General features: G+C 37.9%; 6 protein-coding genes, 1 long non-coding RNA gene and 2 other non-coding genes across 10 annotated transcripts; 7 read left to right on the top strand and 2 right to left on the bottom strand.

Moving 5' to 3' along the window:
* The first annotated feature begins 2,318 nt into the window (after positions 1-2,318).
* Positions 2,319-9,252, top strand: med4 (mediator complex subunit 4). The gene is made up of 7 exons (XM_023273788.3): positions 2,319-2,444; positions 3,840-3,906; positions 4,968-5,138; positions 6,311-6,368; positions 6,457-6,543; positions 7,283-7,414; positions 8,565-9,252. Exons 1-7 carry the CDS (start codon positions 2,356-2,358, stop codon positions 8,735-8,737), a joined length of 777 nt encoding a protein of 258 aa, XP_023129556.1. The 5' UTR covers positions 2,319-2,355; the 3' UTR covers positions 8,738-9,252.
* A 1,375-nt stretch (positions 9,253-10,627) lies between these two features.
* Positions 10,628-48,809, top strand: sucla2 (succinate-CoA ligase ADP-forming subunit beta). Its single transcript, XM_023273786.3, has 11 exons — positions 10,628-10,784; positions 15,737-15,932; positions 18,225-18,324; positions 22,322-22,484; positions 27,709-27,837; positions 33,662-33,800; positions 38,361-38,522; positions 41,330-41,472; positions 43,003-43,123; positions 46,213-46,301; positions 48,318-48,809. Exons 1-11 carry the CDS (start codon positions 10,701-10,703, stop codon positions 48,390-48,392), a joined length of 1,401 nt encoding a protein of 466 aa, XP_023129554.1. The 5' UTR covers positions 10,628-10,700; the 3' UTR covers positions 48,393-48,809.
* LOC111565300 (U5 spliceosomal RNA) lies at positions 30,088-30,203 on the top strand. The gene has a single exon (XR_002745876.1). It is a non-coding gene; the product is annotated as a U5 spliceosomal RNA (small nuclear RNA).
* LOC111576097 (U2 spliceosomal RNA) lies at positions 30,386-30,577 on the top strand. The gene has a single exon (XR_002746308.2). It is a non-coding gene; the product is annotated as a U2 spliceosomal RNA (small nuclear RNA).
* A 39,636-nt stretch (positions 48,810-88,445) lies between the features above and the next one.
* On the top strand, positions 88,446-89,550 carry LOC111586652 (interferon-induced protein 44-like). Its single transcript, XM_055015557.1, has 4 exons — positions 88,446-88,457; positions 88,917-89,085; positions 89,201-89,301; positions 89,389-89,550. The coding sequence occupies exons 1-4, from the start codon at positions 88,446-88,448 to the stop codon at positions 89,548-89,550; spliced, it is 444 nt and encodes a 147-aa protein (XP_054871532.1).
* Positions 89,551-94,966: 5,416 nt separating this feature from the next.
* LOC111586650 (interferon-induced protein 44-like) lies at positions 94,967-104,749 on the bottom strand. The gene is made up of 9 exons (XM_055015631.1): positions 104,691-104,749; positions 100,367-100,393; positions 100,000-100,047; positions 99,839-99,872; positions 99,155-99,359; positions 96,975-97,127; positions 96,231-96,399; positions 96,015-96,115; positions 94,967-95,927 (listed from the first exon to the last, which is right to left on the bottom strand). Exons 2-9 carry the CDS (start codon positions 100,389-100,391, stop codon positions 95,766-95,768), a joined length of 897 nt encoding a protein of 298 aa, XP_054871606.1. The 5' UTR covers positions 100,392-100,393; positions 104,691-104,749; the 3' UTR covers positions 94,967-95,765.
* Positions 104,750-109,285: 4,536 nt separating this feature from the next.
* LOC111586651 (uncharacterized) lies at positions 109,286-117,755 on the top strand. Of its 2 annotated transcripts, none has more exons than XM_023296417.3 (8): positions 109,286-109,466; positions 110,813-110,852; positions 113,187-113,408; positions 114,882-114,927; positions 115,530-115,631; positions 115,793-115,825; positions 115,901-116,092; positions 116,667-117,755. In XM_023296417.3, exons 3-8 carry the CDS (start codon positions 113,304-113,306, stop codon positions 116,945-116,947), a joined length of 759 nt encoding a protein of 252 aa, XP_023152185.1. In that variant the 5' UTR covers positions 109,286-109,466; positions 110,813-110,852; positions 113,187-113,303; the 3' UTR covers positions 116,948-117,755. The 2 variants fall into 2 exon arrangements, with proteins under 2 accessions (XP_023152185.1, XP_035797993.1); XM_035942100.2 differs by lacking the exon at positions 109,286-109,466 and adding an exon at positions 110,290-110,370.
* Positions 117,756-124,009: 6,254 nt separating this feature from the next.
* LOC129350079 (uncharacterized) lies at positions 124,010-160,945 on the top strand. Its single transcript, XR_008603302.1, has 3 exons — positions 124,010-124,636; positions 160,171-160,221; positions 160,803-160,945. It is a non-coding gene; the product is annotated as an uncharacterized LOC129350079 (long non-coding RNA).
* Positions 154,352-242,947, bottom strand: htr2aa (5-hydroxytryptamine (serotonin) receptor 2A, genome duplicate a). The gene is made up of 3 exons (XM_055015540.1): positions 241,508-242,947; positions 188,961-189,161; positions 154,352-155,355 (listed from the first exon to the last, which is right to left on the bottom strand). The coding sequence occupies exons 1-3, from the start codon at positions 241,920-241,922 to the stop codon at positions 154,493-154,495; spliced, it is 1,479 nt and encodes a 492-aa protein (XP_054871515.1). The 5' UTR covers positions 241,923-242,947; the 3' UTR covers positions 154,352-154,492.
* Positions 242,948-288,358: the final 45,411 nt, after the last annotated feature.

The raw sequence follows: 288,358 nt of genomic DNA, 5'->3' as shown, positions 1-288,358 counted from the left end.
AATCTAAATTATTAATACATAAATAGCCAGCCTTAGCTAACCTCTGTGAAATTATTGGTGTGTTTTCTTGACTCTTGTGAGATTTTCATGCTTTTTCTGATTAAAAACAAAAACAAAACAAACTTAATAAACTTTGTGGAGTTACATTTACTTCTAAATATATTAATCATCTTTTAAGCATTATAGATCCTTTTCCATTAGACACAATCTGTCCTGAATGTAGAAGTGCTTTTGTTTGTTTCAGCTTCATTAAGCAACTCGTTCTTTTTCTGCGCTTTTATTTTGATATTCCTGCGGTGGCCTAGTTACCGGAAGCTTGTTGAGCGTCTCCGCGATTTGTTTGAGCAAACATCTGGATCTCTGCTGGTTTCCTCTGATCAGGGTGATGCTCAGCCAAATAAATTAAATAGTTATAAATACAGACATTTACACACTCTGAAAATGAAATTCTACATAAATTTCTACATCAACACTTATAAATTCAATTTCAAAGTAGCAAAACAGCAATTTAAAAATTCTTTATTCAAAATAAAAGTTAAATATTCTCAATAAAGCTTTGAGGTACTTGAGTATTTCCATTTAATGCAACCTCATTTGTCTACTGCACTACATTTCAGGAGGAAATATTGCACTTTTGCATTTAGACAGTTGTAGTTACTATTCAAATAGGTATTTTACATTAAAATCCTATAATAAGCCTTTAAAAATGACAGTTTAGTTCAAGTTCATTCACAATAAAGTAGTGTCTTCTTCTCAGGTGAATCTTTTCTTGTTTCTTCTCCCATCAATCGACTTATTTTTGTTTTAAACACACTCGGTTTTTGGTCCTTCAGAGTTAAACACTTCCAGATGTTGTTGATGTGGTTTGATTCTGTTGCACAACAACTTCTGATGAAGCGACTGATTTCTGTGGAATCATGATCAGTTTTCACTTCTGGAGAACAGCATCTGTGACCGTTTAAACACAGCGTTTACTTGGTCAAACGATCATATTTCAGTAGTAATTCAAGTCCATAAGTTATATTGAATATAAGTTCTGTTAAACTTATCAGTGATAATAAATGTATGCCTCAGGTGTTATTTAGACAGAATTCACTGTATTTAGTGAAACATTTTTATTAATCATTACCATAATTTAATTTAGCTTTTTTTTATTTGTTTTTATTTAATTTAATTTATCTTTTGTCTTTCAGTTATCTCTTTTTCATCAAAAGTTATATTTTTGGAGATTTCTTAGATGCCAATGCAACATAATGATTTTTATTTATCACTACCATAATTTAATTTAATTTAATTTAATTTAATTTAATTTAATTTAATTTAATTTAATTTAATTTAGTATTGTCTTTCAGCTATCTTTTTTTTAAAAGAAAGTTAAATTTTTGGAGATTTTTTAGATGACTTTGAAGAATAACGATTGTACATTTTAATATCTGAATAACTATATTCTGTACTGCACTGTATGCACACATCTTTGACTACTACTAATACTAATACTACTGCTAATAACAATAACAACAATTGTTAGTGTTATTTGATCAATTTATTATTATTATTATTATTATTATTATTATTATTATTATTATTATTATTATTATTAATAATAATAATAATAATAATAATAATAATAATAATAATAATAATAATAATAATAATAATAATAATAATAATAATAATAATAATAATAATTTCTATTTTTATTCATTGGTATAATATTTATAACAATATTTTTTCATAGGTTATTTATATAAGTGTTCATTTTTTAAAATTTCGTTGTCTTTTAGGTTACTGATGCATATTTCCCTAATTATTTTTGTAGCTATTGTCTGTATTCTAATTTAGAAATGTCGTTCTTTCCTGTTTTTGTTGGCTTTTTTTGGTGATTTTTTCCCCCCAAATGAAGACAAAATGCACTAATAGCAATTTTTTTTCTACGACTGTTTGTGTCTAAATCTGTGAATGAGGGGCAAATTGTAAAATTGCTGAATAAACAAAATGGTTTCTACTTAAAATAGATAAATATAGAATATTTATTTATTTATTTAGATTTAATCTATACGTCAAATATTCATTTATTCTGTCAAATAAATGCAGTGCAGTAAAAAGTACAGTATAAAAACTATAAAGTAGCATAAAATCCAAATCCCTATTTACATACAAGTGAAGAAGCAAATACTAAAAAAACAAAAATTAAAAATTAAATAAAAAACAGATCTGTGTAGTAGCAAATCACGACCAGGAGGCGGCAGTGGTGTAATTTTATGATAACTGCAGCGCAACATCAAAAAAGAAGTAGTAGAAGAAGAATTAGAGGAACTTCCTGTCCTGCGTAGATGCGGCTTAAGCGAACTAAACATGGCGGCGGCGGCGGCGGCTCCAGCGGCAGAGAAATCAACGAAAGATCGGCTGCTGTCCGTACTGGATGATTTGGAGGTTTTATCCCGGTAAAGTTCAACTTCTTGTTGTTGTTTTGTTGTGTCACATTTGTAAATTTCAGTTTTTTCGTCTTTGAATCATTTATTTTAGTGTTGAGAGAGTGAGAGTCAATAGCAGCTCCAGTTTGTTCTCCTTATCAGCGTTTAATCAGACTAAAGAGCAAATCTTCTGTTTTTAACAAAGAAAATGAACCGGTACAGTGACTTTAGCAATCCGGGAGATTCTTCAATACATTTATCGTTGTTCTGGAGGTTTTTATGGGACCTTAAAGGAGACCTAAATATTGAATGTACAGCTCCATTCAGGCAGTGGGTAAATGGGAAACAACTTCATAAAGAGTTGCAAATATATATTTTTTATTCTGAAATAGATATTTTGTTTCATCAGGATTATTAGGAGACTCTTTAGCTACTCACCGGTTGATTGTTCTATGTATTTAAGACACTGCAAAGACATGCAAATCCACTGAAAAAATGAGTTAAGAGGCACAAAACAGCTACAAAATGGGCACAGCAATTATAGAATGCATTAAAACTACCATAAAGGCATGCAAGACAACGACAACAATGGGCAAAACCTCTGCAAATGAAACAAAGAAACACACAGCGACCAGAAATAGGACAAACAACTGCAAGGTGAAACAAAACTACCTCAAAGACAAATATAAGTAAATAGAAACAATATGACAAAAATATACAAAACAACTATAAAGACAACAAAATGACTACCAAGAGATAGAAAACAACTACAAAATGGGCAAAACAATTGTAGCTTGGAACAAAACTATCACAAAGACATGCAAAACAACTACAGTAAAGGTCAAAATGACTAGAAACGGAAACAAATTGACCCCAAAGACATGCAATACATCCATGGGCAACATGCCTTTAAAGTGAAACAAGACACCAACAAGGAAACAAAATGACCACAATGAGTGAAAAACTGGCTTAAGATGAAACAAAACTACTCTCAAAGACACATACAAACATGGGTAAAATGACCGTAAAGACTTGCAAAAGAACAACAATACACTATATATATATATATGAATGCCAAACAAATGCCAAACAACTACAATATGTCAACACAAACTACAGAAAATTGTGTCATCTGAGCTACTAATGAGCTCTGAATGTCTGCAAACACGTTAGGTTCCCAAAGTGATAAAGCAACTAAAGAGAGGAATAAAAAGTGACTTAGAAGATTGAAAACACACTGATTTGTGCTTCTTTGAGTCTAAGTGTGTTACACCCGACATATCTGCGTTATTTCCTCGTAATCCTTCCTCAACTAACATATGAGAGACGAACTGGGGCCCGTAGACCAGCAGCTGTTCTTACTTCCTTCTTAGCTACTACAATCAGTCTTTATCTGAAACCTGCTGTGTTTTATTTTTATTTCAGGGAGCTGATTGAGATGCTGGCTCTGTCCAGGAATCAGAAACTACCCCAGCCAGGAGAGGACACACAGGTAACACAACAATACGCAGAAATAAACCAACATATCATCCATAGCAATGACTGTTCTGACTGAGTAGGAGCAGTTTATGGGGCTGTGTGGATATTAAAAGCAAGGCAAGTTTATTTGTATATCACAGTTCATACGCAAGGCAAAAGTGCTTTACAATGGCAGAGAAATGCATCATATAACTTTAAAAGTTATTATAAAGATGATTAAAAAGTAGACATTATGACGTTAAAATCATAGAAATAAAACATGAAAGTGCATTAAAAGTCAAGAAAACTAAGAGAAAGCTGCAGTAAACAATCTGGTTTTAAGGCTTGATTTAAAAGAGCCGACAGTTTGAGCAGACCTCAGGTGTTCAGGAAGTTTGTTCCACAGGTGAGGAGCATCATAGCCGAATGCTGCTTCCCTAACCTTGTCTGGTTCTGGGAACACACAGTGAACATGCCCTTTTCTACAACATGCACTTGTTTTTTATAACTTGCTTGTAAATAAAAAAAAAAAAATTTCATATTTTCATAATGTTTTAACCGTGTAATTCTATAACTATGCTTTGTACCAGCTGCTGCCTATCTTGGCCAGGACTCCCTTGAAAAAGAGGTTCTTAATCTCAACGGGATCTCTCCTGGTTAAATAAAGGTTCAATAAAAAAATAAAATAAACCTGTTCCTGATGACCTGAGGGCTCTGGATGCTTCATATAGAACTAATAAGTCCGGGATGTATTCTGGTCCAAGACCATTCAGTGCTTTGTGGACCAGGAGTCACATTATGGACTCTATCCTTTGACTAACAGGAAGCCACTGTAGTGATTTGAGGACTGTGTGATGTGGTCCAGTTTCCTGGTGTTAGTTAGGAGCATTCTGGATCAACTGCTTGATTGATTTCTTGTCAAGACCTGTAAAGACACCATTACAATAATCTAACCTACTGAAAATAAATGTATGAACAAGTTTGAAGGGTTTCAAAGCACTGTAGATAAGCTTCTAAATAAATGAAGATTGACAATGAAACACATTATGTCTTGTAACTGAGCGTGCTGTTTGATCACTTTGTGTTCGTGTTCAGATCCTGGAGCTGCTGGTGCAGAGGGACAGGGAGTTTCAGGACCTGATGGAAGTGGCTCAGCAGCAGGGGAAGGTTCACCAGGAGATGCAGCTGCTGGAGAAGGAGGTGGAGAAGAGAGACAGCGACATCCAGCAGCTCCAGAAACAGCTGAAGGAGGCCGAACACATCCTGGTGGGTTGGAGCTGACACTTTCTAATACTGCACTACCTTTTCTCACCTTTCTGCCTCGATGTTTAGGACATTATGATGGTTACATGTAGTATTTTACCTGAAATATTTGTGGGTTAAGTTGATGTAATGACGGAGCAGCCAGAGGAATCAACAGAACTGTGGTAGTATTTGCTAAAGTAAACTGAAGTCTTGAAACTAAGATAGTAATTAAGAGTAAACCTTCACAGTGATGCTTTAATTTCCTTTATCTCTTTGTTAATTTATTGTAGTAAAACAACTATTTTCAGAGATCTTCCTTAAGCTCCAGCATCTGAGAAGTGATAGAGAGGATTGATTAGTTTCAGAAAAGAAAGCAAATGTGACACCAACTGAGCATCTAATCCAGCTTCATTCCAGAGGATTTCAAGTGAGCAACATGATTATGTGTATTATATCCTTCTTCTCACTGTTGTAACTTTCAAATGTACTGTTTTAAATCCACAATTGGCAGCTCAAAAACAGCCCCGAAGAACAATTTGCAGTAATGTGAATATTTTTTGTAAATAAGTTTTGAATCATTTGACCAGAAATGTGCAAAAAAAGGACAGAGAGCAGCTAGAAATATTCTCACATGCAGTCACGAAGAAGAACAATTATCATAGAGATTGTGTCAAATGTCTCTTTCACTTTTCAACTTGGTTAATTTAAAGAAATGTTTCTCTTTATTCTATGCTTCTTCTCACTGTAGGACTTTTCCAACACACTGGTTAAATCTGAAGTTGTAAAATCATACTGTGCCTGGAAAAAACAAACCCAGATGAAAGTTTTGCAGTCACGTTTTTTTTCTAAATTAACCAGAAATTAGGGGGAAAAAGGACACAGAGCAACTAGAAATGGTCTCACAAAAATATAAAATGCCACAAAGAGATTCAAAACGGCTACAAAAATACACAAAATTCCCATAAAGAGGTGCCCATTTTTATGTGTTTTACCAAAATCACCACTTTCCAGCGTGGTTGTGTTGAACTTTTAAGATGCACTGTGGTCCAGTTGTGAAGACATTTTATGTATTTTAGATGCCCTCTGTTTTTAATTGTAATTGTTGGACAAACTCTGAAACTTGAGTACGTTTCATTCACACATATGACTGCAAGTTCTCCTAATTTAAACTTCTTTTTTTTTTTTAATCCAAGGCCACTGCTGTTTATCAGGCAAAAGAGAAACTCAAATCCATTGACAAAGCCAGGAAAGGTGAGCGAACACACCTGTCAGACCAACGCTGAGGTTGTTCACTCTGGATTTTGTCCTCAAAGCTGAGCTGTTGATTTATTCTTTGCAGGAAGCATCTCGTCAGAAGAAATCATCAAGTATGCTCACAGGATTAGCGCCAGTAACGCTGTGTGTGCTCCTCTCAACTGGGTGCCGGGTAAGAACCAGAGTCACTGCAGAAAACCTAGAAAGAGTTTCACTTCACCAGCTGTTCACATACAATGCCTACGGATAAGTCCTGATAAGTCCTCAGCGGTTGATCTGTAGTAGGATCACAATCATGTGATCATCAGCAGGCAGCTGATGTAATGTTCACTTGTTGTCATGGTTACAGTGACACCATGCTGCTATCTTGCAATGATACAGAAATCTTTAACAAATCCGTGGATCCAGACTATAAACCACATCACTGTCTAAATGTAATCACTTGGTCCTTGTGTCATTTCTGACCTTCCCTGAAAATTTCATCCAAATCCATTGGTCTGTTTTTTAGTAATGTGACGGACAGACAGACAGATGCTGATTGTCACATAACTCCGCTGTGTTCCTTGGCAGAGTAATGAGCTGAAAGGTGCAGAGAGTAGAGAACCGGTTGTGTAACAAAAATAAATTTACAATCGAACAGTCCACAAATTGCTTCACTGACAATTTAGTTTTCTTTCTGTAATTACAATTCCTCATTGTAATTTTTTTTTTTTTTTTTTTTTAATTTGACCACCAAACATTAAAATGATTTAATATGTAGTAAAAGGCCAAATATTTTCAAGACGTTTACAGTTAGCAAAGTTGGAAAAGGTGGTTTGCTAATAAAGCCAGAATGTGCTGAAAGCTGGAAAAGTGTTCAGTAGAACAAAGATTATTTTCTGGTTTAAAACCTCCTTCCCTGTTGACCTCAGGTGACCCTCGGAGGCCGTACCCGACTGACCTGGAGATGCGCAGCGGGATGCTCGGTCACATGGCCAACCTGCCGACCAATGGCGTGAACGGACATCTGCCAGGTGACGCTCTGGCTGCTGGGCGGCTACCAGGTGAGTCCAACTGACTGTTTAATGACTTTTCATACAGTCAGAGGTCCAAGACAGCGCTATCAGTGAGGCTGCAGCTATCAGTTATTTTAGAAATAGAATATTCTATGGCATATTCTGGAAATTGAAGTAATGGTATTATACATTTATAGTATAGTACAGGTTATTGTACATATATAATATAGTACAGGGGTATTATACATATATAGTATAATACAGGGGTATTATACATATATAGTACAGGTTATTGTACATATATCGTATAGACATGTATTTAGTTGTTGATACAGAAATCACATAAGTATGTTTTTATGTTTGTTCCATTTAAACTGCTGCTACTGCAGCTGATAGAACACAAATAGGAAAACTGATCAGTTTATTAGTATTGCTTACAGAGAGTTTCAGTTTGATTTTGCCTCAAATTAAAGTGATTTCCTTCATTATGAGTCAGTGTCAGACCTGCATGCACTTCAATACAATATCATGTTTAATATATGAAGTTTGATAGTTTTATTGTGCTGCTGCCACTATTGTGTACGTTTAACAGTTTTCTGCCAGCATTCCTGTCTTACATATCTTACAGCTTTTTACTGTCATAATTTTTTATATTCTTTGTTCTCCATTAAAACAGCCTGTTGACTGAAGCAACTAAACACCATCAGGTCATTTTGTGCAAACAACGAGTCAATTGATCGTTAAACGCTCCTGTTTGTGTGACAAGTTTGAAGCAGAAAGTCTGAGTGGAAAACCACTTTCATACCTGTTAACTGTGACTGAGGTTTTAGTTTTTGTCCAGCCATATGTCAAACTGCCTTCGTAGTTCAGTCCTCTGATCTACTAAATGCCATAAACACTAGAAAAGCTGCGCCAGTTAAAATGGAAGTGTCCCAACAAATTTAAAGTCAAATTTTGTAATTTGATTGGTCCGTATAGGATGAAGTCTGGGTTCGGACTAGTTAGTGACCTGTCGTCTATATGTTGTAGATTAACTGAAGGCTCGATTCAGAGAATTTTGCCTCGAGGAATTTTAGTCATCAAATTACTGGAATAACTTAAGGAGTCATTTCAGGCCTGGATATCATTAATAAATGTTCGAGAGCTGATGATCACCTTGAATTTCTGAGAATCACCCCCTTCTCTCTGGTTTCCTCAGACGTCCTGACGCCTCACTACCCCTGGCAGTCCTCCGATGTCCCCGTGGGGATGCTGCCTCCTCACCACGGCAACGACTTCGGCCTGGAGCCGCCGGGTCACAACAAGGAGAACGAGGACGACGTGGAGGCCATGTCCACCGACTCCTCCAGCAGCAGCAGCGACTCCGACTGAGAGACTGGGTGTGTGTGTTCGTCTGTGAGTGTGTTTGTGTTTGTGTTTGAAGTCGCCGCTGAGCAGCAGCTTCACCTTTGGTCATTCACGAAGTTGTAAATACATGAGTAGGTCAAGGAAATTTCAAGGTTCAGTCTGTTGTTTTTACAGATTGTGGAACCTTTGCTCCAGATACTTGTTGTGCAGAGATACTTTCCTGCCTGAGTGTGTTTACGTGGACGAGATTATCCCTGTTTTGATCACTGGGAATATGAATTTTATCCTTCTCAACATGATAAAGACCAGTATTCCAGTTAGTGACGACTGCATGCCGTAGTCTGTAACTGAAGCTGAAATTTGACTTCTTTTGCTCTTCGGTGACTTTTGTTCCAATCCGTAAGTGTGTGACTTAACGTCTCGTTGTCGTTTGTCATAGACGAGATGCTTGTGTGAGTGGTTGTTAAACAATATTGACAAATGCTGTGTAAATAAACCTGTAAATACTCAGCCTTGTAAATAAATACTCTTTGAATAGATTGTATTTGTGTCTTCGGTTATTTGGTTGTGTTGGTAGCTGTTGTCCGGTGTGTTTTCAAAAAAAAAAGCATTCCTGTTTGAGTGAATGTTTAGTGTTGATTAGCACGTTAGAATGCTACTTTTTGAAACGAAAAGTTAAATATTAGACATGCAAACATGAATGGATTATGAGGACACAGAGAGCATGCCTCTGACCTTCACCTGCAACATGCCACTAGAAAGACATTTACAGACTACAGAGAGACACAAACCAATCATGCAGAGATGCAAAATAACTCCAGAAAAACGGAAAATAACATCACAGGCACATAGCAGCTACAAAACAACACCCACCAGCTCCAAAATGCAAGAAAAACAGGCAAAAGTGACGACAAAGATGTGTAAAATGAAAACAGACAAGCAGAAATGAACTACAAAATGAAAACAAAAATGGGCAAAATAACCAGATACAAACACATAACACGAATAAGAGTCTTCAGAAGACCTTAAATAGCATCAAATATTTGTGTCAAGGTTGAATAATAAAAGCAGATTTGGTTGCAAATCATGACCTGTATCAAAAATGTTTAATATCACCTGATAGCTAAAGTTACAATTTCATCAATTTTACTTGCAGGTACATAGCTCAGTATGTATGATATCTTATTTTAAGACAATTCATGGGTAAAATCTTAACTTGAAGTGTAGTTGAACATAATGTAGTTTGGAAAGATTTCCCACTAAAAGAAGTATAAAGTAGCATAAAATGTAAATACTCAAGTCCAAGTTTTGACCTTCATTACCACTAATTATTTCATCAAACAGAGTTTTATTTTAGGCTCACTGTCAACATATGTGAAAGTACAAATGCAAAGTACCTTTTATACTCCACTAATAACACAGTTGGAGTGTGGTGAGACAGGATTCATTAGAATGTTCTAACTTCCATAAACAAGCTGCAACAGGTTCAGGCATCTTGGCTTGTTTATAGGGCCTGAAAGTCATGCAAAGGCACGGCAAGTTAGATTTTTTAAAAAAGTGAATAGAAATGGAATTCAAAATAAAATAATTTCTTTATTAATTCACGAGCATTTATGCACTAAGAATTGTGCTTATTTAGGCTAAAGGTCAGAAACAGGCTATATTTACACTGTGGAAGGGAGTGATAGTGCTGCCTTCAGAAACTTTGTAAAAAAGCCGTTTCATAAATCAGCGTTGTGTATTCTGGTTTGAAAAATAAACAGCAAAGACTGTTTTGAATAAACAATCTGTTAACATTTCAGTTTCCTTGTCATGTATTAGTAATATGAACATTTCTCAGTCGTGTACGGACGGTAACTTCAGCTTTACTTAGTTTTATTTTCTTTTATCATATAATTTCCGACAGCACTTGAAGGCGGCACTGAGGGAAGCCGTCTTTGAGGCTCGCTACGCATGCGTGTTGCTTCATTCCTCCTCCACTGTAGACATGGCGACGTCCCTGATCTGCGGCCGTTTGACGGCTAGCCTGAGAACTTCAGGGGCCAGAAACTCTCTCAGCTCCGCCACCAAGGTGAGTGTGTGCCCACATTGAATCGAAGGTCTTTGGCTTTCAGGGCAGCTGTCCGTTACGGCGCCTTGCCTTTCCTGTCGACTGCAGTTTCCCTAAAAGCTAACGGGGTCAAATTTGACATTAGCACAACTCCATTGAATTTCCGTTGTTTTGGCTAACATGCTAACTAGCGCGGGGCTAGCGTGGCCGGCTGTCAGAGCTGCAGCAGCACCAGCGGACACACACAGGAGCGCCTCGGCCTGAGGTTGTTCTGTCGCAGAGTGTTCTGTGTTGTTTTTAACGGCAGTTTTGTGGTAGAAAATACGCGGAGAAGCGCGGTGACCTCCACCGGCGGCTGCTGCCTCTCGGCGGCTCAGCCCCGCCGCATCTGTCCCGCTGAGTGATCTCGGAAAGTTGTCAGGATAAATCCGCTCAGTGAGCACAAACAACAGCTTTCACTCCCGAGACAGTCTGACAGCTCACAGCGGGAACAAACCACAGAGGAGATCCAGGGCTGGGACACCGACAGGGAGAAGTGGGCACCTGCTCCGGGGCCCGCAGAGGCGGATCCGGATCATCAGTACAGGGGGGCCCACGCTGAGACTGGTACTTCCACTGGAGTGGCACGATGTCTCGTCATTTTATTACTTTGGAAAACGTTTACAGACATAAAACTGTCACAGATAAAAGCTGATAAGTCACAGCTGACCTTAATTGAAGTCAGAGGTGTCCAGTCTACAGTTTATTCGATGCTTTTGTCATAATGGAGGCGTATGGAGACAGTATTTTTAGGGCTGAATAGTAAAATATCAGAGTAGCACACTGAATCATATCCATCATACATGATCCATGTTGTTTTCAAACACTCCCGTGCAGCCATATCTGCAATATGAAACTTGCAAGGAAGATTTTAGTCAGATTTAATCATAAGAAAATCCTCATACCAAGGTATCACCGTTTGTGCAGGATCCTAGTACGTTTATAAAGTTGTTGATGGACATTCAAACTCATATACAGTATAACAGGCTTTTCTTTGCAACACCCATTTGATTAAAACCTGGAACAGCTACTTAATTTACTCTTTTTTTAACTGTTGGTACATCTCAAGGTGATTACAATTTAATTAACACAAGATAAGACACTTATAGCTGAAGTATTGTACTCAGGACAGCCATCTAGTTGAGACGTCACTCTGAGTCCGTACAGACTTTTCTTTCTTTTGGCCGCATGTTCTAGATGAGTGTTGCTTCGTTCAGATGTTTTTACACTTTTGAACATTTCAAAGTAGTTATCATCCGACAGGCTTTAAAGATTCATCCACAGCTAAGGATACACTACTGTTCAAAAGTTTGGGATCTCGTAGAAATGTTCTCATTTTTGAAAGAAAAGCTGTTTTTTTTCAATGAAGATAACCTTAAATGAATCATAAATCCAGTGTAGACATCGTTAATGTGGTAAAGGACTATTCTAGCTGGAAACGGCTGATTTTTAATGGAATATCTCCATAGGGGTACAGAGGAACATTTCCAGCAACCATCACTCCTGTGTTCTAATGCTACATTGTGTTAGCTAATGGTGTTGAAAGGCTAATTGATGATTAAAAAACCCTTGTGCAGTTATGTTAGCACATGAATAAAAGTGTGAGTTTTCATGGAAAACATGGAATTGTCTGGGTGACCCCAAACTTTTGAACAGTAGTGTATATCCCCTAAAAAAAAGTGATAGCTAATTATGTATTTAAATGTAAAAACAGATGCGTTTTCATAGAGTCTATACGCATTTAAATGACATAAATATGTTGTTGAAATGAGGGGTCTTTGTGCTGTGGAATGGTGCATCTAAAATGCATCTTTATGGTAACGACAGCTGAAGAGAAATGGTTCCGCAAAAAAGTTTTACTAGAAAATTAGTAGTTTTTCAGTAAGTATGTGGCAGTTGTGATTTTTGAGGGTTTTATCCAAGAACTCATTTCCATATTCACTTCTTAATACAAAAATATTGCATAAAACTTAGTTACTGATGAGCCTTGATTGAAATATATACTGACCAGGATGAAAAATACACTTCAGAATGATTTTCACTGTAAATGTTTACATTTACTGTTACTTTTTTCTGTTTGTATATACAATAAAAGCTATAAAAAACTAAAATTAAGGCCAGTTTTTGGGGGGAGAAATTTGAGAAAAACTGAAAGTAGCAAAAAATGCAAATTTTCCTGCTTTAGTGTGGATATGATTTAAACACTGATGCAAAAACAAGACAATACACCAGAGAGAGAAGAACAGGAAGAGTCTGAACCAGCTTTTAATGTCTTTATTGTTGCTCCCTCTGATATTAACCGTCCTAGCAAATATTGGCAGATTAATTTATACGAGAAGAGCTGCTGGTCTCAGAGCTACACATGAGCTCTCGAATAGTTTTAGGAAATGTGGTTATGGGATTTCTTGCCAAGAGTTAGATGTACAGATTGATATCGTGTTCATGTTTATATATTAAATATGAAGCTTCTGGGTGGCTTAGTTTAGCATTTCAGTCATTTTGTCAAGCAGAAAGTGCTTGTTTGTGTGCACAAAAAGAAGACACAGATTAATACTTCAATAGACAGACACTACTTTTATGTGCGTCCTAGAAGTTTCACTCTGTGGCCTTTATTTTATCTCCTGCTTTAATTTGTAATCAGGTAAACAAAGACGGTCGAGGCCACAAGCAGAGCTGGAACTGTGTCCTGATAAAGAGAAGCAGCAGCTGAGAGACAGAATAATCAGTTTTTTATTTCGAAATTATTTCATTTCCTCATTTGATTCATGGTCAAAATGAAAATATATCTTGTGCAACATATTGTGATGGCAAGATGTCTCGTGATTAACAAAGAGAGCATCAACTTATTCTGAACATATTTCCAATATTTTTTTTTGTTTTTAGACGTATGATATCAGACTGAACTTGTAATAAAGTAAAGATGTATAGATTACAAATAGCATTAAATAACTTGACTAAAACAGGATATATGCAGATTTTTAAAGGCTTTAAAAGCATTAAATTCAGTTGCCTTAAAGCCTTAAAAGATACTGAAAAGGGTTAGAAATCTGCACATATCTGAAACATTTTGCTCCATTTTTCTTGAAGAAAGACTAATTAATTATCAAAATACTGTCTGACATCTTTTGACCGACTTTGTCTCGGCTCTAAACCATCTTTGTGTATCCAGTCCAGCATCACTGTCGTCAGCAGAGTTCCCAGATTGTGATTCTGTGCTTTGAGGAAATCAGTCCATCTGGTGTCCAACTGACTCATAACATTTGTTTCACATCCTTTGTCAAATTCCCACCGTTGCTTGTGTTGTGCTGCTGACCACAAACAACTTCTCTGTTGTAAGACAATCATTTAGAAAGTTTTTTATTTACTGTCTGTGACTACTTTCAGGAATCTCCACGTGTTGCTCTCAGGTCATCAGCTGTTTCTTAAACCTCTGAGCCCTAAAACCCTCTGGCGTGTTTGAAACATATGTTACCTTGGACGGAAAAATTTTCATAATGACTACAAAAACAGGGATAATCATTTTGTTGGCGACTTTCCAACCATCCGTGCGCTACTCATCTGTCGTGTCGTTCCATTGGAGAAACTTTAAACCTTAAAATTGTATTTTTTTCGTCAGAATCACTTTATTTTACTTGTCTCGCCAAAAGCAAATTATATGGATCAGATTCTGTAAAACAAACCTAACAATTCTGCACTCCTCAGCACAACCAAGAAGCCATTAATGTCACACAAATTCAGGGACTTTTCAGCTGAACTGCAGGCAGTGTTGAAACATACCTGGGGAGACAAATATAGAATAAATAAGAAAATAGTAGTAAAATAAAAATAGTATGTAGAGTCACCATTTCAACATGTGTTGATTCCAGGTTTTAAAAGTTTTGTGATGTAAAATAATTAAAGAAATGGCAATTATAACCTGCCATAAAGACATTTTTGAGTTCTCTGTACTTCTAATCATGATTGTACTGTTTTTAATTGAGGTGCATGAAAAAAATGAGCCCACTGTAATTAAAAATGTGACAGGAGCTGAAAATATCCAGAAACTGTTGAGTTCAGAGGCCTAATGAGTTTGGTGAATTCCTACATCAATCATATTTAAGGTGCAGAATTTACATAGAAGACAGATAAATAGTTTTTTGATATATGTATATTTAATATAGGCAATGATTTGTGTGGCATTAGTTGAAATAGGTTGTGTTTGTTTTAGAGATAGACCCGTTATTGACCTGGCCGATTATCAGTAGTTGGCATTTTTAAAATTATCGGTATCTGTATTGTTATAGATCAGTTAAATGCTCTGCTTCAGGTCTGATCAGCCTCCTCTCTGTCTGTTGTCACTCTGTGGTCTCAGAAACACAAACCAGGAAAATTAGCTTCTCTCACAGCAGCTAATGCTATGCTAACGGCTAGCGGCTAAATTAGATTAACCTGAAACAGAGTCTGGAAAACAATATTTAGTAAAGCTTTAAGATCTGGACCTTAGTGGACAATAACAGTGATAGAAAAGTGAAATATTAAGAAAATAGAGAATAACAGCAGGACTGATCAGTCTGAGTTGATCCCACATAAACAGAGGAGATAATTTAATCACTCCTGTTTGTATTTTAAGGAATTTGGAGAATTCTCAGTGACTCTGGAAACATTTTAAGTAATTTGGCATGACTTTTTCTAACAATCTTGAAGATTTTTCGAGTCACTTTGGGAAAGTTTTAATCATTTTAGAAAATTTTGAATCACATTGTAAAAGTTTCAAGTCATTTTATTGAATTTTTAAGTCATTTTTTCTAATTTTAAGTTAAGAAGATCTGACTTAATTTTAAGCTAAATTTCTAGATAAATGCAGACAATTCCAAGGACTGCACACACTTTCTTCTCGTCAGCTCTACCCCAGCGTGCCGTTTGAAGCTCAGTGCCTCCTCTTCTTGCTCCTCCAGGTTCTCGGTGGTTCTTCTGGTCTGTTCGGAGGCCATGTGTCCCAGCAGCAGCCTCCCCACCTGCAGCAGCAGCAGAGGAACCTTTCCCTACACGAGTACATGAGCATCGGCCTGCTCAAAGAGGCCGGCATCTCTGTGCCGGCCGGCATGGTGGCCAGCTCCTCGGAGGAGGCCTACGCCGTCGCCAAGGAGATCGGTAAGACATGAGAAGACGATCAGAAAGTTCAGCCTAACTGTCCTATATACGTATATGTATGCCAGCATACAGGATGATGAAATGTTAATGTTAAAGTGCAAATAACAAAATAGAAAAACAGGTTGAGGTGGTAGTTTTTCTGCCAGAAGAATGCAGAACTGAAAGTTACAAAGTGCTTTCTTCTAGATTTTTGTATTTTACTTTAAAAATGTCTGATTGTGTGAATGCACCGACAGGATTTCTGTATAATTATAGTGTATAGTTATACACTGTGCAACACCGATAAAGGATTTCTATTATATTACATAAGTACTTACACAACAGCAGAGATTTGGAAATATTAAAGAAACTGTCAGGTATGTAGATGGCCTACACTGACAAAGATGAGGAAAAAGTGAATTTAGAGAACTATTTTAAGCAATAGGTGAAAATTAGTTAGGAATGGAGCGTTAAAAGTAGAAGTATTTATGTGAAAATGGGTGAAAGTAATGGCGAAATGTCAGAACAGATCACAAATGGACCTTGTGAGTGTTGCATAATTATTTATGATGCAGGTTATTACAGATGCATTAATGTGTTCGTACAGAATTACAATGTTAGTTGAAATCTGGGACATTTTTAGCACAATTGAAAGCATTATATATAAATTAATATCAATAATCAGAGTTTCGTAGAGCCCAATAATATGTTTTTAAATGTTCTGTCATTAGTAAAGTAGTTGCTCTTTAATTCTCAGTGAACGTATTTGATGTTGTTATGAGTACATTCTAGGTTTATTACACTAACAACAGAATTAATTACATTTTAATTAGTCTTCTGTTTGGAGAGTCTGTGCAGATTTATTAAGGCACTTTTCTGGATTTAAGTTGTTTCCCTTTAGTGATTTATTATGCTGGATGTGTCCTATTGTGCTCATTAATTTGTAATCCTGACAGTGAAATAAGGAAACAATTTAACTGGAACTTTGACTCAAGAGAAGGTTCAAGGTCAGGGATTTATTTATCTTTTTAATATTATGTAATTAATCTGACATTATCTAATCTAGAAAACAACCGACCAGAACTCTAACTTATCCAAGTATCCTAGGAGAGAAAAATAACACATTTATATGACTTTTTAAATTATTTTCATTGTACACTGTGCAATGACAATAAATGATTTCTATTCTATTACATACCAAGTCAACGTCAGTCATTTGGAAATATTGAATAAACTCTCAGATATGCAGGTGCCCTACACTGACATATACGAGGGAAAAGTGAATTTTAGGGAGCTATTTTCAGATATAGATGAAAATTAAATTGGGGAAAGTGCTTAGAAATAGAATTATTTATGCGAAAATGGGTGAAAATACTGAAATACCACTAGCGAAATGTCATAAGAGATCCAAAATTGACCTTGTGAGTGTTATTACTGATGCATTAATGTGTTTTTACAGAATTATAATGTTGGTTGAAACATTCTTAGGGCTGAAAAAAGAGATTTTATAGACTCTTAGCAATAATCAGACTTCCCCAGTGGCCAAGAAGATGTCTTTACATGTTTTTATGACTACAAAAGTGCAAAATTGGCCACATGTAAGAAGTGGAAAACATCCAATATTTGGCATTTTCTCTTTAAAAATGGTCCTCAATGATCAATAAATGAGTAAATATTGATTGATAAGTGATTATATAGTATATAGCAGAACACAATATTGAATTATACTCAATAAATAATGACTAAATACAGCTGTCAGACAGATGTAGCGGAGTAAAATAGTAAAATACTTCCTCTGTAGTGGAACATAAGTAGCATGACTCAGAAATATTCAAATACAAGTACTTGGAATCTGCCGTTGAGTACAATGCATAAATGTATAGTTGTGGGAATATTTATTCTATTATTTACAGGGGAAAAAAATCACACCATTCCAGTATTACACCTAACACTCGGCTGACTGTCCATTCCTGTTGCCGGCCATTTCTGACCTCCAGTGACTTTTAGTATGTGTGTGAGTCTAAACATAGTCTCCTCCAGCTTCAGTGGTATCAGCTGACACTCAACTTGTAAGATTCCAGGATAGTATGAAGTCTCAGCGGCCGTTAAATGGAACAAGCAGCTTGTTTTATTCAACAATAATTAAACCAGTATTGGAGATGTTACCTCCTTGGATGTAGAGCAGGTGGTCTAATGCATAAATGTGCAGAGAAAAGCAGCAGATCCTCACAATTTCTGGCATGACAGAGCAGCATGAATGATCTTTATCATGCTTAACATTAATGAGTTTTATTCGTGTGTGTGTGTGTGCAGGTTCAAAGGACCTGGTGGTGAAAGCTCAGGTTCTGGCCGGCGGCAGAGGAAAGGGGACGTTTGAGGGCGGACTGAAGGGCGGAGTGAGGATCGTCTACTCGTAAGTAATCCAGCGTCTGTCAAATTAACGTAGACCAAAAGTTATCTTCGCTCTTAAAGTCCTGCTTGATCTGGAGGTGGCTGTGGTTGCCATGGAAACAGCAGGTGCCAATCGACACCGCATAAAACGGCGTCTAATATCCGAACAGCTGCTTCGTTTGTTTGCAGTGCAGCTAAACAAACCCGGGTTGTTTTGATAAAGGCGTCAGTCAGAAATAATTAAAACGATCCGATTTCCTACTGCTCACAAAGACAGTAGTTTGCCAGGATAATTTTTTATTCACATTTTGAAGTATTATGTTGGGAAAAGTTAAAGGAAATGTTAAAGTTTGTTTGCTGTCTTGAGGTGTTTTTGTTGAACTTTTTAGAAGATGGAAATACATTTTTTTCCCTGAAGTATTGAACATTTAACTCACATGAATGATGAGCTGTTTCTTTTGTTTTCATCTACTACATGAAACACGTTCAGGACCAGATGACAATTTGAATAATTACAACTTCCCAGATTTAAAATACTTCCAGAAGACTTCTCCATTTTTATCTAGAAGACAAAGATTGCATCCAATTTGCATAAAGTAGAAGTCAGTCTACTTTATGCAAATGAGCTGCAGTCCTCTCCAGGTAAACACAGCGGATCGCAGCTGGAAATGCCCCGCATGTGGCATGCTGGTCCAGTTGCAGTGTGTTTCCAGCTGCGATCCTGTGTGTTTACCTGGAGAGGACTGCAGCTCATTTGCATAAAGTAGACTGGACTTCAGCGTGCAGAGATTAGGTAGGGGGTTAAAAAAAAAATCGGATAAATCGTGAATCGGGATTTTTTTGTGAAAAAATCTGAGATTTTTTTTGAGGCCATATCGCCCAGCCCTAGTCAGTAGTTGTTATTCTCATATAAAACCTCAGTGAACTGTGTGTACCTTTGCACTGTAACCCACAACTTTCCCTGAGTTTCTGACAGAAACTTTTAAGTGCTTAAATATGCCTTCTGCAGAGGGAAAAATGTCCGATTTTACATTATATAACTGAGGTTCTGTGGACATCAGTGCAGTGTTTCATTAGTTTTAATTGGCTCAGCGGAGTGACTGGCTGTCTGAGACCGTAAAATGTCACCTACTTGGCAAAATGTCACCAGTGTGACAGGAATGAGGTACAGAAAAGCAGCAGGAATATAAAGTAAGATACAAGCATTAAACCTAATCTAACCTGCGCTGGAGAAGCAAACATAAACTGAACTGTTTTTTTCCTCTGTTGGTGTTGTTTTAATTATTCCTCTTTAAAAGTCACGGCTCAGACAGCGGGTTTTTGTGGCTTTAGTTATCGAATGTGACACAAAAGTAAAGTATTGCTCAGTTCTTGGTAAGCAAAAGGCCAAAAGAAACCTGAGAAGGTATTAAATGTATGCTATTTTATTATTAAATATGTGCTGTTTAGCAATCTGTGCAATAATAATACTTTACAGAATTGCTACTAATCAAAAAATCTGCACAGTACCACTGATACGTGCAATAATATTTTTGTTAGAGCTCGTACTTCTGTATATTTTGGTTTATACTTATACTGCTGCTGTAGCACTGCAGAGTCCCCACTAATAAATGCTTATCTTCTCATAAAAAGCTTTAAATACTTTACAAAAGTGGTAAATCATGATATATGGGCTGCTGTGGGTGGTAATATTCTGAAACGTCTCCGTACGTCGCTGTTGGGGAACCTCAACAATCATCAGCTCGTAATGAATGAATGAAGATTTAATCAGCTCAGATGAATTAATAATTTCCAGTCCATCTGTCAGTTTCCTGCTGCTTATTCAGGTGCACGTCGAGTCGATTAATTATGTCATCTGGAACAACTGTCACATAGAAGAATCTGCACAATTTGGTTGAAGAACTCATTGGAAAAGTCATTAAAAAGGTCTTAAAAGGTATAAAAATGTCTTAAATATTACCTGGCCTGTCAAATGAAAACATTACATAAAATCCACATATTGATGTTAAAATAATTAGCTGTTGTTTTACTAATAAATGCATCCATGCACTTTCTGCTGCTTGATAATGAGAAAAATGTTGACAGACATGTCATATAAATGCCAATAAATTCATGCACCTGGTAAATAATTCAGAGCCATTTCTTCTCTTCATGTTTTTATCGATTTGTTTCATGGATTTTAAGCCAGTGTGTCACTGAAACAAGTGTTACATTTCTTACTTTGTGATAGGAAAAGGGTTCCTACAACTGGTCCCCTCACCCTTCCTATCACCAAAAGCAACAATAAATATTGAAATGTGTTTTTGAGAGGCTTAAATTTAATTAGATGAACCCCGTAGAGATCATGTTTAATCAGCTAAATATTTTAGATGTTTTTTTAAAGCAAAAAATGCCAAATAACATGCTGGATTAAGCTCTTGAAATGTCATGATGTGATGCTTTTTTTGGTCATACATGATAGCAAAGTTATTTCTTTGTATTTTGCTAAACATTTTAAGACAACACCTAGAGGTAGCATTTTGGGGTTTTTTTTCTCATATTGAATAAACAAAATGAAAAAAGCAAGTACGGCTCAGCTCAGTCAGTCATGGATTTTCTGATATATCAAGAACCACAATTTATTTATTTATTTATTTGCAGAATTTCATACAAATTTTTAGTGATTTTTTTGGGGCAAATTTTCAAGTGAGACATGATTTTGATGCGTTATCACAATTTTAGGCTTAGAATTGGTTCATTTTCCAAGTGGAGCTGCAGAACCACTAGAAAGTCAAAAATCCAGTGATTCTTGAGTTTTTATGGTTTCTTGCTCTAATAAATGGTGTAGTTTTGACAATTTTTTACGTCTATTGAATTTTTTTTAAAGATAATGTGACTTTCATGTGTTTAAATCACTTTAATCTGAATAGTTTTGAACTATTAGTCACAGAATTGGCTGCAGAATCTCATGCAAAGTTGATTTTTAGTTTTGGTGAACATAATTTTGATGCATTAACACAATTTTAGGCTTGGAGTTGGTTGATTTTCCTACAGAAACGGATTAAGAACCATTGGAAAGTCAATAATTCAACAAATCTTAGAGATTTTATAGTTTCTGACTAATAAATGATTTCATTTTGGCATTTTTTTTTTACAGGTTTTTATTTTATTTACTTAAAGATAGCATGTCTTTCATGTGTTTTGGGGCTCCGAGGGTTAAATCACTAATGTTTTTTAACGGCTTTTTAATTTAATTTAATTTAATTTAATTTAATTTAATTTAATTTAGGCATTTTTTTCCCATGTTTTTAATTGCATTATTTTATTGATCAAATATGTTGTATTTGGGTCTCAGCATTTCTGATTTGTTTCTGTACTGTTCTGTTTATACACAGCCTGCAGTTCAGGTGAAAAGTCCCTGAATTTTTACCGCGTCACTGTTGGTCTCAGCTGAGTCAGTCGTGGTTTCTGTGATGCACCAAGAAGCCCAGAATTTTTTGTTTATAGAGAAACTGGTGCAAAATTGGCGAATTTTAAATCGAATTTAGAATGAAGTGGTGTTTAGGAGTAATCACAATTTCAGGGTTAGATTTGGTTCATTTAGTTAATGGAGCTGCAGGCCACATGTGATTAAGAACCATTGAAAAGTAGAAAATCCAATGATTCTTTCTGTTTTTACCGTTTCTGGCTCAGATAAATGGTGTATTTTGGCTTTTTAAAAATGTTTTATTTATTTACAGATAACATGTCATTCATGTGTTTTGGGGTTCTGAGGGTTAAATCACGAGTAATTTTGAACTATTTTTCAGACAAAACACAACATTCGAAGACTTGAGATGAATATTCAATAGACAAAACCAATCGATTTATACTTCACAATGTAAGGTTGAGGTTTTTGCAATATTATATTAAAGACAGAAACCCAACTATAATGCAACTAAAAGGCCTTTTTGATTGTTTGAAAACATTCTCTACAGTATGAAGTTTTTCAATTCAGTGCTGCAACAAACAGAATTTTCCTTCCCTTCCCTCGTCTTTAGGCCAGAGGAGGCCCGAGACATTTCATCCCAGATGATCGGTCGAAAGCTGTACACCAAGCAGACCGGGGAGGCGGGTCGCATCTGCAACCAGGTGTTCATCTGTGAGCGCAGGTATCCACGCAGAGAGTACTACTTCGCCATCACCATGGAGAGGTCCTATCAGGTGAGAAGACCCACAGACCGAAACCAGATAATGTGATTTCATCTCACGTCTTCTTCTGCTCAACCAGCTCTGATATGAAGGAAACTTCTCTAACATACATTTAAATATTATTTAAAATAATATCTGTCAAATTTTAGATAGATTCTGAGATAACTTTTGTAAAAATGTATCCACTTTCAGTGCATTTTTTCGAGTTTGAGCGACTAGAAGAACAAATGTTTAAAGCTATAAAGTCATCAATGCGTTGTGTACCGTTATTTATTTATTATTTGTTAGATTTTCTCCCTTTTCTGGGGTGGAACAAGTGGGTTTTAGATTTATAAAAATCATTGTAAATTTAGTAATTTAGAAAAAGCATAGAAGATTTGACGCCTTTTTTAACCCTTAGATGCACAAGTGATTGGACGCTACACTCTTCCATGAGTGTGTCAAACATAAGAATCAATGCGTTTTTATGCCGTTTTTGTCATTTTTGGTTAAGAATAATCATTTGTATTATTGCTTGTATTATATTTTTGTCCGCACAAGAAAGATTTCATGTTTGAAATATGTTTATTTTTCACTTTATAACAGATTTTGAACATTTTGATGATTTGAAAAAGAAGAATATTACACAGAACAGCAATAGAAGAATGTCAACATCCATTTTGTTGACATTTTTCCACTCTTTTCCTCCTAGTTTGTGCACTTCATCACCTCTTGTGTGATATTATCCGTGATAAAGAGCTTGGGGGTAGTAACACAAATAGTACAATTTCTTTAAAAGTATAAAAGGCAACTTAAATGTTTAGATGGAATGCTATCAAAAACATTTTTTCGAGGAATAGCTGGAATATGAAATGATAAAAACTTTCCACTACAAAGACATTGCAAGAAAACGACTTCACCGGGTTATTTTTTGACCCACTTGAGCATCTTTTTTTTTTTGTCTGCATTTGTTCTCATTGTTTAACTCCACAAAAGAGGTGTCAACATTGTATGAGATTGATGCATATTTTAGTCTTGCAGCCAAATAAGCATCTAAGGGTTACTATCAGTTGTGTTTGAGGGTTAATGTGCTTACAGCTGTCCTCACATTTTGTTCCCGTTTAACCTATTTTGCACCAGTCCTTTCCATCATGACAAGGAAGCTACTTTTTGTAGAATATGTATATAAAAAAAGGAGATTTCTTGGAGGTAGAGGCAGCTGAGAACAGACCGGCAGTGGCAACTGTTTGTATCTGCACATAAAAGCCTTAAAAAAAACAACAATTTTCTTGGATTTACACTGAAATTAAAAGTAGTGTAGATTTAACTGCGTTTTCAAACAGCAGCACAGTCGCCGTTGTTTTAAAACAGAAAACTTGATCTTTAAAGTTATGTTTGAACGACAATATCTCAGCAAATATTATACATAAAAGCCTCAAATTTTGTTATTTCTGATCATGTCATTGATTCAGAATCTGTATTATTGGACAAGTAGATCAAACTTCCTCTGATTATTGAGTTGAAATGTGAAAAAAAGAAGCATCAGATTAGATTTTTTTGGTATAATTTGTTGTGAAAATGAAACAAAAATAACTTTTTTAAATCTCTGTGATCAAGAATTTCATATTAAAAGGTGTTCTATAGGTTTTTGGTTTGCATTTTTGTGACCTGCAGCTATATGAATTGAAGAAAATATCACTAGTTGACTTTTTTTTGTTCTCAAAGGGGAGACTTTTTCTTGACACCTTCAATTCTTATTTCAACTCATCTACTTGTCCAGTCTTTCAGATTCAGAATCAATGACATGATGAGAAATAACAGCTATAATTTATCTTTAATAGTTGCCAAGATGCATGTGATTTTAACAGACGTATTAATAAGAGTCCTCACCCCTCCTGCACCTCTAGATGGCAGCACAGTACTAAAGACAGAGATATTTGTTCCAGCACATTTTATAGTCTGGTCTGAAGTCAGTCTTCTAGCTTCGATTCTCTCAAGATCCAGTGAATTAAACACAGAATATAAATATATTAGATATTTAATCTGTATTTAAGCAGGTGGTTTACAGGAGATCTAGAGGCATAAGTACTGAAAATATCCTTAATCAGTCAAACAAACAGCAAATGCAAACAGCACAACTGTCAAAAACCAGAGAAATTTTTTTAAAATGTGCTTTGTTTTGTTGGCAGTTAGCAGTTTATTCTGTTTTGAAAGAACCTTAAAACCAGTTCGGCTAAAGTTTGCAGCCACTTATTTTAAGATTTAAATGCTAAGAGATGCTAGGAAACTAAATTAAGGGCATAAATACAAGGAAATCCCTCCCAACATATATGAAAGGTGAACCTTCTATATCTACTCAGTTGACATTATAACTTTAAAATGAGAAACTGTGCAGCTATCAACTATTTTCAAACCTCTTTTTCTGTTTTTTGGAAGTCAAAATCTTGCCACTGGACAGAATTCTTATGCTTTTTTTGTTCTTTATCAGTCCACTAACCCACTGGAACACACAAGACATGTTCTTTGGAAAGAGCAAAACTGATTTAGGTTCTCCTGATAACTTTATTTTAGAGAAGTCGCCATGGAGATGTACATTACTTTGCAAGAGTTTTTAACAAAAAAAAAAATACATGTAAAGTGTGGTGCAGAGTTCTGTATGTGCTGCATAAGAAGACAATTATCATACATTATATATTAAAATGCTATAAAGAGGAAAAAAAACAATGAAGATCCTCACTTGAGCTCCGTCTTCTTAGTGTTATAATCACGTCGCCTACAGCAGAGTAAAGACAAAAGAAACTCTGCTAAGGTGGGAGTCTTTGGAACAAAGATTCTCTAAAAAATCTCTCAAGAGTCACGATTCAAATGTTGCTGTGCTTCACAATCAGAGCAATTTAAAGCCGAAGGGATTATTCTATTGTCAGGCAGCTGATTGTGAGCTGATGTGATGCTCGATTAATTAATGTTTTGTGTCACTTTGCAAGCAAAAAGGAGAAAAATTTGTTCTCTGCAGCTTCTCGAATGTGTGGATTTATTGGATTTGTGGGCATTTTTTTATTCATTTTTTTGGTCCTGTCACATTTTTAGTCCCTATGGGCTCATTGTTCATTGCAGTTTAAAGTCCTGCACCTCTATGGAAACAATGTCTTCTGTGCAGTATGGCACCAATGTAAGGCCATAAATCATAAACAAAAACTGCAGTTGATTCTTTGGTTATTTATTTTACAAATATGGAAAAAAACTGCAGTCAACATGTACAACATTTTGCTGCTAAAATTTGCTAATACTGGAAAAAAAATTGCAATATGTAGTTTACAACATCAAACTGTGAATTGGCTCTAGAAGGTTGTTTCACTGTGCTGAATGTATCGCCCAACAACTTGCTCCTCTATAAGCTGTGTTTTTGAGCAATTTTGTATTAGTTTATTGATCAGATATGTTATATTTGGGTCTCAGTGTGTCAAATGTGTTTTTATAGTATTCCGTTTATACACATCCTGCAGTTCAACTGAAAAGTCCCTGAATTTCTACCACCTCACCGTTGGTCTCCGCTGAGTCAGTCATGGTTTTTCTGATGTGCCAAAAAGCCCAGAATTTTTTGTTATTACAGAATCTGGTGCAAAATAGGTTATTTTTGGCAAATTTCCAATGAGACACATAGAATTAAGTGATTTTTATGAATTTTCACAGTTTTAGGCTTGGATGTGAGGAATTTTCCTCATGAACCTGCACACCACATGATTGAGAACTATTGGAAAGTCCAAAATCCAGTTTCTGGCTCTAATGTCTTTATTTTTCTTTTTAAGATAGCATGGCTTTCATGTGTTTTAGGGTTTAGAGTGTTAAATCATCAGTAATTTTGAACCATTTCTCAGACAAAACACAGCATTCGAAGGCTTGTGATGGATATTCTTTTTAGACGAAACCATCAGTCGACTTCTTGAAATAATCCACTGAATGTATCGTCCAACGGCTCTGTTCTGTTTATACACAGCTTGCAGTTAAGTTGAAAAGTTCCTGAATTTTTGCTGCATCACTGTTGGTCTCCACTGAGTCAGTTATGGTTTTTCCGATATGCCAAGTAGGCCAGAATTTTTTGTTTTTACAGAATTTGATGCTAAATGTGTTATTTTTGGCAAATTTTCAATGATTTTGAGGAATTATCACAAATTTAGGCTTATATTTGTTTAATTTTCCCAATGGAGCTGCTCACTACACATGACTAGAACCACTGTTGGAAATCCAACGATTCTTCCTGTTTTTACAGTTTTTGACTGATAAATGGTGGAATTTGGCTTTTTTTTTTTTTTTTACATGTTTTATTTAATTTTTTGAAGATAATGTGTATTTTTAGTGTTTAAATCACTTCAATGCAAAGAATTTTGAGCTGTTGGTCAGACAAAACAGCATTCAAAGACTTGAGATTGGTTTTCTTTATAGACAACACCACCCATGGGTTTCTTGAAAGAATCCGCTTAATGTACCTTCTCAAAACTTGCTCCACTAGAAACCATTTTTGTGATTTTGATGAATTTTCACATTTTTGGGCTTAGATTTTGTAAATTTTGGAGCTACACACCACACATGATTAAGAACCATTAGAAAGTGGAATATCCACCGATTCTTGCTGTTTTTACAGGTTCTGGCTCTGATAAATGCTGCAATTTTTGCAAATTACATCTTTAATTTAATTTTTTTGAAGATAATGTGTCTTTTTAGTGTTTAAATCACTTCAATGTCAAGAATTTTGAACCGTTGGACAGACAAAACACAACATTTAAAAATTTGCGGTGGCTTTTCTTTATGGACAAACCAATGGATTTCTTGAAATAATGTGCAGGTTAATGACAGTAACTGCGCTGTAATGTGAAGCCAGCAGTACGACTTGAGTGCTCAGTTATATAACTTTCTCTTGTTGATGGGGTTTGGAAACGTGGCTGATGAAACCTTTTATGGCAGCAAATTTCTCCAGGGTGCTAAACTGCAGGAGAAAGAAACTCAGAGTTTTGTTTTAAAATGCGAGGCTGTAATGATTTAAATAACAGGAGGAGCATCCAGTTAGCTGATAAAACAGGACGTAGTTTGGCTGATTTCATGAGCACTTCACAAAATCAGTGACCGGAGCAGCCATAATGTAACCGCTCACCTCCAGTAGAGGAATAAATCTTGTCTGAATGGAAATTGCAGATTGAGAAATTGAAACAGGGCAGTAACTCTGAGCATTAAACCCCTTTTAACTCCCACTTGTGTCCCGCAGGGCCCGGTGCTGATTGGCAGCTCGCAGGGGGGCGTGAACATCGAAGATGTTGCGGCGGAAAACCCAGACGCCATTGTGAAGGAGCCCATCGACATTGTGGAGGGCATTAAGATGGAGCAGGCTGTCAAGGTACGATCAATAGCAGATTTAACAAGTCACAAAACAGACTGGAGATGTTCCCACCGTGTGCTGTGGGCTGCAGCAGAAATCGAAGACGAGGAAGAAGAGGCGATAGCAACTGTGTTTGTGTGTGTTCCTGCTGCAATCTTTAAATCCCACGGGGCTGGCTTTTATTTTAAGAAGGAAAACTATTTTCTAAAGATGACACAGGTCCAGTCTCCTCTTTAAAAACTGACTAGAAGCAGAGAAAACTCAGAAATGTCTTCTGTGCAGGATGACACAAATAACAGGCCGTGAATCATAAAAAAAATCTTAGTTTTTCACCCCACTGACTGCATATGGACTCTAGAAAGATGTTTCACTGTGCCGAATATATCCTCCAACAACTTTCTTCACTATAAGCACAATTTTGCATTAATTTATTGGTCAAATATGTTGTCTGTGTAGTTTCTCAGTCATCCAGGTCATGGTAAAATATGTTGTATTTGCGTCTCAACTGATTAAGTAATTTTTTACTGCATGACTGTTGGTCTGAGTTGAGTCACTTGTGGTTTTTCTGATGTGTCAAGCAGCTCAGAATGTTTTGTTTTTACAGGATCTGATGCAAAATGGTTTATTTTAAGTGAATTTTAAATATATTTTTTAGTAAATTTTCACAATTTTAGGCTTGGATTTGATTTATTTTCCTAATGAAGCTGCTCACCAAACACGATTAAGAACCACTTGAAAGTAGAAACTCCAACAATTCTTCCCATCGTTATGGTTTCTGGCTCTGATAAATGATGTAATTTTGACAATTTTTTATGTCTATTCAATTTTTTTAAAGATGATGTGACTTTTGTATGTTTAAATCACTTCAATCTGAATAATTTTGAACTATTAGATGAAACAGGTTTTTTGAGCAATTTCCCATTATTTTATTGATCAGATATGTTGTGTTTTGGGTCTCAGGCTCTCTGATTTGTTCTGTATAAACACAACCTGCAGTTCAGCTGATAAAGTGATTTTTTTACTGCATGACTGTTGGTCTCAGCTGAGTCAGTCTTGGTTTTTCTGATGCGTCAAGCAGCTCAGAATTCTCAAAGACTATTTCCATTATTAAGTGGAATTTGCACATTTTATTCTAATTACATTTTTAATCAATTTGGTTCCGTTGTGCTGTGCAGGCGCTTATTCCAAATTCAAAGGTAATTTTCTGAGAACGGTAAATGTCATAAGACGAAAACATAATATGCAGGTTAGAGTCATTTCTTCCATGTACCAGTATCATATAAAATAAAGGCAGCCATCCATGTTCATTCACAGTTAATCCTAGAAAAGGAAAGGATATTGCTATAGTTACCTAATCTTAACCAGTCGAGCTTAATAAACCTTAACTGGAACTGTAAAAGACAACTTGCATAACTAGACATCTCAGCAGTTTCTTTAAAGGACCTGAAAACAAACTTACACCTACCCACCAATAACTCTTTCTATAGGAAGAAACAAGTGAAGGCTAATACACAGTTATCAAATAAGCATGCAAAGATTCATTCATTTGGGTGTGACCTTTAACTATTATTATGTACCTTGTTGGTGGCTCGTGGCCATTCCACCATCAGCACCGAGAACACACATGCACACAATTCTGGAAACACGATGGCGAGACCGGTGAGAGCGGAAAATGGCTCCTCAAATGCAGCACAGTACAGGACAAGGCAGCCTCGTGTCACGTTGCGCACAGCAAAGCAAGCATCATTCTTGCAAATTCCTTGTCCGTACCCTAGCAGTGGTTGTTCCTGGAGGACAGCGTTGCTCACGACAGCTATCCTGTGTGAAAGCTACATTTGAAACGTTCTTTCTTGACTCAGTTGAATTGAGTGAAGTGGCCGGAAAATGTGGCCAGACGTCCTGCGGACCTGTGGGTGGCCCGCTCTTGAGTATCACCGGGCTCCCACGGTGTCGGATCACTCCACATCAGCCGCCGCAAATGTTTGGCAAAGAACGGCCAGGGAGCCGAAGTCTCAAAACCCGCAGGGCACGGCGTTTGTTAGATTTCCAAACAAACGAGGCAACCGTCGGAACGCGGCCGGCCATCCAGCCGACGGACTGCAATTGCGACTGGACGGAGCCTTTGGCCGCACGGGGAGGGGAGAGGTGAGGTGCACTGGGCGTGGCCCGGGATCTGCCACTTCGTGGCCAATACAAGCGAGCCCCACCACGAGGGTAGTGGCTGGGACCACCAGGCTTTTGGGCTGCTTCTCCGCAGCAAAGACACCCTTACTCTGGTTTCTCTTCATAACGCACAAGTCTTTCGCCTTTTACTAAAGACTTCCGTGGAGAGTGACTCCAACGAGTTTAGCCTATTTTTGGCAGGCTTTGCTCTCTGGCAGAGCCGTACCTATTGGTTGAAAGCAGAGGGTCTGTGCTTGATGGGGGGGTTTGGGCAGTGCTCAGTGGAGCTTGTGGGCGGAGTCGCCAAGCAGGAACCACTTGTGCAGCCCGGTGAAAACAGTGCACCAGCACAAGCGAGAACTGCGCCAGGGGGTTGGGCCCCGGCAGCGAAAAGTCAGGGCTCATCGCTTCTCGGCCTTTTGGCTAAGATCAAGTGTAGTATCTGTTCTTATCAGTTTAATATCTGATATGTTCTCCAACGTGAGGACTATATATTAAACGGATTTTTAGCACCGGGAGCTGAAAGAGGGGCTTGCTCCTTTCACTCCACGCATCGACCTGGCACTGCAGTGCCGCCAGGAACGGTGCACCCTTCTCCGGCCTTGTAGAATAGAAATACAACAAGCAAAAAACAAAGCTCTGGCAGGTCGGGCAGTGACCCCAAAGCTGTCGAGCAAAGCCAGCAGCGTGAGCTGCTTCTGTGGTGTCGTCATGCTTACGCAACTCAGTTTGAAGAGAGAACGGTTTTCCTCTGGGCTGCCGACAGCAAAGGCCTTCATTCACACTATCGGGGGCACGAGTTCAAACTTGCAGCATCGTCTGAAATCTGTTTCAGTTGCTCAGCATGTTTTGACCTTTACTGTAGTCACAATTCATGTACCGTTTGCTGAAACTAAAGTAATGAGGCAAAAATTTTGAATTTAAGCTGTCAAGGAATCTAAAATTTTCTGTATTTGCTCAGTTTTTAATGTGAACAGACAAGTTTTATTTCCAAGATCCCAAGATTTCCATGATCTTTCAACTTTTCTGACGTTGATATTGGGATTTATTCTTCAACTGTTTTGGTTTCTTTCTTAAAATGCATGTAAACATTCTCATTTCTCCTCCCTATCTTGATCGTTGCTCTTTTTTTCCCTTTCTTTTCTGTCCTCGTCGTCTCCGACTTTAACTTTCTTTAATCTCTTTGGCTCTGAATATTGCCAGCTGCCACAGTGAAAGCAGAGACTCGATATATTTGACAGGAGAGGAGGTGTTGATTGCAGGGCTCTCCGAGAAGATGGAGGTCCATTGATATTCCTTAGCTGAGTTTATTTTTATCTGCTCAAACCGCATTAGTCGAACGCCATGATGTTCATAAAAACCCAGCAGGTTTTCTGTGTTTCTGAAGTTTCTTTTTAAATTCAGCTTTTTTTCCTGATGTTGATAAATGTTTGGACATTTTTTTATCTAAGACAGCAGGGTATGTCGGTGGTGTCCGACTTTAACAAATCTGTTTTAAACTGCATTTTCTTGGTAGTATGCATTTACCAGCTAGAGTCCCATTTTCTGATAGCAGTTAGGAAGATGACGGTGTCAAATTTAGTGTAAAAGAAGCTTTTTGAGCTGAGCTGCTGCTTGCTGTGGCTGAAAATGATTCCATTAAGGAAGGCTGTTGGACTTTTCTGACAGATGCTGCAATTTTATTTGCAATATTGTTTTTTATAGCTCAGTATTCAATGTGTAGTAGATTTAAAACATGACGGAGCATTGCTGGAAATCCAGTCACATTAAATCAAATTATTTGTATCGCACATTTAAAACTACCGGAAATATAAAGACCATTAAGAGCAGCCAACAGCATTTGGTAAACAAAAGTTTCCATACACCTGTAAAGACCTTGTATATCATTGCAGTCTTGAGTTTCCAGTGACTTCTATAACTCTGAATTTTCTATGATGGAATCAGTGAAACACACAAATCATGCATGTTTGTTCTTTTTTAGATTTATTAAAGGTTTTCTGGAAATATGACAAATCTGCTGGGTCAAAAGTATACATACAGCAACTTTAATTATCAGTTTCAGTGATGTAGATGACGTCTTAACTTCTTAACTCAAATATTATCATTTCTGTCTGTAGATTTGTGACCCAGTAGATTCTGTCATATTTCCAGAAGACCTTTAAATTAACCTGTGGAAGAGCCAAAATGCAGGATTGTTTTTCTTTTTCATGTGTTTCAGTGATACCATCATAGAAAATTCAGTTATGGTTATAGAAATCATTGGAGACTCTATACTGCCGTGGTCTGTACACGTGTATGGAAGCTTTTGTTCGCGACTGTGTCTGTCTTGAAGATTTTCTTGAAAATATCGATGGAGGAGGTGAATCAGATTGAAAAATGAAGGCGAAAGCTTCGTCTCCTCTTATCCACCAGCCTTGAACATTTGACAGTTAACAGCAGATGTTCTGAGGATCTGAGAGATTGAATAGAGTCAGAAGTTTAGAAATGTACCCAGCAGCAACCAATGCATGGCTTTATGGACAAATGAAAGAACCCTGAAATGTGTAATGCTCTGTAATCTGTAAATCTGTGTTAGTTAAAGAAGTTTCAGCCCCGGTTAAAAGTGACCAATACCCAATTAAGAAAAGAGAATATAAGAAAGCTTTATTGTCATTATAGCCAGTGTACAATGAAGTTCCGGATGACTTTCTCCCTTTACAAGACATATACACAAGACAGATAAGTTGAGAAAATAAATAAGAATAAAAAAATAACTAAATAGTGGAGTAAAAGATGTAAATAGTAATCTTTACCAAAAAAACGTGGAAGTAGTAGCACATAAAAGAACAGAGCATTGCAAAAGTGATACAGTGGCAGATTGTGCAAATAGACCATACAAAGCTGCTTCTTCGTGCTTGAGGATGAGGTAGTTATGGTACATGTTACAGTGATTTTCTCTTAAGGAGATTAATGCAGTAGCGAGACAACAGATGGGTTTCAATTTTGCAATGAGATACCGTTAGAAGTGTGACTCTCTCACAAGCAGGGATAGTTAACCCTTAGATGCAAAAGTGGGACAAAAATGGCAATATCTTTGTAATGAAAAGTTTTTATCATTTAATTTTCCAGCTGTTCCTCAAAAAACACGTTTTTGATACCATTCTATGAAAATTTTTAAGTTTCCTTTTATACTTTTAAAGAAATAGTAATATTTGTAATAGTACCGCAACATCTTTATTGCTGATAACATCATACAAGAGGTGATGCACAAACTTGGAGGGACGGAGAGCAGCAACAGCTGGAGGAAAAGAATGGAAAAATGTCAACAAAATGGATGTTGACATTCTTCTATTGCTGTTGTGTTTAATATTCTTCTTTTTCAATCATCAAAATGTTCATAAGGGGGGCATAAGAGTCCAATCACTCGTACATCTAAGGGTTAAAGTCATTGACATGAGAGTTAAAAGCTTGTGTCAGACCGGCTGCGTAACATATATCCTACATTACAGCCACTGCATTGTTTCAAATTGCAAAAATTAAATAGTTGTTCAGCTGTAGGCAAGAGCGACTCAAACTGTCTGGAAAACCAAAAATTATGAGCAGAAGGATGCAAATTAAAGGTATTTCTCCGTCATCATTTGATCCGCTGTTTAAATCAATCACCCCGTAAATAAACGTCATTTCTCTGTGTCTCCTGCAGGTCGCTCAGAAGATGGGCTTCCCACCGGCTCTGGTGAACGAGGCGGCGGAGAACATGATCAAGCTCTACAACGTGTTCATCAAATACGACGCCTCCATGGTGGAGATCAACCCCATGGTGGAGGACTCCTCTGGCATCGGTACGCACACTCCTAACATGTGGTATAATGCATTTCACAGTCCATATCCCTGGATCCCATCTCAACCAAGCGTGGCTCTCAGATCTAGCTCTTAAAATCTGCAGAAATCAAGTGTTTATGGACGAGTTGCCCTGAAAGATGGAGTGAAAAGCCGAGCTGTCACAGAAAGGAGGGAGATTGATTGTTTAAAAATGGGGATAGTGGTGCACATTTACAGTCTCTTCAGGCTTCAGCGACAAAATAACATTTAAAACTTGTCACTGAGGCAGCAGAATTTTAACTCGCTGCTGTTCTATCGTGTCTGTTTCTATAAATGTTACGCCGCATCACCCTTGTACAGCAAAAAGAGCCCATTATGGTATTTTAATGAATGCCAGTGTGGTGTTGGATATTTTTTACTCTGCAGCAAAACACAAGAACTGATAGAGACGGCAAAAGAGCCTGAGTTGTGTGTCTGTTTTGGGAATGCCGACATGATCAAATCGTTCTTTTTTTTAAGCATCTGTCAGAGTCTGAAAATCTTAAAGGATAAGTCTGGTTCTTGGCTTTTTTTTTCTTGTTGTCCACAAATCCTAAAACAAAACCCAAACAGAGAAAATTAACTTATCATAAATTAATCATCAGTTTATCGTGATTATTTTTTGTTCTAGCTATGGAAAACATCCTCCCTGCTGCATGTACAGAGACTAATAGCAGCCTTTCGGTCCAGACGTGAAACCTTGTTTGCTGAAATCAGTAATTTGCTGTGTTTGCACGAGTCCAAACGTATGTCCACATGTCGGCGTAGCCTTTAGTAAAGGTTGGGGAGTCAGAGTTAATGACTTTGTCTAATGCACAGCGATGAGCTCCTCCGGCAGGGATTGCAGCTCTGCAGCATGAAGAGCTGACCTTTGTGTTAACGGACACCAGTACAGTTAATGAACATCAGACCAGCAGCGCTCACATTAGCCTGATGGGAAGTTGGGTCCTTATGCTCGATTACCGTCATATCACTTCAAGAAAATGGTCATTACTGGTTATTATGATAAAGAAAAGGTGGTTATCTTCTCTTTCTGCTTCATATAGTGTAAAATATGGCTCGCTATGTAGCCAGACGGGATATGTGTTGCAGATATTCTTAATTAAATTCTTCCTAAGACAAATTACACATGGGGTTTCTCATTTCTGCTGCTGATAACCACATGGTCCCTCTGAGGTTTTATTTGTCACATATTCACACAGTATGTGCAGTGAAATGCAAAGTGACTGTACTCAAGGGTGTACAATAACAACAAGACATTAAAAAAGGATAGTAATAGTATTAGTCTTGAATTTCCTTCAGAGCAGATCAGAGATTGTGGTTAGACACTAGAAGCTCATCGAGAGAAGTAAAAAAACAAGAATAATAATAAGTAAATGCTCTTCTTTTCTTCTCCGGGTATTGCAGAGTTGCCCTTGAGGAAAACTGATGTGCCTTTGTTGCTGTAGAACCCTAATGCTACTTAAAAAAACGGCTTTTCCTGCACAGATAACGGTTTGAAGCAAAGAATTAAAGTTGAGTTTAAAAGAGAAGGTCGTCACACTGGAGCCGGAGGTGGAAAATGTAATTAAAACTGCTTTTCAAAGGAACTGTCCTTGTAGTATTTTTTTATTTTTTTAATATTTTGCATAATATCTCATGCAGTTTATTTCATCGAAGGAGTTTTTTTCCTTTCTGCTGTCATTTGTGTCTGATTTATTTTTTTATCCTGATTTTGTCCCGATACAATACTGACAAAAGAACAATCGACTTCATCATTACTTTTGCAATCTCTTTCCACAAATATGCAAATGGTCGGACACTCTTCTTTAATGCGCTGCCCCCAGCATTCATTTTATGCTCGCCAGCTCCTTTTATGTAAATGGTAATTTTTGGAGGCAAGAAATATTTTATTTAAGCCAGAGTCTGTTCGTGACCTTGACATATGAATCCATTCATCCTCAGATATCCTCAGGCCCGATTCTTCCTCCTAGCAGTTAAATATAGTATATAATCATGATATTGGTATTCTCCATTTGTTTAACATCTTTATTAACATAATATCTGACATGGCGATAGCTGAATAAATCTTTATTTCCAAGGTGAGGAAAGTGTGTTAATGGAAGTTCTAATTGTCCCAGTGATTTTGCAAAATGTCTTTTTATAATAAAACTCCTCCAGAGGAATATTTTTGATGACTTGTCCTGCAATTCGAGGGCTGTTGCATGAATTTGACCAATCAGATGTGTTCTGGGGTGACTATATTTTATAATTAGAGCTGTGTCATTATGTAAAAAGTGAGCAAAGTGAGGGAAATCTGGTTTAATATCCAAACTGTGCTCCTCCTCCTGGACTTAGCAGTGCAAATGAATATCAATGGAAAGTGAATTTAACATTGTTTAGCTGAGTTTGACTGTCAGGAATTAAAATATAGATATCATCAGCGTCTTTTTGACTAGTTTTTTCCCAGAAATCTACAATGTCATTCTGACCAGTCGACTCAACAGCTTGAGAAATCAGTAATTCACGTTTTTACAAGTCAGAACGACACTTTCAAATTCCTCAAATGTTATCGTGATGAGTTTGAATTAGGGATAGATCCAATATCATGCCGATATTTGGCATTTTTATGGTTATCATTATCCATATTTTTATTATTGATGGATTAAATGCTCTCCTTCAGGTCTGATCAGCCTCCTCTCTCTGTCTGTCGTCACTCTGTGGTCTCAGAAATGTCTCTGAACAAGAAACACAAACCAGGAAATTAGCTTCTCTCACGGTGGCTCATGCTACGCTAACGGCTAGCAGCTAAGTTAGAAGGCAGCCACAGATTAACCTGAAACCGAGTCTGGAAAACAATAATCAATAAAGCTTTAAGATCTGGACCTTAGTGGACAATAAAAGAGATAAAACAGAGAAAGATTAAGAAAATAGAGAAGAACAGCAGGAGACAAACTGATCAATCTCAGTGGATCCCACATAAATACACTACTATTTCTATTTTACATATTCAATTATAGTCACTGTTATTAGTAAAGAAGTGTACTTATGAATGACAGGTTCTCTGATATCACATGCTGTTAAAACAGTACATTTAATGCATATCGGTTCCAGTTATCCGTTATCTGTCTTTCTTAATTACCAATAATTGATGTTGGTATCGATCCTTTAAAAACCGAACAAACAAACTTATATCCCTGATAGTTTGAATTATTGTGCAGACGGCTGCTGATATTTGCTGTATTCCTGTTGGCTATTAGTCCAGTAAAGCATTTTAACAGTGTTAGCCAAAGCAATGGCAGCTGCTGTGGAAGATAATGTCATTAGGAAAATACAATTTGTGGTCATGGTAGTAAAAGGACTCATCATATGCAGTTGCGGTTCAGTTCAACACAGTTTTATTTATCTACCGCAGATTCACAACATAAGTCATCTCAGAGTGCTTAGTGTAGTAAGGTACAGACCTTATGAATTATAAACAGAGGATGGAAAACCAAACAATCCAAAGTCGGTTGCCTCCAACTTCTAAACTAAAACTTGGATTTACCATAATTATCATTACATTTTGATGAGGCACAATTCCAGTTTAACATATCTCCAATCACTCTGGATTGTCTGGATAATTTAAAATAAAAACAAAATGTAGATGTCTTCAACTAGAGTTATGACTAGTCAGAAATAAGAATTAATACTGGATATAATAATATAGATATTCACATTGAGTATCTGCAGCCAGAAAGGGCGATATCTGTATCTCTAGAAACCTCATGAATGGTAAAAGAATTTATCTGAAACCTTCTTCTCTACTAAAAAGCATCAAATTAGAGGTAAATGTAGAGATATCTGCAATACATATCCAATCTAGTTATTAAACACTCAAACAGCTTTGCGTACGGTGTTATACTTTACCCGTCTGCGAAGATCTAGGGGGCAAATTTTGTCATTTTCCACAGTCCAAAATACTGGATGCAACCCAACATTTGTCTGCAACTGTGCGACAAGGACAGTATTATATATGCATGCAATATGTAGATGCGACCTACTGCACATGTGTGAAATGGAGTCCTCCGAGCAGAGTAGAAAAGTGGTATAATTATCCACTTGTGGCACCCATTTCTGCAAGGGAGTATAATCAAAGCTTAACTGTTAGTCTCACCTCCATGTGGCATCGCTGTATTCACTGAACCACACAGACTGCTAAAATGATCCGTTCACATCTAAAAATTAGCATTCCACACTTAAGAAACCCCTTCTCCACAAAATCTTAAGATGAAGAGACTCTAAACTTCCATTTTTTTTAAACTCTGCATTGTTTGCCACCGATTTCAACATCCTTAAAGGGAGCGAAACCCTTTGCAGATGTGAAATCATCCGTGAAACGCTGCCGTCGTCCGTGACAGCACAGATATCCAGAAAGTGAAAATTTAAATCACCTGTCATATGAGCCAATCCTGCCCTCTCTGCTGTTAAAAAAATGAAAAAAGGAAAGCTGTCACCGCTGCAGATGGTGTCATGAAGCGAGTCCTCTAACGCCACAATCTCTTGTGTCTGCCTGTCAACAGTGATGTGCATGGACGCCAAGATCAACTTTGACTCCAACGCAGCGTACCGCCAGAAGAAGGTGTTCGACATGCAGGACTGGACTCAGGAGGACCCCCGGGATCAGCAGGCCGCCAAGGCAGACCTCAACTACATCGGCCTGGACGGAACCATCGGCTGTCTGGGTCAGTGATCGCTAAATGTCACCAAAGGTTCAGAAGTTTTAGAGACGATGAGTTTGAATAATTGTGCTCGCTTTGAGGTGCCTAAGAACAAACGTGAGCACATTTTTAGCTACTGCAAACATTATGGAACTCAGAGAGATTTAAAAGGGTCACTTCTTCCATTTTTAGACAGGAAGTCGTATCTTAGGCAGTTCTTTCATCTAAAATCTTGTTATTTTGCTGGAACTCGCGGAATCCCAAGCAGTTTCTGGGCATTATTCTGCTCCCGTCACATTTTTTACTGCAATATAACGTCCTACACCTCTATGGAAACAGAACAGCCACAACTAGACATAGACAGAACTTAAATATGTCTTGTGTGCAGTAAAACAAAGTTATAATAAATTGCTAAAAACAAGCAAAATTAATTTCTGTCTTTAAAAAAAATTGTAAAAACCTGCGATAAACATGTACGACATTTTCCAAGTGGCCACAGATACTATCTATATTGGAAAAATATCCATATATTATAATTATCCAAGTAGTTTCTGGAGGTTTTTATTTGCTCCCATCACCTTTTTCCTCACTGTGGGCTCATTTTTCGCTGCAGTGTAAAGTCCTGCACCTCTGTGGAAACAGAACAACCATTGCTAGAAGTAGAAAGATCTTAAATATGTCTTATGTGCAGTATAACAAAGTTACAGTGCAATAAATCACAAAAAAACTAACAAAAATTCCCTTCAGTTTAAAAAAAAAAGAATAAACTTGAAATAAACATGTACAATATTTTTCCAAGTGCCCACAGATGTTACCAATACTGGATGAAAAATCCATATATTATAGATATCCAAGTAGTTTCTAGATGTTTTTATTTGCTCTAGTCACATTTTTCCTCACTGTGGCCTCATTATTTACTACAATATGAAGTCCTGCAGCTCTATAGAAACAGGACAACCATTGCTAGAAGTAGAAAGAACTTGGATATGTCTTCTGTGCAATAAAACAAAGTTATAATGCAATAAATCCCCCAAAAACTGAAAAAATTCTTTTCGATTTTTAAAAAAATTGGAAAAAACATGTACAACATTTTTCCAATTCCAAATGACCACAGATGTCGTTAATACTGGATAAAAATTCATATACTATAGATATCCAAGTAGTTTCTGAATGTTTTTATTTGTTCCTGTCATAGTTATTCTCACTGTGGGCTCATTTTTTGCTGCACTATAAAGTCCTGCAGCTCTATGGAAACAGGACAATTATGGCTAGAAGTAGATAAAACTTCAATTTGTCTTATATGCAATAAACTGGTTAAAGTTATACTGCAATGAATCACAAACAATAATGATGATACTAATTTCTTTGGTGATTTGTTATACAAACATTTTCCCAAGTGCCCACAGATGTTATCAGTACTGGGGAAAAAAATCCATATATCATAGATATTTGGGACAAATGACAAAACCAAAAGTTAAATGCTGCTGATTATTTCTGCCCACAGAAACACCAATACAAACCTGGGAAAAAAATCCACATGCTGTAGATATTGCTAGGTCTGTTTATGTTGTCACTGCTGCTACAATTTAGGCCTTTTTCAAGTTACTAGAAAGTTGTTTCACCATGCTAGTTGTATGTTTCGACAACTTTTTCAACTTAATTGTTGCCTCAGCTCCAAACATGACCTCATTACGACCTGCTGAGCCGCCGAATCACGCTGCGTTTACACGGAAACTGTTGCGTTTGCTTTTTCCAGCAGGTGTGTTTCTAATCCTCCCTTCAGACACACAGTTTACTCTGAATGTCGTCTGACTTTTAGTTTCCGACCAACCGAAAACAAATCTCTGTTATCTTTTTGTGGATTTAGGAAGTCATAGTTGCAGCAACACTGACATGCGATGTGCAAACTGCACTGTGGCTTTCAGGAGAGCTCACTTTTCTCACTTTTTTCACCTTTTTAAAAGCCTTTCATTTAGTTTGTTTGTCATTATTCCTATTAAAGCCAAAATGAATAATAAAAGCAATGAAAAGTAGCCACTGCTGCTTGCCTTCACGCTTTGTTCTTGTCTTTTGTTTCACGGCAGTCGGCATCAAGAGAATTTCTTTTTTTTTCCTTCTGATTTTCGAGCTGAAGTTGATGATATTGTGCCGCCGCACTTCATGAATCAGTGATGAATCACACATCAGTATTGACCTAATTTTATGCACAATCCATGATGAGGAAGAAGCCTAAAAATAGAAAAGCAAGGCAAGAATATTACATAGTTAATGTTTTAGAAACAAGAACCCACAAATCATGTTTTCAGGTAGCTGCTGATTTGATGCATCACAGTTTATCAGGATTTCTAGTGGCTCAAAGCACTTTGGAGTAAAAACCACAATGAGGTGTTACACAACTGGTGTTTACATCTTCAAACGCAGTTTTCATGAGTCATCACAAGTAATTCAATCATTAATTGATTCATTAATAATCCCTTAGATCCATAATTTCAACTAATCAAAGTAGGGATTGACCAGTATGAGTTGATTATTGCTAATTAAGAATGGCTGATAATCAATATATGGAATAGATATGCATTAAATGTAATATTTTAACAGCATGTGATATCAGAGAAGCTGTAATTCATAACTAGACTTCTTCATTAATAAGGGAGATTATAACTGAACGTGTACAATAGAAACAGGAGTGATTAAATTAAGGCGACTGACAAAAATGTCAGTGACTTAAAATTCTCTAAAGTGACTCAAAACTTTTCCAAAGCTGCTCCATTTAAATTGGAATTCAAAAACAAGGAAAGAGTCTCTAACGAGGCTCTGTTTGTCCTCCTCAGTAAACGGAGCCGGTCTGGCCATGGCCACCATGGACATCATCAAGCTCCACGGCGGCACACCGGCCAACTTCCTGGACGTCGGAGGAGGAGCCACAGCTCATCAGGTGACCGAGGCCTTCAAGCTCATCACCTCCGACAGGAAGGTAAGAAAACACTCTGCTGGCTGCTGCAGGAACCCAAATGTTCACATTTAATAAATTCCTTTTTCAGTGCTGTAGATTTTTTGCTTTTGCATTCTTGTGCTCTTTTCAATGGTTGTATCTAGTGCTGCAACCATATAAGAAAGTTAATTCAACATGTACAACATTTTTTCAAGTGCCCACAGGTGGTATCAATACTGGAAAAACCTCCACTTACCATTAATATTTTACTATTCACATTTTTATTTGTTTCAATGCTTGTTTCTTATCTGCTCTGTGTGAACACTTCCTGCAGTTCAACCGAAAACTTGAAACTGAGGCTTCTTGCTTGTCGCCTATAAACCATTTATCTATTTATCTGGTAAATTTTCAAATGAGACACAAAGAATACAGTTATTTGAGTGAAATATCATAATATTAACCACAAAGTAGTGCTAGATTTTTAAATCAGACTGGAGAATGAGATGATTCTTTCTGTTCTTACAGGTTGTTGCCAGACAAAATTTGGCAATTTAGTTTATAGACGACATGCTTTTCCAACACAGCTGGTTCGTTTCGTTTTAGAGGGTGAATCTATGAGTAGTTTTATTCTTATGTTTAGGTTTTAGAAAGATGCTCTGAAAAAAAACAAAGAATCATAAAACAACACATTGAGTTGAGTCATTTTTGACATGAATGTTGAAAAAATTCCTGATTGGAGAAAAGCAGTCTTGGGAAGGATAAAAAATCTATTTCTTTTTTCATATAATAATACTGTGATAATAAACAGATTATTTAGGGGTTGTAAGCTGTGAGTTACTCTAAAAACACAACCTTTAGGGTGTAGTGCTGCCACTGATGATTATTTCCATTGTCAGTTAATCTACTGACTATTTTTTTCGATTAATTGGTTCGCTGTTTGATCTATAAAATGTTAAAAAATGGTGACGAATGCCAATGAGTGCCCAAGATGAATCTCAGACACCTTATTTTTTCACATAGAAGGCTCAGTTTACTGTCACAGAGGAGGACATAAAACAAAACCTTTTCAAATATGAGACAGTAGAATAAGAAAATAATTATATTAGACTCTCAAAAATAATACTGGGACAAGATAATTTATTTTCAAAATAGCTGGCAATTAATGTATTAGTTGACAACCAATCAATTAATTGTTAGATCTCTGTAAAAGCTTTGGGAAATTATGAAGGACTTCTTTCATACATTATAGAGTGAGAAATTAGTCAAGAAAGAACCTCATTAATGAGTAAAATAATCATTAGTTGCAGCCTTAGTTGTATCTGAGTTGCTTTTATTTTGCTTCTTTTTGTCTCTCTTATTGATAGCAGACAAAATATATTTCAAATTTCAAATGTTCTGTCTAATGTTGGCATTATGTTGTTCATGATATTATAATATTTATTATAACGGAGCTTCTTGTTAGTTGATGTGGACCTGCTCAGTTTGAGACATTTGTTTATATAAGAAGCATTTAATAAATATAACATTGCAGATGTGTTTAGTTTAATCTGTGTTTGGTTGTGTGTCACTCAGGTTCAGGCCATCCTGGTCAACATCTTCGGAGGCATCATGAGGTGTGACGTCATCGCCCAGGGCATCATCATGGCCGTGAGAGACCTGGACCTCAAGATCCCCATCGTAGTCCGGTTACAAGGTACAACAAACACATGAAACACACACTATAAAAATGGAAAAACTGAAAAAACTCAATGTCAAGGCAACAAAGCTGCATTAAAAGGGGATCTGGAAGAAGAAAGGAAGATACTTAGGTACTTGAGTACTTTATTGATCCCGAGGGAAATTCAAGAAACCAGCAGCATATTAACATACAGAGTATACAGAAATAGGAGATGAGAGCACACAGGGGATAGAAAGAATATAAAGGCATAATTATATACATAAATGTATATCCTAAAGCTAAAAACTATGTAAATGCTGTGCAAGTAGGCAGAAAAATATAAATCAAATAAGAACTGTGCAATTAGTAATGTGCAAATAACCAGAGATGCTGATTTCTGTACATGTATATGTTCAGTTAACAATGTGAAAGTATTATATGTTGATATGTCCTGCTATAATTATACATAGCTTTAATTTATATACTGGACAGATTTCTTCATAAGCCACTGATCAAACCACCTAAAATGATTTTTCAGACAGATTCTGACTCAGTCCCAAACATGCACTGTTAAACTGAACTTTTTATGTCCTGGATCGACCATCAGCGCCTCCACTCTGGTAAAAACAAACAAACTTCCCACCTCCAGTCAGATGGGTTAACAGGTGCTGAGGTGAAACATTCGTCTGGTTCATTTGATGCTTCCCACTTCAAAATCTGACTCCCAGAAACAAACATAGAGAATGACGAGCCCAAACGAGCCGTGGATTATCGTGTGATATATGTACAGTCTACATTATCAAGGGAGCCACGTGGTGAAGAGGAAAGCTGCGAGTCAGGCTTTGTCTGAATCCCTCGCCAGCTTCATTTTCTCATCTTTATTCATTCAGCAGCGTGAGACGGTGAAATGTGAGCGTCTCAGAAAGAGTGCATGCTCATATTTGGAGCCTAAACAGAGCTGACATTTCTGAGTTTTCCTCTGGGCCACGTTTTCTGCTCCTGTTTTCTATTTTGGAATCAAGACGCCGTCACGTCAAAACCACTACTGCTGAGGTTTGTCACACGATGCTGAAGTACTTTTGCTTTGTTTATGTCAAAATCCGAACTATTTTGTCTAAGATATCCAAATATGTCTGTAAAATCGTGTTATGCTGCAGAGCTTTTTGCCGTCAGGTCGTCCTGTGGCGTGAAATTCTTCCTGCATCGGCGTGAAGAAACAGATGTACTCAGTGACAGTTTATTGGTGTTTCCTGGCAGCATTCGTCCATGTGTGAAAAACAGAGCAGAGAGCTGTTTTTTAAATGTCTGTTTTAAAAAGAAACCTTCAATATAACCATTACGGATATGAAAACATGGCTTTAAAATCAATAACATGTTGCTGTACGTAATTATTAGTGGTGGGATGCAATTAAAAAATTTATCTTATTAATTAGAGGCTTTGTAAATAATTCATTGCATTTTTGTGAAGTAGCAATATTTGGCATGCATTTTTCAATTCAAATAAATTTTGGTTGACAGATGAGTCAATGAATAGACATATACATGTTTATGATTCAAAATTTATAAAAATTTAAAATGGGACACAAAGAAAAAAGTGATTTTGATGAACTCAAGCACTTTCAGTGTCTTGAAAAGTAGTCTACTATGGGATGGCTACACCGTTAGCCAGTATCAGGAGTCATGCTAGCACTAGCTCTGGTGCTAACAGCAACATGTTTTACATTGAGTTGATCAGAAACTCTTTGTTGCACAATTTGCTACAACTGTGCTTTTATCCAAGCTGCCATCGGGAAGATTTTTAAATGTTTCTGCCCAGCAAGCTCAGTGTGTTCTCGTCTTCCTTCTCTGTTCACCAAACCTTCTTCTGCGCTGACGTCACTCCTGTGCATCTTCTTCACAGCTGGAAAACAGACTTTAGGTTCATTACCGCCACCTACTGGGCTGGAGTGTTCATCAGTGTTACCAGTGTGGCAGAAAGTAGGGAACTGAGAAAGGTGCGATTAAATGCGTTAATTTTTAAAAAAGCATTATTTTTTCTGTAATTAATTAAATTAACGCTTTAAAGTCCCAGCCTTAGTAATAATATGACATCCTGAGAGTGACTTTCCTACTCTTTGCTGTTTTTTATTATGTATTTTCATTTAATTTAAATCTGAAAAGCAAAATTTTTACTTGACTGAATATTTTTATAGGTTGGTTTTGCTGGTTTTGTGCAACTTCTTTTTTGCTCTCAGGATTTCTCCACTGTTAAAAATATAAAGTAATTTGTTTTTCTGCCTCCTAAATGAAATCTTAAGTGACTGACTGAATACTATTAGTCTGAGGCCCTGCGGGTGGTTTAAAGTGGAAAAGAACAGTCACTTCCACTCGGTTCATTCCAAGACGCTGTGGCAGATCATCTAAAAGGAAAGCCCTGCTTGCACACACTTGAGTAACTTGAATCACCTTATTTCTACGTTTTATCTCGTAATCCTCACAGTGAAGGAGGAAGGAGAAGAATATTCTCCGTGGTCATAACTTTCCAAAGTTGTAAAATTCTATCTAACAGTATTTTACACCTCTTTGCCGCGTTTTGGAGCCTGATAACCCTTTAAATTGGCGGACGTGAAGCTGAAAGTGAAATTCCTTCGATCATATTTGGAGTCTACAGCGTAATTCAGCGATGGTCAACTCCACAAATGTGTCCGACTGTTTGATTGTTTAAGTACAGCCAATATTCACCTCAAAACGTCAACACAGAAACGTTTTCCCTGTTGGCTCTGTATAAAACATTCCCTTCTTTATTATACAATAAATATATCATGTGTCTGTCTTCACTTGCTGTTGGTTCATTCTGTATCACTTGTTAAATCTAGTTAGTTTTTATGATTTCTTTGCAGTGATGTCTAATATTTGAAATGATCTCTACACCAGAACTGTTGATTTTTCTGTTTTTTTTAATTCCTTTTTGCCTGATAATGTAAAAAAAACATAAAAATGTGTTTAATGAAAAAAAACACCAATAATCACAAAAATCAGGGGGCCTGAGGCACTTTGGATGCATCTGTTTCATGGTGGAGAATTAAAACAGACCGAAGCTGTTCTCAACGACTCAAATTTGGTGACGTCTTTTGTTTGTTTTACAGGCACAAGAGTGGACGATGCCAAAGCTCTGATCGCTGCCAGTCCACTGAAAATCCTGGCCTGTGACGACCTGGATGAAGCCGCCAAAATGGTACACAAACACACTCTTCATTAATTTGACTTGGGAGCAGTGGCGGAGCGTCTGTGGTTGAATGTGAGGAGGAAAAGTCAGTTTTCTAACTCAGAGTGACCAAGAAGCTGTGAAAACGCCAGGAGGAGTTGGGAGCAGGTGTGCAGGAACGAGGTTTGATCACATTTTATTACCCGCTGCGATAGTGTGGTCGCTGTTGTTTTCATCTCGTGAATATTATGTGTGTGTTTCATCAGTGTGGATGTGGAGACACCGACTGATCCACCACCAAGGCGGTTTGGAGACGGGATAGACCGCTCATAGGCCAGTTTTATTTACATAGCGCAGATTTACAACGTATGCTGTCTCAAAGCGCTTAGCATAGCAAGGTACAGACCTTACAAATCATAAACAGAACTGAAAAGCCAACAATCCTGAGATACTTTTGGATTCCCTATGAGCGACGGTGGGAAGAAACGAAAAAAAAACCTAGAATAGTGAGGGGAAAAAAGTCAGACAGAAAAAGATTTTCTGCCCTGTTTAAATATGGAAACTCGGGCATTATGTCAGTATGATGAACTGGACCAGCTTCATCAGTTATAAGAGTTCAGTGAAGTAGAAAATGAATTTCTTCAGAATACTTTCTGATGGAAGACGTGGAAATCATGACAACACCTTTGCTCTGAGTCATCAACAGAAGATGTTTTGTGGATAGAGTTGCCAAAATGTCTTGTCTATGGTTATTATGAAACCTCAGGTGTTAGTGTTGGTCGAGAATCTGTTTCCTAAACTCATAAATTAACAGACAGAGCAGACATTTTTCATACTTATTGGTCAGTTAGGGAGTTTAGTCCACCACATGGCCACAGACAATGAAAGAGAAAGTCATCTACACATTCAATTTTCTTCCAGATTGGTCTAATATGAACCAAGTTCTGTTATTTGACTTTTTCTTCCACACAAAATGGACCGATGACATGCTAAGTAAAGAGACAAACGTTGTTGTGATGGAGAGCTTCATCCTGCTGAATGTTCACGTCTATCACAAACATTGTAATTTCGTAACTTAAAGGTTACAATCCCATCTAGAACGATGAGGGGAATAACTGCAATCTGTAGTCTTTGGATTTAAGAACACAGACGTGAAGATTCTCAGGCAGTAAAGGCTCTTTTTGTCTATTTTGAAGAAGATTTCTGGAAGTTTATTTGCTTTTTGTTGATAAATTAACGGTTAAAATGGTTAGAGACTTTGTAATTTCATGGTTAAAAGGTTAAAATCCAGTCTAGAACAATGAGGGGAATAACTGTAATCTCTGGATTTAAGAACACTGACGTATAGGTTCTCAGGCAGTAAAGGCTCTTTGTCTATTTTGAAGCACATTTATGGATGTTTATTTGCTCCTTGTTAATAATTTTGTGGTTAAAATGGTCACAAACTTTGTAATTTCATAAGGTTAAAATCCCATCCAGAACAATGAGGGGAACAACTGTAATCTCTGGATTTAAGAACATTGAGGTGAAGATTCTCAGGCAGTAAAGGCTCTTTTTGTCTATTTTGAAGCAGATTTCTGGATGTTTATTTGTATTCATTTACTTTTTGTTTGTAATTTTATGGTTAAAATGGTCACAGACTTTGTAATTTCATAGTTAAAAGGTTAAAACCCCATCTAGAACAATGAGGGAATAACTAATCTCTAGATTTAAGAACATTGATGTGAAGATTCTCAGCCAGTAAAGACCGTTTTTGTCTATTTTGAAGTGGATTTCTGGATGTTATTTGCTTTTTGTTGATAATTTTTAGTTAAAATGGTCACAGACTTTGTCATTTCATAGTTAAAAGGTTAAAATACCATCTAGAACAATGAGGGCAATAACTGTAATCTATAATTTCCCGTCAAAAGGATCTTTCTCCTTTATTTTGCTGTAAACTATGGTTAACTTTAGCCCCTTCTGGACCCTTAAAATGAGCATGAAGTTCAGTGAGGTTCTCCTGGATATGAAATTGATTTAGTCCCGTCTTTCTCTGTGTGTTTGCAGGTTGTTAAGCTTTCTGAAATCGTCTCTCTGGCAAAGGAAGCCCAAGTGGACATCACCTTCCAGCTGCCCATCTAAGAAACTTCCATGACCTCACCCCAAGCACTTCCACCTCCACCTGCCCCCCAGAAAAAACCCCTCAGACACCCACAGATCCACTCCCAAGACCAGGCAGCAGCAGGATGGACCTCCCTCGTTTAGTTTCCTCCTTTTTTTTCTGGCTCTGTGGCGCGATGGCACAACTCTGAATACGTCTTCTTTCCCCCTCACACATCTCCAACCTACAAACTTATGTTGCACTTCAGTCAATACGCACAAACCTTTAAATCCTCCTTCACGCTCCTCCGCCGGCCGGTCTGTTCCCTTCGGTACTCGTCGGGAAGCTCCTCCTTCGACCTACTTCTAAAAGAAAAACGCAGCATTTTTCTGTCTGACTTCAGCTTCAGTGTGTTTGTCTCTAAATAGGAATGTAACAGAATAAAGAATGAACTTGTACCCCTTCGTGCGAGACTTTTGTCTATCACAACACTCAAACTGCAAATCTGAGCTCAGCCGCCGCACCGGATTCAGGAAATGGCCTCAATTTTCTCCTTAGTGAGAGAACAATCAACAACACATTGATTTGATAATCGTGCTCAGACGCAGAAATTGCTTCAGAGATTTTTTTTCTCCCCCTCCTGCTGGCCTCGGTGTTCTTTCTGTACCTCCTGTAGGTACAAGCGTTCATCGGTCGAATCATTTCTCATCATATTACAGATGTTTGCTCCTTCTAAAGCTGGAAACTCGACTCTGACGGTGTTCAGGCTCATTGGTCGAGAGATAAAAATAAAGGAGTCCTTCACTACAGGGTTAGCATAACAGCTTTGAATCGATCCATCCTTGGGTTTTAGCTCGTCATGTTGAACACAGGTGATGCGTCACTCGGTTAAATAAATGAATTAGTCCGTGTTCCTGCTGTGTGCCGGGGAGGAACAAAAGTTGGGTCGACTGGTCGTTAAATCGTACGTTTTCAGCCCATTTAATTGCCGTTATCTTGGATCCGTCCCTTCCTTTGTTATCTCATCAAATGGACATCTGTTCCATTTAAGGAGGAACAGATGTCCATATTTGGGGTCAGTTGTAGGCGATGGTGATTCGTTTCTTTCGGTGTTCGGTTAAGATTAGACACCCCGACTAGTTTAACTTCAGAAAAAGTACCAGCCACCTGTTTCTACGTGTTCCAAAGCTCAATCTTCCTCCACTGTTGCTGACTTTATTGAAGTTATTCTGCTTATCAACGATCAGAATGAATGATTAATCACCTGCTGAGCTCACAGGAAGGTAGACGAGATCTGAACAGACCCATATATATGAGAACAACTCGTGATTACAATGGCGATCTAATGGTCCGGTGAAGTAAAAAGTTTGTTGAATTCAGATCTAGATAAAGGATGCTGAGCTTTTTTCTTTTTGCATCTTTGCTAGTTAAAGTTCCATCTAAATGTAAGAAGTTTGCTAGAAAAAAAGGCAAATTGATGCCCATTTCCATCCTTTACCATCACGCAAACAGGAAGTTCGTTGGCATTAACGGCAGGTGGCACCAATCTGTGCCATTTATTTGCAAAGTCTATTCGCCGTTATCGTGGATCCTTCCCGTCCTTTGTTATCTCGTCATTTATTGGTGAATTTACACTCACGAAGAGGAACAGATGTCCATATTTGGGGTCAATTGTAGGTGATGGTGACTTGTTTTAGTCGGTGTACAGTTAAGTTTAGACACTGCAACTAGTTTAAGTTCAGAAAAAGGACCATCCACCAGTTTCTACATGTTACAGATCTCCATCTTCCTCCACTGTTTTCGACTTTATTGAGATTCTTCTGCTTATCGACGAGGTCTGAACTAACCCTCATATATGAGAACAACCCATGATTATAACAGTGATCTAATGGTCCAATGAAGTAAAAAGTTTGTTGAATTCAAAACTAGAAAAAGGACACTAGGTTTTTTTTTTGCTTTTTGCGTCTTTACTAGTTAAATTTCCATCTAAATGTAAGAAATTTGCTAGAAAAAAAAAACAAATCGACGCCCATTTCCATCCTTTACCGTCATGCAAACAGGAAGTTCATTGGCGTTAACAGCAGATGGTACTAATCTGTGCCATTTATTTGCCAAATGTATTCACACTTTGTTGAATTTTTCTTTTATTAGAGCTGCAGCGATTCTTGCAACTCCAATAAAGACCTGATGAAGTCGCTTTGACGCTACGAAACTGAATGACATTTGTTTTGATAATCGAACAAACAATCAAAAGATTAATTGATTCTTTGCCGCCTTATCAACACACAAGTTTATGGAAATTCACCGTTTGTCATCCTAAAATCCAAAGATCTCTGCATATTTGATGTTACTGTAAAAGGCGACGACCAGGAAGTTCAGGCTAATCTTCATTTCCAAAGTTAAAACCACCCGTTCATTTTGCAGGTTTATCGCCATGTTTGAGAGCCGTTCTTATGCCACAAGTTTCTTATTTTTTTGCTTTTCTTTTTTTTTTTTTTTTTTTGGATGTAGAAAGTTACAAGAGGCGGACTGTCGGCTGGTGGAGACACTGGAAATTTGCGTTTATTTATTTGCTTTACGGAGAAATTGCCTCCGACTCTGGGGCGGCTGCTAACGTACGTTCGGTGTGCCGTCGCGCCACAGTGAGGTAGCAGCTTTCTTTGAGATTTCTCTTTCCGTACGTAACGTCAGGTGGGTCGATTATCTCAGCTGAACGGTAAAACGGCTGTAGTTGTTCTCTTCCCCTTCCTCTTCCTCCTCATCTTCCTCCTCCAGCGCTCCAGACACAAGCCGACATCGTGGGTTGTACGTCATTTATTTTATCTTGTAAATAACCAAACTGATGTTCTCGCTCTGTAAAATATTTATGCTCCTTGCGAAGAGTACAACAAAGGAAGAAAAAAAGAATAAATGCAGAGAACACCAGCGTTTCTGTTTGTTTTTGTCTCGTATTTTAGCATCGACATATCATTTTTATTTATAGAGGAATTACACTTAGATGACTTTATTAATCCCTAGAGGGAAATAAAACTGTTACAGCAGCTGGATATTCTATAAAGGAGTAAACAATGAGACAAGACAGAATATTAGGGTATAAAGTGAAGGTAAGATAAGATAAAAACATAGAAAATATAATTTCGAATAAATTGGAATATACAAGAGTGACGTGATGTGTCCCAGAATGTTAACGTTTGCTTTTCAGCTCAGACTGACAGCTGATAGCAGATTAGATTCATGTCTGTAGGAGAGAACTTTAGTTTAAGTATTACCTGCCAGTCGATGATTTTTATTTTCTGTAACTGTTTACGTCCTCCACAGTAATGTTTGCAGCTAAAGTTACATTTTCAGCTGTTCCTGCTGCAATTTAGATCCCAGCATTTTATTTTTCTTTCCTACTACGGCATAAAAACTCAGCTTTTGTGTGGAAAAAAAAATTGACGTTTCCATCAGATTGGCAAAAATGTCAACATATGGGCCTATTTGGGAAAAATAACAATGGAAAAGAACTTTAAACAGATGAAGCTGCACCACATAACATTAAAGTGGAGTGGAGTAAAGTGTCTTTTTTTACGATTTTGAAGCAGATTTCTGGAAGTTTATTCGTATTTCGTTGCTTTTTTTTTGGATAATTTTATGGTTTAATGACTAAAATTACACGTAGACGACCTCATGGAATAATCTGTAATCTCCTAAGAGTCTTTACTTGCAGCCCCACAGAAGCATGTGGACTTTATTTTCTTGTTTTCTTATTTCCATCTGTTCAGGGCCTCGTGTCGACTCGCTCTGATTACAGGTTCTGCTGTAACGGCTGGTTGATTACTGGAGTGGGCGTTTGGTGACGGCGGGTTAAAACGCTGTTGACGCTGTGTTTATGGAAATCAACACACGATGAATCAAACGCTGCTCGAGTACATGCAAAAAAAAAAATGAAATAAAAAGCCATTGGAGCAGCTGGGTAACAATTAATGGTGGCAGTCTGTAAAACACACTGCAAAATAACGGATAATACATGATTTAAGTGTCTTAAAGTTGTACCATCTTGCAGTAATCCAATTACTTCTAAGTTGAAGACAATGTGTAAAATTAAAAATAACCATTTATGTTCTGCGTAATTAAAAATACAGACAGCACCGGTCAAGTTAGACGACATACTTGTCCAGGTTGTACTTTGCAGTTTTTAAATTTTTTTAAACATTTGTGTGATTTTGTATTTTGGATGCTGGAATATTCTTCTTCTGTCAAGCTTCTGGGAGGCGTCCTGTCAGTTAGCATTTTGATATATCCACAGACTTTCATGGTGCATGTGGTCCAAATCATCACGCTCCCACCGCCGTGCTTCACTGTCAGGACTATGCATCACGAAGGGATGTGAAACACCTGGAAAAACAAGCAAAACAACCACAAAGAGATGCAAAAATACATAAAACGATTACAAAGAGATACAACATTACAATAAAGTAATATAAAACTAATGCAAAATGACAACAGAGATGCAAAATTACCTAAAAGGGAAGTAACACAACTCCAAAGAGACACCAAACAACCACAAACAAATGCAAAGTTACAATAGAGAGATGCAAAACAACGGCAAAAACACACAAAACGATCACAAACAGATGCAATATTGCCATAAAAGGACATTAAATAACTGTACAAACACATAAAATGATTACAAACAGATGCAAAATCACAATAAAGGGACGTAAAATACCGGGAAAAATAAACATAACAATCACAAATAGTTGCAAAATCACAATAAATAAATAAATTACTACAAAATAACCACAAAGAGATGCAAAATTACCAAAAGGGGAAGTAACACAACTGGAAAAATAACCAAAACAACCACAAAGACATGCAAAATTACCAAAAAAAAAAAAGATTTGAAACAACTGCAAAAATGGATCAAAAACAGATGAAAAATTGCCATAAAAGGATGTTAAATAACTGCAAAAACACAAAACGATTACAAAGAGATGCAAATGACAATAAAGTAATATAAAACAAATGCAAAAAGACACAAAATGACCACAAAGAGATGCAAAATTACCAAAAGGGGAAGTAACACAACTCCAAAGAGATGCCAAACGATCACAAACAGATGCAAAATTGTCATAAAATGACATCGAATAACTGCCAAAACATATGAAACTATTAAAAAAGATGCAAAATTATCACAAAGGGATGTAAAACTACTGGAAAATAAAACAACCAAAAAGAAATGCAAAATTACAATAAAGGGATACAAAACAACTGCAAAAGAAACCAAATAAGCAAAAACATGTTCAAAATCACTATGAAGGGATGCAAAATCTACTACAAAACTACACAAACTGATCACTAAGAGTTGCACAATTGCCAAAAAGGAAGTAAGACAACCTCAAAAAGACACAAAATGACCTCAAAAAGATGCATTTATGACACAAAACCATTTACATAAGTACTAAAATGCACTGAGGACTTGGAGCTTGACGTTGAAAATAATTGTAATATGTAATGTGTAAGGTTAGAAACATGATTTTTCAGAGCCTAAACAGTGTTTTAAAGCTGCAGAAAAGATGAAAAGCTGCTTAAAGTCACCAGAAGACTCCCTGCTGGCTTCAGATCTTCACCCAAACAAAGTCTCTGAAGCCTTTTGTTCTACGAGTTTCTCAGCTTTGGATCCTGCAGCTGGCGGAGCTTAATTCTACATGAGACGTTTTGTTGCATCACTCGGAGATGAAAAGGCGACGAGGCAGAAAACGTTGAGATAAATGAACCTGTTCTTTGTTTAAAAAGGTCGCAGCTGAAGCCTGTTTAACGGCGAGGCAGGGGCGAGTCGGATTTTTCACGGACGCTGGATTAAAATGTGATGCTCTGGGACACGTTTTTTGAATTTTTCAGATGTGTGTTTGTGGGCATCGAGGCTGGATCACAACCAAGCTACGCTGAATCTGTGTCATGAGTAATGTGAGCCGTGAAAGGAGAACGAAGCGATGCCAGAGGTTAGCTTACACCGCTTTCACAGCATTCAGCCAACTGAACGGGACAGACTAAAACAAACAAACAAAATCAGCTTCTAAAACTGTTCAAGTCGAGCCCAAGGTCATGAGATTGAGGAAGTGGACACAAAGAGACACACACTGAAGGCTCAGATGGTTTAAGTTGTTAGAGACGTTTATGGATATCAGGAGAAGTGACACCAACAGAGCAGCAGTACATGCAAGCAAAGCCAGCATCAGTTCTGAGGATTCTCTCTGATCTTTGGGTTTATATTATAGTTGGTAGAAGGTCAGACTTAGACTACAGACCAATATGGAGACAACTTGTCTGCTTAGTCACGTCAGAATTGACAATATCTAATCTCCTGCAGCGTCTGCCTGTCTAAAGGCCTCTACACACTGTGCGATTTTCGGCCATCCCAGACAAAAGATAACAACTGAGAGAATCATGGCGATATCTTTGGTCGTGGCTCTAAATCAATGGTCCTATGTTGCACAGTGAGACAGGTTTAAAGGTTCAAGGACGGCCGTTATCATGGTCTTGCGACAAAAGACAAGCTGTGATCAACAACTAACAACTAACTAACCAATAGAAACGCAGTATGAAATGACGTACTGATCAGCGCAACACTGGCACTAAACCCAAATACAGGATTTGCGGCGACAATGGCGAAACGCATCGAAACAAGTATGTGGGATTTAAACAAAGAACACAGTCTAGTAGAGTTGTGGCAACAGAAGCTTTTTTGACGTGTCCTCCAGCTCGTACCACAACCGGACAGAAAAGGACGAAGCATGTGTAGAGAGGTGAAAATAATTGACTTCAGAAATAAAGTAGGAAGTAAAATGAAGTGTTCAAACTGATGAAGTGAAAACAGGCACCCCTATTGTTATTTTTTGTTTGTGGTTGCAATATTTGTATTGATTTGATCACTCCTGTAGTTTCAGTGCAGTTTCACTTCCTAGAGCGCTATTCCACATCCAGCCGATAGAGGGCGTTTATCGCGCTGGTAAAGAGTAGTGTTTTGGCACAGAGGAAGAATAAACCTTCCTGTTGTGAAGCTAACGTCAGCTCAACGTGTGTGCCTCCTCTATTCTTTATCACAGGTCAGTAAACATGCTTAAAATTAGTATACATTGCAGACTTTAAGAGTAGAAAATGTTGCTTATTAAAGAGTTTGCACATGGCGGTAAAGGAAACGGTTTGTTTAGAGAATTGTGTGTGAGAAGGGATTATATGGAAGCAAATCAGACTCATCAGATTCTGAATTTTAAAAGCTGCTGAATTTCTTACTTTGAATTTTTTTGCATCAAAATTACGTATGTGAATTTTTATGTCTGAATTTAGCTCATCAAAATTATAAAAACCAGTTAAAAATTCGATGTCTTCAAAATTCGCCATCAAAAAAATTCAATCTCTTCAAAATTCGCCATCAAAAAATTCAGTGTTCAAAATTCGCCATCAAAAATTCAATGTTAAAAAATCCGCTGTCAAAAAATTCGCTGTTCACATCCGGAGGGACTCAGGCGTAAACAATCGATCCTGGCCAAAATCGAACCAAAGCCCAGCCAATCACGTGGCGCTCCTCCGGTCATGTGACGTAGACGGTTCAACTCACAACACCGGGGTCAACCACGGCTACCAGCATGAACGACGGCGCTTCAGTGAGTGTATTAATCCTTTTTTGTCCTGTAAGTGGTTTGTTTTTGTGAGAGTCAGTAAGCTGTAATGCATGCCGTTAGCTGCGCTAGCACAGCGTTAGCCGCGATAATACAGCGCTAGCACAGCGTTAGCCGCGCTAATACAACGCTAGCCACGCTAAAACAGCGTTAGCCGCGCTAATACAGCGCTAGCCGCGCTAATACAGCGCTAGCCGCGCTAGCACAATAATGAGGTCATACAGACAGCACGTTCTGCAGCTGGGTAGTTGAGTAACAATTTTATAAACGCACAAATGGGTGGAAGTGTGATTTATGCGCCCAAAAATGCAGTTAAGTCACAGAGCAGTAGGGTTGCCACCTTTCAGAAATGAAAATAAAGGACGCCCACCACGGCTCCTTGGGGCCACAGTTCAGTGAAATCGGAAAGATATTCACAGATTCAGAATTCCACCATCAATAACTCATTATAAACGATGCCTCTTTTCCATCGCTGTAAGGTAGACAATGTGCTACAAGCCTAGTTTTATCAACAGTAGCTGTCTTTCAAGCTGCAGAAATAACATTGGTGTCAACAGGAGCCAGTTGAAGGCTGCAGTGATTTTGGTGACACTACAGTGTATCAGAGAGAAGCTATTGAATATTTGTGTCTCTCTTTGCTGTTGCAGCAGTTTTGCAATTTGCACACGGTCCCTGTTCACTCCATAGACATCAATGTTATTCGTGCAGCTTGAAAGACAGCTACTGTTGATAAAACTGGGCTTGTAGCACATTGTCTACCTTACAACGGTGGGAAAGAGGCATCGTTTATGTTTTGACCAGTGTTGCCAACTCCTCAGTAAGGAAAGTAGCTATTGGCTGTCCTAAAAGTCACTAGAAGTCGCTAAATGATGTCATCGCCTAATTTGCATAATTTCCCGTTTGCATGTAATTGTAATCAACATTGTGGGAGAGACAAAAAGTGAGTTTAAAATACTCAAAATATGTTTCTGAACTAGAGGCTAAATGCAGTGATTTATTTAAGTGTGACAGTGAAGAAACATTTTCATTTCCATCCCGCTCTGTAAGCAGGACGGGATCTGCAGAGACTTTGATTCATCTGCCGTCTGGACATGGAGTGATGTGGGTCTCCTCTAATCAGACAGTGGGATGCTGCAGGTCACTAGACTGACCGGCTGTGCTTTGGGAAGGGGAGGAGCTCACAGCGCCACCTGCTGCTCGTTGAGGACAGTAACTGCAGAACGATCCCAGCTTTCATGTCAGACAGGGGCGGATCCAGATTAATTTTAGTGGGGGGCGGGGGGCACAGGGGGGTACAACAGATATTTTGGGGGGGGTTGTAAGTTTTAAAGCTGCTACCGACCTCTCGCTTTTACAAAGTTTTTTTCATGTTTTTTTTTTTTTTGGCTCTTTAACCCAATAGGAAAGCTGTATATGACCTTTTTATTTTGGACTGTTAACATTCAAATTATGATGGACTTGTTTCCCTGTTTATGTGAATTACAACATCATTAGCTGCAACATCTGCCTGTTCTGTAAAACTGGTAGCTCAACGACAGCATCCTGAGGGCAATTAAGTGACAAATATTGTGCAAGAACAGCACTATTACAACCCTGACAATTTCCACTTCTTAGAATGTTTACTGCCAATTATCACACATAAAACAAGAAATAATATTCTGTACTAATACTTCTGTACTAGCCAATACACTGAATAAATATTATCTGAAAGTCGGGTTATTGTTGTTTATCAGCACAATACAAAAAGATTCATGTTAGACATATTCCAGTTAAGACTAGAATATCATGATTTATGTAAATTTACCTCAATAATATGAATGTTCAGGTTAAGATTGTACAGTGATATTTATTGTGCAAGTTTAACTGATTAAAGTTTATGACTCTGCACTGCAATATTATTTATTATTTAGATTTACATCATTATTATAATATTTAGGGTCAGACTCTACAGTATTAAGATTAAGAAATCAAATATTCTATAAAATGTAAATACACTGAACTCATTTGGATATATTTAAGTGAGACTCTACAATATTCTTTGACACAAATCTATCTAAATCAAAATTTTAATCATTTTTACTCCAAACATTTACTGGACTGATTTAAACATTAAAATCACTCCTTTCTAATCCTCTGCTGTACGTTCAAACCTGAGGCCTTAAATAGAAACAAGTATTTGATGGAAGGAACTTCTGCAGAGTCCTGGTTCCAGAACATGATGATAGAATTATAGACAAACTTTAACAAAAGCTGCCTGAGAGTTTACAGGTTTTTATGTTAGATTTCTTCAGTAATTTAATGAGAGTTATCAGCAATAATCAAGTGTTCATTTGATGAACTTCATTTCCTAAAACATCCAGAATTGGAGCTCATATCTTTGGCAGCTGTAAAGTTTCTGCTCCTTCAAAGTTCACAACACAATGAATGAATTCCTAAAACACTCTCAATGCTGGAGAGCGTTTGTGATGCTGAAGCAGTGACCAGTTTTTCTGTTTCTTCTCTGGAGATGCACAATGAGGGACGTCTGCAGAGACTGAGAAAGAGTCTCACCACATCCTGACATGAGGAAAAAGACTTCATTGAAGACTACAATGAGAAAAACTATCAGACAGCAGACGGCTGCATTCAAGGTGAGCTCTGAACATTTGATCTGGAACAGGAATTCAATAACGGCAGCATGAGCTTCATTTCAGTCTGTAGCTGCTGAATTCATGGATGAATCATCTGGCACTAGAAAGGAAGACCATCAAATATCCATGTCAGCTGATGGAGGTCCAAGTCTCACCAAACAACCAACCTACAGAGTGAAGACCTCCAATCTGATTGGACGGCCTCCTATTCAGCCACATGTGTGAACAAATGCCTCTAAGTTGATTTGTTTTCTAAAATAAATCTAGTTTGAGTCCTAATCTATGCCTGTGTGTTTGCTTCTTTACACCGCTGTTAACAGTTTAGGCTGTTAGATTGTTCCAGATAAGACAAGTACAAGATTCTTCAGAGCCGTTCTACCATGAGCCTGACAGGAAGAACTCCAACAGCTACTGAATGTTCCTGTGGTTCCCTCAAGGCTACAGGAGGAGCCCTACGAGGACGAGCCGGTCCACCTGATGGAGGCCAGTCGCTGTGGTTCAAAGCCAACACTGACTACGTGGACTTCTACTGGACCACACGGAGGCCTTCAAACCGGACCAACAAGTTCAGCGACTCCCCGACTCGTGGGTCTGAGGACGCTGCCGAGCCTCGGTCCAGCCGGCCGCCTGTCTGTGGGTGTTTGAGTGCTGAGAGGTTTGTGGATGCATGTGAACATGTCTGTGTTGAAACAGCAGCTTTGGACTCAGTAACGCCGGGAAAAACCATGAGCTCCTTTATTTGTGACTTCCACTAAAAAAAAACTGATGAAAATAAGTTTGCCAGGGTTCTGACTGATAACAGATTATTAAATAATGAAAGTAATCGTTTAAATATTCCTTTAAACAATCCTTTTAGGTCTACATTTCCTTTACACTGACTTCTTGGTATATGTACAAGTATTTTGGGTGGAATATACCATTAAGCCCAATGTTCAAGGGTTCTTCTGGGAATATACCATTAAACCAACCTTTTAGGTAAATGTTCCAAGATGTTGGGTAGAATATACCATCAGATAAACCTTTTAGGTCTACATTGGAAGATTTTAGAGTAGAATATTACTCCAAACCATCCTTTAGCTCTACATTTAAGGTGGAATACTCCTTTACACCAAGATTTTTTGGTCTACATTGAAGGATTTTGGGTGGAATATTCCTTTGAATGAACTTTTTAACTTTATGTTCAAGGATTTTGGGTGGAATAGTCCTTTGAAAGAACTTTTTAAGTTTATGTTCAAGGATGTTGGGTGGAATATACCACCTGTTTTTGTGTTGCTCCTCGGCGACCCTAGACAGCCGGGTCGTAATGTTTTTTGAGCAACACACCACACTATGATGTTTTTACAATGAGGGTTCTACTATGGAACCAGTTTGACATGTTCAGGTGTTCTTTGTGTGAAAACTCAGAGATTTCAGGTATCAGAAGGTGGTTTTCAACTTTCTTTGTTAACTTTCTGCCTCAACTTTAAACTAAATTTCCTTCACTAACCCAACCCTCTGGACTTCCAGTAAGCTGTGCTCCTATTGGCTGTCCAGGTGCCTGCTTGGTGTTATCAGGAACACCTGAGCAGCTCAGTGTCTTCCTGCTTTATGTGGCTGCAGACAAACATTTCTTCTGTTTCTCTTCACCAGTGAACTGGGTTTGGCTCTGTTGCTTGAGTTTGTTCTTTAGGCGTTGGCTTGCAGCTTCCAGCAGTAAAATCATCTTTAATGTGTTTCTTGGTGTGTTTTAGGGCTTTGTACTGGATAGTTGTCTTGGTAAATGAGGTTCTTTAGCCACAGTTAGCACATGGTGCTAATGTGTCAGTGATTAGTGGATTTGGTGCAGCTGAGTTGTGTCTTTATCTCGGCTGTAGTGAGTCTTTAGAGGTTTTTGGTGAGACACATTCTGTATTCTTGTTTGTGAACCAACGTTGGTTGTCCAGAAGGTAAGAGTTCCTGTCCTGATTCTCTGTTCTCAGAGGTTCTCTGGTAGGCTGCAGGAGACTTTAGTGTTTGGGTTGTGTTAGTTTGGTTTTTGTATGGTTTCATTTGGACGACTATCTTGAGGCCCCTCCATGTGGTTTAGTGAGGTTTTCTGGAACAGTTCTACAAAGCAACCTGCAGCAGAAGAGACTTTGAGAGTTTTTAGGAAGTTCTGGAGACCAGACTTTAGAGCAGCAGAAACATTTGTCAGCAGTTTGAGCAGGAGAAGGTGATCTTCAGAGTAGAAATGAGAAGGAAACCTTCTTGACCCGTGTGGTGAGGTCCTGTACCAAGAGTTTGAGCAGGTTGTGAAGAGTCTGTAGTTCTTTGGTCTGAAAGCACAAGAAGAGTCGACTCATTAAAGGAGAAAACAGGAGATATTGTTGGTTCTTCTGTCGCTCTGCAGTTTCCTTAGACTGAATATAAAGTTTATATTTTAAATGATTTGCCATGTGAGCCCAAGAAGACTTCAATAAACTCCCTCCATCCCCTGCACACAACAGATTTTATTACCATGTTAAATCTTTTTTTAAATGTTTTTTGTTTTAATCACAGTTTTAGCATAGTTTTTTCTCTTTGCTTGTTTAGTTTTGTCATCTGTGTAAAAGGTGCTAAACAAATAAAGCTGAATTGATAAACTGCATAATTGACTAACTCATGATTGTGACAACAGAAGTATTTTCATTGTGATTTAAGGGTTTGTTTCATTTCTAAGGTTGAGGTTAAAATCTTCACAGAAAAAAAAGATTAAAGAAATAAACTAAATTTTAAAAAAGCAATTAAATCAAAGGAAAAAAGCATTTAATACAAAACTTTTAAAAAGAAAATTAAACATTAAATACAATTAAATTATATTAAACAGATAAAATATTTAATTAAATAATTAAACAGAAGATATAAAACATGTAATTATGAAATTAAACAAAATTTATTAAACAACAATATGAAACATTAAAGACTAAATATTTTAGATAATTAAACATTTAAAAAATAAAATTAAACAAGAATATTAAACATTTATTTAAAAATACAAAACACTAAGATTATTAAACCTTTAAAAATACAAAACATTGAATTAAAAATTAAATGTTTAATTGGAAAATTAAATCTTAAAGACAATAAAACTTTAAATAGGAATTAAACAGAAAATACAATGAAGCATTTAAAAAGAAAATTAAACATTGAAAGGTGGTAAAACATTTAAAAAGAAAAACCTTAAAGATTTAATCGAAAAATTAAACACAGGGAAAGAAAAGGAAATTTTTCAAACAAGCCGATAAAACATTTGAAAAAACAATTAAACATTAAAAAGACAAAACATTTGGAAATCAAATCAGACATTAGAAAAGAATAAAAGGTGAGAAAAGAGCAAAACTAAACATTTAAGAAGAATCAAACTAAAGACAAAACCTTTGAAAAGACACCAGTTAAACTTTAGAAGATCAAATTAAACAGAAAAAGCAATAAAATGATCAAAAGAGCAAAAACAGATAAAAGTCAAAGTATTTTCTAGGCTGAAATGAAAACAAGTTGTTTTTTCAACTGTTTCCTCTTTCTGTGTTCTTTGTTTGATTGTGGAAAGATTTACTCAGAACTCATTTCAGAAAACTGATTTCCAGATAAAGTCTACTAGTAGTTGAAGGCATTTATCAAACTACTGTTACCTTCTGATCTCCACAAACTTTACTGTTCACTGAAGAGAATCAAAGTTTGTTGAGTATTTCTAAAAAACCCACAGGTGAAGGTCTGAGAAGAACTCAGATGGATGAGCTAAATGTGAAATCAAGACTCATGGTCACAAGTTTTAAGGCTTCTGTTAACCATAAAGTTCAAACTAACAGAGAAGTACTGAGAAACTTTTAAAATTTCAGTCCTCAGACTGTCTAAAGGTTCAAACTAACAGAGAACTACTCAAGAACTTTTAGGATTTCAGTCCTCGGACTGTGGAAAGGTTCAAACTAACAGAGAACTACTCAGGAACTTAGAAGATATCAGTCCTTGGACTGTCTGAAAGTCAAATCTAACAGAGAACTACTGTGGGACTTAGAAAATTTCAGCCCTCAGACTGTGTGAAAGCTCAGGTCCTGAGGACTCGGGAGGTGTGGAGGCTTTGGAAAGTCTTGGAACTGAGGGTTCAACCCTCCAGCACAAAGGCTGAAGTCCAACCTCCTGAGAAAAACGGTCGAGTCAAGACCCGAGTTAAAAAAAAAACTCGAAAACAACAAAAATTAGATGACAAATGCGCAAAAAAAAGAAGAATTAGTATCTGAGCAGGTAGCTCAGGGGATAAGAAGACAGACTACCAACTGGAAGGTCGCAGGTTCAAGACCCACCACCGGCCTTTTTCTTTGTTTGTCTTTGTCAGAATTTTGAGAAAATTTAAGAAGTGTCTGGTCTTGAACCAGCGACCTGCTGCTCCATAGGCAAATCCTTAACTCACTGAGCTACAGATCAGATACAAAGAAATAATTTCGTCGTCCCTTTGGCATCGTAGTATCCGAAGTGACCCCATGGGTGGAGCTGAGGCGGAGTCTGGGTGGAGTCTGGGTGGAGAGTAGGCGGGGAGGTGGGTGGCGGCCTCCCCCCTCTACTCCCCCACCTCCCCCCACCACCCACCACACCTTCCCCCGCCCGACGAGTTCTTCGAGTCTCCATGGGTTTTCCTGAGTTTCTGGAGTTTCCACCAGGTCGGAGGCAGAACAAGTTGTCATGAAGAGGTGTTGAAGTCGGTCAGGATGGAGTGACTTTTTACAGCGACTAGAAGGAAGACGACTAGAAGAGCAGGTCTTTAACCACCATCCATAAAATCCATGGAGTCGCTCCAGAGAAATGAAGGAAGGTCAACTTTTATCAACCTCCATCCAGATGTTCAACTTCATATCTTTACTTGGACATTTTTAGCACCACAAATCTTTAGTATCACACTTTATCATTTATTAGGACTTTAACGGAATCCACCAGCAGATTTAGTTTTTGTTGAGAAACTTTATTCTTGTCATCGTGGGACTGCAGTATTTAAAACTGTTCCTTCTATTTGACCTCATGTTTATTAGTTTTAGTGGAGAAAGTTATTTTAGTTGTCGATTAGTCTCTTAAAAACGAAATAATAAATTGGATTAGTCGAGGTTTAAATTTCTTACTTTGTCATATTTTAAATATGACAGAAAATGGAAAAATAGTCTTGAGACAATTTGACCTGTAATTGGCGTTATATAAATAAAATTGAATTAAAATTGTATGTATCTTGTAATGTTGGAGTAATTCAGCCATACATGTTGGAAAACACATTTTCTTTGACCATTAATCTGTTGATTGTTTTCTCCAGTAATTCATTTCTTGTTTTGGTTTATAAAATGTCAAACCCAAATATATTCAGTTTACTGTCATAAAAACCAAAAAGATTTATATTCATGATGCAGGAATCAGGCAGTTTTTCACTTTTTAATCTTAGTTTAGTCAGAAAGATAGTTGATAATGTGTGAATTGCTGCAGCTTGTGAGCCGTAGAAAGTTTTAATCTTTGGGGCCGAGTGTCCAAAAACATTTAGAAACCAACATCCACAAAACACTCAACAAAGACTTGAACATCATTAAAGGGAAATCCAACTTTTGCATGACAATGTCTAATTAAAGGACATTTATTTCCAACGTAAATGTGTGATATTCATCCTCTGGAGCTTTCTCTTCACATCATCTTCCACCTGGACTGGTTTGGTCGGGAGCATGTGCAACAAACATTTGAAAAACTGCACTTTAACATCAATGAATGACACTGAAGTTTAATCTCTACATAAATGAGACTGAGTCTGGATGTGCTGCTCTGTCATTAACTCCTAAGTTTAGGGAAAGTTCAAACAAAAGAGGACAGTTCAGATAAGACTTGACAATGAGCTTATTTTGAACAAACATCTCAGACTTTCTGAGCTTCAGCACCTCTAGTAAGATATTTTAACAACAAGCAACTCAAGAGATCCAGAAGTTGGAGAGAGTTAGCTTTAGCTGAGCCAAAGAACATGTGGGACGCTAACCTAGCAAACATTTCAGACTTTTCTCTGTGAATTCAGAGAACTAATTTACTATTTAATGGCAGAGCTACACATCTTAACTGTCTCATTAAAACAGACTCTAATTCAGTGTCATCCATCCATATTAAAGTGCAGTTACCCAAAATGTTTGTTGCATGAGCTCCAACAAAACCTGTCCAGGTAGAAGGCCACTTTGACAAACAGGAAGTGGAAGATTCCAAGCAGATTTATAGAAGGGGGAACCGGACTGTACTAAATGTGGTCGAGTATAGAGGGGTGTTTTGTGGGTTTTTAAGGCTGATAATGATTATTAGTGAGACATTTGGAGTAGATATTAATTTGCAGTAAATGAAAGTATTTAAAATCTTGGAGTTAAACTTAGAAGAACACAAACTCTAACAGAAAACTTTGTTAATACGTTTTTGTTTTGTTTACAGATGTTAAGTTGAAGGAGTTTTATTCGTGACGGATAACCAATCAAATCACTCCAGAAGACAGAGCGACCACAGGTAGATAAAGGTTCAGGGCAAAAGTAGCGCCATTTTTAAATGTATTTATTACCATAAATCAGTAAAAAAATAAAATACTGATAATCAGTAAATCAGTCAGCCCACAATTACTACAATTCTACAATGTATGTCTCTTTGCTTTGACTTGTTATTTGTACAATACACAATGTATATGATGGTGTTTCTTCATACCAAAGGCTATACTATGACGTTTTCTAAGAGACATACGATGCTACTCTGGTTGTTCTGGCCCTGGGCCGCTGCACTCCTCCTCTGTTGTTTTCTGGATTGTACTCAGCTTCATGCCTTCGTCCACCAGGCCTCCGCTGACTCGTCCCGCCTGCCGTCTCTGGAGCTGAAGCTGGATTGGAACAGACCAAAGTACAGTCCAATCACGATGCCAGCTGCCTCTCAAAAGGCTCCTTCATCTGGCAGGAGGCAGCACTTCTTCTGAGGGGAAGCTGAGCTGGCCCAGCAGAACTTTGGAGATGTGTTCCAGTGGTTGGTGGATGTGTGGGGAGATAGAGAGGGACCTTTGAATTGTTCAGAAAGGAAAACAGGGAACCCATTGGTAGTTTTAGTTTAGGGTGCTACTGTGGTGTGTTTTTGGGTTTTAAGAGGTGAACAGGAAGAGTTTTTTTTTCGTATTGATTATCTTTTACTTTGTTCCTGGTTGGAATGCCCATCAATGTCAACATGAAGTTCACTTTTAGTTCTGTTTATTTATTTTTATTTTACTAACACCCATTTGCTTTTATCCCCCTCACATGTTGTGTTGTTGTAAACTTAGTCTTTCAAATAAATACTCGTCAAACCCTCTGGAAACCAGCGTTTGTACTGTTTTTGTGTTGCTCGTCACCTACTTCAGACAGCCGAGACATAACGTTTTGTGGACTAAAGGCTTTTCTATGACGTTTTTAGAGCGACATGCTATACTATGATGTTTTTAGACCAAAGGCTATAATATGACGTTTTTTGGGCGACATATTATACTATGTGGTTTTTTGGACCAAAGGCTATACCATGACATTTGTTGGACGACATGCTATACTATGACGTTTTTTGGACAACATGCTATTGTATGATGTTTTAAGAGCAACATGCTATACCATGACGTTTGTTGGACGACATGCTATACTATGACGTTTATAGAGCGACATGCTACACTATGAGATTTTTAGAGCGACATGCTATACTATGATGTTTTCTGAACGACATGCTATACTATGACGTTTGTTGGACCAAAGACTATACTCTGACATTTTTGAGTGACATGCTATACTAAGACGTTTTTTGAACGACATTTTATACTATGACGTTTGTTGGACGACATGCTATACTGTGACGTTTTAAGAGCAACATGCTAAACTATGACAATTTTAGAGCGACATGCTATACTATGACGTTTGTTGGGCGACATGCTATACTATGGACGTTTGTTGGATGACATGCTATACTATGGACGTTTGTTGGATGACATGCTATACTATGGACATTTTCTGGACCAAAGGCTACACTCTGACATTTTTTGAGTGATATTCTATACTATGACGTTTTTTGGACGACATGCTATACTATGACGTTTTAAGAGCAACATGCTAAACTATGACAATTTTAGAGCGACATGCTATACTATGGACATTTTCTGGACCAAAGGCCATACTATGACGTTTGTTGGGAACATGCTATACTATAAGCTTTTTTAATTGACATATTACTATGATGTGTTTTTTGTTTGTGTTTTTTTGTTTTTTAGCAACATATAATAATTTGAACAGTTTTAAAAATTACTATACTTTTACTTGTGCAATGAAATATTCTTTTTAGGCAAAGGCCATGTTTGATTACATATAGGCTATTAAATAAATGTTTATTAAAAACTAAAAAGCATTAAAAAAATAATAACCAACTTAGGCATTTACTGAGTCACTAAAATAGTGTAGAGTCTACGGCCACATCAGCATTACTATAAGCATCCTCTGGTAAATTCACAGCTATATACTGTAGGAAATCTAGCTGATCTCATCATGATGTCTCTTACCATATGGACTTCAGGAGATGATTAGATGATGATAAACTGTGACCTGCTGGTTGGGTTCTCTCTGTTCTCATATTTCCTCCATGTTTGTCTCCTGATGCTGCCTTACTTCAGCTAATCCATGAGCAACAGAAAACACAGTTTGCCTTGTATCCATTGCCAGGGGTTCCAGTCTTCCCACTCCAGTCTGTACATTTGCAAACGTTTTTGCTTCTTTGAACGTGGTGGAGTTTCAGGTGTAGACATTTTTAAACGTGCGGGTGCAGCAGCGTCTGTAACCAGGCAACCAGAGACAGGACCGGACAGGACGAGACACACAGAGACGTCTGAAGTCTGTCCACTGGACCTGGCATCGAGTCCTCGCTACAAAGGTCCTACGAAGATGAAATTGGCTGCCCTTAATATTTCCTGTGTTTTATTTTGTTCATTAGACAGTTTTGATGAGTGTGTGACAGACGTGTACGGGGCATTTATGAAAATACGGAACAACTTGCGTCCCGTATTGATTCAATACAGGACGCAACAATTAATTGTCAAATAAAGGACGTTTCCGTATTTTAAGGGACGGGTGGCAACCCTACAGAGCAGTGTAAAGAAACTGGTCACCTAGCAAACTGAATTAGTCTAGGTAACACTTTGTTTATTATGTGTGTTTTCTGCTCAAGTTAATGTCCTGGTTTGATTCATTTTAAATTACTCCTGATCTTGAAAGGTTTTAAACTGTGCAGTCAAAATAGTTACAACTGTGAGCGAATAGCTTGAAATGAACTGCCCTAGACTGCCCTGTTCATAGCCCACCATTCTTTCACAGCGATATCAACAGTTATTATGCAATGATAGATAAATGCAGCCCATTTTTCAACTGTTTCCTGTTTAGTATGTGTACCCTCCTCTTAATTTGTTCTAAAAGAAATGTCTAATGAGGCAGTCTAGTCTTTCAGTCAGGTTAAGTCATTTTTCCCATTGGTGGTTTGCATTATATAACTTTGTTTTTCTCTGTTCTAGGAACTATTGTTAAATCATCTTTATGTGAGACTTGGTTCTCGTTTGGAGCATATTCTCGGACGCATGCCTCTGGATCTGGACTTCTTAGAGTTCACTTGCACACAAGAACTTGTGTTTTTAAATGCTTTATCTAACCAAGTAGAAGTTTGCCCAGCTATTTTAAATGCACTGACACAGCTACACCATCTTATCAGCTCAGAAAAAGAAAACAGGAATCAGTACATTGCAACTGTGCACTCAGAGAGAGGAGCAGCTGGGCGACAAAGAATGGTCACATCCCCAGAGCACCTTTGTAACTTACTGGAACTTAATATGTCTGTCCCATGTATAGATAATGGTATCTGTGAAATATTAGCTGAGTATGTCAAATACTTTTAGATTTTTTTAAGTGGACCGTAGACCTAGTTTCAGTATTTTTTTTTTCCTCACATTGAAATTTGAGGCTATATATAATATATATATAATATCTCAAGAATAATTCAAGATAAAAGCCTGAAATTTTCATTTATTTGTCTTGCTAACATAAGCATATCAGATTGCTATTAAATACAGCGGTGGGAAAAAGTTTTTGGACACCTCATACATTTGTGAAATATTGAATTAAGAATCCCTCTGAGGTCTTCAAATGCAATTTCTATTAGTTCAATCACAGCCATAATACGAAACAAATCCTAAAAAAGTCAATAAAAACTTGAAACTGATTGGTTCCTTAAAAATAAGAAATTTTGAGTATTGGGTCATTTTGGTAGAATTTAGTTTTGTTGTTCATGTAAACAATAAACAAAAAAAAAGCATCATTTGTGTCTGTCTAATGCAGTCACACCTTTTGAAACACAAAAGACTTTCCAACAAATATTTCACGATAATATTTGAGATTGTGGAAAATTTTAAAGGTGCCTGAAAACTTTTTTCCACCACTGTATCTGTCAAAGCATGAAAATTTGCCATTGGAAAAATGCCACTATCTCCAGAAGGATATATGTGGTCATGGTTCCATTATGCCAATGTCATGGTAATGACTGGATGCAGGGCTAATTTACAAAGAAATTACACAAAACAACATGTCAGGTTTCGAAGACTGGACTTTTCATAGACCACTTCATTTTTTTCATATTTCAACTCACCCATAATCTGAGATTATTGATCTACTTGTTCAGTATTATAGATTCTTCATCATTGTTCTGAGATAGTGTAATTCAAACAACCTCAAATTTCAATGTGCAAAAAAATGCCTGTTGAAGTAGGTTGACAGTGACAGCCAATTTAAAAATTTTTTTTTGCTCTGACAGTATTTGGCATACTATATATATATATATATATATATATATATATATATATATATATATATATATATATATATATATATATATATATATATATATACATACACAGGCCAGGATGTCAGTCTTAAATGATGCGTATACCTTGTAATGTCCTGGGAATGTAAGGTCTCATAGCAGGTGGAGGCTGTCAGGTATCTGCCATTCACTACTTCTGAGGAGAGAGTTCTTGGTAGAGTCTCCCATCCAGTCCAGAATTTCACCAGACTGGTCAGTTCAGAGGGTGTTGCTATGGAGTGGATTAAAATTGATCAAATAAATGGCTACAACAAATTATCAAAAATAATCTAGGGCAGTGGTTCTCAACTGGTCTGGGCCTGGGACCCACCATAAAACTGAAATGACAAGTCGTGACCCAAACAATATTTCTCCAAAAATCAACAAGTAGCTCAAGTACAGGTCCACAGAATTAAAGAGTCCCTCTGCAGTTGCAGTGGTTGGTAAATCTCTTGAACATAAAAACTGTTCCTGAAAGTCACCGTCCCACACATGTCTCACGTACACAATCAAAACGGCCTTGCTTGACACGTCTGTCGATTCGTCCATTTGTATGGCAAAATGCCCACTTGTGTGGAGTCTGGCTGTTGTCTGTCATGTGATATCATGCGACATGTCTTCGATTCTCCTACTTATAGAATCATCAGATAAGGATATGGTTTTTAGCTTATCTGCGGCGGACTGATCCATAACTTCCCTCACCATGTCCATTGCGGCGGGTAAAATTAAGTCCTCAGCAATGGTGTGGGGTTTCTTCAACTTTGCAACACGATGTGCCACCAAATAAGAAGCACGGAGGGCATTTTCTATCTTTGAGCATGAAGAAGTAAGGCATCGCAGCGATGTTTTTAAATCCTGAAGCAGTCTGCGAAAGTAATTAACAGGTTTTTGACTCTGCGATGAGTGCTTCGTTTCCAAATGACGCTTCAGTTTGGATGGCTTCATGCTTTCACTTGCCAGTACCTCACAACACAAAATACACTGAGGCTTTTGGACTCCTTTGTCTTCGATGTAGGAAAATCCATATTTAATGTACTCGCTGTCGTACTTGCGTTTAGCCATGCTGCTGTTGCTATGAAAACATGCAGTTTCTTCTACAGTAATACAAGTGTCCTCACCGGTCGCTGCTGACACGACGACCCCCTGCGGGTGCGGAGGGGAACTACAATGACTCGCCACTAAATTGGATTATCTTTATTTTTCTCTCTTTTTAGAAAAAGGCTGGCGACCCACCAAAAACGGCCCCGCGACCCACTTTTTGGTCGCCACCAGTTGAGAAACACTGATCTAGGGTATGCATATTAAACAGGAAACAGTTGAAAAAATGGGCCGCATTTATCACTATCATTGCACAATAACTCTTGATATAGCATGCTGTGGTCGGCTATGAACAGAGAAGTCTAGGGCAGTTCATTTCAAGCTATTCGCTCACAGTTGTAACTATTTTGACTGCACAGTTTAAAACCTTTCAAGATCAGGAGTAATTTAAAATGAATCAAACCAGGACATTAACTTGAGCAGAAAACACACATAATAAACAAAGTGTTACCTAGACTAATTCAGTTTGCTAGGTGACCAGTTTCTTTACACTGCTCTGTGACTTAACTGCATTTTCGGGTGCATAAATTACACTTTCACCCATTTGTGCGTTTATAAAATTGTTACTCAACTACCCAGCTGCAGAACGTGCGCTCTGTATGACCTTATTACTGTGCTAGCGCGGCTAGCGCTGTATTAGCGCGGCTGGCGCTGTTTTAGCGCGGCTAGCGCTGTATTAGCGCGGCTAGCGTGGCTAGCGCTGTATTAGCGCGGCTAGCGCTGTATTAGCGCGGCTAGCGCTGTATTAGCGCGGCTAACGCTGTGCTAGCGCTGTATTATCGCGGCTAACGCTGTGCTAGCGCAGCTAACGACATGCATTACAGCTTACTGACTCTCACAAAAACAAACCACATACAGGACAAAAAGGATTAATACACTCACTGAAGCGCCGTCGTTCATGGTGGTAGCCGTGGTTGACCCCGGTCTTGTGAGGTGAATCGTCTGCGTCACATGACCGGAGGAGCGCCACGTGATTGGCTGGGCGTTGGTTCGATTTTGGCTAGGATCGATTGTTTACGCCTGAGTCCCCCGGATGTGAACAGCGAATTTTTGACAGCGAATTTTTTGATGGCGAATTTTGAACATTGAATTTTTTGATGGTGAATTTTGAACACATCGAATTTTTTTGATGGCGAATTTTGAAGACATTGAATTTTTAACTGGTTTTTAGAATTTTGATGAGCTAAATTCAGGCATAAAAATTCACATACGTAATTTTGATGCAAAAAAATTCAGAGTAAGAAATTCAGCAGCTTTTAAAATTCAGAATCTGATGAGTCTGATTTACTTCCATACTTTATTTAATTGGTTATTAGATAAATATGTTGTTTTATAGAAAAGATGCAATTGTTTTGTAATTAATGAATCAAGAGTAACAGAGGGTAGATTGCTGGTATGTTAAAAATACATTTCATATTGTTAGAATAACACTGTAAAAAAACTATGTTTAAAAAATGGTTAAAACTAATTCATTTACTAGTTTTCATGGAGAGTGTTAAAAATCTATGGATTTAAGAACAAGAGAGCACATGGTTGTTTCATATTTCAAGAAAATGAGTTGAATTAAACTACTGTCATTGTATTATTGGTTATTCAAAGAAGAATAAACCTTCCTGTTGTGAAGCTAACGTCAGCTCAACGCGTGTGCCTCCTCTATTCTTTATCACAGTATCACACGTCGAGAGGACAGAAAACCAACTGCCCCCTGTCTGCGAAGTCAGGGAGGCAACACATGGAAGGATGTAGCAGCAGAATTGTGGCTCTCAGGTTAGTAACCTAACATTAGCGGCTAGCAAACACACACACACCGCTGTAAATAGTAGCCACAGGACTTAGTTTATGTTAGTAAATAAATAAAAATGAAATCAGCTCATGTTTGGCTAGTTTTCCTGTGACTGTAGGTGCTGCGTTTATGCTTCGGTTATTTATTTTTCATGGATGGACGGCACATGCTGCGCATTCACGTCGACTCACGAGCATCGTAGGCTGAGATTCAGCTGCATTTTCATCATGCAATCTGTACAGAGCAAACTTCACATCGTGCCCAAAGATTATTAGATTCAAGTTGTACAGTGTAGCAAGTTGTGAACTTAAAAATTGCACAGTGTGTAGAGGAATTAAAGGCCATTATGACCTTAGAAAGGGGAAAGAGGCATTTTCCCTTCACATAAACACTGACCCAATATTGCATAAAAGTGTACAATATTGTCTGCTCAATTGAGGTAGTTTTTCATGAATTAATAAATTAAGTTTTATTTCCAGATTTATTTCACAGGATAAAATGGTAACATTAGTGTTGCTGTGTCTCTGTGATACATTCTAAGCACATTTTGAAGTATTGGAAAAAATTAATGAAAATTGCAAAATATGAAAAAAAAACTGACCCACTATTGCAAATAGGGATTTATGCTTGCTTGAGGTGGTATTTGGCAAATGCACTAAATAAGTTTTTGTTTCCAGATTTATTCCAGTTAAGAGTTAAAACGCTAACATCAGCATGCTAACAACCGTAGCCATATTTCAGTAATCTATGATGTAAATGCTGACCCAATATTGCATAAAAGGTTGTCTGCTTAATTGAGGTGGTTTTTGACAAATGAATAAGTAAACTTTTGTTTCTGAATTTACTTAATGAGTTCAAATGCTAACATCAGCATGCTAACAACTGTAGCCGTGTTTCTGTAATCCATGATGTAAACACCGACCCAATATTGCATGTGTTCATGCTTGCTTGACGCGATGTTCGACAAATGCGCTAAATAAGCTTTTGTTTACAGATTTATTTCAGTTTAGCATTAAAACGCTAACATTAGCATGCTAACCTGCTCACAAGAGCCATGTTTCCATAATCCATGATGTAAACACAGATCCAATATTACAAAAATTTTTTTATAATCACTGGAGGTGGTTTTTGAAAAATGAAAAAATAAACTCTTGTTTCTAAATTTACTTCATGAGTTAAAATGCTAGCATCATTATGCTAACAGGCGTAGCTGTGTTTTCATAAGCCATGATGTAAACACTGACCCAATATTGCATAAAAGTATTCATGCTTGGTTGAGGCGGTATTCAGAAAATGCACTAAATAAGCTTTTGTTTCCAGATTTAAGAGCTAAAATGCTAACATTAGCATGCTAACATGGTCACAGGAGCTGTCTTTAATCCATAGTCCGTGTAAACACTGACCCAATACTGCATAGAAATTGTTTATGCTTATTTGAAACAGTTTTTGACAAATGCTTAGTTTATTTCTTCCAAAGCAGTTTTAAGTAAAATCTGCTGTTCAGTTCTAGGCAAACACAGATGTTTCTTCTTTTCCACCAAGGCAGTTTGATGATTTCTTTGTTATTTGACGGTCAAAGAGTCGGTCCTGGGACAGATCTGAGAGCGGCATCAACACTTTGCTTGTGAATGAAGGGACTGTTTGCAGAATTATCATGACCAACAATTAACCTCACAATTTCACGGGTCAGTTATGATCAGACAGAGAGGAAAGCAGGTTGAACTGGGACAGCAACAGAAGTGAAATGTGTCTCACCGTGTTTTCAGAGGAAATATTGGACTTCTTTTTGTAGAGTTTTTATATGCAGAACAGGCATCAATCTAAAAAAAAAAAAACAACTAATTTACCTTGTTGTAAATGGCTCTCTGGCATTTATCGATGATTCCCCTGCTGACAGAAGCAGCAGGAAGAACGCAGAAGTAAACAGGTTCAGTCAAATGCATCAAAACTCGCTGGATGACATCTGATTTCTAAGCAGGACGACAATCCAGGAAACATGCAGCTGAAGCAGCGCAAGAGCTTTTCAGGATAGAGGGGCTGAATATATTCACCTAAAGACGGAGCAGAAGGCGTCCGCAGTGAAGATCTGCAAAAGATTTTCCCAAAAATAATAAATATGGTGTTTGTTTGACTTCATGGAAATATGTCCAGTTTCTTTTGAACCCTTAAATTCAGGGCGCTGTGTATTAAAGAGCATTTATGTTGATGTAAACCCGCTCAAATAAAACAGAGACTTCAGTGTGCAATCTCTTTATTTCAATGTGATGCTCAAGGAAAATAAAAATCACTAAACTGTCAGTAGTGTATGTAAATGTGTGAGGAATAAAGCACATGTGGGACTTTATGTGTAAAACGCTGTTAGCACAGGACATTTTACTGCTAGAAACTGTAAAAATGTAAATTCCTGTACTGGAATATTTTTTTTTTACTGCTCAAAATAGAACGTATTTATGCGAACTTCAGATGTTTAAAAAAATTGACCCAATATTGCAAAAAAAGGTGTTTCTGCACTCTTGAGGTGATTTTTGTTAATAAAACTTTCTGATGCGAATCAGTTCATCCTCGTGTAAACTTGATAGTTTTATTAGGTCACAAAACCTCCAGTGAACAGTTTCTTTCCATCTGATCTTCATCTGTGACTCCTCCTCCTCGTCCTCCTGGTTGCAGCAGTGATGGAGGTCCTGCAGTGAGGACTCCGTGGCCTCGGCTGTCCGGCTGTTTGCTCTGATAAGCTTCAGAGTCTGCAGGAGTTGTGCTGCTGCTGCTGCTGCTGCTGCTGCTGCTTCATTTACTTCCCTGGTGATAAGGACTGGCCTCAGCCAGCTCACTGAGGCGGCTGCTTCGGAGCTTTCTCTATCTGCTCCATTGAGAAAAAGTAAACTGCCAGTCAGTGTTGGAAATGAAAATATTTCTCTGCGCTTTCAGAGAAGAAGAAAGTTTAAAGCCCTTTTTTGTGGTCAATACATAACATTAGGGATGAATCGTACGAGCAGAGCGATATACAGTCTGAGCTGCATTCAGATCAGTTTCAATAAACTTCAAATTCACAGGAAACAAAAATGAACACAATTAAAAGTAATAAATGCAGCCTTCGACTTCATATTTTCAAAGAGTGAAGGATAAATCACTGAACCCTCTGAATCCCAACACGTTTCTGGGTGTTTTATTCTCACTTCTGTCACATTTTCATTCATTTTGGACTCATTTTTCACTGCAACATAAAGTAAACATACACACATCTTCTCTTTCCAGCTGTTTATCATCTCTTTGTGGTCATTTTGAGTCACTTTGTAGTTGTTTAATAACTCTGTGGCCATTTTAGATGATTATAGCTGCTTATCTCTTTGTGGTCATTTTAAGTGACTTCCTAGTTGTTTTTTATTTTCTCTTTGGGGTCATTTTGAGTCACTTTGTAGTTGTTTATTAACTTTTTGTGGTAATTTTAGGTAACTTTGTAGTTGTTTTGCATCTCTTTGCGATTATTTGAATGACTTTATAGCTGTTTATCATCTCTTTGTGGTCATTTTGAGCAACTTAGTTGTTTTTCATCTCTTTCTGGTTATTTTAGTGACTTTGTAGTTGTTTTCCATCAATCTATGGTCATTTTGAGTCACTTTAAAGTTGTTTTTCAACCTCTGATTTCATTTTGAATTACTTAGTAGGTTTTATTTTCTTTGTGTTCATTTTGAGTGATTTTGTGGTCATTTTCCATGTTTTAAGTAGTGTTTTGTTTGTGATTTTGCTTTTTCTTGTAGTTGTTTTCCATCTCTTGGGTAATTTTGAGTAACTTTGTTGTTTGCCTTCTCTTTGTGGTAATTTTGAGTAACTTTCTAGTCATGTCAGTGGCCATTCTTGCAGTTTTCTCCTTTTTGCGGTTGTTTTGTATCTCTTTGTAGCCCTTTGAATAACTTTCCGAATAATAATTTTGGTCTCTTCAGCCTTCTAAGATTTTCCTCTTCAGTAATCCTTCCAAGCTTTTGCAGTATAATATCTTCACATCAACCCTTTGTTGCTTTGGGTCCACACTGCTGGATTTCTCCCATTAAAACTTCTTGTTCAAGCATCTCCAGGCCTTCGGTCCACGTGTGAACAGCTGCTACGATGAATCCATCTCGTGTTAACGATCTCTGCTCAGCTGCCAGCACGAGCTTGACCTCGTTTCATCTTCTCATCGCCTCGGCGTCAGTGTTCAGACAGTGATCAGTGGGAAGAGAAACCAGCCACAGCAGCAGCAGATGTTTCCTGGCTGATAGGATCGTCAAACCATCTGTCCAACATCGCATCGTCACACGGCGTCCTATTAAATCAGATTCAACAGTGTCACGCTGATAGAGGCTCTTCTTTTTAAGGTGTTTTTTGGCCAAGCAACATATAAAAATGCATTAAAATTCGATGCATTTAAGAAGACGCCACCCACGAGTCGGCTGCAGAACAAGTCAGCAGGTAGTTTGTTCTACCTGGACTGGAACAATAAATGGCTTCATCATGTTGTATTTTAAACCAACTATCCACTCTGATTAGTCTTAAAGCTGTAGTGGTGGAAGACTTGATTAGAAAAGCTAAATAAAAACTACTTCTGTCATATTTGCACACAGCTTTCCCTCTTCTTTTTAAGCAATTGTGCATTAAAGTTCTGTTTGTTAAAATGAGTCACAGTCGGCTTCAGTCAGCAAAAAACCCTCTGATTTAAACCGTCACAAAAGATCAAAACTCTGTTGGCTGCAGAGAAATCAGATGTTTCAATCTGCAGCTTAAAGCATGTTAACAGAGTTCCATCAGTACTGTTATCAGACACTCAGGATCATGTCTATGTAATAAACTACCGTTCAAAAGTTTAGGGTCACCCAGATAATTTCATGTTTTCAATGAAAACTCAAACTTTTATTCATGTGATAACATAACTGCACAAAAGTTGCTGGAAATGTTCCTCTGTATCCCTATGTAGATATTCCATTAAAAATCAGCCATTTATTTCATGTTATCTTCATTGAAAAAAATGCTTTTCTTTCAAAAATAAGGACATTTCTAAGCGACTCCAACGATAGTGTATGTTTTTGCAAACTAAATGCATGCGAAATAATGCCCTCTGACAAACATCAGCAATATTCATTTAACATAATAAAACTCCTTTTAATTCATGCAGTTTACATTTGAGACACAATTTGAACTTTTTGTGTTGACCTTGGTAATGTTTTGTCATCACACATCGCAAATGACAGAGTAATATAAAAACATGCTTAGTTTATTATGATAGTGTGCCCACTACTGATATATATTATGGACTAATGATGCAACAAAACCAGGGGTTGAATGACAATCAGTTCTGGTAATAAAACGATCGTTATATAGCAAGTGTTTAAATCTCTAATTTGAGCAGTAACATGCTGAATATTAATCTTTTGCTCACTACAAGTTTTTAAACTTGTCTGAAGTGTTGCTTCACGTCTTTGTCGCTGCAAAGTTGATCAAAGTCAGCAGTGACATCTTGATCATCAAACGGCGTCACAGTAACTGAGCTCCATTCTGAAGTTAAACTAAGCTTTACTTTCAATTTCATGCTTTCAAAGTCACTTTGATGACTCAGTCATTTCTCTTTTCCACCTCCTTGTTTATGTTACCAGTGATTAATATCCAACAACTTCTTTATGTCGTTCAACGTGGCTGTAATCAGCCATTAAAACAGCAATATAACATGTTTAAGGAACACAGTTGAACATTTAGTAAGTAAAAGCACAAATATTTCCCCCAGGAGGTGGTGGAGACCAAAAACAGAGCACAAAGAGGGAGAATATTGGACTTAAATTCATTACACGGATGCAAACATGTCTCCAAATGAAACATCACGTTGTTCTACGTGGCATGTATTAACTAAAAAGAGGAGGCAGGTTTTGCTACTGAAATTTAGTATAATTTCACCCTGGTCTTCACCACATTTGAGAAGGAAATACTAGACTTTCTTTTTGGTTACTTTTGGATCTCTGTTACTTCACATAGTCAGACCATTCTCCAACACTGTGTAGAATGGTAAGGCTGCACCTCAGCAACATTCTACTGTAGAGAGGAAATAAAAGGTCTGGAATGTTTATAAAATGATGTTTAGTACATTTGTTCCTCAAAAAGTCTGTTACTTTGCATAGTCAGTAACAGCACTGTGTAGAATGGTCTGATAGTCTGACTACACCTCAGCAACATTTTGCTGTAGGGGGAGGAAAAAAAGGTCTGGCATGTTTCCAAATGGACATTTAGTACATTTGTTCATAAAAAAGTCTGTAACTTCGCATAGTCAGACCATTTGTCAGTGCTGTGTAGAATGGTAAGGTTGCATCTCAGCAACATTCTCCTGTAGAGAGGAAATAAAAGGTCTGGCGTGTTTATAAAATGATATTTAGTACATTTGTTCCCCATAAAGTCTGTTACTTTGCATAGTCAGACCATTCTCCAGTGCTGTGTAGAATGGTCTGACTGCGCCTCAGCAACATTCTGCTGTTGGGAGGAAAAAGAAAGGTCTGGTATGTTTGTAAAATGATATTTAGTACATTTGTTCCTCCAAAAGTCTGTCACTTTTCATAGTCAGACCATTCTCCAGTACTGTGTAGAATGGTCTCACTGCACCTCAGCAACAGTCTGCTGTAGGGGAGAAAAAAGGCTTAGTGTGTTAAAATGATATTTAGTACATTTGTTCCTCAAAATTGCTGCTACTTCGCATAGTCAGACCATTCTCCAGCACAGTGTGGAATGGTTTGCCAGTACAACAGTATTTTAACTTTGGTCAGTGTTTCCATCACCGTAGTCCAAGCTGTAATTTAGTCCAGACATGTTTTTGTGCATGTATTTAGACAAATTAAAGACTTGATTGGATGATGATGCTGAATGAAAAGTTGTCAATGAATGAACCAGATTTCATGGCAAACCATTAACTATTAGAGGAATAATCTGAGGAACACTTAAAACATCCAGATTCTAAACATTGGGATATTTTGCTGCATGACTAAAGAATCTGTAGTTTTGTTGAACATTTATACTGATGAACATGCTGTCAATAAACTCGTCAGAATAATAAGATGTATACATGATAAAAAATTTAGAATTTACTCTTTATATCTCACATAAATCCTCCTGTAACTGCTAAATATGTTGCAGTATTTCATAATCAGCTCTGACTGCTGAACTCTATCAACACCAGGGAAAGTCTGGGTGTTACCAAAGGTAGTGTTTTTGCACAAAATGAATCAAATAATCACTGCGATATTGTAATGTGGATCACCATCAAAGTGTCTGATCAGCTGCCTCCCTTCTCTCTCTCTCTGTTTATCAGTTTAGCTCCGTCCTCCCTCCATCTCTGCAGGTGGAGGAGTTTTGCGATGACTCATGCCGCTGTTTTTGTTCTCTCCTCGTCAGCATAAAGCAGAAGACGAAGAAGAAGGTGTCTGGACCCTGTCTTTGTAAATAGAGATAAACGAGGCTGCCTGCTGATGGAGCCGTCACACACAGAGTCATGCCCTTCTACGCTGAATATCAAACTACTATTAAAGCTGCTTCCACGCCGAGGATTTATGTCAAAGGTGAGCCGCAAACACAGAAACACAGAAAAGTCAATGACAAACCAATGGGTATGCTCACACTGCTTATAGTTTACATGCAGCTGAAGTTTCAAAAATCAGTTTTAATGACATTAGTTTGCAAATTTATGCAGAAAATCCACCCAAGAGTTACCTGTGCTTTCCTGTATTGTTGGACTGAGTCTCCACATTTGCAGAATAAAAGCTTAACATACAGTCGTTTTTTTTAAAGGAGGCAGCACACTTTGATATAAAATTTAGATAGAAGCTCCCACAATTAGTTAGCATCAGTATTTTTTAAGTAACGCTCACTTTTTGTCATTTCACTGTGAGTTTGGCAGAGCAGCTTTCTCCCATAATGCACCTTGGTCATGGAACAACCTCCAAAACACTCCCTGAATCAATTTAACAACCTGATAAAGAAAAATGTAATCCATGTGTGTAACTGCTTTTCCTGATCTGTTTTTTCTTTTTCCTTCTTTTGTTTTTGTTGAACCTGTTTCAATATTTTTATTTATATATCGGAATTGTCTTAATTGTTTTTATATACTTATACTATACATTTTACATGGCCTGAATTGGTGTGCTGTCTGGGCCAGGTCTCCCTCGGAAAAGAGATTTTTAATCTCAAGGGACTTCCTGGTAAAATAAAGGTTAAATAAATAAATAAAATGATAAGAAATGTTTTTCTTCCGTATCACTTTGTAAATGTGGCGCTACGGTTTTTGATCATGGCGACACCAACTCAGTTTAGTGTTACAAGTTTCCAGAAACAAAAGGCTTCCAAGTACGAGAGTATTTCAAATTATCAATGCCCTAGAGCTACATCTCCATGGTAACTGATGGTGCAGAGCTAGATCTCCATGGTAACCGATGCTGCAGAGCTAGATCTCCATGCTAACCGATGCTGCAGGGCTAGATCTCCATGGTAACTGATGCTGCAGAGCTAGATCTCCATGGTAACTGATGCTGCAGAGCTAGATCTCCATGGTAACTGATGCTGCAGACCTACATCTCCATGGTAACTGATGCTGGTCCAGATCAGGTTCTGTTCAGAGTTCCGTCTCTCTTTAACCAAATGGTTTCCTGATGATTCTCTCTGATTGATTCAGATTCTGTTTTATCTGTAAACCTGTTGATCTGTATGTTACTAAAACCACTGAATGAAGCCGTGTAGTTACAGTATCACACACTGTATGCATCATGTTGTCATGGAAACCCGACATGTATTCAGCTGGTGATGCAGAAATCACATAAATATGTTTTTATGTTTGATTTCCTTCAGCTGATAGAACACTGATTAGAACATTGATTATTCTGTTGGTATTTTTTTACAGAAAATATTCAATCAGTAACATTAATTTCACTTTGATTAACATCCTGCATTATAGGATGGTGTCAGACCTAAATACACTCCAATACAATATCATGTTTAAATATGTGAAGTTTAAAGTTTAACAGCTCTAATGTGCAGCTTTCGGTTGTCAATAATCAGCTGCATTGATCAGTAAAATCAATAAATTAACACTCGATTAACAGTTTTCTGCCAGCATTCCTGTCCTGCATCATTTACAGTAGCAGACCTTTTTATATTCCTCATAGCTCTACATTTAAACAATCATGTCCTAAGTAGGACATGATTGGTTCATTTGGTTCAGAAGAAGAGTCACATGATGCGTTAAACTTTTCCTTTTATGTGAAGCAGAAAGTCTGAGTTAAATAAAGTTAAAAACTACCTTCATGATACCTGATATCTCTAACTGAGGCTTTAGTTTTTGTCTAGCTGACTCACACAAAGAAAGTCTGGGTACGTTGAACTTGCTTCATTTCTCTGACTGTTGTTGAGTTTTTAGAAAGTCAGTCAGGTGTGTTGGTATCCCCGGATGCAGTTTCTATCAGATTAGAAAGCAAACATTTAATATAATTCTTATAAAAATGTGTTTTTAGAAGGCAAGCTCGTTCCTTTTTCTACCACATATGCAGCTTTTTACAACTCTTCATTTCGTATTTTCACACAAACGCAAAACATGAGACGTTCACATGAACCAGAATTATCCTTTAAATCCACAGGTTTTCTCATGTCTTCTATTATTTCCTACCATGTGACGTCTGGGGGGCTCGTATCCTTGTAGGAGAGTCTGAGCAGAAATATTTGTCCATTTCCTCAGCTACTTCCCACTGGTGGCTCTTAGGAGGGGAAATAGAGAAAGCAAAGAAAAGTAATCTCTCTAAGGAGTGACTCAGCCGTCGGCCTCCAGAAATAGTCTTTCTATCTCAGTCCCCATCACTCACACAGCTGTGAACCCTGTGAGTTAACGGTTGCGATTGCTTCCCTGCCCTTACGCTGCGTCTCTGAGCTGCACACCTTCGTTTTGGACCGTTTCGAATTCTTGCCGTTTCTGGTTAGAGTTAAAATTAGCTCTCCGGCTCCCAGCGGCTCCTCATTCAGGAGTTATTGCAGCCTGAAGCAGCTTCAGTTCCCCGAAAGTCATTTCTGCAGAGAGAGAGAGCGACGCCGAGGATTTGTCACGGACCTGATTGGAATAATAACGTCATAAAAAGCTGATTTATACGAGGACGTGTGTGTTTTGTCAAGAAAAGCCTCTGTTACAGACGATGATGGGGGTGTTCACAGACATACAATATAAAAAGTCCCACTCACACTCTTCAGTCTTTAGCTCTGCAGCGAAGATGATGGAAACATGTTCGATCGATGGGACAGTTCGGACTGTTTTCACCTATTTCTGCTCTGACTTTCTGAGCTGAAGGAAAAACAACATTTGTGAGGCGAAAAACCTGCTTACACTGCACCTGTACGGAAAACTAAACCAAACATTTTATCAACCGAAGTCAGATTTAGAATGATCCCTTCACAGGCTTGATTTAACGTCAGAACAAACAGGTTGTGGATGTGGGATGGAGTTCAGGCCTATTTATTCCAATTCAAACCACAGTTTGGATTCATTCTCAGGTTAAAATCCTCACTTGTCTAGGCGGCAATTTCTCAACGTCAGAGCTCAGGAATTTAAATTTGAACTCCTCAGCAATCTCTTAGCAGCTGACATTGAAGGCGCAGCTGTAAATATTGAGATAGAGCTGATAGACTTCCAGTGTAATGCAGCTCTCAAAGTATGACTGTAGATGCTGCACAGTTTCAGTGCTTCAGCCCCCAAAATAATGCCTAATTCCACCTACAAGCCTTCAACTTTCAACTTTCTTTAACTCAGACTTTCTATTTCAGACTCTGGTCACATAAAAATAAAAGTTTAACGCGTCATGTGACTCGTCTCCTGTACCAAATGAACCAATCATGTCCTACTTCAGTCAACATATTGTTTAAATGTAGAGCTATGAGGAATATAAACATGTACGCTGCTGTACATGATGCAGGACAGGAATGCTGGTAGAAAACTGTTAACTATGTGTTAATTTACTGATTTTATTGATCATTGCAGCTGATTATTAATAACTGGCAGCTGCACATTAGAGCTGTTAAACTCTAAACATCATATATTTAAACATGATATTGTATTGAAATGTATTTAGGTCTGACACCATCCCATAATGCAGGATGTAAATGTCATTTTTGCCCAAATCAAAGTGAAATTAAAGTTATTGATTGAATATTCTCTGTAATAAATACCAATAGAATAATCAATGTTCTAATCAGTGATCCATCAGCTGCAGGAAATCAAACGTAAAAACACGTTAATGTGATTTCTGCATCACCAGCTGAATACATGTCAGGTTTCCATGGCAACACGTTGCATCCAGTGTGTGATACTGTAACTACACGGCTTCATTCTGTGGTTTTAGTAACATACAGATCAACAGGTTTACAGATAAAACAGAATCTGAATCACTCAGAGAATCATCAGGAAACCATCTGGTTAAAGAGAGACGGAACTCTGAACAGAACCTGATCTGGACCAGCATCAGTTACCATGGAGATGTAGGTCTGTAGCATCAGTTACCATGGAGATCTAGCTCTGCAGCATCAGTTACCATGGAGATCTAGCTCTGCAGCATCAGGTACCATGGAGATCTAGCTCTGCAGCATCTGTTACCATGGAGATCTAGCTCTGCAGCATCAGTTACCATGGAGATCTAGCTCTGCAGCATCAGTTACCATGGAGATGTAGCTCTGCAGCATCAGTTACCATGGAGATTTAGCTCTGCAGTATCAGTTACCATGGAGATGTAGCTCTGCAGCATCAGTTACCATGGAGATTTAGCTCTGCAGTATCAGTTACCATGGAGATGTAGCTCTGTAGCATCAGTTATCATGGAGCACTAACCTTGCAGCATCCGTTACCGTGGAGATCTAGTTCTGTAGTATCAGTTACCATGGAGATGTAGCCCTGCAGCATCAGTTACCATGGAGATCTGGTTCTGTTGTTTCAGTTACCATGGCGAATTAGCTCTGCAGCATCAGTTACCATGGAGATCTAACAGGTTAAAAGAGCCTTTAAACTTAGCATACCTGCTAACACACTAGTCTTTACTCCATCCTAAGAGTTTCCACAACACAGAAATTAATGTCAAACATTGCTGAGATTTCAGCTACGAAAAAACCTTCAACATTTGGGAAGTAGACATTTAAATATATGTTTTAGGGGTTTTTGCACTTCATCCCATATCCAGCGTTGATGCTGTTTGAACATCCACTTAGACCAAGGTTTAAATTTCAGCTCCGTCTATGATGGAGTTTGACACCTCTGACCTTAGATGAAGTGTTCGGACTCTATTTCCTCTCTGAGACGCCATGTTCAAATCATTCAGCTTCTTTTTCATGCTGTATCTGGACTGTATTTCTCCATCTCTCATCGTCCTCCTCCATCTCCACTCGACGGCTCACATCACAAGTGTAATCGTGCCGAGTCTATTCTCAGCCCCCGACATGAGATATTAGACTATAATGACCTCCGGCGCAGCGTCTGCCTGTGTTTGATTTGGTGTTTCGGCTTCCTGCTCTTCTCAGCAGATTGGCGGCAGCTAATGTTTCTGATGTCGGGTTCAGATGCTGTTTATCGGGTCAAAAGCTTTTGTGCTTCAAAGTGTTCCGTCGGCTGGAATCGTTTATTGCATAACCTGCAAAAAGGATCAAAACCTGAACACTTTGTTGTTATTTTCATGCTGTTTCTTTGATCGTTGTTTCCACAGACAAAACAGTTACTTTCTATAGTTACTCACATGTTCACCATCGTCTCACTTCTTATCTTGGTTTCCTGTTATTTGTGTTGACTGTGGTGTTTCTGTGGAATCTATTTCACTCTTTTCAACTTATTTTTCTGCAGATTTTTCATGTTGCTTTGTCACCTACAAACATTGTTTTTATTCTGTTTTTGTTTCTTATCACACCATTGCCAGAACTTCCAACCAAAATGTCCTTAATAAACATGTAAATACACTATTGTTCATAAGTTTGGAGTCACCCAGACAATTTCATGTTGTTTTCCATGAAAACTCACACTTTTATTCATGTGCTAACATAACTGCACAAGAGTTTTCTAATCATCAATGAGCCTTTAGCTAACACAATGTAGCATTAGAACACAGGAGTGATGGTTGCTGGAAATGTTCCTCTGTACCCCTATGGAGATATTCCATTAAAAATCAGCTGTTTCCAGATAGAATAGTCATTTACCACATTAACAATTGTAGTTTCTCAGACATCCATGATGTGCAGGTGAAGAAGAAACGTCCGTTGACACTGACTTGCTTCATAATAAGTTTATTATAAAGAAGAGCAGCATCGATCAGACAGAGAATGCCTGGAAGGATTCAGCCAATATGAACCTTGTAAACTAACATTCTGAGTTCACTTATATAGGTTCATGGTTGCTTGTAAAACCTCAACGTATGTTCTTCTGTTGGTGACAGAACCCTTCTAATAAAACAAAAGTCTCATGTTCAAGGCCTGGCATAAGAGCCCCTCTCAGCAATGAAGTATCTGTACATTCAGAACATAGAGTAATTAACACGTCTCAGGTCAGATACTACACAATGTCTAGACTGTATTTCTGATTCATTTAATGTTATCTTCATTGAAAAAAATGCTTTTCTTTCAAAGGTAAGGACATTTCTAAGTGACCCCAAACTTTTGAACGGTGGTGTACATTCATATTGAGCATCATTTTCTAAAGATGATGTAAAGACTTTAAAAATATGCAAAGATTAATCTAAATAATCTCCCGTTTGTTCATCCATCAAACAGTATGTTGGACCACATTCTCACTTTCAACCTATGAAGAAGAGGAGTACCGGTTCTGCTATTGACTTTGTTACGACTCGACTGTTTAGGGTAGCCGAATGGCAACAAAAAAAAAGCAGAACCAATGCTGAGTTACAGTGCGACATGCTGGAATTTATTTTGAAAGGAGCGTATTCACAATAAAATACAGAGAGTGAGGGGGTTAAATGCAAATAGGTGCTACTGAAATAAAAGAACAAAACATAACTGAAAGAGAACTTTACTCAGAAGTTGATATAACATACTGGAAGAAAATAAAAGATAATTAATACAAAGAAAGCTCTTAACCAAAATACAGAGCAGTAGCACTCCAGACTGAACTGACAATGAATTCTTTATCAGTAATTCTAAACATGCCAAAGAACCACTCGTTAGCATTTAGTCCCCAACATGCACACTAAGTACAAACACAAATGTTCACAAATTTTTAACCGGGGAGCACAACTTCTCTTAAAAACTGCATGAATGAGCCTCTTGAAGTCCACCTTGCATCATGATTGGAGGAGGTTGCTTGTCCTGGACCAATCATCTTCAGCTCCTTGGGCTGTAGGCGGGGCAAAACCACGGAGGCGGGGCAGACGAAGGTGTTCACAATACAAATGATAACAGAAGAGGAGGAGTGCGGTGGTCCAGCATCATAACAACCTCATGGTTTGTGCATTGTTTCCTATTTTGTTTGTTCTACTTGAGGTTTGTCTTTAACTTCCAGTCTGACCTTAATGTGGAGAAAAAATTAGTTTTTAAGCCTATTTCATTAAGTTACATCAACTAATACAGAAATTTTAGGTTAAATAAAACAATATTAAGTTGATGCAACACTATTTTGTCAACACGACCCTTCAAAATATTACCAGATGGAGACAGAATTCTGGGTTTTGATTCGTTCACGAAGCCTGTTGATCACTGCTGAAAGCTTACGAGGCGAGACACAACAGTAGATATCTGATTGAAAAACACCATAAATCATCCTTTGTCCTGTGGATTCTGGAACTAGGATGTTGGATGCTTTGGGGTTTTGCAGGACGGAGCCTCCATGGATCTCGCTTGTTCTGGTGCGTTCAGATTAACCTCTGGGGATTCTGGAGTCCAGTTCATCTTGCACAGCTTTGTGAAACAGTCACTTTGCATGTGACAAATAAAAACTCTCAAACACTGCGGGATCATGAGCTACATCACTACATCAGCAACTAAATCACATACTGAGTGACATTAAAGGCTGTCAATCTAACTCAGTGAACCCTGTGCTCCTGTTTGACTGCTAAGGAAAAATCTGCAAACATTTTTAAAAAACAACTAACTCTTGCTCGATGTGCTCACACACTGAGCTCCCACCAAGTCAGCAAGTCTCCCTAACAAACCTCCCAGAATCCCCTGGAGTTCCTATTAGGTGACATTAAGCTCACTTTCCGTGGACGTCCTCCTCCGTGTTGACCTTTACTTGTTTCCCTGCAGGATTCTCTCGCTGCTCCAACAGGCGAAGCCCTTTAATCTCTGTAAATATAATGAACCGCTGGAAATGAGAGACTCCTTGTATATGCGCCATTTAATGGATATCTTTAGTATAATTACATGTCATCCATGTGACATTTATCTGAGAGTAAAAGCTCCATAAACCCCCAGAAACTGGACTCAAATGAGATGTTCTCTAATGTAAATATGTGGTGTTCATGTGCAGCAGTGTATCGCAACACTGACTGTGTTAGTCTACAAATATCTATTAAAATCCCCCATAATATCCAAGAGAAGTGAATGTTTAGAAAAAGGTAAGTTTTGAACTGCTCTATGAAGCTCCTATTAACCTGCATGTTCAGGTTTTTTTCAAATTCAAGTATAAAATATTCAAGGTACACAGAGCAAGGCCTGTTTCAGTATCCTCATCATCATTCAGGTATTCTGATCTTGCACTTTTCATACTGTTATTTATCCTTATCCTCACATTTTTTTTCATCTACCACACATTTATCACCTACAGCTTATTCTTTTTCTATACTTGCATGTTCATACCACACTGTGAACTCTGATAATACTGTATCATACAGTATATATGCATACTACTATAAATGTATTTTACTTACAAATCTCGCATCTTGGATTTTCATACAGTTGTGAAAGATAGTTTCCATATAATCATAAAGATCACTGACAGTCTTCCAATAATTTCACAATGAGCAGAAATATGCTTTAGTAGAGAGGGTGAGGCCTTTAACCCCAAGAACACCAAACCTACCATTAAGCATGGTGGTGGCAGTATCATGCTCTGTAGAACTGGAGCTTCACACAAAGTAAATGGAATAATGAAGATTCACGTCTTCAGGAAAACCTCCAAAAGTGATAATATTCTTTGTTGAGAATCCATCAGACATGGTAAAGAAATGGTTCAATCAGGCTAGAATGAAGGTTCTAGACTGGTCTCCCAAACCAGAAACTTGTAGACAGCTACAAAAAGTGACTGGTTGAAGTGGAAATGGCAAAAGGACATTTAATCAAATATTAGCATTTTTGTAGGTATATTTGTGACATAGCAGATTATGTCATATTTCCATCCATCCATCCATCCATCCATCCATCCATCCTGCTGACTGGCTTTGGAGTTCAGATAGATAATCAGCAATCTTTACTTCTCTTTGCTTCTCTCACAAAACATTTCTGTTCATAGTAACTGTTTGTGAACCATCATTTTTTAAAAATCTTTTCAACATTTTGCAGTTCAACCCTGTATCCTCGCTGTCTCCTTCTGATTCTGGCTACAACGCTGCACCATCTCTGGATGACAGAGTCCATGTTCTGGTTTGCGTCTGTTCTGGAAACACAGCAAATATTTCAGACTCCGTTTTACAGAAGATGAGGGAGATCAGAGAAGCAGCCAGCGACCTGGGTAAGAGCAGATAAAGGCTGGTGTGAAGCAGAAGTTTGCAAAACAGTTGACAAAAATCCATGATTTTTACTTTACTTTGAAACAATGTGAGAAAAGTGAATCTTTGTGTCGGCAGATATTCCCCAACTGCTTATTGTAACCAAACTTGATGAAGCCTGTCCTGAAACTGAAAGGGACCTGCAGAACATTTACAAGAGCAAGTTTGTAAAGAAAAAGGTGAGTTTCCGCTGGACTTCTTCAGAATGTGAGCTCAAAACCCAGCAGAGATTGAACTAAAACTGAAATATTGCTTTTTAAGCTTAGTTGACACAGCTCAGCTCTGAACTGGGGATTCCACTCAACTGCATCCTTCCTGTGAAGAACTACAGCCAAGAAACCAGCCAGGATGCAGATGTTGATGCTCTGATCCTAAATGCACTGAGACTGATTCTTGACTTTGGAAATGACTTCATTGAGAAATTGTAAACCTCCAGAACATGCTGCTACATACACGACAAACCTCACACAAAAGAGCTACGTCAATGTACATTTCTCCTCAAATAAAAGAATCCATGAGCTGTGGACAAACTGCCAAAACATCCAAGTTGCCATCAAACCTCTTTAGCCAGCTTATATTAAGTGTAACATTGACACAGGAAGTATTTTACGAGCTGAAACAATTCCTCTTCTTTTTATGATTTAAACCACTCTCAGATTTTAGTAGTAGCTTTGAATTCTGGCTAAATGCAGCCAAATCTGTGTAAACACGTACAAATTTGGATTTTAGCAGCAGCTTGGTCAACATGTAGTCTTACTGGGCTGTTTCAGTTACTATTTTATATTTTTTGTTGTTGTGTGACGACAGAAACAGAAAAATCTGTTAATCAAAACAGTTCTACTGTGAATTTGGCTGTATTAAAATACAGTATATGTGAGCACAGAGAGCAGGAGAGAAGCGAATAGATGGAAACTGTCTCTGTGCCAAATATGCTTGCAGACCACAGCCTTATGCTGCTGTGGTCTGCTATCCAAACTCTGCACAGTTTAAAAAACACTGTTTCTTCAATCTATTTTCTTGACTTTTGATGCACTTTTATTGCTTGATTATACTTTATTTCTATGATTTTAATATCTACTTTTTATTTTAATTAATTCTTTATAATTAATTTTAAAGTTCTGTGCTGAATGTATTTTTTTGCCATTGTAAAGCACCTTGAATTGTATTGTGTCAAAACTCAAGACTGTTTAGTATTTTTGCTCAAAAAATTACTAGAATTAACTGCCAATAATCAAAGTATTGGAGTCATTGTTTAGTTGATGCAAAACCAACCCAAAGGGTTCAAGTTGCAGCTTAAAATTAACCAAAAAATCTGATAGTATTGCACTTCCTGTTTCCATCCTGCAAAGCATTATGGGAACTGTAGGTTCAAAGCTATTCGCCCCTTAATCATAGTAAAATATATATTATAATAACATAAGGCAACAAAATGTGTTAATTTTTTTATCAGGTGGTTCTAAACTGTTTCATAAATGTCAAGTTATGTAACGTGTAAAACATTTTCAACTTGTATTTTACTGGGGTTTTTTTTTGCAAACTTTCAATGGAAGCTTTTAGATCTCCATCTGCTTATGTGGATTTAGTTATTCAGACTCTTATGCTGTGCCATTTGTATGAGATGCAGCTTGAATCACAAATGGAAGTGTTGAGATGCACTTAATAAATGGACTTTTGCAGAACATGTGTGGTCAAACAGTCCACTGGAGGGGTCTTACTGATGAATTAAAGAGAAAGAAAAGTATGTTGGAAGGGGATTTTACCAAATCTGGCAAGCTAGTTGTTGTCCTGATTAATGGCTCATGTATAAAGCTTCAAAAGTTTATGTATTAACCATTAATGAATCCATAAATAAATCTTTCTCTATTCCAAAGTGAACACCAATCAAAACTGAACATGATTTTCAAATTAATCTCCTGTTATATTGGGTTGGAGTTGCTTCCACAAATGCACAATGAAGCCCCAAATGATTCATCCCCATTCTAAATTTAAATTTATCTTTAAATATTTATGTAATTTACAGCCATCCTGCCCATCTTTTACATCCAGTCCATGGTATGAACACTACACCTTGTTGCATATCAAGCCACAAGTCACTGTCTGACTTTCTAATAAAGAAAAAATGCTAAAAATTAAAACAAACAAAAAATTTTGGAAATCTGTTGTTGAAGACGACACTTTTCCAAGAGTTTCCGAGGTGCAGAAGTGAGCAGAACAACATGCCGGCACACAGCAGGGATAAAACCAGGCTAGACGGCTCATTTAATTGACTTGCCAGGCAAAGGACAAGCCATGAAAGATGGTTAGCTTTGTCTAAATTGTCACTGAGTCATCTAATCAATGTGACCGTTTAAAGGTTGTCTGACATTTAATTCTGAGCACATGCTCAACGAAGCAAACACAGACATCCAGAGTGAGTCAGCTCAGCTGGTGGAAACATTCAGAGGCTTCGCTGCTCAACAGGTGCATGTCTGCATTAGTGGTGTAACATGTTAGTCTGGCAACAGCTGATTTTACTGCTTGTTTTTGATGCTTTTGTTTCTCCCATAGATTTATTTCAGAGCTGTTTTTGGAGAAAAAGCTGCAATGAGCCACTGTACAACACAGAGAAACAGGTGGGAGACTGTAGTGGAGCATTTGGCAGCGAAAATGCCACATATTTCCCAGAAGAAACCAATGTAGAGACCAAAAACAGAACTGCAAGACAGCAAATATGCACTTTTTTTTTTTTTTTTTTTTTAGATGGAAACAGTCTTATGTGGCTTTAAAAATATACCTCGACAACAAAGATGCATATGTAAAGTTTTGGTTTTCCTTCTTCGTCAAGGTTCTACTGTTTGTTTCTGGCTTCTTCTGCTCTGATTATTACAGCCATTTAGCCTACAGCACCATCTTCTGACAACACTACTTGGTGTAATTTATTTATTCCAGTGCTGTTAATGGAAACAGCATTATTTCATTGCTGTTTTTGCAGAAAGAGCTGCATAGAGCCACTGTACCACAAACAACTGACAGACCCAGTTTGAAACAAACACGTCTGCTGGCTTTGGTGATCCTCTGTGTGTCTATCTTAGTTTCTGAATTTGTTTGCTAGTCTTTTGCATCATTTGACATTTCTGTATTCCAGCTGTTTCCATTCACCTGTTTTTACAATTTCAATGTGAAATCTCCAACACTCTGTCAGCCAAGCAAGATAATAATAGTAGCCTATATGTTTGCACAGCAAGATAACATTAGCCCCTACATATGTTAGCCTAAACAAAAAAAACCATTGAGCCCTGCATTAGCTTAAACAAGATGATGTTTGCCAGTAGGTTAACTTAAACAAACCGATTGTTAGCCACTATGCTAGCTGAAACAAGACAGTGTTAGTTTGAACAAGATAAAGTAGCCTCAAGAAGGTAGTATTAGCCTAAACAAACTAACGTTGACCGCTATGTTAGCCTAAACAAGTTTATACTAGACTAAACAAGGTAATGTTGGCCACTATGTTAGCCTAAAAATGATGTATTTTCTCCTATGCTAGTCAAAACAACACAATGCTAGCCTAAACAAGACAATGTTAGCCTAAAGAAGTTAATGTAGGCTAAACAATATAATGTAAAGCCCTATGCTAGGCTAAATGAGATAATATTAAAACCTATGTTAAAAAGATAAAGTTTGCACTTACGATAGTCTACACAAGATAATACCCACCTTATTAGCCTAAACAAGATAATGTTAACCACTATGTTGGCCTAAACAAGACAATATCAGCCTCCACATTAGCCTAAACGGGATAATGTTAGCCTAAACAAGATGACATTAGCCCCTACATAAACTGAAACAGGCTACTGTCAGTCTAAACGATATAATGTTAGCTGCTACACTAAACCGATGTGACTCAGACTTTCTGGGGATATCATTATTCATACTTCATACTTAATTTTCCAAAATCTAACCAAATATATTCTTTTTAAAAATGTGGCTCGTGTTGGAGCAATATAACTGAATCTACAGCAATATTATGTGTAGACTAATGTGTAACATTTTCCAAAATACTTCATGGAAAATTTCCACTCCTCACTAAAATGAATATCTTCTACTGCCTCCAAGGATGAAATAAAGCCAGTTAACTCAGAAAGCACTGGATGTCCTCTGTCATATATAGTGATGGTTTATAAGCACCTAACCTTTTCTCATAATCACAACAATAGAATCTCGTTAAGCAGTAAGACTGGAGAGTTGACAATGCTGGCTGTTTATCTCCATAAGCTGCAGCGTATGGAAACTCATTAAGTTGCATTTTCTTCTGCAGGTTTTCTGGAAATTTGGTAAAACTGTAACAATTAATTGAATTTAGCTGCCATGCAACACTATAAACTGGCAGTTTTTTGTCCCCCTTGTGGAAGAAAAGTGATAAGTTCCTCCTTCCTGCTGCTGTCAATATCTATACATTCAAAGCTGTGAATCCTGAATATTTGTACATTTATGAACTTTTTGCAGTGTGAATTTTTTTTGACATACACAAGAATCTGTGCAATGTCAATGTTTGTCTGTCTGTAATATTAATATTTCTCACATGAAAGAATCTGATACGTACAATAGTGTTATTTCCACATTCAGATCTAAACTAGTACTTATGTATATTTTTGGTCTACGTTTTTGCACTATCCTCTTTGCTGCTGTAACTATGACTACTTTCTCTGCAATGAGGGTCTAATCTATGTTTTGAACGTAATGGACGTTCATATTGTATAAAAATCCTGCACTCCAGCTTTAATGTGACATGGACTGCAAAAAAAAGAGTTTTCCTCTGTGGGTTTTCAGTTTTCTGAAACAGCTTCAGGGGAAACGTGACACGTTGGAAGAGATGGATGGATGAATTAGCAGCTCACTCTGGAGGATCAATGCTGAGCTGTTGGGTTATAATTAATGTGATCGTCATTATCAATCTCACCTCACTGCCATGTTTCCATCTTTTATTCCCTTTCAACCTCAGCCCCAGCTGGACCTATTAAGGAGATCCTCCCTTTGGATTAATTCTTGAAATATTGAACCTCACGACTGCTATCTTGAAACAATGAGCTCCTCATTTTTAAGGTCGAATGATTACAGTCACATGTATAAATCCTGATGTTCCTCGTTAAGTATCAGATTTAAGATTTGTCAACCACTGGAGGCCAAATATCCAAGTTGTGCTAAATGTTGGTGACGGCATAGAGCTGATATTGAACAAGTAAGGAGGAGAACCTATAGCAGAGGCTGAGATCTCAGGTAGAAATTGTGTTTTTTTTTTTTTTTTTACTAGTATTGATTTTCCGTTCTTATGCTGTTAAATGTCACATGCCTCTATGGGAACAGCCATACCATGCAATGTAGGCTAAACAAGACAATGTTAACCAATACATTAGGCTAAGCCAGGTAATGTCGGCTAAAGTGTAGGCTAAACAAGTTAAGATACTGATCATGTTAAGATAATGTTAACACGATTAACATCTTAACATTATTAGGCCTGGGACCAAACCATAGTTTGAAGTCATGCATAGGCTGAAAAAGCTCTGGTTAGTTTATGTGACCTTCTTCAGAATTCTAGGACCTTTAACAAAGGGGGTCCCCACAGGTGACGGTCACATAGTCAGTCCCCATGGAAACCAGTATGTGTGTGTGTGAAGTACTGTTATACTATGCTACTGCCGTTTTATACAGTGGCATAGTAGTACAAACATAGTGTGGTATTTCTAATGACAAGTATTAGCATCAGTAACTAAGTAATTTTCATCCTTCCATAACACGGACATGGACTCCCAGAGGGAGATCTCCAATTCAGGGTGATGAATGCAGTTAAAGACGAATCCAGTTTGGGAATAATGTTTGTCTTCGATATTTTATTGTTCAAATTATATAATTCTTGGTTCATACATTTCAAGCGTTGCCATGTTTTTCTATATTTCCACTTCAAACTTAACACTTTAATGGTTTCTAGTGCTTGGATATCACAGTTTTGCTTGTAAAGGGTCCTTAAAGATGTCTTGTAGGACAAAATTCTCTGTGGTGTGATGCTTTATGAGTATTTTCAAACTGAATCAACTTTACTAGGATGCTTATGTCAGCAAGTCTCAGAAAATAAATGAAAAGCAAAAACAGACTTCTTTATATCACATTGTAATGATCAGCAACTCCTTGTCTTTATATTTGCTATTTGCAGCACAGTCAATTTACCTCCTCACACCTCCTCTTTTTTTTTTTTTTTTTTTTTTTAACAGATTTTATTGAAAAAATTATTGGCAAATTAATTCACTGTTCAGATAACATGAACATGCTTTAACTAAAAATGAAACTCACTTGTGCAACAATCATTTTTTTCTACAAATTCTCTTTGATTGAAACCTGCAATTTTTGTGTTGAAATGATTGTTGTATCAAATTTCAATCCAGCACATGTTAAATCGAGCCGTGTGCTGAGAAGGATCTGAACCTAAATTTAAATATGTAGCGATATCCAACGTATCGACTGCATGTTGCACATTCGGAAAACGGAATCAGCATAATGAATCCACAGCTTATGGGTTCTTTAACCTGAGGAGAAATGTATTTAGACATAAATGAAAAAGCAATTCTCTACAATGTCAACTTTGTCGTGTATGACAGCACCATTTTCTGCAGGTTTACAATTTCTCAATGAAGTCATTTCCAAAGTCAAGAATGAGTCTCAGAGCGTTCAGGATCAGAGCATCAACATCTGCATCCTGGCTGGTTTCATGACTGTAGTTCTTCACAGGAAGGATGCAGTTGAGTGGAATCCCCAGTTCACAGCTGAGCTGCGTCAACTAAGTTTAAAAAGCAATATTTCAGTTTTAGTTCAATCTCTGCTGGGTTTTGAGCTCACATTCTGAAGAAGTCCAGCTGAAACTCACCTTTTTCTTTACAAACTTGCTCTTGTAGATGTTCTGCAGGTCCCTTTCAGTTTCAGGACAGGCTTCATCAAGTTTGGTGACAATAAGCAGTTGGGGAATACCTGCCGACACGAGGATTCACTTTTCTCACATTGTTGGAAAGTAAAGTAAAAATCATGGCTTTTTGTCAACTGTTTTGCAAACTTCTGCTTCACACCAGCCTTTATCTGCTCTTACCCAGGTCGCTGGCTGCTTCTCTGATCTCCCTCATCTTCTTTAAAACTGAGTCTGAAATATCTGCTGTGTTTCCAGAACAGACACAAACCAGAACATGGACTCTGTCATCCAGAGATGGTGCAGCGTTGTAGCCAGAATCAGAAGGAGACAGCGAGGATACAGGGTTGAACTGCAAAATGTTGAAAAGATTCAAGTAAATGAGTCACTATGAACAAAAATGTTTTGTTCTACTGTGGATGTGAGAGAAGCAAAGAGAAGTAAACTTTGCTGATTTTCTGTCTGAACCTCAAAGTCAGTCAGCAGGTTTGAAAGACATGTTTCCTACAAAGAAATCACCAAAGAACAAGAAACTTTACAAACAGAAAGGATCGTCAGATTTTCAAGTTCTTGAGGGTCAGTGAATGCATCATGTGTTCCTGTCTGGAAAAATAACCCAATGGAAGCTTAAAATTGCAATGTTGTTACAAAATCACACCATTCTACATGTATTATTTTAAAATTAGCCAAAAGAAAAGATTTTATATTGCAGTAAAAATGAGGCCACAGTGAGTAAAAATGTGACAGGAGCAATAAACATTTGACATTACTTGGGGTTCAGAGGCACTAAAATAGAAAACTTCACCATTAGTGTCAGTTTTGCATTTGAGATTTTACCAAAAACAGTCAAATAAATAAATGTAATGTTCATAGTTACCACATACTTCTAAAACAAAGTGAACAAAGTTAAGAGTTTTACAGTTGTACCGTGTAATTCTCCATCACGTGTCCCATCATGGCCAGTTTGATGTCTTCCACTCTGACTCCTCTCCCACTGCCTTCCTCCACACCCATGATGTCATTGAAGACAAAGGGGTAATAGCTGTTCCAGCTTTCTTTCCTGATTTTATGGGTTTCATACTGAAATATAAGGATTTAAAAAGTTTCAGGTTTGTGAAATGGTACTTTTAAAGCAGCAAAATCAAAACAAAGATCTGGAAACTATATTTTTTTCTGCTTGATCATAAATATACATACAGCAATTTGAATGATAAGATTTGGTGATGTAGGAAGCTGTGTGTCAAATGTTCTTAGTGGCCTCTTAACTTCTCCTGAGTGATTCTGATTGACTACAGTTGGTGACTCATCAAAACCAATTTTAAAAGGGCCCATTTGAAACACTTAATAGGCTCAGCCACAAACACTAGCAGCTACAGATCACAAATCATTTGTAAGTATAAAGTTCATGGTCCAGTTGTGTTACTGCCACCATTAGGAAGAAAACACAAACTATCACCTGCTGCTGACAGACAATTTATCAGGATGGTAAGAGTCAACCAAGAATGATCAAAAAGCAGGTCTGAATGAATAAGAAGCTGCTGGAACACAGCTGTCAGTGTCCACAGGGTTTTACATCAACATGAGCTGAGAGACTCCATGAAGAAGGAAGTTCTTCCTCTAGAAGCAGAACCTTAAAGCTCCACTCAAGTCTGCTGCTGATCACACGGACAAAGAAAAGGCCTTCTGGAGGAAAGTTCTGTGGTCAGATGGAACAAAAACTGAGCAGAAATATGTTTTGAGGAGAGAAGGTGAGGCCTTTAACCACAAGAACAACAAACCTACCATCCATCATGGAGGTGGCAGCATCATGCTCTGTGGAACTGGAGAATTACACAAAGTAAGGGGAATAATAAAGAAGGAGGATCACCTCCACGTTCTCCAAGAAAACTTAAATCATCAGCAGAAGGTTGATCTTGGACATAGATGTTTTAACAAGACAATGGGCCCAAACACACATCAGACGTGGTAAAGAAATGGTTCAATCAGGCTAGAATGAAGGTTTTAGACTCATCTTTGTTGTGGCATTTCAAGATTGAACAAATGTTAAAATTCAACGAATAGGATGTGTAAATCAGATTTTAGAATAAACAGTGATAAGATTAGAAAACCTAACATGTCAACTGAATTTATGCATTCACTAAATAATCCTAAAAATGGCAACCCAACGGAAGCCCATGGAGCCCATATAAGGCGATGAGACCTCCCTGGCCTCCTTCGTCTGCACTCGTGAATTGAAACCAAGGTCACGCTGAGCTAAGCAAAAATAATGCTAACCTAGCAGAAATAAAGAAGAGGAGGTGGTTAAACTTTTGATACGATTGTATGATACACATCCTGATTGGGTCTTAAGGCTTTCCAGAATGGAAGAGGAGTGTTTAGAAGAAGTTTGCATAGGTATACAAGACGATGTAATGCTTTGTGTAGTCAGTTAAAATTTTGAGATTTTGCTCGTGTTTGTTCTTACAGCCTCTGTATTGAATAAACATCATTTGCATCAGACTTAAAAACTTTTTGATGATTCCAACTTTTGATCCAGAAGTGATTTTTAACTAGATGTTTGGCAAAGTTGCCTCATCATCGCTGGCCCTAAGCAGGCAGACTGAGTCCACAACATCTCCCCTAAACCCCGACTTAAACCCATCTAGAACAAACTGTGTAACAAATTTAGTTGAACTGCACCAATTCTGTCAAGAGAAGTCAAAGATAAACCAGACATTTGTAGACAGCAACCAAAAGTGCATAGTTGCAGTCAAAATGTCTAAAGGATGTTTAACCAAATGTTAGCATTGCTGTACATATATTTGTGGCTCAGCAGATTTTTTCATATTTCCAGAAGACCTTGAAAAATTTAATTAAGGTATGAAAGCATCAAAATGCATAGTTTTTTCTTTTGAGACAAAGACACGTGTTTCAATGATTCCATTGTCACAGAAATCCCACTACGTATAACGTTAAAACTGGCATTTTCTTGTCTTGTAGCTCAGCAGGAATAAATGTAAAGTGATCAGACATGTCGTGATACATATTGCATGTGAAAGTTAGTACTAAGAAACCTGAAAGTGAATCAAACACATCAAGTCAGAGTAAACAGAGGAGAGTTTACATACCTTTTTGGTGAAACTTGCTCCTTCGTAGTTTGTCGCACTGGCCAGCGCTGTATTGACAATTTTCCCTCGTACAACAGAGCTGACAGAATTGATGAAGCTGGACTTTCCAGCACCGACTGGCCCATAGAGCAAAACTCGGAGTTGTCTCACTGCATCTCGTTCAGGTTTAAAATCCTTCACGTACTGCAGATCATACTGAGTGTTTCTGTTCCAATGTGCAGGAAATAGATTTGAGACAACAGTTTTAACACGACTAGCAGCTAACATGCTCACTGTGATACATGAGCATTCTGATTATATTCTTAGCATTTTACACTGAACTACTCGCCAATTAGCATTAGATGAATGCTAATTTATTTAGAACATTTAGTCAGTTTAAATTTGGTAATTAGTACTGGACAAATTTAAATGTTGACTTGATGATGGTGCTGCATAAAAAGTCACATGATCACCATTTTAAATAAATAATTTAGGAAATCAATTTTTTTTGTGATTGAGAGCATTATAGCTTTATTGTGTTAGACAGAAGACATTTCTTTTACTCTCTGTACTTCTAGTCATGGCTGTACTTTTCCTATAGAGGTGCAAGACTTTATATTGGAGTTAAAATAGATTCAGATTCATATCAGACTCTCAAACATACAAGAACAACAAGAACGCCTGGTAAAATGTACATTTACTCACCTCCACTCTAACTTTCTCCACGGAGTTCTAAAAGCTGTCAAGAAAATTGTATTAGAAGGAATTTAGTGTTCAACAACAGTTACTGAAAAAGCAAATTCATCAAAGTTCTGCAGGAATGCAACAACTTGAGAATAATTCACAGAGTTCATGTTGTAACTCACTGGGAGAAGGAGGTGGTGGTGGAGAATAACGTCGGACTGGAGGACGCCCTGCAAAGTAAAACAGATGCAACAGTCTGAGTAAGAAAGACGTCAAAAACAGTCATTTTAATTACAGTCCAAATGCAGAATTACATTTTGTAGATTCACAGTTAACAGCAGCTACATAATTAGGTGTCCAATCTGAAACTTGTGATGAAGTTTTTAGTTTTAAGAGGAATTTGGTTATATTAGGAGACATAAACTGCAGCAAAAAGAGTGAAGCTGATGCAACATGACCAGACATGACTCCTGCTGCATCATCAACAGAGAATAACATCATTAAGTTAAAGTCTTAACTGTGTTCTGTAGGTGCTTTTATATTACTTACGAGGAGTTGGTGGTGAATTTCCCATGACTGAAAGAAAAGGATAAAAATGATGACTACAGTGATGATGTGGACTGCATTTCAGTGACTGATGTGATATTGAATTTTGAATTTTAAAAAAGTATTATTTACAGGAAGGAAGAAGTTCATTATAATTTACTAGTGTTTTAGTGTCACCGTTTACAGCTGCTGAAAGTAAACATCAATTAAAAAAGCAAATTTATTCTTTTCTTTAAACATGTAGGAAATAAATACAGTAATTTAGTGAAATACAAAACAAATTCAAGTCTACTTTTTAAAAGTTATTTTGTGCTTAAATAATTGTTAAAATACATGAACTACAGCAATACATGTCTTAGGACAAAAGTATAGAAATGCAGTTCTTTTCCAGTTCAAGTGGCAGCAATTTACCTCTCTAGCTTAAAAATGAACCAGAGACCTAAACCTAGTTACAGTTCATTTGAAAATCTTACTCTCAGTCTCTCTAATTCAGATTTAAAAGCTCAGAAACCAGTTTTATTTGTTGTTGTATATCGTTCTCCTGCTCCTTACTCTGAGTTTTTATCTCAATTCTCAGACTTTTTATCTGATTTAGTGCTCAGCTCAGATAAAGTCATTATTGTGGGTGACTTCAACATTCATGTTGACGTGGACAGTGACAGCCTTACGACTGCTTTTAATTCAATATTAGACTCAATTGGGTTTTCTCAACATGTAAATAAACCAACTCAGTTTTAATCATACCCTTGACCTCGTTCTGACTTATGGCATAGAAATCAAACAGTTAACAGTATTTCCCCGGAACCCTCTTCTTTCTGACCATTTTATGGTAACATTTCAATTTACAACAATAGATTGTATAGGAGTTAAGAATAAATATCATTACAGTAGATGTCTGTCTGACAATTTGGTGACTAAATTTAAGGAAATAATACCCTCTCTATTTAGTCCAGCACCACTTACTGATATAATGGAAGGGAAATATTATAATTTTACCCCCACAGAAGTGGATTATATTGTTAATAATGCTGCAGCCTCACTGCGTACAACACTTGATAGTGTTGCACCTGTAAAAAAGAAAGTTCTATCTCAGAGAGGACCTGCTCCTTGGTATAATTCCCAGCTGTGGACTTTAAAGCAGGCGTCCCGAAAGCTGGAAAGGAAGTGGTACTCCACTAATTCAGAGGAAGTTTATGTAGCTTGGAAAAATAGTCTAGTAATTTATAAAAAAGCTCTTCGTAATGCCAGGACAACATATTATTCATCTTTAATAGAGGAAAACAAGAACAACCCCAGGTTTCTCTTCAGCACTGTAGCCAGGCTGACAAAGAGTCAGAGCTCTGTTGAAACTTGTATTCCTTTAGCTTTGAGCAGTAACAACTTCATGAGCTTATTTACAAATAAAATTATTACGATTAGAGAAAAAATTACTCTGGCCCTTCCTGCAAATGTCACAGATGTATCATTGAGTACAGATACTTTAGAATTGGCTGTAAGACCAGATGGATATTTAGAATTTTTCACCCCCATACATCTCTCTGAACTAATTTCAATAGTTTCTACATCCAAACCATCGACATGTCTTTTAGATCCTATCCCAACTAGACTGTTCAAGGAGGCTTTACCTTTAATTAATTCCTCAATGTTAGATCTGATTAATCTCTCTCTAGTAACAGGTTATGTACCATAGGCTTTTAAGGTTGCTGGAATCAAACCTTTACTTAAAAAGCCCACTCTAGATCCAGATGTTTTAGCCAACTATAGACCAATTTCCAACCTCCCATTTCTCTCCAAAATTCTGGAAAGAACAGTTGCAAATCAATTATGTGAACATTTACAAAGGAATAGCTTGTTTGAAGAGTTTCAGTCAGGCTTCAGAGTGCATCATAGCACAGAAACAGCTCTGGTGAAAGTTACTAATGACCTTCTCATAGTGTCAGATAATGGACTGGTCTCTATACTTATTTTGTTGGACCTTAGTGCAGCATTCGATACAATCGACCACAAACTTTTATTACAGCGACTAGAACATTCTATTGGCATTAAAGGGACAGCACTGGACCGGTTTAAATCCTACTTATCAGACAGGTTCCAGTTTGTGCATGTCAACAATGACTCTTCTGAGCATACTAGGGTTAATCATGGAGTTCCTCAGGGTTCTGTCTTAGGACCAATACTGTTCACATTATACATGCTTCCCTTAGGCAATATTAGTAGGAAGCACTGTATTAATTTCCATTGTTATGCTGACGACACTCAATTGTATTTATCTATGAAGCCAGATGAAACTAATCAGCTAGCCAGACTGCAAGATTGTCTGAAGGACATAAAGACCTGGATGACCTATAATTTCTTACTACTAAATTCAGACAAGACTGAAGTCATTGTATTTGGCCCCGAACATCTTAGAGAATTGCTTTCAAAGCATATAGTTACTCTGGATGGCATTACATTGGCCTCCAGTACTACTGTGAGGAACCTCGGTGTTATCTTTGACCAGAACATGTCCTTTAACTCACACATAAAACAAATCTGTAGGACTTCCTTTTTCTACCTGAGAAATATTGTGAAAATCAGGAACATCCTGTCTCAGAGTGATGCAGAAAAACTAGTCCATGCATTTGTTACTTCTAGGCTTGACTACTGTAATTCCTTATTATCAGGTTGTCCCAATAGCTCTCTGAAACATCTACAGCTGATCCAAAACACTGCAGCCAGAGTACTGACGGGAGTTAGCAAGAGAGATCATATTTCTCCTATATTGGTTTCTCTTCATTGGCTTCCTGTTAAATCTAGAATAGAATTCAAAATCCTTCTTCTGACATATAAAGCTCTTAACAACCAATCTCCATCATATCTTAAAGACCTGATAGTACCATATTATCCTAGCAGAACTCTTCGCTCTCAGACTGCAGGCTTACTTGTTGTTCCTAGAATCTCTAAAAGTAGAATGGGAGGCAGAGCCTTCAGTTATCAGCTCCTCTCCTGTGGAACCAGCTCCCAGGTTGGGTTTGGGAGGCGGACACCCTCTCTATTTTTAAGACCAGGCTTAAAACCTTCCTTTTTGACAAAACTTATAGTTAGGGCTGACTGGGGGACCCTGACGGGGTGAGCTGGTATTTTCATTTGCAAAACTGACTTCCCCTCTTGACGTCCCTTTAGTTTGCCCCTAGTTATGCTGCTATAGGCCTAGACTGCTGGGGAACCTCTCTTGATGCACTGAGCCCTTCTCTAACTACCTATGTATTTACTATATATACCATTATTGCATTACATTCACTCTGTTTCTTTCTGTGTCCTTTCTCCGAGTGTCCCTGATCCCAGAGCTGGATGTTTCAGATCTGTGGTTGGTCTCCCACCAACTGTAACCCTCTACCTCTTCCCCTCTAACTCTATCCCTCTATCTGTATCCCTCTATCTCTGTCTCTACCCCTCCATCTCTATCCCTCTACCTCTTCCCCTCTACCTCCATCCCTCTACCTCTACCTCTCTACCTCTTCTGTCCCTCTCAACCTGCCCGGCCAGCAGCAGATGGGTTCCCCCACATTAGAGCCGGGTTCTGCTCGAGGATTTTTCCCTGTTAAAAGGGTGTTTTCCTTGCCACTGTCGCTTTTTGGCTTGCTCTGGGGGTCAGGTATATGGGTTCTGTAAAGCGTCTCGAGACAATTTGACTGTAATTGGCGCTATATAAATAAAATCGAATTGAATTGAATTGAATTGAATTCCAGTTAAAATGCAGAATTATATTTTGTAGACCCACTATCAACAGCAGCTACGTAGTTTGGCATCCAGTCCTAAACTTGTGATGTTTTAAATGTTTTAATTTTAAGTGGTGATATTAAACAGATTATTCTAATAGGATAGGAGACGTAAATTGCAAGAAAAGAGTGAAGCTGATGCAAAATGACCAGACATGACTCCTGCTGCATCATCAACAGAGAATAACATCATTAAGTTAAAGTCTTAACTGTGTTCTGTAGGTGCTTTCATATTACCTACATGGAAATAGAATTGCATCTTGCACGGCATTAAAAAAGAAGTCCATTATATTCTACTACAAAGTGTTTGTAGTGATACCAACTGCAGCAACTGAAAGATTAATTAAAAAGAGTCACATTGATTCTTTTGTTCAAACATGTAAGGAACAAACTGCAGTAATGTAGCAAAAATAAAGAAAAAATCGAAACCTAAATTCAAAAAAGAAAAATGATTTTGTCCTTAAGTGATTTTGAAATATCTTAAATTTAAAACATGAGCTATAACCAGACGTAATCAGTCACTGCAGCTCTTTTCTAACCTGATATTAAACATAGTACTGAACTCCTACCTTTGCTGCTGAACTGCTGCAGAGAGGAAAGTAGAGTTAAGCTGCTCAGACAAAGAGAGAGGGGCTTTTATAGAGACTTTACTTTCACTTTCTTCTTTTGTAATAGACCACATGGTTTACAAGAACTGGGTGGCTGCAGGATCAATCAGGTGGTTTCCAAGAAATGGGTAGAGAGCACGTTATATAAGTAGACGGCTGCCTACATAAACAGTGCTATCAATTGTCTCACAGATAGGTCTGGAACTTTCAAGCTGTGGCTACAAGAATCTTTCTAGCAGATGCAGGAAAAGCTTCTTTAAGTTCACAGCTTGTACAGCACAGAAGGAGACAGTAGAGTTTGGACTCAACGAGAACAAAACAGCCAATGTTTGGTGCTTGACACGTTATTTATAAGGTAAGAAGCTCATGTTAACTGTTGTTCCAGGGTTAATGAACAGAAGACATTTTAAACCAGGGGTCACTAACTGGTGGACCGCGGTCTGGATCCGGACCCAGACGCCGTCTTATACAGACCGGACCTGTAATCAGTAAATTATAACAGGATTTTAAATTTGACCGGTCGCTTGTGTTTACGGCATTCGTTAGCAGCTCAGGAAACACACAGACCAATTACGTACGAGTTCAGCCATCTCACATGACGCTACTCAGCCAATGTAGTCTCTGCATTCAGCTGCTAAACATCACAGCTCTGCGTTCAGAAAACAGTTGAGAGGTGAGGGACAGACAAAAAAGGAGAATGAATAAAGCGACACCGAGAGGGAAATAGTCCTTCACATGCTGACCATGTTTGGCTCAACATAATCAGAACTAAATATCTGTTCCAGACTGACCAATGAGCTCCAAATGTCTTTTAGAACGACCCTGACACCATTCAGACCACAATTCAAACAATACTGGCAGGACAAACTGAAGCTCAGTTCTCCCATTAAGCAGCAGGGATATAAGGGGAGTAACAAGACAGGGGGAAACAATGTAAAAGTGTTCAATTGTTTACATTTTTTGAGATTTAGGTATTGTTAAAGATGTATATAAGCTGGTTTGGGTTGTTCAGTCATTATTTTTTCAAGTTCTGCACTTCATTTTAAGATGTACAGTTATATCAAAAGTTATTTGTTAATAAATGTTGTCAAAATGTTTTTGAACCGTACTGAATTTATTTGATTTGATGGTCAGTTATTGATTACATGCACAGGCTAATAAAACTTCTAGGTTACATCATCATATATCACACTAATTGAAGTTAGACTTTATGATGTTTCGGACTTTTGCTTTAATACATTTTCTCTGACTGGATCGCTTTGAATTTTAGTTGAATACCCCTGATATATACCATTATTGCATTACATTCACTCTGTTTCTCCCCGTGTCCTTTCTCCGAGTGTCGCTGGTCCCACAGCTGGATGTTTCAGATCTGTGGTTGGTCTCCCACCAACTGTAACCCTCTACCTCTTCCCCTCTAACTCTATCCCTCTATCTGTATCCCTCTATCTCTATCTCTACCCCTCCATCTCTATCCCTCTACCTCTTCCCCTCTACCTCCATCCCTCTATCTCTACCTCTCTACCTCTTCTGTCCCTCTCAACCCGCCCGGCCAGCAGCAGATGGGTCCCCCCACATTAGAGCCGGGTTCTACTCGAGGTTTTTTTCCCTGTTAAAAGGGTGTTTTCCTGCCACTGTTGCTTTTTGGCTTGCTCTGGGGGTCAGGCATATGGATTCTGTAAAGCGTCTCGAGACAATTTGACTTGACTGTAATTGGCGCTATATAAATAAAATTGAATTGAATTGAATTGAATTCCAGTTAAAATGCAGAATTATATTTTGTAGACCCACTATCAACAGCAGCTACGTAGTTTGGCATCCAGTCCTAAACTTGTGATGTTTTAAATGTTTTAATTTTAAGTGGTGATATTAAACAGATTATTCTAATAGGATAGGAGACGTAAATTGCAAGAAAAGAGTGAAGCTGATGCAAAATGACCAGACATGACTCCTGCTGCATCATCAACAGAGAATAACATCATTAAGTTAAAGTCTTAACTGTGTTCTGTAGGTGCTTTCATATTACCTACATGGAAATAGAATTGCATCTTGCACAGGCATTAAAAAAGAAGTCCATTATATTCTACTACAAAGTGTTTGTAGTGATACCAACTGCAGCAACTGAAAGATTAATTAAAAAGAGTCACATTGATTCTTTTGTTCAAACATGTAAGGAAATAGGTCTGGAACTTTCAAGCTGTGGCTACAAGAATCTTTCTAGCAGATGCAGGAAAAGCTTCTTTAAGTTCACAGCTTGTACAGCACAGAAGGAGACAGTAGAGTTTGGACTCAACGAGAACAAAACAGCCAATGTTTGGTGCTTGACACGTTATTTATAAGGTAAGAAGCTCATGTTAACTGTTGTTCCAGGGTTAATGAACAGAAGACATTTTAAACCAGGGGTCACTAACTGGTGGACCGCGGTCTGGATCCGGACCCAGACGCCGTCTTATACAGACCGGACCTGTAATCAGTAAATTATAACAGGATTTTAAATTTGACCGGTCGCTTGTGTTTACGGCATTCGTTAGCAGCTCAGGAAACACACAGACCAATTACGTACGAGTTCAGCCATCTCACATGACGCTACTCAGCCAATGTAGTCTCTGCATTCAGCTGCTAAACATCACAGCTCTGCGTTCAGAAAACAGTTGAGAGGTGAGGGACAGACAAAAAAGGAGAATGAATAAAGCGACACCGAGAGGGAAATAGTCCTTCACATGCTGACCATGTTTGGCTCAACATAATCAGAACTAAATATCTGTTCCAGACTGACCAATGAGCTCCAAATGTCTTTTAGAACGACCCTGACACCATTCAGACCACAATTCAAACAATACTGGCAGGACAAACTGAAGCTCAGTTCTCCCATTAAGCAGCAGGGATATAAGGGGAGTAACAAGACAGGGGGAAACAATGTAAAAGTGTTCAATTGTTTACATTTTTTGAGATTTAGGTATTGTTAAAGATGTATATAAGCTGGTTTGGGTTGTTCAGTCATTATTTTTTCAAGTTCTGCACTTCATTTTAAGATGTACAGTTATATCAAAAGTTATTTGTTAATAAATGTTGTCAAAATGTTTTTGAACCGTACTGAATTTATTTGATTTGATGGTCAGTTATTGATTACATGCACAGGCTAATAAAACTTCTAGGTTACATCATCATATATCACACTAATTGAAGTTAGACTTTATGATGTTTCGGACTTTTGCTTTAATACATTTTCTCTGACTGGATCGCTTTGAATTTTAGTTGAATACCCCTGATATATACCATTATTGCATTACATTCACTCTGTTTCTCCCCGTGTCCTTTCTCCGAGTGTCGCTGGTCCCACAGCTGGATGTTTCAGATCTGTGGTTGGTCTCCCACCAACTGTAACCCTCTACCTCTTCCCCTCTAACTCTATCCCTCTATCTGTATCCCTCTATCTCTATCTCTACCCCTCCATCTCTATCCCTCTACCTCTTCCCCTCTACCTCCATCCCTCTATCTCTACCTCTCTACCTCTTCTGTCCCTCTCAACCCGCCCGGCCAGCAGCAGATGGGTCCCCCCACATTAGAGCCGGGTTCTACTCGAGGTTTTTTTCCCTGTTAAAAGGGTGTTTTCCTGCCACTGTTGCTTTTTGGCTTGCTCTGGGGGTCAGGCATATGGATTCTGTAAAGCGTCTCGAGACAATTTGACTTGACTGTAATTGGCGCTATATAAATAAAATTGAATTGAATTGAATTGAATTCCAGTTAAAATGCAGAATTATATTTTGTAGACCCACTATCAACAGCAGCTACGTAGTTTGGCATCCAGTCCTAAACTTGTGATGTTTTAAATGTTTTAATTTTAAGTGGTGATATTAAACAGATTATTCTAATAGGATAGGAGACGTAAATTGCAAGAAAAGAGTGAAGCTGATGCAAAATGACCAGACATGACTCCTGCTGCATCATCAACAGAGAATAACATCATTAAGTTAAAGTCTTAACTGTGTTCTGTAGGTGCTTTCATATTACCTACATGGAAATAGAATTGCATCTTGCACGGCATTAAAAAAGAAGTCCATTATATTCTACTACAAAGTGTTTGTAGTGATACCAACTGCAGCAACTGAAAGATTAATTAAAAAGAGTCACATTGATTCTTTTGTTCAAACATGTAAGGAACAAACTGCAGTAATGTAGCAAAAATAAAGAAAAAATCGAAACCTAAATTCAAAAAAGAAAAATGATTTTGTCCTTAAGTGATTTTGAAATATCTTAAATTTAAAACATGAGCTATAACCAGACGTAATCAGTCACTGCAGCTCTTTTCTAACCTGATATTAAACATAGTACTGAACTCCTACCTTTGCTGCTGAACTGCTGCAGAGAGGAAAGTAGAGTTAAGCTGCTCAGACAAAGAGAGAGGGGCTTTTATAGAGACTTTACTTTCACTTTCTTCTTTTGTAATAGACCACATGGTTTACAAGAACTGGGTGGCTGCAGGATCAATCAGGTGGTTTCCAAGAAATGGGTAGAGAGCACGTTATATAAGTAGACGGCTGCCTACATAAACAGTGCTATCAATTGTCTCACAGATAGGTCTGGAACTTTCAAGCTGTGGCTACAAGAATCTTTCTAGCAGATGCAGGAAAAGCTTCTTTAAGTTCACAGCTTGTGCAGCACAGAAGGAGACAGTAGAGTTTGGACTCAACGAGAACAAAACAGCCAATGTTTGGTGCTTGACACGTTATTTATAAGGTAAGAAGCTCATGTTAACTGTTGTTCCAGGGTTAATGAACAGAAGACATTTTAAACCAGGGGTCACTAACTGGTGGACCGCGGTCTGGATCCGGTCCATATGGATCACTGTCATTCTGTCAGGTGTTTAACACCTGGTGATTGTTCAGGAAACAATGTAAAAGTGTTCAATTGTTTACATTTTTTGAGATTTAGGTATTGTTAAAGATGTATATAAGCTGGTTTGGGTTGTTCAGTCATTATTTTTTCAAGTTCTGCACTTCATTTTAAGATGTATAGTTATATCAAAAGGTATTTGTTAATAAATTTTGTCAAAATGTTTTTGAACCGTACTGAATTTATTTGATTTGATGGTCAGTTATTGATTGCATTCACACTCTGATAAAACTTCTAGGTTACATCAACATATATCACACTAATTGAAGTTAGACTTTTTGATGTTCCAGACTTTTGCTTTAATACATTTTCTCTGACTGGATCGCTTTGAATTTTAGTTGAATACCCCTGTTTTAAACTCTACACCACATGCAGCAACAGACAAACAGTGAGGAAAAATGAATCTTTGATCCTCTGCATATTTCTTGATTTTAGTCAAATACAAAAAAAGGAGCAGTCTATAATTTTAATAGTTTGTTTATATTGACTGCATAAGACAGAAGATCAACCAAGCAATCCTGGAAAACACATTAAGTAGCACTTATGAATGAATTTTCAGTTGCAGTTTCAATTGTTGCTGGTAGGAAGAGGAAAAAATATTCTTTTATTTGGAATTTATGACTAAGGGGCTCCAGTGGCTGGTGAAACTGAAAGTGAAAGTAGAAAGTTTCTATAAGAGCATCATGCTGTGTTTCAGCAGCTTCACTCTGATCCTCCCTACAGCAGCAGCAGCAGCAGCACAGTGATGGTAGGAATCCACACTGACACAAAGTCCACTCATGTTTGTTTGAGAGGAATTTTAAATGACAAAAATGCTGTTTTCGTCACGTACTTTATGCTAACTTGCATGTGTTTGTATTTTAGTTTTAGTGATTTGTTCAGTTTTTGACTGAATCTGTTCTGCTGCTCATGAACATGCAATAACAAACAGCAGAACGGACAGTTTTGTTGTTTCTCTGCTGTTCTTGTCCCACTATGGACCTGATTTGTTTCAACTGCTGCAGTGTCGACGTTCCAGATCTCAGATCAGACAGTTGCAGCTGATTCAGTTCACTCTCAAAGCTACACTGACTTCCTCTGTGTCAGTCAGCTGCCTTAAAAATACTAATGCTGACTTATTCAAAAGCAGTTTTTAGTTTTTCATTCAACATCTTTAAGTCTTTCTTTGCTCCTTCTTATGTTTTTTTCAGTCTTGGTCCTCAGATTACAGCATGGGAAGTTCACCTGAAGGTAAGTGGCTCTAAATACTAATTACTACCAGTGTCACTAGAACAGTTTAGTTGTTGCTTCTTATTTTTTTTGTCTTCTTTCCTTCTTGTTCCTCAAATTGTAACATAGAAAGTTTAACTGAAGGTAAGCAGAAGTAAATAATCATGTCACTAAATTGGTTAAGTGTTGACTTTGTGTCTGACCTACAACAAAAAGCCAAAACGGAGTCAAGAGGCTGGATTTCATGTTTAAATGCCCCAAATATCTCACACCATAAACAGCTCAGCACTTTTCAAAATACAATCACATGTGATCTTCTAGCTGTACAATGGGGTTTTTAAAGAGATATTCTCCTCTGTTAGTTGTTTTATTCTTTTAATTATTCACATTTCTCTAACTTCTAGGTTTTATCCCCCAGTGGTTTCAGCAATCATTCAGCCATTACTGGAATTATTTTTTTTTTTTTTTGACAAAATTGCTTCATCGATCAATAATCAATGAATCACTGACGTGGCAAAAATACAGCTGACATTATTTCATATTCTGATAGAGTTTATCATAGTCACAGACAGGTGGCTTTTACTGGAAAAGTTTCTTCATCAGTAGCTAAAAGTAACACCGTCCGAGTAAAATCTGGTTTGTCTTGAACATTTGAGCTCTGGCTGGAAGTCATTAACCACCACAGAAGTCTTTGTCATGGTGCCCATTGATAGCTAAACCCCCACAATGCTCTCTGCTTGCCAGCATGAAACTGCCTGTAGTCCGAGTGACCGCCTCCTCAGGTCACTACAGTACTAAACAATAAGAGGGTCCATCTGGTGGTGCAACCAGGTACTGCAGCTAATTCACCATACATTTTCTGACATGTTAAGGACAATTAATAAATTGCCCAATGGTCATTAACATCTCTACTCCACATTACATTAAGGATACATTAACCCTTTTTGTCCTGGGGTGCTCCTTCAGTCAGTAAATTAAGTTTCTGCTGGTTATTCCTTTATGCCTTTGCTGTTACTGTGTCCAAACTGTGAAAACAGTCTCAGATCAGATGGGCAACATCACCTTTAATGTCTTTTGAATGCGTTTTTAAAGCCTTTATGCATTTGACATATGGCTATATTTCATTATTCCTTTTCATGACCTTGTTTTACTATTTGTTTTTACTCGTATTCATTTTTGTTTGTAGGTTTGTTAAATAATTTTACTTCTGTTAACCACTATACGAATGCCATTTAAATGAAGTTTATTATCATATTGTACTATTTTGCAATACCAAAATAGTCACAGCAAAAGATCATGTGATAAACATTGTGAAAAGCTTGTTACAGCCTGGCTCGAAAGTTGTAACAAAACAGGGAGACAAACAGTGTGGTGACTAAAAATTCCTTTATTGCAACCAACCAATCCAAAATGGGCACAACAAACCACAAACAGAGAACCCAAAAGCATGAGGCTAAAGCTCCCGCAGGCAGCAGCTTCTGTCAGAGAGGGCTGCAGTAGAAGTGAGGGAGGTTATATAGAGCTGATCCCAGGTGTGGCTCTTCAGCTCACGACCCTCAGGTCCCAAAAGGAGCACCTGTCCAGGTGGAGGGTCGTCACAAGCTCTGCATTGTAGCACTATTAAGCTATCTTTTTTGTTTGGTCGGAATTACTTGGCTCTGCAAGCGATTGAAAAAATATGAAATAAAACTTTTACTCTGGGAAAGTGATTATCAGCCTCTCTACTGGTCCAGCATGGACCAAAATAAAATCAGTTTTACAACCCAGACCTCCCATTCTGCTGCTCTAACACCACACCTGCCTCCTCTGGACAGTCGCCAACAGTCCCACAGATTAGTAGACCCACTGTAATGTGTTCATAGAACCAAGGCTAACACAAACACTACATCAAAATATAAGCAGCAAGAGGGCAACACTGTGGACTACAGTGGCCTGGAAAGTTTAAAATCACCGTTAAAAATGGTGGAAATTAAGTAACATTTACTCAAACACTACTTCAATGAAGTACTGCAGTATACCACAAACACACATATTTAGGCTACTTTATTCTTTATTTTGTACATTTCAGGAGGGATTTTTGTCCTTTTTACTTCCTTACATTCATCTGACAGCTTTAGTTAATTATTAAGAAGAGGGCTTTTCACGATGGATAATAGAACAAGCTTTGTTGAAGATTAAACCAGTGATTTTCAACCATTTTGGCTTCTTTCAAATAGCAGTGTGTAGACAGTCTTACATTTCAGATGTCTATGAGTTGTTAACGGCTTCAGAACTGAAGAAGCCTCTTGGATGAGAGGTGAGACGTCTTCAAGAACCGAAAAGTTTACTGAGTCTTTTGATGTCATCCATCCTCAGGGTGTTGACAACAGCACAGAAAAAGAAAGCAGCTGTGGAAATCTTCCTGTGAATGGTGCCCCAGACGGTGACGAAATAGAGGCTTCAAAGGAGAAAAAAAAGTTTCTGGACCCTGTTATGGACCCTCAGCAAGTTGCCCCATACAGTCGTAGACGCGGCCATCCTGTAGAGAGCTATAGAGTTCCTGATTCAGACCAGGTTCCTGTCCCAGCATCTTTTAAGGTATTTGTACTCCTTTTACATCTTCAGCATGTGTCCCTCAATGGAAAGAGAAGTAGCAGAATGTATTTGTGTGTGCTATTGTCCTGAACCAAAATTTGTGAACGCTTCCTAAGACCACGTATATCACGTCAGTGTTGAGTTTCCAATGACTCTTTTTACTCTGAATTTTCTATGATGGAATCACAGTTTGTCCCAACAAAAATAATCATGGATTTTGGTTCCTTCGTAGATTTATTAAAGGTTTTCTGAGAATATGACAACATTTACTGGGTCATAAATATACACACAGCAACTGGAATGATTTGTTTTGGTGAATACAAAGTTGTGTTTACCAAATGTTCTTACTGGCATGACCTCTTTACTTCTCATGTGTGATTGCCATCGACTACAGCTGATGACTCCAGTATAATTAGGGCCCAGTTGATCCACTCATTAGACTCAGCCACAAACACTACAATGGGAAAGACTGAGGAGCTCAGTAAAGATCTGGAAAAGCAAGTAATTGACTTGAACAAGTGAAAAAGTCACTTAGGGCTATTTCAAAGCAGCTACAGACCCCAATATCATCCGTTTGTATGCATAAAGTCCATGGTGCAGTTGTGTTACTGCCACCATCAGGAAGAAAACACAAACTATCACCTGCTGCTGAGAGACAATTGGTCAGGATGGTCAAGAGTCAACCAAGAATGATCAAAAAGCAGGTCTGAATGAATGATTAGCTGCTGGAACACAGCTGTCAGTGTCCATAGGGTTTTACGTCAACATGAGCTGAGAGGATCCATGAAGAAGGAAGTTCTTCCTCGAGAAGCAGAACCTTAAAGCTCCACTCAAGTCTGCTGGTGATCGCATGGACAAAGAAAAGGTCTTCTGGAGGAAAGTTCTGTGGTCAGATGGAACAAAAACAAAGCAGAAATATGTTTGGAGTAGAGAAGATGAGGCCTTTAACCCCAAGAACACCAAACCTACCATCAAGCATGGTGGAGGCAGCATCATGCTCTGTGGAACTGGAGCTTTACACAAAGTAAATGGAATAATGAAGAAGGAGGATTACCTCCACATTCTTCAGGGAAACCTAAAACCATCAGCAGAAAGTTGATCTTGGACACAGCTGGATGTTTCAACAAGACAATGATCCCAAACACACATCAGACGTGGTAAAGAAATGGTTCAATCAGGCTAGAATGAAGGTTCTAGACTGGTCTCCCCAAAGTCCTGACTTAAACCCCAAGAAACTGAATGTTTTTGTGACAATGAGACACATGGGTGTCAGTGATTCCATGATAGAAGATATAGGTATAAGCGTGATTAGAAACTCAAGACTGCCGTGATACATATGGTCTTTACATGTTTATGGAAACTTTTTTTTCACAACAGTATATATGAACTCACTGCCAAAAACAAGTCAAGCCTGATAAATTTTATGATTGCAACAACAATGGCTACAGAAGCTTTACATGTTGTCTATCTTTTCAGTTTCAGGAGCTGATGTCACTGAAAGTTCCACCTGAACTGCACAATGGTATGTGTCAACTTTTTAGAAATAATTTCTAATTAAAAGTGATGATAATTTTCAAATCTTACAATAAATGTGAATGAAATGAAATCTGAGAACTTGAAGAATCATAAGTTGCCTTTAGACTGAGGGAATCAATCCCCATCTGTATTGTGCAAGACGAGTCTAATAAAGTCTTGGTTATTCCTTCATTTCATTCCTCCATTTAATGCCAAAGTCACACAAAGTTCTTTGGCTTTTGCATCCATCAGTTTGAGCTGTTTGTATGTTGTTGTTTTTCCCCATGAATATTTTTTCAGAAATGGCACATCCAACAAGTTGCACCAACCAGTATGTTTTGTCTTTTCACATGAAATTCTGATTTATGGTTTTGGAGATTATGAATGAAGCAGCAGAGGAGAGAATTTGATCATAAATATGTGACACTGTCTAAATTTTGATCACTAAAACTCCAAATCAGTAAACTGGTGTAATCCAGGATCACTGCTTTGCACTGATCACTAAATATTTACCATGTTTTTCTCACGATTGTCATCTTTCATGTCAGACAGCCAAAAACGGCACTATGTGAAGCTGCCACAACACATTGTTGTGTTCTTTCTTCGTAGCTGCTGAGACTTTGTGGAAGTACTATCCTGTCCGAGACAACGACCCCAATATCAAGGAGTTCTTCAGAACTTTGGGAAAAGCCTTCAAAGAGTCTGACTCAGGTGTGTTCAACAGTGACTAGATGCTCACATGACTTTTAGTTCAGGCAGTTCCAGTTGTATTGTACAACATTCTTCTGCATGTGTGTACTGTACATCCATCAGTGTGTAATATTGTGTCTACCTACTAAAACTAAATCATTCTGTTGGTTTTGGTTTGTCAGCACAAAGCAGCAAGACATCGTCCAGTCATGCAGGTGAGTGAAATGCAGTGATTCCATCTTTGTGCTCTGTTCAGTTTGTTCATCTTCTTTACTTTCTGTTGGATGCAGGGACAGTTAAGATCCACAAAATCGTGACAGGAAAAACGTTTGGAGCTGACGAAGCTCTGCTGAAACACCTGAACTGTAAGGAGCTGCAGGTGAAGATGACGGACCGGCAGGGATGTGACATCATCATTCTCTTCTGTCCAATCACCTCTCGTGTTGGCTCAGATGTGGAGTTGGCCATGACTAAGGTGTCAGGTAAAACAAAGAAAACAGCTAGTTGTGTTCAGTTGTCAGTTATATTAAAGTTTGACTGTATATCTAAGAATAAACATACAGATTATGTCCTCACTGAGTCAGATGAATTTGTAGATTTGTTTTCTCCATGTTGGTCTCTCCAGGCTGCAGAGAGTTTCATGTAAAACTGCAGCTCAGTATTTGAAATATCACTTGTCATTCATGTGGTTTTAGTTGATTTGACTGTGAAATATTGGTTTTATTACACTGGAGACCAGGCTGTATCTGTCGTTAAAATGCAACATGATCAAACCATTTGTAGAATGGCATGGTACATCCACTGTAGAAGCTGTCTGGTAGTACTTTGGCTAAGAAACATGCAGAATTGTTGTGTTTCATTTCTGTTGCAGATTGAATTTTTCGTATCAAGGCAGCATTTTGAACTTAGATGGCTTAATGTAGACACAAGCTTTGGACTGTTCTCCAGGCAGAATAAAATCTTTCAGAAAGGACTAGTTTCAAGGAGGATAGTTCCCTCCTCTGTGAATTCATCCTGTTCAGAAGTTCCTGCTCATCCTTCTGCTTTATTCTGCAGGTGAAGAACGAGTTATTCTGATCCTGATGCACCACACCCGAGACGTGGACTACTCAACTGCTGCAAAAAGGTGGTCAGAAACCTTTAGCAACGTCGTCTTCGATGTCAGTGTTCTCTACCATGAGACTGTGCCAGGATTACTGAAGTGTCTGAAAAACATGGAGGCGATCAGTGGCATACGTAAAGAGTTAATGCAGTACAGTAGCAGTATGGTGCAGTACAGTAGCAGGACAAATCAAAGCTTTCTTCGCAAACAGTGGGAAAGATACCGCCCATGGTAACACTGATGGTGTTTGGTAGGGAGTGGCTCCAGCAGAGATCAATAACTAACAAAAAAAGAAACAAGTACACACTCTAAATGATGACTATATTATTAGTATAATGTTTCATGTATATAACATGTAGTTTAGAGTCACAGACACCTAAATTAAACTGTGTCAATATGAAACCAAACCTGACATGAAATCCAAGTCTTACTGGTGAAAATGGAATTATGAAATAAAAAATAAAACTAATCATTGTACAACTGTTCTTGTTGAAACTCCTGCTGCTTGATATCACTGTATAACTGCTGTATACATGTGAAGCTGTGGAAGGACTGATAGATGGAGGGATATATGTACTGTACTGCAAAGATGGGAATGTCTCTGAAAATAATGAATTACATTTATCAAGTAATATTTGTAAGCAAGAAGAAAAATACCATTGCAGTTGAAAAGTATAAAACCATCCTGAACAATATCAACATTTTAAAAAAAGTCTGAAAATGGTGTAACATGAGATGGTTCATTGTGTTTCTATTACAGAAACCTATGTTGTTATTTTTTTTAGCACAATTGCTAGTATCTGTTCCATTAATTACTTTAAAACATTTGTTTTATTCTGAAGTGAGCTTGTTTTTAATAAATCACTGCAGTTACTCCATAAATTCACTCCTTTACCTGAAATACAATCAGTTTTGTGCATTGATCCTCCAATTCCTGTTCAGTAATAGTGACTTTCTCTCATTTTAAACACATTTCTCATGCAGTTAGGTGATTTAATTGTAAGCTCTCTATGATTTAAGTTAATAAATGTCAACCAAATGTCTCAGATCTTCAATTATTGTTGTAAGACTACGATGCAAACATGAAAGTTTGGGAATCCTGTGGAGTTTTCCTCAGAGGAAACTTATTATCTGAGACCTGCAGAGTTTCAAACTAAAATGAAGCAGCTGCCAAGAACAGAAAAAAGATGGATGTTTTTGAAAAAATGCCAAATTTTTTGCTGTTCTCGGGTCCACATGGAGGTTTCTCCACAGTTTGAGGCCATAAAAACCAGAAAGTCGTCAGTTTTCATGTAACTAACGTCCACACAGAAAAGCAGTGGAAGACCTGAGAGTTCTTGTTGGAACATAAAACAAAGGCAGCTGCTGGTTGCTTCAGATCTCAGTTCTGCATTCAAAAATTTATTAAAGCATCTATAAGCAAAACTGACTTCATGATGTTTTTGAACAACGTTACTGCTGCATTCATTTAGATGCTGCATTTTACTGCTGTGGATGTTAGTTTAACTACCTTATATACTCTTGGGTAGATGAGTCTTCAGTGATCCATCATATTCTGTAATATCCTCGCATGTTTTTGGCATCACTATCTTTGAAAAGTGTCAGAAAAACGGTGTTTTTAGGGTCTTTGTGAGTCTTTGTGATTAGGGCTGCAGCTATCGATTATTTTAGTAATTGAGTATTCTATCGATTATTCTGACGATTAATCAAGTAATCAGATAAAAAAATTAAATCTTTAATTTACTTGAGTTTAATTTAACAGCAAAACATGACAGAGGAAATTCCTCTTAAAATGAACATTTTTATTGGCAAACTTTGGTGGCATAATTGCACTGCACTGAAGTGGCATTGGCATATTCTGGATTTTAAAGATGACAAAAACTTAAACTTACTGCCATATTACACTCTTCTTGTTTCTTCTAAAGTGCAAAAATAAACAAAAAATAACAGTAATTTCACATTACTTTTTAAGAAAGTATGAATAAAAAATAAAATAAAACTGAGGCATAATAATGAAAATTAGATGTCTTTCTGTGTGTGTGCTAATGAAGGAAAACAAGCATATCAACATGCTCAGAACTGAGGCTTGGCCTGCGCTTCGATGCAATGTTCCCTGCTGCAGAAAACAGTCGCTCTCATGGTGTAGATGTTGCCCGGATACACAGGAAGGACTTTGCTAGCTTTGACAGTGTTGGACTGTCTTCTCTTTCCACCATGACAGTGGATTCTCCTTCTTGGATAGAAGATGCTCTCCAAAGTACATCAAGACCTTCTTCTGGTCCTCATCCTCTTCATCACTGGTGCTTGAGTCTGATTCTCCCAGTATCTTTTCAAGCAATGATTTAGCATCCCTCTGATGTGTTGCTGGCTTGTCTTGTGCTGTGCTGGAAGACCCAGTTTCACTTGCATTATTCTGCCTTGCTTTCTTTTCGGTAGCAAGTGCCGTGGTTTGTACTGTGCTTTAGACCTTGAGAACTTCGTCAGGAGGCAGGAACTTAAGTTTTCTAAACCGGGGATCTAAAGCAGCTGCAAGTAAGACATGGTTTGATTCAGGTTGAAACACAGATAGTCCTTGCCATCTTGTTGTAATCTGTTCTGTCACCTCAGTTTGGTATAACTTGACTGGTGGAGTCTCAAAGACTGGATCCTGTATGGACTTCTTAAGGCTTTCACAAGCTGTGGCAGTGCAGAGAGAGTAACATGTTCTTGCCCACTCAGAAACACAGTTGCTCCTTCAAATGGCTCAAGGGTCTGGTTCAGCTCCTCAATCACATTCCGCTATTCAGGCTTGAGATCAAGGTGTTGTTTTCCTCTTGGTGCCACTGCTGGGTCAGATAATGCAGCAGTTACTGGCCATCTCTGTTCCAGCAGCCTGGACAGCATGTGGAAAGTACTGTTCCAGCAAAGTACTTACATCTTGCACCAGCATGTGTAACAGTGTGCCCATTTGCTGCTGCTTATCCTTTAGGTTAGTCCATGCTAGCTCGCTCTTCTTAAAGTGTTCAACGAGGCATCTTCCAGCAGCTACACACTTAGCGATAGTCTGGTTGTTCTTCAGAGCGCCCTGCACCACCAAGTTCAAGGTGTGGCCTGCACATCGAACTGATGCCCTTCCATGCTTTTCTGCCAACATCTTCACTGCTGCTACAACATTAGCACCATTGTCATGGACAACAGCTCTGATTTTCTGTGGTGGAATGTCAAATTTTGCAATAACATCCTCAATCCACTCTTCAGTATTTGCAGCTGTGTGTCTCTCTTCAAGGGACATTGTTGTCAGGCTGTGGGACTCCATTCCCCAACCCTCCCTGAGGAAGTGGCACATCACACCCAGATATGTTCTGTAGCAAGGCTTGTCCAGATGTCGGTGGTGAGAACGATGCTGTCGGTCTCTTTTAACCTGCTTTTTAACTTGCCTGAAACATCCTTGTACTTTTTCTCCATTATGGTCATTAAGCAGGTTCTTGAGGGAAGAGCATACTTTGGACTGAAAGTGGAGATCATCTTCTGGAATCCTTCATCCTCCACCATGGACAGTGGACACATGACAATCATGTTCAGAATGCTGTCTGTGAATTCCGCAGCTTGCACAGTAGAACATGGTGGAGCCCTCTGTACAAAGCTGTCCAAAGTACCACTCTGCCTTTTACTGAAAAAAAGAGTATAAATAATTGTTATTTATACATTATTTTTATTTTTGTGAACATGGCATTAATGGTATCTGCTGGGTCTGCTCGCCAGGCTCGTCCCATACAGCGGATGCTTTCAGTTCAGGTGCTGCAGCATGGAAGAAGTGCTGTAACAGAAAGCTAATTCCGCTTTGCAGTACACGCACTGTACTGTGCTTTGCTTTCAGTTTAATTGATAATGGTCCCACACTTGTGACAGTTTCTGTTGTTTTCTCTGTGGTTTATTTTGCTCTCCCTGCCGCTCACCATGTTTGTCTCTGTTTGTCTCCGTCTCCTTTTTGCATTCGGCGCTTGACATGCAAAAGCCAAAAGCCGAAGTGAGTGCGCTGTGCAACAGAAACAACTGTCCAGGTGAAACATGGGCCGACATCCACGCAGTATCATGCATATACAATATAGTATAGAGCGAATTAAACAAATGATCGAGGCAGAGAATTTTGCCTTGAGGAATTTTGTTAATTGAATAAATCGAGGAATCGTTTCAGCCCTATTTGTGATATTTGTGCATTTCCCTGTTCATCCAACTGGGTTATTTAACAACTTATTTGGTAAAGTCTAAGTTTGAACACAAAACATTCAAAATCCTCGTATTTAAAAAATCCACAGGTTAAAATGGAAAAAAAAACCTATGAAAAATTTACACTTAAAAAAGCTTTAGGGGTGGATTTTGGGGCTGCGTAAACAGTCTTTGGTGTCATTTGTTTTCTGCTTTCTGTTGTGTTCTGACACTGGCAAAGGTACCCCATGTCCAGGTGTCCATGCATTTTTGACTTCATAACAGATATTATATGATGAGTTATGTGATGATTGGTGTCTGTCTGTCTGTCTGTTAGCAACATTACTCAAAAACGGATTAACAGATTTGGATGAAATATTCAGGGAAGGTCAGAAATGACACAAAGACCAAGTGATTAGATTTTGGCAGTGATGCAGCTTATAGTCTGAATCCACGGATTTGTTAAAGATTTCTATATCATTAACACTACACAAGCTGCCTGCTGACAATCACATGATTGTGATCCTACTGCAAATCGACCACTGTGGACTTATCAGGACTTATCCATCGGAAATGATACAAGGAACAATAGATTAAATTGTGGGGGTGTTTCTGAGTCCCATCAATTCCTGCCGCCTGCTACATATTTAGGTCATGCGATTCAGTATCCATAAATAACATACACATGCATAACACACGCCTGTGCTCTGTGCAAGGTCATCTTGTTTGTGGGTACATCTATGTTAAATGGTCACATTCTATGTTGCCGTGATTTCTGGCACAAATTTTTTCAAGATTTCAGCCGTCAGAAATGATACGACTGAGCAGCCTTGGTGGAAAACTGCGCTCTCTCAATGCTTTTCTTGTTTAAATGTTTGAAGGGATAAAGTTTTAAATCTAAATCTGGAGGTCTTGTCTGTACAAAAAAGCATTTGTAAACCTGATCAGATGCTCTGAGTACACTGTAATTTTTTTTGTAAGTTCAACAGTGAAAAACTGTCAAACCATGACAGTAAAAATCTGTAAACTCTGAAACAGTTTGACACAATTTATATAACATGAAATCACCATGACAAGTTAATCAGGAGAAAACTGTATTTTTTCAAAAAGCTTTTCTCTTGAACAATTATATTTCCCTACTGTGTAGAACATCAATACTTTAATATTTGCATTTATTTCTTGGAAATAATACATTTTTTCACAGTTAAATGTACATACTGTTGTGCTGATAACAGAAACATACTTTAATTTTTAATAACAAGTAACATTTTTGCATTTATTTCATGTAAAAATTACAGTTTGTAGTGGTCAAATTGGTGTGCTATGCTTTAATATTGATAACAGCTGGAACAACAATTTTTGCATTTGTATTTAATATTCATTGCTAAAAATACATTTATTAAATGTTAAATACACCAACTATTGGTCTGAAAAAATGGAAAAATGCTGTAATATTTAAAACAGGTCACACAAAATTTTATTGTAAAGGTATTTCAATGTAAATTTTTAAGTAAAACAAACATTTTTTAAAAAAGTTAAAACTGTCTTTTTCTTACAGTGAAATATGAAAATTAACAGCATCAACACATTTCTTTACCATAAATGAAGAAAATGTTTTACTGTAATTTTACGGCAGTGTTCTGGCAACCACAGATTATTATTGTAAAAATAGTGTTTTTTTGTTTTTTTTTTACAGTGCACTGAGTGAACAAACAGCCCAAATGAAAGCTGCTGTACCTCAGTTAACCTGCCAGCTAATGAAGCCTGACGCTGAGTGATGAGTTCACATTAAGGAACACCGCGATGCTTTGTTTGATTTGCATCCTGCGGGACATTTTCCACCTCCAGACGCCCTCAGATCAAAGTGCTGTTAGATGAAGCGTTGCGTCATGATGTCGCTCTGCACATGACAGAAAGAGAAGCTAATTGGCTCCAATCTCAGACCTGCTGAACAGTTTTATAGAACACATGTTCAGATCCTACAACCTTCATCCGTCGCTGCTGCAGTTTGCTGCAGATTTCTTCTTGATATTTGTGACATGGAAGTTCTGCTTTTACAAGAATCTGCATATTTTGTACTGTTAAACCACTTAAAAATAACATACAGATGCTTGTTGAACATCCTTCTTCACTCATTTGTGGACATTTAAAGAACTGCCTGTTATGCTTTAGATGCTACGCTGATTGTTTTTATTTTCAGGATCAACTAGAGTCAACAGAACTTTCCTCCAGAAGGACTTTCCTTTTTTCAAGTGATCACCCTCTACAGGATCAGTTTAAGGGGTGTCAGAAAGTAGAAAATCTGTGAATTCTTTCTTGTTTTGCAGTTTCTGGTTGGTACGTGACGACAAATGTAGTTGTGTCGTGTCTCATTTTGGTTCTTTTGTGTTTCATTTTGCTTGTTTTGTGTCTCTTTTTGTTATTTAAATGCCTGAGTTTGGTTGTTTTTTGCCTCATTTCTGTTGTTTTGTGATTTTGGGCATTTTGTGCCTCTTTTTGGTCGCTTGCTGTGTAAAGCCCTGGAGCATAATACTGCCACCTCCATGCTTGATGGAAGGTTTGGTGTTCTTGGGTTAAAGGGCTCAAGATCCCCCAAGATCAACCTTCTGCTGACGATTTTAGGTTTCACTGAAGAATGTGGAGGTGATCCTCCTTCTTCATTATTCCATTTACTTTGTGTAAAGCTCCAGTTACACAGAGCATGATGCTACCACCACCATGCCTGATTGTAGGTTTGTTGTTCTTGGGGTTAAAGGCCTCACCTTCTCTCCTCCAAACATATTTCTACTCAGTTTTTGTTCCATCTGACCACAGAACTTTCCTCCAGAAGGCCTTTTCTTTGTCCATGCGATCAGCAGCAAACTCTACACCAGCCCTATTCAATTAGCGGCCCGAAAACAACCCTCAAGTGGCCCTAAAGCAACTGCCGAGTGATTGGGACTTGGGTCCAAGAAAAACAGAAAAACATCTTTCAGTAACACTGACAAGTTCTTACAAAAATTCCAACATTATTGCAAACATTGAATGCAACACTTACCGTAACCTAGCAACTAACCCACAATGCATTGTGTTGAGGAGACGCGTTTGAAAAGTTAACATTAGCAGTTCTGTACACACTGACAAGTTCTTACAAAAATTCCAACATTATTGCAGACATTGAATGCAACACATACCGTAACCCAGCAACTAACCCACAATGCATTGTGTTGAGGAGACGCGTTTGAAAAGTTAACATTAGCAGTTCTGTACAGGCGAAAATAGCAGCATGTCTTTTTCTATCCTGAAACGACAAATCGGCGAGGAAAACCGTCGGTTTAATCCTGCGTGGACTGACAAGTATTTATTTATTTACCACCAAGTCCGAACGCCAAACCAATGCGTTTACTCTGCAACGAGTGCTTTGCAGCGCTGAAAGATTATAATGACCGAAGACACCACGTTGGAAAAACATGCCGCGTTTCAGACAAACTTTCCCGAGGGATGTCATGAGAGAGCGGCTATAATTCAGAGTTTGACTGCATCTTACAACCGGAGCTGTACTACAATGAAGCGGACCTGCACAGCTCAGGAAAGGGCCACGAAAAAGAGGCCGTTCACAGACTCAGAAACTGTGAAGGACTGCATGTTGGCTGTCGTGGATGAAGTTTTAACGGACGATAAAGTTAAGACGAGTGTGACATCTGCTAACAAACAGGTCTGACACGTCAAACATTCTCGCCACAGATGTCTTCGAGACATGGTAAGTGCAACAAAGCAGCGTGCTGTAGCAGACACTAAAGGTAGTTTTATGTATTTATGTGACTATTTTCTGTTCACTTATTAGAAGTTTAATATTTAAGAAAGACATTTTGTTTTGACAGTTATTTCACTTAGTTGCACTTTATTATGCACTTTGATGTCAGCTTTATTTCGTTTCAAAGGGATAGTAACTATCACTGTGCCTACTGTTTATTTTATTGATTATATGCACTGAAGATGCGACTGTCTCAGATGAGACCAAATATGGACAGGGACAAACTCTGTTTTTTGTTATTTCAAAAGAAGAAAAATGTCTCAAGTTCTGAAAAGTTACTGTTAAGCAAGTTACTTTTTAATGCACTTTGAGATGTGACCAAAAAAAAAGATGGTGTTTCTAATCTGCACTTAGTTTTTATGTTCATATGCACCTTAACCTGTGCTTATATTTACCTTTCAAAATGTGTTGAAGTTGTGTGTTTGAAATGTAAAATTTAAAGAAGCAGTATTTCAGCACAGGTTTAGTTTAAGTACTGCTCTTCTGTTGTGTTTATGTCCTTTTGGATGTGGCAATACGTTTATAAACATCCAGTGTCTTTGTTATCTTATCTGTTTGTGTTTATTTTAAATGGTTAACTTTGCTCACTGTCTGCTAAAAACATCCTGCCCAGCTCATGTTCTTAGTCTGAAAATCCGGCTGAGTCAATTTTTAATTGAATAGCCCTGCTGTACAGGATACGTTTAAGGAGTGTTGGAAAGCAGAAAATCTGTGGATTCCTTCTAGTTTTGCAATTTGTGTTTGATAATTTTGGTGCTTTTGTGTTTGATTTTGGTTGTTTTGTGTCTCTTTCTTTTAGTTGAGTGCCTGAGTTTGGTTGTTTTTTGCCTCTTTTTGGTCGCTTGTTGTGTAAAGCCCCGGAGCATAATACTGCCACCACCATGCATGATGGTAGGTTTGGTGTTCTTGGGGTAAAAGGGCTCAAGATAGGGGGGTGGAGTCTATCCCAGCTGACTCAGGTGAAGGCAGGGGACACCCTAGGCAGGTCACCAGTCTGTCGCAGGGCCACATACAAAGACAAACAATCACTCTCACATTCACACCTACGGGCAATTTAGAATAATCAATTAACCTCAGCATATTTTTGGACTGTGGGAGGAAGCCGGAGTACCCGGAGAAAACCCACGCATGCACAGGGAGAACATGCAAACTCCATGCAGAAAGATCCCGGGAAAGCCGGGACGCGAACCAGGGATCTTCTAGCTGCAAAGTGCTAACCACTACACCACTGTGCAGCCAACTTTGGAGCCATGAGTTTTGAATTGTAGAAGTATAATGGATATTTTACAGTAAATGTACACTTCATGGTGATATCTGAAAACCTGAACTGTTAATAATCTCTCAGTGGATGATGCAGCAGGAACAAAAAGAAACATGCTGTATCTTTTCTTGTTTTATCTCCTGATGTCCTCTATGTGCTCTGTTGGTTTTGATGGTATCTTCAGTTTAAAACAAATCTCACATCTTGCACTTGTTCTCTCACGCTTTTATCTTATCTACATCTTAATCTTTCGCCGTCCAAAAGAGACGCTGAATTCTCCCCACAAGCATCACATCTCATGACTGTCTGCACGCACTGTTAAAACTAGATTTAAAGCCTGATTTATGCGACTCTGGTCATGATGCAAATGAAATGTATGAATTAAGGGGATTTGACTGCAGTAAGAAGTTTCACTTTTGTTGCATCTCTGCATTGTTAGACAGATTTTTGTTGTTGTTGTTGTTATTACCATTACCATGATGCTTTACACACTCAATGACCTTCTAATTGGTTTTAAAATGCAAAATATCTATTTATTATTTAACAGATTTTCCCTGGTTTATTAGGTTATAGATACTGAAGAGTAAAATGAAAAACCTGTATTTTTACAAATGGTAATTCATTCTTTTATGTTGTTTCACCACAAAATGACATTATTTTCTCAGTATTCAAATGTATTTAAATCAGCAAATATATAGAAAATTTACAGATATATGAAAAATGCACATAGGAAGGGTTGAAAAATGGTAAATCTTTGTTCATTTTGTTAAATTACACATAATATTGAGTCAAATCACTGAAAAAAATTACATGTTAACCATCAAAATAACCAAAAATCTATATTTTTAAAAATAATAATTTAGGAGCAAATATACTATTTAGTGTTATAAATCAGCTAAACTATAATTATTTTGCAAATATTTGCCATTGAAAGAAAAATTCTTTTAGCAGAAACTGTAATTTAGACAAAAATTGTCAATAATTTTTAAACTGTTATTTTTCCTCATTTATTAAATTCTAAATGATATTGCATCCTCATCAAAAATCTGTATTTCTACCAGTTCAGTTCATTCATTTATGTTGTTTGACCATAAAATTACACAATTTTCTCTGCATTTAAATGTATTTAAATCAACAAATACTTTTAAAAATTACAGATATATAAAAAATATATGTACGGAGGATTGAAAAATGGTAAATCTTTGCTTGTTTTTTTTTTTTTTAAGTTTTTTTTTTGTCTTTTTTGCTTTATTCTATAGGCGCAGTGGAGACAGACAGGAAACAAGGGAGAAGAGTGAAGGGAAGACATGCAGCAAAGGGCTGCGATTACACAGAATATCGAGTCCAATCACTGAAAAGAAATTACACTAACCATCAAAATAACCAAAAATCTGTGTTTATACAAATAATAATGTAGTAGAAAATACATTATTTTAGTGTTTGAAATCAGCTAAAATATAACTTAAATATTTTTTAATTAATTTAGTAATATTTATTTATTTATTTATTTATTTATTTATTTATTTATTTATTTTTACAAACGTTAGTCATTATTTGAAAGAAAAATTCTTTCAGCAGAAACCATAATTTTGATCAAAATCAAGCATTGGCAACGAAAATGGTAAATAACTTTTAAACTATAATTTTCCTGATTTATTAAATTCTAGAAAATATTATGTAAATTAATGTCCCCATCAAAAATTTGTATTTTTACCAGTTTAATTCATTCATTTATGTTGTTGGCCATAAAATTACACAATTTTCTCTGTATTTAAATCATTAAAAATATTTTAAAAAATTTTACAGGTATATGAAAAGTCTTTGCTCATTTTGTTAAATTACACATAACATCGAGTCAAATCATTGAAAAAAGTCCTAATTTACATGATAACTGTCCAAATAATCTAGATAATATTGTCCCCATTAAAAATCTGTATTTTTAACAGTTTAATTCATTCATTTATATTGTTTGACCATAAAATTACACAATTTTCTCTTTTTTAAAATCAGTAAAAATATAGTTAAAATTTAACTCAGTTAAATATTATTAATTATTTTACAGCTATTTCACATTTTTAAAGTCAAAACTACATGTATTTATTATTCATATAATAGTTTATTTTGATAAAACTACAAGAGTTGAGCCAAAATGGTGTACAAAGAAAATAAAATAAACAAAACACTGAAATGACTGAAAGGCAAATCTGAATTAAAGGCAATAAAATAGCAGTAATGCAGTAAAAGATGACGTGTTTGTGTTCAGATCTACTTGAATCAAATGTCTCCTCAGCAGCGACTTAAAAGTATCAAGACTTAGAGTGTTTTTTACATAAAAAGGTAAGCTATTCAGAAGATTTAAAAGACTTAATCGGCTCTATTTTTGTAGTGTGTGATCAGTCAACCTTGAAGTTCTTCTGTATAACCCATTTAAAGTGTAAAACCAAACGGTAAAATCTGAAAATCAGACAAGAAGTCAGTGGTTGGAGGCCGGTGCTGCTGTTGTGATCCAGATTCCTGCTTCCTGTTGCTGATGGCAGCAGGTTAAACAATGTCAGCGAGAGCATCTCAGGTCTCTTCATTTACCTTGTTTTCATCTTTTCCGTGCATCTTGAGCCTCATTTGGATTCAGATTTATCTCTCTAGTGGTTATTTTTAGTATTACTCATTGTGGTCGGTGGCTTTAAAGCAGGTCCAGAGCTTATGTGAGTCATTTTTCACCCCTTCCTGAGCGATTATTACAGCCAACATTACCTCCTGTTTGTTTTTCAGCAAACTCCCTGTAATTTAAGCCTCATCTGGAGCCGACGGAGAGAAATTAAAGCTGTCAGCAGAGCTAGCTACATCTAATGTGCTGTTGTGACGTCGTCCTCTCAGCTTACATTCATCCCTGCTGTCACGTCTCCTGCCTCTCAGACTTCCTTTTCTGTGTGTTTGGCTCGATTCCCCTCATTCTCACGTTTTCTCCAGACCTGAGATGTGCAACACAACCTTTAACATCCAAGCCAGACTGAGTCGCTTCACTCACCGGAGTGGAAAGCACTTGTCAGGATTTACGCTTTGAGAGGTGCGACTGAATGTTTACCCACAGCAACAACAACAACAAGAAAAAAGGTACTTTTAAGAGGGGAGGTGAACCAGCAGTTATGAAAACACAATCCAGCCCTTTTGTTTGGATCCAAAGTTGATGTTTTCAGAGGCAGAGAAAAAAAGTTGTTTGTTGAGCTGATTGGGACGAATCTGATGAAGGACTTTGTGCTAAAGTCAAACTGAAATGTGCACGATTTCCTCATTTTACAAAGGAATGAGGTTTAAATCTTCTATAGAAGGACGTTTTTCAGCTTGGATGCTCAGATTTGATGGTGAGATTCCGACTGAAAAAAGTCACATTTGGGTGTTTTTAGAAAACAGCCTTTTCCCCTCTTTCCAACACATGGTGTCAGCAGAATATATAATCTGTAAAAGAACAATGAAATGATGTAAAACAAGCTTCTCTTTGTGCATAAGTGTTTTGCATTATTTAACAGATTTTCCATCTTTTGTGAAATTACAGACAGTAACTAGTAAAATCACAATAAAAAGTATAACATCCACATCAGAAATCTGTATTTTTGACTGTAAAATCATACATTCTGTTCTGCATTTAAATCAACTAAAATGAAATGCTGTTATTTGGAAGGAAAACGTGTAGGATGGCCACTGCAGAGGAGAGGTGGGTCTGCAGCTACCATCAACAGAACAAACAGTAGAAGAGCTGCAGTTTCCAAAAGCAAACCGGATCAGAGGAACACACAGAACATGCCTGTTTTATTTACTCAACATCAATGTGTTTATTTATTTAACCTTTATTTAACCAGACAGATCAATGGAGAACCAGTTCCCATTTACAATGACGACCCGGCCAAGAGAATTTTTAAATGAGGAGAGGAGAATGAATGAGCTGAGCTTCAGGAAAACAGAAATGAGGAGCAGCCAAACGAAGTACAGGCTTCAGAGGTGAAAAGATTGATGAAGCTACTGGAGTGTAGATGGTGATTTGTGTTGTAAACATTAGGAAGTGGCTGCAGACAGAATGTGGTTTTCCCAATGAGAGCTTTGTAAATGAACATTCATGGAGTTGTGCACCACGATTTCATCCCCGAGTTCTACTGTAAATGCTGTAAAAACCATTTTTGCACTGGAAGGAAGTAGTCGACTTCATTTAGCAGTTTTATGAGCAAAGTCTTGGAACTTTTAGATTACCGGCATGGCAGAATCATGATCAGTGTAGTGTTATGATCTGAAACTTTGCTCTGCTCTGCATATAATACTGTACAGCAGAGTTAATGTTCTACAGTGCCCCCTACTGCTTCTTTAGTGTTAGAGCAACGGTTGTGTGTTTCTTTATCTTTTTGCTGCCTTAGAAAGAACTTATCAGTAAGTATTTTATTTGTTTGCCGTTTTCCAGCTACAAGAAACCAAATATAGTTGCTGTGCCCTAGAATTTAGTGACCTGTTAACTCAGCATTCTGTTAATGTATGTTATCTGTTGGTTATTTTCAGATTTCTGTTTGCAATTTGTGCTTTTGCTGCAGTTTTGCAATCAATTCTGATTCTCCATTTGAACATAAGAAAGGTTGCACCTTGAGTTTTTAGGACATCACACTGTTAGCTAGATGTCTTCCTGTGAAAGTAGTTTAATTACCTGTTAAAAAGCTGTACAATGTGGGACCTTTTCATTCTTTTCCACCACCGTGTCTTTGTTTCTTCCTGCACTAACATGCGCCACATTCAGTGGGTTCGTATGAAGCATTGCTGCAGTTTATCAACCAGCGTGTGGCCCTGATAGATTTCACAGCATCATTATTCATCTGGACGCTGCTGAAAAGACCCAGTGGCTATGAATTGTGGGTAAACAGGGACTAAAGACGGCTGGATTAATGTAATCTGGTTGTAAGACACAGCGGGGACGACGTTCGGTGTGTTTCTAGACGATGAGACAAAAAAAATCCAGCAGGGGGAGCGTTTAAATCAGGAGATTTATTAAAAACACATCGATCACAGTGACATCTGGTTGTTTGTGTTGACAATCTGTCTACATAAATAACAATAAAAGCAACAGTGTTACAAATATAATCAACTTATCTTAGCCTCGTGTGTCTGTGTTGAGGTTTAAATACTTACTTTGGTTTGAGGTCCACATTCAGTTAGTTGTATTTGGCAGGAAAATAGTAGAGGAAACGCAGATTTTCAGCATCATATATAGAACAGAACATCATCGATACAGGAGGAAGCTAAAAGCAGAGCAGGACTGAAAGGAAAAGGCAGAATTACAAATCTGCTTTTTCAGCACCACGGTCAGCGCCATGCTTTTAACAGTAGACAGTGCAGTTTACTGATATTTCAGAGCTGTAGACAGGAACAGAGACTCTAACCTCGACAAAACTCAGTCAGAAACAGAATCAATGAATCAAAAATATTCAACAAGACTAACAGTATTCAACTAAAGAACCACTCTGCCCCTCTACACTCTTGTTCTGGTCATTTTGCTAACAAGTGGTAAGATATCGCTGCTCATTATTTGTTAAATAGCCTGCTGGCGGTAATAATCCAGGGTGGAGTGAATGTAAGTAACTGTCTACCTTAAAGTTTAAAAGACCTCCTGAAACTTAAATCCTCTTTGAAGTCACATTTAAAATAATTGACACCATAATCCATGTGAAGCACAGTGGAGGCAGCATCATAGTCTGATTGGGCGATTTAAAATTGAATCTGAGTTATTCAACACCAGAATCTTGCATTTTATGAGCTCAGATTTGGTTATTTTTGGAAACAGTATGAGAATAGAAAGAAATAGAAGCTGCCAGGTTAAATTACACCCTACAGTTCAGCTGGTTTGAGATGAAACTAGACCCCATTCCTCATGATGAGAGAATTTAGCCAATCACAGGTCTTTTCATGCAGAACAGGTGAGATAAAGAGCGACAAAGTCCATGGTAAGAGTCGAACATGGTGGTCAGAACCAGTGTTCCCTGTAATTTTTCCTGAGTGTGAGCAAACACACAAACTCCCTGAGCGTCCCTTGGACCACTGTGAGCAACATCAGACGTGTGCACTGTGGTCACACCAGCATCACATCCATTCAAGTTACATGGTTCATTAAAAGAATCAAATTACAGCATTTACATTTCTGTTAAAACACTTTGTCAACAGGAGCCAGTTGAAGGCTGCAGTGATTTTAGTGACACTACAATGTATAAGAGTGAAGTTATTGAATATTTGTCTCTCTTTACTGTTGCAGAGGTTTTGCAAATTGCAGACGGACCCTGTTCACTCCATAGACACCAATGTTATTCCTGTAGCTTGAAAGACAGCTACTTTTGATAAAACTGGGCTTGTAGCACATTGTCTGCCTTGCAACAATAAGAATGAGGCACCATTTATGTTTTGACAACCTATATCTAATGAGTTATTGATGCTGGAAGTCTGAATCTGTGAATATCTTTCCAACTTTACTGAACTTGGGGCCACTACCACCTAAGGAGTGATATATTTAATTTTGAAAAAAGCATTTAGCCATACTTAAAGCTTTAAGTGCTTTATTAACACGGAACTAAAAATTTTGTATTGTTTTATTATCACAGGTTCTGTCTGAAAAGAGGTGGCATCATTTTAAACAGTGAAATCAAACTAATAAAATGTAATGACCAACCAGTGAGTAATACTGGATTCTGCAAAAACATAAACAACTTTTTTTTTAAATCTAAATCTTATCTAAACACAGTTAATGTATTAACTTATTTTTGTGTGTATGCATGTATTTATTGATTTATTTAGTACTGTTAACATATCAGAGTTCTGAGTGAGTTTTTCTTAAGATAGACAAAGGCCATTTATTGATTACATATAGGCTGTTAAATGTTTATTAAAAACTGAAAAGCATTTAAAAAAAAACAACTTAGGCATTTATTGAGTCACTAAAATACTGTAGAGTACAGACCACATCAGCATGATTATAAGCATCCTCTGGTAAATGAACAACCAGATACTGATGTCTCTCACCATATGGACTTCAGGAGATGATTAGATGATGATAAACTGTGACCTACTGGTTGGGTTCTCTCTGTTCTCATGTTTCTTACATGTTTGTCCCCTGACAGCCGGGTCCTAATGTTTTTTGAGCAACACACCATACTATGACGTTTTTACAATGATGGTTCTACTATGGAACCAGTTTGACATGTTCAGGGGTTCTTTGTGTGAAAACTCAGAGATTTCAGGGATCAGAAGGTGGTTTTCAACTTTCTTTGTTAACTTTCTGCTTCAACTTTAAATTAAATTTCCTTCACTAAGCCAGCCCTCTGGACTTCCAGGAAGCTGTGTTCCTATTGGCTGTCCAGGTGGCTGTGTTCCTATTGGCTGTCCAGGTGGCTGCTTGGTGTTATCAGGAACACCTGAGCAGCTTGGTGTTATCAGGAACACCTGAGCAGCTCAGTATCTTCCTGCTTTATTTAGCTGCAGACAAACATTTCCTCTGTTTCTCTTCACCAGTGAACTGGGTTTGGCTCCATTGCTTCAGTTTGTTCTTTAGGTGTTGGCTTGCAGCTTCCAGCAGTAAAATCGTCTTTAATGTGTTTCTTGGTGTGTTTCAGGGCTTTGTACTGGATAGTTGTCTTGGTAAATGTGGTTCTTTAGCCACAGTTAGCACATGGTGCTAATGTGTGCAGTGATTAGTGGATTTGGTGCAGCTGAGTTGTGTCTTTATCTTGGCTGTAGTGAGTCTTTAGAGGTTTTTGGTCAGACACATTCTGTATTCTTGTTTGTGAACCAAGGTTGGTTGTCCAGAAGGTAAGAGTTCCTGTCCTGATTCTCTGTTCTCAGAGGTTCTCTGGTAGGCTGCAGGAGACTTTAGCGTTTGGGTTGTGCTAGTTTGGTTTTTGTATGGTTTCATTTGGACGACTATCTTGAGGCTCCTCCATGTGGTTTAGTGAGGTTTTCTGTAACAGTTCTACAAAGCAACCTGCAGCAGAAGAGACTTTGAGAGTTTTTAGGAAGTTCTGGAGACCAGACTTTAGAGCAGCAGAAACATTTGTCAGCAGTTTGAGCAGAAGGTGAGCTTCAGAGTAGAAATGAGACAGAAACCTTCTTGACCCGTGTGGTGAGGTCCTGTACCAAGAGTTTGAGCAGGTTGTGAAGAGTCTGTAGTTCTTTGGTCTGAAAGCACAAGAAGAGTCGACTCATTAAAGGAGAAAACAGGAGATATTGTTGGTTCTTCTGTCGCTCTGCAGTTTCCTTAGACTGATTATCAAGTTTATATTTTAAATGATTTCCCATGTGAGCCCAAGAAGACTTCAATAAACTCCCTCCAGCCCCTGGACACAACATATTTTATTACCATGTTAAATCTTTTTTTTTTTTTTTTATATCTGTTTTTGAGTTTTAATCATAGTTTTTTTTTCTCTTTGCTTGTTTAGTTTTGTCATCTGTGTAAAAGGTGCGAAACAAATAAAGTTGAATTGATAAACTGAATAACTGACTAACTCATGATTGTGACAACAGAAGTATTTTCACTGTGATTTAAGGGTTTATTTCATTTTTAAGGTTGGGGTTAAAATCTTGACAGAAAAGAAGATTAAAGAAATAAACTACATAACAAAAAGCAATTAAATCAAACAAAAAAAATAATACAATAAAACTTTTAAAAAGTTTTATTATTAAAAAGATTTAAGAAATTTAAGATGTAATTTTCTAATTAAACATTTATTTTTTTAATTAAATGTTTTGTCTTTTTAAAGGTTTAATAATCTAATTAAATGTTTTGCATTTTTACAAAATGTTTAATATTCTTCTTGTTTAATTGTATTTTTTTAATGTTTAATGATGGAAAATCTGTAATTTTTAATATTTGTATTTTAAAAATTTTGTTTAATTTCATAATTACATGTATTGTATGTTGTTGAATTATCTAATTCAATATTTTGTCTGTTTAATAGAGTTAAACATTAATTACAATTAAATTATATATACATATACCACCTTTTAATGTTTATTTTTCTTTTTAAATGCTTCATTTTATTTTCTGTTTAATTCCTATTTGAAGTTTTATTGTCTTTAAGATATAATTTTCTATTAAAACATTTAATTTTTTAATTAAATGTTTTGTCTTCTTAAAGGTTTAATAATCTAATTAAGAAATTTAAGATGTAATTTTCTAATTAAACATTTAATTTTGTAATTAAATGTTTTGTCTTTTTAAAGGTTTAATGATCTAATTAAATGTTTTGCAGTTTTTAAAATGTTTAATGGTGTTCTTGTTTAATTGTATTTTTTTTTAAATGTTTAATGATGGAAAGTATTTCATCTGTAATTTGTAATATTTGTATTTTAAAAATTTTGTTTAATTTCATACTGACATGTATTGTATCGTGTCGAATGATCTCATTCCATATTTTGTCTGTTTAATAGAGTTAAACATTAAATTACATTAAATTATATTAAACAGACAAAATATGGAATGAGATCATTCGACACGATACAATACATGTCAGTATGAAATTAAACAAAATTTTTAAAATACAAATATTACAAATTACAGATGAAATACTTTCCATCATTAAACATTTAAAAAAAAATACAATTAAACAAGAACACCATTAAACATTTTAAAAACTGCAAAACATTTAATTAGATCATTAAACCTTTTAAAAGATAAAACATGGGTGCCTGTATAGCTCAACGGGTTAAGTGGGTGACCAATGTACAGGTGCTGATCACTGACGCAGTGACCCGGGTTCGATTCCCGCTCGCGGCTCTTTGCTGCATGTCTTCTCCCCCATTTCCTGTTTGTCTCTCACTATGTCTATCCAATAAAAAGCTGGAAAAGGCAAAAAAAAAAGACAAAACATTTAATTAAAAAATTTAATGTTTAATTAGAAAATTACATCTTAAAGACAATAAAACTTTAAATAGGAATTACACAGAAAATACAATGAAGCATTTAAAAAGAAAATTAAACATTAAAAAGTGGTAAAACATTTAAAAAGAAAAACCTTAAAGATTTAATCGAAACATTAAATATTGGGAAAGAAAAAGAAACTCAAACAAGCCAATAAAACATTTGAAAAAAACAAACATTAAAAAGACAAAACATTTGGAAATCAAATCAGACATGAGATAAGAATAAAAGGTGAGAAAAGAGCAAAACTAAACATTTAAGAAGAATCAAACTAAAGACGAAACATTTCAAAAGACACCAATTAGACTTTAGAAGATCAAATTAAACAGAAGAGACAATAAAACAATCAAAAAGAGCAAAAACAGATAAAGGTGTTCAAGTGTTTTCTAGTCTGAAATGAAAACATCAAGTTGTTTCTTCAAACATTTCCTCTTTCTATGTTCTTGGTTTGATTGTGGTCAGATTTACTAAGAACTCATTTCAGAAAACTGCTTTCCAGATAAAGTCTACTAGTAGTTGAAGGCATCGATCAAACTAATGTTACCTTCTGATCTCCACAAACTTTACTGTTCAGTGAAGAGAATCAAAGTTTGTTGAGGATTTCTAAAAAACCCACAGGTGAAGGTCTGAGAAGAACTCAGATGGATGATCTAAATGTGAAATCAAGACTCATGGTCACAAGTTTTAAGGCTTCTGTTAACCAGAAAGTTCAAACTAACAGAGAACTACTCAGGAACTTAGAAGATTTCAGTCCTCAGACTGTCTGAAGGTTCAAACTAACAGAGAACTACTCAGGAACTTAGAAGATTTCAGTCCTCAGACTGTCTGTCTCAATCGTACGACGTAGTGTGTAATTGTATGCAGCACAGTGAGCCGGCATACTCGTTGTTTCCGTTTTCACGCCGTCTACATCAACAGAATGCACTGAAACTTTGTCCCCACTAGCTTAGCCTCGCTGTAGCACGCAGCTCAAAGGGGCGTGTCCTATCTACTCATTCATATCTATGAGAACAACGGTGGCTGCACATAAGGACGCCTGACGTTGATTAGCTGCATAAATACCATTATACCAATATATTTTTTTTGTGCGCAGCGCAGATTTTGTGTGCGTGGAGACTGTGTCAGCAGTGCACAATTGCGCATGCGCGCAGCTGAGAGGGAACAGTGGTCAGGACACATTTTTATTCAGGAGAGGGGAATTTGAATTCTGGGTGAAGCCATAAATGAATGTTGACTTTTAATCTGACATCTTTGTGTGTTTCAGACAGATGTTTATCTGGTGGGAGGGGCTTAGAATGGAGAGGGAAGAGCTTTTTTGAAATCCTGCCTGATATTTAAAATGTTTTTTTCTTTTTCTAAATTTCTCTGTTCTACAGCTTTGAATGGTTGCAAATTGTTGTGTAGTAGGTACACAAAGGGCTGTACTATGAAGCAAATTTGATGCAGAGGAAACATCTGATACATGTCGACCCCAGTGAAAATGCCTCCTCTTGATCAAATCTGGCTTTTTTGACAAAACTTTACGAGAAAGGATTATTTTATTTCAAAGTGAAAACAGATTTCTTCAAAATGTTGTCAATTAAAGATCTAAAATGATAACAATAATGATAAACACAGTGGTGTCAGCATCACCATGATGTGAAGCATGGCGGTGGCAGCATCATGATGTGAAGCACGGTGGTGGCAGCATCATGATGTGAAGCATGGTTGTGGCAGCATCATGATGTGGAGCATGGTGGTGGCAGCATCATGGTGTGAAGCATGGTTGTGGCAGCATCATGATGTGGAGCATGGTGGTGGCAGCATCATGATATGAAGCATGGTGGTGGCAGCATCATGATGTGAAGCATGGTGGTGGCAGTATCATGATGTGAAGCATGGTGGTGGCAGCATCATGATGTGAAGCATGGTGGTGGAAGCATCATGATGTGGAGCATGGTGGTGGCAGCATCATGATGTGAAGCACGGTGGTGGCAGCATCATGGTGTGAAGCACGGTGGTGGAAGCATCATGATGTGAAGCATGGTGGTGGCAGCATCATGATGTGAAGCATGGTGGTGGAAGCATCATGATGTGGAGCACGGTGGTGGAAGCATCATGATGTGAAGCATGGTGGTGGCAGCATCATGATGTGAAGCACGGTGGTGGCAGCATCATGGTGTGAAGCACGGTGGTGGAAGCATCATGATATGGAGCATGGTGGTGGCAGCATCATGATGTGAAGCACGGTGGTGGCAGCATCATGGTGTGAAGCACGGTGGTGGAAGCATCATGATGTGAAGCATGGTGGTGGCAGCATCATGATGTGAAGCATGGTGGTGGCAGCATCATGATGTGAAGCATGGTGGTGGAAGCATCATGATGTGAAGCATGGTGGTGGCAGCATCATGATGTGAAGCACGGTGGTGGCAGCATCATGGTGTGAAGCACGGTGGTGGAAGCATCATGATATGGAGCATGGTGGTGGCAGCATCATGATGTGAAGCATGGTGGTGGCAGTATCATGATGTGAAGCATGGTGATGGCAGCATCATGGTGTGAAGCATGGTGGTGGCAGCATCATGATGTGAAGCACGGTGGTGGCAGCATCATGATGTGGAGCATGGTGGTGGCAGCATCATGATATGGAGCATGGTCTATTATACGTGAACTTGTCACCATAACTTGTTTTAGAAAAGACAGAAATTAATGCATAATCATACACCAGCATGCAGATGCTGAGATTTTCCTGTGGATTAAGCCCACACCCCTAACTTGATGTGTCCACCTCAGTATCTAAATTAAACCTTCACCTAATGGCAACATATATGATATTATGATTTGCAAGGCTGCATAAAAACCAAAGCTGAGACTTGTAGATCACAGAAGGTGATAAATCTGGCTGAAGGCATTTAAATATATGTTCTTGCACTGCAGGTTGGAGCTGAAATTAAAGTAAACTGAAAGAAAGTGACTGAAATCTGTTAATTTAACAGGGAATGTTGCGTGTTTGCCTGTGGGGGTGTGAATGTGGGTGTAAGATTCAGTTTAGCGAACCAAGCTCTTTCTTTCTTCTTATGGTGCTTATGAGTTGTTTTATTAAAGCACGTCAGTCTTTCGTTGTCGTCCTCCTCCTCCCACCTCGTCCTGCTCGCTATTCTCTCTCCTCAGATAATAAAAAGTCGGCCTGTGTGAAGGAAGAGAAGATCTCTCCAGGGAAGCGTGTTAAAATGGAGACATCTTCTGATACAGAAATGTGCTAATCAACACTTTAAAATGTCCTTGAGTGTCTTCCAGAAACAACAGAGCACCATTTCACAGTTTTGATTTTAACATTAATTATTTCGGCACATTCAAACTTCTACCACTAGAGTAGGGGCCACGCATTATCTAGTGTTTGATGCAGTGAGTGGATTGAAAACTGCAACAACTGAAGTAAACTGGATGAGGGTAAAGCTGTAGTTTCCAGCTTGGCCTCATGGAGGCAGCATTGCCTCACTGTTCTACTACTTAAACCCAGACACAGTGGTACAGAAGTTGATCTGTTTGGCTTATTGACACAGTCACATTACATCATAAATGTGTTTCTAATCAATATATGTTTGCTGTTTATTTCATTGCTTTTTTTCAGCCATCCAGTCATATGTTACCTGGTAACACAGGACATGGAGTAAAAGCTCCAAATGTGTCATATTTTAACCCCTTAATGCCTATTGTCATGAATTCACATTATACCACTTTCATTCAGACTGCAGCCAAGATAGTGTATCTATTCCCCCAATGCCGGTTAGTGCACATTCAATCGTACCTTGGAACATTTTGCAAGCACTGGTTTCTTGTAGGACCAGTCGGAGTGGGACCTAATTATTATATATCTGTTATTATATATCTGTTCTATGTGTAATTAACAAATTAAATATCTCCATTTATTTATGCATCAACTGGAAAGCAAAATCACACAAAAAACTTTTTTTAAAAATTTAATTGTAAATAAATTCAGGTGTCAAGGGGTGAAATCAAACAATGATATTTTACTAAACATGTCCAAGTCATTTTTGGAGGCTAAACTTAGTCAAGCTTCGAATATGCAGTTACGCTTGTGAAAGTGTCCCTAAAACCTAACCAAACAGCAAGTGAAAACTGAAAGTACACTAATGAAAATGAAAAGAGATCTCTTTAAAGAAATGTGAATTATTTAAAAATATAACATGTAAAATAGGTGACACTGCACCCTGTGTGAAGCATGCTGGTGGCAGCATCATTATGTAAAGCATGGCGGTGGCAGCATCATGATGTGAAGCACGGTGGTGGCAGCATCATGATGTGAAGCACGGTGGTGGCAGTATCATGATGTGAAGCATGGTGGTGGCAGCATCATGATGTGAAGCACGGTGGTGGCAGCAACATGATGTGAAGCATGCTGGTGGCAGCATCATGATGTGGAACATGGCGGTGGCAGCATCATGATGTGAAACATGGTGGTGGCAGCATCATGATGTGAAGCATGGTGGTGGCAGCATCATGATGTGAAGCATGGTGGTGGCAGCATCATGATGTGAAGCATGGTGGTGGCAGCATCATGATGTGAAGCATGGTGGTGGCAGCATCATGATGTGGAGCATGGCGGTGGCAGCATCATGATGTGAAGCATGGCGGTGGCAGCATCATGATGTGAAGCATGGCGGTGGCAGCATCATGATGTGAAGCATGGCGGTGGCAGCATCATGATGTGAAGCATGGCGGTGGCAGCATCATGATGTGGAACATGGCGGTGGCAGCATCATGATGTGAAGCATGGCGGTGGCAGCATCATGATGTGAAGCATGGCGGTGGCAGCATCATGATGTGAAGCATGGCGGTGGCAGCATCATGATGTGAAGCATGGCGGTGGCAGCATCATGATGTGAAGCATGGCGGTGGCAGCATCATGATGTGAAGCATGGCGGTGGCAGCATCATGATGTGAAGCATGGCGGTGGCAGCATCATGATGTGAAGCATGGCGGTGGCAGCATCATGATGTGAAGCATGGCGGTGGCAGCATCATGATGTGAAGCATGGCGGTGGCAGCATCATGATGTGAAGCATGGCGGTGGCAGCATCATGATGTGAAGCATGGTGGTGGCAGCATCATGATGTGAAGCATGGTGGTGGCACCATCATGATGTTAAATTTTATTTCCCAAATCTAACCAAATGAAACTGATGATGATGATCAGTGAAAACTGATTTTCCAAAACTTATATCTGATTTTAACTCTTAATTCTTAGCTTTAAATTTTTACATTTCAGCTCAGTTTTTACTTTTTACCTTCTAGTTTTTACTTTGTGACACACTTTTACTGTAACTAGTAATTTTTATTTGCTGACTTTTTTTTAAAACTTACTTGTAATTTGTATTATGAATCGGTAAGTAAAGTGTCTGACTATTTGTAATTGTTAAATCTTATATTTGACTTTAACTCATAGTTCTGAAATTTTATTGTAGAATTTTTACTTTTATGAATTCTTAACATGGTTTTTTAAACTAAATTTTGACTTTGTAATTTACAGTTTTTACTGTTTGACTCATATTTTTGACTTTACTTATTTTTACTTTGTGAAACACTTAAAAAAAACTTTAACTTGTAATTTTTTTATTTTTGACTCATTTATTTGATTTTCATGCTGAATTTCATGCATTTAATTTACTTTAATTACATTTTATTTCACATTTGTGATTTTAATTGACATTTTAGACTTTTTAATCTTCTAATTCTGATTTTTCAACACAGTGTTGTCTCTCTAAGTTAAACTTTTTTTCTTTAACTAATGGAAATATTTCCTCATATAAAGTAAAGTAAAGCACTGAATGAAATCCTGGCAGGCAGGGATCAATCCACCTTCCCCTGTGAGCGATGAAGGGACTCCGGCCGATACGACGATGTCACGATGATGAACAGCAGCTCAGCAAAAAGAAAATAGTTTGAATCGAATACGATAAACTTCAGAGGACTGAGGCTGCAAACACAGTGTGAATAATGGAGTAAAACCTCACATGCAGATGATGATCGATAAACTTGCAGGGTCTGAAGTCTGAGGTGGAGATAAAATATAATCCCTCTTAGATCTCCTTGGGGAAAAGGCAGCAAGGGAAGGATCAGCAGGCAGTAAATGAGTGAAATGCTTGGGATCAATCCTGCAGTATCTTGTGCTGCCAACACGCCCTCTGGTTTATTCTCATATCTGCTGCTCCTGTTTTATTGTTTACTCAGAGACGTGGCCTCGGGGGGATTCATTGAAAGTACGGCGAGATCCTCAAAGTCGATATTTAACCTGGAAAAGCTTTTGATAAACTCCTAATCCGAGGTGCTATTTATCTGGTTAAATTCATTAGAGTTTTATTTGTGGCCTACAGGAGGATTGAAATGGAAACAAAAGCTTCGAACTAATCTGTCATAGATGTAAACGCTGTGAAAGCACTGTTTGCTTTGTTTAGAATGAAGCTGCAGGAAACAAACCAATCAGCCTGAAAGCTACAATACGAGAAAAAAACAATAAAGACTGTAATTACTTACAAGTGGTTGCTGACTGTCACAGAGGAGGAATCAGTGGACACAAAGAGAATGACAGCAAAACAACCAACTTTAATCACCTACAAAAGGAGTCTTTCTCCTGTTGTGGGCTTCTTAACACAGCATTTAGTCAGTGTTTATGGTAATATATAACATATTTGCACTAAAAATTACAATTCCATCACAGAAATAAGATTCACTTTTCACCAAAGCTAAATTAAAAGCCAGCACATGTGTTGTTGCAGGCAACTGTTCCCTGTTTTTCACCAAGTCTTTAGTGGAGAGTGGCCACTGTTCGAAAAAACTCATTTTAAATCTGGAGTAGAGTTTACCAGAAGACATGTTGGAGACTTTGAAGTCAACTGGAAGAAGATTCCTTGGTTTGATTGAATGCTATGTCTGTTGGGCACCAAACACAGCGCATCCACATGAACACTCCAGCCCCACTGTGAAGCATGGTGGTGGCAGCATCATGATGAGAAGCATGGTGGTGGCAGCATCATGATGTGAAGCATGGTGGTGGCAGCATCATGATGCGAAGCACGGTGGTGGCAGCATCATGATGTGAAGCACGGTGGTGGCAGCATCATGATATATAGAATGGTGGTGGCAGCATCATGATGTGAAGCACGGTGGTGGCAGCATCATGATATATAGAATGGTGGTGGCAGCATCATGATGTGAAGCATAGTGGTGGCAGCATCATGATGTGAAGCATGGTGGTGGCAGCATCATGATGTGAAGCACGGTGGTGGCAGCATCATGATATATAGAATGGTGGTGGCAGCATCATGATGTGAAGCATGGTGGTGGCAGCATCATGATGTGAAGCATGGTGGTGGCAGCATCATGATGTAAAGCATGGTGGTGGCAGCATCATGATGTGAAGCACAGTGGTGGCAGCATCATGATGTAAAGCATGGTGGTGGCAGCATCATGATGTGAAGCATGGTGGTATCAGCATCATGATGTGAAGCATGGTGGAGGCAGCATCATGAGGTGAAGCATGGTGGTATCAGCATCATGATGTGAAGCATGGTGGTATCAGCATCATGATGTGAAGCATGGTGGTGGCAGCATCGTGATGTGAAGCATGGTGGTATCAGCATCATGATGTGAAGCATGGTGGTGGCAGCATCATGATGTGAAGCATGGTGGTATCAGCATCATGATGTGAAGCATGGTGGTATCAGCATCATGATGTGAAGCATGGTGGAGGCAGCATCATGAGGTGAAGCATGGTGGTATCAGCATCATGATGTGAAGCATGGTGGTATCAGCATCATGATGTGAAGCATGGTGGAGGCAGCATCATGATGTGGGGTTGTCCTGCTGAAGTCACTAATGTCTAATGAAAACCATGTAACTGTAACTCAAAAATCAAAGATTCAGACTGAATTGAATGCTGTAGCTCAGTTTTGTCATTTGTTTTCATGCACTTGTGAGGTTGTGAATTTACATTTCAGAACAGTTGTTTATCTCTTTCACTTTGCCCTCTGCTCTTTGACCTTTTAAAACCATCATATCTGTCCCTTTATCAACTCCTCTTCTCATCCTGTTTCATCTCTTCCCTCCTTTGACTCCTTTTTTCCCTCTCATCATGTTTAATCCTTGACTTCTTGCTTCCTCAACAGTTTCTGACATTTGTCTTTATGACATATTTTGCCTTTTTTTCTCCATCAATCCCTTCTTCTTCTTCTTTTCCTGTGTTCTCCCTCTTTCCCTCCCCTGATTTGTAATTAATCCCCTCCTCTGCCTTCGTCTATCTCCACAGGGATTTGTGAGGAATCCTTTAATTACCTCCTGCTTACTAAAACCACTTAAAACTTTCTGTGCCTGATAAAAACCATCTCCTAAGACGGCCGAACCTCAGAGGAAAACCCCTGAAAGGACATTGTGATTGCTTCACTTTGGACACCGACTACCTCTTCATCTCCTCAGTTAGCTTTAGTTGGTGGATGTTTTCAGGCTTCAGAGTTTCCCAGGATGTGAAGTATTTACTGTACGTAGTTCTTAAAAATTCCTCTCTGTGGCTGAGCCTGAATCATCTCAGTTTTTTTGGGTGGAGAGTGGAGAATATTTAAGTCATGTCTGAATAATTTATGGTTGGAGCAAGCTATACAAACGAGGATGTGTGTATTTAAAGGGTAATGATGTGTTCGGTGGAGCAGCAGGTGAACCAGAGCAGTCATGCTGGCTGACATTTGCACACACAGACTGCTGGTTGGCAGAGTATGACCCACCCAGATGATTACAAATTCACAGGATTCGTGATCTTGTCAGCACAAACACAAACTGACATTAATCGAGACACTAGGGAAGTTTCACTGGGTGGAGAAGGGTGGTGGTGAGAGTCAGTTTTATGTCATAAATATTTGTCAGCCTAATTAACACGTAGCAAGTCAGAAAAAACTCATTTGGTTTCTATAGTTTTTTAAATGCCTGTAATAAGAACTGAATGATTTTTTCTTCATTGTCACTGCAGTACAAGTACTGACACAACAAAGAATATAGTTTAGCATTTAACCAGAAGTGCAAAAAAAAAAAAACACGGTGGTGGCAGCGTCATGATGTGAAGCACGGTGGTGGCAGCATCATGGTGTGAAGCACGGTGGTGGCAGCATCATGATGTGAAGCACGGTGGTGGCAGCATCATGATATAAAGCACGGTGGTGGCAGCGTCATGATGTGAAGCATGGTGGTGGCAGCATCATGGTGTGAAGCACGGTGGTGGCAGCATCATGGTGTGAAGCACGGTGGTGGCAGCATCATGATGTGAAGCACGGTGGTGGCAGCATCATGATGTGAAGCATGGTGGTGGCAGCATCATTATGTGAAACACGGTGGTGGCAGCATCATGATGTGAAGCACGGTGGTGGCAGCATCATGATGTGAAGCACGGTGGTGGCAGCATCATTATGTGAAACACGGTGGTGGCAGCATCATTATGTGAAACACGGTGGTGGCAGCATCATGGTGTGAAGCATGGTGGTGGCAGCATCATTATGTGAAACACGGTGGTGGCAGCATCATTATGTGAAACACGGTGGTGGCAGCATCATGGTGTGAAGCATGGTGGTGGCAGCATCATGATGTGAAGCATGGTGGTGGCAGCATCATTATGTGAAACACGGTGGTGGCAGCATCATTATGTGAAACACGGTGGTGGCAGCATCATGGTGTGAAGCACGGTGGTGGCAGCATCATGGTGTGAAGCACGGTGGTGGCAGCATCATTATGTGAAACACGGTGGTGGCAGCATCATGATGTGAAGCATGGTGGTGGCAGCATCATGATGTGAAACATGGTGGTGGCAGCATCATGATGTGGAACATGGTGGTGGCAGCATCATGATGTGGAACATGGTGGTGGCAGCATCATGATGTGGAACATGGTGGTGGCAGCATCATGATGTGAAACATGGTGGTGGCAGCATCATGATGTGGAACATGGTGGTGGCAGCATCATGATGTGGAACATGGTGGTGGCAGCATCATGATGTGGAACATGGTGGTGGCAGCATCATGATGTGAAGCATGGTGGTGGCAGCATCATGATGTGAAGCACGGTGGTGGCAGCATCATCATGTGGAACATGGTGGTGGCAGCATCATCATGTGGGGATGTTTATCAGCAGCAGGTCCTGAAAGGCTTGTAAAGTTAGACAGTAAAAGTCTAGATAAATCCTGAAGGACAACCTGATAAGGTCTTGAGAGACGATTGGTTTCCAGGAAGACAATGATCTGAAGCAAACAACCGAAACTACAAGACATGGTTTAAAGACAACAAGGGGAAAGTTCTGGAGGTGCAGTCAGACCCCAAACCTCAATCCAACTAAGAATTAGTGGCTGGACTTGAAAAAGGGCTGCTCACTCATGATCCCTGTGTAACCAGACAGAACGTTTTATAAAGAACAATGAGGTAACTTCAGCCAAAGGTACATCTCCTAAATACTGACATGAAGAGGATGAATACTTTTAGATTTTCTGTTGTATTTAATTTTCATTACTTTGTAGAAATCTGTTTTCACTTTGACATAAAAGAATCTTAAAAACAAGTAAAAGTAGCTATAGATTCAAGATTCACCATTAATAAAGATTACTTTCATTAACAATGTAATTTTCAGAATGACTTCTCTTTCTAAAAACCTCCTCACTTTGTTAATGCATTGTCCCTGTTTAAAAAATCTCCTCACTCTTAGAAAATTTTTCTCATTTCTTTGCACAACGTCCTCCTAATGTCTTCCAGCCAGTGTGGTCCTCATAAAGACAGGAGAACAAACAGCGATGCACCTGTTTCTTGTTGACAGTAATGGATTTTTAAGAAACAAATCATCATATTGTGTCATTCATGCTCAGATGAAAGCTGGCTTTGAAACTGCTGGTACTCTGTGCGTGTTGGCGCTCTGAACTGCTCTTGGCTTGATGCTATTTTAAACAGCAGAAGACAGATGGGGCAAAGATAAATTCTTCACAAAGACAAATTGGATGGTCGGACAGAACTCGCTGTGGGCGAACCAGATTAGTACAATATGAGAATCTCTCTCTTTCGTCCCAAACCGCAAGCTTTCACATATGGCGCTCCAAATTTATTTCAGTCTGAAAATAAATCACGAGTAATGAATTAAAGTAGGAGTAGGTTCATTTAGTGGAGCTTCCTCTCAGGACATTTTTAAAGAATTTAGAAACTGAATGAACATCTCACAGCAACGAGAAATTTCTCCTGTTTGTTACATCCCAGGTTTGAATCTGGCTCACTGAAACGTGCACCACTGTTAACCATGAACAAGCCCAGCTCTTCATTTTCTGCATTCTGTTGAATTTTCATGCCAATTTGTAGTGGAAATGTCTTCATTTATGTAAAGGAAAACAGCACGGCAGCTGACTGTTGTATAGTGACAGACAGTGGGGGGTCTGACAATGAAAAATATGCCTACATTAAAAACAATATTTTCTTAGTTTTATTTGGAGAACCACTTTGAATCTCCAGGAGTCTGTTCTTACTTAGATTAGAAGCACTTTGGTTCGTCATAGGCCTTTAAAAATGCTATATACATATGATTCAGAAAATATTACTAGCTGATTTCTGCATTGTCTTTTGTTGCTAATGTGAGCACGGTGGTGGCAGCATTATACTGTGAAGCATGGTGGTGGTAGCATCATGAGGTGAAGCATGGTGGTGGTAGCATCATGATGTGAAGCATGGTGGTGGTAGCATCATGAGGTGAAGCATGGTGGTGGTAGCATCATGAGGTGAAGCATGGTGGTGGCAGCATCATGATGTGAAACATGGAGGTGGCAGCATCATGATGTGAAGCATGGTGGTGGCAGCATTATACTGTGAAGCATGGTGGTGGTAGCATCATGAGGTGAAGCATGGTGGTGGTAGCATCATGATGTGAAGCATGGTGGTGGCAGCATTATACTGTGAAGCATGGTGGTGGCAGCATCATGATGTGAAGCATGGTGGTGGCAGCATCATGAGGTGAAGCATGGTGGTGGCAGCATCATGATGTGAAACATGGTGGTGGCAGCATCATGATGTGAAGCACGGTGGTGGCAGCATCATGATGTGAAGCATGGTGGTGGCAGCATCATGATGTGAAGCATGGTGGTGGCAGCATCATGATGTGAAGCATGGTGGTGGCAGCATCATGATGTGAAGAACAGCATGTCAGCTGCAATTTTTTCCTTTTCACATCTGCACTCACCCATAATCAGAGATTATTTGATCTGCTTGTCCAGTATTTCATATTCTGAAATGATGGTTTGACGAGAAATAAAAGTGGAAAATTCAGGCTTTTATTTATAATAGTTAATGAGATACTGTCACCCAAACATCGCTTTAAATTTTAATTTGCAAAAACAAAAAAATGCAAAATAATAATAACATTTATATATTATAATACTGTTTTATAATATTAGTATATAATTAATAATAATAATTAATAATAGTAATAAATCAAAATCATGACATTTTTGATAAATGAAGCTGTAATTTTACAAACCAACATAAATACCCATATTTTATGCTGTAAATATATTTCAGGCAAATCAGAAATGCTTGAGTTGAAATTGTTCTAAAAGTTCTATTTGTGATGATATGAATCTTTAATTGGTTTTCCTGGATTAAGATGTTCAGAATTAGCTGTTGTTCTCTACCCTTAAATATTTTTCTGCAAAGAGACCTATTAATCTGCATAAAAAATATAAAATGTTGGTTGGTAACATCTTAGTGTATCAGTTTAAAAAGACGTTTAAAAAGTTGCATTGTTCAAGCTTGTAAGTTCTTGTTGCGCAGCTAAAATTTAAAATAGAAATTCTTCATATTTCGCCGACTGTTCTCTCACTGAGCCGTCGGTCAAAACACTCCATCCAAGATATAAAAATAAACGAAAAAAGAGATGAAAGAAAATGAAACCTCTTCAGGCTGAAGCAGCATACATTATTAATGCACTATAAATATGCCAGTTTTAGTTCAGAAGTGTAAGGCAGGGAGGTTCCGACCGGATAAACAGGAGTTTTACATGTAAACACAGTTTTCCTTCCTCAGTCTGGTTTCTCTCAGTGACCCAGTTTATTTAGAGAATGTAAATGTAAATGAAGGTACCTGATGCTTCGTCAGTGTTGGAGGATTGGTGTTGCAACGGTTAATTCCAGACAAGAAAATATGCAAAGAGAGGAGAAGAAAACAGACAAAGAGGAGGACGAGCAGAAGGAGGAAGAGAAGGAGAAGAAGAACTAGGAGGAGAAGAAGAAGAAGAACTAGAAGAAGAACTAGAGGAAGAAGAACTAGAAAAAGAATTAGAGGAAGAAGGACTACTAGAACAAAAATGATAAGAACTATAACTAGAAGAAGAAAAAAACTTGGAGAAGAAGAAGCCCTAAAAGACTAACTACAAGAAGATGAACTAGAAGAAGATAAACTAGAAGAAAAACTAGAAGAAGAAGAAGAAGGAGAACTAGAAGAAGAACAAGGAATGGAGGAACTAGAGAAAGAAGAAATAGACAAAAAGAACAACAAGAAGAAGAACTAGAAGAAGAAGAACTAGAAGAAGGAAAGAAAAACTTGACAAATAAATAGAGGAGGAAGAAGAAGAATACCTAGAAGAGGAATTAAGAGGAGGAAAAAGAAGAAGTAGAGGAAGAAGAAGATGAACTAGAGGAAGAACTAGAGGAAGAACTACAAAAAGAACAAGAACTAGAAGAAAAACTAAAAGAAGAAGAAACAGCAAAGGTTCAGAACTCCATCAGGCCTCAAGACTCCTGCTCCTGGGTCGCATTACATTTAGTAAATGTCAGTAATATTTATTAACTTCATCTTAATCTTGTTTTTCTTTTATCGCAGAGAGGGCAGCAGCACGTTCAGGTGATGGATAAACTCTCATTTATTCATCTCCAACAAAATAAAACTCTCAAACTGCATCTGCGGTTTTCTCTTTACTTTGATTTGAAAACAAACTGTTCCATACAGTTGACATACAAAAGAAACGTGACTGTCACCATCAAAACATCAAAATTCCAAAATAGACACTAGTTTTTTTAGAAAAAAAAACACACACCTCCAAACCAGAGTTACACTGTAGATCCAGAGTTACGTCAGCAGAAAGTCGTCGATGGTCTTCACATCACTGCAACGGCAACAGAACTACACAGAGAGCAGCTACAGCATCCCATCCATAAACAACCCAAACCAGACGGTCGAACCACAGAATCCTTCTCACACTTAAACACATACAAAGGAGGCTGATTCAGAAACCTTTAGCAGTAAAGGAAAATGCATTTTTTACATCCTGGGTTTAATAGTTAATCTATACATGGTAGTTTTGGGGCAGTAGGATTATAACGGCATCAAACATCACTACTCATAGAAATATTGTATCACAACCCAAAGTAGAGAATCTGCCTCAAACCGAACTGAAATCCATTCAGACTGAACTGGCACGTTGTTCCACTGAGCAACGAAGGCTGTTTTGGAGGGCAGATAACTGAACAAATCATTCAGATTGTCAAACAAGCATGAAATTTGGCATTCCCTACCAATAAATGGTGTAATTTTCCAAAATGGTGACATGTTTTTGGATGTTTTTAGAATGTCATTTAATTGTGTTATCTGTTTTGTTAGGAAATTAAACTTGTTTCATACACTTTAGAATTAGTTTTTGGCAACAGAACGTAATTCAATAACATCTACGAACCTTGTAAACAAAGTAAAATGAATTATAAGCCGTAATAGAAACCACAAATATCTTTAAATTACTAGCAAATGAAATTACCAAGAGGTATTTCAAGCTGTCGGGAGTATAAAAACACTTTAAATTAAAATGACTTTGAACTAATAGAGATATAGTTTCTGATTGAAAAATGCTACATTCCATTCCAAGTTGTCCAAACATGCAATCAAGACAAACACTACCATTCAAAAGTTTGGGGTCACTTAGAAATGTCCTTATTTTTGAAAGAAAAGCAGTTTTTTTCAATGAAAATGATATTAAATAAATCAGATATCCAGTCTAGACATTGTTAATGTGGTAAATGACTATTGTAGCTGGATACAGCTGATTTTTAATGGAATATCTCCATAGAGGTACAGAGGAACATTTCCAGCAACCATCACTCCTGTGTTCTAATGCTACATTGTGTTAGCTAATGGTGTTGAAAGGCTGATTGATGATTAGAAAACCCTTGTGCAGTTCTGTTAGCACATGAATAAAAGTGTGAGTTTTCATGGAAAACATGGAATTGCCCAGAAAACCCCAAATTTTTGAATGTTCGTGTAAGTTATCGTGTGAAAATTGGATTTTAGATGCGAAACCTGATATATTTTGAAATTAAAACCAAAGAAATCACCCCATAAGATCACGCTGTGTGAAAATATATATGACTGCATATCAGAAATAGCTACTTTTGGTGCTTGTATGATAAAATGAAAGACTCTTCTGATATTTGCAGCTATCTGCCTCTCAACAGTGTAGGCTTCGATACTTGTGGTTGCTCTATCCACCATTCTCTATGTGTTTTTTAAAATTTGACTAAAGTGAGCATTTCTTCTGTTGTGAATTTCATCTCCAGATTGTAGTATTTAACTTAATGAGTTATCATAAAAACACTTTTCAGAATGGAGAGGAGTAAAACCCAATAAATATTAAATTTTTGAGTCAGATTGTAAAATAAACAGAATTTTCTCAATAAACCACTGCCTGTTGTCTCTGTTTCTTTGCTGGATTTATTAGCCACTTGGCTGTTCACTTTTTGACCAAAACAGAATCCTAAAAATCTAAATTACAGCCAATCTTACAGTTTTATCTCCTGAAAGTTGGTCTAGAACTTCATTTGGGCAGAAATGTGTGGGAAAGCTGAAAAATCTGACTTTTCTGTTTCTATGTGAACATAGGTTTTGAGTCGGCAGGTGGAGGAAAAGTCCACGTTGCGAAATGTCACCTGCTGGGCTTTTATTTGTGTTTCTTCAGTGCTGCTCGGCTGAATGAATTCTTGTTCTGAGGTCATCTGATGTCGTAAATACCAGCTGCAGTGACAATAAATAACTGGCCTGCTTCACACTTTGGCTGAAAACCTTTTTTTCTTTTTTTTTGACTGTTGCTCTGTATGACATTTAGTGCAACAAGCATCATATCATTCTTTAACTCTTAATATCCCCTGAGGTCTATCTGTAGATTCTTTCATCACGTGCAAAATAAAACAGCCAGGTCTTCAAAATTCCACTCTTTATAGGATTTGTAGTAGAAGATTGAACCATTGTGGCTCTAAAGAAAGATTCTGAACTCCCTTTACATTCCATTTATCAAAGCCAAATCAACATTTGCAGGGAACATAAATTCATAGCTTTGTTGTACATTTTTGCCCTAATAAGATATTTTTATCCTTTACATTCTACTCAAATGCATTTGCACATCTGTCTTGCTTTTAGTTGCCTTTTGTTTTCAGAGTTCCTGTTAACTCTTCTGTGCAGGGTGTGGTTTGAAACAAGTTGTGCATTACCTGCTGCAGAACGGGGTTAAATGGGTGGTCATTATTCAAGCCATGAGTGAATTAACAATAACTTGTCCCAGTGGTTAAACATGGCACTGTGACAAAAATAAGTTTGCATTTTGGCTGCAAACACAAGATTTAGTTATTATTAGCCCATGATCATTATTCTCACATATATGGACCATTAGGGACTATATATAACTTAGATAATGGAAAATGTAACAAAGAGCATTATGTGATTACAATGAGTCTTCTGAGTGTACTAGAAGATGGAAGAGGTCCCCCCTGGCCCATAGGTATGTGAATGATTCTGATGATAACAGCCATTAAAGCACTGATGGCATCAGATAAAACTCTATCATAAAGAGATGTCTGTAAAAACAGATAACTGCAAATACACTCAACAAAGCACACTGGGTGAGAAATACTCATAATTATAATTTGCGTCTGTTATAGAAAAAGTTCCATGGGGTAAAAACAATAATCACTGCAGCTGATGAACTGAATGTGCAGATATCACTAACTAACCAACCCATGTGCAAGTTCAACTGATTTTAGATACAGTTTTGCACCATTTTCTGCCTTTTTGGAATCAGTATCTTGATTTAGATGAAGGGAAACACATCAGGGAGCTTTGTTAATCTAGTTAAACTGTAAAGGGGCACCATGAGTAAGTCTTCTGTGATGTTTAATGCCAATCAGCCTCTTACTAATTCGAGTCTGCAGCCCTGTTGTGAATGCACCTTGATAATCATGACGATCTGGGTTAAAATTTTGAGCATCAAACACTTCATTTCCTGCATTCTGGTGCAATTTTTGCACCATTCTCTTTCTTCTCTGCATAAATATCTTAATTTAGATAAAGAAAAACACAAAATTAGCTTTTTTTCATGTTCCAAAAATAGCAAGGGTGTCCCTTGATTTCCTCTGACATCTACGCCTGTGTTGATAATACATCCATGATTCAAGTCCACCTTTGTGCACTGATCTTCATTTTCTCTTCAGTCTCACACAGCAGCTCCAGTGTAGGATTTTAAACTAATATTCACACAGTCGACCACCAGACCTTCTCTTACAATGTGTAAAAACCTGCAGAAACAGCTGTATGTTTCTGGAAAATTCCTGTGGAAAGCAGGTGCCAATGTGCACTGATAGTTTGGCTAGAACACAATTAAAAAAGTGACTTTTACACTTAAATCCTCCTCAGTACTTGCCTGTGTAATCTCATCTTCATTCTGCATCACGTGTTGGAAATAAAATCTGTTTAACCCCAACAGTCATATACATTTATTCACAGATATCTGCACAAAATACAAATATAGATTGATTTACGGTGTCTCTGTAACGTCGCTGCCTCGTGTGCATCTCAAATTCCCCCTCGTGTTATTCTCCACAGAAAAATTCAGCAGGAGGTTTTTCTTCCCTTTTTTATTTTTTGGCAGCTTTATCTGACCTCTGCAAGTGTCTGGAGTCCCGGTGTGCCAGGGCTCATCCCGACACTATCATCTGATAAAGTCGCAGGAAATCCAGTCTAATCCCCGCTGATCCACCCAAAGGTGTGATGGGAGGTAGAAGCCTTCTCAGTGCCGCCGAGGAGCCGACAGAACGAAGGGTTTTCGGAGGTCACAGCAGCTGATCATCCGTGGAAAATCTAATTATGTAAAGAATCTGTGATATTTATTTTTTGTGTCCAAAGACGTGTTACAAAATAGAGAAGGTATGCTAGTTTTTGTTTTTTAATTTCCAAGGACAAGTCGGTTCTTTTAGTTTGTCCAGTTTGACTCGATGAAAATTCAACTGATATGTTCTGAGATTAAATCCATTTTGTGGCAGTGTACAGGAGGCTTTGAAAGAGCAGTCAGAAGCATCCATTTACATCATTTTGAGGTCAAACAATCAACTCGACTCAGCTGATCCACCCTTTTGGATGAATCTGAGGACCAGAACTTCAACTCGAGTTGGAAATGCTGAGAATGCAGAGGCTTGTTTTGCTCTTCTGACCTCAGCGTTTCCACACTCCTGACTGGGAGGCACTTTGTCTTTGGCACTTTGACTCTGAATCTCAAACCCTTCGGAGATGAAATGCTGGATCTTCACACGCAGCTCTCGTCTTTGTCTCTGGGGCTTTTGTCCGGCCCACACTTCTCTGTTTCCTGCCCGGGTAAAGAGAAATCCTTTTCCTCGCCGCCAGAGTGTGCCACTCCGTTTCGTAGCTTCCCGACGTCTCCGAGGGGCAGCTGGGTGGAGTTGTAGGCCAGCGGGGGGATGGTGTTCACCAGTATGAGCTGCAGGGGCTTCTTCTCCGGCTGGTACTGGCAGCGAACGTAGCGTAGGAAGGCGGCTCGGTACGTTTTGTTGAACAGCGTGTAGACCAGCGGGTTGACGGCGGAGGACAGGTACCCGACCCAGACGAAAACGTTCAGCAGGCCTCCCATTACTCCGGCGTCGCACATCGCCGGGTCGCACACCACCACCAGCACGTTGGTGATGAAGAACGGGCACCACATGACCACGAAGAGGAAAAACACCACCCCGAGCACCTTGGACGCCTTCTGCTCGTTGCTGATTGACTGCATGTTGCGGCGCCCGAACAGCGACCCGGAGACGCTGCCTCGGGCGCCGCCCAGTCCGCCGCTGCTCCCCCGGCCTCCGGCCTCGCGGCTTATCGAGCGTCTGTAGAGCTTCTCGGAGGACAGTGACGTCTGCGGCAGGAAGCTCAGCGTGAACGTGGTACTCCATTTGGGCCGCGGCACCAGCTGGTCCAAGCAGAGGGTGGCTTCGTTCTGCAGGGCGTTGATGGTCAGGAAGTAGGTGACCACCATGATGGTGAGGGGGACGAAGAAGGCCACGAAGGAGCCGACCAGCACAAAGTTGTTGTCCGTCAGCAGGCAGCTGCCATCTTTGAAGACCTTGGAGTGATCTCGGAGTCCCAGAACGGGAATTGGCATCGAGATCCCTGCAGAGAGACGAGAGGAAGATTACAAGCCGAGAACAATCTGTGTGATTAATGTCAGTAATAGTGTTTGCTGGTTGATTTTCTGCTGCTGTGAAAGAAGGATTCATTTAGCTAAAACTGTACACACAGATTAGAGACAGACTTTAGAAGCACCATCATTAACATCTTTGTATTAAAACATGTTGACAGTTAATCGGTAGAAGTCTCACTGTGAATGTATAAAAGCAGTGATTAGTGAGTAACGCAGCAAAATTAATTTCATCCAACAATCTAAACTGCTCGGATTGAATAATTTAGATCTTCTGTTTAGTAAAGGTTTTATAATATTTCTTGCTGCCTGTCTTGTCCAGGACAGCCTCACAAAAGCAGATTCCTAAACTCAATACTTTTCTGGTTACATAAAGGTTAAAGAAAAAAAGATTTCTGTAAAAAATATTTCAAGAAGACAATCAAGGCTGTCTACAACATTACCTCTCTGTACTTCAAAAGGCATGCCATTTAAAAAAATCACTAAAATTCTATTATTTATCAGAGAAAGAAAATGTAAAAACTGAAAAAAATCACCAATTTTTAACTGTCTAAAGGTCCTTGAACTAATCATGAGATATGCATTTCTTTCAGGAAAAATAATCAAAATTAAGCTTCAAATTGTGACATTTCCTCTAAATCATGTGATGTCATGTCTCATTAAAAAATAAAATTAAAAAAAAAAAACAGTTTTTACCAGATTTTCTTCAAGCCATGAGTGACATTTTTTGTGATACACTGCAGTATGTAAAAAAAATCAAACATGCAAACAAATGAAACAAGATCTTTTCTGCATTTTAATAGTGTCTTTATAAATAATAAAACAAACATTTTCTTTGAAGTTATGATTTATCTATGGAGTTTTTTGTGCGTGTTTTATTGGCTCATCTATAATAAAATTCTAGATTAATTTTTTTTATAAATTACCAAATTTAAATTAATTTAAAAATTATTTAAAAAATTAAATTAACTTAAATTTAAGTTAATTTAATTCAAATGAACAAAAAAAGCCCAACAAAAACCAGGACATTTGTTTTTATTTAACAGTTATGTGACTAATCAAGAAGCAAAGAAATGTAACTGACAACCGTAGCTAAAACACAACAGGAAGTCGGCTATTTAGGGTGATTTTAGGTCAAATTTTAGATAGATAGATAGATAGATAGATAGATAGATAGATAGATAGATAGATAGATAGATAGATAGATAGATAGATAGATAGATAGATAGATTAAACCTTTATTGATCCCGCAGCGGGGAAATTTACAGTGCACATTTGCAAAAGTCACTAAAATGAGGAAACCCCGAGAGAGCTGAAATTTGGCCAGGATGTACACCAGGCATGGGTGATCAAAAGCTATCCAAATGCTCCACAGAAGTCTGAGGGTGTGGAAATAGCAACCAGCGGAATTTCGATGTTTCACCATGAAACAGGAAGTGCTGTCTAACTAGCCTGTACATGCTCCAATCTGCCTCAGACTTGACATGTTTGATCAGACTCCAGCCCTGATGACATCCATAATCCGACACACAGTCACAGTCACAGCGTCACCTGGTGGACATTTTTGATAGCTTACCATGAAACACAAAGTGCTGTCTAACTGTCCTGTACGTGCTCTAATCTGCCTGAATCTTTACATGTGTGATCAGAATCCAGCCCTCATCACATCCATAGTCCAAAATGCTTTCATAGTTATAGCGCCACCTGGGGGAGATGCTTGAATTTGCTGCCCAGCAAGGATGCGAGACCCGACCAACGCTGCTTGCAGCTTTAATTATTATTCTTTTTTCTGCCGTCTGTTGAATCGCAGTTTGCAAGCCCTTAAAATATCTGACAATGCGTGAAAATTTGCACACAAAAATGTAAATGACTTAGATGCCCAAAACCCAACAGGAAGTTGGTCATTTTGAATTATGCGTCATATTTTAGGCGAATTTGAGCCGATGTACACCAGGCATGGGTGATCACAAGTTATCAAGATGCTCCACAAAAGTTTGAGGGCGTGGAAATTGCGGCTGGCGGAATTTCGACGTTAGCCATGAAACAAGAAGTGCTGTGTAACTACCCTCTATATGCTCCAATCTGCCTCAAACTTTACATGTATGATCAGAGTCCAACCCTGATGAATTCCATAGACCAAGATACAGTCACAGTGATAGCACCACCTGGTGGATGGGTTGCCATGAAACAGGAAGTGCTGTCTAGCTAGCCTGTAGATACTCTAATCTGCCTGAAACTTTACATGTGTGATCAGAGTCTGGTCCTCATCACACTCATAAGCTGATATGTAACCTCAGTGATAGCACCACCTGGTGGACCGTTTTGATAGTTCATTATCAAAAAGGCCACAAGCTGGAATACACGCTCAGTTGCAGCACCACCTGGTGGACATTCTTGGATTTGCTGACCAGCAGGAATGCAAGGACCTGATCAACGCTGCTTGCAGCTTTAATTATTTTTCTTCTCTGATCAACTTTTACTATATTTTTGGTACTTAGTTGTTTTTTTGTGTGATTACTGTACAGTTAGAGATAGGATTCACCAGAGTCAAATTCCTATAAAGTTGATTCTGATTCTGCTGTAGCTCAGGTCCAACACTATCTATTCGCTACTAAATGTGTCAAATTTCCCATTAAGTCTGGGACTAAAACTCTATTTTTTCATTCGTCTGAGTGTCACGGTGAAGCAGGAAAGTGTAGTTTTTTTCTTCCACCTCTCCAGTCTGCAGTCTGACAGCTTCTCTTTCCATTTCAACTCGTATTCGTGTCCTCTGTCCTCCAATTTATTACCCACAATTCTATCTCTGTATTGTTTCCTGAAAGTAAAGTCAGCTGGGGACCTTTTCCTCCAGTTTGAAAAACCTATAATTTGGTTTTCTCAGTTCAAAAATTCCAATATTTTTTTTTGTTGTTGTTTTCCAATATTTTTGTAAATCGTCTGCGGTCACCTTCGTAAATCTAATGAAGAAATATCCCCCAAAAAGAAAGTTTTGGATGAGGTTAAGGCAGATAAACCGAGCAATCTTTTCCTCACGCTGTGTTCTCATTACCAGCTTGTAGAAAAAAATAGGAGGGAAGTGAGAGAAGAAGAGATGGAGACGAGGAAGAGGGCCAGAGATTCACCGACACAACGAGGACAGGATGAAATTGTTGCTGCAGGAGGGTCAGAGTTGGATAATTCTCATTAAATCTGGACGGTTTGACAGAAAACCAGCTGCAGGACTCAGAAACACAAATTTACTTTGCATCTTATTCTGCTTTATACACAGCAGAAACAAAAGCACCGACTGACTGCATCAATTAATGACCTAATTAGCCAACAGCATTTGTTCAGTTCTACTGTTGAAACAAGAATACACCAGTTGGTTGTTGTTTTTTATAGCTGATTCCAGACTTTTACCACAGTGTAACTCAGATTTACTGTGTTTTTAGAGATGTTTTGTTAAATTACAGACAATAAAAGCACAGGAAAAAAGTGTTCATTTCCATTTTGACTGTAAATAGAATAATTAAAATCTCCAGTAGGATGGCAGAACAACAAATAAGTCTAAGAACTATTTTAAAGTGCTACAAGCCGTCCATCACCTGGAGATTTTAGAAAAGGGTACTGAAGAACACCCATTTCCAGCGGGGATGTGGAAGAAGGTTAAAAAATTAACATCATTCATAAAACCTTCTCCAAACCTCACTACGGCTGAAAAAGTATCACTAAATACAATGGAATGGATGAGGACTAATATGAAGATTTTAAAAGAACATTTTGAGTCAATTTTAACTGTGGAGTTTCAGGGGAAGTCAGTTTTGCAAATGAAAACACCAGCTCACCCCGTCAGGGTCCCCCAGTCAGCCCTAACTATAAGCTTTGTCAAAAAGGAAGGTTTTAAACCTGGTCTTAAAAATAGAGAGGGTGTCCGCCTCCCGAACCCAAACTGGGAGCTGGTTCCACAGGAGAGGCGCCTGATAACTGAAGGCTCTGCCTCCCATTCTACTTTTAGAGATTCTAGGAACAACAAGTAAGCCTGCAGTCTGAGAGCGAAGAGTTCTGCTAGGATAATATGGTACTATCAGGTCTTTAAGATATGATGGAGATTGGTTGTTAAGAGCTTTATATGTCAGAAGAAGGATTTTGAAGAACTGTAGAATTATGGATCATTTTTATAATTTTATTTAAATAATGGCAAATATACATATTTGTGTATTTGTTTTTGCTGATTTAAATACAGTAAAACTGTGTATTTTGTAGCCACACATTATAAAAGAACAAATTACTAATTGACTGATGTGGAAAATATGGACAATTTTTGCCTGTTTTTAAAATGTTTTTAATTTTTTTAGATTTGTTTTGCCATCACTATGTAAATAAATAAATTAATGTAAATCAATAGTATATATTTGATCCAAAAGATCCAAACAGGGAAATCTAACAGTCAGACTAGAAAGGAAAAAAAAGTGTCACTTTATGGTCCAGTGTTGTAAAAGAACAAATTACATAAAAGTATATGTCATTTAACAGAAAAGATAAATTCTGGAAAATAACAATAAATAATTTTTTTTAAATTAGAGATTAGAACTGTTTTAAAGATGACAATTATTGATTTTGAATTATTCTGAATCACCGTTAATTACTAATGAACTGCAGAGTTTTCATTTATTTCTGAAGTTATAGGCAGAACTGTGCTCTAAGAAAAAGAAAACAAAAGACAAAAACATGTTTGGGAGTTTTTGTGGCTTCACACCTGGAAGATCAATAAATCTAATCAATTATTGATCATATGTTCTCCCTCCCAGGATGCTCTTCCTTGTTTCATCCAGAGAGTTGGCAGTCGTCCTTTTGACTCGGTGAGTTTAGGATTTACTCAACGCTGCATTTTCAGGAAACTATTGATTATTTATCAGTGTTTCTCCCTCTGTGATGGAGTCAGATCTGTTCTCTTTGTTGTTATTGTGCCCTAGTGGTTGTTTTGTGTATTCATTCATTTTTGTTACCTGATGAAAAGAGGAAGTGAGGTCATGCTCATGAGGTCACTTCCTTCTAATTTCCTTCCTTGCCTTTAAAAGCCAGTCAGTGGCAGTTACACCTGTTTTGCATGTTACCATCCACACCTTCACAGTTTGAAAACAGCATCATCTGTAAGTTCTGTTTGTTTCTTATTATGAAAGCAACATGTGTGTATTATTATTAGTTTGAAATGTCATTAGCAAACAGGTCATTGAAGATATCGGTTGATTTCATTTATAGGCCACGTGTTCTTTGTGATGCTTTGGATTGTGTATGGCTCTTAATCAGTGTGTTTGTAGGAGATGTTTGTTTGCTGATTCATTAAGTTAAGAAATACTACTTTGGTGTTTTGTGAACACGTGGTCTGTTTATATGCGTTTTACTGATGCAATGTTTTGTTTATCTCTGGTTTTGTTTGTAGTTTCACACTTTATCCTGATTAAACTACCCAACTGAACACATGGCCTGTTCCTTGGAGTTTGATAGGAGAGTGTTTAGCTGTCTGTAGAGCTGAGTAAACGTTCATGGGGACAACACAGTGAAGAGTTCTGCAGCTGCACTTCTTCAAGGTATTTATCACGTTTCTTATCTCGTTTCCTTTGTAAAAGTTTCCCATCGCAGCTTTAGTGTTTTTAGATAATAACAATCAACTCTTTTCCAGAGATTCTCCTGTATTTTTCGCTTCTTCCTGCCTTTTTTTCCCCTTAAATCTCCAGTGATTTTAACCTTTGTAGAAAACAAGAAAAAAATGTTTGAGGTAGATTTTAAAGCTGTCGGTGTCTACTTTGCATCTCCTTGCAGTCATTTTGCATCATGTAGTGGTCTGTATGTACCTTCACGTTGTGTCTCTTTGCAGTTGATTTGCATCAGTTTGTGTGAACTTTGCATCTCTTTAGTCTGTTTGCTTCCTTTTCTTGCTGTTTTTGCAGCTTTTTTACCTCTTTGTGTTCCTTTTTGAGCCTCTTTTGTTATGGGTTCATGTACATTTGGGGTGAGTTTGACTCTATCTGATAGTTCAGACTCTTTATGCAGTTGATTTGCATCAGTTTGTATTAAGTTTGCATCTCTTTTTAGTCTGTTTGCTTCCTTTTCCCGCTGTTTTTGCATCTTTGCAGATGGTTTGTTCTTTTTTGAGCCGATTTTTTTTTTTTATATTGGTTCTTGCATATTTCTGGTCAGTTTGACTATCTGATCTTTCAGACTCTTTCTGCAGTCAATTTGCATCAGTTTGTATTAAGTTTACATATCTGCTTAGTCTGTTTGCTCATCTTTCTTGCTTTTTTTGCATCTTTGCAGCTGTTTTAACTCTGTGATCCTTTTTGAGCCTCTTTGGTCCTTGCATATTCGTGGTCAGTTTGACTCTATCTGATGGTTCAAACTGTTTTTGCAATTGATTTGCATCAGTTTGTGTGAACTTTGCATGTCTTTTTAGTCAGTTTGTTTCCTTTTCTTGCTGTTTTTGCTCCTGTGCAGCTATTTTACCTATTTGTGATCCTTTTTGAGCCTCTTTTGTTATTGATTGTTACTGACTCTATCTGCTGGTTCCGATTCTTTTTTTGCAGTCGATTTGTATTAGTTTGTATTAAATTTGCATCAGTTTTTCACCTGTTTGCTTCCTTCTCTTGTTGTTTTTGCATCTTTGCTGCTGTTTTGTTTCTTGCTGTTCCTTTTGGAGCCTCTTTTTCATTTGTTCTTGTGTGTTTGTGGTCAGTTCGATGCTCTCTGATTCTTTTTGCAGTTGATTTGCACCAGTTTGTGCTAAGTTTGCATCTGTTTTTAGTCTTTTTGCTTCTCTTTCTTGCTGTTTTGCATGTTTGTGTTCCTTTGAAGTGTTTTCATTGGTTCTTGTGTTTATGTGGTCAGTTTGACTCCCCAGATGAGTCTTTTCTTGGTTCGTTTGCATCTCTTTGTAGCCATTTTGCATCCTTACGGAGTAGTTTTCATTCATTTTGTGTCATTTCGACATCATTTTTCATCATTTGGTGGCCATTTACTTGACTTTATATCAGTGTTTTTGGTCTATTTGACACTAGATCTTAAGAAATTAAGATTCTATTTTCCCTTCTTTTCTCTTGTTTGAATATTTTCCAGTTAAAAGTTTGAAGTATATTTTAAAGAAAGTGTCTCTTTTTGCAGTGCATTTTAATTTGCTCTCATTTTCACTTGGTTTGGATTTTTTTTAGTCTGGTTTGCATCTATTTGCAGTCGATTTGGGCTAAGTTTGCATCTTTGTGCTCCTTTAAGTGTTTCCGTTGGTTCTTGTGTTTATGTGGTCAGTTTGACTCACTATATGAGTCTTTTCTTGGTTCATTTGCATCTCTTCGTAGCCATTTTGCATCTTTACTGAGTTGTTTTCATTCATTTTGTGTCTTTGTGACATTATTTTCATCACTCTGTGGTCATTTCATTGACTGTCATATCAGTATTTTTGGTCTATTTGACACTAGATTTTAAGAAATTAAGAATCTATTTCCCCTTCTTTCCTCTCGTTTGAATATTTTCCAGTTAAATGTTTGAAGTATATTTTAAAGAAAGTGTCTCTTTTTGCAGTGCATTTTATTTGCTCTCATTTTCATTTGGTTTGGATCTTTTTCGTAGTCTGGTTTGCATCTATTTATAGTCAATTTGTACCAGTTTGTGCTAAGTTGCTGCTCTTTTTAGCCTTTTTGCTTCTCTTTCTTGTTGTTTTGCATCTTTTTGTTCCCTTTAAAGTGTCTTTTCATTGGTTCTTGTGTATTTGTGGTTAGTTTATCTCCCTATGTGAATCTTTTCTTGGTTTGTCTATACCTCTGTCACCATTTTGCGGCTTTATTAAGTTGTGAGCGTTTTTGGAGTTGTCGTCATTCATTTTGTGTCTTTGACATTATTTTGCATCAGTCTGTGGTCATTTAACTGACTTCAGATCAAATGTTTTGGTCTATTTGGCACGAGCTTTTAAGAAATCAAGATCCCCTGTTTTACTCCCTCTTTCCTCTTGTTTAAATATTTTGCAGTAAAAAGGAACTGCTGATATATTTTTCTGCGTAAAATAATTACACATAATACAGGGGAACCATTTGTTAGATGCTAGCAGCTAGCTGTGCACAGAGAAGCTTCTAGTCTCCACTCAGTTACTGCGACTCAGGCAGGTTTGTGACTGAAAATTAGTTTGAAAACAGGGAAATAAGGTGTTTTAAGGTCAAGTTTACCTCAAACTGGGTGAGTTTTATCTGCCTGGATGGGCTGCTCATAAGTTTACTTGCACTTTACAGAATGCTAATGGCATGTACCGCCAAAATGGTTGCGATCTAGAACCTTGTATGAGCACCAGATTAGCAATTTCTTCTTTTAGCACAAATTATTACTACATTTGTGCTATGACAGTGATATTTGGAAGTTAACTATATGATTTTAACTTGGCAAAGGCACTGACAATACAGACGTTTAAATGGCATTTCTAGTTTTTGTTCTAAGCCAGTTTATTATGATTATTTTGGAATGCCATTAACACATTTTGTCAGGTTTTTTTTTTATGACTCTCTAGATCATTAAAAGGCAAAGAGTTTGCATGGAAAGTAAGAGCATTGCAAGTCCATTTGGGGCAAAATCACTCTTGAAGACCTCAAGATCTTTTGAATTTGAGATTTTTAGTCCTTCGTTTGACTTCAGTTTCCTTTAAACTGATCCTGGTTTGAAGGGTTTTGCTCGTCCTTCAGGTCCGGTCAGGAGGAGATTGGTTTCTGGGTCATAAAAAGGAGCATTTAAAACCCACACAAACATGAAAACTCCTGAGACCCAAGCAAACGAGTAAAAACACACACAGACACGCAGACAAAAATGGACTTTTTTTCCCGTCTCTTCCAGCACCGAATGCCAACCTTCGGCTCTGTGTTGTATCTGCCAGCCTGTGTGAGTAATATGAGGGTTTATTCACATCACAGCAGCAGCTCTGCTCGGATTAAAGCTTTAATTCCGGCCGTAAAAATGTGTCAAGACTCTCGGCACCGAAACACAAACTGGCAAATGGTGTTTTGGTGACAGTGAGCTGGTGTTGTTGGCTGTTACTGTTACAAAAAGCTGCCGGTATCCAAGTCACATTTTTGTGACCGTTTACTGGCATCATTTTCGATATTGGGAATACATCAGACATGAATGCTGGTATTGGATTATATTATTCTTTTTCAAGGGAATGCAAGTGTTTTTAAAATAATTATTTTTAATGCTGTTGGTGCATGGCCGCTACAGTATTTTGAAGGTTGGAATATTTTCATATAGTTGCAGCAAACTTGAAGTATGTATTAACAAGAAAATGGCATCAGATTAGCAGATACTAAACATTAAACAACTTGATCATGACAATCCTAACAAGAAAAGCACTCAGAGAGCGCAGTACTCCACCAAGGCTGTTAATTCCCCGATCTGGCATTGGCAGAAATGCAGCATATTTTTGTAGAAATGCAGCATTTTTTGAATTAGTATTATGCAACATGGAATTTAAATGCCCTTACTCATTGTGTTTTGAGCCATGCTTTTATTCTGAAGGATGTGTGAACTGATATGCTGAAGTGAAATATTCTGTGAGGGCCAGGAAATTGCTACTTGTCATTTTGGGGTCTATGTTGATGAAGTTCCTAATCAAGATGCGGTGGTTAAACCTGTTCCATGAAGAAGTCTGGAATTAATTCCTTAACAATTAGCTACTGATGATCAGAAATCACAGCACCGTAGAACGTGTCCATTTAATATAGATGTACCCACAAACACAATGACCTTGCGCTGAACCAGCCGTGTGTTATGCATGTGTATGTTATGTACAGATACCGAATCGCATGACCTAAATATGTAGCGGGCGGCAGGAATTGATGACTCGGAAACACAACCACAATTTAATCAATTGTTCCTTGTACCATTTCCGATGGATAAGTCCCGGTGGAGTTGTAGGATCGCCATCATGTGATCGTCAGCAGGTAACTGACACAGTGTCCACTTGTCATGGTTACAGCAACGCTGGGCCGGCCGCTATATCTCGCAGTAGGAAATCCTTAACAAAGCCGTGGATCCGGACTATAAGCCGCATCACTGCCAAAATTTAATGAGGTGGTCCTTGTGTTATTTCTGACTTTCCCTGAAAATTTCATCTGAACCGTTGGTCCATTTTTGAGTAATGTTGCACACTGACAGACAGACAGATTCACAGACAAACTTATGCCAATCGTCACATGACTCCGCCGCGTTCCTTGGCAGAGTAATGATGTAAACATCATACCACCTGCACTGTCAGTGTAATAACTGCTAACACAACCCTGTATATGGCAGCTGTCGGTGGTCATTAAGCTTCACAGCAGTCTTTGTCATGGTGCCTACAGTTAGATAAACCCCTACAGTGCTCTCTGCTTAGTGACATGAACTGTCTGTAGTCTGAGTGATGGCTGCCTGGTGGCACAACCAGGTACTACAGCTAATCTACAATAGTTATATTATCGAGGAAATAGTATTAGATTGGATCAACCTGATTGGATAGAATTAGAACTAAAATGTGATTGGGACATCCCTAATTTTAAATGATGTAAAACTGCTAACACATATCTTTCTGTATGAGGCAGCAGTGAATAACTTAAACCTTGATGGTGACTCTTAAGTAAAGGTGATATACAATGTGGGTTGTTTACAGGGTAGGCTTGGGGAATTTTATTTATTTTTTTATCATAACAGTATACATCATAGATATTCAGTACATAAAATAACGTGTACAAGTATAAAGTCGCATGAAAATGTAAACCCTCAAGTAACATTCATGAATTATACTTCAGTCCAGCCGTTAAATTAACCCTTTGATGCACTACATGGGTCAAAAGTGACTCATATTCAATGGAAAATTGGTATCTCTTGACCCATGTTGTGCATCAAAGGGTTAAGTAAATGTGCTTCCCAACACTGTAATGACTCAGACAGTGAGATTCTGTGCCTCTAGCCAGACATAAATTGTATTAAATTAAAACAAATGTGCATCAGTGCTTCTGATCATTTTAGTAACAGGAAAATATTAACCATCTGTGTGTTCGGCTCCGTGTTTCCCAGTGGGAGTGTTAGAAACTGGAAGGAGACCAGCTGATTAACCAGTGCTTTGGCCTCCTGCCGCTAAAACTTCCATGTAAAGCAACACACTCACCGCTGTGTTTGTGATTATTGATCTGAAATACCTCTGAGCAGCCACGAGAGCCGACTGTGACTCTCATAAAGCTGGAGATCGACCACCGAGCCTGATTTCATTCATCTTCTCAGCTTTTGTAAAATCTACGTTGAATTATTCTGTTAAGATATATCAGTTATAGACACCCACAAATGTGTCTTTGCATTGAGGCATGAATGAAAACATCAATTTTGAAGCAGCAGCAGCAGCCCACAGAAGAACATTTCAGCCGTCTGGGAGAAATTAAATTTGCTATAAGTCATGTAAATGCTGCACAGTGTTGAAAAAGCTGAATGCAACTCTAAAGCTGAAAAAATGCAAATTTAATGTCTGCAGTTTTCTTCTCTTCACTCTCTTGTGATCATTTATTCGTATAAATTCAGCTAAAAGAAAAAAACTCCCTTGTTGAGGAGTGACGCAGATGTCGTCCCTCAGACTTCGCCGAGTGGAAAAGTGAAAACAAGCCTCGCAGGAAATGGTCTGTAATGAATGTAGTTTGTGTCCAAAGACGTTTCCACTCCAGTGAATCGATATTAATGTTCAACAGGAAACACTGGAGATTCACAAGCGTGTTTAAAGAAGCAACAGCGGTGTATTTCCTTTATCCTTCATCCTTTTCTTCTACCTTTATTTCAAACCTTTTTCTCGTTGATACCATCTGAATTTCCAGCTTTCATGCGTGCAGATTCATGCAGTTTAAAGGCATATAAGGATATAGACTGCTGATAAAAGTGAGCCATCATTTCTGCATTTCACGACTTTCTACTCTAACGAACCATCTTTGCAGTAGTTTGAGCTGACAAAGTAAAAACAGAGAGAGTTTTATTCCTGAAGTTGTGGGAACAGCAGCAGGTTGTTGGTTTTCAGAGCAAAACAGCCCATTTAGAAGAGCCCTACAACCAGGATTTTGACAGTCAAGGTGAAATGAAACATCTTTAAGGTAGTTGGAGCTGAAAAACTAAAAATTGAGAGAGTTTTATTCCTGAAAATGATAGGAAAAGCAGTAGTTTGGTGGTTTTCAGAGCAAAACTGACCATTTAGAAGAGCCCTAAAACCAGAAGTTAGACCGTTGAGGTAAAATACGCCATCTTTGTCGTGTTTTGAGCTGAAATATTAAAAGCAGAGAGAGTTTCCTTCCTGAAAGGGGTGGGAAGAGGAGCAGCTGGTTGCTTTTCAGGGCAAAACAGCCCATTTAGAGCAGACCTGACCTCAGCATCTATACAGTCATGGAGAAATGAAACATCTTTACAGTAGTTTTAGCTGCAAAACTGAAAACAGAGTTTTCTTCCTGAAATAGGACGGAAACAGCAATAGCTCTTTGATTTTCAGGGCAAAACAGCCTGTTTTAGAGCATTCCTGACCCCAGGATCTGTACAGTTGAAGGACAATATGCCATCTTTGCAGTAGTTGGAGCTGAAAAACTAAAAGCAGAGAGCGTTTTCTTCCTGAAGAAGGCGGGAACAGCAGCACCTCATTGGTTTTGAGGGTAAAACTTCCCATTTTGAAGAGCCCTAAAACTAAGATTTCGACAGTTGAGGTTAAATAAGTCATCTTTGTAGTATTTTGAGCTGAAAAAGTAAAAATAGAGAGCGTTTTGTTCCTGAAAGGGACGCGAACAGCAACAGTTTTTTGGTTTTCAGGTCAAATCGGCCTGTTTAGAGCAAACCTGAGCCCAGGATCTATACAGTTGTGCAGAGGTGAGGCATCTTTGCAGTAGTTTAAGCTAAAAAAAACCCCTAAAAGACATGTGAGGTGAAGTGTTTGAGTGTTGCAGTAGTTGGTGAAGAGCAACCCATGTGTGAAGAAACATTTCAGTGTGGATTATGTAATTTTGGTGATGTTCACACACAGACACACACACTCTGCATCAGTATTCATGCAAGCACTGGTTTGCATGTTCAGCCCGTCTGCTGCTCTGTGCAGCAACGTGTAAGTCCTGATGTTACGTCCAATCAAACTGAACACCAGCCGCTGTACTCCCATGATGAACCCGCAGAGCTGCTTCTTCTTCATACTTAAAACCTGAAGAGAAGTAAACCCTGAAATGATCTCATTGCTTCGTGGGCGGCAGCGTATCGTGGCACTGAGGCGTGTTCTGGCCGCCGTGACACCACCCGAGGGCGGGAACTGCTGCTGCCTCGAGCTGGCATTCACATTATTCTAGCTTCAGCTTGGCTGCATCACAGTGGAGCCTTTATTTAAGGTTTAACCTTACTGTATTAACATATACAGTAGATACACTGGAGGTTCTTTTAAAAACTGCCACAAATAATCTTTAATATACAAGTTAACCCTTTCAGACATGACTGCATTCACTGGGTCACTTATATAAGAAGGATTACGGCAATGCACTGCAGGCAAAATCTGTGTTTTTTTTCATTTGGAGATTTAGAAATATTTTGCTTCCATTAGACTTGTGGCTAGAAAACATCCAAAATACACATTAAGCTGTTTATTTTACTGCACTTTGTCTATTTGCGTCTCTAGATTTTAATTATAAAGCGCATGCTTAAAGGCAAAACAGGTTTTTCTCTCCCACTCTGAGCCAGAAACCAGCAGCACTTACATATACTTCCACATCTACCCCGGTCTGTGCTCTGAAGGCTTTCACTGAGGACCTTTGTTCATCTACCATTCACAGTCTCATTTAGAGAAAATTTTAATGCTGAAAACGTGGGCTAAATTGTTTTTCTTTTCTTCCTGTGTACAGAATTTACTGGATTTATGAGCTATAAATAAAGACCCTCTCCAACATCCTTTCTTTAAAAAACTTTTGGTTGTAATATGACAACAAAATGAAAGAAAAAAGATTTCTCTTCTGGAAATTCATTCAAATCCGGGCATTTTTAGATATAACGTGCCTCATCTGCATATTTAAACTCTGACAGATCATTGTCCTACTGTAACTGATGAATGGGAGAAGTTTTATTTTACTCTCCTCACCTGTAGTGTCTCCTTTTAACCATATGCCAAAATTTCTATAATGAATATTTCAGTGCAGGCTGATATGTATCCCATTTTGCACTCTGATCACTGTAACTTCTCATAAACAAAGCCTACCAGACCTAAATCACGTATTATAACATGGAAACTACACAGTTTGTGCACCACACCAATATTTTTGAAGTTTGGATGGAGAAATGAGGAATCGCCATATTTTTTTTGTTTGTTTTAGTTTCCAGCCTGAGCACTTCTGAAGACTTTTAAAGCTTCCTTTGGGTTTTGAAACTTTTCTGCAGGAATTCAACATTTTCCAGGAGTTTGTGAGAACTTCTGGTTTCCCGAGTTGGAAATTTGTCCTGGAAAACCACTGTTATCTATTCATGGGAGCAGCAGACACAGTAAATAGGAGATTCCCTTGTCAGCCTCAAGCTGTTTTGGGATCCGAGTTTATGTCTGTGAAAGAATCTGGGATGATCAGACGACTCTAAACATCTAAAGTACTGGAGCGTATTGCAAAGGACTGCAGTTTGAAAGTAAAAATCCTCCTAAAAACTGCATAAAATTGAAGAGAGGAGGGAAAAGGAGATAAGAGGATGACTGAACATGTCAGAGAGACCTGCCTTATTCTGCTAAAAGGAAGCAGGAACATCAGAGCTGGACTAATTCGAGAAGACATTACTCTAAAACCAACGGAGAGCTATCTAAGAACACACTGCTGTTTTTGTCCATTATCTGCAGCGGTGCGTCTTACAAAGAGAAGCTCCAGCTTTTAGTCTCATGTCCTACTTAGACATCGGCTTCCGTTTATTCAAGTTCAGAAAACAGAAGCAGTCAAAAGCTTGGATTCACTCATTTAAGTTTTTTTTCTGTGAAAAATTCAGTACTGAAGACATCAAAACTAGAAAACAGAGAGAGTTTTCTTCCTGAAAATGGTAGGAAAAGCAGCAGCTTGTTGGTTTTCAGGGCAAAACAGCCTGTTTAGAGCAAACCTAACCCCAGGATCTATACAGTCACAGTGAAATGAAACATCTTTGCAGTATGTTGAGCTGAAACACTAAAAGCATAGAGAGTTTTCTTCCTGAAAGGGGATGGGAACAGCAGCAAAACAGCCTGTTTAGTGTAGACCTGACCTGGTGAAATCATGGTGAAATTAAACATCTTTGCAGTATTCTGAGCTGAAAAACTAAAAAACAGAGAGTTTTCTTCCTGAAGTGGGTGGGACCAGCAGCAGTTCATTGGTTTTGAGTTCATTGGCTCATCCTGAAAATGGTGGGAATGGCAGCAGACTCTGACACTGGCTTTGGTTTTTTCAACTTCAAAAAACAGAGCAGTCGGAAGCTTGGATTCACTCCTTTAAGTTTTCTTTCTGTAATAAATTCAATACTGAAGACATCAAAACTGGGAAATAACTGAAAAATGTTTCAGATTTTCGGTCAATCAAAGTAGCCACTGCTGCCTTAATGATAATTTTGCATCGTGGAAATTTCTTTTTCGCTTCATGAAGTTGTTTTTTTAAATGGTTTTTCAAAAGACAGACAAAAACAAACAGAAAAACAGCAGATTTCTTTAACCCTGGCAACACATGTTGGCTGAAATAGGACTGGATAAAAGCTCTGATATAAACATTGCTGGAAGCAGCACAGCCCAGAGACACGAAATGAAATGAAGAAAACAGACCACTGGGAATAATGTGAAAAGATTAATGGGAACATATTGAAATGTAACTCAGTGATTCTGACAGAACTTAGGCCAGCAGAGAAGTTGTTGCTGATGCATGTGATGTAACTGAGCAGAGGATTGTGGGTCAGTAATACTGCCTTACATATGTAAAACTGGACCAGATGCAGTAGAACATCTGGAGTACCACATTTAACATGCTGTGTAATGGGACAGTTAATGGAATGCACCTCAGTTATTTCCCAGCTGTCCAAAAAAACCTGGAAACAAATCCAACTTTGGTGTCTATGACAGAAAAGCTTGTCTTATTGTTGGTTCCATGTTTTAATTTAATACATTTTCTATGCACCAGAAGAAGCAGTTCTCCTAATTTCATTGTATGTAGAGCCTGCAAAGATGAGAAAAGCTTTCTGATAAAGTGTAGTCATTAACAGCTGTCGTGTGATTTGAGACATTACTTGAATACTGACTGCATTAGATGAATGGAAATTGCTTGAATTGTAGCTTTTTTCTTACTTTTTCTGATGTAAATTGAGATTTAGCTCCTATTTTTGAATCAAATCTGTTGAAATTGTGTGACAGCTGTAGGAAAAGTTCCTTTTTTTAAAAAACAAAAAAAACGAAGTCTTGCTGTGGGAGGATGTTTGAAAGTTTGTTTTCCCGCTGATGGACAGATGAGTTTGTTAACATGCACACGGCGCTCCGACTAAAACTAATCCTGGTCACAGTTTTCTCTGCTGATTCTCTGTAAGCGCTGATCACAAATATCCCAGCACGCATGAATTAACGAAGTTTACGGCAGCAGCGAAGTTCTGAGATGAATGCAAATCAGCCGCATGTTGTATCACCAAAACAAACTGATCTGAGTCATACGGTGTCATGGAGCTTCTGTTTCCTGTCAGAGAATAAACTGGAAATAAACAACGATTAAGTTTACATGCACTGTAAATAAAAAAGGGTTTTATTGTCATTTGTTTGAACAATTTTGTCAACCTACAGATAGCTAGAAAAATCACAGAAAAAATGAATCAATTGTCAAGTTAACCTTAAAAAAAAAGTCAAAACTGTAAATAATGTCCACATCAAAAATATGGACTTTTCTGAAAAATAATTTATAAATAATATTTTTTTCTTTTGCATTTACATGGAAAATGACACAATTTTTAAAATTCTATTTAAATCACCTAAAAATATTATTTACAGATATTTACTGTTATTTTCACTTTTTCTACCATATTTAATGTCAAAGCCTTCCATGTTTTAAACATATTTGTTAGGTTATTATAATTATTTATTTATTTAGTCTTTTTTTTAACAGATTTTTTTAGTATGTGCACTAGTACTCCACATATTTTTAACATATTTTTGTAATAATAATTATTGTTTCTTATTGTTTTTCATAGTTTTTTTTGCAGATTTTTAAGTGTGTGCACCAGTATTCTACATATTTTTGAACATATTTGATTATTATTTCTATTTTTTAAATAGATTTTTTTGCAGATATTATTATTTTTTATTATTATTTTTATTATTATTATTATTATTATTATTATTATTATTATTATTATTATTATTATTATTATTATTATTATTATTATTATTATTATTATTATTACTACTACTACTACTAATATCTATATCAATACTAATAACTATATCTACTATTGTATTTTACTTTTTTTCTGATTTATTTTACATTGTGTGCTTCTACGTATTTTAACATATTTTTAAATAATAATCATTATATATATATCATTATATTTATGTATTGTTTCTTTTTTAGGTTGTTAGAATTATTGTTGATTCTTTTCATTGCTTTCCCCCCCACATATTCTTAAACATATTTTTAGATGCTAATTATTGTGTCTTTTATGTTTTGTTTTTTTTTAACACTGTGTGTATCAGTGGTTGTGGCCATATATCGGAATGTGGGGTTTCCGTGGAGCACAGGGAAATCAGGTTGTTCATTTCCTCATAAAGATGATAAAAACTTCATGTTGTACCTGTGATCTTTATAACACAATAGAACAGCTATTTAATCTGATAATCCTCTAACTGTTAGTCTCATTTCTAATAATTTCAGCTGTGGCTCCTTAGCACTGGTGGCGGTTTGAGTTTCTTCACCTTCCTGCCAGCGATGGGAGATGACAGAAAACATTCACCATGTCCTCCACTTTGGCTGATGTCAGACTGTCACCAGGCGGGGGGAGGATCTAGGAGGATCTAGGAGGATCTAGGAGGATATGCACCACTGAGACTCAACTGTCATCATGGAGTTCAGCTCAGCATCACCTCTGGCCGCTGATTCCCATTCAGTTTGAGACTTTAAGCAAAAATGTTCCACAAAAACACATGTGGCAGATAATATAGATGGATACGACTCCAGCATTTAATGACATTAGACAGTTCATGTCACTGAACTGGGAAGTGGTTGTATGAGGATTATGACACAACAGACTCCAGGGACAGACTTATAAAAGGTCATTAGGACTCCCAGATGTGTTTTGCGTCTGTTTATGGTTGTTTTGTGTCTCTTTGCAGTGGTTTTGCATCTATATGAGTGATTTTTTTTTTCATCTCTTTGTGTTACTCTGCATTCCCCTTGGGTCCCTGTTCAATAATCCTTTCATGTGTGAAAGTTAATAATCATTATGGGCTGTGATAGCATACTACTGCATGCATTAAAATGAGTCTTAAATACCTTTAAGAATTAACTTTGGCTGATATGAGGTCTCCATATTTATGAGTTATTTTTTCAGGGCACTATTATTACTCTACCAAGGAACACGGCGGAGTTATGTGATGATTGGCGTACGTTTGTCTGTCTGTCTGTCTGTTTGTCTGTCTGTTAGCAACATTACTCAAAAAGTGACTAACGGATTTGGATGAAATTTTCAGGGAAGGTCAGAAATGAGACAAGGACCAAGTGATTAGATTTTAGCAGTGATGCAGCTTATAGTCTGGATCCATGGATTTATTAAAGATTTCTGTATCATTGCGAGATAGCAGCACGGCGTCACTGTAACCATGACAACAGGTCAACACTGCATGATTGTGATCCTACTACAAATCAACCGCTGCAGACTTACTGGGACTTATCTGTCGGAAATCATACAAGGAACAATTGATTAAATTGTGGGGGTGTTTCTGAGTCCCATCAATGCCTGCCGCTCGCTACATTTAGGTCACATGATTCGGTATTTGTACATAACTTTCACATGCGTAACACACCCCTGTACTCAGTACAAGGTCATGTAGTTTGTTGGTGCATCTATATTAAATGGACACATTCTATGTTGCCATGATTTCTGATCATCATTACCTGATAAACAAATGCTGCAATTTCGAAAAAAAAATGCTGCATTTCTGACAATTCCATATGGAGGAATGAACAGCCTTGGAGCAGTACTGCACTCTGAGTGGTTTTTCTAATTTTGGATGTTGTGGTTGTATTTCAGCATGTAGTAGACGTGTACAAAGTCAGCCAAAATGATGTTTACACACATCAGGAAAAGAAAAACTTGCATAAATATTTCAATAATAAATTTATTCAGACATCATGAGATTAATAAAAGTTATTTTTGGCCTCTACAATTACAAGAGGTGCTCAAAGTGGAGGCCACTGGCTTCCAGACATTTCTGTTGTGTTGTAGACGTCACTTGTTGATGCTCCATTCATGAGGGTAGCGCCATCTGTTGGGAAAACATCGTACAACAGGACACAGAGTTATCGTGATTTGATCAAACTTAGAAAGAGGAATCTATATGTATAGAAGTACTTATACAAATTAAATATTAACGCAAGTTTTTCTTTTCCTGATGTGTGTATACATTATTTTGACTGACTCTGTATAAAGTTATATCTGCACAAGTGAAGCTGGATAACGCGGTTAAAAAAGAAAGAAAAATTAACGTATCTCCAGAACAAACTGGATCTCAGACAGATGACACAGCAGCATTCATTTATTTGGGAAGATGCTGTAAATGATTTGCAGATCCGGCTGTGGGGCTTTGGTCATGGAACAAAAGGCTAAAGTGGCTAAAAGCAGCTTGGCCATTAGCAGCCAGAGAACGACAGAGCTAATGAAGTGGAGGCAACAAGAAGCAAACACAGACCTCAGGGCGGCCGACGAGGCATTAGGCGACGCTGACAACTCACTCCGAACAAATTAGCGCCTTTAGTTTTGGTCAATAAAGTTTGGAGAAAACACGACAAATGGACAAAGGCTTGTTTGGTTTAATGAAAAGAAAATAAAGCAGCAGCAGGGAAGCTGTGTCTTGTTCCAGTTGGCTTTAAAGTCTTTTATTTCCTTTCTTCTCTGGTTGTTTTTCACCTTTACGGCCTTCTTCCACCCACCTGCCACGTTTGACTGATGCTATTGAACTTGCACAGTTATTTCTTTGAGCTTCTTTAATATCGACAGACTTCAGTGGATTTAGAATAATCCCACTGCAGGACCGTGTATTAATATTAATGCTTACAATATTCATTTGTTTTAATCGGTCTATTCCCTCTTTACTGCAAGTTTCTGGCTTCTCTTAGTTTTTTCTTCTTCTGTTATAAACTTTAGAGTAAGTTAGAGACCGTATGTGTTGTTGGCCCTTAGATATTTCACCATATAAATAACCCCAATTAGTTTCTTACACCTAATAAATTGCTTGTTTAAATTAGATTCCAGCTGAAAAACTACAAGCACCATTAGGGCTTGAAAAACACCCCCATGCCTCGGGCTGGAAGTGGAGCTCTGCATGCAAATATGTACACACCTGCAATATCTGGACACTTGAGCCTCACTTAATGTGTAATTTAATTGCGTTAGATAACAAAATGTCAAAGAAAACCGCGTTTATTTTATTATACAAGTGCGGTTGTCCAGCAAAGTACTCCACAAAAAGAAGTTTGTGAGGTTTTAAATGAGTAAACAGTAGAAAATTAAGATAAAAACAGTGTTTGGACACCCAGTACTTACAATGTTTGAGTATTAATATCTAGTATTATTGCTAGGCAAGCAGCTGTTGGAGGAATTTCCTCCATGGTTCAGCTCAAGTTTTTCATCCACCTTTTCTCAAAGCTTTTCATCCACCTTTTCTCAAAGTTGCTCTGTAGGATTTAGTCTCCAACATTTTGATTTTCTAATCATCACGTCTTTGCCTGGTTGTTTTTATGACATTTTCTACATACACAGACACTGAAATTGTAGTGAAAAGTTGCCTATATGTTGTCAATAGGACTATCAACAGGTCATTTTCTCTATATTCGTACAGAGAAACGTGCGCAGAAAAAGTAGGCAGCATGCTGAATTTCTACATGGGGCATTTCTGTAGCCAGGATGTTTCGCTAATTTGTGATTTTCAGGCAAGCAGTGCGGTTTTAGACTGCAATCCATGACTGTGAGTGTGACTCTGAGGCTTGATGAACTGAAGACTATGCTTGAAAACTCTTTATTACATAGTACTGATGAACATACATGACTGTTCAAAAGTTTGGGGTCAACTTTTGAACAGTCGAAAGGAATGCAGTTTTTTTTTCAATGAAGATAACATGGGCTGCACAGTGGCGTAGTGGTTAGCACTTTCGCCTTGCAGCTAGAAGATCCCTGGTTCGCGTCCCGGCTTTCCCGGGATCTTTCTACATGGAGTTTGCATGTTCTCCCTGTGCATGCGTGGGTTTTCTCCGGGTACTCCGGCTTCCTCCCACAGTCCAAAAATATGCTGAGGTTAATTGATTATTCTAAATTGCCCGTAGGTGTGAATGTGAGAGTGCTTGTTTGTCTCTGTATGTAGCCCTGTGATAGACTGGTGACCTGTCTAGGGTGTCCCCTGCCTTCACCTGAGTCAGCTGGGATAGATTCCAGCCCCCCCATGACCCTAGTGAGGATTAAGCGGTGTATAGATGATGGATGAAGATAACATTAAATGAATGATAAATCCAGTGTAGACATTGTTAATGTGGTAAATGACTATTGTAGCTGGAAACAGCTGATTTTTAATGGAATATCTCCATAGAGGTACAGAGGAACATTTCCAGCAACCATCACTCCTGTGTTCTAATGCTACATTGTGTTAGCTAATGGTGTTGAAAGGCTAACTGATGATTAGAAAACCCTTGTGCAATTATGTTAGTACATGGATACAAGTGGGAGTTTTCATGGAAAACATGAAATTGTCTGGGTGACCCCAAATGTTTGAACGGTAGTGTAGGTCAACTTTAACTAATTTTAGAGCAACTTTTAAAGATATAGAGCAACTTTAGCTAATGTAGAGCAACTATAACTTATTTTTGAGCAACTTTAGCTAATGTAGAGCTTTTTTTAAAAAAATATAGGTCAGCTTTAACTCATTAAGAGCAGCTTTAGCTCCTATACGTTACCATTCAAAAGTTTGGGGTCACTTAGAAATGTCCTTATTTTTGAAAGAAAAGCAGTTTTTTTCAATGAAGATAACATGTAATGAGTCAGAAATCCAGTTTAGACATTGTTGATGTGGTAAATGACTATTTTAGCTGGAAACAGCCTATACACTGCTTAATCCTCATTAGGGTCATGGGGGGCTGGAGTCTATCCCAGCTGACTGAGGGTGAAGGCAGGAGACACCTGGACAGGTTATCAGTCTATCACAGGGCTACATGTACAGACAAACAAGCACACTCACATTCACACCAGAGACAATTTAGAGTTACCACTTAACCTCAGCATATTTTTGGACTGTGGGAGGAAACATTTTGAAATCATTTTGGTCAATTTTTTGAGTCATTTCTGACAACTTTTCTGTAATTCAAGACAAATTTTATACAATTCTGGATCATTTTCAAGTCATTTTTAGACCAATTTTGAGTCATTTTGGGTGATTTTTAAAGTATCTTGGACAAATTTACTGTCATTCTGGATCATTTTAATCATTTGAGAGCAGGGTCATGCAGAGACCTTTGGAGGGGCAGGTGCTCAAAGTTAAAAGGGGACACATGGAGCACGAATTTGAAACACTATACAGAAACACACCGTACAATATAACTGGCTGAATTGTAGCAACCCATATTCATGAACAATGTAACATGGAAGCAGTGGTGCAATGGTTAAGTCTCTGGACTGCTGATCAGAAGGTCAGTGGTTCAAACCCTGATGTGGACACCATGGGGCCCTTCAGAAATGCTGAGAAATTATTATTATTTTGAAGTTGCATTTAGATCACCATTAGACACTGGACTATTTAACTGTGGCTACTCTTCCTGGAGTCCTTGCTTTTAAATTTCATACCTTTTCAAGACATGTACTGTAGAGCCACGGATTTGCTCCATGGTGCTGATTCATAATCTGCCCTTTATTAAATATGTGCGGACGTGTACATTTTTTTATTTTTTTGTAGCCAGCTGCAAACATGTTTATTTCTGCTGTAAAGTTTGACATTTTTTTTTTATTTATGAATTTTGACAGCGTGTGAAATTAGATCAATACAAAATACAAAATGTTTACAGCTGCACATTTTCAGTCCCCAACATTTAAGACAGGTACACGAACAAATATGTAAAAATATAACATCGTAAAAAACATGGTACAAACAGAAACACACATACAAAAAAAAAACAAAAAACTTTAGTCGGTTTGTTTTTCAGCAGTTAAGTAATGACATTTAGAGCTGTGGTTGGATGAAAGTACTATGGAATGGTGTACATTTTATAAGTATCAATGTAGTTCAAAAAGGGTTGCCATGTTTTGTTAAACTTGGTTAATGAACCACTCAACGTGCATCTCATTTTCTCTAGATGTAAAAACCTCATAACATCACTGATCCACTGGTCATGAGTTGGAGGACTTTCCTGTTTCCACCTCAAGAGTATAAGGCGTCGCGCAAGTAAAGAAGCGAAGGCAATTGCACTTGAGTGGACTTTAGACATAGAGATGTCAGGGGGTATGACTCCAAAAAGTGCAGTCAGGGCGGATCGAGGAAGAGTAATTTTAAATACAACGGATAAAGTATTAAAGATAGATGTCCAGTAATTGTTGAGACTTGAACATGTCCAGAAGGTGTGCAGAAGTGAACCTATATCTGATTTGCAGCGATTACACGTTGGGTCAATATTTGAGTAAAATTTGGATAATTTTTCCTTGGAATTGTGTAAGCGATGGTCCACCATTTTTACATGTTTTGTGCAGTTGCGCTGTGTTGCATTGTTGCATTGACACGGTAGAAGATCTGCAAAACATTTGGGTATTTTTCTGTACAGTGCATATTTATTGTTAATTTTTGCATTCCACATGCTATGTATTGCTACTATAATAGACATTGTCAGCTAAATTTGCCTCGTCTTTGCTTTTGTAGCCACCACAAGCCCAAAAGTCTGCTGCTGAGGGTCTGTTGGTTAAAATCTGGAGGGTTGACTGATGTAGTTCACCTTTCATGCCATGAGGTCTCCTCTGTCCTCCTGATTGAAACCCAGAAATCCATCTTAATATGACATCTTGAAGAATGTCTCAGTTCCTATTTGGAGGAAGCTGCTGGATGAGCTGTGAGTGACGCCTTCATGGCATCTGTGATGTACAAAAGAGGCATAACACTGCTGTGAATAAACGCTAAGTTGTCATGTGCTCATGTGACAGACACCATAAAATCCAGGCTGTTAACAAAGCAATGTGCAACTGTGACACATTATATTTAAGTGATGCTGCTTTGAAGCGACAGCTCCCAGATGAGGATGTCTCACTTTGTCAAACCTCGTCCTCACCTCTTTTCCTTGCACCTTCGACAGGAAGTACTAAGACACAGACGGGAATCGAGGAAACCGAGAAATGTCGACTGCTTCGCAAACACTCATTTTCCTGCAGATTTCCACCCTCCAGTGTTGTTTTCAAGCTCTGATGAATTCAGATTAAGTGCTGCATGTCTTGACATCGAGCTTTAGAATTAGCTGTGAGCCCTGGTTTGCTCAGCAACATGTCTGTTAGACCACCCCCCATCCCAACTAGACTGCTTAATGTTACACCTTTTAATTAACACATCCACGTTAGATGTCATTAATCTTAACAGTCTACATACCCACAGTCCTTTAAGGTTGCTGTAATTAAACCTCAACTTAAAAAGCCTCCTCTTGATCTGCATATTTTAGCCAGCTAAAGACATTTTTCCAACCTTGCTTTTATTTCAAAAAAATCCTTGAAAATGCTGTTGGAATTCAATCATGCAGCTATTTGCTCAGTAAGGATTCATTTGAGGATTTTCAGTCAGGTTTTAGCACAAAACACTGCTTATAATTAGACTTAAACATGCCATGTTTATCAAGTGATTGCATAAGTATTCACTCCCTTCAGGTCAGTATTTAGTAGATGGTTCTTTGGCCATAATTATAGTGCTGAGCCTGTATGAATAAAGTTCAATCAGCCTTGGACGCTGCAGTCTGACCCCTATTCTTCTCTGCAGAATCATTAAAGCCCTGTCAGGTTACACAAGAATCAGGAGCAAACTGCCCGTTTCAAGTCCATCCACAAATTCTCAGTTAAATTGGGGTCTGAGTTCAGACTCGGCCACTCCACGACATTTATCTTGTGTTCTTTAAACCATTTCTGTGGAGCTTTGGCTGTTTGCTTCAGCTAATTGTCTTGCTGGAAAACAAATCTTGTCCAGTTTACTTTCATACCGAAACACGCTGTCCTCCAGCATTTCTCTAGACTTTGCTGCTTTCATTTTCTCCTCTACCTTTACAAGCCTTCCAGGGTCTGCTACTGAGAAACATCCCCACATCATGATGCTGCCACCACCATGCTTCACCTCATGATGCTACCACCACCATGCTTCACATCATGATACTGCCACCCCCATGCTTCTCATCATGATGCTGCCACCACCATGCTTCACATCATGATGCTGCCACCACCATGCTTCTCATCATGATGCTGCCACCACCATGCTTCACATCATGATGCTGCCACCACCATGCTTCACATCATGATACTGCCACCCCCATGCTTCTCATCATGATGCTGCCACCACCATGCTTCACATCATGATGCTGCCACCACCGTGCTTCACATCATGATGCTGCCACCACCATGCTTCACATCATGATACTGCCACCCCCATGCTTCACATCATGATACTGCCACCACCATGCTTCATGTCATGACGCTGCCACCACCATGCTTCATATTATGATGCTGCCACCACCACCATGCTTCACATCATGATGCTGCCACCCCCATGCTTCCCATCATGATGCTGCCACCACCATGCTTCACAGTGGGCATGGTGTGTTTGCGATGATGTGCAGTGTTTGGTGCTAAAACGATAAACATCACGTCTAGTCTGGTGGCCAAAACTTCCATTTTGATCTCATCAGAACAAAGAATCTTCTTCCAGTTGACTTGAGATTCTCCCACGTCTTCTGGTGAACCGCAGTCAAAATTTAATTGTCAGCAGTTGCTTTCCTTTGCTGTTCTCCCATAAAGTTTTGATTGGTGAAGAAAAGGCTCGATGCACAGTCCCTCCAATCTCAGTCTCTGAATCTTCCTTCAGAGGAGTCATAGGTGTCTTGGTAGCCTCCTTCAGTACTCTCTGTCTTGCAAAGTTAATCAGTTTTGGAGAACAACCTGTTCTCGGTAAATGTATACATATGAAACATTCCTTCCATTTTGTTCTGATTTACCTTTACTGTAAGTGATATTCAGTCACTTGGAAGTTTTCTTGTATCATCCCCTGACTTATAATTTTCAATAATCGTTGTCACAGAGTTGCTTGGCGTGTAATTAAGTCTTCATAGTGTAGTTATATCCAGGAGTACTGGACCTTCCAGATACAGGAGTCTTTATACTACAAACACTCAGAAGATTTTCATTTCACTAATTTAGTGACTTCTAGCACCAATCGGCTGCAGATGTGTCACTCTAGAGAGGGCGAATACTTGTGCAATCACCTAAATTTTTACAGTTCCCAATTAATTGACATCACTTTGTAAAAAATGATTTTCATTTTGATATGAAGGAGTCTTTTGTTGTAATTTTATGTCAAACTAGCCAAGTGAAATTGACCATTATTCAATCATGTACTTCCAGGGTGAGTGAATACTTTCTATGGGGCCTGTAGACCAGGCAGGACCTCCATACCAAACCTCCACCCATCGGTCAGCGCTGCACAGAATCTGGTTGCAAATGAAATCACTGAGATGATAGCACCCATTTCTGAGATATTTTTAGTCTCAGATCATTGCGGTACGTTACTGGTGAATAATTAATGGCCTGGTTGTCATTCTATGAAAGGCTGACGTAATGACACTCATCTGAAAAGCAACATTTGCATACCGAATTTAACAAGACGCTAAGGACAATAACCAAAACCATTAACGTGTTCTCAACTTTCGCTTCAGCGTCCTTTTCTTCCACCATTAGGAAGCACTTTAGCTGCAATAAGTCAAACGTCTTTCATGCTGATGATTTTATTCCTTTTCTGGATGTTTCATTAAAACTCTGTCCTTCTTTCAGGAGTTCTGTATTTGTTCTGTTGATGCATGATGTGTGGACAAAAAGGGCACTGAGTGAGATTTCAGGTACGTCTGCATTTATACTGATGGCATCAGTTCCCTTTTTTCACCTTGTGTTCATTGATAACAGCGTTTTGTTGGGAACTGATCGATCTTTTTTGTTGGATTTGCAACGGCGCTGACTTGAAGGTCAGCAAACATGTTTACCTCTAGATCATGTTTATTTTACATGTTTGTAGACCCCAGTTTTGTGTTTCTTTTGTTGTTGTGCCTCACTTTGCTTCTGTCTATAGTCTTTCGGTCTCTATGGTCCTATTGTGTCACTAAGTAGATTTTTTTGTGATTAGTTGGTGTCTTTTTATTATTTTGTAGTTGGTTTGCAAGACTTTTCTGTTTTTTGTGTGCACTTGAGGTCATTTTGTGTCTGTTTGTAGTTGTTTTTGTGCCTTTTTGTGTTTCTCTTGTTGTTTTTAGCTTTTTTGTGATCGTTCTGCTACTTCTAGTAAATTAGTTTGTGTACCATTGTATAATTGTTTTGTAGACCTGTATGGTTGTTATGCATCACTTTGCTTCTGTCTATGCTCTTTTGGTCTCTATGGTAATTTTTGTAGTTGGTTTTGTGTCTTTATGGTAATTTTTCGCTTGATTATTTAGATTTTTTTGTGATTGTTTTGCGTCTTCTTGTCGTGATTTCGTATCTACATTAGTATGTCCTTTTGTACACGTTTGTAGACCACACTTCTGTGTTTCTTTGGTTGTTGTTCTGCATCACTTTGCTTCTGTTAATAGTCTTCCAGTCTCTGTAGTAATTTTGTGTCACTAAACAGAATATTTTTGTAATTGGTATCTTTTTGTCATTTTGTAGGTTTTTTTTGTGTCTTTTTGTATGTTTCTATTGATTATTTTGCCTTTTTTGTTATTCTTCTGCTTGTTCTAGTAAACTAGTTTGTGCACCGTTGTGTCGATGTTTGTAAACCACAGTTTTATGTCTTTATGGTTGTTCGGCATGACTTTGCTTTTGTTTATAGTATTTCAGTCTCTCTGTAGTCATTTTGTGTCTGTAAATGGATGTTTTTTGTAGTCTGTCTTTTTTTGTGCGTGTGCCTGCATGTCTGTTTTGTTGCTCTTAATTTTTTAGCATCTTTTTGTGGTTCCTCTGCATGTTCTCCTGGTAAACTTGTGTCTCTAATTTGCGTAGTTGTTTTGCAGATAACAGTTTTGTGTCTGTTGGGTTGTTTTGCAACACCTTTTTTTCTCTGTAGTCTGTCAGTGGTCATTTTGTGTCTGTAAATATATGTTTTGTCATTGCTTTGTGTCTTTGAATCTGTGTTGGCGATATGTTTCTTTGTCGCTGAACTCAGATTGAACCCTCAGGTGCACGTTTTGTTGAAACTAAGCCAGAACAGAGATGCCACATTTCCTCATTTATCACTTGCTTGTGTATTTGCTGTGTAGATTTGACATTTGCATCACTCCTCCGGCTGCTTGTGTTGTCTTTTATCTTTGAAAATTGGTTACGTCTCCTGTAAATCATTAAGAGAACCAAACAGCGCTGACATCCAGCTGCAATGTTCCTGACATCCATTAATTTGATAAAATCTAAGCGCTGGGCTCGCTGCCACCTGCAGAAAAGCTCCACTTTTCTACCATTTCTCATCTTAATTAGCTTAGTGTGAAAGCATGTCGGCTAATGTTGGGGAAAACAAATCAATCAAGACGGGAAGAAGTGGTTTCTGGTAGTTCAGCTTCAGTCAAACGATATCTGATGGTGTGTTTCCTGAAGATTTCCATCTGAAATCTTCACGCTGTTCGTGATTTTGGCTCCTTGTTTTCGAGCTGATCCATCAGCTGCAGCTCCATCGTCACATTTCCTGCTCATCGAGGTCCATTGACCTGAACAGCTGGAGAGCAGCCAGGCGGGCAGACGTCAATTATTGGGAGCTGATTGTTCTGGCCTCCATTAAGAATTAGATGGAGCTATAAATGTTGCTTGTATCTTGTGGAAAATTGCATCTCAGGAGGGGCTGACTGACTTCCTGCTCGTATGATTACTAGATTTGCTTTTTCTTGATTTTCCCTCACAGTGTTGCCGGTTTAACTGTGGCCTCTCTCAGGTAACACATACTCAAAAATTGGAAGTTTTGTTGTTTTATTTCAGTGAATTGTAGTTGTAGAACTCAATAAACAAAGGGTACACTCAAAATTGCTTTACCATGACCACAAAACTAGTTTTTTATGTTATTTTCACCATCTTGTCTGAGATTAGAGTGAATTTAAAACATGCAAACTTCCTCTCTGTGGTTTTATTTCAGGAAAGAGTAATTATAGAACTCACTACCTTTACAAAGAGTCTTACAGTGGACAAGGATACACAAAAAATATGTTTTGTGGTAGCGGTGGAACTATTGTCTATGTCTTTTTTACTGCCTTGACTGAGTTCAGAGGTGTTTATTGAATTTAAGCTCTGTTTATTTTGCTTCATATTATTGTTGGTTAACTGTGGCCTCTTTCAGGTAACTTGAACTCAACCATTTTTAATGGCTTAAGCTGAAGATGACCTCTCTCTACCATTAAAACTGCTCTCAAAAACTTCTTTATCTGTTTGTCTGTCATCATACAAAACACTGAAAACTGTTTATAAAGGAAGAACCATATTTTATCATTTAATTTCAATTTAGTTCATGGCTTCTTGCAAAAATGAGTTTTAAATGGCTTTAGCTATCAGAAATGTTACTACATACTGTTATGTGGTTCATGAGTTGCTAAAAATTTAAAGCTCTGCAGATCTTAGTGTTGCTTAATGATTAGCTTGTTTAACACGTGAAAGAATTGATTTTTGGCTTTTAAAAACCGCTAGAAGAAGACAGTTAAGTGTTCCAGTGTATCTATCTGTCGGAGCAGGAAGGTAAAAAGTGGAAATAAAGTGTTTATATCATAGATCATCTACAGTGTTGTACCACACGTCACCACAAAAGCCTCACATCACCTATAAATAAACTCTTAGGGGACTTTACTCTGACAATAGAACTGCTTTAGGGTCGGGTTCCTTCATATCCAGAATGGACAAAAGTAACTAAGGACTCCCTCCATGCACAGGCGGCTGTTTTAACATAAACCGGAACAAACATGTTCTTTAATCTGTTCTCTTGTATTCGCTCACCGGAAAATGAGAAACTAATCAAGCACAGTGTAAACGTCTGCACCTCCGACACGCTGCTGCTTATTATTGGCCTTGAAATATACAATAGTTAATCCAATTAGAGGCTTTTCAAGTTGTTTTTCAAAAGGCTCTGCTTGGATTTGTTCATCTCCGCTTTGTACATTTATTCAAACAGCACCTTTGTGAACCACGCGAGTGTTTCTGGTGTAAGAAAAGCTGCTTGTGTGCTGAAGGTTTCTGTGAAAACACAACAAAGTGTGAAGGCAATAACCAGGAAAGACAAAGAGAGGCTGCATGTCTGCCAAGCAAAAATACATTAAACAGGACGCTCAGGGTTATTTAATTTACTCTGTACTTAATGTGCTGGATCCTATATTTGAGCCTTCAGAGCCTGTTTTTATTCTAACATTGTGATGTAATGTTGAGCGTAACATTCTCAGAACATTACTTAAACTTTGCAGAACCTTCTTGGAACATTTTTAGAATTAAACCATTCTAGCTGTGATCTCGTGGAAACAAAGAAAAACCAACTCCTGCATACCTCTGATTGCTACCAACCGGATATGTTGTTATAAATATTTAAAAAAAAAAAAAAAAAAAAAAACTTTCTCTGGAGAACTTTCTCCGAACATTTTTAGAATTAAACAATTTTAGCTGAGATTCGATGGACACAAACAAAAACCAACTCTAGCATGCCTCAGACCACAAATCCCCATTTGTTTTAAGAAACATTAGCAAAACTGTACTAGAACATTACAGAACTTTCTCAGAACATTTTTATAACAAAACTATTCTAGCTGGATGCCTGTGTAAAAAAAAAAATTAAAAAACATTGCTAACAACTATATATATTGCTAGAAACAGTCACAAAACATTACTAAAACTTTACAGAACTTTCTCAGAACGTTTTTAGAACAAAACAAATCTAGATTGTGTGGAAACAAACAAAATCAACTCTAGCAAGCCTCAGATCACTAATAACCATATTTGTTTTAAGAAACATTAGCAAAACTGTACTAGAACATTGCAAGAACTTTCTCAGAATGTTTTTAGAACAAAGCAATTCTAGCTTGAAACCCACTGGAAACAAACAAAAACTACTGCAAACAACCAAATACGTTGTTAAAGCATTAGCAAAACATTACTAAAACTTTGCAGAACTTTCTCAACGTTTTTAGAACAAAACTATTCTAGCTGGAATTCCATGGAAACAAACAAAAATCAACTGCAGCATAACTCAGATCAATAAAAATGATATTTGTTGTGAGAAACATCAGCAAAACACTTCTAGAACTTTGCAGAACTTTCTCAGAACATTTTTAGAACAACACTATTCTAGCTGTGATCTCATGGAAACAAACAAAAATCAACTCTAGCAGACCGAAGATCACCAATAACCATATTTGTTTTAAGAAACATTAGTAAAACCGTATGAGAACATCGCAAGAACTTTCTCAGATTGTTTTTAGAACAAAACAATTCTAGTTGGAAGCCTGTGGAAACAAAAAACATGGCTAACAACCATATACATTGTTAAAACATTAACAAAACCGGACTAAAACTTTGCAGAACTTACTCAGAACATTTTTAGAATTACTATTCTAGCTGGAATTCCATGGAAACAAACAAAAAACAACTCTAGCACATCTCAGATCACTAATAACCATTTGTTGTAAGAAATATAAGCAGAACTGTACTTGAACATTGCGGAAATTTCTCAAAATGTTTTTTAGAACAAAGCAATTCTAGCTGGAAACCACTAAAAACAAACAAAAACCAACTCCATCACACCTCTGATCGCTAACAACCTAGACATTTGTTAGAAATATTTAAAAAAAAAACATTTCTTAAACTTTGCAGAACGTTTTCAGAGCATTTTTAGAACAACTGTAGCTGTGATCTCATGGAAAACAAACAAAACCATTGCTAACAACCGTATATGTTGTTAAAACATCAACAGAACAGTAAATAGTGTAGTATCTGATCTGATATGAGTTCTGATAGTTGTTGACCATAAAGTGACCTGTTAACTAACAGGAGGCAGTAAGTATTGAGGTATGTGTTTCTGCTCAAGAAATCCTATGTTGTGTTGACCTTGGGGTCCACTGTTAACCTATAGCTGACCTGTGACCCTTAGGAATGTGCAGAGTAGGGGGTTTTTGTCTGAGGAGGAGTTGTTCTTGAGTAGGGGTTTAAACCAGATGTTGTAATTCCATCCTTTACCAGAGGGTATAAAATGACCACCAGCCCTTTGTTCAAGTGGGATTTTCATATTGGCTGGGAAACTCTCCACAGGCAGACCATGGTGCCTGTTCAGATGCTGTCTTATTTATGTAATAAATTATATTATAAAAGTAACAGTGTCAATGGACGTTTTCTTCAACATCTACACATCCTTGAGGTTTAAGAGAAACTACGACAATAGTAAAACTTTGCAGAACTTTCTCAGATCATTTTTAAAACAAAGCAATTCTAGATCTCGTGGAAACAAACAAAAACCAACTCCTGCATGCCTCAGATCACTAATAACTATTTGTTTTTAAAAAAAAAAACATTAGCATAACTGTACTAGAACATTGCAGAACTTTCTCAATGTTTTTAGAACGAAACGTTTCCAGCTGTGCTCACGTGGAAACAAACAAAAACCATACCCCTGATCATTAATAACCATTCAAAGAACATTAACAAAACTGTACTACAACAATGTGGAACTTTCTCAGAATGTTTTAGAACAAAACATTTCAAGTTGGGAACCTCAACAAAAACCAACTCCAGTGTACCTCACATCACTAATAACCATATTTGTTCTACTTTGGCAAAACTATACTAGAACATTGCTGAACTTTCGCAGAACGTTTTTAGAACAAAACAATTCTAGCTGGATGCCTATGTAAATAAACTAAAACCATTGCTAAAAACCATATATGTTGTTAGAAACATTAACAAAACATTGCTAAAACTTTGCAGAACTTTATTGCAACTTTTTTTTGGAAAAACTCTGACTGTGATCTAATGGAGACAAACAAAAACAACTCCTGCATACCTCTGATCACTAACAACCATACACGTTTGTTGGAACACGGTCAAAGGCAGATAGTTTAAGTGATTCAAGGAAGAAACGAGTCTAATTTCAGCTGGTGTGTGGTTGTGTGCATGTGGTACCCACCCACTGAGATGGTCCACACTGCCATGATCTTGATGCGGGCCTTGGTGTGCGAGTTGAAGCGACTGTGGTGGATCGGGTTCCGTATGGCGATGTACCGATCCAGAGAGATGGCGCAGAGGTGCATGATGGACGCCGTGGAGAACAGGACATCCAAGTAGATCCAGATGGGACACAGATCTAGGGGCAGAGGCCACCCATAATCTGCAGATTAAAGAATAAAAAACATATCTGATGAATCAGTGAAGAAAGATTTGATTAGATGAACACCTTTATGGATGTTTGTCGTTTCTCAAAGGGGTGAATTTATTGCTTGAAATCAAAACTGACCACAGAAATAAAGATGAAAGTCCATCCTCTTTAGTTAGTGATGATAGTAAATTGGAACACAAAACCAAGCCTATCTTCCTACAGCCGTGCACCTTCCCCATTATATGCTACTTGTTGCATCTTTCTGCTTCTTTGATTAATTCCTTATTCTAATCATCAGAGAAACAAGAAGATCCAGTGAAGTGAAACTGGATCTTCTGGGTTCTTTTGCAAAACCAAGTTAAACCCCCAAGGTACATTTACAAAGACCATCGCGGACCTGAGTTTATGACTGTTTTTTCTATGATAGAATCATTGAAACACCTGAAACTTTGTCACATAAAACAATCAGGCATTTTGGTTCTTTCATAGAGTTATTAGAGTTCTTCTGAAGCAAAATGTACTGGGTCAAAAATTCACATACAGCAACTTGAATGATCAGCTTTGTATATGTAAAAAGCTTTGAAGCATGGTGGTGGCAGTATCATGCTCTGTGGAACTGGAGCTTTACACAAAGTAAACGGGAATAATGAAGGAGGATCACCTCCACATTATTCAGGAAAACCTAAAATCATCAGCAGAAGGTTGATCTTGGACACAGTTGAGTGTTTTAGACACTGAGGCCAAACACATATTAGATGTGGTAAAGAAATGGTTCAATGGTCTCCTGAAAGTCCTGCCTTAAACCCATCAAGAAACTGGACTGATGAAGAAAAAAGTCTGAGTCAAAAAGACAACAAATTTTGTTTAACTGTACGAATTCTGTGCAGGTGAGTCAAAGATAAACCAGAAACTTGTAGGCAGAAACCAAAAGTTCCTAACTGAGGTGAAAAGGGTCAAAGCACGATTAACCAAATACTGACATTTCTGTATGTATATTTTTAATGCGGTAACTTTTGGCATATTTCCACAAGACCTTTAAAAAACCTATAAAAGAATCAAAATGCATGATGTTTGATTTTGTGACAAAGACTCGTGTTTCAAAGGTTCCATCATGGCCTTTGATCAACACTATTTCCCATAAGCAGGACATGTGTGAAGACTCAACAGGGTGAGGATTGTTCAGACATGTCTGAAATAACAGCAGGAGAGGATACTGTAGAAGTTGTTGGACTTCAAAGGTTATAACTAGAAAGAACTGAGCATCGGTGCGTTCTGGTGGAACAGAGATGTGGCTTTATCTTTAATTCTCTGTGGATGAATCAAAGCTGTAGATAGAATTTAGTCTGATGATCCATTAATGCAGCGGCACCTCATGAAGAACTTCTACTACTTTATGTACAAGGATGTCAATCAATGTTTCCACCCAGGAGGTCCCATTAAAGTGGTTTAATATTGTTATCACATAATCACTGTTCTTGAAATAAAGGTTATATGCATGTTTTAAAGAAGACCTGTGGTGTTTCAACAGGCATCAGAAGACTTGTCTTTTCTGTCAGATGTTCCAGCAGGAAAAGAAGATCAACAACTTCGAATCAGAAGGTGTTGAAGCATCTCAGTGTTTTTTTCTTTTTTAAGAGTCAGGGCAGGTAAGAGCATGACATCAACCAGTGAATTAATGGTGCAGTGATTCAGATGCCAGTTCAACGTATCTAGGATGTCTTTTGGTTTTCTGAGAGCTGAACTATGTAGTGAGATTACCATGCTAGCACGTATGTTGAGTTTTCAGTGTCGTGAATTTGTCTGTCTTTTGACCTGCTAGATCTCCATGGTAACTGATGCTGCAGAGCTAGATCTCCATGGTAACTGATGGTGCAGAACTAGATCTCCATGGTAGCTGATGCTGCAGAGCTGGATCTCCATGGTAACTGATGCTGCAGAGCTAGATCTCCATGGTAACTGATGCTACAGAGCTAGATCTCCATGGTAACTGATGCTGCAGAGCTAGATCTCCATGGTAACTGATGCTACAGAGCTAGATCTCCATGGTAACTGATGCTACAGAGCTAGATCTCCATTAACTGATGCTGCAGAGCTAGATCTCCATGGTAACTGATGCTACAGAGCTAGATCTCCATGGTAACTGATGCTGGTCCAGATCAGGTTCTGTTCAGAGTTCCGTCTCTCTTTAACCAAATGGTTTCCTGATGATTCTCTCTGAGTGATTCAGATTCTGTTTTATCTGTAAACCTGTTGATCTGTATGTTACTAAAACCACAGAATGAAGCCGTGTAGTTACAGTATCACACACTGGATGCATCGTGTTGCCATGGAAACCCAACATGGTGATGCACAAATCACATAAATATGTTTTAATGTTTGATTTCCTGCAGCTGATCGATCACTGATTAGAACATTGATTATTCCATTGTTATTTATTACAGAGAATATTCAATCAATAACATTAATTTCACTTTGATTTGGCCAAAAATTCCATTTACATCCTGCATTATGGGATGGTGTCAGACTTAAATACACTTCAATACAATATCATGTTTAAATATATGAAGTTTAAAGTTTAACAGCTCTAATGTGCAGCTGTCAGTTATCAATAATCAGCTGCATTGATCAGTAAAATCAATATATTAACACACGATTAACAGTTTTCTACCAGCATTCCTGTCCTGCAGCATTTACAGCAGAACTTTAATGTTAATTTTTAGTTTCCCTGTTGTTCTACATTAAAACAACCTGCTGACCGAAGTAGGACATGATTGGTCCATTTTGTGCAGACCAAGAGTCACATGACGCACTAAACTTTTCCTTTTATGTGAAGCAGAAAACCTGAATGAACAAAGAAAGTTTAGATTCATGATACCTGATATCTCTGACTGGGTTTTAGTTTTAATGTCGAGCCAACTCACACAAAGAAAGTCTGGATGTGTTAATCTTGTTTGTCCGTCTAAAAGTCAGGCTAAAGAGCTTCTCATCAATTTGTTACAGTAATTGAGTGTTTCTGGATCTAGCTAGGGGCAAATTTGCATAAAAGACAAACCAGATCGTAAGCATGAAGCTGCAAATTTCTCACAAGAAGAACAAACTTTTAACCCAAACCAATATCAGTTTTACAATGTTACAGCCTAATAAATCTGTGCATCCCATTAGATGTTGACTTTTCTTAAAGCACCTTTACCTTTATTATTCCATCCGTTAAACAATTTAAAGAGCAAGTAAAGAACAAATATAAAAATATCAGTCAAACCGGAAGGCAGGCTTATTGCAAATCTTACGAGGAGCAAGGTTTATATCACAATACAAAGGCAGTGAAGTGGATTTGAAGTTTCTTTCTGTTTGAAATAATAAACCAAGAAACTCTAGAGTTCCTTCAGTGAGAATCTATATTTTGAAGAAAAATAGTTCAGACGGACTCTGAAAACTCTTTCCCCCTAAAATCTTAGTTTCTAGTACAGATCTCACAGCTGCGAAGTGAAGCTGCTGTCAATCTATGGTCATGAACTGTGTGTAGTAACCGAAAAACGCAAGATTGTGGATACAGCCGTCTAAAATCAGTGTTTTTTTTCTTTTCCCGGTAAGGTCTGTGAATTTGCCCTCAGGGACAAGTTCAGGAGCTCAGACATTAGTAGAGCAGAACTGCTACTGACCGGATTCCAGATAAGCGGCGGCAGATAATGAGATGAAAGAGGAAAAAAGTGAAAGTAAAAGCCACAAGTCACCGATCTGCAAGACAAATCTGACTTCATTAAACCTGCAGTAAATCCACATGTCGGAGTAGAAAAAAACACCCAATGCAGTTTTTCTGTTGCATTTTCTGTTACATTATATATTTCATGATTCACTTCTGCAGAGGAATGTCTATCTTTTATGGTTTCTTAACCCTTAGATGCACGAGTGATTGGAGCCTGTAAGTGGGTCAAAAATGACTTCTATTAGAATCAATGTGTTTTGATGACTTTTTTTTTCATTTTGGTTAAGAATAATCCATTGTATTATTGTTTGTATTATATTTTTGTCCACGTAAGAATAATTTCGTGTTTGAAATGTGTTTATTCTTCACTTTATAACAGATTTTGATGATTGAAAAAGACGAAAGTTGCACAGAACAGCAATAGAAGAATGTCAACATCCATTTTGTTGCCATTTTTCCACTCTTTTCCTCCAGCTGTTGCTGCTCTCCGTCCCTCCAAGTTTGTCCACTTCATCACCTCTTGTATGACATCAGTGATAAAGAGCTTGTGGTAGTAATACAAATATTACTATTTCCTTAAAAGTCTAAAAGCTAACTTAAACATTTAAATGGAATGATATCAAAGATGTGTTTTTTTGTGGAATACCTGAAATATGAAATGATAAAAGCTTTTCATTAGAAAGATATTGGAAGAAAACAATCCCACCGGGGATGCCGGGACACCGGGTGTGAGAGCACAGTTTGTTGTCACAGAGGAGGAGAGAAATAAGAAATCACTCAATCACCGTAACTGATTTTAAAAAATCTTTAACCACTAATCAATTACTAGTTCAATTTTACATCAGATAAAAATGTTTCCTGAACAGACGTGTTGTTGTGTTTTTAGCCTTACACTCGTCCCAGTTTGGGAAATAATGTAGTTTTATGAAAAGTATTCTACTACTTCTCCCCTGTGGTTTTTGCAGCTTGTTTCTCTGATATGAATAGATACTAATGACACACCAGGACAACATTTGTCTTTGTCTGAGTTCAGATTATTAGTTTTAATGTAACGGTAGTGGGTAATAAAAAGCATTAGCCGGGGCTGCAGTGTCGTGCTGGTAGCCTCTAAAAAGCTGATTACACGGTGACCACACACCGATAAATGGAATGAGTCATGCAGATGGAGCGGTGCCGGGGGCTTTCAGAACCGCCTCGGACCGACAACACGCTCCACATACGTCCAGATCAGAAGCCTGAGCTGCAGGTGTGGAGCTGAAACCACATCTGCACGTCACGCAGCAGCAGCATCCGCCTCTAAATATAACTCTGAAGGTCCTCCAGCCACTCAGCTGCCGATGTAAATCACAGTACAGAGGATTCTATACATTAACGTCAAGGAGGCAGATACGCGTTTTGTGCATCAAAGTGAGCTTATTTATAGATCCATAGAGGTCATCTCTTATATAAGTCAGTTTAAAAGGCGCAAAAAAGCACTGAGAGCTACAAATCACACAGGTAGAGTCAGAGAGGAATACAATGATCAGAGATGGAAAGAAGAAAAAAGTATTTAGAGAGCAGCTTAAAAAAACAATGTTTTCAACAAGTGTCAGTCAACTTTCTTGTCAATTCTGCCATATGCAGACTAGATTAAAATGCCGTTTCTCTCAGACCCGGTGCAAACATGTAAGTAACAGTAGAAACAAGGAAAGCATTCAGAGAGCACAGTACTCCGCCAAGGCTGCTCAGTCATTGTATCATTTCCCACGGCTGAAATTTTGAAAAAAATAGTGGCAGAAATCGCGGCATCATAGAATGTGGCCATTTAATATAGATGTACCCACAAACAAAATGACTTTGCATGTGCATGTTATGTACAGATACCGAATTGCGCGACCTAAATATGTAGAGGAACAACTGCAAAAAAAACTACAATATTGATAGATCTGCTCATACTTGTTGAATATACAAAGATCAGGACATGTGCAGGAAAAACTGTGTCAAAAAAGTTATGATGCAAAAGGTAATCATCTACTAAAAAATACAGTAACTGTTCCCAGGAAGTCAAAGTGCCCAGTTCTGGTCAGAGGTCATGAAGTGTCACAGAAGACTTTGTCATGGTGCCCGTTTTCCATTTACTACCTAAATTCTTACAACGCTCTCTGACAGGTGTAAAAATGTCCTGAATTTTTGTATTAATTAACTTAACAAAACTAAATGTAAACATACAGAAATTAGAGCACAGGAGCCCATATTTGTGAATTCAAATGTTTAAACACTCTACGCTGTCTGCATCTGGGAGATTTCTTCGTGGCCGAGGTGTCGTCGCCTCCCCAGGATCCATCCTCAGGGTGTCGACAGAAATAGCCCCGTAGCTGAGAGGATTAAAGCCGGATCATCACGACCGCCATCGAATCCCGGCTCTCGATGGAACATTTAGGCCGCTCCTCTCCCGACTCTCCTCTCAGTCCTCCCCCTCTTGGAGCGACAGGTGAGGGACAACCTCATCCAGACTTTTGTTATTTGGGAGGAGATGACTCATCCACGATGCTCCATGTCGCCATGGTCACCGCCAGCCATCCGCCGCCTCCTCACCGTCCCCATCGCTCTCTGTTCGCCTCTTTTTCTTGCACATCTTTCAATCTCGAGGCTATTTTGTCGTCGTCCATGTTTGACCGTCAGATTCTTTATGTCCTCTGCTTCCCTCTCTGTTCTGTTCTTTCTCTTTCACCTTGTTTTATTTCGTTGTGAATCTCTTCTGGCCTCTTTCCTCCACTTTGTAAGGCCTATTATGCCCAGGCTTTGGTAACAAACAGCCTTCTTTCTTTTCCATTATGGCTTCTACTTCTCCTGCACTTTAGTTTCCTTTCAGTCTGTAAAGAAAAACCTCTCTGCCTGTTTTTTTTCCTTGCTTGTCTTTTCCCGTACTTAAGGTTGCTAAATCTCATTGTTTTCAGACTGATTTAAAGCAGAAAGTCGAAATTATGACCTGTTGGTGTGGCAACGTCAGACATCACTGAAGTGTAGGGAGACTTAATGACCTCTGATGGGAACAAATGTAGTGGACTGTATTTTGTTGTTTCCAAATTGTTTTAAAACAGATGGCAACTTGAGAGATAATTAGCGTCTAGGGATGACCTGATCGAGTTCTTTTCTCCTGATCCAGATCATTTAACATTAGTATCTGCTGATACCATTTTGCTACATACTTTAAGTATTCTAGTTTAGCTGTAGAACTTGGTTACTGTCTAATGCTGTAGTGACCAGAGGAGATGGGCAGTTCTATGTTGTCAAGCAGAGAAAATTGTGGGGGTTTAAGATACTAAATGGGCACCATGACAAAGTCTTCTCTGAGCCTTCATGACCTCCAACCAGCCCACATGTATAAAATCAAGTTAAATTAGGTGTTTTTGTATCCCAGTGGTGTAAGAAATAGTTGCAACAGATGTGAGTGAAATATCAGACCCAGCTTCCTCTTTTGCTGTGGTTGACCCTCATCCTGATCTTAGAACCAGTTTCCTTTCTGTCTGTAAAAAAAGACATCTCTGATTGTCTTGTCCTGTATTTCAGGTGGACTGATCTAGTCTTTTCTAGACAAATTGAAAGCAAATAAAAACAATTTCCACATAAAAGTGGAAATTCAGACTTCCTGGTATGGCAAATTGAGGCATCATTAAAGTCTAAGGACAGCCTGATCAAGTTCTTTTCTCCTGATCCAAATCATATAATATTTAGTATCTGCTGAAACCGTTTCCTAGATACTTCCAATATTGTAGATTAGCTGTAGTACCTTGTTCCTGTTTAATACTGTGGTGACCACAGGAGGCAGGCAGTTCTATAATGGCAAGCAAGAGCATTGCTGAGTTATAGATAGTAAATGGGCACCATGACAGTCTTCTCTGAGGCTTAATGACCTCCGGCCGGCCAACATGTATTAAATAAAGATGAGATAACCTTGAAAACATGAACTGTTAAGGCAGTGCCAGTGGTTTAAAACCATTTTAATCAGCCTGTGGGGAAATACTCACTGTATTTTCTTCAACCTAAATAATAAACAATTATTAATTGTTAATGAGACTGACTGTCGGTTAAGGAAATTGTTTAAAATATGCAGTTCATGAAGTGTCACTGCTGGCGAACTGTGACCACTGCAGCGATCACAATGGAGGCTGACAGTTCTTTGTTGGCAAGCAGAGAGCATTGTGGGAGTTTGGATAATGAACGGGCACCACGAAAAAGTCTTCTCTGAGGCTTAATGACCTTCAGCCGACCAACATGTATCTAATCAAATTGAGACCAACTTGGACAGTGCTGTTATATCCTAGTGGCCTGGAAAACAACTATTTCAGTCTTTGTTTTATTTAACCATGTGACAACAGATGTAAACAAAAGATCAGAGCTAGCTTCCTGCTAGTACCGATCAACTAAAGTTTGCCGTGGTTGACCCTAATCCCGACCTTAAGATTGGGCTTAGGACAGCTCCACCAAAGTCTGTCAAGTTTTTTTCTGTTAAAATAATCCATTTAGTGTAACTGCATACTTTACATTTAAGAATAACTTAGTTTGTTTTGGTTAGCGTAGCAACAGTTTTTAACAATGTGAGCTGGACGTGGTCTACGGTCTTTTTGCAATTAAAACTTGAGGATGTGCAGCAGGACAGAAAGGTGCAAAGTAAACCAGCACATCAAGTTGATTAAAACTTTACAGAGGTTTGGAAAATCTGACAAAGACTCTCATCAAAGTCCCCACAAGCAAACTGCATGAGTGAGTTTCATTATACAGTATTGTTTGTCTTAAACACTTGAAAACTGCATTCCACAGTTCTTACTGAGGCCCTTTATTATTTTTCTTCTCTTTTCATATTTCAGACAGCTGGGCACTGTAGTAAAAATGCTAATGCTACCGTTTAAGTTTATAGTTTTATACTTTTTGGCAGAATATCGTCTTAAATAATAGTGATGTCTTTTTTTATTACTTCAATAAAAGAGTTGATGATTAACACATTCATGGTACTGATGTATTTTCATAGTGATATCAAAGCTGGTACTGAAAATAGTGGGATTTCAGAAGTAGTGCTGCCAAATTCCTGCTGTTTTGACATCTGTATGTACAGTTGGAGAGATAAAACTTGCATTAACACAACCTGGGTCCTGTGCTCAGACCCCGTTTTTTATTCACCTGAAAGAAACTTGCAGCTGATCCTCCATTCTAACTTCCCCTCAGAGACCCACAAAAAGAAAAAAGACAATTTCCCCTCGGGGACTGATAAAGTATCACATTATTATCGGCTGCACAACCTCTGATGGCGATGACCTGGAACCACAGTGAATTATCCCTCGCTGAGAGATTTCCCCCCAACAACCTCCTCGCAGACAAAAATAAAAGAGAAAACCACCCAAATAAAACCCCTCAGGACCTTCTAAGTCTCCTTCTGCTGTCCTCACCAAAACTGCTGCTGTAGTTTTAAACTCGACATGTTCTGGCGTTGTCACCTCTGCCTCGTTTCCTCTCAAAGAGCCACCGGGAGTTTGATGCCGCTGCTGCTGTTTCCCGGCTTGTAAAACCTCAACGGCTTCAGAGGAGTCAGAACACAGCAGAAAGGCTGCCTGCCACTGTGACATTATTTCTCAGTAGCTGACACCAATTAGAGCCAGTCAGTTCTGCACCGGGGTTCAATCTGTGAGGAAACACTCCTGTTCAGGTCACACAGCGACGTTCGAAGCCCGAACAACTCTGTGTTACAGCAAAACCCTCAAAACCCTCAAAACTCTAAGTGAAACATTCCAGTTGAGTGATTATAACAGACGCTGCTGCAGATCTGATCAGGACACTGAGGTCACCTCCTCAGTGTGACTTGCAGAACTTGAAAGTGGGAATCAGATGTGGATTAAGTTTGTCAGGATGACTTCTGATGTAGAGTGGGTCCTATAGTGTTGCTGAAATACAGGTGCATCTCATATAATTAGATAAACATGGTGGAAAAGGTTAAATATTTCAACTAAAATCCAGCAAATTTTGCTGGATTTTGGTTGATGTTTTTGTGAATGTTCTTAAAGAAAATATCAGAAGTTTTACTGATATATATGGAATCACTTTTGATATTTTTAGGATTTTTTTTGGGAAAATTTTACTCATCTTTTGAAAATATTTATAAGAATTTTCTTGCCAAATTTGGGGGATTTTTTAAAAATAAAAGTTTTAAGGGAAACTTTTAAGGAATTATTAGAATTTTCTTCCTGAAGGTTTTGCAAATTTTCAGAAATTTGAGGAATTTTTCTGCTGAATTTTTGGATTTTTTTCAGACAAGGAAACAATATTTTTTTGTGCCCGTAAATGAGAACAACAGGAGGGTTAACTTATTTACACATTTTAGTCTGTTTAATGCATTGTTTATTGCTTCATTTTTTCTTTTCTTATTCTGTTTTTGTGAATACTGATGTCTATTTTGGTCTTCACCTATCTACCTGTCTGTATTTTAATAATTTAAATTTAATTTGGTTTAGTTCATTTTATTTCATATTGTGTTAGTTAGCTACTGAGGAGGAAACACTGTGGTCAGAAGGGTCTGAAGGGCTCAGATACCTTCAGAATGTCTGTAGTTTATGTTTTATATGTTATATCAGTGTCAGGATGTGGAAAATTATCCACTGTATTTCATTCAAGCTAACGATTAATTGATTATTGTTACAGAGGCCGACTATAGGTTAAGGAAACTGTTTACCGTAAAGAAAGAAATAGAGTATCGTGGGAATTTAGATAGTAAATGGATAATAAGTGGGCACTATGACAAAGTCTTCTTTGAGGCTTAATGACTTCTGGCCAGCCATTTTAGTCTATTCAATGCATCATTTATTACTTCAATTTATATTTTCTTATTCAGTTTTTATAAATTTTGACGTCTATCTTGCTCTTCACCTATCTGTCTATATTTTAATAGTTCATATTTAATTTATTTTATTTCGTTTTATGTCATCTAATGTTAGCTAGTGAGGAGGAAACTGGTCTGAAGAGCTCAGACTCCTTCATGTCTACAGTTTATGTTTTATATATTATATCAGTGTCATTATTCTGACAGGTTCCCCGAGTCTGAGGTGATGTCTTTAAATTTCTTATTATACTCTCCTATTGCTTCCGCACTAAATTGGAATCTGTCTTTGAGATTTCTTGCTGACAAACGAACAAGAAAGAAAACAGATCTAACATCTGTTGAGTCATCTTTAATTTTTCAAACGTCTCAGGTTTGATTCTTTGTCAACCAGAAACTTTTTTCTGCAAATCACTCCCCTGTTCTCTTTCCAGAACATTTCCCTTTCTGCTGTGGCTGTCAAATAAATGTCACAAAAAAGCCACCCACAATCACGAATTTATTACCGAGATATCAGCAAACCTTCATTTTACTTTAATGAGAGCTTTTGTCAGACATTTACTGCAGTCGGAGGATGAAGCGGGGGATAGTGGCACGATTTCACCGTTTCATTACTGAGCTCTTAAGGTGAACGATGGGTCAAGCTTTCAAGTTTTTTTTTTTTAAATGTTCAGCTGGAGAAGCGAGAGCGGAGTATTGATTTACAGATTGACACAGGCATGAAGAGATTCGATCACTCGGCTCGTCTCTTGGGGAGGTTAACTCGGGGTCGACGTTGACAACTGTTGGCCACAATGCCGACTTTTATTGGACGTAACCGACACTCAGACTGTCACATCGGAGGTCTTCAGAGGGTCAGAGCAGCAACAAACACAAGAGGAACACTTCTGCACCTTTGGCTCCGTGTTAACCACACGTCTCTTATGTTTTCTTTCCTGTTCTTTGTCGTCTGAATTCCAGTGAATTTCACCTGGAGACTATGCGCCGCGGCTGTTTGGTAATAGATGTCACACAAAAACTCAACTCATGCATTTTTCAAACTTGTTTAATTTTTCAGACTCCGACTGCGGAACAAAGATGAGGGAGTCCAACTCTATGAGGGAATAAACTCACCGAGCGAGACAATTAAAAGCAAAAATGGGAAACCTAAAGATAAATTATTAAATGTTTAATCTTCATACTCTGCTAAGCTGAATAACCGGGCCATTGTTGAGAAACACAATAGTTCCTCTAGCACTAATCAACACATCCTTTCTGTGTGCAGCTGTAATGTGGTTATCTGGCTTTATGTGGAAATTCGCCTTCTAGCTCGCAGCAATCAGCACCCTAAGTAAGTAAGTAAAATTCTATTTATACGCCACTTTTCATAGCCTGAGCTCTAAAGTGTTTTACAGCAGGAAAAAGTCATAGCAAAAGAAGAGAAAAACATTATACCACAAGCGAGGTGTTCTAAATCAAACTGGCAATAACTCAAGCACATTTGGAAATAAGGTCTTCAGCTGCAACTTCAAACACCCAGGAGAGTTGTCAGAAGTGACTCCCAGGAGGAAAGTGGAGGAAACCTGGGATTCAGGACAGCAGCAGCTTCCTTAGGTTCTCAGTATCTTCACAGATGTTGTTCAGGAGACCAGAGAGACTTTAAAGTTTACTAAGCTAGATATCCGACCATACAAGTTTTAAAAACAGACTGGGGTTGCATCACATGCACGAGGACAAACTCAACAGATATTCTTCTCTTTAAATTCTGACACGCAGAAACTGCAAAATTTAAATTAAAGATGCTGCAAGGGGATGAGTCGGTAGCATGATGAGGCATGTGGAGGACAAAACATTACACTGGCAAGAAGAAAAAAATGTTGGAAAAATGTAACTTTCAAACAAACAGCAGTCTCAAAAAGAAAAAAAATACCGAAGGAGAAACAAAGGAACAGTGCAGTGCTGCTTTATGACATCTTCATATCATACCTATCTAACTAATTACCTAGAGGGGGTCCTTGACTTGTGTTGGAATTCCGTTCCTACGACGTGATGTAACTCAATTTTCTCTGTAAGTCGGAACTCACATACTGTGACGAATGTGGTGTGCAACCGGCAATAAGCAAAGCCGCCTTCCTCGTATAGCGCCGCATGGCTCCATTTACTAACTAGTTCCACGTGAAATTTGCTTTAAAGTTGCAAACGGCGTACATCAGAATGATGGAACAAGATTTTTTTAATAAATGTATTGGAGATGGCGATGTAACCACGAAACACCATAGGTCAAGGGTGTTGTAAACCGAGGGATTTTAGGGATTTTAATGCAACGTTCTGCTGCAAACCTTGAGTTCTGACATTCATGTGGATGTTTGACATCTACCACCCACCTAAGCATTGCAGGTCAAGCAACCCCCCAACCTCCATGGCAACAGCAGTCCTTGATGCCAGTTGCCACCCTCAGCAGGCGACCCAACACACTGCTCACGAGTGTCCCGGGGAACATGATAGAGCTAAAAATGTTCATCTGGGTTCCACACCCCCCAGATCCAAATCCTATTGAGCATCTGTGGGACCTACCAGGATAAGCCTGATCTAGGTAGGTCCCACCCTGCAACCCATAGGACCCACAGAATCCACTGGTGCCATCCTAGTGCCCAGAGGTCCTGAGTCCATGCCCCACTGGGTCAGAGGAGTTTAGCAGCGTAAAGGAGACCAACACAATATTAGACAGGTGGTCATAATGTTATGCCTGATGAGTGTATATAATAATATTAACAATCACAGTATCCCAGAGGCCAAGAAGATGTCTTTAAATGTTTTTTCTGACCAACAGTCCAACGATTTTCAGGCTGTCATAACGCAAAGACTACACAAAGTGGCAAATCCTATGAAATGTTTGATAATATTGATTGATTTTAAACAACATAATGCGTTTCTGTGGCTGCCCTTAGGAGAATATATGGCAAATGTGCATGTTTGCCTTTCCAACAATACAAGCATAACTCTGCTTTATCAGCCCGAGAAACGATTGGATCTGAAGAATCTGGAACATGATGGAACCAGATGCTGCAGCTAAGAGATTTATGACGTAAATGTAAAAAACTGCAAAATCAAACTACTAGAGACGTGATAAAAAATACTTGCTTTCCAAAGCCAAAATGTGCAAACAGATAAGAGTTTCTTGTCATGAAGCTGCTTGTTTCTGATCTGCTGCTAAGTAGTGAAGACAGAACGAGGCTCAGAGAGACAGGGGCTGACACCGTTTACTTTTCTGATTAAGAAAAGCAAAAGAATATCGTTGCTGGCGCGATTTCAACAGCGAGAGAAAAAACGGCGAAGCATCGCGAAGGTTTTGAGACGGCCTTGTTCGCGGCCAAGTGTGCTCGCTCTCAAAAGCAAAGAAACGTGAAAACAATTGATGGAAGAAGAGCGAGTGGAAATGGAGAGCAGGAAAATGAGCTCCCACTGGGGCCGAGCGCGAAGGTTTATTTGATGAAAGAGAAGCAGAGAAAAGACTGAAATCTGGAGGAGGAGGAGAGCAGAGATGAAGGCAGACGAACACACATTTAACACGCACCTGAATCACAACACGTTTCATTCCTAAACTCTCCAACCAGGTGTAGCTCCTCCAAATCTGACTCGTTTACATTTTTAATAATCCTGCCAGATGTCGGAAGACGAAGCCAAGATCTTATTCAGACACAGTCCATCACTTCACAGGACGTTACATCGACTTACATTCAGACCAAACCACATTTTACAGGCAGAGTAGTGATATGTGGGATAAAATGATAGAAAAAGCCTTTTTAAAAACATTTTTTAATTAAAATTGTAGGTAATAATTTTTTTTTAAAAAATGAGAGGACAGTGTTGTAATTCCCATTTCAACCTCATGGTGTCAGTGTTGTCTCACTGCTCCAGTTTTAGACACAATAATACAGAAATCTGTCTGTCTGGCTTGTTGTCACAGTAAATTGATGGATCAAGTTTTAGCTATGAGCAGTATTTTCTCAGTGTAACTGTAACTACACGGCTTCATTCAGTGGTTTTAGTAACAGTTTAGTAACAGTTTATCTGCAAACCAACAGGTTTGCAGATAAACTCAGAGAGAATCATTAGGAAATGGTTTGTTGAATGAGGACGAAACTCTGAACGGAACCTGATCTGGAGCAGGTTAGCTATGCAGTATCAGTTACCATGGAGATCTAGCTCTGCAGTATCAGTTACCATGGAGATCTAGCTCTGCAGCTTCAGTTACCATGGAGGTCTAGCTCTGCAGCATCGGTTACCATGGAGATCTAGCGCCGCAGCATCGGTTACCATGGAGATCTAGCTCCGCAGCATCGGTTACCATGGAGATCTAGCTCCGCGGCATCGGTTGCCATGGAGATGTAGCTCCGCAGCATCAGTTACCATGGAGATCTAGCTCTGCGGCATCAGTTACCATGGAGATCTAGCTCTACAGCATCAGTTACCATGGAGATCTAGCTCTACAGCATCAGTTACCATGGAGATCTAGCTCTACAGCATCAGTTACCATGGAGATGTAGCTCTACAGCATCAGTTACCATGGAGATCTAGCTCTACAGCATCAGTTACCATGGAGATGTAGCTCTGCAGCATCAGTTACCATGGAGATCTAGCTCTACAGCATCAGTTACCATGGAGATCTAGCTCTGCAGCATCGGTTACCATGGAGATCTGCTCTGCAGCATCAGTTACCATGGAGATCTAGCTCTACAGCATCAGTTACCATGGAGATCTAGCTCTGCAGCATCAGTTACCATGGAGATCTAGCTCTGCAGCATCAGTTACCATGGAGATCTAGCTCTGCAGCATCAGTTACCATGGAGATCTAGCTCTACAGCATCAGTTACCATGGAGATCTAGCTCTACAGCATCAGTTACCATAACCAGGTAAATGAGAGCCACCTTTTTGATTCTGAAAACTCTGACCTTTGGCTCAACTTACCTGTTAACCCACTAATCTGGCTCCGTAGTTCAGCCCTCAGCTTGGACGTAAACTCAGTGTGTCAAACCATTTATTCAGCTACAGTAACATTTATTTACATTGCTAACGATGCAGAATTCAAAAATGCAAATGTAGTGGAAAAATTTACCATTTAACGAAAAGGATCTGCGCTAGTCGTCTCTGCAAAGAAAAGTAACTGAATTTCTTCTTGCAAATAAGCTTTTTTAAGGGCCATTTGCATTAGGATCCACTATTCTCACCACTATTGTGTCCCTGGTTTCATGCTGCTGACTCAGCTTCACATTCAGTCTACTTTTTCCCCAGAAATCATCTCAGCTACAGAAACTCTTTCTAATTGTTTCTTCCCAGCAGCCAGTGGGGCTGGAAGACGGCCTCAGCTGGGCGGGAAGCGGCCATAATTATTCCATCCGAAGCATGTTTGCAGTGATAAAGTAAGTTTGATTGTGTTTTGCTTTCGAGAGTTCGGCTGGATGAGGAGGGAAGCCGGCAGACGAACAATAGAGAGGGAAGAAGAAGGGAAAAGTGTTGTCGTTTCTGTGGGTTCACATGCAGATGCAAAGCTGGAAACCCAAAAAGCAAAGTGATGACGGCAGCGACTGAAGCGGGAAACATTGTGGATGATTAAAAAAGTAAAGCGAGAGCTGAGAGATTTAAGCAGCGAGTGGATAAAATGGAAGCTAAAACAAAAAAAAACAAGCAGACTGATAAAATGTTTGACCTGATGAGATAAATCTGGTGTGATTCAGTCTGAGCCTTGCTTTATTTCCTCCTTTTCCTTCCACATCTTCCTTAGATGTTTCTAATTCTGCCTCATGTATTTATTTCTTGTTGGAGTTCTTTGTCAGATTATCTCATGTATCATTTTGTTTCGTATTGTTGTCTATTTCTATTTGTTTTTTATTGTGTATTTTTGATCATCTTACTGATTTTTATTGATATATTTAAAAGACATTCTATGGTTTTTAATCCTTTACTTATTTGGGTCAATATATAATAGAGGGACTTATGAACGCCATGGGTTATATCTTGCACACATTTTTATTAAAAGTAAAAAAGTAATGTTTTTTATGTTAATTATGATCATGTCTTTACAAATTCCATAGTTATTTATTACGGAAACAATCACTTATTAGTAGAAAATGACTGGATATCACTAAAATGTCAACTAAATAACCGTCCGAATTTAATAACAACCACCTTCTAATTAGCTAAACAATAATAAAATGATCTTATCCAAAAATTGGTTTGTGTTCTTTTTGTTGAGATAATCATGACAGATATTTCTTTTTTCGCAAAATATCAAATTTTATATGGAAAATAACAAATTGTCTGAGAAATCACTTTCAACTAAGTTACCATTCCAAAAACACCTCTCAAGGAAGTGTGTTAATTCCAGATCACATGACCTGCTCCACATGATGTCATTTCCTCCTGAAGAAAAGACTGGCCAGACTCCAAGGCTTTCTGACTTATTTAATATAAAGTAGTGTGGATTTATGGCATGTCAACAGGTTTACTACAATATCTTTATAAACAACTTTCAATTTCAATTTTACTCAGTTGTATATATGATATTTACAAGACTCTTTCTCTAAAAATGCCACATAGTGTTTCATTAGAATAATAGAAATGTTGATTTTAGACCTGAAAACAGCAAAAATGTCAACTATGATACAAAAAGTCCTGCAATTATATATGGACCTATTTACTTAATTACATATTTATTTTACTTATTTACTTTTACTGCTACTATTATCATTTTAGCCTCAAGTTTGTTTTTTTCTTTTATTCCACTTGTTCCTTCCCTTACGTGGATGTAGCATTTTATAATTTTATCAGGCCGTGTTATCTGGTTGTAGTAATTTATTTTGAAAATCTTTTCAGAACAAATTTTGCTTTGTGTGGTTATTATGAAAGGGACAGTAAAAAACGATCTTAAGTGGCTTCATTTCAAACCATTGTATCACTCCTTCATGTGCCTATTGTGGCTCGTGTATAGTTTTTTGCATGTATTTTTTTTAAAATACCCAAAACCTATCAACAGATGATCAAAATAGTTGCCGATCAGTTCATTAGCTTAATTTATTGTCCCAAAATGACTTAAAACCACTACAAGAAGATGCAAAACAGCACATCAGTTGGTTATTTGGTCTATAAAATGTCAGAAGATGGTGAAAAATGTGTCTCCATTCATGATGACACAGTGACAGTGAAACAGGGTCACACAAAATAGTGAATGATAAACAGAAAAATCCTGCAGAGTCGATTCTCAGTTAGACTCCAGATCAATTAGTTGCTTGGAACAGGCGTTTTCCTGACTGCATTAGGAACAGCTTAAGATTAGATAAGTTGAGATAAACTTCACTGATTTCTCACCGGGGAAATTTCCAGGCTCACAACAGTGAGATAAACAAGAAGCGCAATTAAGAAAACACAAGACACACAAAAGTAGAAAAAAATATATGTTCACCTTTCACAGATAGGACAAAATGCATAACTGCCATTAATATCACCAACTGCACATCTGTTACTACACATATGGGCAGGAGATTGGTGTAGAAAAACAATAAACACTAGAAACACTGAAAGAAAGTAGGAGCTGCTGTAACCTGCTGACCTGAACTCATCCATGTGTCCTGAGACGATTATTAAACCTGAAAACTGCAGGAGTCATTGAGGAAATTTGAGTTTGGAACAAACATGGGTGTGTTCAGCCACATCAAACCTGCATTAAACCCTGTAGGAAATGTGAAACAGCATATAACGTCAAATAGTGTAATTTTCTGTCCGTAGAAACGGCCACCCGACCATTTCCCCGCCTGAAAATGCTGCTCATCACATGATAATGTCAACGGCTTTTCAGGTAAAAACACTGATGCTGCCTTTTTATTTTTACTGTAATATTGAAACGTAAACATCAGAACCAAGAAGAAACAAGGAGACGGAACAAGAAAACAAAGAGGCTGAGTGGGTAGAAGGTAATAACTGAGCACTGCAGCAGCTGCAAGTCCTTATGAAAGAGCGAACAGACAAAAAGAGGTAAAAACGTGAGAACAGGGCAACAACAAACACTGAGATCTTAATGGAAATGACATCCTTTACCCCCCACATTTTTCACATCAGAATGCCCTAATTTTGTATTTTCTCTTACATACATAAAGACATTTCAGCCAGAAATTGGTGCAGAAAAATGTACCAGAATGAAGAAAAGGAAGTGTTTGTAGAAAAAGCACTAATAGTTGTGTAAAAATGTACTTGAGTGCAGAAAATACAGTGTTTGATTCAGAAAATGCAGAAATTAGTGGAGAAAATTATACCAGAATGCAGGAAATCAAGTGTTTGATTGAGAAAAGGCACAAATCAATGCATAAAAATGCACCAGAATATAGGAAATCAAGAGTTTGGTTCAGAAAATGCAGAAATTGGTGGAGAAGAATATACCAGAATGCAGGAAATTAAGTGCCTGATGTAGAAAAAGCAGGGAAAAAAAGTCCACAGTGTGACTTGCTGTTGGATCCTGATCCATCCTGTCTCCATATTGGTGATAATTAATATTTAGAAGAAATTAAAGTTACTGGGGTAGTTCTACAGGCATAAATGTGCATAAGAGATGTTTAACCCAGCTGACTGAGGGTGAAGGCATGAGACACCTGGACAGGTAACAGTCTGTCACAGGGCTACACATAGAGACAAACTATCACTCTCACATTCACACTTATGGGCAATTTAGAATGATCAATTAACCTCAGCATATTTTTGGACTGTGGGAGGAAGCCGGAGTACCCGGAGAAAACCCACGCATGCACAGGGAGAACATGCAAACTCCATGCAGAAAGATCCCGGGAAAGCCGGGACGTGAACCAGGGACCTTCTAGCTGCAAGGTGAAAGTTTGCAAACTGCGAATGTTAGGTTACTAACCTGGGAGCCACAATTCTGCCGCTAAATCCTTCCATGCTTCGTCCTTTTCTGTCCGGTTGTGGTACAAGCTGGAGGACACGTCAAAAAAGCTTCTGCTGCCACAGCTCTACTAGACTGTGTTCTTTGTTTAAATCCCACATACCTGTTTTGATGCGTTTTGCCATTGTCACCGCAAATCATCTATTTAGGTTTAGCGCTAGTGTTGCGCTGATCAGTGCGTCATTTCATTCTGCATTTCTGTTGGTTAGTTAGTTGTCGTAGGTCACAGCAGCATCACACTGAGAGACGATCAACCCAAATGTCTGACAGTCAGAATTTTATCACAGCTTGTCTTTGGTTGCAAGACCATGATAACGGCCGTCCTTGAACCTTTAAACCTGTCTCACTGTGCAACGTAGGACCATTGATTTAGAGCCACGACCAAAGACATCGCCATGATTCTCTCAAGATTGTTATATTTCGTCAGGGACGGCCCAAAATCGCACAGTGTGTAGAGGCCTTAACAAAGCAAATGGGAATGTTGTTCAATGATTTTGGCTGCATTCTGTACCAATACTGCTGCTGAAATGTGGAAAAATCCTTCCATAAATCGCTTCACACAACTCGAAGTATGTCCTTTGTCTGGCCTTGTGAGATTGTCGCCTAAAATTTTAGGGAAAAGCGAGAGAGTTCACGTTCAGCCATACAACCGACACATTCAGATGCCGTCGGATTAACAGAAAATAGGTGCACATCTGTCTCTGAACAGGGCGAATGTTAAATTGATTTCTGTCCTGAAGAAACAGATGTTGGAAAATGGGGCATCATCTTATAACCAGTGGGTCAGAATGCTGATAGAACCAGGTTGACTGTGAGTGTATAAACACACATTATAAACATTATTTCCTTCATCTTTGCTCTGTTGGACTCATCCCTGATTATATCTATGAAAACAGTACGAGCCGGCCGGACAATCATCTCCATGTTGACACGAGCTCCTAATCCAGACGAGCCTGTCAGGCTTCCGTCACTCCTTCACTGTTGTTTCTCGTTAATTCTCCTCACCAGTAGATGTTGATGCCTTTTTGATTTCCGTGACCCGTCGCCTCTGCTTGTCAGCCTGACGTCTTTCCTCTGTTGTCTTTCTACTCGAAGCCGCCTGGAAGAATCTCTTTGTTCTGAAAACACAATTTGTATTTCGTTGCTCTCGACCTCGGCAGCCGTGACATTGTGCCAAAGACTCGTGGGAAGCGTTGCCACTGAATGCTAACATATTCCAATATGTAAATGACTTTTAAATGAAGGAACCAGCGCCGCCGCTATAAAAGCCCCTTGACTTTTCAAACGACACGTAGTAAAATGTTTGTTGGACATCTTTAGCAGCTTTTTAAACAAGCTGCAGTGGCGTAAATCTTCATTAACGGCGGCTGATTGTTTGTTCTGGCGTATATCTGCTGTTACTTGTAGTGTTTTTATGTGATCATGACGTAATTAGTGGTGGTGGAGGAGCTAATTTGCCTTAAACTGTGGAGCATGCTTTCATTTTCTGAAGAAATCCTGACTGAATACAAGGTTATTTTCTGGCTCAGGAGCTTTGGTGTGGGGTTAGAAGGTAGGGTTTAGGGATAACCTTAACCCACAATTAAGGCAATGAGTCTGAGTCTCAGCATTTTTCTTTGATTTCTCACCATTCTAAGGACTAAAATGTCTTTTATGTATGCATAAATGAACTCCTAAAATTCTTCTATGCCTACAGTGGAGTTCAAATGTGTTAAAACCACATTGAAAATTAAAGACAGAAAGTTTGAGGATTTAGAAATGTGTACAAACAGAAAATTCAGATGGAAAATTAAGTAACACTGCTGCACTATTCCTGTCAACAATCAAACTGAAGCAAAATTGAGACTATTCCTTGAGTTGTATCCGTCCACTGAAGCAGCCGTTACCTGATAGAAATATGACGGTGCTTCCAGTTTGCTCACCAAGAACCACAGCAAACGACTCATTAAAGTGTCAGAAGTCAGATTGTTCTGCAGAGCAAAAAGCAGCTTTCTTAGCACGGAACGTTCCCACAACATCAGCAAACGTCACCAAAGTTCTAGTTTTTTAAAGAACCAGCTTCAGTCCAATGGTCAAAAAAGGTTCTCAGAAGATTTTCACATCTGATGTTCCTGTAAAGTTAAAAATATTCAGAGAATGTTGTCAGAAACACAGATTAGGTTCCACGATGCTGAAGAAGGAATGTTCTCAAACCAAAATTCAAAAAATGTTCTTAATAAAAAAATTTTGTAATGTTATTTATACTAACAAAGTTTTTTTTCCTACAATGTTCTGAGGATGTTTTGGGGATGTTGTTGAGGAACACATTATAGAATGTTCTTCAATGATAACAAAGGAAGGATGTTCTTGGTGCAACATTTAGAAAACCATAAGATGTTATCAAGACTGCAGATGACAAATTAATCTTTCTAAAACGTTCTTTTAGTGGCTTTTAAATTAACAAAAGTTTAATATTCTTCCAGTAATGTTCTGAGGATGTTTTGGGGATGTTGTTGAAGTAGCATATTATAGAACAAACTTGTTATGTTCCCCATTGATAACAAGAGAAGGATATTCTTAACGCAACGTTCAGAAAACGTTAAAATGTTATCGAGACCTCAGCGGAAACAAACATTCCTGATAAAACGTTCTTCTAATGTTTATTATATTACCAACGGTGGAACTTGCTCCCTGCAATATTGTGAGGATGCTTTGGGGATGTTGTTGAGGGAATTCATTATAGAACGTTCTTATATACAATGTGTTCCCAATGATAACAAAGGAATGATGTTCTTAGTGGAACATTCAGAAGACGTTAAGACGTTATCAAGACCTCAGGTGACAAAATGTTCTTTAGAAAACATTCTTTTTGTGGCTTGTAAATGCACAACAGTGAAACTTTTCCCCTGCAATGTTCTGAGGATGTTTTTGAGATGTTGTTGAGGGAACACACTATAGAACGTTCTTCGATATAACGTTTCCACAAGAACAAAGGAAGGATGTTCTTAGTGTAACATTCAGAAAATGTTAAGACGTTGTCAAGATCTCAGACGACAAAATGATCTTCATAAAACGTTCTTCTAGTGTCAATTATTTTAACAATGGTGGAACTTTTTATACGCAATATTCTGAGGATGTTTTGGGGATATTCTTGAGAGAACATTATAGAACATTCTTGAAAGAAAACAAAGGAAGGATGTTCTCAGTGGAACATTTAGAAAACAACAAGACATTATCAAGACCTCAGGTGACAAAATGTTCCTTAACAACCATCTTATAGTGGCTTTTAAATTAAATCGATGCAATGTTCCCACAGAGTTCATTGATAACTACGGAACAACGTTCTTGGTGCAACATTCAGTTTTAGGATATTTAGGACACAACCTTCTAACAACGTTATCGCCAAACATTTTTAGTTATCCTGTCTTTAAGCAGAACATTCTGAGAACTAAAAGAAAACATCCCAGTGAAAATATCAGCAGAACATTACAGAATTTTCTTAGAACATTTTTAGAACAATAAAAACTTCTATCTGGGTAGGTTGAAGCTTTCTAAGGAGAACACGAACGTCTAAAAGACTTTGTGGAAACTGGACCAGTTGTATTCAAAGCACGATCAGAAGATCAGAGGATCGATCCGTGAAGCTTTCTTCACCGAGAGACAGAAAAGCTGCTTCATCACTGATACAGAATTTACTAAATAAAAGCTCCACAAGTCTCTGTTGAAAGGAAAAAGAAGGCGGTCTGGTGTCTCAGAGGACGAGGAGAGTCTTTTAACTCCTTCTCAGGAGGGAAACCAGGACAAACACTTGAGGAGTTTTGCACTGATTTATCCCCGTTTCATCCTTTTTGACAGAAATCTAGTTTGATCTCAGTCTGAGGCGACGTTTGGGATTCACAGGTTCAGACACTTGCAGACACAAGTGTTTTCTGTGCAGTGTGACTTTGATATAAAGCCAAAAATCATGAAAAACATGAATTTCTTGGATGATTTATCTTGCAAAAATTTTAGAAACCTGTAATTAACGTGGAATATTTTTCAGAACGGCCACAGATGCAACAAAAACCTGAAAAAAATTAGGCTTTAAATACAGTTCAGATGAACAAAATTTTTATCTCATGACTATTGGTCTAAGCTGAAAATATAAAGAATCTTTAAATAAATAATCTTTACGATTGCACCATTGTGTGCAGAATGTTTTGTGTGTCACAAATTCTGAGAAGTATTTTTTCGTAATTTTTAAATTTAAACATATAGAATAAAGGGATTTAATAAAACTTAAGTTCAATTTTCAGAATCAGAAATATTTTATTGATCCCAGCAGAAAAATTGCTTAAGTTACAGCTGTTCCCATTCAAAGTTAGAAATATAAACAGTACAAAATATATAGATGAACATAAGTAGAAAATTATGTCCTAAAATTCTAAACAAAAGCAGAAAAATATGATCTAAAAATTTAAACATAAGTAGAAAAATATGATCTAAAAATACAAACAAAAGTAGAAACAATGTTCTAAAATTATAAATACAAGTAGAAAAATATGACCTAAAAATATTTTAAAAAGTAGAAAAATCTGGTCTAAAAATCTAAACATGAGTAGAAAAATATATCCTAAAAATATTTTTAAAATAAGTTGAAAAATATGTCCTAAAAATATGGACATAAGTAGAAACAGTTTAAGCATAAATGTAGAATGTACTTTTGCTAACAAAATGACGTGTAAGTAAATGGTGTAGTCACTAGAGTGTAAAATTTCCCAACTAAACCATAAAGTCACACATGATAAGTTCAAGGACTGTTTGAAACATCCGATGATTCTTTCTGTTCTTGCAGTTTCCGTCTCCATTAAATGGTGTCATTCTGGTGTTTTTTAAAAAGAAAATCTGCTTTTCAAACCCAGTAGGTGGTTTAAAAATTCAGTGGGTTCAACACATTTGAAGGAGTCACAGCCAGAACTTCTTCTTCCTCTTGTTTTTACCGACTTTGTGACATTTCGGGAGTGGAGTTTCGCTACAGGAGTCGACGTGTTGCAGCAGCTGCTTGTGTTTCAGGGTGAAGACACGAGGTGAATAAAGACAGTAGAGACTGAGGAGGTCAGTGTGCAGCTTCTCCTACAGCGACAGCAAAAATCAAGGCTTGAATACCAAATCTAAGGTCTCATATTCATTAAGAGGAGGACGACTTTTTCATAGATGAAGGACAAACAGAGAACAAACGGAGTGACTGGATGAGTTTATAAAATCCAACTGCAGCAGAGTCAGCGCCACGTCTGCATCACACACAAAGTTTTCATCTTGATTCATCATGTTTGAAAAAGTTCTGGCAAACTCCCAGCGTCATAAATTTAAATTAACCTAATTAGACTTGCAGTTAATGAGATGAATCAGTTTTGAATCGATTTATGATCCCAAAAGAATTGAATTAAGAGTAAAACTCCTTCCTCAGCACACACTGTTTGATGAACCGCTGCTTCACCCTGATGGACCATGAGTTTGATTCTATTAGTGCTTTTATTTTGAAAGAATTTGGGGAGATCTATGTCTTTAACAACAAGCAGGATGGCGCAGAAATACGCTATTACCAAAACAAAACATTAAAGATGCTGCATTTATTTAGAATGATCGACTCAGTTCTAGTGCCGCATAAATAAAACCAAAATTAACCACAGCGTTGTCTTTCCAAAAATAAATCAGCATAATCAACCAAACCAAACAACCCCAATAAGACACACAACAAACACAAAGACACCTAGAAAGGCACACAAATGACCACAAAGAGGCAAAAAACAACTACAAAGAGACACAAAATCATCACAAACAGACAAAACAACCCCAATAAGACACAAAATGAATTTTACATCTCTCTCTTCAAAGTAATTTTCAGTCAAACATCTGTCTGAGTTGCTGCTGATAGTGAGCGAAGACTAGAAGCTTCTCTGTGCACAGCCTGCTTGTGGTGCATTTAGGGAACATTGGTAAATATAAGAGTCTATTGACAAGCAGTAAATGATCCCCAGTTTAAAAGAGTGATGTCAAACAACCTCAACGGGAAAAATCTGATGACAAAAGCATTTTCAGATATGAATATTTTGCAAATATCACCTCCCTGTCACTCGTTACATCGCTGTAAAATTAGCTTATGCAAAGAAAAATTCTCCTTCATTCAGCTTTCTACGAGTTACCATTTTCAAAACCAATGACATTTCGAGCAGCAACCAAATGCACTGAAAGTTTCAAGTTTTCTTAAATATCTGGGTTGTGCAGAAGACCTGCTTGTTTTGTTCAGTGAAATATTTATTTTATTATTTGCAAATGTTCTGCCACAACATTATTTTTATTTTTGCAGGGGGCACCATTGCTGTATTCTGGGTTTAGCGACTCCAAAAACAGTTGGTTTGAATAAATATAAACAAGCCAGAGCATTTTCTTACCTTGTAGTAGAACAATAACGAGGTAAAAAAAATATGGCTCATTTGTATTAAAATCTATTTTAATCGTCTTTGGAGGTGCTAAGCCTGGGATACAGCAATGGTGCCCCCTGCAAAGTAAAAATAATGCTTTCGTGGAACATTTGCATGCAAGGAAACAAGTGGTATTTCTAAAATTGATATTTCACAAAATAAAACAAGCAGCAAAATTGTAAAAACAGTAGCTTGCAGATAGTAGAGGAAGACCAAATGACCGGAAATGCTAATTTAGCCTAAAATCATACCTCCACAGTCCTGTATCCAGTGTGGCACTGTGGTTTCTTACTTTCTGTATCTGAAATCCAAACTCCTGTGCGTTGAAAGTTTAAAGTGTTGCTGTAATTGCCCAAATAACAGCCCCGGTGATTATAATCAGCAAGGAGCAGCCACAGCAAAGACGTGGTAACGACATCAGCTCCTGTGATAAATGTTTTCCACCCACAATGACCACTTAATGTACACGTTGAGCAGGAAAAACAGAACCCTGCAGCTTCCTCCTCTGTGTTTTCAACAACAAGCACTTTGTTAATTACAGAGAAATCTCATGCAAATCGAGCTTGAGGCGGAAATCTATAAAGTCAAGTAAAGTCACATTTGAACAACAGTCATTAAGCCAAAGTGTTTTAAAATTAAGTAAATAAAACATTTAATTAAATTAGATACAGATGGACAAAATTGGGATCGGAAGGTTGAGTTAATTAGTCTTTTCAAACCAGAAGCATGAACTGATGAGTCTCAAAAACACAGATTCAGACGTCTGGAGTTTCTTAAATAACATAAAGAACAAATCCTGTCCGCTTTCTGTATCTTCATTCCACTTCAGTATCAGTTTCTGGTTCGGACATTTATGGCTGAATTATTCCAATATTACAAATGTTACCATGCCCAGTCACACTCAACTCTACATTTATTTTATTTTATTTTTTTAAAAAGAAGTTGGAAGGCTGAAATGTCTTCTTTGCCATTTATTGTATCATCTGGTAAATATAAGAAAACACTGGTCAGCAGGCTCAGGAGTCTCGTGCACGGCATGCTATAAAAGGAGCAGCATGTTTATTTAGGCTAATGCTCGCTAGATAGATAGCTAGCTAGCTGACGGAGTTTCTCAAGCTTTGCATAAAAGTACTTAAACAGAAACATAAAGTATATGTCAACACACTCCAGTGAACATCCAAGTAGTTCAAAGTGCACACATTCATAAAAAAACAAAAGGAACATCAAGACAACAACCATTTATGAGCCGCTGTTCCGCTGCACAACCAACCTCATGCAAGCATCTCAGGAAACGCCATCTGTGTGGCACCACCACAGTTTAGCCTCGTTAAATAATTAAGATTCCTCTACAAAGTGTGAGATGAATAAATAAAGTCTGGCCAAACAGCTCTGCTGACATAGATGTTTAGTGAACAACATGTATTTCGGTTTAAACTTTCTGGATTGGTTATGAATCATTGTCTACAGTTTTACCAACATTCAGTCTGACTTTTTCGAACAGTTTCTCTTATTAAGCCAAACTTTTTTCTCATTTAGTCAGAGTTAAATTGTGCATGATGGCACATGCATCTGTGGTTATTGTCTTTGTAGTTATTTTGCACTTCTGTTTCGCACATCTGAGGTCATCTTACAGCTCTTGTAACCAGTTTTCGTCTCCATGTGGTCATTTGGCATCTCTACGTGGACACGTTTTATTTCTGTGATCTTTTTTTCCATTTCTCTGTAGTTGTTCTGCATCTCTGTGGTCATTTTGCATCTCTTTGTTGCATTTCTTTTGAATAATTTGGAATAATTTTGCATTTCTGTGTGGTCACTTTGCATCTTTTTGTCATCATTTTCAACATTTGTGTAGTCATTTTGCATCTCTGAGGTTTTGTGTCTCTGTGGACATGTTGCTTCTCTTTAGAATAATTTTGCATCTATTTTTAGTCATTTTGCATCACTGTGGCCACATTGCATCGTGTCTTTGTGGTCATTTTGAATTTCTACATGGACATTTTGTATCTCTGTGGATGTTTTGCATCTCTCTGTAGTAATTTGATATTTCAGTGTGGACCTGTTGCGTCCCTTTAGTCATTTTGCCCCTTTGTAGTCGTTTTGCATCTTTGTATGATAATTTTGAATCTCTCTTGTAATTATTTTGCATCTCCATGAAATCATGTTTGTGTCTCTGTGGCCATGTTGCAGCTGTTTGGGGTCATTTCACATCTTTGTGTAGTTGTTTTGCATCTCTTTGTAATAATTTTGGATCTTTCTGAAATCATTTTGAATCTATGTGGCCATTTTTGTATCTCCTTTGTTGTTTTGCATCTCTGTGGTTATTTTGCATCTATTTCTAGACCTGTTGCATGTCTTTAGATTAACTTTGCATCCTTTCGTAGTCATTTGCAGCTCTGTGGCCATATTGCAGCTCTTTCAGGTCATTTCATATCTTTTTATGGTTGTTTTACATCTTGTTGTAGTATTTTTGTATGTCTTTGTGGCCATTTTGTATTTTTGTTGTTGTTTCACATCTCTATATGGTCGTTTTGTGTCTTTTTTTGTCTGTTAATAGTTGTAACACCACCAAGTGTAAAATAATAATAATAAAGTTGGGCCGAACATGTCACAGATTTTTGAAACAAACACAGTGTTGTGGTCATTTTGAATCTCTACATTGACACTTTGCATTTGTGTGGATATTTTGCATTTCTCTGTCGTCATTTTTACATTGGTTTGTAAATAATTTTACATCTCTTTTTGCATATGTGGTCATACTGAATCTTTAGATGGTTGTTTTCCATCTTTTTGTAGTCATACTGCGTGTCTTTGTAATCATTTTGCATCTTTGTGTAATAATTTTGTATCTCCTTTGTCATTTTGCATCCCTTTTTTTAGTAATTTTGCATCTCGATGGCCATGTTGCAGCTCTTTAGGGTCATTTCACCTCTTTTTAGGGCTGTTTTGCATCTTGTTGTAGTAATTTGTAACCTTTTTGTGGCCATTTTGCATGTCTTTGTGGTCTTGTTTGTCTCTTTATGATTACGACACTTTTGACTGATTGATACCTTTTACTGGGACTCTTTAACCCCCCGGGGCTTTATGCTGCTAGCGTACTGGTGACTATCTGAGAAGCTAACAAGATAAATCATGTCGGTAAACCAGCTGAACCCCCGCTGTTTAATTTCATTTAATCCACTTCGACCACCTTCCTGCCTGCATCAGCGTGTTTGTGTTGCTGCGGGGAACTTTGTCATCACGGCGGTCCTAATTGTGTTTGCTGTACAACACAGCAACGCAGTAAAGAATGAAACAGACCTTTAATTAGCCGGGAGAGAGCCTGTTTTGCACATGAAAAGGTTTCAGGGCTGAACGCACGGTGAGATCAGACGGCGCGCACATGTCCACGTTTAAACACCGCCGCATGGAAACCAAGGTAAACAGCAGAAAGGGGATAAATCACATTCAAACCAAACTCGCCGAGAGGTGAACCTGTTTCATTAAACTGGAACCTAACGATACTTGGAGATGGGAAGAGAGCTCTCGAGGCTACACTCATGTTTACCAGATAAACCACACTGAACTGATTTACACTCTGTCCAGGTTTCAGTCGTCTTTTTGCATTTCCTGGCGCAGGCTGAGGTTTCGAGTCCGTCCATCCAACCAGGTTGAGCTGCAGGATAAGCTGCCCTCCATCCCCGTGGGATGCTGAGGCCAGATGGGAGGTGTAATCCCTCCAGCATGTTCTGGTTCTGCCCCGAGGTCTCAGTCCAGATAGACGTGACCAGAATATATTGACAGAAACTAATGTTGGTCTGTTCAGAGGTTTCTACTGATGAAAATGTGTTTTTAGTTCCACTTTAGCACAGTGTTGAAGTTCTAAAGTTGAGCTGATTCTGACTTCATTCATAATTATCATTCATTCCTAATAACCAACCCTCACACAGGAGCACAATGCTGTAACCAATCACAAGCTGGCTTCAACAACATAACGTTTCTTGAGTAGGATTTAGTGGTGCCACCTTCTATTTCTATTTTTATCGTGGTGCAGTTTCTCTCCTACAAATTTTTGGAAATGTTTCACCAGGTGCTACCAGTTATTGATTATCTAATTAATCAAAAAATTGTTTACTACTTGTTTTTGGTTTTTTTTTTTAGGTGAAAAAAGTTGAAACTCCTTGCTTATTTCTTATTGAGGTGATGCAAATACGCCATCGAGATCCTTAACACAACATTTTCTTACTTTATTGAGGAAAAAACACTAATATTGATGTTTAGGCTCATATTTGTTGCATAATTATCAGGTTGGGCCATAATTGCTTTTCTCAGATAGCTAACAGATAACCTTTCATCATAATTACCTGCTCATAAGATAGTAAGTAGTCTTGCCTCCCTTATGTGCCCACAAAAACCTCAAATTTGTTGCATTTAACACTGAAAAAAACACAAATTTCATTTAAACACAGGCCACTAATGTGATGAGTCTTTGTTTAAACAACAAAATGAGGACTTAATGACTGGAAAATGGCATAAAAAAGTGCTCTTACCATCAGATTTCCCACTTTTACTGATATTCTATATGTTTTGACGACAGTTGTACATGTAGATCAGTTAAAAGAAACAATAATTCTGCTAATAAGCACTCTAGAAATGGCTCAGCACACTGAGCTCGTAAAACGCGACGCAGAGATTTGTTGCATGAAACTTTTTGTAAACCTGCAAAGCATGTTCAGTCTTCTGCTGTGGAGCTGTAAGATTTAGAAGAAAGTCCCCACACATATGCGCAAAAAGAAAAAGGTAAATATTTCAACATATCAAGTTTTGGCTGCCAGATCGCTCGGCGGTCCTTGAAAGCCTTCTGGCAGGTCTGACAAACTTAAACATTCATGAAAAGGGGATTTCATGCAGAACGGAAAGTGTATTTAAATGTCAGACTAAACTGTCCAAAGTGACAGAAATTAAATCCCAGCATTTGCATTTTTTACTCCTGGAAAGATTTAAAATAGATGAGGAACAAATAATTTAGTCTCCACCAACATACACTGCCCGTCCAAAAAAAAAGTCGTACTCTCCAATATTTTGTTGGATCACCTTTAGCTTTGAGAACGACACACATTCACCATGGCATCTTTCTGATAAGCTTCTACATATTTGTTTCTGTCTAGAGTTGCATTAATTTTCTACCAAGATCTTATATCGATGATGGGAGAGTCACACTGCTGCTCAAAGTCTTCTCCAGAACATCCCAGAGATTCTCAGTGGGGCTGAGGTCTGGACTCTGTAGAGGACAATCCATCTCATGCTCCCTGATCCACTCATTCTCAATGTGACCCCATGAATCCTGGCATCATCATCTTGGAACATGTCCATGAACATCAGGGAAGAAAAACTCCACTGATGGAAAGACCTGATCATTCAGTATCTTCAGGTATCAGCTGACCTCATTCTTTGGGAACATAACGTTGCTGAACCTGACCAACCCCAGATCATAACCCTAAACCCCCACAGACTGGTAGATACTAGCCATGATGAGTTCATCACTTCATCTGCCTCTCTTCTTACCCTGATGCCCCCATCACTCTGGAACAGGGTAAATCTGGACTCATCAGACCACATGACCTTCTTTCATTGCTCCAGAGTCCGAACTTTATGCTACCTAGCAAACTGAAGCCTTTTTTTCTGATTAGCCTCACTGATTAGTGGTTTTCTTAGAGCTACAGCTGTTTAGTCCCAATCCTTTGAGTTCCCTTCTTATTGTTCATGTGGAAATGCTCTTACTTTCACTATTAAACACAGCCATGAGTTCTGCTGTTGATTTCCTACCATCATCTAAGAGTTTGTTCTGATCACATTTCTTCCTTGAAGATGATGGTTCTCCACAATCCTTCAGGTTTTAATGATGCGTTGGACAACTCTTAACCTCATTTTAGTAGTTTCAGAAATCTCCTTAGTTGTTTTCTTTGCTTGAGACAGATTAACATCCTCTCCATGACCACAGCATATGTCTTCCAACATGGTTGTTTAAGAATTGAGAAGCTCCTCACTGCATCAGCTAGAGTTAAATAAGTTGTTGCAGCTGAAACATATTCATCACTGCAGTAATTATCCCATGGAAGGATCTTACTTATTTGTTTAGTTAAATCCAAGTGACGACTTTGTTTTGGACAGGCAGTGTGCTTCATCATTGATTCATTTTAGTCCTAGTAATTGTGACAAAACAGAGGATTAACAGTTTTCTACACTGCTCAACTTGTGGTTCTTTTCTCCTGACATGCCAGAAAAAAAACACTCAAAGCCACAGTTTAATTCTGTTTGTTTGTGTCCTTCTGGTTTGGTTTTGTTTGTTTTCCAGAAAGACAGAAGTTTTCTTCGGCGAGACAAAAGCGAAAACCCTCTAAGATGCTCGTGTAAGGAGCTCAATTAAAGCAGTAAAATAAATAAAAAATGTTTCATGTAGAGCTGCCGTCTCTGGCACTTCTATGATCACGTTTGTGCTCCAAGTGATTCACAATTTAATAAAAAGATGAAGGAGAAATTTATTATCGCTCCGACTGAAGCTCCCCGCAGAGAGTTCAGAGCAGCAGAAAGACACTTTTGTTCTAGTTCACAAAGACACATTCTAAAAGGAAAAAAAATGCAACCCAAAAAAAAAAAAGGTGTGCGAATACAAGCATCTTGCACCTTAGTCGTTCTCTGCTGGACTGAAGAAAATATTTGCAATAGGATACTAAAAGCTAGACAATAACAGGTTTGACATCCTGCGTGGTTTAACTGACAAATACTTTATTACCATTCTTCTTGTTCTTCTTCTTCTTATTATTATTATTATTATTATTACTACTACTACTAATAATAATAATAATAATAATAACAATAAAAATTATAATAATAGTCATAGTAGTAGCAGTTGTTGATGATTATGATCATAGTATTAGTAGTAGTTGTTATTGATGATGACAGTAATAGTAGTAGTAGCTGTTCATGATGATGGTAGTAGTAATCGTAGTAGTAGTTGTTGATGATGGTACTAGTGGTAGGAGTAGTAGTTGTTGATCATGGTAGTGGTAATCGTAGTAGTAGGTGTTGATGGTAGTAGTACTTGTTGATGACGGTGGTGGTGGTAGTAGTAGTAGTAGTGGTAGTTGATGATGGCACTAGTAGTAGTAGTCGTTAAGTATGGTAGTGGTGGTAGTAATAGTAGTGGTAGTTGTTGTTGATGATGTTGATCATGGCAGTAGTGGTAGCGGCAGTAGTAGTGGTACTAGAAGTAGTAGTAGTTGCTGCTGATGGTAGTAGTAGTAGTAGTGGTAGTAGTGGTTGATGATGATGGTTGTGGTAGCAGTACTAGTAGTTGTTGTTATTTATGGTAGTGGTAGTCATAGTAGTGGCTGAAGTAATAGTAGTGGTAGTTGTTGTTGATGATGGTGGTGGTAATAGCAGTAGTAGTAGTAGTGGTACTAGAAGTAGCTGTAGTTGTGGTGGTAGTGGTAGTAGTAGTTGTTGATGATGGTGGTGATGGTAGCAGTAGTAGTAGTGGTACTACTAGTACTTGTAGTTGTAGTTGTAGTAGTACTAGTTGTTGCTGATGTTTGTCTTATTTCATATTTAGATTTTTTTGTACCGTATTTTAGAAAATGTTGCGTTAATTTACCTTCATAAGTTCAACTTTGATGTTTTTTCTCATAATTTTTATCTTTTTGTTTGTTATATTTTTTCTTTCTCATCCAAATTTAGGACTTTGTGTCTCTATTTTGACTCTTTTACTTGATAATTTCTAATCTCGTAGATGTAATAACCTTTAATTTTTGTTTTGCTTTTTCCTTTTCATGCGTTTTGTTAAATTTTAAACCACTTACTAAGGTTTAGAACTGAATCGGGGTTTGGATTAAAATACAATAAAATAGAGCATTTTTTTTCATCTCACCTTTTTCACCGTTACCTGGGTATTACAAGTCATCAATTATTTGTCATTTGGTGCTAAATTTTGAGTCTCATAAGTGTTACGTGAATCGATTTTCTTCTAACGGCCTCGAGTTGATCAGCTATGAGACGTCTAATGAGACATTATGAAAGAAGTTTCTTTAAAGAAACTAAATAAGCAGTAATTTAACACGTCAGCTGCACTAATTAACTCATTAATGACAACCAATTAGAAAAGAACCGTATGGCCTCAGCTCAAAGACGTGATGCTGCGTCTTTCCACAATCACTAATTACACAAAAACTGAGATATTTATTGGAAGTGGAGCAGCAAAGAGGGCAGAAAGATGATTCAAAGTTAAATGGGTGAAATTTACAGATAACACACACAAAACAGAACCGAGACTCCTGTACATGTGAGGAAAGTAGCTGATGAGCTTCTAAAACGAGTTCGGTCACCGGAGAGCAAAGCGAACGTCCAAATTACAGCCGAATGTCATCATAAGACTTAATTATTCCACATTAATTATACGCTGCTCTTAGGAAGTTTCACAAGTTTTACACGTCCACGACCATCAGACATGATTCTGCTCTCATCTTACTTTGTAATTTCTTTTCAAATTAAAGGCTCAGTTCACTGCTCTCAGAGAATAATTACAATAATATTACTTTACATGTCAAGAGCAATTTTAAAGACACTAAAAAAATTTTTAATCTCTTTTTGTTGTTTTTTGTGTAAATTTTTTTACATTTTCAATGTTTGTTGTGTTTTGTCAAATTTTTTTGTCATTTGCAATATTTTTGAGTTTTTTGTGTAATTTTTTTGTCATTTGCAATATTTTTGAGTTTTTTTGTGTAACTTTTTTGGGTCATTTTCAGTCTCTTTTGTAGTTTTTTTGTCACATTTTTTGTCATTTTCAATCTTTTTGTTGTGTTTTGTCTGAATGTTTGGCATTTTCAATTTTTAGGGTGTTTTGTCTAATTTTTTGTGATTTTCAGTGTTTTTTGTTATTGTCTCATTTTTTGTTTTCAATATTTTTTGTAGTTTAGTCTCATTTTTTGTCATTTTCTATCTTTTTTATTTTTTTTGTCCAACTTTTTGTTGTTTTCAGTATTTTTTGTTGTGTTGTGTCTAACGCTCTGTTGTTGAGTTTTTCTTCTCCCAATGTGAATTTTTATGTAAATATTAACATTTTTAAGTCTTTATTGTTATTTTTTTCTAAAAGTTGATTTCAGAAGTCAAAATTTTGATGATATGCTCATGATTTTGACCTATAATGTTAGAATTTGGACTTTGCACGACAAATTTTGATGCTTTAATCTTAAAAATTTGCCCTTTCAGTTGTAACATTTGCGTTCAGTGAATCAAAATTTTTTGACATTTTATCTCATGATTCAGTTTTTGTATCTCCAAATGTTGACTTTTAATATCACAATTCCACTTTTTCTTCCAACATTTAATTTTTTTCCCCTCTCAGTGAAATTTTTGCTCCATATTTTTTGACTCCCTCATAATTTTGACTTAGAGGGACAACATTTTTGACATTTTATGCTGAAATTATGACAGTAAATGAGTAAATATTTCATGAATTTAACTGCATAAGTCAAACTGACTCTTTTGTGTAAGAACTTTAACCTTTTTTATCTCATAATTTAGATATTTTTTAAAATCATAACTTTTTTACTATCTCATGAATAAGCCCTCGTAAGACACAATTTATTTTTCTTGTGTTGTATAATATGCTAGTTATTGTATTTGACTAATATGACTGGATTCATATCGACCCTCCTCATCCCGTTACCCTCTATTCCCTCCCACGCTCTTATTTTGACATTCTCCTCCGCCGTTTTGACCTTTCTTCCTGCTGTTTCACATCTGGCCAGCGGAGCCTGATAATGGTTCTGCCCTTTTTGTCTGCATCTGTTTCACTTTGTTCCGTCTGCTCATGTGAGAGGAGGCCGACCGACCGGCTGAACGCTGCCTCGGTTTTTGTTCGGGCAGCTCAGACACACAAAGAGGATAAAAATCTCCCCTATCTCGTGCAGTTGAGCACAAATGGATGAACACAACACGAGCTATTTTCCACTCGGGACTCTCCACCTCGCCTCTTATTCAGCCGCTCTCTGCTTACATGCAGCTCTTTTATCTGGAGACGAATTATTCGAGGTTATTTTCGCTCCGGGTGCTCAACTGTCTCATCAAGGTGACCATGAATCCAGCGTCGGAGGACTTTTTCGCCGTTGTGTAAGGCTCGTTTCACGCCCTACTTCTCAGATTATTAAAGCCTAAACTGTGTCCAGAGCTCGGACAAGTTCTCATCTCTAATGGAAGAAGACTTCAGCTCGTCCTCAGCCATGCTTGATCCAGTTAACCTGCCATTAGCTGGATGCCATTTCATCCCTGCTCTTGATTTATTCATCCAACAGTCACTTCATTGATTGATTAATAATGTAACTCAATTAAAACTTGAAAAAAAAAAAAAACTTAAAAATTAACCAATAAGGAAGCAGTTCCCTGATGGCAACCACTGTGGGAGTTACAACCATGATAAAGTCTTTTGTGATGCTTAATACCCACCAGCCAGAGATTTCAAAACCACAATGGTAGTCTTGTTTTTTTTTATATAATTAAGTAAGAAAGTAGTATTTTGGGTGGGATAAACCTGTGAAACTTAAGGTAGTTGGACAAAAAGTAGTGTTTTTAGTGTTTTTTTAAAGCATAAAATGTTTCAAACCATAATTTCTTGGACAAAAAGTAATATATTTGGTGGAACAGACCTGAAAAAATCATAAGCACTTGGACAAAAATTGGGATTTTGGGTGGAACAAACCTTTAAAATTATAACTACTTAGAAATAAAGTACTAATTGGGTGGAATAAACCTTTAAAATGATCAATTCTGGGATAGAAACAAATATTTTGGGTGGAATAAAACCTTTAAAACTTTCTATACTTGGACAGAAAGTTGCTTTTTTTGAGAAATAAACTTTTCAAAAATTTTGTGTTGTATTTTTGGTGGAAAAAACCTTTGACACTATAATTTCTTGGACAGATTGTAGTATTTTGGGTGGAATAAACCTTCAAAACTACAAGTACTTTGAAAGAAAGTATCATTTTGGGTGAAACAGACCATTAAAATTAGAAGTACTTGGGCAGAAAGTTGTATTTTGGTGGAATAAACCTTTTAAAATATATATACTTGTACATAAAGTGGTATATTATAGAAAAAAGAATCGCTAATTCACCTTTATTATTCAAATTTTGATGTTTTATTTCACAATTTTGAGCATTTTTCTTTCTTGCACACTGCTGTCCTGAAGTATTTTAGAAATAACTGACATGCAGCATTTGAATCAATAGGATCTTCCCTTTTCATCAAGACTACATTTGATCACTTTGACTGTTTAATATCTGTAAAGTCTAACACACTAGTTGCACCACAAAAGCCCATTTTTCTCACATTTCGACTGCAACTGATTCTTCTGTGAGCATCTGCTGTTCCTGCACTGAGATAAATAACAAAGGCAGAAACACCAAAAACAGGGAAGCGTATCTAAGCAGAGACAACAAGCGTTTTAAATTCCTCCGGGAGCAAATCAGAAGTGAAGCATCTCAACGCAGTCGGCTGGAAAACCGTCCGACTTCGCGGTTCGTCTCGTTGTCGTATGGAATCACAGAACTCCTCCTCAGCAGCAAAGATACCTCGATACAGAAAAACCGGCCTCGTGTTGATGTCATAAAGCCTCTCTAGCAGGGTTTCACCTGTTTTACTTTAGTGCAACAGTGTGAAGAATAAACCTGCAGGAACTGAAGGCTGGATTGTCAAAGAGTTGCAAACATCAACTGGCAGAACGTCTGGCTCAAAGGGTTTTCTCTGTTCTGTTGCTGTGCATTTATATCTTTATTAATTGCGAATGAATGGACCTACATCCTTCATGGTCTGGTGAAGATCTGTTTTCAGTGTATATTGAGCTGATTTGTTGGTAAAAACTGTGTATCAGATTTAGCTAAAAACTGCAGCTCTTGTAATTTAGATGTTGTTCTAGGTCGTACTGCAGATTATATCATAATATAACTTCCAGTTTGTGTTATTTCTGGTGTTTTTGCCATATTTTAGCAGAATGCAGTTTGTATAAAATTGATATTTTAAGCATTCATGTCTGAGTGAAAGGTTTTCAGGTCTTTATTTGAAGATGTAAAGAGAATTTTTCTACTTTTTTCCACATTTAAAATTTCTCCATCGTTGATTAGCGCTTTAAAAACTCATCAATCTGGCTTTAGCTAAATTTTTAACTTAATCTATTTCAGGTATTTTTATTTCATTTTATTTATCTTATTTTTAAAAATTTGTTCAATTTTATTAGTTTTTGTTTTAAATGTAACTAATAATTGTGAGTTTGGGTGGCGTGTTTTTATCTCTGAGTGTAAAGCACTTTGTGCTACATTTTTCTGTATGAAAAGTGCTATAGAAATAAAGCTATTATTATTATTATTATTATTATTATTATTATTATTATTATTATTATTATTATTATTATTATTATTATTAATAATAATAATAATAATAATAATAATAATAAATTGGTATATTGCAACAACTTTATAAAAAAAACTGCAGCTCCTGTGATTTGATTATATCACAATATAAATTAACTATGAGTTATCAAAACTATTTTGTGTTATTTCTTGTGTTTTTGCCATATTTTAACAGAATGCAGTTTGTATAAAATTTATATTTTAAGCATTCATGTCTCAGTAAAAGGTTTTCAGGTCCTTATGTGAAGATGTAGAGAGAATTATTCTACTTTTTTCTATAATTAAAGTTGCTCCATCACTGATTAAAACTTCAGAGACTCATCTCTGTGCATCAAATTCAGCTCTTTAAATAGTTATGTTGCATTTAACTTGATCAAAACCTGCAGCTCCTGTGATTTAGATGTTGCTCTTGGCCATATTGCAGATTATATTTCATTCAACTGTTCTGCTAAATGAGTTTGCAAAGCTATTTTGTGTTATTTCTGGCGTTTTTGCCGTATTGTAGCAGGATGTAATTTGTATAAAATTGAATATTTTAAGAGTTTGTGTCGCAGTGAAAAGTTAGAAAAGTTGAGTGGTGATTTGCATATTTCCTGAAAATGCTGCCATAATCATCGTGTTGTTCTTTACGTCTCTTGCTTATTTTGAGGTGTAATGAACAATGCAGCCTCTAGACGCCTCGATGAGGATATGTTTTGTTTGGGAGACAATTTTTATTGTCCTGCCTCGGGGACTGTTTGTGTGGAGCCCAGCTGTTCCTGCAACGTTTAGCTGCTATTCTGGTGCAGAACCTGACGAGGTGAAAGAACAAACAGCTCAGCCTGAAACGACTCCAGATCTGTTCTCATCCCAGGTGGTTTCCTGCATGGAGCACTCACACACTTTGTCTTTCTGCATCTTTTTAGAGCAGTTTTGCACCTCTCTGTTGTCTTTTTGCATCTTTTTGTAGCAGTTTTGCAGCTCTTCATTCCAATTTTGCATCTTTTTATAGTAGTTTTAGACATCTTTATTGTCTTTTTGCACCTTTTTGTAGCAATTTTTCACCTCTTTATTGTTAGTTTGCGTGTTTATATAGCAGTTTTGCACCTTTTTGTTGTCAGTTTGCATCTTTTTTAGCCACCATTTTGTTTTAGCTGCTATTTCTGGTGCAGAACCTGACAAGGTGGAAGAACAAACAGCTCAGCCTGAAACGACTCCTGATCTATTCTCATCCCAGGTGGTTTCACTCATCTCTTTATTGAAGTATAAAACAGTGAAACCCAGCAAAGACGATTACAGAAGTAGTTTAATGTGACAATCGGGCCGCAGAACAGGGACAGGAAAAACCAGAAGTGTTCCTTCAATGGCACCGACAGAGAGTGAATGAAATGGCGAACAGCCTCCACCTCTGCATGCTGAAGCTGCTGCATCACTGTGAGGATGTTCAGTGATAAGATCTGACCAGGTCCAGGTGACGGATTGGCCGAGGTCAGGAATGAGCAGGAATCCTTATAAAGTCTCTTAATCTCAGGCTTTTCAGGAGATAATGTGGACAAAATCAACACCACGTTCCAAGAGAAAATCTTTCCCATTAACAGGCTCAAATTCGGCACTTTGGAGAAAGTCTGTCAGTCCAGAAAGCTGGAGGAGCACAAGAATTATGTGTGTGGACGAGAAAGCAAGGAAGAAATGAACACTGCAAAATAATCAATTTAAGAAAAACAAGGCGACTGCAATCCTAAATGCACTCAGTTATGACGTTATAACGTAACCGGAACTGATTTGTCTTAATGAGCTACTAAAGCTGCTTTTCAACATCTGGATGTCTGAATAAGTGAATAATACTTTTAAAAAGTTATGATCCACCAGCGTTGTGTTCAAAACTTTGGTCTCTTTTTGTAGCTGTTTTGTACCTCTTTGTTGTCAACTTGCATCTTTTTTGTCGCAATTTTGCACCTCATTTTTCAGATTTTGCATTGTTTTTGTAGCAGTTTTTACACCATTGTTTTAAGTTTTCATCTTTTTGTAGCAGTTTCAGACCTCTTTGTTGTCACTTGGCATCTTTTTGTAGCAGTTTTGCACCTGTTTGTTTTAAGTTTTCATCTTTTTGTAGCAGTTTTGCACCTGTTTGTTGTCACTTTGCATCTTTTTCTAGCAGTTTTGCACCTCTTTATTCAGATTTTGCCTCTTTTTGTAGCAGTTTTGCACCTCTTTGTTGTCATTTTGCATCTTTTTCTAGCAGTTGTGCACCTCATTATTCTGATTTTGCATTTTTTGTGGCAGTTTTGCACCTCTTTGTTGTCAGGTTGCATCTTTTTTTAAGGAGTTTTTCACCTCTTTGTTGTTTTTTTTGCCTCTTTTTGTAGCCATTTTGCACCTCTTTCTTACGGCTTGTTTTGAGCTGTAATTGTATGAAGCCCACCTTCCTGGATATTATTTATACATTGTCTTATTCCATGTATTTTATTATTTATCTTATTCTGAATAAACCTACTTTTATTCTATTTTAACTCATGGAGTAATACCATAATTTCACTGTATTGTTGTCTGCAGCTGTATAATGACGATAAAAATCTTGAATCATTTTTCACTGTATACTTATTTTACATGTGAAATAAACTTTGTCTTTTTGCATCTTTGGTGCTTCTTTTCCTATTTGCAGTCTTTTAACACTCTAAATCACACCAGTCAACTCCTTCCACACCAATCTTAAGGAAATATGTCTTTATTCTGCTGACGTTGTGCAGGAAAACGTCGGCTTTTCCTTTTTCACAAACTTACAGACGCTTTTAGCATAAAGGACACAGCTGTCTGAACCTTCATACAGGATTTTCTTCTTCTTTTCAGCATTTTTTTCTCTTGTTTTTGTGGCAGCGGCGGATCTGCTGCTTTCCTTTAACTCCCAGGCTAAAGGCGAGATCTCCTCTGTCTCCCAATAATCAATATATCAATCAGAACCAACTCATGATTACACTCCAGCATGAGCAGCAATGACTTCGTTACATCAACAAAGGAATAAACTGACAGGTGATCCTGACACTAAACAGAACCGCATTTCCTGATTATTTGTTGCCAAATTATCTAACAGGATTTGAAGTCGTCGCTTGTGTCAGAAAACTGCAGAGATGTGGATTTAGTTTGGGAGTGAATCGCGGGGGGAATCCGGAGGAGAAACAGCCTAATCTTTCAAGTAAATCTCTCACACAGCTGCCTGTCCTCAAAAACAGGATAAAAACCCAGAAAGGCTTTGAAACAGAAGTGTTTGTTGTCTTTCTGTCAGACACCCTCCGAGAGGAAAAGCTCTCAACAACGCAAACAGAGGAGAGGATGGCAGGAGCGACGGGCGAACAGTGGGGTTAAAACCTGCAAAGTAGGACAGAAGAAAGACATGAACCGGCTGACAGATGGGAGAACATGAACATTCGAACCTAAACTTGAGAAATGTGGACCGAAACAGGAAGAGGGATCAAAGTTGGCAAACAGGACCAATTACCGAGCTCAGCCTGGAATACTGTGTTCCCATAGGTCCTCTACTATTCACTGTTGTCTCGAGTGAGCGAAAGGACCAGGAGGCTGAGAGAGGCTTCAGCGCCACAAGCATTGATTACCCGGCAACTGCATCACAAAAGCCACGTCCTGAGTGGAATGAGGGGAGCTGCTTTATGCTAAGAACAAACTGTGCCTGTGTTTGGGAGCTTGTTTTGGTGTGTGAAGAGGTTTCTAAAAGCACATCAAACAGAATATACACTCAAGTCCGGCTCACTTAGACCTGTTTGCTGCTGCCATCGCGACATATTAATCATCAAAGGCTGATTGGAGCTAAAATGATCATCTATTGGATTCCTGTGATGCAGTTTTTTCACGCCTTCAGTTTTAATTCAATGAAAAATAAGATTTGAAACCTTCTTCAAAAGGTAGAAATGTCTTTAATTTTGAAAGAAAAGCGTTTTTTTTTTCAATGAAGATCATATTAAATTAATCAGAAATACAGTCTAGACATTGTTAATGTGGTAAATGACTTCTATTTTGACAAAATGGTGAGAACTCATTGGTTGAAGAATAAAAACTGGTGTTCATAGGGGTCTATAGTCATCATTATATGTTTAAAGTTGCTTCCACGTCTAGGAATTGTGGATACATCCATATACAGTAAATTTCATGACTGTGGAAGTTTTATTTGTGGAGATACTGAACACTTAAAATATCTGTAGCTAACGTAGCTAATGGTGTTGAAAGGCTAATTGATGATTAGAAAACTCTTGTGCAATTATGTTAGCACATGAATAAAAGTGTCAGTTTCCATGGAGAACATGATTGTCTGGGTGACCCCAAACTTTTGAACGGTCATGTATAGATGTCGAATATCTGTGGCACTTATTAAGAAGAACCTGATCAACACTATGTAGATTGTTGTCTCGTTAACATCCACTTCTTGAACGCTTAGAGCCCAAATTCACAACTCTTCTTCACAGCTGAATTGATCTCGTATTTAATGCACCGAGTTGATGTCTCAATTATGTTTTTTGCCCCACATTTAGTTCCAATACGATGCTGATTTTTCCTAGATAATATTTGTAGTGTTGTAGATCAGCTGGTTGTTCCAGTAGTCCCATATTGACCAGCAAAGAGCATTATAAGGCTTTAGCTAGTAAAGCTGCACCATGACAAAGTCTTCTGTGGGTCTTAATGACCTCTGACCACGGAGGATGCCTTAACTCAAGCTGGAATTGACTAGATGAATGTTCCTATATTATAGTGGCATATGTAATAAGCTGTCTTTGCAGTGTGTCAGATGTCTGTGGCTTAACGATACAATACGATTAGCTTTTATGCATCCCGCAGTAGTGAAATTTCTATTTTTACAGCAGCAAGGAAACAGTGCAAATATTCAAGAAATATCAGTTAAAATAAATAAGTAAATAAACCAAAAATATATACACTACCAGTCACAAGGTTGGCCACACGTTCTCATTCAATGGTTTTTATTTTATTATTTCATACATTCTGGCTTAATACTGACGACATCAAAACTATGAAAGAATACATATGGAATTTTGTTGTTAACAAAAAAGTGTTAATCTTCAGTATTAATCTACAATGTAGGAAACATTACAAGTAAATAAAAAGCATTGAATGAGAAGGTGTGTCCAAACTTTTGACTGGTAGTGTAAGTCCTAGCTTAGATTGTCCAAAATCCTCTGAATGTAGGCCCAGTGATGGATTGGCCGAGGTCAGGACTGAGCAGGGATTCTTATAAGGTCTCTTAATCTCAGGCTTTTCAGGAGATAATGTGGACAAAGTCAACACGACGTTCCAGGAGAAAATCTTTCCCATTAAGAGGCTCAAATTTGACACTTTGGAGAAAGTCTGTAGGTCCAGACAGCTGGAGGAACAGTTATTCATGTGGACGAGAAAGCAAGGACACTAAGAAATGAACACTGCAAAATAATAAATTCAAGAAAAACAAGGTGACTCTATAACTCTATAACCTTAAATGCACTCAGTAAATCAGCCTGTTATAATGTAGCTGGAATTAATTTGTCTCAGTGAGTTATTAAAGTTGCTTTTTAACATATGGATGTCTGAAAAAGTGTAAAAGTTCACCATAACACTTTTTAAAAAGTTGTAATTTGTTAGTGTTGTGTTAAAAACTTGTCCAATTAGTCACATCATTTTTTGTATCTGGCTCTTTCTTTTCTTGAAATGATCAAATATTTCTAGTTAATAGGGCTAAACAATATGACCACAATAAACAAAAACATCCATCCATCCATCCATTATCTATACACTGCTTAATCCTCACTAGGGTCATGGGGGGGCTGGAGTCTATCCCAGCTGACTCAGGTGAAGGCAGGGGACACCCTAGACAGGTCACCAGTCTGTCACAGGGCTACATACAGAGACAAACAATCACTCTCACATTCACACCTACGGGCAATTTAGAATAATCAATTAACCTCAGCATATTTTTGGACTGTGGGAGGAAGCCGGAGTACCCGGAGAAAACCCACGCATGCACAGGGAGAACATGCAAACTCCATGCAGAAAGATCCCGGGAAAGCCGGGACATGAACCAGGGACCTTCTTGCTGCAAGGCGAAAGTGCTAACCACTACGCCACTGTGCAGCCCTAAACAAAAACATTTTACATTTATTTTAACATTTGCAATATGAGTCATGATTCAGTAGAAATACTCATTTTTTTCCATTGAAACTACTATATAAAAATGAAGATAGCATTTTTGTTGCAGGATGTACCAAACAAGCATGTTCACTGATGACTGCAGAATATAATTTGATCATGAGCGTCACAATGCTTCATTTATAATGGTATGTTGGGACACGTTTAGATATCGCACTTGGCCATGTAGTAGGCTGTATTTTGTTTAATTTCGAGTTAGCAAAAATATTTAGTTACAGTATTATATTTTCTTATTTCCAGTGTTTCGCTTTATTTTAGATTTTGAACCAACAATGTTAGCATGGAATGAATGACAAGTGCACTTGCTAATAATGGTCTGGTTAAAGCACATATATGTGTTTGTGTATACAAATCTGCTTTCTCAAGCCCTGATTCATATCAGAATGATTCATTTCATAGATAAAAACAGGAGTAAGTAAGTAAACAATGCAGTCTCTTGACTTTCTTTGTTACTCATTATTGTTATATTGCATGTTTCAGATTATTTCTTTGTTTCAGTTTAATTTGATATTTTTGTTATTGTAAAGTACTTTGATAACTTTGTTTCCAAAAGCTGCTGTTTAAATAAAGTTATTTTAATTGTATTTATTATTATTGTTTGGCCTATATGACAGTAATAAAAATGACAATCATCCTTGGAACCTGCTCATATTTTTGTGCACCGTGTTTAATGTCTCAAAATATAATAAAATAAAGATGTAAGCATGTTGAAACTATTGCAAATTATCACTACTGGCTTATATTTAGATCAGTCAGTCAGTGTGTCGATCAGTTCAGCAGTTCTGTTTGTTCCACTGGCTGTTCTTGATTTTGACAGAGCATCCAGACTATCAGTCGGCTTCTGAAATCCATCGAGTAACTGCAGAGAAATTTCAGCCTGGACCACTGAGGTGGACAAACTGTCACTGCTTTCCCTCGAGCCTTTAGTGAAACATGCAGCTGCTCCAACAACATGTTGATTGAAGCTCAAATCCTGTTAAAGGGAACATAATGTGATCTCTAACTCAAAAATTACACTTTACTGCTTGAGCCGACTGACCTTCTAGCACAGTATAGAATGTCATCACCTCTACTTCTGTTTTATCAGTTTCTTGTATTCAAACTTGTCAATTATAGCCAAATTTGTCTCCACAAGATTTGGCCATTTTTGTGCTTCTTTCACTCTTAACACTGAGATTGTTTCTGCCTCTAAAGCAGCTCTGTCCCTGAAAATATTCTCCAATGATAAATGTGATAAACTCCATATAGCAGTGAAGACTTTACAGATAGACCTGCCGTGTTCTGACCATGTCAGAGTCTGACAAGCTGCAGTTTACCTTCACCTGAAAACGAACAGTGATCAGCCCACAAGTATAGAGCATTGTAGGGTTTTAGCTAGTAAAGGGGCACCATGACAAATACTTCTGTGATGCTTAATGACCTATGGCCTCAATGAATGTTTCAAATCAAGCTGGGACCAACTCCATGGGTGTTTCCATATCATAGTAATATATGTGACATGATGCCTTTGCAGCATGTGTACTATTTATGAGTTTCTTGTATTGAAGTTTGTCCATTCATGCCAAGTTTAAGTCCAAATGATTCAGTGATTTTAGTGCTTCTTCTACTCTCCACACTGAGATTTTTTTCTGCCTCTATATAGCAGCAAGAATAGAGCATCGTAAGGTTTTAGGTAATAAAGGGGCACCATGACAAAGTCTTCTATGACGCTTAATGACCTCTGGCCACAATGAATGTTTCAAATCAAGCTGGGACCAATTAGATGGGTGTTACTATATCATAGTAATGTATGATAAGTGATATTTTCTAATGATAAATGTGATAAACTCCATATAGCAGCTAAGAGTTTAAAATATATAAATCTGCCTTTTACAGATCCGTGTCACAGTGTGACAAGCTGCACCTCAAAATAAGCAGTTATCTTTCAAAGTGCTGTCAAACTCTTTGGGGGAAATAAACACAGTCCCTGGATCTCTTCACAGAAATCTCCAAAATATGTCGGAACATCTGTTAGGAAGAGCCGCTGGTGATCACTTTCCTTTTTCAGGTGGTAGACAAGTGCAGTGCGCCAACTGTCATGGGTGCAAAAACTCTAGCGAAGTGAAACCCCGAGTTATCAGAGCTCTTTCAAGCATCAGGAGGATTGCAGAAGGTGATGAAACGCATCAGTCTGTGAGGTTTATTTTGACAGCTTGTCTTCGGGGAGCGCACGACAAAACCCAAACCCAAAACTACACAGTGAGGAATATCTCCGCCTTCTGCGGTTTCATTTACAATAGAAAGGAAACAATCTCCGTGTCCATGATACCAGGTTAATCCCAAATTTCCCAAGAGGCCTGAGATGTTAGATTTGGAGAACAGAGCTGGAATCATCACCGGGCCTCCTGCCAAACAAACAGTCCAAGCTTCTTGTCTTCTTTGTGTTGTGTTTTTCAAGTTTTCCTCTCGCTGTAGTCATTTTGCCTGTTTTTTTTTGGTCATTTTTGCATGTTCTTGCACCAGTTTTACACAATGTTTTTGTAGTTGTGTGTCTCGTCATTGTTGTTAGATGCTTTTATTGGCATTTTGCATCTTTTATAAGCAGTTTTACACCACTTTGTCAGTTTGCATCTTTCTGAGGTTGTTTTAGACCTCTGTGTGGTCAATTTGCACCTTTATGTTTGCATTGTGTGTCTCTCTCTGGCTGATTTGCATATATTTTGTTTCTTTTTGTTGTATTTTTGCAGTTGTTTCTTTCAGTTTTCATCTCTTTGTAGTCATTTGCCTCCTCTAGTATGTCTTTGTAGCAGTTTTACACATCTATTTAGTCAGTTTGCTTTTTTTTGTAGTTGTGTGGCCCTGTGGTTATTTAATCATTTTGTTGCCATTTTGCATATTTTTGAAGGAGTTTTGCACATTTCTATAGCCAGCTTGCATCTTTCTGTAGTTTTTGTGTCTCTTTGTAGTTGCTATATTCCAACTGGATCTCTCTCTAGTGGTTTTGTGTCTTTGTAGTTGTTATATGTCTTTTTGTGGTTATTGCATCTTTCTGTTATTTTTGTATCTCTTTGTGGTCAGTTTGAATCTTTGTCACATTTTGTGAGGTCATTTTCTTTGCATTATCAATATTTTGTATAATTAAAAAGTTCTGTAAAATATCCATTTTAGTACATATAGAAGGATCTCTGCAATATCAGTGTTTTTCTATATCAAAATAACTCATTTCACATCCAAACTTAGCCATTTTTACCATTTTTTCAATGGGGGGCCGACAGCAAATTTTGGTCCCCGGTTCCTCTGAACCAATCCAGCTACGTCTGTGATCTCATCTATTAATTCACGTATAAAATCTGGGCTCCCATAACCTCGTCAAAGACCCCATTAATATCCTAATCTTCATGAGCTTGGCAGCAAAAATGAATCCGGGACCTCATTAATAAATATTCACGTCCTCATCTTGTTGTTGATGCCGTTAATCGCCTCTCGTGACTCTCTTTAGGATCCCTCAGACGTCGTCGCTCTGCCCTCCGTAACCCTGAAACAGCAGCAGTGTTTGCTCTGCAGATCTGTGAATGAATCTGAAACCCCGCAGCTGTGTAACAACATGAGAAAATAATTGCGGCGCGTGTTTGTGTTTGGCGTCGGTGTTGCTAATGAGTTCTTTTGTACTCTCATTAAAGAGCGGCGAAGGCGAGTAATGAGCGCTCTTCCTCCTGATTAATTTACTGCACTTCCTTCTTCTCATCCAAATGAATTCGCTACTTAGGGCTTAAAACTCCTTATGTGAGCGGCGGCTCGTGACATTTGCAGCGAGACGGAGCGAGGATCAGCCGGGCGACGGCGGAGGCTGGTGTTGACTGACAGATCAGCAGAGGAAGCAGGAGGCGGCTTCCTGCAGCATTAATCAGCAGCCAGCTGAAGCTCCTGCAGAATGACAGCAGAGCTCACAGACAGAGCCAAAGGTTCTGGAGGTGCTGCTCTCCACGCTGTTATGGATGGAGTATGATTCATCGGGCCCCTGGGGGCGGACATGTGAAAGGCCTCCAGACTTAAAGAGGCCTCTGTTGTCCTTCTTAGCCTGGTGGTGGTCATTTAACTTTTCTTTGTGACTTCTTTGCACCTTTTTGTTTGTTTGAATTTGGTGCATGAAAGTCAATCGGTGACTTCAAACAGAGGCTCTTGCCCAGGGGCCCCGCTGACCCTGCTGGCCCCCGTAAGCCTATTTAACAATCCATCCATGCTCTCTGTACGTGCAGACTCTAAAGATTAAATTTATGCTTGCTCCATGTGTGACAGTCACGCTTTAGGAGGAGTCTCATGAGAAAAAGCTCCATGGCATGTTTTAAAGGTCTCATATTGTGGCTTTTTCAGCAAATGAATCAAAGTCTCAAATGTCCCCCAGAATGTTTTGATAGCTAGACTCTTCTCCTCTGTGCTTCCCTGGTGGTGGAACGAGTTACCAAACTCTGTTCGATCTGCAGAGTCCCTCTAAGTCATTAAGAAAGGATGAAAAAAACAGCTCTTCACTGAACACCTTGACACTTGACTGCAAAAAACAAAACAAAAAAAAAAATCCTATTACCTCCCACACCGCCTGTAGGCACCAAGGTCCTATTATCACACTGGTGATACTTGTTTTCTGGCTCTTATCCAGGTTGTTTTATCCTGGCTAGATCCTTGCTTGTGTTACATCTACTCCATCTACATCTACTCGATGCATGTCACAGATATGTGTCTGCTAAATGAAATTGTAGAATCAGTGTGTTTTTATATATATATATATATATATATATATATATATATATATATATATATATATATATATATATATATAACTCATTTCAGATTTTTTTGGGGTTAGACCACTCTGCTTCTAACCCCCCGGTATATACATACACACACTGGAACAAAATTACAAGTACTTGCATTTAGTGCTGGTGGATCGTAACTAGGTTGTAAGTAGAACTTCAAAATGCAAACAGAAGAAACAGGAGCAAGAGACAAAAAATAGACAGCAGGCAATTTATTTGTTCATCAACTGAGCAAAAGTTTAAGTACCCCCCCCCCAAAAAAAAAAAAATCTAAAAATGTCAAAAAAGGACTCAGTAGTGAGTAGACTCACTGTTCCTGTTGATCACTTCAAAAATTCATGTAGGGATGACTGATGCATCAATAGCTTGCCTAATCTCCATTTTTTTTTTTGTTTCTCGCTCCTGTTTCTTCTGTTTGCATTTTGAAGTTCTACTTACAACCTGGTTATAATCCACCAGTGCTAAATGCAAATGCTTGTAATATTTCCCCTGATTTTAAGATTTGGTTCAGAATATATATATATATATATATATATATATATATATATATATATATATATATATATATATATATATATATATATATATATATATATATATATATATATATATATATATATATATATATACACATACACACACACACACACAGACAAAATTGTTGGTACCCCTTTGTTAATGAAAGAAAAACCCACAATGGTGACAGAAATAATTTGAATCTGACAAAAGTAATAATAAATAAAAATTCTATGAAAATTAACCAATGAAAATCAGACATTGCTTTTGAACCGTGGTTCAACAGAATTATTGTAAAAAATAAACTCATGAAACAGGCCTGGACAAAAATGATGGTACCCCTAGAAAAGACAGAAAATAATGTGACCATAGGGACATGTTCAATCAAGGTGTGTCCTCTAATTAGCATCACAGGTGTCTACAAACTTGTAATCAGTCAGTCGGCCTATTTATAGGGTTACAGTAGTCACTGTGCTGTTTGGTGACATGGTGTGTACCACACTAAACATGGACCAGAGGAAGCCAAGGAGAGAGTTGTCTCAGGAGATTAGAAAGAAAATTATAGACCAGCATGTAAAAGGTAAAGGCTAGAAGACCATCTCCAAGCAGCTTGATGTTCCTGTGACTACAGTTGCACATATTATTCAGAAATTTAAGATCCATGGGACTGTAGCCAACCTCCCTGGATGTGGCTGCAGGAGGAAAACTGAAGACAAATGGAAGAGACGGATAATATGAATGGTAACAAAAGAGCCCAGAACAACCTCTAAAGACATTAAAGGTGAACTCCAAGGTCAAGGTACATCAGTGTCAGATCACACCATCCGTCATTGTTTGAGCCAAAGTGGACTTCATGGGAGACGACCAAGGAGGACACCATTGTTGAAAACAAATCATAAAAAAGCCAGACTGGAATTTGCCAAACTGCATGTTGACAAGCCACAAAGCTTCTGGGAGAATGTCCTATGGACAGACCAGACAAAACTGGAACTTTTTGGCACATCAGCTCTATGTTCACAGATGCAAAAATGAAGCATATCAAGAAAAGAACACTGTCCCTACTGTGGAACATGGAGGAGGTTCTGTTATGTTCTGGGGCTGCTTTGCTGCATCTGGTACAGAGTGTCTGGAATCTGTGCAGGTACAATGAAATCTCATGACTATCAAGGTATTCTAGAGAGAAATGTGCTGCCCAGTGTCAGAAAGCTTGGTCTCAGTCGCAGGTCATGGGTCTTGCAACAGGATAATGAGCCAAAACACACAGCTAGAAACAGCCAAGAATGGCTAAGAGGAAAACATTGGACTATTCTGAAGTGGCCTTCTATGAGCCCTGATCTAAATCCTATTGAACATCTGTGGAAGGAGCTGAAACATGGCGTCTGGAGAAGGAACCTTCAAACCTGAGACAACTGGAGCAGTCTGCTGATGAGGAGTGGACCAGAATACCTGCTGAGAGGTGCAGAAGTCTCATTGACAGTTACACAAATGGTTTGATTGCAGTGATTGCCTCAAAAGGTTGTGCAACAAAATATTAAGTTAAGGGTACCATCATTTTTGTCCAGGCCTGTTTCATGAGTTTATTTTTTTAAAATAATTCTGTTGAACCACGGTTCAAAAGCAATGTCTGATTTTCATTGGTTAATTTTCATAGATTTTTTATTTATTATTACTTTTGTCACATTAAAAATATTTCAGACCATTGTGAGATTTTCTTTCATTAACTGAGGGGTACCAACAATTTTGTCCACGTGTGTGTGTATATATATATATATATATATATATATATATATATATATATATATATATATATATATATATATATATATATATATATATATATACTGGTAGAATTTTTAAAAGGAAATACAATAAAAAAAAACTGTAAAAGCTTTTTTTTTTAACAGTGCAGCAGTAAAGGGCTGCTGAGTTTTTTTAGAGCGCATAATGAAGCCTCCATTTGCAGTCTGCTGTGCACTCTGTATGTAAAGGCTCCTGGAGGTGATACAGCACATAAAGATGGTGGTTTCAGGGGTCAACATGGGCCAATTACAGAACAACACATATATGCTTTGACTTTTCCTGCCACAACTGTTTATAGAAGTGAATGTAAACACTGCCAACGCTGCAGAAACGTGCTCCTCTGGGCCTTTTCATTCATCTCTGCACACGAGCCACATTCACCACTTTTCTTTTTGCGCTGAAGCAGCTTTCCAAATAAGCACATAACTGTCAACAACGACACCCAACACCTCCATCACTGCTGCTCTCCATCTGTCCTCCAAGACTCAGGAGGGGGTCAACACAGCGACCAGAGCAAAGATCCAAGCACCAGAAGTGTCACAATGAGAAAATGTCATATTTAGTGAGAATGATTTCCTCTCTGTGTGTCACTTGAAGCCTTAAACATGCAGGCAGGTTGTTAGTTTAGTCATCTAACCATTCATCCATCTGAGAATGAAAGAGATGGACTCGAGTCAGCAACACACCAAATGTCAACTCAACTGAAGCGTCACTCAGCGCTTACCGTAGAGGATGGTCACCATGGAAACCGGCATGACCAGGATGCCAAGGAGCATGTCGGCGACCGCCAGCGACATCAGGAAGTAGTTGGTGGCGTTCTGCAGCTTCTTCTCCAGCGACACGGCCAGGATCACCAGGATGTTCCCCATGACGGTGACGGCGATGACCAGCAGGATCAGCAGCGCCGCCCAGTTCTTGTCCGCCGGCGGCGCCAGGGACGGACACGGCGACCCGAACGCCCCTGCGTGGTTGTTGTGCGACCAGTTCCCCGAGTGCGAGTCGTGACACGCCGGGTTGGTGGCGTTACCGACCCGGCCTTCCTCCGGGCCACGTGGCGGCCAGGGGTTGGACTCCAGGGAGGTGACGGCTCGGACCGTGTTGGAGATCAGCTCCGACACGTTGCCTCCGCGAAGGTTCATGGTGGCGGCTCGCTTCAGGAAAGTGGGTCAGAGCGGTGCGAGGACGGAGGAAGTCTGCTCATCTTTTACTGGCTTCCTTTGCCCGGGCGAATACCGTAAACACAGCACCATTTATCACTCGGGTAATGATCTGTCATTCAGCACGACCGCTCGCTGACTGCCTCCATGATCTCCACGTGGGGAAACTAAAATAGCATCATTCAGCTGTTTGATCTCAAATTCTGAATCAAATTAAACCTCGCTGCGTGCCACATGGAAACACAAAGAAGAAGAAGCTTGAAAGATCCCAAATCGACACTGATTTTAACTCACATGCCTTGGAAAAAACCCTCCTTGTCTTCTGATTATAGAATCCGTTTGAAGCTGCAGGTTTCTCGTCCTTGAAGTCTGCGCTCATGTTAGAAATATTAGCTCCATGTGAAGATCTGAAGTCGTTTTTGAAGTCGACCTTTTTTCCCTCCGTGATCTCTTGTGGAATCTATGAAAAGCGGCAAAGTTTGAGTAGAATCCTGGTGGATTTTTAATCTAAGTTACACACCTTGGCAGTGTGTGCGTTGTTAAATATATGTGTGAAGACTCATCCCTGCACCTGTGTCACCAACTTTCCCCTTTTTTCCCCCTCCCTCACACACTTTATATTCCCTTTTTCCACCAAGAAAAACACAAGATCAGCCCTCCAGAGATCTTAAATATTCCTGTAATTTTTCTCCTCCTCCTGCTTGCACAAGTCCTCAGTGGAAAATGTCAGTCACTCTGCAAGTCCAGCACAGATCTGTTCCCCCCCTCTTGGTGTATTTCCACTTTATGAAGAGAAAACGAGGAAAAAGAAAGAAGCAGGAGAAGCAGGAGGAGGAAGGAAAGAAGCCTCTCTGCTTGTGAAGTTGTTGAGGCTGAACCAGGAGCTCGTCGTTTTCCTGCCTTCACGCTTGCAGCCTCCGTCTGCAGCTCCTCTCTGGGATCTCCTGCTCTCTCTCTCCCTCTCTGCATTTTCACCAAAGCACTCTCGCCCTCGTATCGTATTGGCTCGCTCTCTCAATCTCTCTCTCTCTACATGCATTGTGCCTTTTCCCCCGTTTTCCCTTCCCCTTTTCTGCTGAATCTGAGTCCGTCAGCTTTCTCTTAACTCCTTCTGTCAGGAGCTGCCTCTCAGCTCAGACTGCTTCACGGACATTATCGCCAAAGCTATGACAGGAGTGAAGAGAGAAAAGAAAAAACAAACATACAGATGTTTTTGGATGTAAGAAAAGTGTGTCTGAAAGCTCAGTTCAGTGCAGCAGCTGATAGATTGACAGACAGATACTTTATTTATCTCCTTGGGGAAATTCAAGGTATCCAGTTGCTCACACATTTTACATTTTAAAATCGTGCTGGGATTTGACAATAAAAAAGTGTATTCAAACATCTGAATACAGTATAATAACAACCATAATAATAATAATAGACACATAGAAGCATATGATTGAACTACATCATGGAAAACCCCAGCTAGTGACTAACATTCCCACAACATTTGGTAACATCACCTACAACTTCATAGTTAATAATGTTTTAAAGAATACCATTGTTGGAGTAATGTTTTAAAGATGTTTTTCATTTTAAATATTCTAATGTACACTCATTGACCACTTTATTAGGTACATCTTGCTAGTAAAAGGTTTGACTCCCTTTTGCCTTCAGAACTGCCTTCATTCTTGGTGGCTTACTTTCAACAAGGTGTTGGTTTGTCAGAAGTTTGGACGCACCTTCTCATTCAGTGCTTTGTATTTATTTATCTGACTTCTACATTGTAGATTAATACTGAAGATGAACACTTTGTTGTTTACAACATAATTCCATATGTATTCTTTTATAGTTTTGATATCTTCAGTATTAATTTACAATGCAGAAAATAACTTAAAAAACATTGAATGGGAAGTCCAAACTTTTGACTGGTAGTGTACGTTTTAACACTAAAAAATACTTCTTAGCACCAGAAAATGTGTAAACACCAGGGTGTGTTCACGGCTTTAGGACACAGGATGCATTTTTACAAATCTTTCCTGTAATTTGATATATTAACAAAAGGTAGAACACTTTGCCTGCAATGTTCTGAGGATGAAGAAAGTTGCTTCGCATTTTCTGTTGAGTTGAACTGATGCAGCATCCACGGCATGCATGAAAAATAGCCTCAACAATAAAATTTAAATCCAACTCTCAGATAAAAACATACTATACAGTGGTCTTGATGCGACCAACAGACAAGTCCACGTTTTCTTCATTTTAGACGGAGAAACCTCAACCTTCTCATAGACCTAATACAAATTAGCTGTCTAAATACAGCTGATAAACCATGCCAGTTTTCAAATATTACTGAGAATTTTGATGGTAAATCTGTAACAGCTGGCAATAAATAAATGCAAATTTTTGGCTTATTGGTTGATGGAGGTTAAAAAACAAACAAGGCGACACGATCAAGAAAGCTTTAGTAGAGTTGGAACAATGAAAAACTGTGTGGAAATTGTGGAATTATGTTTCTGCAGGTTCAGAGGCTCAAAAGCAGGAAATGAGGAATGCAGACAGATGAACGGTTTAGTAATGTGTTTATTTACAACACAAGGAAAAACACAAGGACTACAAATGTAAACCGGAAAGGGAAGTACTACGTAACCTGCTTAAGGCGGAGCTGATCGGAGAACCTCTAGTGGTTAGTAGTACATTTAGTACATAGTACATTTCATCCTAAAAAATGTCCACAAAAAATTGTCAATTTACTCAAATTTTCAAGAAAATAAATGCAAATTTTTGGTTTATTGGTTGATGGAGATAAAGAAAAAGACAAGCAAATAGCAAGGTGGCATGATCAAGAAAGCTTTAGCAAAGTTTGGACAATGGAAACCATGAGGAAAATGTAAAAAATATGACATTTCAGCATGAAAGCGAAAGGCTGCTGTTTCCTCATCGCTCCATGCAGATTAGATTCTTTGTGTCTTCATGGCAGAAGCTAAAAGCAGCGTTTAAGTCACATGTACTTCATCATTTATTCACTAACCTTTGCTGCACTGAGAAAACAGAACATGTGTTTTTCAGGAGGCTTGTTTTGCCAACATTTACAGCAAAGTGCTCGATACGTTCCCCTGACATGACTTTATTAACTATTCTGAAGTGCCGACCAGTGAAACTCATTGTTAAATGCAGTCATGAGCAAAAGTTTCCATACGTTTGTAAAGGTCATGTATATCAGGTAGTCTTGAGTTTCCAGTGACTCCTGTAAGTCTGAATTTTCTATCATGGAATCATTGAAACACATGTGACTTTGTCACAGAAAATAAATTATGCATTTTGGTTCCTTCATATATTTATTAAAGGTCTTCTGGAAATAATAGAGAGACCTCCAGGCTGAGTCTAATGAGTGGATCAAATGGGCTCTATTTAAAATAGCTTTCAGGAGTCACCAGCTGTAGTCAATTGTAATCACACACGAGACGTAAAGAGGCCATGGCATAAAGTCTTAACGCTATAAAATACGTCTTAACACCAAAAAATATATCTTAACTCTATAAGATTTGTCTTAACTTCATAAAATGCATCTTAGCACTACAAAATACTTCTTAACACTGGAAAATACATCTTAAGACTATAAAATATGTTTTAAATCTATAAAATTATGTCTTAATACTATAAAATATGCCTTAATACTATAAAATACGTCTTAAATCTATCAAATACGTCTAACTATAAAATGTCTTAATACTATAAACTACGTCTTAAATCTATAAAAAGACATCTTAACACCAGGATGTGTTCAGGGCATCAGGAGACAAGATACATTTTTAAAAAGTGCCCCTGTATTATGAAATATAACAAAAAAGTTGAAAGTTTTGCCTTTAATGTTACGAAAATGTTTTGGGGGCGTTGCTCTTGAGAACATTCTTGACAGATTGCGATGCATTAATACAACATTCAGCAAATGTTTCAACAGCATTTCATGGCAGTCAGCTGGGTTTTTTCAGCTTCTTCTATTCAGTTCAATTAAATTTTCTTCATCATTTAATCATCTCAAAGCACTTAGCATAGTACGGTACAGATCTTACGAATTACAAACACAACAAAAAACCCAATAATCCAAAGATGCCTTTAAATTCATTGAGTGACAGTCAGAAGGAACGAAAAAAAACTAAAATAGTAAAACATGGAAGAGAAGAAAGACCTCCTACAGAACCAGGTTCAGGGAATTCAATCATCTGCCTCAACCAGTTAGGGTGAGAGTGGGGATGAGGGATAACACTGTAATACTCTGTTTATTACAGTCATGTGTACTGAATCCTACAGCGCCACCTTCTGACAACATGGTCTAGTTCATTAGCTCCAAAGCAGTTCATGTGATCAAGCTAAATTTGCATTTTCATTATAAAAAAATGGTCACAAAATTCCAAAAGGTTGCTTTGCTGCTTTGCTTTTTCTTCACAATCAGATGGAAACAGCTGAGTTGAACTGATGCAGCATCCACAGTCACTGCATGCATGAAAAATGGCTTCAACACCAAAAATTTAAATCCAAGTCTCCAACTAAAACATACTATACAGTGGTCTTGATGCGACCAACAGACAAGTCCGTATTTTATTCATTTTAGACGTAGAAATGTCAACCTTCTCATAGATCTAATCTAACTACAGCTTCCTTCTGTCTGAAATCAACAACACAGTATTGTTTCAAATATTACTTAGAATTTTGCTGGTAAACCTGCAACAGTTGGCAGTTGTCAACCAAACAATGTCAATTTTAATATATATAAAATATAAGTAAATTCTTGGTTTATTGGTTGATTGAGGTCAAAAAAAAAATCAGCTAGAGCTAATTCCCTGGTGGAAACAAAGCTAATAACAAGGTGATATGATTAGAAGGTCATTAGTGATGTTTAAACAATGGAAAACTGGATGGAAAATGTAAAAAATATGACATTTCAGCATGAAAGCGAAAGGTTGCTGTTTCCTCATCGCTCCATGCAGATTAGATTCTTTGTGTCTTCATGGCAGAAGCTAAAAGCAGCGTTTAAGTCACATGTACTTCATCATTTATTCACTAACCTTTGCTGCACTGAGAAAACAGAACATGTGTTTTTCAGGAGGCTTGTTTTGCCAACATTTACAGCAAAGTGCTCGATACGTTCCCCTGACATGACTTTATTAACTATTCTGAAGTGCCGACCAGTGAAACTCATTGTTAAATGCAGTCATGAGCAAAAGTTTCCATACGTTTGTAAAGGTCATGTATATCAGGTAGTCTTGAGTTTCCAGTGACTCCTGTAAGTCTGAATTTTCTATCATGGAATCATTGAAACACGTGACTTTGTCACAGAAAATAAATTATGCATTTTGGTTCCTTCATATATTTATTAAAGGTCTTCTGGAAATAATAGAGAGACCTCCAGGCTGAGTCTAATGAGTGGATCAAATGGGCTCTATTTAAAATAGCTTTCAGGAGTCACCAGCTGTAGTCACAGAAGTTTATAGTAGTCTCTATAAAATATGTCTTACCGGACTATAAAACATGTCTTTGCACTAGAAAATACATTTTAACGCCATAAAATACATTTTATCACTATAAAATGCATCTTAACACTATAAAATACTTCTTAGTGGACTAGAGACTACATCTTAACACCATAAAATACATCTTAATACTCTAAAATATGTCTTAACACAAAAAAATACGTCTTAATGCCATAAAATACATCTTAATACTATAAAATACCTATTAACGGACTAGAAAATACATCTTCATAGTGTAAAATATGTTTTAACGCACTAGAAAATATGTCTTTGCACCATAAAATATGTTTTAACACTTTAAAATACGTCTTAACTCCATAAATCACATCTTAACACTAGAAAATGCATCTCAACAGTATAAAATACGTCTTAACTCCATAAAATATGTCTTAACACTATAAAATACATCTTAACAGTATAAAATCTGTAAAATCTACTCTCAGATGTATGTCGCTTTGGAAAAAAGCACCTGCTAGGTAAAAGCGTCAAATACTCCTTAATACTATTAAATTCATCGTAACACTAGAAAATACAACTAAACACCAAAAAATACATCTTAGATCCATAAAGTATCATCAGAAATCTGTTTAAATGCCACCAATCCACAATTAACGCTCTCTTCCATCTACCATTCTCCTTCAGTCCAATGCATGATGGTCCATATTGTTGGTTCGTGACCATCGGCTCGGTAGTATTTGCTGCTTTCATGGTGCATTGTGGGGAAACTATGACTATACAGGGTTGGAACGTAACATTCAGACAGAACTACATACTGCTGGGCCTCCATAACTCTACTCCACTAAAAAGATAGATGGATGGATGAAGGTGTTTGGTGAATTTTCATCCACCAAAGGACAAAACAGTTAAACACACGCATTTGCTGCAAATTACCAGCAAGAAAAAAAGTCAACAAATCTCCCTTGTGACACATTTTCATGATCAAATTAATCCTTACAGCCAGTTTCAGCTTCAGAATTGCACAAATTCTCTCTTTTCATCGGCACTGCTGTATAAATGAAATTTGTTATTCTATTGAGGACACATTTGCAGTTCATTCAGATGTTTCATGGCTGAACATGACGACTCTTTAAGCTTCTAACTTCCTGTCGTCACTCGTCTAAAGCGTCAGAACAGTCGATGTGGCTGCACAGCTGCTGTCCTGCGTTCACCCCGGCGCATTCTGTCAGACAATGTAGTAATCATGAAATAATGATTTCATCTGCAGCACCTTGGTAATGACTGCCGCTTAATGTAGTCGCCTGTTTGCACCTCAGGCTGGAGGATCTGTTGACGTAATTCAGTTTCTCTTTGAAATTTCAGGGAGCGGTTTGTGTTAAATCACAGGAAGAAAAGAAAACAGGTTCATGTTGCTCTTATCCTCTTTTTCTTTCAAATCAGTGTCTTTATAGTAGTGAAGCTAATTTTAATCCCCTTCTGAAAACACTGGACACTGTGTTAAATAACATCGCAGGCTATGCCATACATATTTTGTTGATGCCACTGATGTATTCTTACTTAGATATGGCATTTTTTGGTGCTTTTATTATTTCATCTAAATCTTCATCTCGTCTTCTTTTCTTTTCGGTTTTCTAGTCTTTTGTTTTTCCATTTGGATTGACTATACTATCTTTTTTGCTTGGTGTGTCTGTAAAACACTTTGTAAATTGTGTTTGTAAAGGGTTCTATATATAAAAACTTTATTATTATTATACAGTCATGGATGAAAGTATTGACACCCCTGGAATTTTTCCAGAAAATACACCATTTCTCCCAGAATTTGTTGCAACTACAAATGTTTTTGGTATACACGTGTTTATTTCCTTGATGTGCATTGGAAAAACACAAACAAGCAGAAGAAAAAAGACAAAATTGACATAATTTTGTACAAAACTCAAAATGGGCCGGACAAAATTTTGGCACCCTTTTAAAACTTTGGGTAAATTATTTTATTTCAAGCATGTGATGCTCATTTAAACTCACCTGTGGCAGTAACAGGTGCTGGCAAGATATAAATCACACCTGAAGCCAGTTAGAATGTATAAAAGTTGATTCAACCTTTGTGTTGTGTGTCTATGTGAGTCACACCAAGCATGGAGAAGAGAAAGAAGAGCTGAGAAGTGTCTGAGGACTTAAGAAGCACAATCTCAAGGTTACAAGACCATCTCCAGAGATCTGGAAGCTCCTTTGTCCACTGTGTGTAATATAATCAAGAAGTTTTTAACCCATGGAGCTGTGGCTAATCTCCCTGGACAGGGATGGAAGAGAAAAAATGGTGAAAGAATGCAACGCAGGATAGTTTGAATGATGGATAAATATCCTCTGTGATTTGGAAATTTGCTTTTTTTTGCTCATGACTTTGCATTCTACTGAAATCTTGTGTTTGTGTAAGAAGGTTTCTTATCATAGATTTTACTCTTCTTCACCCTGGAGGTCTATTTGATATTAAAACTCTACCCACTGCTGTTTTTTGGAGGTTACATTCACTATAGGAGCTACATAGTTGTTCTATGACTAAAACTGATGTGACATTCTTGTGGTTTAACTCAAATCTGGAGAAATTATAGCTGATATTTGAGTTTGATAACATTGTCACTGATACAGAATTTTAAGGCTGTTATTTACTCTCTAATTTACAGTTTTTATTAGGCTGAAGTTTAAAAAAAAGGTGTTTGCTGCAATTTTCATGACTGCTGGTTACTTGTTGCACCTCAGGCTGCAATATCTGTATCTGTATAATTCTGTTTCATTTTGAAGTTTCAGAGTTTGCTGTGAAGAAAATGTGCACAAAAACAAGTGGATGTTCCTCTTATCCTCTTTTCCTTTCAAATCCAGTATATTGCCTTTTTTATGGAATGAATTCAAATGCAACAATGTAATACAAATGGTAGCCGATTAAATTTGTTTAGAAATAAAGGAGAAATCTCATGGCATCAGTGCAAAGTCGTCAATAATAGTCTTAACTTTCTGACTTCTTGTGCAAAACTGTATTTGTGCAATGAATCATGAAAGAGTTAAGTACAATACAGAGTAGAGATGACTTCTATCTAGCATCAGATTTTACAGTTTTTGAGAAAAACGGTTAGAATTTGGTTGTATTTTTACAGTCATTTATTACAGTGTAGAAACCAAAGATCTTCAGCTGTGCAAGTTTTTTCACTGAATTTGTAAACAGAATTAGCTTTGTGTGTCTGTTCATTGACATACAGAGCAGAAAATACATCTTAATACTATGAAATACATGGATCAGACATAACATTGTGACCACTAACAGGTGAATAGAATAACACTGATTGTCTCTTCATCAAGGCTCGTGTTAGTGGGTTGGATGTATTAGGCAGCCAGTGAACAGTTTGTCCTCAAAGTTGATGTTAGAAGCAGGAGGTAAGGATTTGAGCCAGTTTCACAAGACGACTGGGTCATAGCATCTCCAGAACTGCAGCTGTTGTGGGGTGTTCCTGGTCTGCAGTGGTCAGGATCTATCAAAAGTCATCCATGGAAGGAACAGTGGTGAACCAGGCAGAGGGTTATGGGCTGCCAAGGCTCATTGATGTATGTGGAGAGGAAGACTGGCCTGTGTGGTCCGATCCAACAGATGAGCTACTGGTGCTCAGACTGCTGAAGAAGTTAAAGCTGGTTCTGATAGAGACCTGTCAGAATATACAGGCTGCATAGCTGCAGACCGGTCAAAAGACCTACAGAAATGGACCACAGAGCAATGGAAGAAGGTGGCCTTGTCTGATGAATCACATTTTCTTTGACAAAAACGAAAAACATACAAATCTCACTGGTATTCCTCCTTGTTTACACTGTTCTTCTCCCAGCTGTGCACATCATTGCAACTAAACAAAACTGATAAAAAAAATGCCCAAAATGATCCGAATCGCTTCACAAAATAACCTAAATTAGTCCAAAATGACTAAAACATATCTGAGATTCCTGGAATTTGTCCAAAATGTGTCCAAAATTAGGTGAAATATGTCCCAAATGACTGAAACTTATCCAAAATGCATAAAAATTGTCCAGAATGACACGAAATTAGTCCAAAACGTGCAAATACGATAAAAAAGTGCAAAAATAACACGTCCTTGTGTGTAATGTAATGCTTCTTGCTGCACACATCATTGCAAATACATAAAACTAGACTCAAACCGTGTCCACAATGACATAAATCTTGTCAACAATTATCCAAAAATGGTCCAAAATGACTAGAACTTATCTAAAAGTCTATTCCTGAAATTTATCTAAATTGTGTCCTAAATTAGATTAAATATCCATCCAAAATGACTTAAGTTTATCCAAAATTGATCCAAAATGGGAACCCTGATAGGTCGGCTAGTTGAGCTGGTGACCCATAAACAGGTGCTAGGTTCCCCAATGCAGCGGCCTGGCTTTGATTCCAGCTCATGCCCCTTTGCTGCAGGTCTTCCCCCCATTCTTCTCCCCTACTTTCCTGTCTGCCTCTCAACTTAACTTGTAAAAAAGGACAGAAAACACAAAATTGATCCAAAATGACAGAAAAAAGTCTAAAATGACTCAAATGTGTCCAAACTAAAGTCAGATTGTGACCTAAATGACTAGAGTCTTCTCAAAATGACTCAAAATTAGTCTATAATGACATAAATCTTGTCAAAAATGTTTTTCTAAATGTCCCAAATGAATAAAACTTATCCAAAATTCCTAAAATGTGTCAAAAAATTGGGTGAAATCTGTGTGAAATTACCTAAGTTAATCCAAAATTAGTTGAAAATGACTAATACTTGTCCAAAATGCATAAATTGCCCAAAATGACTCAAAATTCATGCAGATGGCTGGGTTATGTGGGAAACTCATGGCACCAGGATGTACTATGGGAAGAAAGCAAGCCAGCAGAGGCAGTGTGATGCTTTGGGCAAAGTTCTGCTGGGAAACCTTGGGTCCTGCCATCCATGTGGATGTTACTTTGACACGTACCACCTACCTAAACGTTGTTGCAGACCATGTAGACCCTTTCATGGAAACGGTGTTCCCTGATGGCTGTGGCCTCTTTCAGCACGATAATGCACCGTACCACAAAGCAAAATGGTTCAGGAATGGTTTGAGGAGCACAACAACCAGTTTGAGGTGTTGACTTGGCCTCCAGATTCACAGATCTCAATCCAAGCCAGCATCTGTGGGATGTGGTGGACAAACAAGTCCGATCCATAGAGGTCCCACCTCACAACTTCCAGGACTTAAAGGATCTGCTGCTAACATCTTGGTGCCAGATACCACAGCACACTTTTAGAGGTCTAGTGGAGTCCATCAGATGGGTCAGGAAAAGGGGGACCAACACAATATTAGGCAGGTGGTCATAATGTTACGCCTGATTTGTGTATGTCCTCACACAATAAGAGGGTTAAATTAAAGTGCTATTGTATCTGGATTAAAGGCCTCAATGCCAGAGACAAACCTTGAATGCGAGTCTTTATTTCCACCACTTCTACCTCGACCAGCTGTTGTTTCTGTTGTTTATTTCAACGCCAGCTCTCGCTTTCAGACTGTATCTAACTGTACCGACAGCAGCTGGTGACGTTTTTTATCCTGCGGCGCACATCGTGCTCGAATCGCTTCTCGCCGCCGCTGACATTTTCCTTTCATTTCCCTTCAGGTGAGCTAAAAGCAGTTATACGCTTCAGAACAGCTGCAGCGGTTTAAAAAAAAAAAAAAAAAAGCCTAGCAGCAGGAAAATCACAATGAAGATTATAGAACGTTTCCTCTCCTTGTCAGGCTCATTTTCTGCTGCTTTGTTCCCTCTGTGACTCATTCACGCCTAATGGACGCTATATGTGATCTCTGATGTAGCAGCAGGCTCGGCTTTATTGTTAGCTTCTGTCTGTGCAGGTAAAGAAAAGAACATTTTGTGGAATTACTGTGCAAACTACAGCACGACGTTCACTGGAGCCCATGCTGGTCATTTTTTGTTGTTAGAAACGACAGATAAATGTATAAAAGACTTGATTTTGCTTTTATTTACTGTAAATAATAAGAAAATAGATGCTGCAGCAGCATCTGTAATAATGTGACTCACCCCTCATGCATGACTCATATATTAATAACAGCCTAATTTTCCATGATAATGAAGATGCTAATTATGTCGATACTTAGCACCAACACTAAACAAACATCTTACATTTTCTTATCCGCATGCAAACTGCATTTCAGGTTAGAGTTTAAACCTGATTTTCTTACAGCTGACATGTCAAGTTATATTTTTTCTGAGATTATAGTAGATATTATCTGTAATATATGGGACATTTTACGTCCCACCCATCGAATCTCAAATAATCCATGTACAAAATACTAAAACATGCGGTTGTTCTGTGAATGTTGCTGTCCTGAGACCAAATCTAAAAAAAAACTAGTAGAAAAGAATGTTTGAAAATATTTTTTAAAAATACCAAATAAGTCTGGAGTTCCCCCTAAAGTGTTGTTTTTTCTCTTCCAGAAAACTGTAAAAGAGAAGGTTTATTTTTCAAAAATTTTGAAACCCAAATGTCCTGTAGTCATGGAATGACCCTCATAACAAAGCAGGGAAAATCTGTACAATGGCAATTTTAAAATAGTCAACATGTAAATTGTTATTTTTCTTCCTTGATTTATTTTTGTAAACTGTAAAATCATAAGTAATTTAAACATTTCCTGACTTTTTTTCCTCCATCTTTTCAATTAAAAACATCACCACTTGTCCTGTGATTGAACCTTCCACTGAGGAATTGTTTTTTTTTTTCCATTTAAAACTCCATCAGTGGTATCAGGCGTCCAGTGTGACTCAGATCTCTTTGAAGGATAATTACTGTCTCCTCGTCCAAGCCGAGTGTCTCCTACACTCTCCATCATTTACTCCAGCTGTCAGACTCTCTCCAGCTCTGTCTCTCTGCATTTCTTCTGTTTACCGCCGTCTCGTGTTTTGCAGCAACAGCAGGAATTACAGCGTTAAAGAGCCTCTCAGAAAAATGTAATTGATGGATCAATCAGTCGAGGCCTCAGCGGCTTAAACCGTTCAACTCCGTCTGTGTGTGAGCTACTTGACTGGTGTTTAGGTCCAACATGAAGCCAGTTTTTTCTGGTTTTACTCAGAAATATTTTCATTCTTAACCATGCAGCCTGCCGTCGAACAGCGTCTGACCTTTTGCATCATGTCTCCTTCCATTTACTACAAACCATCCTTAGTTAAAGTAGTTTGAAATGTAGAAATCTAGATGTGAACAGCATATTAACTCAAAAAGTTCAACTAAAATGCTGTACTGGCTCAAAGACCCATGTTAAAACAGCTTCTTTTCCATTTCTATTGTGGTTTATTTTGCGCATGTTTTCTTGAAGTTTTTAGATAGATTTTAAGTTGGATAGATAACAAGATGATTCCTAAAAGTGACTTCAATGAATGTGTTACTGCAGTAGAAAATAAGAAAAACTCTAAATGTTGATTTTGTTCTCTGCTATACACTGTAAAAGAAGAAAAAACGCTTTTAATTGTTTTTAAAAACTTAAAATAAAATTAAAAACTGAATTTACTGAAAAAAAAGTATTAATTTTCATGTTTACCCTTGTTAAAAAAAAAAAAACAAAAAAAACAAGCCAAATCTGGAAAAACTGGCCTCATCAGAAACGCTTATTATTTCACAAATGGTTCTGTTTTATTTCTTTCTTTACTTTTTTTGCTATATTTAAATTTTTAACAAAATCATAATTTTTCAGATATTTGCTGTTTTTTTGTTTTTTTTTTAATTTATACAACTGAAAAATGGTAAATCATTTCATATAATATCTAATAAAACCACAGAAAAAATATTAATTTACCTGTTAACTGTAAAAAAAAACAGGTTTAAACAGTAACTGTATACATGTTTGACCATAAGATACACAGTTACGCAATTTTTATTTTAAACTAGCAACAGTAAATACAATTACAGACGTGCAATTATTTGGTAAAAAAAAATTGTGATCTCTATTAAAAATTGTTTTATTTATCCCATTTTGTTAAATTCCAAAAACATGTTTATTCATTTTACAGATTTTCCCAATAGTATTCATTGCAGATAATATGTAATAAAATCACAAAAAAAGAAGTATAAATCTACATGTGGCATTTTACACAACCAACAACAACAAAAAACTGTCTTAAACTCTAACACTATACATGAGGGACCATAAAATTACACCATTTTATTGTATTTAAATCAGCTAGAAATATTATTATTTCACAGATATCTGGAATTATCTTCTCTTTTTTTACAGTCTGTGAACTGTACAGTATTCCATTGTTTAACATGTATTTTTCTGGTGCTGTTGGCTGCCAGATTTGCACTTTTTTCTTTTGTTGACAGATGTTTGTTTTTTGGGTTTTTTTACAGTGTAGAAATGGTAGTAATGATGGTAACAGACGCAGTAAATATCCAGGACAGACAGAAACACTTAGACAGGATGTGAGAGGAGCAGCGATAACAAAGAGGATGGAAATAATCTAAGCGATGGATGGATGGACAGCAGAGATAAATATTTAGGAGATAAAGAAGGATGAAGGAAACACAGCAGCAGTTCGTCTGTTATCCTTCACAGAAAAACAACTAAATCCTCCACATGAGCGATCATGCAGAGAAACACACTAGATGCTCTTTTCCTTTGCTGCCTGTTGACCTGAGAGAAAGTTTCCTTCAATATTAGAATAAAGAGCAGAGCGGGAGGCTGCAGATAAAGCCAGGTGAGAGCAGGTGTGACATCTTTTGACATTTGGACGCCCTGTTTCAGCATTAAATACAGCCGAGTCTAATTAAGTTGATGTCATGTTTTGACGCCATGTGAAGGATTACATGCTCTGTGGTGTTGGAGGGAATCTGCAGCCCTCAGGCACACAGTGTTCTCCCAGAGCCTCGGTGGATCAACTGAAAATGCAAACTGAACATTCTTGGCCTTTCTGGAGCGTTAGCATACAAACATTAATAATAATCAGCCATAATATTAAAACCACTGAGAGGTGGAGAGAAAAACACGGTTTATATCGTTGATTATTGGTGTTAAGACGTGATTTAGGATGTATTTTATTTCAGTTTATAGTTTCAAGACGAATTTTATAGTCTGAAGATGTATTTTTTGGTGTTAAGGCAACTGTTAAGAAGTATTTTACACTGTTCTTAAGTACTTTTTAGTATTAAGACGTATTTTATAGAGTTAAAACGTCGTGTTAAGAAGTATTTTATACTGTTATGATGTACTTTATAGTGTTAAGATGTATTTCATAGTGTTAAAACATAGTTTTAGAAAGTATTTTATACGCTTATGATGTACTGTATAATGCTAAATGGTATGTTATAGTGTAAAAATGTAGTATTAAGAAGTATTTCATGCTACTATGATGTACTTTACCGTGTTAGAATGCATTTTATACAGATAAAACATTGTGTAAGAAGTATTTTACTATGTTATGGTGTACTTTATAATGTTAAGATGTATTTCATATTGTTAAAACGTAGTTTAGGAAGTATTTTATACTGTTATGATGTATTTTATAATATTAAGACATATTTCATAGTGGTAAAATGTAGTGTTAAGAAGTATTTTATGCTATTTTGATGTACTTTATAATGTTAAGACATATTTCATAGTAGTAGAAAGTCATGTTCATAAGTATTTTATACTCTTATGATATACTTTATAGAGTTACGACGTATTTTAGTGTTAAAACGTAGTATTAAAAAATATTTTATACTGTCATGGTGTTCTTTATAGTGTTCAGATGTATATTATATTATATTAGTGTTAAAAATGTAGTATTAGGATGTATTTTATGCAGTTACATGCATGTATTTTAGAGTATTAAGATGTACTTTATAGTTTTAAGATGTATTTTATAGTTTTAAGATGAATATTACAGCATTAAGACTTATTTTATAGTGTTGAAATGCAGTATTAAGAAGTATTTCATACTGTTATGGTGTATTTTATACTGTTAAGACATATTTCATAGTCTTAAAATGTATTTTATAGCATTAAGACTTGCTGGAAACATGTATTTTCTATCTAATATATCATTTCTGTTTATGTATCTTGTCAAAATAAATACAAGCACGACACAAATCCATTAGTTATGGTGCTAAAATTTCAAAATTTTAAAAAATAATTCGTATTGATATGGTTAAGTTGAACGACAACACAAACACAGAAAAGGGTTATTTTCATTGATTAATTTTGAAAAAACATCCCCAGTATTATAAGAGTTCATCACTAAAATGCTGGTCGGTTCACTACCATCAGTCCGATACGTCTAATTAAGCGACAACAGCGATATAATTAATAGAACCAAGACTCAAATAGAGTCTGAAAGTGTCGGTTTTACTGTGGAGCTTCACTATATAGTAGTTATACATAGAGAAGAGGGATTTAGTGGAGGATTTGTGCCACAGTCCAGGTGCTGTGGGGTTTTCATGGTGTGCAGTTGTTGCCAAAAGTGGGTCAAGGAAGGACAACCAGTGGAGACGAGGTTATTGGTGCTCAGTGCTCAGTGACGCATGCTGGAAACATTCATCACTGGAAGGCTGGCGGCGATGAGCATCACCAGAAGGAGGTCTGTTCTGGTGGACCAGGGTTGCTTTTCAATCCATGTGGACAGCCGGGTGTGTTACTTTTATTCAGGGGTGTCAAACATGCGGCCCGTGGGCCAAAACCGGCCCTCCAGAGGGTCCAATCTGGCCCATGAGACGACTTTGTAAAGCGTAAAAATTACAAAGAAGGCATTAACTGCAAATTTTAAATTTGAAAACCATGAATTTAACCCTTGTATTGTGTTGAAAAAAAATTACATTGATTATGTTGCAGGTCATTTTGACTCGTACCGTGTAAATCCACTCAAAACAGTCAAGAAACCAGGTTAAACCAATAACAACTTTATTTTAGATTATATAAAAATTTTGAAAAGAGATATACAATACATTTTTTTAATTCCAACACTATATTTAAATTTTAATTTAACGCCCCATTTTGTCATATTTTCAGTGTTCAACATTTTCAATATTCTCCACATGATGGACAGAATGCAACTGTGTGCTTTCTGTAGATATAATTCTTGCATTTCACACAAGAGGTACTTGTTTTACTGTCCTCTCGCTGACCTGGCATCTTTTCCGTTTGTTTACACCTGTGTCCACTGGATCCATTGCAGATTGGTTGGATGATGTGAGCTTCACTTTTTTAACGACAGCTGCAGCTGCTGGGGATCGAGCTGGCCTCGCTCGCCTCTGGATCTTGGGAGTGACGAGTGCTTTGCCGAGTTCTTCCAGGAAAAGCCGACGTCGGTACAATTTGCAGGCATTCCATTGCTGGTTGATTTCAGTCCACAGTACAAAGGCATTGTAAGCAAACACGTCCACAATGTTGTAGAAAATCACAAGGGCCATCGGGCAGTCTTGTGCTGGCAACTGTATGTTGCTGTGACTTTGTCCAGATTGTCAACTCCTCCTTTGGTAGAGTCGTAGTCCAGGATCATTTGTGGCTTCTTGTCTTCTCTATTGCTCAGAGATGCATCTGTGTGCATCGTGCTCATTACAAGAACATTCTTGTTTTTCTTTGGGCAGAACTGTTGCTTTCTCAGCCAAAACAAATAATGAGGAACGCAGAGGTCTGCCCTGCATCTTCAGAATTTCACTGGGAAGTTCTGGCTTATTTCTTCTGACTGTTCCCAACATAGTCAGCTTTCTCTTCTGAAGTTCTTCTCCAAGGCAGTAGGATGTAAAGAAGTTGTCACATGTGCTGTTATGACCTTGCAGCCCTTCACTCATCTCCAGCACCAAATGCATCCCCTGATTCTTCTCAGATGCTCCTCCAGGTAGCTTTCCAACGTACACTGTGCATATTCCATGCATAGCTCGAGTTCGCATCACAGGTTGCCCATATTTTGATGCCATACTTGGGAGGCTTGTTGGGCATGTACTGCTGGAAAGGACAGCGCCCCCTGAATGGAACAAGGTGCTCATCTACTGTAACATGGGGACCAGGATTGTAAAACAAAGGTAGAATTTCAACCCATTTATCCCATACATCTCTGATCGCAGCTAGTTTGTCTCTTTCACGTCGACCAGCTCTGGTGTCGCGGTTGTCAAATCAGATCACACGAGATATCATGTGAAATGTCTCCAGAAACATTGTTGCTCGAAAGATTGGCCTTCCATTCTCTTCATTCCATAGACTTGCAGTTGCTTCTCCCTTTGACCTATACTCTCCAGTTAATACCAGAATTCCAATGTAAGCATGCAAGTCTGTCTGATCCAGTGACTTCCATTTCTCTTGAAATACACACCTTCCCTCCAAGTTGGTCATTTCCAGTATATGAAGAGCTGAAATGCTGATTGAATATTATCAACTTGTGTGACAGCAAATCTTGTAGGACCAGGAGTCATTCTGATGACACTGGAAGATGACAGTCTGCCTCGGCTTTGGTGTGGTGATGCTGACCATTTTATTTTACCATCTTTTGATGTCCATGTCCCCTCTGTGGATGATGATTGCAGCCTTCCTTGGTTTTCATCTGATGGAGAGACAACGGCAGACTCGTCCTCAGAATCCTCCTCATCGTAGGAAAATTGACAATCTGGATCATCAATAACATTGTCCTCAGGCTCTGAAAGATCCTCTGTCTCTGAAATGTCTTCCTCTACATCCCTATTCCTGTTCAAAATCTGTGCTAAAGCGTCTTCAGCTGTAAACCTTGTGGAGCTCATTTTCAAACGGCAAAGCTTCCTATCATCTGTATATGACAGAACAGGAGTTGTTCAAACCACACACATTGACTCTTTACTCTACCTGCAGGTGCTCTGTTAGTAACCAGCAGCATCCCTCACTTCATAAAACCATTTATTAAACCGAATGGGAGACTTCTTCGATTATGAGCTGTTTAGTTCGTCAACATGACGCCGACAGCCAGCAGTGGAAAATTGCTTTTTCTCACATAAAGCCTGCTGCATTTTATGACACAATGAGAATCTAAATGATTTTTGCGGCATAAAAATTCACCACCAGTCAATGCAGCACCAAGAGATTTTTACTCAGCAGCTTTCTCAGAGACGCAAAGATGAAAAAGATCATCTGTGTGCAGCAGTTTCTCAGAGAAGAAGGAAAATCTTCTTCAAATCTTCAACAAATCCGTGGATCCAGACTATAAGCTGCATCACTGCCAAAAGCATATCACTTGGTCCTTGTGTCATTTCTGACCTTTCTTGAAAATTTCATCCAAATCCGTTGGTCTGTTTTTGAGTAATGTTACAAACAGACGAACAGACAAACGTATGGAAAGCGTCACATAATTCTGCCACGTTCCTTGGTGGAGTAATCAATAGAAAGCATTAAAGTTATGGATCAGAATGTTCGTCCAAACAAAGTTGGTATAAACCATCTTTTACTCTATATAGTCACTCACAACATAACTTAATCTACACTTAAATGTAAATATTGTATCAGACTTGTTAAAGGACTCGATCAAAACCCAGTCAAAATAGGGAGTTTTACGGCTTTGATAAGTTCTCAGCTTATTGTTTATGAGTTGCAGAGACTTCAGAATAAGAACCTGTCAGTCATACTTTGACCTTGACACGAGCTTTCACATTCACTTTTCTACTTCAGCTTTTTTTTTTTTTGTGGCATTTTCACCAGCCAGCTTTTCTCAAAAGGCGTGCGAATGTGTGAGTATTTACATTATTTCCCTCTCTCGGCTCCCTGAAGTCTCGGCCCATTAAACCTGTCCGTCAGTTGAAACGCTGATGGCACATTTACGGTGGCTCGGTGATGGGAGAGCGCTCGTTTAAACTGCACACATGTTTCTGTTTGGGCAGGGTGTAAATCAGACTCTATATGCGCTGGCAAACATTCGCTCTATCTGGCAGGTCACCGTCGCCTGCCTCTGATGGAGGTTTGAGCTCTGAGGAATGACTTCTTCATTTAGTATTTTATGTGCACGTTTTCCATCAGTAGTCATGTTTTTCATTTCCTCTCCAGATGAAGAGGTGCTGTGTATTCCCTCGCCTTAAATACCTTATTTAATGAGTCATTTAATGAATGCGGCTCGATAGAAACACATGCGAGCCTAATCACAGTTTCTTAACCAATTAATTCAACTATTTAATAGCATTTGCATGTATGTGTACGTGAGGTAGACGGAGACACAGATGGGAACATTACTTACATAATTTATCTGTATCCATAAGCTGCTTCACATTACAAATACGCCCAGACATGCTTCAATATTTGAATGAGGTCGTCGTTTTCTAGTTTAATTAAACCGTGGAAATATGGCACCACTGCCAATTCATGAATCATCTGCGCTAAAATCTTGTTTACAAGGTCATTTAGACTCTGCAAGATTGAACCGCATTTAAATATCTTTCATCTTTAACTGGTAAAAATGCAACCAACTGGGCCTGGCTTCCTTCTGCTGCGTCTGCTATCGACTATTAGGAAAAAGTACAAATAATAAGAATGAAGCATCACTGCTGTGTGTTTACATGAGGCCAGAGCCCTCATAAACAAAAAGCCAAATTCATCAGGCGGACAGTACTTTGATTTTAATGATTCATTCTTGCTTGAGGCGAACCTGAGCTCCAGTACTTTCTTTGAGATGTTTCTGTTAAGCATTAAAAGCAAAAAAAAAAAAAAAAAAGAAAAATCATCGCTGCTGCAGCCTGGAGACCAGTCCTGAGAGAGGAGAAGAAAGTAGAGCGCCAAAAAGCCAAGTGCCAATGGAATAACTGCTGAACTTCCCATTTACTGACTGTTGGTACACCGGATGAGAAATCACTGTGGCAGATCAACCAATCCACTGAACTCCATTAAATTATCCAAACGCATTAATGTTACCTCTGCAAGCTGGTTTGAAAACTGCCTCCAGCTGCCTTTTTAATATTTTAAGCTGGTGCACCTGTAATAAGGTCTTTATTATGCAGTACAAAACATGATCTAAATGTCAAATGATTAAAAACTACATTACCTTACAAAGGGAAACATGTATCTTGTAAATTGCTGTTGGTCCATGTGTAGGTTTCACGTCCCTCATTAGTGAAATTATTGCAATCGCTTGTATTTTTACTTCCTCCCTTTGTCTGTTTTTCCCTCCTCTTTCATTTGCCTGCTGCTTACCTGCCTTACAATTTCATTACTTATAAGTTGGAAAGTATGAGCTTTTATTGTATGTAAAATTCAAATCCAAAAGTTTAGATTTATGATCTTAGAAATACAGGCCCCACAGCACAAAACTCAATGCATTATTGACATTTCATTTTTTAACCCTTTCTATGTCCATCTTTATTTTTGATGACAGAACCAGTCCTTTTATGCATGAAGGACACCATAACCCTGGAGACATGTTATGTCATTCTTCGGACATTATTTATTTCAGCTGCTGTTTGCTGGAGAGGTTTTATTGTTTTGCTTTTTTTTTATTTATTTATTTATTTTTTTTATACATGCCCCAAAGCCAGGCCACATTTTTCCACCTTTTTCTTCAGAACGTCATGCATGACAGTGGAAAGTTCCTCTTCTTTAAGCTTCTGCAGACTGGAAGCCATCCTGTCAGATAGTATTTCGGCATATCCACATAAATTAACGGTGCCACCCTTAAAGGTCAGCTCCCTTTTGCACTCCAGCCTCAAATCATGATGGTCCCACCTCCGTGCTTCACTGTGAGGACTATGCATTCACTGTGGTAGTCCTGTCCAGGTTCACACCAAACGCATCTGAGCTGAACAACTTTGTTTTGGTCTCATCTGACCAAAGAATGTGCTCCCAACATTCATCAGGCTTCTCTTCATGTGCTTTATCAGTTAGTTTTCAGTTTTGTACCAAAGAGAAACCAATGGTTTTTGACATGGACGCATCCATACAGGTTAATGTCATTCAATGACCTTCACACAGAAACTCTAAACTCCACTCATAACCCCTGTGCTAAGGTCTCAAACAACTATTTTTCATAGTTAGATTGTGCAATCAGTGCACTGTCTGTGGTGTTATTTTGGGAAGATGACCACCACAGCCCTGAGTAGTGGTATTAAGGTTCGTTCTGTACTTCCTGTTTACTGCTGCAGCCATGTTTTGACTGTTTTGTAGTGGTCACCAATCTGCCTGGGTCTTTTTCCATCTTTATGAAGTCTCACAGTCAGTTTTTTAAACTTCACTGACATTTTTTTCCCATTTGGAGCCTTGATGCAGACATAGACACAGCCAATAGGTCCATAATGGAAAAAGTTATGGTGTTTGCAGCTTATTTTATAATCATGTTTATGCAGCTATGCTAAATGGACATCACAGATGTATTTAATTGTAATCGTGGTGCAGGTGTGTTCAGTTTTGTTGTATTGCATTTCTACTTTGGGGTCTGTGTTTTTAATTGTCTTTCTAAAATGATTTATTTTCTATTGTTCATACAAGGAACTGCTCCTATACTCCTACTACACAGCAGTGTACTTGCTTCTGCCGTACTATAAGTAACACAAATGTTATACAAAAAAACAAAGTACACATACAAATATAGGCTGTTGACCAACAACAAGTAATTTTGACTGAGCTGACCTTTAACGGAATAGAAAATGATGAACTGACTGCACTTACAGCTCTTTTCTACATTAATGAACAACAAATAATAAACATTTAAGAAGCGTTTTTACCCAGTTTATTTACTGTGTGCTATTTTTACAATAAATAAACTGGTATGCATGTTGGCAGGAGTAGAAATAACCTGGGGCAAATAAATTATTCAAATCAAAATGCCAAAACACTAACAAGCACTAAAAGTTGTCAAACTATCAATCAAACTGCGGGAGTGAGTCTCTCTAAAATCTGCAGGAACTGGGAGTAAAATCCACAATACATGAGAGAATCTATTCAGTATTTTTCAATTCGCAGGCTGAGGTTCAGTACATTAAGTGACAAAGACGGCAGGTCTGTACCAGAGCTGGTGTCTGCAGCGAGTTTTCAGGTTCGTAGTGAATGTTGTCAGCAGGCAGCTCGTACAGCTCGTGTTCGCCTCAGGGGGAAACACGTATCCAGGTTGAACTGCATTCACTCCTGCTTTGTGGTAGCAAAACTCAAGAATCAAACAAATAGAAAACTGAAAGTTACATTTCTGAATGGGGTTTCTTTACACATTCAGCAGTGAGTTTGGGGAAAACTTCATTGGTGAAAATGGTGAATTAAGGCACCATCATGCTACACGTGAGATAATTTTCAGTATTTATTCAGGTCCACAAGGTTCTGTGTATGGATGTCTGTGTGCAACCCATAATTTATGACTTGCAGCTGAGCCAAATGGTGCTTCAAACAAATGCTCGTTATGAGCGGAGATTGTCCGACATCCGCACCTTAAGAGTTCATCATTAAAAGAGTTTTAACTGAAGCTGTTAACTCCCAGAGTGGAAAGTTCTAACTTCTCCAGATATCCTGTGCTATGTCCACTACACTGCAATCCAATCTGTAAAAAAGAAAACTGCTCTATCCTGTAAATAGAACAAAGTGTCATCCTTTTAGAAACATTAACGGCAGCCTTGAGTGTTTCACGTTGTTTGATATGGACAGCAATGCAACTCTTAGCTTAGCAGATCAACGTGACAAAAAAACACAGTCATTTCATCATTGTGCAATCTTAAAGGAATATCAATTCCTAAACCTTGAGAATTTCAAATAATTTAAAAGTGCTTGCTTAGTATATAAGTGAATGGGATGGCCTCACCGCCTCTGGGGGATTTTATCCAAATGAGAAATGGTATTACTAATACAAGGTCAGCCACCAGGGAGGATTGTGAAGGAAATTTTAGAAAGTCCTCTTTTGCATAGGATGCCTTATCTATTAAAGGTTGCACAAACTGGAATACTTTACCTATAGCTATCAGAGAAAGCTCCACCTTTGTCAATTCTAAGAGACAGCTTAAGGCATGGCTGATTAACAATCACACTTGTGAACACTGAGAAAATCAGGCACTTTGACTGGAAGCACTTTATGACAGACTCTGCCTAGAAAGCCCTTTACTAAAATATTAGCACTACAGGGGAGGTTTAACCAGCTGGAATTATTTTATCATCATTGTCTTTGTTTTACTGTATTGTTTTTATATGACTGTAACCCTGTATGTTTTTCTTTTATGTGTGGGACAACAGATGGAAATTAGCCTTGTGCTAAATCCGGCTTATTTACGACAACCTTGTGTAAACTTATGAGATTGTTCAGTTATTGATATGCACTGTCCCATCTAAATAAATAAATGAATGAAATGAAATGGTGCATACCCTGCTTTCAGCTTTCAAAGTCTGCATTAGTCTTGTACAAACCGTGAAGTGGCCTTTAAACATCTCCCATCGCTGCACTGTTAGCATGTTGGGGGCATTACTTCAAAAATATATCCCACTTATAGCCATTAATCTACTCCAAGTATCACAGTATTAAGGGAATTGAACTTGGTTACTTCCCATCACTTCTGGAATACCTTACTAAAATATTCACAAAAGTTTCAGTACCAGTTGGAGTGAGATTCTGAGAATAAAACAGGGGTATCTGTGATGAATAAATAGGTTATGAAATGTAAGAATTACTATCATCAACACCTAACATGAGTTTATTTGAGCTGATACTTTGAAGAGGAGATGTGGAAGATCTGTGGTGGTGTATCTGAGACGGGAAAGTTTACTCATAAAGTCCAAATCTGCTGACTGTAGCCAACAAGATGTAAATAAAGCAACTTAAAACCAGCTTTACACTGCAGGAATGAATGTTTATATTAATATATATCATATTAATGGGTAGATAAATGGTCCCTAATCAGCCCTTCTGTTGTGGTGAGGCACCTATTTGGAGGTAGATATTTTTTATTCCCGAAAAATTGTCCCTGAAAAAGGTTCTATAAGGGGTGTTCTTGCAGTCGGAACATGCACAAAGGCTCAGGGAACTCTTAAATGACCTGTTTCCATATTTTAGTTGTTGCTTTATTGATTGACGAGGTTGTGTTTAATTTGTTAACAATCCAAATGCACAAGTAAAACAAGTGACTGACATGACTGGAGTCTTTATTTGACAAGGAGCTGCTTCTAAACCTCCATATTTAACTGAAATGAACTGAACCGACTTCTAAATTTTTCTCAGCCTCGACTGAACTTTAACCAGTTGTGTCAGTTCAGACTCACATGAAAATAAATGCAGTCTGTTAGTGGTTTGACAAACAAAGGTGTTGCGTCTGTACTTATCTGCATCAGACTTCAGATCGTCTGTAGCACACGTCACTTCAACTCTGGAGTGCACTGCAGATATAATCCTAATGCAGGCGGAGGAAATACCCGGCAAAACAAAGTCATTTCCTCACAGACACAAATGTGTAAAAACACTGGGTGGCAGTGAGAAGATGAGTCAACACTCTTGCAGCGGGAACTGTTAATACTGAGCTGACACCACCTGAGGCTTTAATAACGCTGCAACACGTCACTGCCAGCATGAATGACTCAAGTGTTACCCGCTCGCCTGTCATAATAATAACACTCACATCCATGTACGCTGCAGCGCTCTGTTTTTATTTGCTGCTTTTATGTCTTTCATTTGTAGTTGTTTTCATTTTATGTCTTGGTTTGATGATCCTACATGATGTGCAAAATTATCACAGCATGAATAACGGGCTTTCTTCACACCACACTAATGAAAAATGAACTTTTATGTTCTGAAGTTTGCTAATTGGTTGGTCATCAGCCCCATAAACTGCATTACAATCTTTCTGTGAGAACAAATTAAGCTGCCTCAGCATGATTTGTTGCTGTTTTTTGACCCATTTTTCCAACTTTATTGTGGAGAAAACTAGCTGTCTTTTGACCACCTGGATGCTTCATTTTCACAATTCTTACGATAGCGATAGTTGAAGCACCATCAATATATTCATCATCTCATCATTAAACACTCCAGGATACCTGCAGCACCGTGTCCGATCAGAAATCCATCTTCTATTACTTTGCAAGCAGAGAATTGAATTAAATGAGAAACAAAGCCACTGAGGACATTCGATGCAATGAAGGGGAACACTTAATCGTCTTTTATTGTTTCGTTCTGGTGGAGAGAAGAGCTGGACTTCAGTTTGTTCTTGTTCTCGTTCTCTCCGTCTTCCTCCTTTAAACTGCGCCATATTTCATGATTATATTTGTGCCTAGGTGGTTTTATTGGGTGTTGTAATTAGGCTGGCATATGGATGGGGCGTCTGCAAGACTGTTGTTACACCACAATGAATACTAAATTAAACCAAATAAAAAAATCAATGAGCAGCAAGTCAAGTCTCAGAGATAAGAATGGAAATTAAAGGTCATTCTGTGCACAGGTGATTTGTATCTTTTAGAAGCAGACCTTTGGGAATGTGACTTCTTTGGGTTTTAAAAAGTTTTAAGGACTTGAATGCATTTCTTCCACATTAGACAGAGTATAGATTAAACATGGGGGAAGTCAGTGTGTGCATGATGCAGAATGGATACCATTTTTTATGGTATTATTTTAATTAAAACTTGTTTATCTTCATTGTTAAAAATCTGCTGTCTGAGTGTAAAGACTTGTATTATACGAAAAGATGTCCGGATCCAGTTTTTTTTACAACCTGAGTCATTTAATATTTTGCAACTGCCAATTTTCAATACCATTTTTTCTAGATAATACATATTTCAAGTACCGTGGGTTAGCTGTAGTACCTAGTTGCGCCACCAGGTGGAGCCTCTTACTGTCTACTTCTGTAGCAACCAGAGGAGGTGGGCACTTTTATGTTGCAAATAAGACATTGTGGGGGTCTAGCTATTAAAAGGGGCACCAAGACCAAGTCTTTTGTGACACTTAATGACCACTAGCTAGCAAATAGAAGTTAAAACCATTCAGAACATTTTTTTTTGAAAGATCCCATAGTAAAAAATCTGCTAACAATAAAGCCTTGTGCTATACAAAAGGATGTCCCGATACAGTTTTTCTGATCCAATCCATGTCATTTCAAATTCACCATCTGCAGATTTATGACACCATTTTTTGTAAATAATACACACTTAAAGTATTGTAGGTTAACTACACTACCTTTTATTCTGTAATACTGTAGCAGCCAACAGAGGTGGGCACTTTCACATTGCAGACAGCATTGTCAGGGGGGTTTACCTTGACAGGGGCAACATAACAAAGTTTTCTGTGACACTTAATGACCACTGGCTAGCATATAAAAGTGAACACCATTTAGAATAATTTTTTATAGATGCTATTGTTACATAAAAAAATCTGCAGACTGAGCATAAAGCCTTGTATTATACTAAAGGATCCAATTCTTTTTTTGGTGGTGCAGCATAATGAATGTGCAACTCCCCCTTGTTTGGTGAAGCTACAATTTACAGATGTTACCTAAACACTTCACATGTAGACTATAGGTAGATGCTGCAATGTGGCATTTACTGGGGTTCCCTACGTGTCTCATATACATTGGTAGACATTAAGGTGATTGGACACAGGGAAGCCTCTGGTCTCCAACTTCCCAAAAACTACATTCAAAATAGTGAAATAAGATGTTTTAATGTCAGATTTACATAAATTGAAACCCAATTTAGCTGCAACTGATGGAGTTTTTGTTACATGTGCGATGCCTGGTAGATCTGTAACATTTAGATCCACCCATCTGTCTGTATTCAAAACACCAATCTAGTGATGTCTTAATTCCACAAACCAATGGGTGACGTCACGGTGGCTGCACCCATCTTTAATATACAGTCCATGACTCACCCAAAGTCATTCACTAAATAGTTTAGCTTTAATGATGCTATCTTTTACAGCATTCCTCCAACATATTTCCAATTTATAATTAACTGATCTCCTACCAGGACCAGGTTCTGAGTTCGGCAGGGGAGAAACTGGACTCTTTGAAGTGCTGAAATGAGAATCGAGTGTTTTCAAATGCAGGGAAACTCATTTTAATCAACATCTGAGTCCGAAATGTTTGTCGGTGAGGGAGTAAATGAGATGGCAAATGTGTCTCTGAGATGCCAGAGTCATTAAAACACGAGGAGCAGAAGAAGATGAAACTTAGAATCGAAGTGCATTTTAGCCTCCTGACTGATTCGCAAAAGGACTTTGAACATAGAAAGTCGCCATCCACATGACCGCCACACACACACTAAGAGGCTGCAAAGCTATGAGGCAGAAATCCTTCTTTTGAAATGTTTGTGTGAACACACTGAGCACATTTTGTGTGTTTGGTGTGGAATCAGCCAGCCTCACTTCCCTGCAGAGTTAATAATAGCTCACAGCTGACACACATCTGGTCATCTTTTGCTCTCTGACCCTCAATTTAAAGGCATCTTTGGTGACATCTTGTCCATTTCACCTGCATCACTGAGGACTGACTGGCTTCCAACTGCAGATCACAACTGGAACTGGTTCTTAAACGTGTCGTGACTCTTCGTTTTTTTTCCCTTCTGCTGATTTGTTTGCCGTAACAGAAGCCGTGATTTGTTTAAGATGTGCAGATTATACAAAACCAGATGGTGATACTGCAAAAAGAGAAGAATGCCAGGTTCTGACATGAGCACAATCAAACCACAACCTGTCAAACTTGAATCGTGAGCTCTTAGGTTATCATTTATTGTATAGTTGTCCATTTTATGTTTATGTGTCTTGTTGCTGGGGAACTATTTCATGTTAGTAGAGGAACTTTTATGCAGCTCAGCAGAAATGTTGAAAGTTAACTCTGCTGTTAGGTTCAATATTCATTAAATGTTGTGATTTTAAGCTTATTTTTCATTGCTTTCTTTTGCAAAATGTCAAAAGTAATAAGTTTAAGGACTGTCAGAAAATAGAAAATATAACAATTTTGTCTGATTTCACTGATAAAACAAAATTAAAAAGTAAAATTTCTTTGGAAAAAATTTTTTTCCAGGTCCCTATAAATGTTACCAATATTGAAAAAAAACCATAATATTTAATATTTTATTGCTTCCATTGTTTATTTATGTCCATACACAGCCTACAGTTCAACCAAAAGTTGTAAAGTTGGAAAGTTGAAAATCTGATAATTTTGTCTGATTTCACTGACAAAACAAATTTAAAAAGTTAGATTTCTTTGGAAAACACCTTATCCAGGTGCCTATAAATGTTACCAATACTGGAAAACAAACCAGACGACATTTTATTGCTTCTATTTTTATTCATTTACATATTAATGTCTGTACACAGCCTGCAGTTCAACCAAAATGTCCTTAAAGTTTTGACTGTTTTAGTTTTTTGACAGACTCTAGTGAGTGCAAAAGATTTATTTTTGCATTTTCCAAAAGTAAAACACATAGAAAATGTTGATTTTGATTAAATATTGTGATTTTAAGCTTGGTTTTAGTTGTTTTCTTTGGCACAACATCACAAGTGATTAGTTTGAAGGCTGTTGGAAAGTTGAAAATCTGATACTTTGTCAGATTTCTCTAATAAAACTAAATAAAAAATGTTACATTTCTTTGGAAAACACCTCATCCAAGTGTTTATAAATGTTACCAATACTGGAAAACAAACCAGGTGACATTTTATTACTTCTATTGTTTATTCATTTCCATAGTAACGCCCATACACAGCCTGCAGTTCAACCAAAATGTCCTTAAATTTTTGACTGTTTTAGATTTATTGACAGACTCTGGTGAATGTAAATAGTTTATTTTTGGCATTTTAAACAAATACAACATGTAGAATATGGTGATTTTGATTAAATACTGTGATTTTAAGCTTATTTTTAGTTGTTTTGCTTGGCAGAACATCACAAGTGACTGGTTTGAGAACTGTCAGAAAGTTGAAAATGTAACAATTTTGTCTGTTCTTCACTGGTAAATGGTAATATTTTGGAGTGCTTGTTAAAGATAACATGCTTAACAAACTTGCCTTTTGGGGTTTAGAGGGTTCAAATGTGACCTGTTAAAGTTCTAAAATCATTGGGGTGTACCTCTGGGGAACACGAATGTATAAGAATGTTGAGATATTTCACATCTACAGGACAAAGTGCTGCTAAACATACCGAGTTGTTGAAAGTGTCTCAATATTTTCAGACTTTCGAGCTCTTTTCAGCTTTGACTGTCTTTTCCTTTCCTGCTCGCTCATTTTGTTCCGAATATGAAGGCTCAGATTAGACTGTCAGCTGATTAATGAAAGAAATCTTGGCCAACTTCTCTCCCACTGAGCTTGTTGAAAACACCCACGCAGACTATTTTTCTGTCTGCTTGTTTTGCTCTGCAGAAGTCGTGCGTTTATCGGTGATTTGTGTTGTTTGCGCCGCTGCGTTCTGACAATAAATCTCTTCACTATCAGCCAGCTGAAATAAACCCACTAGTTATCTGCACTTACTGAAAAATGGTACGAGTTAGAGGAAGGAAACAAGCAAAAAATAAAACGCTCACAGATACGATCTTCTCTTTTATCTGCGATCGCTGAAGGAAGCTAAGCATCAAAGTGGAGAGGGATTGACACATTTTATCCCCGATGTATTATGCATTACACCATCAGAAGGTCCAACAGTGCACTCTGCTCAAGAACTGGACTAATTGGCTTTAAAAAAATCTAAATATTTCATCATTATTAGATACTTTCCTCTTTTTTTGCTACTTGCAGGTCTGCAGTTGCTTTCCAGATGAAGATTTTGCATTAAAAAGCATAGAATGAGCTGTGATCTACAATGTTTTTTTGTCTCATTAACCACTTACAGCAATTTTTGTGGCTTTCTTACATAAGGTCAGAGTGTAGTTGTGATTCTTTTCCATGTTTTCAGATGTTATCAGTTCTAATGAGATTTTTCCACTCTAAACTTCACACATGGCTTAGTTTTAATAACTGTTTCAATTCAAATGATCCAATACTGACTGATAAAGACATAAACCGATGACCTAAAACATGATGACCACCTTGATAATGTGAAGTTTGTCCTTTGTGTGTTGCTAAAACAGCTCCAACCTCAGTTGTAGCACATCCTTAAGTTGAATTTGTTTCCTGCTCATCCTCAGATGCTAATGGGATTAAGATCTGAGATGTTTGGAGGCCGAGTTAACAGTCTTGCTTCTCAAATGAATCCAGGTTTTCAGTCATTTTCTACTGAAAGAAACACTTTGGTGAAGTTTATCTAGATAGGTGGTAGATCAACCCTTAGTCCATAATCATGTCTGTATTGAGGGTTTCAGTGAAGGGATAGGGATGGGCTTCCTCCACCACTCTAGAGTAGGTACTGGTACCAGATACTGAACATGATGCACATAAATGCTAAAGAAAACACCAGAACAGACCTCCTTGTTCTGTTACCTCAAGGTCCAACACTTATATGTCCGTTGAAGGTGCACTGGATGGTGGACAGTAGTCAGTTCATCTTTTGTGAAGTTTAGTTTGCTTCATCCATTATTGGCGACTACTCAACCATTTCATCCTCATCAAAGTGCCCGACTTCTTCCGCATCCAACATACGGACTACAAGAATCAAGTGTTCACTGACTAACATACTGCTGACTTTTACATACACTGCCGTTCAAAAGTTTGGGGTCACTTAGAAATGTCCTTATCTTTTAAAGAAAAGCAGTGTTTTTCAATGAAGATAACATTAAATCAATCGTAAATCCAGTCTAGACATTCTTAATGTGGTAAATAACTATTCTAGCTGGAAACAGCAGATTTTTAATGGAATATCTCCATAGAGGTACAGAGGAACATTTCCAGCAACCATCACTCCTGTGTTCTAATGCTACATTGTGTTAGCTAATGGTGTTGAAAGGCTCATTGATGATTAGAAAACCCTTTTGCAGTTATGTTAGCACATGGATAAAAGTGTGAGTTTTCATGGGAAACATGAAATTGTCTGGGTGACCCCAAACTTTTGAACAGTAGTGTATGTATATGTATTTGTCATTTCCGACAACTTTTGTGTAATTCTGAAAAATTTTCTGCAATTCTGGATTATTTTTGAGCCATTTTAGATGATTTTTAAAGCATCTTGGGTACATTTGGCATTGTTCTGCAAATTTTCAGTCATTCTGGGTCATTTATAAGTAATTTTGAATAATTTTGGATCATTTTTGAAGCATCTTGGACAATAAGGGTTTGGAAGCAGAGTGGTCTAACCCACTTTCTGTAGTTTTTGAGAAAAATGAGTTCAAAGTTTTGTGTTTTGTAGAATGGTCTAACATTGGAAGCGCCACAGTGACGCTATATTTGGGTTGTGGGTTAGACCACGTTGCCACTAAAATCTAGACCACAAAATATAACAGAAACTATATAAAACTCAGTTCTGTTGTTTTTGTAGGTTAGAGCATTCTGCTTTTAAACCCCTCTTATACTCTGCAGAAAACACATAAAAAAGTTTAGAACTGTGCCTAAAAAAATGAACAGCCACACTGTCTGCTTGTGCAGTGATACAGTGCTCAAAGATACGTCTTTTATTTTAAAGCACACTTGATGCAATATTGATGAAATGCACCACTGGGGATCATGTTATTATTGTTATATTGTTAAATTATGGTTTTTGTTGCCTAAGTACCCAAGCTACCATCAATGTTAGATGCTAAATTCAGGAGGATGCATACAAAAGAGGTGAAGTAGCATCAAAAGAACCATAATAAAAGCTATTTTTCAATTATTTTAGGTTGATTTTCAACTGGTTTCACAAATGTAACCACCTGCTGTCTTGAATTAGTTGAGCAGAGCTGGTCTTAAAACGCTGAAATGAGCAAAGCAGTCTGTAGCGGTACAACCATAGCAACAGCATCTCAGCTAATTAGTGCAGCCACTTTCCATTGTGAAACCCAGCAGAGTGTTTGGTGATGCTCGGTGAAGTCAACAGTGTGTTTGAATTCTGTAAGATGGAAACCAGAGGAGATAAAACCAGATTTTTTATATAAAAAGAAGTGGTGCTCCATGCTGAAGTATGACCTCCTGGGTTTGTGTCATCCACCATCATTCTCTGTGGTATTTAGAGGTGGCAGCGCTGCTTTATATAAACCTTTGTGTCCACAGGCTGCTCAGGTTAGTTGTTGCTTCCACATGTGGCCGGCTGAGTCATACCTGATGGCTGCATGAGTCAGTAGAGGAGAGAGGGGGAGGAAACGACGAGGTGAGCTCCTTTGAAACTAATGGCCTTGACGTTAGACCCGCAGCGGTGAGCGCTATTTTGATTTTCTGCCAGCTTTTGTGGTGAAATTTCAGCTACATTAAGCTTTTTTTTTTCCTCCCACGTAGTCTTGACTCCTCCAACAAGTTTTTAATGGTGCATCAGCAGCGATGGAGTCTCACATTATGACTGCACCTGTTTGGCTCCATCTCTGGTTCTCAGAATTACAGCTCCAGGAGTTTCAGCAGGATTCTGGTCAGAACGGCTAATGGGTTTATGGTGGAGGTTTTACATCTGGATGGTAGAAATCCGAGGCAATTATGTGTTTAGTTTTGTTTTTAGATGCACAATATACACCCGTATCTCCCCAAAAGTTACATTCCTCAACAAGTGAACTGTATTTTCAATTAAAATATTAAGAATTGTGGTGGCAGTGTTGGTTGTTTATTCAGTACTTTTAAAATGCTTCACTTTGGTTACAGATTCAGTGAAATACTGAAAGATAAAACAGATTCTGTGCATTATTATTATTATTATTATATTTATTGTTAAATGAAAAATCTCCAACCTCGACCAGAGCAGAGAGTCCTGGTATATCTTCCTCCCACAGCGTCTGCCTGTCTGAAGATAATTTGGGATGACGTTATCTAGCAGCTGCAAGGAAATACCTTAGAAAGGGGAAGGAGTAATTTTTCCTTCACAAGTGTTATTTTTATTTTTTGGTTTCTTGAGTTTTGGTGTGCACTTCCTCACCTGTGGTCAGTTATATACTATAAGTGCAAGGAATTCCTGGCTTGAAACACCAGTTTGGCTAATTTTGTTGCAGGTTTTACAGTTTAGCATTTGCGTAAACTGAGCAAGACTCTTTGACAGGGTCTCACAATGTTTATACAGCTGTTTGTTTTCCTGTTACTTCTTATGTTATGCTTATTTGCAATAACATGTACCGTATGTGCAGTATTTAAAATATTCTTTCCTCTCTGTGGTTTCATTATTTCATCGAAAGGCTTTTCATCGAACGCCAACGGCTGGAGAACACCTGAAGTTCTGACAAGTGGAACTGATGAAACGAATTAAACTGTCAAACTTCATTGCTGCATTTGCAAATAATAAAAGGAAAAAATGAGTGAATATTCAGCTAAAAGAATAGATGGATCAAAGTATTTAGAGTGGAGAAGCTGCACGGATTATTAAGACCTCAAATAAGATTAATTCAATGGCCAACAGTCGAACAGCTCAAGAACTATTTGTTGGCTAAATTTCACCCTTTTCTGTTCGGTTTTCTCCAAACAAAAAGAATATTGTGAAAATACCAGCAAAAATCTGTAAAATAATGTTATTTTTTGCTGATTTAGCCATACAACAGCGTAATTTTTATAGTCTCACATTGTAAAGGTACTAATTCCTATTTTTAAAATTAAAATTCATAATTTTTCTCCATATATCATTATTTACACTTTTTTTTTACAGTCAATTATTTTTTCCTGTGATTTTGCTAGATATTACAATAATTTTAGATATGACTAGATATTTACTTTGTAATTTAAGTAAACAAGTTATATAAAACTTATTTGCTGTTTTCCAATCCACAGTAAACAATTTTTTTAATCCTCTAAGTCAAAAGAAGACAGCTTGTATGCTGCATTTGAATTTTTGATTTTGATGAAGCCCCAAAAAACTCATCTCTGTGTATCAAAGTTACGAATTTAGACGTTTTTTTCCCACTAGAAATAATTTCTTCCTGCTTTAAAATGGCTTAGATGTACAGTAACTCAACACCACACTGCAGCTCAGCACACCAGCTCACCTACAAATCTGCTCAAACACTGTAAAACTAAACGACACAATGGAAAGTTTTCGTATTAGCATGCATGTTTGAACCAGACACTGACTCTGAAAACAAATCATGATACAAAAGCTTCGCCCTGCAAGCTGCCAGGTTTGGTTCTCTGGATTTGTTGTGAATGAAACCCTGGAAATCTGTGTTTTTGAGACTTTAATTGGTACATGATAATTTTGAGTTCTTTATTTGACCCTTGATGTGTCCTCCAGCAATGAAAAAAATGACCATTTGGACATGCTAACAAGCTAAAAAAGCTAGATTATCATGCAGGAAACCTTAAATTCAGCAGGAGTATGGTGTTATTCATAGGAGGCACGACCAACGTCTTGAGAAATGGGAGGGTGTTTTTAAATTCTCTGTAAATATTGGACGAAATTGGGGGAAATTTGGAACCAACACTTGGAAACTGTCGCCCTCTTTCGCCTTCATATCGCTCCATAAGTCTGAACCTCTTTGCTTCCTCTTTGATCATCTGCTTCGACTCCTTCCTCTCCCCAACTTTGCTCCACTTTTTGCTTTCTAAGCCCATTAGCCGATTTGTTTACTTCAGCTGTAGGTGAGACAGATTAAGCAGAATTAGTTCCTGGCAGACTTGCAGCACCTCCACTGAAATCGTCTTTTCACTGTCACACCTCTCTGCTTCTTCCTTATCTCCACTTGCCCTGTTTCCTCTGCAGAATATATAGTGTACCTCTAGTCCCATCTTTTGCTTGTTCACTGTTTCCTGGAAGAAGCTCAGAATTGTCGATGCACTCTTCCCAGATGTTTTATTTAGTCTGATGCAACCTCACAGCCCTGTTAGATGATCTTCTCCTTCCTCAGTTCCACCTGTAATGTTCCAAATGCGTTCATTTAAGCCATAATTTGCACTGTGCTTGTTGATTTATTCTGAAAACCCAATAAAATAACTATAAAACTCAACGATGAGCCATGAGTGATGGTTGACGATGTACCAAAAAACTAAATAATTTGCCCTAAAGTATGTTAAATGATCAAATAATCAGATTTTGGCTCATTTTAGATGATACCAATCCAATAAAACATGTATTCATTGACCCTGAAACTGACTTTTGGGATTGTACCAGGAGTTAAACTGGGATTTTTGAGTAAAGAAAGGCCTTATTCAGGGAGGTTGATGTGACATTTTTCATTTTTGGACTATAATTATATGGTAGTTCCAATGAAGGATGTAGTGGCATCCTGTTATACACTGCCTGTCCAAAAAAAAAAAAAAAAAAAAAAAAGTTGCACACTCTAATATTTCATTGGATCGCCTTTAGCTTTGAGTATGACACAAATTCACTGTGGCATCGTTTCAATAAGCTTCTGCTATGTCACAGCATTTATTTCTGTCCAGAGTTGCATTAATTTTCTGCCAAGATCTTATATTGATGATGGGAGAGTCGGACCGCTGCATAAAGTCTTCTCCAGCACATCCAAAGATTCTCAACAGGACTAAGGTCTGGACTCTCTGGAGATCTTTGTGTGAAAATGGTGTCTCATGCTCCCTGATCCACTCATTCTCAATATGACCCCATGAATCCTGACATCATCATCTAGGAACATGTCCATGTCATCAGGGGAGAAAAACTCCATTGATGGAAAGACCTGGTCATTCAGTATCTTCAGGTAGTCAGCTGACCTCATTCTTTAGGAACATAACGTTGCTGAACCTGACCAACCCCAGATCATAACTCTAACCCCCACAGGCTGGTAGGTACTAGACATGATGAGTTCATCACTTCATCTGCCTCTCTTCTTACCTTGATGCCCCCATCACTCTGGAACAGGGTAAATCTGGACTCATCAGACCACATGACCTTCTTTCATTGCTCCAGAGTCCGAACTTTATGCTACCTAGCAAACTGAAGCCTTTGTTCCATTTAACCTCACTGATCAGTGGTTTTCTTAGAGCTACAGCTGTTTAGTCCCAATTCTTTGAGTTCCCTTCTTATTGTTCATGTGGACATGTTCTTACTTTCACTGTTAAACACAGCTGTGAGTTCTACTGTTGGTTTCTTATGATCTGATTTCACCAAACATTTAGGTGATCTCTGATCACGATTATCCAAGAGTTTGTTCCAACCACATTTGTTCCTCAGAGATGATGATTCTCCACTATCCTTCCAGGTTTTAATAATGCGTTGAATGGTTCTTAACCTGATTTTAGTAGTTTCAGAAATCTCCTTAGTTGTTTTCTTTGCTTGATGGAGGCCAATAATTTGACCCTTCTGAGACAGATTAACATCCTTTCCATGACCACAGGATTTGTCTTCCAACATGGTTGTTTCAGAAATGAGAAGCTCCTCACTGCATCAGCTAGAGTTAAATAAGTTTCTGCAGCTGAAACTTATTCATCACTGCAGTATTTATCCAATGGAGGCTCTTGCCTGTTTGTTTAGTTAAATCCAAGTGGTGACTTTTGTTTGGACATGCACTGTATTTTGACATAAGCCATCATAAATTAAATTCCTCTGTTGTATTGATGAAGTTTCAGCAATGGAAACGTCAAATCAAATCTGTCTTAATAGCAGATAGCATGATGGATAGGCCAGAACATTGTCATCTGCGAACAAAAGTTGAAAAAAGAATCTCAAAACCAGCAATATGTTTAGGTTTTTCAGCTAGAAAATAAACGGTGGTTGCAGTTTCGGGGGTTAAATGCAAAAGAAGGCGACACCAGAAGAGAAAGTGTTTTTCATTATGCTAATTAGTGTTTCCTTTCTCCTGCTGTGACCTGGACATGGTTGCTTCTCCACCATCATAAAGGATCTTTGATGCACCTCAGTGAGACGAGGAGTTTTCTGGAGGAGCTTTGGGTGAAGAAACAAAGGTGAATCAAACTAGAGATGCAAGGAAGAGATGCATTAGGACAAAGATATATCAGGAGCAGATGAGGAAGTGAGAAACTACTGAAATCCTGATGGAAGTCAGGTTGTATTGGTGAAATTTCATTGAATTTCTGTGTAAACAGCAGATACTACTATGGCGACACCAGAACGCTGCCATTTTTACATGATTTTATTTCATTTTTTGTCATTTATTTGCTGGTTCGAGTAAAGTATCTTAATGGAACTCTGGTTTTCCACCAAATGCGAGCCACTCTGCCACATTGCAAACCATTTCCACCAAATTTGCTGCAGAGCTGTTGTGTTCCCATAACAACAGACTTCTTTTACAACCAATGTAGGTCAGTAAAAAGGAGTAGGTGTGTCCAGAGTTTTGACTATGGCATGAGCAACTGTATTGTTCCCACTTATTTCTCTGTGCAGCTCATCTGAAATGCATTTAGGTTAATGAGACCACCAGAAGACTGCAAATGACAGAAAATGAAGATGTAAATGATTAATGAAGCTACCGCTGCTCTGCCGTCGGTTGAAGTTCTTCTCAAGGTGAAAACACCATTAGTACCTTTGCTTTATGATGCCGCTGCTGTTAATCTACATTTATTAGTCAAGATGAGACAGTTTCTGATCAATAAATGATGATTATTAACTTGTCTACCTGGAAAAATGCTAAGTTCCTTGGTTAGAAACTCCTTAAATGGCATCTTCAGCTCTTAGCCCGTGGAAAATCTACAAATATGCTCAAATATATTTTTAATTTGCAAGAGTATAACTAGCGGACACAAGATGTCTCCTTTGTCACTACAAGATGATCAGTTTCAGTCTTTAAGTTTCCACATCTTCAACTCAGATCTTAGTTGAACTTAATTGAACCTCAAACAACAACAACCAAAACAAATTTTGGAGTAAAAGAACATTGTAAAATCTGTGTACTGTATCTGTGTTTCCTAATGTATATTTTGGTATCACGTCAGAAAAGTTAAACATCAAAATTTGAAAAAACTTCGCCCAATTTAGCAGCTAAAGCTTTTACACTCGCTTGAGGTGTTTTTTGACTTAATGAGTTAATGGGCTACATGAATAAGAGAACATTTAACTCACATGACTGTTCAAATGTTTAGAATTATTTTGGTGTTTTTGTCATGAGACGCCATGAAACATGGACAAAACCAGCTGATTTTGAAGAATAATTACAACTTTTCTAAAGATTTCTCTCCATTTTCCCCCCATTTTTGTTGTTGTGGTTGTTTAGCGCCACCTTCTGATGACACTTTGCAGTTCATTTTATTCACTCCAAAGTAGGTAATGCAAACAAGTTGAACTTCCATTTGATTTATTTATTTATTTAACTTTTTTTTTGGCAACAACTCAAAAGTTTACATCAAATTCATATTCTTATTATAACACAGCCACTGTATCCTTGGAACTTAAAGATATTTTAGAATTTAAGGTGTTAAAATGCCTTTAAAAATCTTTATTTTTAATTATCAAAGGTCTAAAATTTGAGGAATCATATCAGCCCATGTAGATTAAAGCTATTATTTCATCATTTTAGGCGCGTCTCTCCTCCTAATTATGGATTTCAAACGCACCATGCAAACAAAACTCCGAAAACTAGTCATGTAGACGTGTTTTGTTAATCTACGTTTTTGTGTGTGTTTTGTTACGACCTTAATTTGTTACAGGGAAAAGGGGAGAGACGTAAGACAAGACGAAGGGATATAAGGATTCAAGCTGTTCAGCATTTTTCTTGCCAGCTCAAGAAGCTTAAGAAGAACTTGAGGGAAGCCAGAACAACAAACCAAACAACAACGCTGCACAACAAAAGCTTCTGAAAAACAGGAGAAAAAAAGGAGAACAAGTAAAATGGCAGCTCCTCTCTCCAAGGTTTTCTGGCAAGAATTCATTCTTCACAATTAAAAAGAGACAAACTAAAAACCAACAGCCAGTTAAATGGGTAATGAGTTATAACAACAGCCAGTACTTTCATGGAGTTGGTTTGACTCAGTAGCTCACAATACACACTCCTATCAGTATCTACTGCAACTAAACATTCAGATTATTGTGTTTGGACAATTTAAATTCAATCGTGCATCTGTTGTATGTCAGCATATGCATCAAAACAGGATAAAAATCCATATCAGTGCTGTTAAAGCCTTTGTGAGCCCCAATTTATCACCAGGGCAACACCTGCTCCAGAACAAAACTGTCTTCCTGTTTGATTGCTGTGAATGAACTTTTAACCCAGGTGAAGTGTATGTTCATCCATCATTGCCTTTTGCTACCAGGTAGCTGCTCATGCTAACGTTAGCTCTGGTACCAGTAAATTTACTCAAGACCTGTGCTTACATTCAGTTCTGAGGTACTTTCTCCTTCCACTCCACTACATTTCAGATGGTAATATTGGACCATATACTCTACGACATACATCTGACAGACACAACACACAGTTGAAGACAAAACCAGCAGTTTCAAACATTTTTGCTTCTCACATAAGATGTTGTAGAGTCAGAGTCACATTTCAGGCGTTAAAAGCTCCAAACATAGATTTTTTTCCTCTGAACTCTGTCACATGAGCTTGTGGGCTGATTGTTTTTGTTTTTGCCAAAAGAAAAGAGATTGATTTAAGTTTTTTTATGAAGAGAAAAGAACAAAATAGTGTCAATCAACACAGCAGTTACTATTGACTTAAATTCATCACCATTTTATTGTTCATTTGTTGCTATTACATGCACTAGAAAACTCAAAAATACTAACAAGTAGAAGCATTTCTTTGGAATTTGTCATCCATCTAGATCAACACTAGATTTTTTTTTCCAGTTTTGCCAGTTGTTATCTGTAATTTAGCAAAACAGGGAAAATCTGTAAAAAATTTTAGAAAATATTTACAATTTTGATAAAAGATTGAGTTATTATTTGTAAAAATACTAATCCTTTGATGTGGAGTTTATCTAAAATGTTGGATTATTTACAGTTATTTACACTTTTGTTTGCAGATTTAAATATAGCAACAACCAAAAATAATAATAAAATACAATTATAAAGTCTGTTTTGACTTGTTTTTTAAGGTTAAATGAAAACCTTTCTTACTGTGATTTTACCAGTTATTGAACTGAACAAAGAAGGAAAACCTGTACAGAAACAGTAAATTGGTCAAGAATTACAGTTTTTTCACAATGCAGCTACAATAAAGCATTAATGTTCTATATTATATGAATAATCCACATTACTCCACTCACACAAAATGCCAGCTTATTGCTGTAGTTATTATTTCAGAAAAACATCACAGCTGATCCACAGCTTCTCTCTCTGAATATTGAGCCTCTCCTCCAGCTCGCCCTCCTAAATACCAGCTGTCAGTCAGACTCTGTATTAGTTGGTGGCCTTCAGTCGGCTCAGCAGGAGCCTTTGAGCTCATGTCCATGTTTGTGTAAACTGTGATGGTGGAAGGAGAGTAATTAACCCCGTCTTTCTTGGTACAGAATCAGAGTGCTCGCCGGACGGAGGCAGGTCGGCCGAATCAGACAGCGGCTTGAAATCCTCTCCACCGTCTGGCACTTAACGGAAATGTCAGCAGGGTCTTGCCTTTCTGCTCGGACTGTCACTTGGAGGTGGGATTGCCTTTGGTGCCTTTTGAAAGTAAAGTAGCTCTTCTAACTTTTGCAGAAAATGTGACAACAGCAGTAAAGAATGATCCAGTAAAAACATTTAAACTAACTGGAAAATAGTACAGCACTCAGACTCAGCAATAGCTTAAGCTAAGGGATGATTTTGTTTAGTTATTTATCAACCAATTCTTCAGTAAAAATTGAAAATGTACATAAAACATGCAGATGGAAATGATAAATGCCAAGGGCTTGACACCAAAAATGATGAATGAAAACGGTTCCATCCATTCATCTATTAGCTCTACCCGGTGTGTCAATCACACATAATCACACTATCACCTACGGTCAATTTAGAATCATTATTTTTCTTCCTTACGGACTTGCTCCAATAAACAGTAGGCGGCTCATTGCAGAAGGTAAGTACACAACAGCACAACTGAAAGCCCTCAAAGCGTGAAAAAGAATGTAGGAATTATGATGGAAACATTGGTTTATTGTGTCAGTGTCAGGAAAGTTAGTTTCCTCATCGCTCATTCCTCATCACTGGATATTTTTGTCTATTTTGTGTCTGTTCGATCAAGCTAACAATGAAGCCACATGCTTCACAAAGCCTTGATTATACACTCTTGCAGATGGACAAACTGTGGGCATTGCAGTTGTGCAGTTGTTGTTTCAGTACTTTCTAGTTTTTACTTCTGCCCTTTGTCTGTTTTTCCCTCCTCTTTTGATTGCCCTAATGAGTTTTGCTTGTGCCTTTAATCCCCAGTTAGCTGTTGATGTACAATTAATCATCTTTCCCTTTGTCCCTTTCCCTCCGCTTTTAATCACCCTTATTAATTTCACCCATTTTTTGTCTCCTTTATTAGTTGTTGGTGTATAAATAAATTGTCTCTCTCTTGATTTGTACCAGTTTGTCCTGTTTTGACTCCTGTTTGAAAAACCTGCTTATTCCTCCAAGTATACGTCACTTAAACAGCTCCTTGTTTCTCTGAATCTCTACAATGGAGAGAGCAGATTTAGAATAACCCACAGAGCGAGGATTATTCAGAAACACAAACAGGTTAAAAGAAATTGGAATCATCCTTTAATCTGCACATTAACTCCTTTCTGCTGTAGCATTTTCTAGTTTTATTTCTGCCCTTTGTCTGTTTTTCCCTCCTCTTTTGATTGTCTTCACAGCCACAGAGCCTGCATTATTAATATAAACAGTTCATGCGTTTCTGTTTGTCTATATGTACATTCCATGTTCCTTTTCCGTTTTACTTCCTGTTTTATTTTGAAACCGCCTTCCCTTGTGTTTTTACTTCTGCTCTTTGTCTATTTTCCCCTCCTCTTTTGATTGCCCTCATCAGTTCACTTGTGCTTTTTATCCCCAGTTAGCTCTCAGTGTATAATTAATCTTGTCTTTCCTTTTGTCTCTTTTCCCTCCTCTTTTGATCATCCATGACCCGTGTCTTCCCTCCTCGATTAGTTGTTGGGGTAAAAATAGTCATATTTTTCCCTTTGTCTATTTTTCACATAGGTTGAAAAAAACTGGAATTATCCTTTAATCTGCACATTAGCTCCTTTCTGCTGTAGCATTTTTTAATTATTTCTTTTGCCTGACTTTATATACCTCATACTTAATGACTTTGCACATGTAACCAGTGGTATTTTGGAGTAGCGTGTGTTGTATTAATGAGGAATTTGGATCAGGAATAAATAACAAGATAAACAATAAAATCCTTCAGTCAATCACGGGTGGTAAAATGTTGCCCTGCAGAAATAAAACGAATATGTTAACAGTTTAACTTCAGAAAGTGATTGTTAAACTTGGAAATATCTGTGTTCATAATATCCTTCACCTATCTCCTGGAACACAATAGCAAAAGGGAAGAGGTGAAGACTGGGGACAGTATTTATAGAGAAGAGATTACTTACAAAAGTAGATATAGCGATATAGAACGTTAGTGTTAGATGCATTATAACACTGAATATTGTGAATGTATATTTTACTCTGTCTCACATGTACACTAGTGATATTTAAGTAAATGTAATGTACGTGGGTACTGCTGTTTTTTTTTATTAATTGTGCATTTAATGAAGCGCTGCACATATAAAATGTGTCACAGCTCAGCTGGACTTGTCATCCATCTGCAGTTCAGCTGCTTCTGGAGGAACCATCTGTGTTCCAGTAACAGCAGAGTCTCATACAAACACATACAGGTTATTTACTGCAGCCTGCAGGGTTTTCTGTACTACCGAAGCAGCCGGTCGAATTCCCCGATGCTGAGTCAAGACGGGACGAGAGGGAAGAAATAAGGAGCGCAATAGAGGAGGTAAGAAAAAGAGATGGATGGATGGATGGATGGATGGATGGATGGATGGATGGATGGATGGATGGATGGATGGATGGATGGATGGATAGATAGATAGATAGATAGATAGATAGATAGATAGATAGACAGACAGACAGACAGACAGACAGACAGACAGACAGATAGATAGATAGACCATCTCTCCAAATAGCTCAGTTTTTGTTCCTTCTGACGACAGAACTTCTTTCCAGAAAGCCTTTTCTTTGTCCATGTGATCAGCAGCAAACTTGAGTGGAGCTTTAAGGTTCTGCTTCTGGAGGAAGAACTTCCTCCTTCATGGAGTCTCTCAGCTTCATTGTATTTCAGAGTATATAAGAGGCCATTTCATGTCATCAACAGCACTGCTCATGCAAAGGTCTAGAGTGGTTTCCTGCTGACATTCAAGCTGTAGCACAACTCAGAAGTTGTCAGCTCTCACATAATGTCTACAATAAAAGAATTATGTGAAGCCACAAAGGCAGCCATCTTGGCACTGCTGGAAATTGGGATGAGTGAGAGACAGGTAGTGAAAAAACTGGAGATCTCCAAGACAGCCATTCATTACATTATTATTCATTAGGAGGAAGCCTGGAGAAGCTACAAACCAGACTGTCTGCCCCTACAGTAAAACATGGGGGTGGTTCAGACCATCTGGGGTTGTTACAGTCTGGGTGGAACAGGGCAAATGCAATTGTGTGAAGGGCAAATGAACCGGGTCATGTTTAGTGCTACTCCTGAAAACAGTCTTCTTCCATCAGCTGGAAAACTCTTTCCTGCCTCCAATGACTGGATTTTCCAACAAGACAGTACCCCTTACCACACAGCAAGGTCAGTTAAAGCCTGGATGGAGAACCAGAACATTGGAAACATGCCTTGGATGCTCAGTCACCAGATCTAAATCCAATTGAAAATTTGTGGAAAATCATCAAACGCAAAATGGAGAACCACAAGCCCAAAAACAAAGCAAATTTGTTTGAATTAGTGCAACAGGAATGGGCTGCTGTGACAGCAGAACAACATCAGAAGCTGGTGGAGAGCAGCCAAGATGCATGACTGCAGTCATCAGAAACAATGGTTGAGCAATCATCGACTAACTCCTGTGTGGATCATGTGACTAAAACAGACAAAAAAGAAAACATGGAATGCCTAAAAGCTGTTTTTGGCAGAACAATGCTAGAGGTATTGATGTAAAAACTTAGGTGATTTGGGTTATTATCAAGAAAACCATGGAAAATGTCTAGATATCAGCTCTTAAACTAAACTGTCATGAGCTATTTTGTTGTTATCATTATATTTGTCCAAACAAATGTACTGTACTGGTACAATAAAAAAAGAGTATTAAAAAGTCTGTACTGTATTGTCCTACAGTATGATGTTGTTTTTTTCTTATTGTATTGAAAATGTTTTGTCTGGTGTATGTGCTCATTCTTCTATTTGTCCCTGTCAAAGAAAAGCTTGGTCAAAAGAAATCGTAACTACTACCAGTCGATTGGTTACAGGGGAAAAAGCACAAAAATAATCTTTATACTAATCCAGTTCTCATCTGTATCTCCTTTAATTCTGTGAATTATTCAATAAATCAGACTCTGACACTGTGCGTCCTCAGGCAGACCAGTATTATCTGTCTTCTTCTTCTTACAGAGCACCTTGATTAATGTGTAGTTTATTTAGTCATGAGGTAATTTATTGATGTGTTCAAATATTGAGCAGCAAATGAAAACTGCTGGAATTAATACATGTTAACGAGGTAATAAAGTCAAGTTGGAATTAATAAAACACAAACTACATAATTTAACAGTGCATGAAAGTGAAATCAGTTCATCTGTGACTAATGTGGTCTCTGACAAGCAGGAAATATGTCTGAATTTAGCACCAAACTAAAAAGAAACTCTTTATTGGCAGCATTTCTACACATCACCTGCTTTCCTGGAGGCAATGAATCAACGTTATTACCATTCATTAGCTTGTTTAACCCTTTTCTTCCATCAGACGAGAAGTTTTGGATGAGAAGAACCAATCATCTCACCATTCGTAACACTAGAAAAATTAAAAACGCTAGAGAAACAGCAAAATATTGCCAAAAGTGTCAAGAAATAGGAAAATATAAACATTAAGATAGAATATGTTGACTTTAAGACAATGAATTTGTCTGTATACTTGTGCAGCATCCAGAGCAAAAATAAGACAGTAAAGTGTTCATGAGTTGTGTGTGACAGATATGAATTTATATTGAGAATATTGAAATATCAATGCAACAAATAGTTGGTAAACTCATTAGTGTCATTTGTGTCTTGTCTCTCTGATTAGTTTTTAGTGAAGGAATAGTCTTTTCTTTTCCCTTTGTTTTACTTTCAGTTTTATTTTGAAACTGCCTTCCCTTGCATTTTTACTTCTGCCTATTGTCTCTTTGCCCTCCTCTTTTGATTGACCTCCCGAGTTTCACTTGTGTCTTGTCTCTCTGCTGAGTTATAGGTGTATAAATAGTCTTATCTTTCCCTTTGTCTGTTTTCCCTCCTCTTTTGATTTCCATTATGAGTTTCTCTTTTCTTAAATCACTTGGGACTTTCAGTTTCCTGAATTACCATTATTGTTCCCCTGCCAGCCTGTGTTACACGTTTGAGTTGATTTTCCAGATTTTCCCCCTCAATATCCCGAGGTGAGGGCAGCAAAAGCAAAAACAGATCAGTTAAATGTTCGCTACATCAGACCTCATTTAGAAAAGGCGTTTCCATCCTCTATCATGTGCTTTAACTTTTTTTAAAAAACACAGTTTCCATTAACTTTTTCTGATGCAATATTTCCAACAACACGTGTTTGAAACACGTTGTGTCACCTGGACTGAATTAGAGCTTCTTTGCAGCTACAGCCTTTACTTTTCAAGGCTGCTGTGTGCTGATTCATCTGTTTTTTTTGGAGGTATTTTTTGTCATTCTTTTTCAATTGACGAGCACTGACAATACAAGCAAGGTACGGTAGGATGCTCAAAGATTCAGTCCAAACCAGAGTGGGCTGATTATTATAAAAACCTGAATGTTGGGTCTGTGGAGCTTCAGCTGTAACAACAGGTTTGATGGCATTTGTAAGATGTAATTGCCGTCTTGGCATTTGAAAACTTCAAATGTTGCAGCTTTAGACATCAGACGACTGAATGTGGAAAACAAAAGCAAATCACTTTACTTGATGAAACGT

The sequence above is a fragment of the Amphiprion ocellaris genome, chromosome 11 (genome assembly GCF_022539595.1).
Source record: "Amphiprion ocellaris isolate individual 3 ecotype Okinawa chromosome 11, ASM2253959v1, whole genome shotgun sequence".
In the NCBI taxonomy this organism is placed as follows: Eukaryota; Metazoa; Chordata; class Actinopteri; family Pomacentridae; genus Amphiprion; species Amphiprion ocellaris.
Note: the sequence above shows the minus strand (reverse complement) of the source record. Positions and strands in the feature narration are given on the sequence as shown.

Excerpts from the sequence above, each read along its gene's own strand:
- med4 (XM_023273788.3), top strand. The coding sequence starts at position 2,356 with ATGGCGGCGGCGGCGGCGGCTCCAGCGGCAGAGAAATCAACGAAAGAT. Across the intron at positions 6,544-7,282 it reads TCCTCTCAACTGGGTGCCGG|GTGACCCTCGGAGGCCGTAC; the intron begins GTAAGAACCAGA and ends TGTTGACCTCAG. Across the intron at positions 7,415-8,564 it reads GGCTGCTGGGCGGCTACCAG|ACGTCCTGACGCCTCACTAC; the intron begins GTGAGTCCAACT and ends TGGTTTCCTCAG.
- sucla2 (XM_023273786.3), top strand. The coding sequence starts at position 10,701 with ATGGCGACGTCCCTGATCTGCGGCCGTTTGACGGCTAGCCTGAGAACT. Across the intron at positions 41,473-43,002 it reads TCATCACCTCCGACAGGAAG|GTTCAGGCCATCCTGGTCAA; the intron begins GTAAGAAAACAC and ends TGTGTCACTCAG. Across the intron at positions 46,302-48,317 it reads TGGATGAAGCCGCCAAAATG|GTTGTTAAGCTTTCTGAAAT; the intron begins GTACACAAACAC and ends GTGTGTTTGCAG.
- LOC111586652 (XM_055015557.1), top strand. Across the intron at positions 89,086-89,200 it reads AGAAGCAGCCAGCGACCTGG|ATATTCCCCAACTGCTTATT; the intron begins GTAAGAGCAGAT and ends TTGTGTCGGCAG. Across the intron at positions 89,302-89,388 it reads GCAAGTTTGTAAAGAAAAAG|TTGACACAGCTCAGCTCTGA; the intron begins GTGAGTTTCCGC and ends TTTTAAGCTTAG.
- LOC111586650 (XM_055015631.1), bottom strand. The coding sequence starts at position 100,391 with ATGGGAAATTCACCACCAACTCCTC. Across the intron at positions 99,360-99,838 it reads TGGAGAAAGTTAGAGTGGAG|AAACACTCAGTATGATCTGC; the intron begins GTGAGTAAATGT and ends ACATTGGAACAG. Across the intron at positions 97,128-99,154 it reads GAGCAAGTTTCACCAAAAAG|TATGAAACCCATAAAATCAG; the intron begins GTATGTAAACTC and ends CTTATATTTCAG.
- LOC111586651 (XM_023296417.3), top strand. The coding sequence starts at position 113,304 with ATGGACCCTCAGCAAGTTGCCCCATACAGTCGTAGACGCGGCCATCCT. Across the intron at positions 113,409-114,881 it reads CTGTCCCAGCATCTTTTAAG|TTTCAGGAGCTGATGTCACT; the intron begins GTATTTGTACTC and ends CTATCTTTTCAG. Across the intron at positions 115,826-115,900 it reads GACATCGTCCAGTCATGCAG|GGACAGTTAAGATCCACAAA; the intron begins GTGAGTGAAATG and ends TGTTGGATGCAG.
- htr2aa (XM_055015540.1), bottom strand. The coding sequence starts at position 241,922 with ATGAACCTTCGCGGAGGCAACGTGTCGGAGCTGATCTCCAACACGGTC. Across the intron at positions 189,162-241,507 it reads CATGGTGACCATCCTCTACG|ATTATGGGTGGCCTCTGCCC; the intron begins GTAAGCGCTGAG and ends TTTAATCTGCAG. Across the intron at positions 155,356-188,960 it reads AGTGTGGACCATCTCAGTGG|GGATCTCGATGCCAATTCCC; the intron begins GTGGGTACCACA and ends GTCTCTCTGCAG.